Source organism: Topomyia yanbarensis, chromosome 2 (assembly GCF_030247195.1).
Source record: "Topomyia yanbarensis strain Yona2022 chromosome 2, ASM3024719v1, whole genome shotgun sequence".
NCBI lineage: Eukaryota > Metazoa > Arthropoda > Insecta > Diptera > Culicidae > Topomyia > Topomyia yanbarensis.
The window spans coordinates 202867243-203125392 of record NC_080671.1 but is presented as its reverse complement, the minus strand read 5'-3'; the positions used below and the strand labels follow the sequence as shown (position 1 = coordinate 203125392).

The window sequence follows — 258150 nt, the reverse complement described above, 5'->3', positions numbered from 1 at the left end:
TATATATATATATATATATATATATATATATATATATCTATATATATATATATATATATATATATATATATATATATATATATATATATATATATATAGAAGCGATAGACATGTCTTTGCCTTTAATATTCGTTTGGACAGCTACAGCCTCAATGCCCGCAAACAAGGGGATGTTAATTCTATAGAAAGAATAGCACTTTAGTGTTAACATTTGGCAGCGAACCAAACCAAGTTTCTCATACTACTTCTTCTTCTTCTTCTTCTTCTTCCAATTCTGTTTATTTTCCGTCGGCCTATTTCCGCTACGAGGCTAAACACCGACGCCAGAGAGGTGACACTCCCACTACCTGTACTGGATATCGACCCATCAAACTCATGGACCGGGGACCAACGGCTTTACTTCCCTTCCGAAGGAAGGCGTGACCTCAGATTTTTCTCACCTCTGAAAAATCTCAACGACCTCGACTGGGATTGAACCCAGACCAACTGGGGTGGATGGCGGTCACGTTTACCACACAACCATCGGCGCCGTCTTTCTCATACTATGATCGAATCAACAAAAATTCCAAGATCATGTAAACAATCTCTTTGAACTGTCAAAAAAGTGAGGTTAAACATTACCATGCAACGTTCTCCATCGAGAGGTTCACTTTAGTTTGTTTACATAACCAATGAACTTTGCACCGCGACTCACCACTTCATTAACCGCGTTGCCAGGAAGCCAAACAAAAATATACAAAACAGTGCTGCACAAACACATATTTTGAGTCCAACAATTCATGCAAAGGTGAAAAAATACTCAACATTCTTGCATTTTTCAAATTTAAAAAAAATCATTAAAAAATCACGATAGCTCTAAAAACTCTCATTTCAGCGGAAATATTCTTAAAAATGTGTAGTCTTTTGAATAAAAATAAGAAAAAAGGGGGTTTGGTAGGACGAGAAAGGTCTATTTAGACAACGTCCAAATAACCGTTCGACAAACGTCCATCGATGGACCCGCCCGGTCAAAAAAAATGCGGACGAATATGGTCAGGCGACTTAAACAGTTTGACGTTTGACTCAACTCGCCTGTGCTAATTGCCCCTTGGAACAAATGCAATTGGCGAATGCGATTTAAAGGCAATTTCAACACTTAGACAAATTTTCTGGCGGCTGAAATAGACTTGGTTATTTTTGCGTTTTTCAAACATGGCGGTTCATGTTTGGCTTAAGCTTAAAGTTGTTTTTATTAAACAATTCGCGTGTTCTCGCTTGTATTGTGTTTGTCTAGTGCACTTCATTTAGCCAACGAATGTGGAAAATTATGGAATCGTGTGTAAGTATAGTGAAACAAGATCTCTGACCTAAAGTCTTAATAAAAGTCAGATTGTGGTAAGTTTTGGTGTGCAATACCATCACGCAAAAGAATTGTGCATGTTTGATTCCATAAATTATTTCTTCATTTTTAATCGATAAATATTCTTTATTGTGAACCAAGGAATTTATTAAACCAAACTTTTTTTTTTGGTTAGATCAACCAAAATATATTTTGAATCAATCTTAGAAGTTTTGTTATCTGTGCTTTTCGAAGATCGACAAAATTATTGTTTGTTCCAAACAAATCAGTGATTCTAACAAAAGCATGCAGCTGATTGATTCAAAAGGACTGAATGCATTACATCAACAGTCCTTGTTGAATTGAAACAAATAAAAGTTGCTACGAAGAAGAAAACTTTTTCCACGTGCGTCAATGCTGGAGAAATTCGCTATTTTTAAATCAGGGAATTCAGATTTCGGTAAATTCTTATAGTGCTCAGATTTTCCGGACTCGAAGGGCGCAAGTGCAGCTTGAAAATAATCATGATGTCGCACAAAGGTTAGTGAACAAATTAAGTCGAATGCACACGGTGCGTTTTATGGTGCCTTCCCCTATTCCAGGACTCAATCAAAACACCCTGTGTGGCTTAAAAACTACAATCGCAGAACTGAAAACACGTCACCGCACCAGAGATAAATAATACCCGTTCGAGAGGGCAGTTTCCTGTACTTCACCATCTCTGGTCCAACAGGAAGACAGCGTATTCGTGCGCCTTCTGCGATCTTTTTGGAAAAGCCGAGACTCTTAAGCACTACATTATAGCGCATATCTGGAATAAACCACGCGCACGGCCAAAGGTACTACATAAAGGGACGGTGATTGGAATCGTATGCGCTGCATGTAATAAAATTTCATTTCATTCCAAGCAAACCTACTCCGGAACAGGTTTGGAATCCCTTATGGATTCTCGCTCAAATGCAACAAAGGATTGAGTCGGAATCGGTTGTTGCCTTTGAGCTGGAACTCATAATGAATCCATTCAGAATTCCTAACCGATCTCGGCATGGGTTTGACTGGGCCACACTGCATCCATTCAGGATTCCAAAGCGGTTCCAGAATGATTTGACTGCGTAAAATTAATGTGTTTGTAGCCTGTTTTTAGAGAAAGGCCACTAAGTCAATGGTAAGTATTTACTTTGTGAGGTTCATTTGTACTGATGTTATCTGTTGTCAGCGAGTAATGGTTTGTTCTAAATTTGTCACCATGACAGTTGGCCTTTGGTTCCTATTAAAGAATAGGCATATTTTATATACAATAAAATTGGTTTCGCTTCAATATTTGCTATGCATTGATTCAAATATTTGTTATGTTTTAAACAATAAAAGATATTATTTGATTTAACAAAAATGTTTTTTGTATTGAACATTTGACATGCATTGATCCAAATATTTTATTAGTTTTATTCAACAAAATGAGCTCATTGATTCAACAAAGTTGTTTGTTGTTTCGATTGTTGTTATGATAAAATCAATAAAAAAATTTGTTGGTCCAACTATTTTCCATGTTTGATCCAATAAATTCTTCAGAATTATTTCAACAATTGTTTTATTTATATAAACATGTATTTTTTATTGAACACAGAACAACTTGGTTAATTTATTATATCAACCCTCATATTATTTGACATTAAAAATTATTTTTCTGCGATTGATTCTTCCTATAATTTTGTGGTGACTACCTAGTGTACTGATAAGTTTATGTGAGAAGATAATGAATCCGAAAATAAGCATTATTTGTAATTTTCATATTAGACAATTAAGGGCGATTAAATGGCGCGTTCCCTGGGCGATTTAAGAGCGGCAAAAAAATTACGGCGGCAAATCGTCCAAATGTTGCATTTGAAATAGCCTCCTAGTTGCCAGCAATTTGCTGGCAAATTGAAGGGTAATTAGCGCATCCGAGTTGGCAAATAGCCCCCCGTTAGCCAGCAACTTGCCCTTTTTGACTGGGCGGGCTGAACGATTTTGAAACAATTTTTTGGACGTCTCAGTGGGCGGTTTAGCCCTCTCGCAAATGGCGATTGCTGAAGGGCGAAATCACGACAGGAATGTAAATTGGGCGTAAGCATTCTTTTATGGCGTTTTTGCTTGAACCTAAAACTGAGTTATTTCTGAATGTAAAAAACATAAAATAACATTCATTTCACATTATTGTTTCCTTATAAAAGTATAGGAATCTAGATAGAAATCCTATTCTAAAACTACTTAACAAAATAAAACCACCAACTGGATATATTTTTGATGGCTGGATCTTTTGGCTGCTCTAAAAATGCCGAACTAGCGCATATTTTCAACATCCTCAGTAGTCTAAACAGACGTTGTTTGCGGAGCATTGCCGAAATGTTCCGTTTCCGCCACGGACTCTAATGCAGGGCGATAATTTGCAGGTTCCACTACGATCCTTAGTTTGCAGGTTAACTCGCTTGAAATAATGCTTAAGGATTTTTCACCCATTATCAAGATCAATATACCCACTGACATTACCTCATCGAGTAGTTGTGAAATGGATAAAAAGTACTCATTGTTAGAAACAAAAAATATCCGTTTTTGACAGCTCGAATAACTTCCGAAAATGGGCAATTTGAATACATAAAATGGGTAAACGGACTGTCAAAAAGTGCAGCCAAACGAGCATGCGGGTATTGAGAGGGGAAGTGCAAGAGGAAGCCCATGCAAAGCTTATAGACTTTTCTACGGCTACGTACGTACACGTCACATGACACAAATACTACTTCACTAGCTGGTGGAAAATAATAAACAAAGACGGCAAAAGCAAATGGGATTGTTTTCAACCAGTAAGCTGCATTGGTGTTCGTGAGACTGGCCGACAAGAACTCAATGGGAGCTTCCGTGATGCCAGTTTACATCCATGGTTGCTAGTTTTACTGTTTTTCTCTCCGCTAGTCTGTTATATAAAGTGTCTGTAGTTTCTACCCACTAAAACACATAGGAATCAATTTTTTGTTATATTGTTTTAAGTAAAGACGCTGAATCCCTCTGGATAAAGACTCGCCATCTCTATCTTATTCTTATTATTTATCAGTAAGTGTCATTCCAATCGAGCACTAGACCTGCCAAAAGCCATCATTCCGAAGAAAATCGCTTCGAATCCTTCTGGAACGAGGGCCATTGACAGGTCTCGTACTCGATTGGAATGACACTGACAGATAAATGGTAAACAAACGATTGACGTGTCGCGTTTTTATCCAGAGGGATTCAGCGGCTTTAGTTATAAGGTTTAACCAAAGATGCTTAAGAAAAAAACATGATCATAAAGTAATTTATACCTACAATAACAGCTACATTTAGAAAAGCATCGTCGAATATTGAAACTGATTTTTCTCCATTTGAGTACATTGTGACTTAGGCCCTAGTGAAAGATCTGTGTCGACTTCTGGCGTTTTTGTTTGGATCCGACTGGGTGAGTTTCTAATCCCAACCGCTGTCAGTTCATACATTTTTATAGCAGTTTGGCTTAGAAACTGACTCAGTTTTGCTTCAAGCAAAAACGACATTAGAGACACTTTTTACCTCGAAAATACCATTAAAATAATTATGACCGAATCGAAGCAACACTTATGGCAACGGAAAGGCCCAATACGTCATTTGCTTTGCTTTTCTTCTTCGTATCCTCTTGTTTTTTCAGCTTCAACGAAGAAAAATGACAACCGCACTCACACATAAAAAAATGTGCGTACCTGTATCCGTCTTGTCATGTACGTACACGTCACATGACACAAATCCTACATCACTAGCTGGCGGAAAATAATAAACAAAGACGGTAAAAGTAATGGGATTGTTTTCAACCAAGAAACTGCATTAGTGTTCGTGAGACCGCCCGACAAGAACTCCATGGCGGCCCTTCCACGCTCAATATTTTGTCAATACTAGAGAGAATTGACAAAAGTATTGTAAGTGTAATGTAAAAAAAAGTTGTATTGATGATGTGGATTTCAAATGGGATTAAAATATTGTAACAATATCGTTAATACTGGTATTGACAAAATTGTTGAACATGTATGGGAAGCTAATAAATGGGGTTTTCGATTGATTGGAATGGAATGGAACATACCCAGTTTTCTGCACTTCTGCAAGAAAGTGCAAAAACGGTGCAGTTTCAGTGCACTCCACTACAACGGTGTCAATCAATCGAAAACCCCAAAAGAAAACTAGAGAAAATTTTCAATAGGACGTAAGTAACAATGAGAGATTCTCTTTAGGGTCTTTCTCTTTTGTTCATTACTCGGCCATTTCAACATTTACTACTCTACTCTTTGCATAATATTTTAATAGAAACCGTCGGCTTTCGATATGCACTGGAAAATTAGTGCAAAGTGTTGTAATGTCAAAATAAACGAAAGAGAAAGTAAACAACGAGAGGCTCTAAATGTTACTTACGTCCTATTGAAAATTTTCTCTAGAAAACTGTTCCGACAGCTCATATTCGACACAGATCTTTCATTAGGGCCTAAGTCTCAATGTACATACAATGTAGTTTTTATTGTTGATATAAATTACTTTATGACCATGTTTTTCCGGAAGCATCTTTGGTTAAACCTTATGACAATATAACAAAGAATTTAATTCCTATGTGCTTTTAGTGGGTAGAAACTAAAAAAATGCTTACGCCCAATTTGCATCCCAGTCGTGATTTCGCCCTTCAGCAACCACCATTTGCGAAAGGGCTAAACCGTGTACATGATTTTCAGAAGGGCGCGGTAAATGGGCTAAACCTAAGAGAAGAGACGACAACAGGCTTCTTGCTCTTCTTAATTTTCTCGACTTGGCCCTGCCGTAAATCTGAAGACAACAAGCGTTAATCGTTGCCAGATTCCCTTTGAATGCTTCTTACAATTGCCGAAAATAATTGTACCTAAAAGATCGCACCTCTACCAAGAATTTACAATGCTAGCTGCATTTAAAAATTAAATTAAATATTTATTCATGTCTCTCTTAACAATACACGTAACTATATCGTCATTCAGGTCTTTTATTCAATTTGCACGAAATGTTGATGTGTATGAAAAATAGCCAGAATAGATTCAGCAGCACTGTTTTCCATCCCGATTGTAAATATAATGAACGCTCATGACTGACAAAATGACCAAATGAGGACTGGATCAAATTAGCTACGCGATTGTCTTCTCTTCTCTTAGGGCTAAACCTACACTGAGCGGAATTGCTACATCCATATTATATGACATTCATATAATTCAGCGCTATTGGAGTTTCCAATGATTGCTATATTAGACTCTCAATGGCATATCAAACTTATATGGTTATCATGTTAAAAGTTGCATTCCTCTCAAATTCAATTCTATTAGATTTCCATATAACATTTAAATTCCAGTGTCAGACCCAAATCTATCAGCGCACTTTATAATAACTATCTGATAACTATCATATTAAAAACATTAGGCGATCCTATGAAATGCATGTGAGTTGTGACACTTTGTTAAATATATATGGAATGTTTAATGTGTTAAAGCATATGATGGTTTATTAAATCTATAAGAAATGTTACTTATTAAGATAGCTTTTTCCACGTAACAATTATATGAATCTCCAATGATTGTTTTCGGATGTGTTCCGAAATAATGCAGTCATTATCTGCACTGTAATGAAACAACTGCAATCTAAATAAACAAAAAACCTTAAATATTTAATAATTCAGAACATATTTGTACATATGTTACGTTTGGTTGAAGAAAATTTTTGCAGTTTTATCGACGCTCCAAAGCTTTCGCATGCGATAGCATGAAACGCGTGCGAATAATTATAACATTAGAACCGTCCACGGAGAAAGAAACCAAAACATTATTTTCATTAATAATAATACCAAAGTCCATAAACGAAAATTATGCTTGTATTACGCAACCTTAAAATGGGTATATCGACAAATGTTCAGAGATACTAAAAGGTTTTCATTATATTATATTATTTTTGGAATGTCGTATTTCGAAGAAGAAATGAATAATAATAGGGAAAAGATCAGTTGACAAACAATACTTGAGTTTCAGTTCGATATATTTGTTAGGAAAGCTTACCTTCTTACTACATAGTTCATTCCAAATTTCTGAATTTCGCTATAGATGCCGGCAATGGAAAATATTAAAAGATTCTTTGTTTCATGATTGGACCCTGATAAGGGCTAATATAAACAAGATAATAATTCGATCCCCCACCCCCAAACTTCCAGAATATGTAAATTTTCGTTGTTAACTAACACGACACAAACAAATGATTCTACTACAGCATTCTTTATTGATCAACGCTGAACACACAAGTTATGCTCTACGAACCATACCTATATTCCATCAAATAACAGCATAGAAAGAGTACCGACCCAATCAAGCCATTCGGAATTTGATTCGGGATCCTGAATGGAGTCAGTATGGATTCCAAATCAAATGCAACAACCGTTTCTGAGTCGGAATCGGTTGTTGCATTTGATTTGGAATCCATAATGACTCCATTCAGAAATCCGAACCGGTTCCGGAATGAGTTTAACTGGGGAGTAGTGCACTGTCGTTCTACGCATGATTGTCTCAGATTTATGGGGAATCCCATAGAACATGAAACAATTCTGCTTATAGCGGCAGTGTATGAGTGGGAATTTATTTTCTAAAATACGAAATGAAAATTTCAATTCTAATACTTACGGGAATGGTTTTGTGGTTCTAATAAGGACCATTTTTTAAGGACTAGTGTTTCATACAGCTCCTTGCTTCCTAACCAATATCAATGCGGTTTTTAACACATCTCATGGCAGGAGCAATTTTGAGAGCGCCTTTGGTTAGCGGGGAGCATTCCTTCTAGGAAATAACGAAGCGAGGGAATCCCGCTTATGTTTCTTATGAAATCTAGCGCAGGATTTTGATAAAAAATTCTTTCCGGTTTTTGACACATTTTTTCTTTGAACTCTTGCTATTTTGATGTTATCCTACTCTATCAGACCTGAACCGGATTCAATAGACCTTTCTCGTCAAGAAATTTTATATGCTGGAGCACTTCCTTTTTTATCCCCGATTCATTACTGAATATTGCCGCGATGATTTGGTACCTCTAGGATAATCAACCAATTTGAGACCCCTAGAGGAAGTGAAATTACGTTAACTTCAATAATATTTGCTTGCATGTGTTTTATAATGCAATACATGCACGAGTTTGCTCCAAAATTACTGTTCTTGAAATAAAAATATCAATGGATGTTTTGTATATTGACACACGCAGAAAAAAAATATTGTAAAGGAAATCAATTCTTATTTCATATCAAACAAATTTTCATGTTATATATGGGCTAACCAAATTTTGGATTAATTATAACCAATTGAATTGTCAGATCAATTTTTCAGGTATCGTTAAAACAAACATAATTTTTGATTGAACCAAAAACAATTTTTATTGGAACAAACTTTGTCTACTATTAAAGTGAACGAGAGTTTCATACATACAAGTTACAGCGATCAATATCATTTGCTTCAATGGATGTTCCAACAAAATATTTGTTTGAAATATTTTTTTCTTATGTCCACCTAAACCGGAATGTTTATAGTTTCAATAAAAAATAAATTGTTTCACTTAAAGGATCAGTTTGAAACAATTACCAAATATATTGGGTTAAAAAAAACTTTGGATTAAGTTTTTATATTCACTTCTAACGCAATTTTCTTTGATTTAATAAGAAATCAACATTGTTTTAACTCAAGGACCATTTTAATTAAAAAACAAATCAGTTGAAATAAAAGTTTATTTTGCTTGGTGGCTCAATGTAGAGTAAAGTAATTAGGATTGAAAATATTCGTACACCATATATCACAGCCTGACGACACTAAGTACACGGACGTAGCGAAGGTTCGGGCCAGCGGATCACTCTTAATTGTTACATACATGCCCAAGAAGCTACTAAACAGGTCGTTGACAGTAGAGCGATATTCCTTGCTTGCAAACAGTACAGCAACTGGCGCTTCAAGAGTCGAGAACTGGCAGAGAAGTCGATCAGTTGGGTTAACACCGACATCTATAGCGGATCCTCGTCCGAGCGCTGCTGGGTGAGGGTTGCAATTACACATAATCAACATTTCCTGGATTCGTTTGGACATTTATTGCTGGCTGTCTAGAGACTTGAACGTAACGCAGGCAGTGTGAGTTCCAAGTCGGCGATATAGGTATCTTTTGTCCATACTTACCGAACGCGAGTGGACACTCCGACTACGGTGGCTACTGAGTGATGCTACCTGTTGATCATAATTGGCCCCTTGAGCAAATACCTGAAATTTGAACAAATTTTATCGGACCACACTGTCCATTCAACCCTTCCGATATTTGATTCACAATTCCGGCCGACTTTTGCGGAAATGATCCAGGATACCGAATGGGTAAAACTTATGCAGAATTGTACTCACATTTTCCTTAGGCTCGCGATCTTCTCGATGAAAAAGGTTTCAGGTTCTAAAAAATCCGACGCGTTCTTTTTCCTAACTGAGAAGAAAGCGAAATCTTCGAAAATGATATTTCTTTTCAGCATGAATTTTTCACATTTCGGACTCTTCCATAATAATTTAGATAAAACAGTAGGAAAAAACCTTGTCAAACACCAAAAAGGCATAATACCAAATCAGACAAACTAATAGAATCAATAAAAATATTACAATTGCATATTTAAATCTAATTTGAAAATGTCCACAGGTTCCTTCTTTCTATCATTGAAATATGAAACGTTTTCGGTGATAGGTATATCCAAAACTGTGGATTCTGTTTAATTTTAAACAATTACGGCCAATTTCTTCACTTGGATGAAAACCGGTTTTCGTTGAAAACCGGTTTTCGGATAATTGGCTACCAGCACCCCAAAAACTGGTTTTCAGTGAAAACTGGCTTTCATCCAGTGAAGAAATTGGCCATTAGAGTAGAACTAATGATATTGAAACTTAATAGACTACCCAAGCATTGTAATTGTTGCATCAAATCAAACAAATGTAGAGAAGCCTGGCAGTGCAGGAGGCAAATACATTAACAGGGTCCAAAATGTATAGGGTCCAAAGTGTATAGGGTCCAAACTAGGTTGGTGTCCATTACTATTGAAAGCATCAAAAATAGTGCGAACTGCTCATTTAACCCCATATTCTGCATTCCTAATTTGCCTTGTTCCCTCATATTTTTACACCATTTAGAGGAATTTCCTGCGGTGAATACTAAAATAAAGTGCTTCGCTTTGGCCATTTCAGAAGGATCCGCCTGACTTTCTTCTGAATATTTGATTAGCAAGAAAAGCTCAAAATCCTGAGCACAATTCTGAAAGGGTTAGAAAGATTACGTCAAAATAAAGAACAAAAAATTCCCCAGAATTCTGAACAGGGTTTTCATTAGAATATTTGACAGAATTTCACTATAGAAACAAGAGCACGATTCCATCAAAATTCTGAGCAAATCATAATATTTATTGTCTCCAACAGCACTCTAAGAAGCTTTTCTTCATAAAATACTACCAGAATCGATCGGAATTCTCAGCAGCATATCATCCGAAACTTGAGTAAGATTCTAATAGAATTTTGAACGAGTTCCGAACAAGTAAATACTTACGGCTAACCCTAGAACGGTTTTGTGGGTTACATTTGTACGCAAGAGCTATTTACAATCTCTGTTATTCCGTTACGGTTTAACTACAAGTAATCTTTATCAAAAATCAATTTGATTATTAAATTTTTATAAAAGCTGGTACAACATATTTCTTTCACTTGATCAACAGTACCCACTTAAAGTTTGTCAAACCACGTAATCATTGTACGTACCTGTATTTACTAGTGATTTTTCCTGTGGCATTAGCCAGAGAACTGCTCCCACAACGGAGAAAAAAGTTGTTAAAAAAGTAGTTTGTTTTAAAGAGCAACAAATCTTCAAAATTTCTCGTTTTTTCCAAAAGCTTGCGTCTGATTTCAAGTTATGAGCTACTCAAACTTAAGAGTTGCTCTTGGTCAGCCATTTCGTTTTTTTTCTTGTCAGACTTCATTCCCCAAACCAGTAGCAATGAGATAACTAATATCATTAGCTAGTCATATAACTTGAATATGCTATTCTAATTTTATTCATATTGACTGCGCAAGATTCAAACCTATTTGATATCACTGAGTTTTAACATGAACTTTTAGTAACATTCATATGGGTTCATATAAATTTTACATAACTAAGCGAGTTGCGATCTATATGAGAAATCTAATGAATACAAAAGACATTTTCATTTCAGTGTAGGATAGGATCCGCCAGCTGGCTTCTTCTTATATTTTACTAATCCCTGTTGAAAACGACATACCCCCACTCGACCAATGTTGCCAAAATATTTGTTTTGTTTCGGTCGTATATTTGTTCTGATTAAAATATTCTATATTATGTACCAATTTCATGGAAAAATCAAAGATTTAGTCTTTATATCCGCATTTAAACGATCATAACGTTTTTTCCATCGGAATACAGCAAAACAAAATAATATATATTCGTTGTTGGACATTACGAAAAATATCTTCACGCCTCTTCATTTTTGTAAGTTGCTTTCTGAGTCAAGCAACCTCTGTCACAAGAATAATTTTCTCTGTTCGGATTTATTTTAAATATTCTAAAACTACTTTTCTGCAAGGTTTAATTTTTGTTTTGGAGGAATGTATAGGTTTTTATATGTGATTGTTTCGGAGAAAACAGCAGTAGAAAATACACTCTCCTATTTACACCGATGATCGATTCAGTTGAAAACTGTACAATTCAACTGTATCGATAATACCAAAGGAAGAACAAGAAGCGACTTCCGGGATAACTTTCTCCCTGTTTGCTCAGTACTTCCAATTTACTCGGTACTGGAACAAAGACAATTTTTACATGATGTTCAAAATATTTTCATACTTACGCTACACAGCCTGTTGATTTCGAAAAGAGGCATTTCCGCATTACTCCGCACACAGAACAGAATCCACGATAACCGCGCTACCGGATCTCTTGGGAGCTTCAGTTCTGGATAATATGTTTGATTTCGTCTGCCAAATAATGCCTGCACTTCATAATTACAGACGGATGTTATAGAAAGAAAGCGGTATCTCGAGAAAACAAAAAAATCAACACGGTTAACAATCGTCGTTTTATGTTTGATATCACAATATGACAACACTTCCAAGCAGCCCTTTGGTACTTTTAGTTTCCAAGCCGAAGGTTTGCCTATGTCACTTTCGTCCAATCACGAGCTGGTTCAGAATTGGTTCAAAAACAGAAGACAGAGCTGGCGGATCCTATCCTAGGGCTAAACTGACTCTGTCTTGCTGGGTAGGGCTGGGTAAATGGGCGAGCTTGACAGTATACTTTTTAATAGGGCTCAGCAAATGGGCGCATAGAAACCGAATGTAAATGAAAGGGCGCGTGCATCTTTTCTTCGAATTACATGAAAATATCGAAATATTCGAATGTTTATGTGCAACAACTATCGAGTAGACATGATCATAGTAGATATTGCTTATCATTTATATAATAGAACCGCCGTTAAAAGAATAATTTTGTCAATAATAACCGTACGCCCGGTTCTGCAAAAAATGTAAGTTTAGCCTTTATATTCCATATGAGAATAAGGGCCTAAGTCGAAATCTCGAAGAAAATGCATGTTTCGCCGTTTTGTTTTCTTAAATTATAAATCGAACTAAAAACCATTTTAACTAATTTTCACCTCAATCTTGTAGTATTTTTGTCGCATAATGTCATAATAGCGAAAACGCAGTTTGTTTACATTTGCGATTTAAGCCCTAGTGAAAGATCTATGTCGTATTGTGCTTTTCACCGAAGATTACACGGAAACGAAAAACTACCTAAAATTGAGTTCCTTTGACTCAATCTCGTGGTATCGTGGGGGAACTTAAAATTAGGTAAACCGTGTTGAAGGTAGTTTCCATTTAACCACAGCAAAAATTACAACTCATTGATAGGTTTTTTATACTCAAATTTACCCCAAACAACTCAAAAGTACCTTCCTCCACGGAAGACCTCGACTGAGTCGAATCTCTCGTTTTGTTTTTGACAACACTAATAAGTGCGAAAGCGACGCACAACTCAAAAGTAAGTTAAAAAAAACTTATGCTGCAGGTTGTTTTATTTAACCGTGTAGCATGCGACAGAATCAGTTCAAAATAGCAAAAGAATGGAAAATATACCCTGTTAGATCCATGCGCCCAGTTTAGAACAAACATCAAGCAATATATAGGCCCTATTGGTCAGGAATCGGACGGCCATGAATTGATAGTTCATGGATTTATTCACCCCTTCACTACCTGTTGAGCTAAAATTGGAAATTATTTGTTACTATTTTTTGGCCCCCTTTAATTTATTGTTTAGTGTGCCTTTTTGATTCCTAACTCGATTCCTTTGCATCCTTCTAAGTTTTGCCTTGGTTCGAGACCAATAGTCGCTCAAACACTTCATATAAAAATCAATTCAAATTATATTGTTGTAGCATTGTGGAATTGAAGAAGTTAAATGATAAAAATGGCGGTTTCGCAATCTTGTCGCTATCTTGTTTTTTCGCTATTTTTGCTAATTTCCAGTGATAACCACAATACAAAACCTTTCTGACAACGCTGGCTGGGAACAGGGATGCCATTATGCCAAATTTATCTGGCAGAGATAGTGGTGTTTACTTCAAGCAAATAAGACAAACCTCTCATTCTGCCGGATTTTTAAGTTATAGAATTAGTTATCTTACAAACTTTACTATAACTAAAGTGTTAATATATAATAATTAGGAAAATTTGGTAATTTTTCCACAAATTTAAATAAAAAACGATTGATGTTCATTCTACGAAAACTCAAATGTGTATCATATCCTTATTAAATTTATGTATAATATTTTTTTATAAGGAAAAAGACAAATTTTGCCAGACATTTTATGTTGAACTGCCAGATTTACGTTTAAAAAAGTGGCAACATTGGGTGGGAGCGATGTTTTGATTTACTTTCGTTCAGTGCAGTAATTAAAGCGAAAGAGAAAGTCAAAAGTGTAAAATACTGTAAAAATGGTGGACAAACTGGGTGAGTACATAAAAAGGGATTTGTCTCCGATATTCGTGGATAAATACTTTTGTCTGTATCGCTTAAGAAATATATTTTTCGGTGAATACATTAATAATGTAACTCTTTTGTTCCATGTCGCTAGTTGACGGAATTTATAAAACTCACTTGTCAACAAAAGCTTCAGTAATCTGGTGATTCAGCCAAAAATGAGCTGCTACAACCTTGCATGAATTGTTCCTCTTAGGCGAGGCATATCCCTAGCGTTTTATTTATTTATCACGCGATAATTTGTTACAGCTAGAGATTGAGCCAAGAAATAATTAAAATTTTGATGGTGAACCGTCTGTTTTGTGAATCAAATTGGACGGATACTTTTTGTGCAGTGATTTGAATTTACTGCGCTATAGATGTCATATCCCGCAAGAATTTTTTTTTATTAACGCTTCGCTACCTGTACACAGGAAACGCATATAATATAGTAGCTATATTATAGTAGCTAATCTTCCAATAGCGAATTTTGCTAAAAGTTTGTCGCACCCATATAGTTGCAAGTTTCATTTGTTTATCAAGTCCTTTGTTTATTTGTTGTGCTGTGACTGTTGATATGAGAATTTCTGTTCCAAGGATCTGAAGATGACTCATAAACACAGTTCACTTCATCATTAGACCTCAACAATATCAGGACTGCTATCAGCATAAAGAGTTGCAACTTACTGAAAAGTAGCTATTGCATCGAATAATCTTAAATATGCGTGCAATCAGCGAATATGAACCAATTTATTCAAGTGTGGTTTTCAGTTTGGTACATAACGTATATGTAATAGAACGTGAGAATGTCGAATTGAGAAGACAAATAGTATGTTCGGCAATATCTTGACTTCCTTGACCTGATTCAAAGTCTGTACTAACAGGTTATCGTGCTCAATAAAATTACAAATATCAGGCTGGAAAATCTATATATATAAAAGTCAAAGTTTGTATGTATATGATTTATAGACTCCCAAACGGCTTAACCGATTTCCGTAAAAATTTGCACACAGTAGGTATTTGGTATGGGGCGTGTTTGTGTCCTATTAGTTGGAGATTATCTGCCCGCCAGATGGCGCTTTGGAACAAATTGTGTTTTCCTCCTATTTCGCAAAGCGTCGCAGCAACGCGCGATGGGTATTAGCTAGTATACTATATTGATAACAACTGTATTAAAAGTTCGATAATAATGCTTTGCGTTCATTTAATTAATGATGCCATTCAACAGTAAATAGTGAGGCAAATGCTCGTCGAATACAAATGGTGGAGAACTGTTTCGGCAGCTCCGGACAGCCACTGTACGTTCCAGGTCGGGTCTTGGTCGGAGAAGGTGTTCTCACAAAAATGTGCCGCAAGCGTCCAAAAGCGCGTCAATTTTTCTTGTTCAATGATATCCTGGTCTATGGCAATATTGTAATCGGAAAGAAAAAGTACAATAAACAGCATCTTATACCACTGGAAGAAGTGCAACTGCAAGCCTTGGAAGACAATGGACGTATGTTGGTGTAATTTTAAAATGCCTAGGCAGTTATTCATCGTTTCTTGTACTTGCAGATTATAGGAACGGGTGGCTCATACGGACGGCAACGAAATCCTTTGCAGTTTATGCAGCTACACAGACTGAAAAACAAGAATGGATGGCCCACATAAATAAGTGCATTGAAGATTTGTTACGCAAAAGTATGATCAGTATGGCAGAAGCATTAAAGATAAGTCTTCTGATAGTTTCCTTTTTTCCAACAGGTGGCAAGAAACCAGTGGAAAACCATGCTGCAGTTTGGGTGCCTGATAGCGAAGCTAACATTTGCATGCATTGCAAGAAAACTCAGTTCACAATGTTGATTCGGAGGGTACGTTGAAAAAGTATTAAATTAAAAATTAAATAAACATTAATTTCATTTTATCAGCATCACTGCCGGAATTGTGGTGCGGTGGTATGCGGGCCATGCTCCTCGAAAAAATTCCTTCTACCAGGTCAGAGCACCAAACCGCTGCGTGTTTGTCTGGACTGTTACGACGGTCTGAGCTCATTGAAGCGTGAAGAGGTATAAGCAGCCTTATTTTGCCTTACGACGGATTTTTTTTAACGATTGTGGTTTGCATTTCAAATACTTAATTCGTCGTAATTCAAATTAAAACAACATACACGATTCGTCGGCAATTTGACTAACATTATTTCTAACCTTACAGAACAAAGGAATAAATTCTAACAACAATAAGCCGGTTACATCACCCGAAAGCTCGGGCGATGATGATTCCGATGATGAAGAAGAATCAAAAGAGGCCCACGATCAGGTAGTTAATATATATTATCCCTATTTAAAGAGACTAACTATATGTATTCAATTTTTCCAATTGTCTAAGCCTCATGGTTCACGAACACTTATTTTTGTACCGCACAATCAAAACGCGCGCAATGCGCTTACTCGGATTTTAACAACGCGTCAATACATACTGCCACTATACACAGAACTCCCTATATGGGGCAATTATTCAAATAATATGTCTTGAAAGTTTTAATTTATTTCAATTTGAAAAGCTGTCATCTGTTTACAGCTTTATGACTACAATTGGTCACTTTCAAAGTCTATGGTATAGGATACGAAAAATACAAACAAAATGATTTTGGAAATGTCTCTTGACTGTCGAGCTAATTTTGTAAGGGATATTTTTCGGTTTATTAGCCGTGAATTATCGAAAACAACAATATTGTTTTTACTTCCAACGTTTCGACAGATCTATTCCACCTTTATCAAGGTTTTTAAAAAGAGTTGGTAGTTACTAGAGTGTACAAACGTGAATGATTGATTTGTAAGAAAATATTGATTTACAACTTACAATTTTTTTTTTGTTTTCTTGTCATGTTAAGATTTGTGGAAATTTGCGGTTTTATAGTAAAAAATGGTCAGCCGTACTATTGTTGGCAATTTGTCATTTTGTGACCTATAGAGGCAACATTTCTGTTTTTCAATATTTCAAACATTCACAGCTTGTAGGGTCCAGAAACATTCAATTGAAAATTTTTTGCTCTATTGAATTGTATTTCAACACACTTTATTGGAAATTTCGAGGAATATATGGTCGATGTTAAGTCAGACCGGACTAAGTGACATTGAATTGATTTCAAGAAAAACAAGTTTGTATCGCAGCTTCCTTTACGTTAAAAAACGAAATTAATTTTTGTCTCAATTCTTGTTTATTGGCTTATTCATCAGTGTGCAATCGGGCTGTCTCAACAACCTATTTCTGCAACCTATGTGCATCAACTGTACATCTACCGTCTCACCATTGCACTTGACAGTGTGTGCAGTGCTTTATGGTCACACCTACGACCGCACATCCGGCTTCCCATGAGCGTTTTGGCGGCTCAGATGCTGTCCTTCCATGTTGCTCAGAAATACATTGCTCCTATGCTGCCGTTCTACGCATAATTGTCCCATGTATATAGGGAATCCCATAGAACATGTGACAAATATGCTTATAACGGCAGTATACACATCCATGCATACAGACGTACATAGGGGCTTACATTCATACATACTTTCATACATACATACAAACTATTTGGCACAAATTTAGAGCGTGTCATCTAGTCTGTCATCCTATGGAAATTCATCCTAACATCGCCTTGGGGTCAACGTCATATTGGCAAATTTCGCATTGAATCCACTTGTCTCTTCTTAATCTCCTTTTTGTCTCTTAGGTCCGAAGCGGATCAATCGACCATTAATTGAAACGGTAAACATACTAGCAGTATTAGTCCTTACTCGCGAATACTTTTCCTTCAACTGTGTTGTTTCATCTCTATCTTATAACAGAATTCGATTATCCCTGTTCTAGTCAATATACGTATTCATTACATTATGGACCAGGCAAACCCTTAATTTTTCTATTATTATTATCCTGAGTAGCTATACCAGTGAAGGTATTTTAGGATTTCGCAAAAAGAATCTGCCAATAAAGGCGTAAGAAATATTTATCCACTATTCCCCATAAAGTTTGCTCGAACCGAATGTCCGCCTGGTTCGACTCGAATAGACCACACCGACCCGAAAGAATTGCTTATCATTTCTGAGAGCCGGAGTGCTTGGTCGAGCTAAGTAATCGTAAGAAAAAGTCCTGAATAATTCCATATTAAATTTGCAATAGGGCAAATAAGATTTGTAAACAAACTTTTATTTTGATGGTTCCTCTTAATTTACTATAATTTCAAAGCATAAAACAATTGAAATTACTTCTACGAAGGGTAAAAATTTACATTAACGCGTATTTTTCATGAAATTCCACTCTCCAGCAGACTAATGAGCGAAACAAGTTTGTTTACAAAAAACACTTTCGCCCTTTTGACGAATTAATATTGAATTAACTATCTCTTAGGTGCCAGTCCTGCACTCCTTTCCTGAACTAGCCTCATACCCACGATCGAAAGAGTCGACAACTAGTACAATCCACATGTTCCCCACCCAAGCAATTTGATCAACTTGCAAGTAGGAGCACATATCTACCAACCAGCCAAGAAGACTTACGAATCAATGAGAATTGACCATGCCAGTCGAAGGCCACAGGCCCAGCGCCATCTCGTACAGTTCCTGAAATTAAGAATTTTGTTAGTGCTACTTACAGATTTCATTTCAATGATAGTTTCATTCTCTCATGTTAAACTCGCTTGGCGCTGTTCATCTCTTCCGGCATTTCGACTCCGTCGGTCGACCGTCTCATAGAAAGGATCTCTATCGGATCCTCAATTTCCGTCGGAACACTTGATCAAAAGATCTTCCATACTTAACCTTCCGGCGAATGCGCTGATTTTTATGACATGTAGAAACTTATTTCTCAGCTTTGCTGAATCGAATATTGTGTAGTAAGTATCTCATTTCCTCTTGTAAAACTTACTTACCGCTGCTCATCTCTTTCAGAACATTAATTGACCCCCCTCGACACCAGTTTGGCCTTACCAAGCCGTAACATCGGTGGCGTGGTGAGAGCTGTCGAATAGGAATTGAGAACAGTTTGAAACAACATCTGATGTTGTTCCAAATGTATATGATCGAGGCACTATGTCTTGGATCCGCCATCGAGCCTAGTTTGCATACCGTACATAACTAGACCCACTGTTCTCCGTTCACCCACAATTTTTGTCTCAACTCTTGCTTATTATAAAATATTTCAAATCTGGTTAAAGTCTGGGAAAATCGGGGGAAAACATGGAAAACCGAGAATTTAATTTTACCTAGAAAAACGTGGAATCCTGAGAGAATTTTGAATGTTGACCATCAATTAACACGAGCAACGTAGTCCACAACAGATTTTAACCCTTTAACACCATCGAACATTTGTGAAGTATTAAATAATCTGGGCTAAATTTTAATAGAATAGAATAATTATTTCAAAAAACGAAACAATGTAGATTTACAGATTCATACATTTCTTTAATCCGCTATCACTTCACTTCATTTGTATCGACTTCTATGAATTACACTTATTTAAAAAACCTTTATTTGGTCTTACTGACTCAGGAACCAAGCAAAACTCTGGCACAACTCGGAAATAATCCGTGCAAAGATCCTGGCAATTCCTACCTGTTAGAATCTTAGCACGAATCGAGCAAAACATCTAACAAAGTTGTGGCAGGAAGCGTACAGAAATCCTGGCCGTACATTCCAGGCTGGATTCTGGCTAAACGTGAGCAGCATCGGTTAGTTTAACCGCTTCTGTCAGAAACAGTTGATGCATTTCAGCGAATTCTTTGTCAGAATTCTTGCATAAATCGCGCAAAATGCTGGCAAAAACTCTGCCAGAATCAATTTTGCTTTGCTTAACTTTTACAAACTTTCTGCTTGTCATGGTGACTGCACTGAGAAACAAAAATATGCATAGTTAGCATACTTTCTATTCCCGTCTCTTTCCTTCTGCTGTGATTTTTATGCATTTTCATGTATATACTCTAGTACTTCTAGTAAGCATTCAATGAGTGGATAGACCGAATATGTCCAATGCATAAAATTTACAGTAGAAGAAACGAGAGGCAGATAAAAAAATTTGCTGTCGATGCATAAATAAAATTCTGCGTGTGGGTCGGAGCATGTTTGTTTTGCAGAGCATGTTTTGTTTGTTTGTTTTTTTTTTTGACGTAGGACTACGTCTTTGTTTTCGATATGGGGGTGCACTTTGCAAATTCTACAAAAATGGTATGTAACGTATGGTCCAATTTTAAACGCTTATAATTCAGCCATCTTACGGTAAATTTTCAATTTTTTGCGCATATCGCTCAGAAATACTTCTAAGAATAGATTCCAATAGATAAACCCAAAGATGTTTGATATCATGGCATTAAAATTTTAAATAATGTTCAACATAGTCAATATATCACGCATTTGCACACAGAAGGCTGCGCTTCCCTAGTCTGGCACGACAGATTTATGTACCTAACACGCAACGCTTCTATGAATGACGTCATCATCGACTATTTAAAGAACAGATTTGGTCAGACAAGCTCAGTTGCCTCTTGGACAGCAGGCAGAGCAGAGCACTGCGCTGCATGCTCCAACAGCCGTGTAGCAGAGGCTAGCGTCGTGGTACTAGTTGTCTCTTTCGCTCCACCTATCATCACCAGCGTTGATTCATTTTGCTTGGTGCGTATCTTCCATTCGTGTACGGATACGATGTATTGGCACAGCTTTTTGATTCAAGCACGGTACACCGTTCGCTTGGGTTTATTGTTTGAGGCGAATGTGTAGGTATATCCAAGTGTTGCGTGTATGATAGAAATCTAAGCTTTCGTTTTTTCTTTGTGTTGTCATCTCCATGACAGGCTAAGGAGACGAAAACTATCTTAGCAACAAATTCACGCGAATGGATAGAAGAAAATGCAAAGAAGGTTTATTATTTACGTTTCATCAATTTATTGATTCCACGAGATTCATTTCCACTCAACCTATCCCGCTATGATTCTACCAATACATAGGTACTACAAAGCCTATTTTTGAATGGATGCACTGTTACTCAAAAAATCGCCGCAAAAATGTGTCTAAGTCCATCCATAAAACTATTTTCGATTCTTGTATATGTTTTGCTTCGATATATGATTAATACCACTGCATTCGCTACATTTATATGTGTACTTTAGGAAAATTACAATAACGGAAAAATAAAACTATAAAGCTTGTCCTATACAAGAACTGCGACTGTATTGTCTAAAACATGATTTTAAAGCATTCGTCTGGTTGTTTACCGCACACAATAGAAAACCTTTTAAAATTTTAAAGCAGTTCCAGATATTTGTTCGGTTTTCCATCGCAGTTTTCTGTCTGCTTTCGTTAATCGGATTCGATCGCCCATTGTAAATAAAATGAGCTGATGAGCAAGACGGTTTGATTCATGAAGTGAACTGTAGAAAGAAATATGTTTGATTAATTATTAATCCAAATGTAATAAGAAATTAAATATTTCACGAATTGCAGTCCTACGTCTGCAATTCGTACAACCCCATAGCGCTGTCACTTGTAGTTTTTTTTTCAAAATGTCGAAGGTCTCTCTAGTAAAAGTTTTTGGTCCGCATTTTTGGTACACGCAGAAAAATATGGTCTGCCTGTAACCACAAACCGTTTAGTTGAAATTCAAATTAGTAAAAGGCAGAGTTTGCCTATTTTGAAGTAGAATACTTCTAACGTTTCAATATGGGGTCCCGTTTCAAAAATTTCAGTTGAGAAATTTTCCCAGGTTTGAAAAGAATATCTTCGTTCTACTGATCGAAATCGCAATATTTTTGCACTATCTGATCGGAAATTCGTACACGTATTTCGTATTAAATTTCGGAATTAGTGCGACTACCATAAATAAAACAAAACAAGGATTTTTAGGAAATCCTTCGAAAACAGCGATGAAAATGCGCAATTTGCAAGCACATCTCACGCCCGTCAAAAAGGAGCATGTAAGCGTTTCATTACATACGGGAATGTTATATATATATACAGGTCACGCGAGCTTGTTTTGTATCAGTTGGTGCTCGCTTACCACACGAGTAACATGCTCGTCCGGACGGTACAATGAGCGGTATCATGTTTGCGTTCCCTACCAAGCGTCATCGCAAGATTCTTCGTGATAAAATCCAGGGAATCACCAAATTCGGCCTCTGGCTCGTCGTGGTGGTGTAAAATGCATTTCCGATTTAATCTACGATTGCTGATGGTGTGCAGGAAAATGTCATCCGAGATGCCGTAACCTACACTGAACACGCCAAGCGCAAAACCGCGATGAATGTCGTCTATACTCTGAAGCGGCAGGGACGCACTTTGTATGGATTTGGAAGTTGAAAAGGTAGAACTCACTTGTATCATTATAAAAAAGGCCCTTTTCACCACCAAAATCATTTCAAAGAATAAGTTTGCATTTTCTATTTCATGGACTGTTTCTCCCTGGATAGCAATTTGGGTGAAACCCTAAATTATGATTTATTTTAGTACGCGAATTGCAAATATGGTCAGAAACAAACTGGAGTGGAGTGGAAAACATTTTTACTAGGCGCATTCAAAAAAGGTTTCAATTCTCAAACATTCTACCAAAGTGCCGTATTACATTACTCTCTTTACCCTGAGTGTTCGATAATCTCCGTATTGGAAACACAATTTCAATTTTGTTCTTGGAAAACAGTACGGCTTGGATATTTGGCAACACACCGCCCTGAGCAATTGTCACGCCGGAGAGCAGTTTGTTCAACTTTTCGTTGTTACGAATCACCAGCTGCTGAAGACGTGGGATAATTCGTCTTTTTGTTGTCACGGGCAGCATTTCCTTCCAATTTAAACACTTTAGCAGCAAGGTATTCCATCACAGCTACTAAGTAACCGGCACTCCGACGCGTTCTACACAATTTGCTTGTGTATCGACCAACGAAGGGGAGGAGCTGCGAAGAATACATATTGAGGACAACACAAAAAAGGACGTTGTGCTGTAATCAGGTATAAAAACTCAGCACATGCTGTTGCTCACGCTCAGTTCGTTTGCAGCATCGTAACTGAAACTGTACATGTACATTTACAAGGTGCTGAAAGAGGTCCATCCAGATACCAGAGTCTCGTCGAGCATCATAAACAGATTTATTAAACATTTTCGAACGCATTGCAAACGAGGTCTCCCGCCCGACTTATTACAACAAGCGCTTGACAATAACCTCCCGCGAAATTCAAGCCGCCGTCCGTTTGCTGCTGTCAGAAGAGTTGGCCAAGCCGTCTCAGATGGCACCAAAGCTGTTACCAAATACACCAGCTCCAAGTAAATTCCGAACACTGCCCAAACAAAAGGCCCTTTTCAGAGCCATCAATTTATCAACAAAGAATCGAATTGAAATTTTGTTATTACAAGCTCCGAAAGCGGCTTGCCAAGAGCGTTCGATGGCAAGTGAGCTACTTGTGAACAATATCGTCGATTTCACGTAGAATGACACAAAATAAAAAGTTATCATTTGTGTGTTTGTTTACAGTTTCGTGTTTACTAGGCGCATTCAAAAAAGATTTCAATTCTCAAACATTCTACCAAAGTGCCGTATTACATTACTCTTTTTACCCTGAGTGTTCGATAACCTCCGTATTGGAAACACAAATTCAATTTTGTTCTTTATCAAAAATATGTGGTCGACCAACGAAGGGGTGGAGCTACGAAGAACACATATTGAGGACAACACAAAAAAGGACGAGCTTACATTGTGCTGTAGTCAGGTATAAAAACTCAGCATGCTGTTGTTCACGATCAGTTCGTTTGCAGCATCTCCCGCGAAATTCAAACCGCCGTCCGTTTGCTGCTGTCAGAAGAGTTGGCCAAGCACACCGTCTCAAATGGCACCAAAACTGTTACCATATACACCAGCTCCAAGTAAATTCTGAACACTGCCCAAACAAAAACCCCTTTTCAGGGCCATCAATTTATCGACAAAGAATCGAATTGAAGTTTTGTTATTACAAGTATCAGAAAGCGGCTTGCCAAGAGCGTTGGATGGTAAGTAAGCCACTTGTGAACAACATCGTCGCTTTCAAGTAGAATGGCACAAAATAAAAAAGTTATTTGTGTGATTTGTAGACAGGTTAGTGTACTGATTCAATTTACAAAAATCGAACGTTTTCTAACGTTTCGATATAGGTGCTCCGTTTCAAAATTTTCGGTCAGAATGTTGCCTGTTTTCCTAAAAGTGAAAATCTGCTGTTGTACTGAATGAAAACCTTCGATTTTTGCGCTGATTGGAAATAGCTGTGGCTAGTTGTGTAGAATGTAGGGGAATTATGGTTAAAACCGACACCTTAAGCTTAACAATTTTTCTAAGTTGCCGCAAAACCAATAAAATTATAGTTTTTATGCAGAATTCTTCTTCAGAAAATTCTTAACAAGACTTAATTTTTTCAGCGCTTCAAAAAATTAATTTCATTAAAAATTATTGGTTGTAAAACTTGGAAAACAAAGTGACTTTTTGTAGGGGTAAGATCGACACCCCCTTTAATTTATTTTCTCTACATGTTATTATCTTTATTAAAAATGAGATATATGCGTGAATAATAAAGTGTGAGTATGTATGATGCAAATATGTGCTTTTTATTGCTTCATCATGTAGTGAGGGGAAGAAAGTTCGAAAGCGTAGTACTATAAATAAGAGTATTTTATGCTATAGGATTATTTATTGATGAGTATTTCCAAATAATCCTTGCGCCCATTGTTGCAACCTCCAGTGTCATATTATTTCGTAAGAGAAGATTTGCAAGCGTTCTACGTTCTGCTAATTGGATTCATTCACTTTTAAGTGACACACACACTTCTTAGTAAAACTATCTTTTTCAGATTTGATTTTTCGGACTCTGATCATCAACGATCTATTGGGGTATACATAAGATCATTGTCTCATTGTGATAAAGTTCGTCTATGACAAACCAAGAGAACACTAGAAATTCGGCTTTTTGCAGAAATAGCAACAGCCAATTTTTGATTTTTAAAGAGACTTACAAGAAATAAACACAATAAAAGTATTTCTGTGCATTTCTGTTGATACTATAGTGTTCTAATAGGCTAATTGAAGTGTCACAAAGATCTCCAGTATTTTGAAATGAATCGCAAGTATACACAACCATCTTAACAGCGTGTCGGTTTTACCCTAATTATAGGGTGTCGGTTTTACCCCAACAGCGCACATTTTTTTATAAAAGCGATTAAAAATATTGAATTTCTCAAACTCGTCTTCAATGCACCTAGTCGATCATAGGACAGGTCGATAATAATAGGTACTGAAAAATGTGATGATTTGAAAAGCTTTTGTTCGGTTAAAACCATAAAATCTACCAACGAAATTTAACATCCAGACGAGTATGAACGCTGCTGTCGTATGTTTTGTTTATTTTTATGACATTCGGCGTACTAACGTAAATCCAATTTTTCTTCAAATACTCTAAATAAACGTACTAATAATAATGTATCATTATGAAATGAATAAAAATTTGATTTCTAGGAAATGTTGTGGGGTGTCGGTTTTACCCACAGTGTCGGTTTTTCCCACAATTCCCCTACAATTACTGAAAATAACAGATTTTGTGAAAGCAGTGGTTGATCCGTACAATTCGATTCCAAGCGAGCCAGACTAGTTTTCGTTGGAAGGTCCATCTCTGACAATAGAAATAAACTATTTTATTTTGAATTCAACTACAACTTCCTTGAAAACAGCACAACTAAAAAACTTTTGGGAAAAACGCGCAAAGCTAAATTTTCCACTATAATGGAAACTGCCTGTGCCTTCGCCGCACAGCATCATCAAGGTTGATAGTAATTCAAGCCGGTAGGAAAGGGGAGGGAGGTTGTAAGGCAATGGAAAACGAAAATTTCATTTATATCTTACTTTATAATTGGCTGGTCCTGAAAATAACTTGTTGGTTTATGGTTTATTTTGGGTCACAATTTAGGCCCGCTCGATTTCTGATAGCTGTGAATTTTTCGCAGGGCGACAGTTTCTGTGCGGTAGCGATGAGGCTTCTTAGCGCCAACCGTGACTGGGGCACTTTTACACAGAAATTGCTTATTCCAGAGCAGAATTTACCGGTCTAAAGTGTATTCTACTTCACTCCGGTTATGTCTCTGACATTACCCACCCATCTTTTTTTTTCATTTCAGTCTCGTTTATTCTGCTATGATTTTTATGCATTCAAGACCGCAAACGTCCAATGCATAAAATTTACAGCAGAATAAACGAGAGGGAAACAGAAAAAATATGTGATATCTGCTATTAAACAAATTTCTATGTGACATGGTCGGTGTTAAGTCAGACCGGACTAAGTCGCAAAACATCAAAAAATGAGTTAATAATAGCACTGGATAAAGAATTTCTTCGTCTACATTCCACTTTTACCGGATTTGAAATATGAAACAATAAAGAATTATGGCAAAAAATTTTTTCCAATTATAATGTAAAGGATGCTGCGATTCAAATTTTAAACGCGTTTTTCTCGAAATCAATGCACTGTCACTTAGTCCGGTCTGACCTAACACCGACCACATACTACTATAATTTCATTAGTTTTCACATGATATCTATGCGTAACATATAATTTTTATCTGCTACCACAAATTTCAAAAAAAATGGTAGGTCTGGCCACCCTGGTGTGGCCAAGACGGGTTGGATGTTGTTGGCTCGAGTCAAAACTTGTCGAAAGTAAACAAAGTTCATTTCATATCGTCAAGCTGGCGGCCAGGTGGTGAAATCGTTAGAATTCAACGGAGTGCTGAAGCGTTGCCAGACAATTTTTATTTGCAGATTAAATTTTACTAAACTTCCCAGTTAAGCTCAGCCGAAATGCTGACTGGTTCTAATTCGTATTCCGGCTCCGGTGACACAACCGATTGTAGTTAGAATGTTTAAGGGGTACCATTTCGATGCGGCTTAGCCGCATAACCGAGGCCTAGGAACCGAAGCGCCGCAAAGCCGCTGAGGATCCGCCGGGCGAGGTGGTAACCGACCCGTCGTCGGAAGCAAGCGAACCTGCGATCCACTCGTTTGCCCGGCTTACTCAAACTCCGTACCGTTATTCTGGAGATAAAATAAAATAAATATCATGCCAAATGACCTACAGTGTGATCAATTTTCAAAATTATGCCTAATAACCGTTATGCCAAAAGTACCCTTATTAAGAACCTATACCTGACGCAAATGTTCTGACATTCCGATATGAAAAAATACATTTAGCTGCGCATTCTCCGCTATCGAGTGCGGCACTTCTCCCGCAACTTTGATGCAGCCTCTATCCCAATTGTCGGGGAGACATGCTGCACAACGACATTTTCTTATGAAATTATAGATGTTATGCCTTTCAAAAGGTCCCGACTATTCAACTGATACATTATTTACCAAAAACATGCGTGTGGTGTCCGGCGGGCTGAAATCTTTTTACACTATTTCAGCTAAGAATAGAACCTCTGGGAACTGCTCCCATGTCGTAAGAGGCGACTAACAACATGCTAGGAGTTCCTAGGTCGAGGTATTGCTCCGTACCGAAGACTTAAGGAGTTCCTTGGTCGAGGTTTTGCTCCGTACCGAAGAGTTAACCTGGACGGACCTTAAGGTTTTACATCATAACCTTTATCCATTCTGTATTTAGTGAATCACTGACACTGACCTTTTCTGGTTCGCTATTCTCGATTGTGTACCAACGTTTTAAGTTTGTATATTAGCCGTATATTAGCCGCCAAGGTTTAACTTCCAAAGCTTTGATTTAAAAACCGTTTTTAATGTAGAATACATTTAAGGTTTCAATATAGGGGTCCCGTTTCAAAATATCGGCTGCGGCGCCGCGTCAGATTTTGAACGTTAATAACTTTTATCATACTTAACAGAATGATTTGATTTTTAGGCCAATTTGTTGCAAATATGTTCCTCTATGCTGTATTAAAATTTGAAGTATGTATAACATGTACTAATAACAAAAAAAATGTGTTTTGAAAAATCTTTCGAAAACGACTCGGAAAAGTGAAAATTTTCAGCCCATCCCGCACAGAGCCGTCGTTATGGTAGACCAACCGAACAATAAAATAATGAAAAGTTTATATATAGGTCCACTACATGTTTGTTTGTATGGTTTTTCGCATTGGGTTGCTTGACGAGAGCACTTGGTGGGGGAAAGACGGCATATTCCTTTGGTTAGGCCATTAGAAGCCGGACGGAAAGGAAAGGCTCATGCACGGCACGAGAACGAGCGAGAAAGCGATAGTAGTGCATATTAGCGCGATTATATAAATATCAGTCGGTCGGTTTTTCTCATCATTCGTATTCGTTCAAGCACTAGCAAGCAGCCAGTCCACCGAAGAAAAGCAGTTGGCGATGACGACGGCGGAAAAAGTGCCCCAGCTACTGGTGACTCATCGCAACCCGATCAGGAACTGTCGCCCTACAAGAATTTCGCCCCAACTAAAGGGCAACAGAGTAGGCTATCGTTCCAGCGTCTGGGTCGTGAGATTGTGCAGGACTGCAAAGTCGAGCTACGCTTACAAAGCTCAGTCGTAATGATGCCCCGAGAAGCCAACGATGCCTACTTGGTCGGTTTGTTCGAGAATGCAAAATAGTGCTTTCTAGCTCACCGTGTCCGCGGGGAGTGCGTCTGAATTATGCTCCCGCAATAAAACAATAAACGGTTCTTTACAGGACCAATTAATTGTGTTCTAATAAGAGTTAAACTGAAATTTACATTTTATGGTGTATAACAAATAATTTTCAGAAAGCAATATAAGAAATACGATGTGTGGAAAGAAAGAAAGAGAATTTAAATTATCCTCTCTCGCTCGTTTTCGTGCACTGCTTTTCCATTCCTTTCTGCTGCTACTACCATCATAACTAAAACGAATGTGCGTGTTCCCCCACCATCTCATGACCAGTGTTGCCACAATTGCATGTCGCTATTACAATTTGAATTATTTTATTGATCCTCTCTAGTATTGATAAAATATAGAACGTGGAAAGTACACTAGTCGCATGCTTTTATTCGAACTTTTTGGCAGCCTCCGTTGATTAACTGCATAAATCGATTTGTTTGTGCAGCTCCTTGCTAGTAGCAAACTAAATAGCCTTTATCAGCGCTAACAAATAACACGAAAGAATTTAAATTTGTGAAAATCTTTTCCTTCCTTCTTTTCAAATCTGCAACATTCTTTGAAAATATTGTTTGAATGTTGTTATTGAAAAACTGAACATGCAAGTTTGCTAGCACTGGCCACTAGATTGAAGGCGATGGAAAGACAGAATATTCGTTTTGGTTATGCTAGTATTGGTAGCCGAACGAAAGGAAAGGCGCAGGAATGGCACGAAAACGAGCGAGAGAGCGATAGTAGTGCTTTCTCGTGTGTTCATATATGAATATTGGTCGTTCGGTTTTTCTCATCATTCGTATTCGTTCAAGCACTAGCAAGCAGCCAGTCCACCGAAGGAAAGCAGTTGGCAATAGCGACGGACGGAAAAAATGCCCCAGCTACTGGTGACTCATCGGAACTGTCGCCCTGCAAGAATTTCGCCCCAACTAAAGGGCAACAGAGTAGGCTATCGTTCCAGCGTCTGGGTCGTGAGATTGTGCAGGACTGCAAAATCGAGCTACGCTTACAAAGCTCAGTCGTAATAATGCCCCGAGAAGCCAACGATGCCTACTTGGTCGGTTTGTTCGAGAATGCAAAATAGTGCTTTCTAGCTCACCGTGTCCGCGGGGAGTGCGTCTGAATTATGCTCCCGCAATAAAACAATAAACGGTTCTTTACAGGACCAATTAATTGTGTTCTAATCAGAGATGCCAGGTACTTTTTTCAAATGTCTGCAATAATAATTTTAAAAGTCTGGGAAGAACAAAAAATGTCTGGATAGCTAGTGTAACCAAAAGCCTTTATATTCAAAAATCTGCAAATATCTGCAACAAAACTAAAAAATCTGCAAATATCTGCAACCAAACTAGAAAATCTGCAAATATCTGCGTCATCGAAAAAATCTGCAGCCTAAATTAAAAGTCTGCGAATTTGCAGACTTGTCTGCAAATCTGGCATCTCTGGTTCTAATAAGAGTTAAACTGAAATTTACATTTTATGGTGTATAACAAATAATTTTCAGAAAGCAATATAAAGCGGCCCTTACACGTTCAATATTTTTGTCAATACGCGTATTGACGATATTGTTACAATATTTCAATCCCATTTGAAATCCACATCGTCAATACAAGTTTTTTCGATTACACGTACAATACTTTTGTCAATACTGTCTAGTATTGACAAAAATATTGAACGTGTAAGGCCCGCTTAAGAAATACGATGTGTGGAAAGAAAGAGAATTTAAATTATCCTTTCTCGCTCGTTTTCGTGCACTGCTTTTCCATTCCTTTCTGCTGCTACTACCATCATAACTAAAACGAATGTGCGTGTTCCCCCACCATCTCATGGCCAATGTTGCCACAATTGCATGTCGCTATAACAATTTGAATTATTTTATTGATCCTCTCTAGTATTGATAAAATATAGAACGTGCAAAGTACACTAGTCGCATGCTTTTATTCGAACTTTTTGGCAGCCTCCGTTGATTAACTGCATAAATCGATTTGTTTGTGCAGCTCCTTGCTAGTAGCAAACTAAATAGCCTTTATCAGCGCTAACAAATAACACGAAAGATTTTAAATGTGTGAAAATCTTTTCCTTCCTTCTTTTCAAATCTGCAACATTCTTTGAAAATCTCGACAAACATATGATTACGGCCTAAAAGCCAACTGTCAAAATCCACTTTGAATGGAAATTCCAGACAAACCGTTACTAGTCGAACACAGTTCACAACAGTTTATGAAAGAGAAATCTTTTCTCTTTCGTTTACTACCAACGTCTGTGATTGGCGTGTAACGGTTTGTCCGGAATTTCTATTCAAAGTGGATTTTGACAGTTGGCTTTTAGGCCGTAATCATACGTTTGTCGAGAAATATTGTTTGAATGTTGTTATTGAAAAACTGAACATGCAAGTTTGCTAGCACTGGCCACTAGATTGAAGGCGATGGAAAGACAGAATATTCGTTTTGGTTATGCTAGTATTGGTAGCCGAACGGAAAGGAAAGGCACAGGAATGGCACGAAAACGAGCGGGAGAGCGATAGTAGTGCTTTCTCGTGTTTTCATATATGAATATTGGTCGGTCGGTTTTTCTCATCATTCGTATTCGTTCAAGCACTAGCAAGCAGCCAGTCCACCGGAGGTAGGGATGGGCGATACTGAAAAAAGTATCGATACTTCGGTATCGCGATACTTTGGATTATTACGATACTGAGTATCGATGTATCGGAGGAAAAGTATCGATACTTTCGATACTATCGATCGGTAATAAACAAATGCATATTTAAAATTTGTTAAAATCTGTAATTTAAAAAAAAATAAGTTGTGTTTATCTATGAATGTTAATTGGAGAAACCTACAGTAATCCAAAATGATAATTTATTCTGAAATTTAAAAAAATGGGAAACTGCAAAATTAGAAAATGAAATGAGGAAAACAAACATTAGAAACTGTAAAGAATGCATGATGTCATCAACAGAAAAGATGTACCCGTTTTAGTTTACTTACTATGCAATAGTGCCTTTCACTAGGATTCCATGGTTGGCTATGTTTACTATAACTTTAAAATATTTGTATTGGACTGTCACAATTTTTTTAACCATCAGTAATCGTGGGCTGCAAAGCCAAGCAATATAATATTGATTTCAAATGGTTTAATTTTAAAAGAATAAATTGGATTACCCTGGGTCGGTGGTGTTCCTCGTGCTGTTTCCATAAAACAATTTTCTGATGTCCGTGCCTCATAAGGGAAGAGCAATAGTATCGTAGAGATCAGTCTGCTTCCTTATCTCATTTTCGCACAGATCTGAAGTCAAAAAGCGCACCGCTTGCTAATAGCATACAAACAAACAATACTACCCGCGCTGCTCTAACGTGTACGCGTAACATATATATAATTCTCCCATTACGAGAAAACACAATCGCGATTGACTTTTGGCAGACCCGTCTTAGAGCTACAGTGCGCGAGGTGGAACAGTTAATCAAGGTGAAAATGGAACTTGTTCGTACAGAAATTTCACACATACAACTATATCATACGAGACAAGTAGGGCTAATAACGTTTAACTCCTTAGCCGAGGCAGAAAGCTTCGTAGCGAAGAACAACATGCAACACGACGGAGAATATCAAAACGTCAAAAACAAAATGCCCGTGTATATGGACCTTGATCTGACAGAAATTCGCCTTCACGATTTGCCACCTCGCACTAGTACTGATTATATTAAAAGATTCATATAGCAGTATGGAGAAGTGGAATCCGTCACAAATGGCCCTTTGGAGAAACTTTTTTCCCTGGCATTCTCAACGGTGTTCGGGTGGTGCGAATGCGGCTGAACCAACCTATACCATCTTACTGGACTTTCGAGGGTGGATCATATCCTATGCACATATTCTAGGCAGACGCCCACGTGTCAATTCTGTAATCAGACGGCACACTACGGTAAGCCATGTACCAAAATAATTAAAGAATTCATATCTTCTGAAACCAACACCGCCAAACAGCCTTCGACATCTGCTGATACACCACAGACAGCTGGCCAACAAATTAATACCGAACGAACAATATTCCACGATATCGCCACGCTAATAGTTAACATACCTAGGGAAGAAAAAACAAGAAATAAGACGGCTATGCAAAGTGTGTGTGTATGTGTGTGTGAAACCTATCCCATCTCCCACTGGCTGGCGGCGGTTTACAGAAAAAAGATACATGCATGCAAATAATTTGATTCCAGGGTTTGGGTAGGTGCTAGCTCAATTGATTTGCTGAATCCATTAACCATTTCGTATACAGGGCAAATCGTTTTCCGAGGCAATCGTTCCATCAACCAGCCCTGCCTTAATGTAATGTTTGTATCAAATGGATTTTAACATTACAATAAGACTTTCGATTCCTTACATGACGTAAGAAATTGACACGTATTTAGTGTATTTAATTGAATATAATATAATTCATATATAAATTAGATTATATGTATAGAAAAATATACCAGTTTTTCTATTTTACCAATGATACACAGAGAACTTCATGCAGTCTTCGACAGCATATCCCTCCATCCTCACCGCACGCATTGGATATACTCGGGCCATCCACCCGACGAATACTCACCTGAAGTATACTCCAGAAAATACATAAAAATCACAGCAGAATAAGAGGCCGAAATAGAAAACATGGAAGGTCTGCATATGTCTGTTTCAGTATGCACCGAGGAACAAAAACACGCAGAGCCCACACAGCCCCTACTGACGTCGCTCACACTTCGCCGCGATCCCCACAGAATACACCTCCAGCAAGCACCCAACGAGTTAACAGGCTGAATACGCCCAACGCACAAATTCTACAGCGGAAAGAACGAGACAGGGAAAAAACTGCCATCGATGATCAAATAAAGCTCTCCGTGTAGTGTGCATACTACCCACTTTTCAGTGGGTTCGTCCGTCTCGCGTTTGTAATAGCTTGGTTCTTCTCACACTCTCGTTCGCAGCAACAGCGTTCGTACAGAAGTGATGAGCGGCGGACGTGGAGGTGTATTCGTGATATTCGTACGTTCCGTTTGTCTCCCCTCCTGATGATGCTTCTGCGAGGAAGAAAAACCTTCGAAAAACGCTTTTACGAGTCGTCCCACGTCAGGAATCTATTTTCTTCAACGTATCCCATATTGTCCGACGATCCTTTGGTACTTTTTCCCAGCTAATAAACACTCAGAAACGTCCCGAAATGGCAGCAATTTATGGAAGAGTTTTTCACTTCACACGCGACGAACCGACCGACTCAAGTTTCGAAATTTTCTCAATAAGACGGCTATGCCAAAGTCATCCGAAAACACAAAAAGTACCAAACATGTAACAGCGAAAATCAAAGCTCCAGCGACGGCGACATGGACGTAAACACGAGCGAGAGAGAAGGCAAATGGAATAATCAGCAAGCTGCAGAGGGCCAATCTGACCATTGCTCCTAACCAAGAAAGAAATTAATTCAAGAAACGGAAAGCGTGCGCTCGCAATAGACGGCAGCAACAATATATGGCTTTTTGTTCTATTAGTTTTGATGAATTGTAATTTATTTCTTGAATTGTATATTATATTCAGAAAAGTCGAATGGTCGTTGGAGTTAAAACCTTAATAAATAAACAAACAAACAAAAAATTAATAAATAAACAAATAAATCATTTATCAAAATCAATGGCTGTGGGTTCAGATTTGGGTTGGCCATCATGGTGTTGCACGTAACTCGTAGGAAGAATTCTTATTGCCAAGTATTGTGCCTATGATTGCTTCAAACGCCAAAACTCTTTGGCGCTCAATATTTTCAATATGGTTTTAATATTGGCCTTGGGAAAATTTACGGATCTGACTTATATAGATATTCCATAATTGACCAAGACAACACAGTTCATTTTTCCGGAATATAAAATTATGAAATTCGATAGGAGTCTATGGTGAAATGGTATAATGCGACTTTATTTTTGCCATAATTCCACCGGAATTTCCGGCATTGTCGATACATTGTGTCCAAAACCTGTTTTAATCCACCTAGTGGTGCAATTGTGCTTTTCTCATTTGTCCAAACTACGATTCCATGGCTGGTTATGTTCAATAAATGGTGGAAATGTATATTACACATTGCACATACATACCATGGATCGACAGCCACGATCTTGAGATGCTATGTGTCAACACTGAAACATCGCTTGAAACCAGCCACAGTGGCACGACTTAGAACAAAATGTGGACTAAAGTCCAAACTTTTCCGTATCGGTTCATATAGGACGTTTTTATGTAATTTTGGTGAGCTGCATTCGTTTTCGATATTAAAACATTTCAAAAATAAACATTTACTATTCATTAGGGTGTCTCAAAAATATTTTTTTCTGAATCGTTCTTAAAATTTGTGTATATTAATTTTTGTGTGCTAAATCGTTTTCGATATTAACATTTGTAAAAAAAATCATTATACATTAGGGTGGCTCAAAAATAATTATTTTCTTGCGAAGGTTCAAAAATTTTTAAAGACATTTTTGTGCGCTGAATCCGTATGTCGGTTGTAAAAATAGAAATTAACTTTACTACTTATTGGAGTGGCTCAAAAGTAAATATTTTGTCTTTCATAATGATTTCTTTCAATTGTAATTTTGGAATTTATTTTCCGCATGGAAACGAATTGATTGACATCTCATTACGGGGCTTCAGAAATGACTATATTATTTTTAAGGATCAAATAAAATGTGATCGACTAATTTTGGAACGTTTTATTCATTAGTGGATTACTTGGTATGAAAACTACATTTTCTTTCATTTTCAAAACAAACATTTTGAGCGTCTTAGTGGAATATTGATTTACATTCACTACTCAACAAGATGGTTAACGATTTTGTTTTCGTAGGTGTGTTTTAAGTTACTTAGATTGCTTATTTCATACCTTAAATAAAAATGAATCCAAAATCCTTTTTTCGCGTATATGGTTCCTTTAAAAATGGTCTGATTTTAATTGGAAAATATCGCATACCCTTAAGCTATATCAGTGCTATGCAAACTCGGATAAAATAGTCTCACCAAATGACTAGAACTCAACTGTGTTCACTCAATTTGACAGTTATTGCGTAAGTTAGCAAAAATAGTTCATGAAACATTTTATGACACATTTCAATGGTTGAAAATATTTACTGATTTTTAAACATTCTTAATTCCTTTACAACTTAAAAACCATACTTCCAACTCGGCTTCTTACTCTTGATCATTAGTAAAACCCTTGTAGATCATGCTCTAAATGCTATTTGAAAGTTGTGCATAAATTAGTGTCATTATTCTAGTTATAAAGTGAATATTCAAATTAAACATCAGTAATAACCATGCGTCTCCATTCACGGTTTTTTCAAATTTTGACTGCTTATCGCAAGTTTTCGCAAAACTAGCATAGGCTCATTTTAAAGCGAAAATGAAAAGCTTTCGAATGAGCATAGTGTGATCGCGGGCATTCACGGGCGTCGTTGTTGTTTTCGCTTTAGAAGTTCGAATTCAATAAAAATTCATGACAAACAGTTATCTAAACACTAACTAAACCAACTAATGACTTATTTTTGGCGACTTTACGATGTAATTTTATCACACGGATAATTTTGGTGAAGTAATGCAATTCATACAATCAATCGTTTCTTTGAAAAACGAGAATAACCGTATGTAGTTCCTATTGTCAAATAATGCAAAAAACACTTGAGTTATGCCCTTCAAAAAGCTGTGAAAAATTCATTTTGCATTCAAATCACCTAAAATCTCGCGAAAATGTCTCTGATGGCTCAGCTGATACGAGAAAAATACTAGTTAGAATATCGCATAACCTTCATATATGGACTTAAGTCCGGGCTCGTCCCACTGTGCAGCGGCGGATCAAAGAACAGGATCCGGGGGGTCCGGACCCTGCCGAAAATATTCAACTTGTTAAGAAATTTTAAACTAGTTTCAATTTTTAAGTAGCAACCCCTCACTGGATACTCCTACCTACGCCTAAAAAAGTAAAAAAAGAATCGACCGACATTAGCTTGACGATTTTTAGAGTAATTGCATAACCTTTCTATATGAGAAAGGCAAAAAGCTGCCAAAGTCCAAAAAAGTCAATTTTCGCCAAAAAATTTTTTTTCGAGATTATATCAAATCTCGACGTTTCATTTATTTTAAAGACATTTGGCATTAAAAATACAAATTCGATTTGGAAATTTTCCCCTACTCCCACCTTAGAGAATTTTTCATTTCAGTTTATATGGGAATTTGCTGTGTGGTCGCACTCTTCAACCGGTAATTCCGGAACCAGAAGTCCAATCAACAAAAAATTCAATAGCAGCCGATGGGAAGGTTGTACCTTTCATTTGAGACCAGATTTGTGCAAAGCGGTCCAGCCATCTCTGAGAAACGGAGGTGACATTTTTTCCACATACACACATACGCACACACATACACTCACACATACATTTTCCGATCTCGACGAGTTGAGTCGAATAGCATATGACATTCCGCACTCCGGGCCGGGATTGGGTTGACGATTTTTAGAGTGATTGCATAACCTTTCTATATGAGAAAGGCAAAAATACCTATTTTAATTGGTTTTGTACCAATTAGCTACCATGCCGTTTATATGAGAAATGCCTATGAGTAAAGCCATGTCAAGTGATCCTCAAATTTTTCGCAAAATCACCGATTTTCATGAGATATGTTTTATTGTATAGGGATTATGGTAAATAGTTTTTGGTATAAATATTTCGTTAAAACTCCTTTTTTCCTTTGAGATATTAACCCTTAAACTTTATTGCATGATAAAATTGTAAATTTTATATCTCAAAACCTACTGAAGATAATTGAATGAATTTTTGTACACTTATGAAATGATATTTACACTATCTCATGAAAATAATTTTGCAATATAATTATGTGAATAACGGTACTTTTCATCTACTTAAAAATTTTAATTGTATTTTTTCTTGTGTTCTTCACGCTAAAAAATTTCAAAAGGTATGTCAAATTACGCGTCGATCTCTCACCTTCAATAATCTGTATTATTAACTTTTCATTTTTGTTTCTATCGAGAGTTATGGATGATTTTGTAACGGTGCGTACCTTCAACGCACGACCCACTTTGATGCAGCCCGCGAGAACTTACATATTGGCAACGCCGCATGTAGCAACGTCCTACTGCGTATCGCTTTGGCAGAGCATACCTTATGTCCAAAATTGCCATCTTCGATATTAGAGCAAAAAGATAAGCTTTTCTGTGCGGTTGTTTAAAGGTGAACATGTTCCGAGTAATTTGCATGGTTTTTAGTGTTATATTTTTCAGGAATTATTTAATTTTCTGTCATTCAAACTCTCAAACCGGCGAGCTCTGATGTTGGCAGTTGCTGTGCAAACTTGAGCAATGGGCATGTTTGAATCTGCATGTATATGACTTTTTTGCAAATTGACATATTTTACCACTTTTTATCGTCAGTTGGTTCTGTCTAGGTGTTAGCACAGTATATTTGCTCAAAAAGCATTCGTTTGTTTTTATGTTATAAATATGGTTCGACCAACCGAGTACTGTATTTCGTTGAAAAAGTAATGAAGATTTTGAATTATAAATCGTTGATGATTTACTGAAATTTGATGAAGTAAATAATATCTTACTAGAACTTGGAGAATTACTAATTAACAGAATTGACAGAAGCAATAGCGATAAAGAAAACACGCCAATGCGATTGAAAACAGATTCAAAGTAATTTTTTTTCGCAAGACACTTCGTTGTTTATAAGTAAGATCACTCAGTGGACATAAACAAGCGAAGTAAAATGCTGTTTTCATAAAATGTTCCATTTTGCTGCATAATGTTGTAGACTAGTAATGAATTTGGATGAAACATCGACTAATAACGTTTTCGTTTTTAACCTGGTATACACCGGTATAGTGAAAAAAAGAGATAGACTGAAGTTTGAATGAGTATAGCCCCGACAATACTGGTGTACACTATCAAAAACGAAAATGCCATAACAAAAGTGTCTTCGAAGATGGCAATAACATAAGCGTATTATATGAGTTATGTTTCGGTTCTTTGCGATATAGTTTAACTCCTAGAAACGTTAAATTATAATAAAAAAGTATTCATTAAACAAAATTGTTTTTGTTGGGCACCTCGGTCAAAAAAATCTAAAAGTATCTCAAAATATCCAGAAAACCTTAACCTTTGATAATCCGTATATAAAAGTTTGTTCTTTTGCACCAATCTAGAGATGTGGTTTCATTTACTCATGCGATGCACGTTTCCTACGCGATGCGCAGTAGGACGTTGGGACATGCGGCATTGCCAATGTGTAAGTTCCACCTGGCTGCATCAAAGTGGGCCGTGCGTTGATGGTACGCACCGTTACAAAATCATCCATAACTCTCGATAGAAACAAAAATGAAAAATTATCAATACAGATTATTGAAGGTGAGAGATTGACGCGTAATTTGAAATACCTTTTGAAATTTTTTAGCGTGAAGAACGCAAGAAAAAATACAATTAACATTTTTAAGTAGATGCAAAGTAATGTTATTCACATAACTATACTATAAAATTATTTTTATGAGATAGTGTAAATATCATTCCATAAGTGTACAAAAATTCATTCAATTATCTTCAGTAGGTTTTGGGATATAAATTTTACAATTTTATCATGCAATAAAGTTTAAGGGTTAATATCTCAAAGGAAAAAAAGAGTTTTAACGAAATATTTATACCAAAAGCTATTTACCATAATCCCTATACAATAAAACATATCTCATGAAAATCGGTGATTTTGCGAAAAATTCGAGGATCACTTGACATGGCTTTACTCCTATATGACTGCCAACATGTGACCAGAATCAAAGCTGAGTTCGGAATGGAATCTAATATAAATTTTATGGTAATATTGAATCTTTTATTTGAATTCAAGTTTGTGAAAATCGGACGTAAATTCCATGAGAAATAGGTGCGACATTAACTCAGGTATTTGGAACCAAATCATTGGTTTTATCTGGTTAGACGTCCTGGAAAGTGTCCTGGATAGACATTCTGGAAAGTATTCTTTATTTTCCAGTATGTTGACGTTTGTTTTAAAATATACTACGAACATATTGTAGAAAGAATTCATAAAAGGATTGAGTCGTGGTACCTAGTTTCCGAATAACGCGAGGAATGCGAACATCGAGCCAATTTATTCTTATTCCAACGGTACCTTTCTCGACTACTCTTGAATCATCTTTGCGCAATGTTTCCCAGTTAGTGACGGAAAAGGGAGTAAACACAGAGAGGCTCTCATTTGCGTTATACCCATTTCACATATTTATCCAGAATTTACTGTTTGACCGCAGGCTTCAACTCGAAAGTCCGGAATGGAAACTTTGATTCAACGACCGAAAATAAAAGACGCAGGGACAGAACGTGCTTCGTTACACTTTAAATATAATAGAATGTAAAAATCGGAAATAAACTTCAAACGTAAAAATCGGACTTAGATCTTTCCGCATAAGAATCACTTAAAAAGTTCTCAACCGCAAAACTAGGCTGACTTGAACCTCTAGTATAAGAACCGGTTAAAATAAATAACACGTAGGCAGGGGCTTGCATATATTTTGACGTTCACGATTAAACAATACTTCTTTGTAAGAATCGGATATAATTTTGCGGTTTTGATACTGAAGTTTTTTTTTATCCGACGTTTACAGAGGAGAGCCCCAGTTTGATTTTTATGCTCGAAAGAGAAAAAAAATCAAGCGATACCACGCGCAAGTATCGTTCAGAAAGTATCGATACCGATACTTTATGGCACATGGAAGTATCGATACAAAAATACTCGATACTTAGTAGAAAAGTATCGATACCGTCAGTATCGATACTAGTATCGCCCATCCTAACCGGAGGAAAGCAGTTGGCGATGATGACGGTCCGCAAAAGTGCCCCAGCTACTGGTGGCCCATCGCAACCAACTACCGATCAGGAACTGTCGCCATGCTAGTATTTCGCCCCAACTAAAGGGCAACGAAGCAACTAATCCGCTGGCTAACATTCCAGCGTCTGGTTCGTAAGGTTGTGTATTACTTCAAAGTCGAGCTACGCTTACAAAACTCAGCCGTAATGAAGCCAGTGATGCCTACTTGGTCGGTTTGTGGGAGTGGGCGTAAATTACAATAAAAGCAACGGTTCTTTTCAGGACCAATCAATTGTGTTCTAGTGAGAGTTAAACTGAAACTTTCATTTTAAGGTGTGTAGCAAATTTTCAACAAGCAACATAATACGTTGGGTGAAAAGAAGTAGCTTGCACACGGAACAAAAATTTAAATTATCCTCTCGCTCGTTTCGTGCACTGCTTTTCCATTCCTTTCTACTGTTATTATCAGTCTTACCAAAACGAATGTGTTGTTGCATGTGTTTAAGAGAAACGTTGAAGTCGCATGCTTCTATTCAAGCTTTTTGGCAGCCCCCGTGAACTAACTGCATTAAATGATTTTTTTGTGCAGCTCCGTGCTAGTAGCAAACAAAATGGTCCTACCAGTGTCTGATTCGTGAGATTGTGCAGGATTTCAAAGTCGAGCTAAGCTTATAAAGTTCAGCCGTAATGGTACCCGAAGAAGCTAGTCTTGTCGTTTTGTTCGAGGCTACAAAACAGTTCGCCAGGCACGTAACTATCATGCCAAAAATATCCAACGATCCAGCGCATCAACACCAACGCCGATACCAAAGGTTCTTTTCAGAACCACCATTATTACCATAGAGAATTATTTGAAAATTTCCCATTCAAACGTGATTCTGGTGAATATTATTAGATTTAAATTAACGTCTCGAATTGAAATCACGACGCTCCGGTTATGTGACAGACATTACCCACCCATCTTTTTTTATTGTGACCACGACTAACGGTTTAATATAGACAATTTCAATATTTCTGAAGGAACAGAAGGTCGAGTTTGGAAAGTTTGTAACTTTCATTGTACTTAACCAAATTACACAATGTTCGCACTAATGATTCAGAAATATGATCAGGAATCTTCTGTTAGATTTGTAAGTATGTATAATTTACATGAATAAAGAAAAATTGATTTTCAGGAATCAATTATTATCTGTTCTTCCATTGGCCAGTACTACGCGACTTCCTCATGCTAACAATTAATTTCATCGTTAGCCATCTCCCTCACCAAGGCCAACAACGCCAACAAAACCGGTCCTTTTCAGGACCACCATCATTTTTGTAAAGAATAATTTGAAATATTCCTCGCCCAAATCAGCTTTGGTCCGAAAATCCTAATGAGTATCAACATATTTGAAGAACGTGTTCCTTATGTATTCTACATCTCTCCGGTTATGTCGCAGACATTTCCCACCCATCTTTTTTTTAAAGTAAACTTTCATGTAGGAAATTTATTGAATTGGTCTAAGATAGAGCTGTCGAATTGCACAAAAAGTTTTTTATGTTGCAAGCGATATGTAGATGTGTTAAATTAGGTATTTCTTTTATTAAATCTGGAACCGTCTACCGACAAATCTATATTTACGAATACCTCCAAAATCTCAACATACCAGAACTTTGTCAGAAAATGTAGGGTCATCGGAAGCTAAAACTTCGTAAAATCGCACTCCTGGACCTTTCTTCCAAATCATCCAGTGCAGTACTCTACGTCACTCGTTCGAATTTGCGCCGCTCATATGGTAGTCGGTATTTGCTAGTCCTGCTGTTCTCCCATCCATTCTTCTTTTGAATCACCGAGGGATCCCCTGTCGTAGTGTTTATTATATTTGTTACGCATAATAAACCTGTCGTTTGCAATTGGTATTTAACCCAATTATGGGAACGTGTCTGATAGGGAGAGTGGAGATGCCAACTTGTCATTAACATTTCGCAGTGAATTTTTTCACATTCATTTAGGATATCTTTTATACATTTATGCGCTTTCTTTGTACTGCAAACTTTGAAAATGATTATTGAAGTGTTAATAAGAAGCATTACTCCCGATGACCGGCTGTTCGGAGTTCAAATTGTTCGTTTCGAATTCTCGGAAATTGATCGCGAGCGACTTCGTACATATTGCTAAGATCATATTGTCTATAGATGAATAGACCTCTATCATATTTCACGCAGCTTTATCCTTTCATTACGCCCCATGGATGAATAATTTTTAAAACGCCTATTTGAATGGATTCATATTTCTACTGGAGGTCGCACACCTGAAAATTTGATCTAAAATGAAAAGACAAAGCGCGTGAGTACTTAGCTAAATCACAATATCTACCAAGATATATCCTGATTCATCTCTCTACCTACTAACACCAATCCTATCCTGTGACACTTGTGGATGATGTCACAAGTGTTGAACTAACATTCCTTCCCATCCCAAAATTGACCTGCATGGGCGTGGCCATCTACGTTATTGATCATACTATAATCTTAGTCTCTTTAGGATGCACGTTGAGTATGATGAACTACTCCCAAGTATCATACAATTGGTTCAATATGGAATTTCAACAGGCTTTGATCATTCACGGGAAACTCACGGGCGGTCAACTAAGCTAAGCTAAGATACATTATTTACCAAAAACAGGGCCGTGTAAAAACCAGAATTCGGCCTTTACCGACCTAAGACCCTAACCATAATCGACGACTACATATTAAGAAGACTGATATCTCTTTCCTTCCCCCATACAAACGAGAAGCGACAGAGGATACAGCGCCTCTATTGGAGGAAGGTAGGAAGCTTAATGTACAAGTGTATAAGTGTGCGTGCATCACCATGGGAAGTACTACCTTCACCCGCAAGTGGCGTGGCTGTTACTGTCTCCAGATTCTGGACAGAGTTGCCAGTCTCCCTGATATGCAGTCTTCGCCATAATTCAATTTAGAGTTCCTAGTAAGAGTAGGAAAAGATGGTATAGCCAATTTGCTTATAGCCTTCGGGGAAGCAGGTGTCATAGTTGGCGTAGGGTACATTTGTACCCCACTGTACTGTACGGTTGCCGTTGGTGTTTCGCCAGGTTTCGTGCTGCCAGTGTAAATGTGATTCGTAACAATACCATTTTAAATAGTGGTTGTTTTACTACGGTAGTAACAATTAGTATTATATAATCGTTTTAATCGTTTATTTAATTAATTTAATTTTGAAGCGGAATTTTGCTGATTTTTATTGTTTTATTGTTAATTTTTTATAGTTTTTCAAAGAAATTGCTCTCAAGTATAATTTGTGCACAATAACAGCTGCAACAGTAACATTGCGTGTTACCAATGTATTACTGGTCAGATTTTTTTTTCATTTCAATTTCCACCCAGGCCCGTAGCCAGGATTTTGTTTCGGGAGGGGCTTAAAAAAATTTGCATAAAGCTTTTAATTCTGACAATTTGATATAGTCACTAGAAACTAAATTAAATTTTGAAAAGTTCATAATGAAATCAATTCCAAATCAAAGACAATCCTAAAAATATGTTCATTGTCACAAGAAAGGTTATAGTACTTACTCTCGTTACAACAAAGTATATTCTAGAGTTCACAGTATTTATGCGCTAACCGAATATGACAATGCTTGACGGTGCTGGAAAACACTAGGTGTTCCAAGCTACACCTTTAAAAGGCGTAGAAGATGCTAAACCGAAATGAGTAGAAAAATATCCATAAAATGTTCGAACGAAGAGAATGTCGAAATTCGTACAAAATCTTCTGATTTAGCAAGCGATTTGTAGATGCGCATAGACGGTTCAACTTCTATTTTCTTTGTCTGGTGTTCTGCGAGTATTACCAGTTCCAAGGCATCATGCTAACACAATTTTTTGATATATTCTATTTAAATGAAACTATTTTCAAGACTAGCCTTGGTCGGGTAGATTAGAACCCCAGTTAGGAAGGATTTTTGGTAATCAATAGGATCAAAATATAAATTTAAATGATTAAATCAACTGAAGGAAACTGCCCACAATTTAATTGATTAAAGAAAATTGTCTACAAATCGAATGAAAACACTGATTACTAATATCTTCTAATTTTCCTTCAAATCGCCAGTCGCCGTGCATGTGTCGTTCACCGTGCAGTTTCAAAATCACGAAATTTAAAGAACTAGCTCCCTAAATCCATCGGAGAGATCCAGATCCTAAATCCTTTCGTTTCATCGTTTTATTGAAACATTCCAACTAAAGTTGAATCAAAATTTTAAATACACCGTAAGTTGATCATATAACGTGCACTGGTGCCAAACAAATGTCCTCAACTACTTATTCTCGTTTTGTTGGTAATAGTTTTATATTATTTCTAAATTGTGACGTATTTAGATAGGTATTTTTACGGTGACTATGAGGGCGGTTTTCATTTTGATAAAAAAAACAGGATTTGAAGTCACGTCAAATCCACCTAAACGCACGGTAACTGGGGACTTGACGGTACGTGAAATTTGTTAAATGTATTACCAAAAGAACTAGAAGGTCTACCTTCTGATGTCGCAAAAAGCAGAAGCAAAAAAAATTGCTACGCTATAGCAGGCTACAGGTACCAGTGAATCAAGCTAGCTATTGTTCTATATCAGTGCACATACAAATTGTATCGTTGCCCCCGGCTGCGGAGTAAAATGAGTTTGCCAAATGAAGCAAAAGTGCCTGTGCTACGGGATAACACGAACAGTTAAGGAAGTGGAACAATTAGTTAAAGTGAAAATGGAGCTTAATCTCGCTGAAGTTACCTACATTCAGCTACATCACGTAAAAACTGTGTTTTGATCACGTTTAGAAGCTTAGCACAGGCCGAAAACTTTATTGCAAAGAACAACATGCAACACGAGGTCGAATTTAATAACACCAGAATCAAGATCCCCGTGCATATGGAAAACGACATGGTGGACGTGCGTATCCATGATTTGGCCCCGCGCACGAAGGAGGATTTCATCAAACAAATCATGTCGCAATATGGAGAAGTAGAATCTATTACGAATGACACCTGGAGAAATTTTTTCTCCGGCATTCCCAATGGCGTTCGTATTGTGAGAATGCGAGTGACTAAACCAATACCTTCTTACATGACTATCGAATGCAAATCACCGAAGGATGGCGTGACCTATAAGCAAACAACGCTAATTACATATCCCGGGCAGACCCCAACATGCCAATTCTGTAACTATACAGCCTACTACGGAAAAACATGCGCCGAAGCAACTAGTCAAAACTCATCTACTACAGCCAACTCTAACACGCAGCCACCGATACCTTCAGATAAACCTAAAACAACGATCCATTTACCCAATAATGCAGGTACAACGACCACGACAACCGCTCCCAAACCAACAACTAGCATCGCCAATAAAGAAGCAAATACCGATGAAGACGGATATACAACAGCGACCCATAAGAACAAGAAACAAATAAGAACCTCTGATCGTGAACAGGAAGAAAGCAGTACCGATGACGACATGGACGGGAACGATAACGCGAGAGAAGGCAGACTGAATGACCACCAAGCGGCCTCACCGCCAAGGAAAAAGATCTCAACACGCAGCAGCAAACTGCGTCAAAAAGATCTGGCAGACCGACATTCTTAGAATTTTTTTATTTTTACTTATTGTAAAAAAAATTTAAAGACCCACGGATCAGTTGTGCTAACGCATTGAGCCGTTTCAAATAAAATTTTAGATTGAAAAAAAAAAAGAAATATTATAAATATGAACAAGCTCAATAATTTCAGCATCTCTTTATTCCGACATATGGACGGGTATACATCGCACTTACTTCACCTCTGTCGAAGAGTAACGTAGGTGTAAGGCCAACTTTCTTTGATGATTTCTGTTGTTCTGTAGTTGAGTGCCCAGAAAATATAGAACAGCTGCTCTTGGGTCGATTTCAATTTATTTATTATTTTTTCTCTCTTTTTCTTCGTGATCTCTGCTCATCTCTCTCATTTTATTCCATAATGAACACAAATAAAACGAAAACATGAAATCGAAACATTAATCCCAATTTATTGACTGTAGACTCAACTAGTTACAACATTTTAGTCGCTCTCCGTGATAGGCTACTGATGTTTGTTCACTGTATCGTCACGTCGTTTTTAGACTTACATGGACATTAATTGGAAACCATCGAAAGAGACAGAAATGCTGCTGCTTACAACATTAAGTTTATTATGATTGATTGACTAATATGTGGTTTAGCATCTATTGACATCCGTTGAAAAGTAAGGATAAAATCATAACAGATAGTCCTACCGCTACTATGTACGTTTCTGTATGTGAACAACATTAGTAATATACGACGGTATACAATTCTTGGGTTGATGAACACCTCAGAAAAACCGCTGTTTTACCACTTTTTGGCTTGTTTATTTTTTGGCATTTTTCTTGCTTATTGTTCGATTGTTTAAAATATCACTACTTTGCGGACTAATAATGTTTAAATATGGACCGCATTCTCCGCATAAAATGAAATTGAGTGTCAACAGAAATACTATTGCATTAAAATGACGCGAAAACAAAAACTGTCTTCTCGACTATATTGTCATCAACTAACGGAAATGTTTTTGTCTAGAACGCTTGAGTGAGATGCCTGATGTTTCTACTAAGCGTACAGTGCACTAACCTATTACAGAAATTCAATCTGCTTATGCTTTAACTAACTTTATTCTGGCTAATATATAACATAATATCTGAGTTTTGTTAGACACAACCACTAGCGATAAAGTTCTCATTTTGGGACAGTTTTTGAGCTCACTTTTCTATAAAACTTCTGCAATTTTATTATATATTTCGTTTATTTTATTCGGTTCAATGCATTAGCTAAATGAAGCCTTGTGTCTTCAATATATTTCCATGATGTGAACAATGAAAGTGATAAAACGTAAATGGTTATCCTACAGATCTCGTGCGAACAACTAGCGATTGCATGTGGAGAACTATTTACTAGGCTGAGAAATATTTTTCCTAACCAAAAGTGTCGCGGTGGTGTTCATTTCTATCTCGTACACTTCCTTATCATCATAGTGGTTACTGCCATGTCCATGTTCGCGAATTTCTGACGGGTCACGAGTGTCGACTTCCTCAATGATGGTGCCGACCGTTGATTTTGAGACGCAGTTTTTGCCGTCAATATTATCCGAACAGCAGCCAAAATTTGGCAAATGTTTGTTTTTCAGGAAATGGTTTTGGAGACTATGTATATGCAAAGATATAATGTGTAAAATAATACTATCGCATTCAGTTTTTACGCGCAGGGTCAGGTTGGAGGAAATATGTCTGTTCACCTAGATTTTCACCACAAAACACCATTTAATATACTTCCTAGATGTGTCCTTTATAATGAATACCATTTTTTCCAAATGTGACAGGAATCTTTTAATAGCCACGGTGCAAGTAAGTGGTATCAGATCTTGTAGCCGAGCATTGATTTTCTCATCGTCCATATATATGAGGATCAACCACATGTTACAAGTTGTTATGCAAAATGACTGGTTTCGCCTGGGCTAATTTGTTAAATGGCATCAGCACTGAACGCCTGACATGGTTAAACTCGTTAAAGGCGATGTTCGTAAGCATAACCTCCATAATCACCTTCAGCAAATATTTCACATCATTAATGTTGCTCCAGCCAAATACGGAGGCTATTGACTTCAGGTCTTTTCGCATAAGATCGATCTTATGCGAAAAGACCTGACGTCAATAGCCTCCGTATTTGGCTGGAGCACTACTTCTTGCTTCTGCGACTCAATCTTTCGACAGATCCCCACAGCAAGAATTAAAGTAACAGTTTCGTTTGTCTTCCGACGAGTCACACAATATGAAGGGAACTGTTTTATCACACTCAGCATACTGAGTAGATATCCTGACCGCTGTCTTCGGTGGTTCGAAATAGCAATCTTCCTCACAATTCTCGCATTAATTTGTTGAAACCAAACAAGATACAATTTTTTTAAGAGTCACCGAAAAACATGTTGTTTCTTAAATTTATTTTTGAAAATTTTCGGGGGGGGGGCTTTAGCCCCCTAGCCCCCCCTCTGGCTACGTGCCTGTTTCCACCCCATTTCGTGATATTTTCCAAAACCCGATTTTTAAACATTCACTCTTCAAAATAATTGCAGTTTTTCAAAAATATCGAAATTCCAGTTTATACCGTATCAAGATCATTCTTTCAACTTTTAGAATCATTTGATTTTTTTTTTCAAATCGGTTGAATTTTCGCGAAATCATAGTAATTTTTGTGAAAAAAGTCAAACAATGGTGTATTATACATTTCCTTTGTTTGCATTTTTACCTGCGAAAATTGCGATCAAAAGCGTGGGGTACATTTGCACCCCAGTGCAACGTTCTAGAATGGAAAACGCAAGTGCAACGTTCTACGGTTTATATTTTAGTGGGTAAATATAAAGGAATATTTTACATCTCCAGTGTTGTAATTCTTTGAAAGACAAACTCGCAATATCATATTACCGCAATAAAGTGACTCTATATACGAAATATAGAGTGCGGCATCTCTCCCAAAATTATTCTATTAAGGCAGACTTGATGGAACACCTCCAAGTATCAGTTGAATATGTGTAATATTTTCACACTTTAACAAACACATTTTTGTTTACCTTTTTCATAATCTTGTTAAGCATTTTCAATGCTGAAAAAACCAATTATGAATTTTCAAAAACATTTGTTTTACCTTCACATTTTGAAACAGACAGTTCTTTCACTATAGTGCTTGTAAGCAGCTCATGTATTAATTTGCTCATATTTTATTATTCTTGTATCGCGATGCTTCCACATACCAGAGCTTTAGAAGCCACTGTAGGCCCACAGTCGCCTGTGTGTGATAGGAAATGACCTCGGGTAAAACCGAAGGAAAGACCAAGAAACCATTTCGCTTCGTACGTCACGTTTTGAAACCAAAATAACAGGAGAATCGAATCAAACCAAAAGTGATACCAGTAGGAGTGTTTATCGTATGATTCGTTAGGAAACCCTCACTGATTGGTCAACAAACACACCTACAGTAAGTCACAGTTTTTAGAGGGTATGTGTGTGCTATGTCTTTGATTTGTTTTGAATTATTTATTGGAAAAAGTGTGTGCTCACCCATTCTTTAATCATTTATTCATCATCAAAGCTTGTTTTTCCGCACAAGATTTATCATCATTTATCTGCCAGCCTCTTTGTCATAGCTCTGCATTCGAATAAAACAATAGCATATCTATAATGTGTTCCAGGTGTTTCCGAAACATGTATTTATTCAGTTTAGGCACAGAGAACAGACGTCCATCTTCATCATTCAACTTGTGTAAACGGTTTCGAAGGTAGGTGCGCTACTGTCGTCATATTTTTTAGTGGCTGAGGTACACTGAATTGACAGCGGTTATATCTCTACCCAGTCAAACCAGTCCGGAACCGGTTCGGACTTCTGAGTGGATTCAGTATGAATTCCAGTTCAAACGCATCACCCGATTGAGTCGGAATCGGATGTCTTCCCACTGAGACGTCCAAAAAATTGTTTCAAAATCGTTCAACACGGGTCCAACGATGGACGTTCGTTGAACGGTTATTTGGACGATGCCCAAATTGGTCCAACGAACGTCCTTCATTGGACGATTTTGAAACCAACCGTTCTTAGAGGGTTCTTTGAGCAAGATTCCATTTTGAATCCATTTAAGATTTCGAACCGGTTACGCAATAGATTTGACGGATAGTTGCGATAAGTTGAATTGGCGGCGCTAATGTTTTATTGTATATTAATTCAAATGTTTACACACGTTTTATTAATATAGTTGTTCGATCATGGATGTCTGTTCTCTGTGGTTTAGGTTTGATAAATTTTCGTGTTGGGTAATTTCATTTTAACACAAGTTTAACAGGAATGCTATTTTTGCTTGAGACTGAAACCTCAGCCACGTCCAGTTAAGCTCAGCCAGAATTCTGGCTGGTTCCAGTTCATATTCCGGCTGAATTTTACTGGGCGTCGTCATGTCCGTTGCTATATGGATAGGCATTAACTCTATTGGATTCATTTTTGACAACTACACCCAAATCCAAATGACTCAAAATAGAATCTCCCTAGTTTTCTTTCTAAAATTTTTCTTGAAGAGATGTGTGAAGAAGCAGACATACTAAGAACCTTTAGTGCAAATATGAAAAACTAGCAGTACTTCCAAAGCATAGTTGGCTCAAAAATTTGAAAGTTTCGGTTCTTCGCATATCTCTTCCTATTAGAATCACTAGATGTGACAGCGTTTCATATTAGAACCTGTTTTAGTTTCCCCCGAGTCAAGCAAAAACGGCATAACTGTTATCAAGCTATATACGGTTCGCTCACACCGTCGATGTTTCGCGTAAACCGGACTAAGTTCCAACAAAAACGCGTTTTATGCAGTCAACCTGTTTTCTAAGTAAGAGTTTTCTGTATTTGGATCAAATGAATAAACGATATTTCCTAGCTAAATAATAACCATTATTAACGAATCATGATGAGATTGAGTGCCGTATCTCCATACTAATAAGGTTGCACAGAGAATGCGCAAAATTCGAATTTTACGAAAAATCGGAGATATAATTTTGAGCGTTCACAAATTGGATTTTTGCTCATCGCAGCGCATAACCTAAGCGCTTGAACAGTGCGCTAGATATCTAGATTGCCAAAGGAGCGAATCTCTCATACAGGAATAGCCCACCAGTTAGATTTTAACTCAACAGGTAGTACTACTGGACGATAAACGGATCAATGTACTTTTTAAGTAATCTTGTAAAGTTTGTAGCTCTGGTCAAATAACTCTATTGGAAACCACGTTTGGTCAATGTAATATACTCTCAATTTTTTTGGGATTTTCGGCATTAAGAAATTAGAGACGCTGTCATTTTTTATCCTATTTTCAAGAAAAAGATTTCCAGCAGTATGCTATGTTATGTTCCTTTGTTGTCAATAGTTTGTGAATGTTATTTTGCGAGTTTTTTAGGAAAAATATGAAAATTGCTCAGTAGTAGCCTCTCTGTCTTAATTAAAATTTCGAGAGAAACTCAAAGTAGGCAAAGTAAACATAAACTTTCAAAAAATTGTTTTTTTGCTCGATTACGTATACATTCAAAAGTTATTTTTGAAGCAAAAATTGAAAAAAAAATAACGGATGACATAATAATAGAATACCACAGTGCTGACAATGTCTCACTAACCCCCTACGCGATCAAGTTACTAACTTGGCAATTAATTGATAACCCGATTTTAATTTTTAGAGGTCATTAGATGAGGAACTAATGGAGTGCAATGGTTTTGCACTTTCTAGCAGAAGTGTCAATGGAACCTACCCAGTTTTCTGCACTTCTGCTAGAAGGTGCGAAAATGGTGCAGAACCTGTGCACTGCACTACACTGTTGTCAATCAATCGAAAATCCCATAAATGTTCTCTAAAAATTTCTTTTAAAACAATGGCGCTTCTGTATAAAACACTGAGTAATATTCATATTTTTCATGAAAAAACTGCAAAGTAATGGTTACTTTCATATTGTTGCCCTAAAACCGCATAGTATTTTTAACAAAGGAACATAACAGCATATCTTTGGAAAGGTTATTTCTTCTTCTTTCCAGACCAAAAATTGAAACTACGTTGAAAAATTTCGCTTAAAATTTTTTTTGGTGTTGAAAATACAGCAAAATTATTTTGTTTTGCTATTAATGAAGATTTGTAGGGTATACAACATTTTTCATACATTATTTTGTGTTACATTTGATAAGATCTACAACCTATAGGTCGTTTTAAAAGTACTAAATCACTGTAGCACCGTCTTATTTATGTCTTTAAAGAAGTTTTCAAACTTGCACAATAATATTTAAATATCAAGATCGTTCAGGATAGTGATACGATAATGATGTATCGATGGGCTGTAGCTGTAATACATGTTAGTTAGCAATACATTTAAGGGGTCAGTTGATCCCGAGCAGAGTCTAAGATCAAATTGAAAAATGAAATTGATGTTAATTACGGAGTTTTTACGGCCTTAATTGTCTTAAAGGATAATTTTTTAAAATCGGTAACAAAAATTGTCTTCTTCTTCTTCTTCTTCACTTCTGTTTGGCTTGTTTGTGAAACAAAGCCCAAAATGGCACAGCATATAACGCTATATTGCCAGTTAATCTTCGTTTATAGTCCAATGGACTTTACTTTCTGTGACTAACCGACGATAAACTCGCAGCGCCACAAAATTGGTCCACCACAGCACGAGTAATTCGCCCAATCAAGGTGAAAAAAGCGAATTATCTAGCACTCGGTGAACACCAACATGTCGACACGTTGAAATTTTCACCGGAAGTGACAAAAATTGTCCAATCACTTTGCCCCCTGATAAACTCACAGCAAAATAATGTTGTCACACGAAAATATGCTCACACCGCATCTACCACCCAGTAAAGTTCAGCCGGAAATGAACTGGAATTCTGGCTGGTTCCAGTTCGTACACGGGCTCCAGTGACACAACCGATTCTAGTTAGAATCGGTTGTTGCACTGGAGCCGGAATACGAACTGGAACCAGCCAGAATTCCAGTTCATTTCTGACTGAACTTTACTGGGCATAGTTGGGTTGTTGAGCGGGCCCATACTATTGGCTCGAATCAAAACTCGTCGAAATGTCAATTGACGACAGGTTCATCCGGAGTGTTCATTTGTGTTTACATTTTGCTAGCGTTGCCAATTTTATTTTGTGTTCACCACCCAATGTGGCTACGCCACAATGCTTTTGCGCGTGCTGTCCGACTTCGCTACCGCTCAGTCGGACTTAAACTAGGGATAGCCCCTACGTTTGAGTAAGGCGGGCAAACGAGTGGGTCACAGGTTCGCTTGCTTCCGACGGCGGGTCGATGGCCACCTCGTCCGGCGGATCCTCAGCGGTTTTGCTCCGCTTCGGTTCCTAGGCCTCGGTTATGCGACTAAGCCGCATCGAAATGGTACTCCTTAAACATTCTAACTAGAATAGGTTGTGTCACCGGAGCCGGAATACGAATTAGAACCAGCTAGCATTCCGATTGAGCTTAACTGGGAAGTTTAGTAAAATTTAATCTGGAGATAAAAATTTCCTGGCAACGCTCCAGCACCCCGTTGAATTTTAACGATTTCACCACCTGGGCGCCATGTTGACGATATGAAATGAACTTTGTTTACTTTCGACAAGTTTTGATTCGAGCCAACAACATCCAGCCTGTTGGCTAACTGGCTTGGCTGGCTAACTAAAACAACATTTCGCAGTAAAGTTCAGCCGGAAATGAACTGGAAGTCTGGCTGGTTCCAGTTCGTCCACGGGCTCCAGTGACACAACCGATTCTAACAAAATCGGTTGTGTCACTGGAGCGGGAATACGAACTGGAACCAGCCAGAATTCCGGCTGAGCTTAACTGGGTTAACGCCTCTCTACACGCTCATTGAAAATAACACAAAAGTGAGTGACCAGCCACTCAATTCCATAAAAAGTGCACATGGTCAAAAATTGAGTTTTCCTCACGTACTCAGTTTTGAGTTCGGGTACAAAATGTCAATTTTGGGTACTTTTTACGTAAAGACAAAATTTGAAATTTAACCGATCTGTATTTTTAATAATACTAACAAACGCATTAATCTGTATATAAAATTCCACTTACCTGTATCTCTAGTTTTTAATACGTTGCTAAATTTATTCCGAGGTCTTTTCTCCTTTTTCCTGTAAATAGGATCTCGTGCTACTGGATATGCAAAATAATAAAGCATGTTATTTTAAAAAAGAAACCACACTTGCGAAAACTTACCTTTTAGTTTTCCGAATGTCTCCTCGTTGATTCTTTTGCTGTTGAATCAACATTTGAAACTATTTTCAATTTTTTGTGCGCGGGCTGTTCCACTTCGTGCACCAGTAAGTTTTTTTTCACTCAAATAGTTGATAATTTCATGGTTACTCCAGAGTTCAGTCAATTCTATTCAAATCGATACTCATTTTTTGACAGTTAGCCCCGGTTTTTGAAATTGAGTAGTGGAAACTAAAATTTTGAGTAGTTTTGAACGAGCGTATAGGATTGTGCATAAGATGTTCGGTTTATTTATTTGCTATCCCCCGTGCAGTTTAACGTGAGAATATTTATTTTGCTGCATTCAAAATGTGCACGAAAGTCTACACTGATAAAAAATCACACTATAAAACCAAGGGCAATTTAACATCATTTTCAAGTGCACTTGCAAGTTGAAAGGCAAATCAAATGATTTCCCTTCGAATTTCAATTGATATCGCTGATTCTTCTACCCATTAAATCTATAGGTAAAACTAATTGATATTCACGTGTAATTCATTTGGAAATCTTAGTCAATGGTATTTCTTATGATGTTTATGTTATTTTCACATAATGTTCGCAAGAATTCCACTAGAAAATCATATTGCCCACACTCTATTAGATATTCAAATGGTAAACGTAAGCTTTTCATGTGTGTTACAATTGAATCAATTCAAGTGTTTTCCACATGATGTTAACGTGTCTAGTTTTTTCAGTGTATCTATAGACGAAACGGACAATAAAATCGAATAAAAATATACTACAGATGAGAGCAAATTGACACTCAATCAGATACCGAGAAAAAAAAACATTTTTGTAGTAAAACTAGTAATTTAATGTTTTGTCAAGATACTAAACACAAAACTGCGATAAAATAATGTTAATTTCATATTAAAAGTAATATGTAAGCAACAAAATATAAAATAGATATTAGTCGTGACAATCAGAAACTGTAATCAAATTTAGATTTCATGATGCTGACATTTCGTTTTTTTATTTGACTTTGCTCGGGATATTCTTCATTCGAGCCAGTTTATCATATCACTCTGTCCTAATTTTGTATATTTACCCATGTTTCCAAAGTATTTGAATAAAATTTTAGCAGCGTAGTTATTAATTGAAAAGATTTTTCTTGTTAATCGTTCGCTCCATTGTAGCTGTTTGCCGTCAATTAATTTCCTCTTTGCATTATTTCTTTACAGCCAAAATTCTACGGAGACGAAAAACTCGACAAATAGCCGCAATCATTCTTTAGTCGTAGCCCTCCCATAACCAAACCTGTTTTGCAAATGTCTCACCAATTTTGTAAATTAGAAAAATATATACAAAAATGTGTGGAAACAGTCATCGATAATAGTATTTTATCACTAGTTCTTGAAACCAGAAACACCCAATTCTTCATAATTTTAAATTCTGACCAATAAAAAATATGTTTCTTGATTTTAAAGAAAAACAAACGTGCTTTACACATCCAACGTTTTATTTCGCATTCGGATATCAGCAATCATGCATTGATACTTGTGCTATTCATTGTCGATAAACTTAAAAAATACACAACAGTCTTTCAAACCTAAATGAAGGAGCTTGCATATTTCTGTTGAAAAGTACATGTAGTACATAAATACTTGTTTATTTTATAAACATTACGCGGTCATACAGATGAATCATATATTCTTCATATATTTTCGTTTCGTAATTTCAATATTGTTGGTGAATTGAATATATGATAGCAGTATGTAAAAATTGAGCTACAAGCATAATGGCTTAACGTATACAAATAGGTCAAAACTCGTGCGATATATTTTCAAATAAAATACTAAATATTTTTAAATGAAAATTTTTTAGAGTATGTTCCAATATCAATCTTCATCCGTAATGTTATTCTACTTTGCGTTAGGTTAATGCAATCAAGATGTAAATGAATATATATTTAGGCTTATCAATAAAGTATAAAATGCTCACATTTTCGACAAGCTGTTTTATTTTATTTAATGATGGGTGGACGTGGATGTTCAAAAGGATGGAGCAAAATGACTGTTTGGGCAGAAGAAAGTTTTTTTTGTTCCATTTGGTGTCCCAAATAATTGTGTAAGGTTGCCAATTCTTTGTCGGGAAGCGTAACCGCATCGAGCTGGAAGTGTTCCGTTCATTTGAGCAAGAAAGCGATGAAAATTTTAATAATTTTCTGTTGCGACTACGTGCGCAGACTGCGCGCCGCGACTTTAAGTCACCATGCGTACTCGTAATGAACGTGGGAGGGACAAAGGTCTAGAAGGAGTGATGGACCTTGGTGAGCTTTGCAGTCAACCGTGAAATCTTTATTAGGCAGAAGGAAAAATCGAAGGGTTTTAGCTGTGAATCTGCTGCAAGTTCCGTAGCGGCAATAAATCAAGAGCGTATCTCAAGGCCACGATTGAAGAGTGGAGCGAAGGCCTTTAAGTACGGGCCCAATAGAGGAAATTGGCAAGAGTGTAAGAAAGCGGAGTGTGGTCGCTGTGGAGCGCTCAGACATTTTTCAAACTCGTCAAATTGTCCGGCTCATAAAGCGCGGTGTAACCAGTATCACTGAATCGGTCATTTCGCACGCAAATGTTACGGATCTAAGCTGAGCGTTTCAAAGAAGAATGGCACCTGGAGGCGGATGACAAATGAAGCAAACTCGCTACAAGAGGATGAGGATGGGTGGAAGAACTACCCCACCGACCGCAGTTTCTAAGGTATAAACTCGGGTATAGTTAGAGACCAACTAAATGCGAAATTATCAATTAACAGTAGCCCTCACTTAAATTAGGTTCCCGCATAAATGTGTACCATATGCCAACCATTGCATCATTCGTTTTAAAACCATTTCCAATATGGTTCGTTCAACAATAGATTAACCATTGCCTAGTATAATCACAGAGAACAGATGTCCATCTTCATCATTCAACTTGTGTAAAAATCCCTAACGATTTCGAAGGTAGTTGAGATATCTTCACCAGGTGCGCTACTGTCGTCATGTTTTTAGTGGCTGAGGTACACTGAATTGACAGCGGTTACATCTCTACCCAGTCAAACCAGTCCGGAACCGGTTCGGACTTCTGAGTGGATTCAGTATGAATTCCAGCTCAAACGCATCAACCGATTGAGTCGGAATCGGTTGTTTTCTTTGAGCAAGATTCAATTTTGAATCCATTCAAGATTTCGAACGGGTTGCGGAATAGATTTGACGGATAGTTGGGATGAGTTGGTTTGACGGCGCTAGTGTTTTATCGTATAGTAATTCAAATGTTTACACACGTTTTATTAATATATTTGTTCGATCATGGATGCAACGTTGATGAATGTCTGTTCTCTGTGGTTATACGTTTGATACTGAACAACAAGGAATTAAGAAAAAAAAATATATAAAATTTCTTCAAAAACACAAAATTGATGAAAAAATCTAAATGACGTTATAAAATACTAATACGAACATGAAAAGTGAAGCCTACTGTGAATAACAAAATACATTTTTTTAAATAAAATCGCAATACTTGTTTTGCTTGTTTGCGTTGTATGACGTCATGCTCGTTTGCTCCGGATTTTGACAGATTGTTTGGCTCGATAAAAGTACCTTTGCTGGTCTATTACTATGAGGGTCTATATTATACCCCTGTTCATGCAAGAGCTCTCGTCGCTTGATTAAAAATCCGTAGCTCACTGACGTCTGGGTACTTGATATGGTTCTAGAAAACGAAAAACTCTTCGTTGGACTCAAGAACTTGAAGACAATTGACAAACGGCAGTAAAATAGAAATCAGGAGAATTTATAAATCCGTTGAGGGTTATTTAACTAATCAACTCAAAACTTACACTGAATTTGCTCCAGGCATCAACGTACTCAAAAGTGGCAATTCAATTAATTCTGCTTTAAATTTTATTCAAAATAATGGATAGAATACGACTTTCGAAACCTAAATCGGCCAGTGCTCGACCAGATTCCCCAGCTTGAAAAAATGTTACTGTTACTAATTTTTTCACGTGTACAAATCACATAACATTCATCTGATAATACAGATAACCTTCGTTCACATACAATGCATCGATTCGTTAAGTGAATGTTATTGATGTGCAATAATAAGTTATATGTGCTTGTCCTGTGACTTTCAATGGATACACATAATATGAAAGGGATTGCAATGAACGTGGAGCTGTGTGATGTTTTTAATAATTTTTATCATATGTCTTGGTTCAGTGCATGTTTTCCACTAAAAGCTATCGAAGCGAACACGTACATAATACAACGATAGAATTAGGCAATCCATGAGACGTTTCTGATCAGCTGATTATTTCTTGTTTACTTCTTCTGACGTTACTCCGAGGGGTGCGACGTCCGACAATATCGTTGATTCGGTCCAACATCAAACGAATCGGACTAACGAAAGGTGCTTGTCGGACGAGTTTTTCTGTTCGCAGGAGTAGACTTGTTGACAGAACCCACCGCTGAATTGTCAAACAAACGTCTAATGGGTTGCCTAATTAGATCTTATTACTCCCAAGTTTCGGTGCAATATCACGCCTGAAGAGAATTTTCCTGTATGAGGTATCCAAGTAGAAACAATATACGCATTCAAATAAAATTGGTTTTTTTTAACAAGACTATACTGAATTTAACTAAAATTACTTTTGCATTTTTTTCATTGTTTACGTTTGTCGGATAGACCCTTTTAATTTGTTAGAATAGATTTAAAACAGTCTCCTGTCAAGGACGACGTCTCTGTACAGCCAGCATCACTGCCATGAAAATCAAAACATTAATTTTGAATCGAATGATTAAAAGCTGTAATTAGTTACTAAATGTTGATTTTCTTAATAATATGGTATTAAATCATCTCACAAGATGCAAAAGATCATGTGGAACGCTTGAATATCGTGCATAGTACCGAACACTTCTTTGTTTGGGGCTTTATAGCTATAACGCCCCACATATGTTGGTCGCTGTCAAACTCCATATGGATGGTATAGGGCTGCCAGGAGGCTGATTTAAAATGTATAAACAAGTTTTCAGAAATCCCTAAGAGATCCGACTGATTTCTGATAGAATTCTGCCTTACAATCAATAACCGATTCCAAATCTTGATCGTCGTTGGAGACAAATGAAGACATTTTTGTATTAAATGTGAAACATTTTAAAACATCTGGTATCCCTGCTCCGCTCCCGGAAGTACAGCTGTCAAATGCAATACTGTCAAAAGATCATCCTCTTTTTCTCTCTTTCCGGCATCTTTAGCCATCGTGTGAACACACTTTTGTGGTTTTTGTAGGAGTTTTGCTTGTAAACTCGCCAATAAATTTGCCAAGATGCCACCCAAGTTCGATCCTAATGAAATCAAACACGGTATGTGAAAATGAAACCAGAGATATGCGTCAAGGCATAGAAACAAAAGTTTGTTTCGATTTTTGTTTATTTCGTGAAAAAAGCCCAGGAAGTCAACTATTTTTGTACAATTGTCGCCTCTAGAAATGAGTAACCCAATAATATTGGTTTTGTTTCAGTTTACTTGAGATGCGTTGGAGGTGAAGTCGGTGCCACATCGTCCTTGGCCCCCAAGATTGGTCCGCTAGGTCTGGTAAGTTTGCAACCATAAGATACGAGATTATTTGCTTAGTGTTGAGGTTTTGTGCTAAACAAGTAGTGGAGTAGTTTCAAAATTGGTTTCGAACGTGTTTTTGTGAAACTGACAGATTTGTGTGTTCTTCCTTGGCATGATGTTAAGTGTAGGTAACAATCCCTCGTATAATTAATAAATTACAAACAGCAGTAACCCAGTTAAGCACAGCCGAAATTCTGGCTGGTTCTAATACGTATTCCGGCTCCAGTGACAACCGATTCTAACAAGAACCGGTTGTGTCACTGGAGCCAGAATACAACTTAAAACCAGCCAGCATTCCGGCTGAGCTTAACTGGGAATGTTAGCGAACCTGGTAATTGAGTATTTCTAGAGAAAATTTTCAATAGGACGTAAGTAACATTGAGAGCCTCTCTTTGTTTACTTTCTCTTTCGTTTATTACGACGTCATTACACATTACACTTTGCACTAATTTTCCAGTACATATCGAAAGCCGACGGTTTTTACTAGAATATTATGCAAAGAGTAGAGTAGTAAATGTTGAAATGGCCGAGTAATGAACAGAAGAGAAAGACCCCAAAGAGAATTTCCCATTGTTACTTACGTCCTATTGAAAATTTTCTCTAGATTTTTTCGGTTCTTACTCCCAGATACTCCGAAACAATCGAGCTGGTCGATTCTATGATTTGTAATTACTTAATGTAAAACTCCATAACATTTCTCCTCGTCCTGACAAAAGGATTATCCACCAGGCTCTCGTTCGATTAATAAATTACATAACTTGTCCTAGTTTCGGACCTGAACGTTGTCATGGTTAAAGTCCGGGCGACATCCGTTTTCGATGGCAGTACACCGGTGTAGTTAAGTGCAAAACCCCCTAATTAATCTCGTATGATTCAAGAGCCTAACGACCTGTTCAAGGTATAATCCAAACATTATGTGGAATTATTGCACTATATGAGTTAGTTCCTGTATAATTTTTTTACTCAGTGCACTTCACTACACTGGCACGCATCAATCGAAAAGCATATTAAAAACGTCCTGTTGCTTTCAACCTATACCACTTAATTAGTTTACCGTTAAACTGATGTACATTTTTGCTTTCAGTCTCCCAAAAAGATTGGTGACGACATTGCCAAAGCAACTGGAGATTGGAAGGGTCTAAAAATCACCGTTTGCCTGACCATTCAAAATCGACAGGCACAAATTTCCGTCGTTCCATCGGCAGCATCACTGATTGTCAAGGCTTTGAAGGAACCGCCCCGAGACAGAAAGAAGGTTAAGAACATCAAACACAGCGGAAACATTACGTTTGATGAAGTGGTCAGTATTGCACGAGTAATGAGGCCACGCTCGATGGCTCGCGAGCTTTCAGGAACCTGCAAGGAAGTACTGGGTACGGCACATAGCGTTGGATGTACGATCGACGGTCGCGCACCACACGACGTTATTGACGACATCAATAGTGGAGCTGTTGAATGTCCAACGGAGTAAATTTTGTGTTTCATTGGTAAAACTGCTAAAAGTTCAATAAAATTAAACTAACTCGGCGCACCTATTTTATTGTTTCATTGCGAAACAGGAAGATTGAATTTTCCTTAGTATTATAAAATTTCAGTTTATGAATACTTGAAAGTTATATTGAAAAGTAACCGACAGATGTTGGTGTGTTTGCTTTGTAATCTCCGCAAGCAAGTAATGCATCATTGAACACAACGTTCATTAAGCCATTTTAAATCTTAAAATCTACTGCCAAGCACGATTTTTTGACTACGTCTTTATTTTCGATATGTGGGTGCACTTTGCAAATTCAATAAAAATGGTATGTAACGAAAAGTGGTCAAGTTTTAAACGCTTACAATTCAGCCATCTCGATAAATTTTCAAATTTTTTGCACATATCGCTCAGAAATACTTCTAAGAACATTCCAGTAGATAAACCCAAAGATTTTTGATATATGGCATTAAAAATTTAAATAATGTATAACAGTCAAAATACCACGCATTTGCACACAGAAGGTAGCGCTTCCCAAGTCTGACACGACAGATTTATGTACCTAGCGCGCAATGCTTCTATAAATGACGTCATCATCGACTATTTAAAGAACAGAATTGGCCAGACAAGCTCAATTGCCTGTTGAACGACAGGCGGAGCAGATCACTGCGCTACTTGTTTTCACAGCCAGTGTAGCTGATTGAAAAGTCAGTTATATAGGCTGGGGAGGTACGCTACGTAGTGCCGTTCAACACGCAACTGAGCTTGTTCGTTCAAACATCATGCTTTCTTTTGTGTTGTGCTCGTTTCAAGCACTCTTATATATACTCTCGAACGCATTAATTCGTACACAAAATCGCTTGCACAGTCCTAAGAGAAGAGACGACCGAGGCTTCTTGCTCTTCTTAATTTTATCTACCAGGCCCTGTCGTAACTCCAAAGACAACAAGCATACGTCGTTGCCAGATTTCATTTGCATATTTTTCACTTTTGCTGAAAAGAATTGCACCTCAAACATCGACCCTCTGTCAATAATTCATAATACTAGCTGCATTTAAAATTGAATTTTATGTTTATTCGTGTCTCTCTTAACAATACACGTAGTTATACATATCGTCATTCAGAGTATTTATTTAGGGTGACCACAGCGATGCCAGATTCTCGCGACATTAAATCCGTAGATTTGCTCTGCATTCAACAAAGAAGCAAAAGTATTCCAAATTAGGTTTTACACCAACCGACATAACCGAGATGCATTATGTAAAGGTGTTCACATTATTTTCTATGTATTGGTGCGGTTGTCATTTTTTCAATAAAACAGGAAGATTAGAAGAAGATAAACATAAATAGATGACGTACGGGGCCTCATTATTGTCAATTATTTTTATTTCGTTTGAGCTGTCGTTTGTGATTGACCATTGGTTAGTGATAATAATGCGGTGTTTTGTTCCGAAATGTGGGCGTCGAGAAACTCGAGGAGTACCTCGTTCAACTGTTTCTTTCCATCGTGCACCAAAAAATCCGGAGGTGCGTAGTAAGTGGTTTTCCTTTTGCGGATTGAAATACGATAGCGTCAAAAACTTGCGCGTATGTTCTGCGCATTTTAGGAACAATGATTATGAATCGAATGATTACCGTCGAGCATTTTTTGGATCACAACGAAGAGTTTTAGTGAAAAAAGGTAATGGTATTATTCATTAAATGTGGCATTTTGTTCCATACACATTTTCGTTTTAGGCTTTTCCATCGATTTACCCTGTTGGCCGTAGTGTAAAGGCGGAAGCTCAAGGAAATGGCTTAAATTTACTCATTCAAGCAATATCCTACGTGGGAGAAAACTCGACTGACGATTATAACGAATCATCCGGCGACAAATCTGTAACGCCGAATACTGCTAAAATTACAAATTCCTTAAAAAATTTCGAAAAATCAGATGCTATCGTTCTTCGAGAAATTTTTCCAAGAAAGGATTCGGTTCACTTTATCTCGTCACTGCGAAAAAACGACGATAACATTGCTGAAGCGGAACGCCGTCGAAAGTCGAGCGAATGATGTCAGACTGCTTAAAAAATCAGTCAATCAAGTCGAAGAAAAAATGATTTTTGATAACAACAAACAATCACGGATTACGGCAGAAACTTCCATCATCTCTAACGTATTCTACGACGTTGAGCGATCTGATGCATTCGTCGAGGTTAGTGCTACGGCCGATAATACATTTCACTCTGTTCCAGCAATGGACAAACACAAGCTTGTTGTTCCATCATGTTCTGTTACATCATCGCTTGCATCGGTCGAAAATCAGTGTTTAGTAACGCGTAGTTTCAATCAAATGGCTACTTCTCATGACCACGCTTATATTACGAGCCTTGAAACTATGTCAAATGAATCACTTGATGTACCATATTCGTCAATAATCGAAGCTGATTTAATGCAAGAAAAACAATTTTCAAGAACATTGATTAAGCAAATTGTTGAACTTCGAGAATTGCTGCAAAATGAGAGGATTGCATTCGATAAAAAATTGAAGCTCAAAGAGAAAGAAATATTAACGAAGGAGGAGCAACTCATTAAATTAAGATCGGCGTGTAAGGAGTTAAACGTCATGAAGGAAGACATCATATTGAAGCGAGTGAAAGAAGCGATGAGTAAAATCCTTACGGCTAATCAAATCGATCTTCTTCTTGGCCTCAAGAAAAAGGTACATTGGACAGCCGAAGATATTGCTCTATCTTTCACTATAAGGCAAGACCCAAAAATTTTTGTTTGATCTAATAATTTAGTTTATATTTACTTTCACGCAGGTATCATGGGAAAGCTGCCTGGAATCTGTTAAAAAAAGAACTAAATTTTCCTCTACCCTCTCTCAAAACGATCCATGAGTGGAGCTCGCGCATAAAGATGCATATTGGGATACTCGACGACGTGTTGAGATTAATGAAAATTGCTGCCAGTAAATTGCCGGAAAAAGAGCGCGTTACGATTTTGAGCTTCGATGAGATGTCTGTCGATGATACATTTGAGTACGATAGCAAAAGCGACATGGCTATTGGCCCTCATAAGAATATACAGGTGGCTATGGCCCGTGGTCTTTTTGGTCAGTGGAAACAACCTGTATACGCAGCGTTTGATACTAAAATGACCGCTGAAATCTTGAACAATATTATGGTTGCGCTTCATAGTGCTGGTTTCAAGGTTGTGGGTTGTGTTTCGGATTGCGGCGGGGGTAATCAGGGACTCTGGAGCTCCCTTGGAGTCAATTACGAGCACACGCATATTCTGCATCCAGTCACTCGCGAAAATGTATACTTTTTCGCGGATGCCCCACATTTGCTAAAACTAGTCCGTAACTGGATTCTAGATCACGGTTTTCTGTGTACAAAGGTATGTGTGGTGTATTCATTTATTCATACATGCTTTTAATGTATTCTATGTTACATTTAAGTTTACGACTAGACTATTTATATATGTTGTTTCATTACTTCAGGCAAAATTGTAACAAAACAGTTCCTTAATATGCTGGTGGCGAAAGCGTCTACTATCAAACCGCAAGGGAAGCGTTGTCCGGAATTTAATTCGCTGTTTAAACTTAACAAACGACATATCCTGTGCAAGCAATCCGAACGACAAAATGTGCGTATAGCGGTACAATTGATGAGTCACACTACTGCGATTAATCTTAAAAGACATTTCGGTGAATTCGAGGAGGCTTCTATTTTGGCGGACATAATTCAAACTATCAATAATTGGTTTGATATAATGAATAGCCACAATCTTAAAGAAACTATCGCACTAAAAAAGTGTTACGGTCTTCAAAAAGACGAGCAAAGCATTGAGCTGGAAAAAATAACTGCTATGGTATCGTCGATACGCGTACTAACTAAACATCGCCTACCCGCAGCACAATCACTTCAGGTAAGCTTTTCGAAATAATTCTATAGCTAACACATTTCGTATGATAGGGTGATGAGCCTATTTTGGCACCATTAGGGAGAGGGTCGCACTATTTTTTGAACAATTTTAAAAGAAGCCATATTATCTATAACCTTTCTCAGCATAAAGTATCAGTGTACTGTTTCTTAAACATCTATATAATGCTTATTTAGCAGAATTGCCTCAATTTTCAGCATAAATGAAAATAAATGTTCCATTCTGTGCATCTATTCCCACCTCAACGATCCAATTATCGCCTCATGGGTGTGCCAATTTCCACCTCATCGAAAAACAATCTAGTTGAAACGCAATGCCTCATATTCCATTTGCGTCGATTCTAATTAGGTATCCAGATCATGGACGCCAACGTGTGATTTGTAAAACGAATCATTCTGCTTTTTTCAGCCGATCAAAACAAACGTAAACATCACGCACATCAATGAAACTCATCAGCTGTTAGTAGAAGAGCGCCCAGAATTGCGCACGCAGAAAAAAAAACCATTCGAAGGTTAGCAACTGGAATGACAAGTTTCACATCACATTGCTTTCTCCCGATCCGAATTGTATGTGCAGATGAAAATAAAATATCTGCAATCAACAATTAGTTGAATAACTTGAAGTAATTGATTACTTATACCTGAAATTGCATTACATTATATTTACAAGTTCATGTTTTGGTTTGGCCGCACTGGTGATTCTTTTCTGTATGATGGATACAAAAAGTTGGTTTTGATTGTGGTAGTGTATCAGCAAAACATGCCAATAATAGGAACCCCCGTATTTAGTTTTATCCTATTATAACACTAGGCCTATTCTAGTGTTTGACGAGTGATTTTAAAGTGAAATTATCGTAAAAAGCTTCTCCAGCTAAAATAAAGGTATGTATCAGTGCAATGTTTAGTATATTTGTGCTGGAATAACGAGATATGAGGCGGTAAATGCTGGCTCGTAAGTGTTTATTTTGCTAAGCGCCGTTGCATCCAGTTTCGGTCCACTACGTGAGTGAGGCGGAATTGTACATATTTTAATAAGGTGATTTTGTTTTAATTAAAAGTTGGATTTAGAGGATAGTTCTAAATACATATGTGCACAACAAATAAAGAATATAACTTGAGCTTATTTTTTCTCACCTGCTTTAGCCAAATCGATAGTGTCATTATCTCATATGCTTGATTCGAACCAAGGGGTACGAAATAGGGTCACAATAGGCTCTACTGCCATAATAGGCACATCACCCTACATGCCATGCACATCACTGGTTCTAATGTCATTCTTTATTCGCTTCACAGGTTTTTCAAAAGGGCATTCTAATGTCAGTAAAGTCTACGAAGGCGTTGCTAGACGACATGACCAAATCGTATGATGCAAAGTTTATTATGACATATAAATTGAATCAAGATGTTTTGGAAAATTTATTTGGGCAAATTCGCCAAAACGGTGGCCCAAACAATCACCCATCTCCTCTTGATACGTTGAATCGTCTACGGCTAATAATTTTGGGAAAAGGACTAAACCATCAGCTAACGCGAAACCAGAACTCGCAACGAATTCTTCTCGAGGAGAACTATGTGATATGTCAAATTTTTAAAAAAGCGAACATTTACGAAGAAGATGCACAATGTGATGATTTTGACGATGATATGCCGGCTTGTCCGTTGGAAGATGTTGAGCAGAGTTTGGGAGAACAAGATGGATTCGAATATGCAATGGGCTTTATCGCATGGACGCTCAAACCAAACTACCCTGATACAGCGCAAATTCGTTAGTTGGGTGTTCGCTAGTTGGGCGGTTCGTTAGTTGGGTGTTCGCTAGTTGGGGCATGCCGCAACTAAAAGACACTCTTATGTCAAAACTGAAAGTCAAAAACTGATTGACGTTTGAATGTCATTGAATTCAAGGGGTTCATTTGCTGATTTCTGTGGCGATCCAGAAAAAAATCATACTTTGAAATTCAATGGAATTTTATTTTTTGAATTCATATTTCGGAATGATTTTAGTGAAATAAATGTGTTAAATATTTGGCCTGTTCATTCAGCATCAATTAGTTTGTGTCGCAGATACGTTAGTTTAGTAACTTTTGAAGGTCATCTCTGATGTATTCAATCACATTATCCAATCATTTTTAGATAGTGTCAACGTAGTATGTTTGTGCTTTATCGGCTTTTTCCCGACGGTATATCCATTCCCTGTTTTATGTGAAGGAATTTATCAAAAAATAATTGATGGCAAAAAGAACACTAATGACATACTTTGTCACAATAAAACAACTTTAAACTGGAAGGAAACAGCCAACTTTTGTGAATTGTAAAATATTTCTGTTTGTTTTTTATGAAAGAAAAAAATCAGCGTTTCCCTTGGGTAATTTTTGTCAGCTGTCAGTTGCCCCAATTAACGGATACGATTCGCTAGTTGGGGCGCAGTCGTGACCCAACTAACGAATTTGCGCTGTATAGCACAATACTCATATCAAAACATTGAACTTGATAAAGAGAACTATATTGCAGACCTGTCACACGGTGGATTGACAGAACCATCTGCAGAGTGGTTAGCTCAATCACGACAACTGAATGAGTTTTTCAATGCTCTTCACAACGGGAAAGATAATACTGGATTCAAGAAACCTAAGATGGTTAGAAGGAGAACACTATTTCTAATGAAAAAACGCTTTCCGCATATTTCGCCAAACATCATTGACCACTTCGTGAGAACCAGAATAAACATTCGGGTACGTCATACTAAAAAGCAAATCACAGAAAAAAAGATTTTGAAGTACAAAACTAACATGAAAGGCGTCGACAAAAGAAGTTCCGCTGTAAGGAAAAATGCAACTAAACTTAAGCACTTCCGAAATACAATGTAATTCCAGTTTTTATTTTAAAATTTTAATTTTATTTGTTAATTATATATTTTAAAATCTATTCATGGTCATGTATAATTATTATAACATAGGTCCTCTATAGTTTATGATCTCAAAATTGATGCACATTCCCAAGTGGGCCTGCTAGAAGCACAATCTTCGGCTGCGTCTGCATTCCTGTCCTCGATGAATTCCTACTTGCTATTGTTCAGTGCGATTCGCGCCTTACCGTAGATGCACATCCTTTTTGCTTTTTAGTGTCCATCACTAGATTTTTACCTGTCGTTCGTACTTTAATGTTGTGTACTACCAACGACGAAAATTTGATCATCCAAGTTGTTCTGTACGTTGCACATCATCGCTATCCTGATACGGCTCGCTATTGCTGTTTTCGATGACAGTGCACCGGTGTAGTGGATTGCACTTTCTAGCAGAAGTGGCATTGTAACATACCCAGTTTTCTGCGCTTCTGCTAGAAAGTGGAAAACCAGTGCACTCCACTCCACCGGTGCACCATCAATCGAAAAGCCCATATGTTAACCAGGCCATTTTCTATTGTTGAATCGCCATTAATGTTGGTCACCTGCATGTACAACATAATCGAGTATATGTAAACATTTAAATTTAATTGTAAAACAATTACCTACCTTTTAAATTTGATAAAATACCAACAAAATTTTCAGCCTTGTTTTGTTTGTCTTTTGTTGACATTGCTGCCTTCCGCGGTACTGTGCCGCCATACTTAATTCTGCCAGCGAAGAACTAACACACTCAAACATGGTAAATGTGAACACCTATACTATAATGCATCTCGCGACATAACCCCACAAAATGATGAACTTCGTTTGACAATTCTCGGTGGTTTGTTTACATAGGAGTTACGTGAGTTCGAATGTGACAGATGAGCTTCACTTCATTCAGCAAGAGTTCATTCGTGTCGTCATCTTGCTGAACTCAATTAGGTTCTTTACGGACACAGTTAACCTCACTTTTCTTGACAGTTCACTTGTACCACAGAGAACAGACATCCATGATCGAACAAAAATATTTAAAAAACGTGTGTAAACATTTGAATTAATATACTAAAAACACTAGCGCCGCCAGACCAACCTATCCCAACTATCCGTCAAATCGATTCCGGAACCGGTTCGAAATCCTGGATGGATTCTGCATGAAATCTAGCTCAAAGAAAACAACCGATTCCGACTCTATCGGTTGACGCATTTGAACTGGAATTCATGCTGGAAGTCCGAATCGGTTCCGGACTAGTTTGACTGGGTAGAGGAATAACCGCTGTCAATTCTGTCGCACTCAGCCACAAAAAAACATGACGACAGTAGCGCACCTGGTTTAGATATCCAAACTACCTTCGAAACCGTTAGAGATTTTACACAAGTTGAATGCTGAAGATGGACGTCTGTTCTCTGTGCTTGTACTGTTTACATGGACTTAGAAAATTTTTGTGGACGACTAGATTCGCTTGAAGTAATTCGCAAAGATTTTTTCTAAGTCCATGTAAACAGTACAAGCGAACCGTCAAAAATGAATACTTGAATTCATTTGTGACGTCAGCGTAAAGTATTCAATAGTGTTTTTCACCCCATTTAGCTACTGTGTGCCAAAACTCAATTCCAAGTTAAAGTTATATTCATTAATGAATTGATATTTAGTACTCTACAAATGCTTCTTACTAGTTGGCAGCATTTTCTATACACAACAGCAGTAAAAAGCATTTTTAAAATAGCAATCCAACCGACTTAGTTAAGACGCACTGTTTAGGCCTATTTGTAACCTAAAAATTAGCAATGCTGAAAAATTTCACAATGGATGAAAAGTATTTTTTTAGTTCTTGGAGCATGTGATACAAATGATTTCTGTACAATTCAATCCACATTGTTCTTGTAAAGCTTCAAATTTTATATGACAATATCTATAGAATTGTTCAGTCTAGTCGAGGGTTCTAACGTCGCTGATGTTGTTCGTTCAGGAACCATTCTTGTTAGTTCTACAGTAATAATAAAAGCTTTCAAAATATTTTTATGCCAGTAATTGTGAGATATCGTGATATTAGTTTCGTTCCTTTGCACAACAAATTCGTATCGCTCCTTCGAGCGTTATATCCCTCTAAGAACCGTTGGTTTCAAAATCGTCCAATGAAGGACGTTCGTTGGACCAATTTGGACAACGTCCAAATAACCGTTCAACGAACGTCCATCGTTGGACCCGTGTTGAACGATTTTGAAACAATTTTTTGGACGTCTCAGTGGGATGGAACAAATTTGAAATCCTATCGCTTGGTTTCAACCGATTAAACCCATTATAACCCAGGGGCACAGAGAACAGACGTCCAACTTCATTCAACTTGTGTAAAATCTCTAACGGTTTCGAAGGTAGTTTGGATTAGAAAAACTCCAGTAAGAGAACTGCGGAGAGAAAAACAGCATTTTTGGCAACGTATGCCCCGGCATTGTATGGCAACACGTACAATGTTATAAGGATAGGCAATGTTCGATTGGATTCGTTTTTTGACAGCCAAACGCGAATCCAATCGATCCAAAATGGAGTCTCCGCAGTTCTCTTTCTACCCACTGAGAAGTTCAAAAAATTGTTTCAAAATCGTTCAACACGGGTCCAACGATGGACGTTCGTTGAACGGTTATTTGGACGATGTCCAAATTGGTCCAACGAACGGCCTTCATTGGACGATTTTGAAACCAACCGTTCTTAGAGGGTAGAGTTTTTCTAGTTTGGATATCTAAACCAGGTGCGCTAATGTCGTCATGTTTTTTGTGGCTGAGTGCGACAGAATTGACAGCGGTTATTCCTCTACCCAGTCAAACTAGTCCGGAACCGATTCGGACTTCCAGCATGAATTCCAGTTCAAATGCGTCAACCGATAGAGTCGGAATCGGTTGTTTTCTTTGAGCTAGATTCCATGCAGAATCCATCCAGGATTTCGAACCGGTTCCGGAATCGATTTGACGGATAGTTGGGATACCCACTGAGACGTCCAAAAAATTGTTTCAAAATCGTTCAACACGGGTCCAACGATGGACGTTTGTTGAACGGTTATTTGTACGTTGTTCAAATTGGTCCAACGAACGTCATTCATTGGACGATTTTGAAACCAACCGTTCTTAGAGGGTACCCTGCTTACAGCAGTCCCTCTAAGAACGGTTGGTTTCAAAATCGTCCAATGAAGGACGTTCGTTGGACCAATTTGGACATCGTCCAAATAACCGTTCAACGAACGTCCATCGTTGGACCCGTGTTGAACGATTTTGAAACAATTTTTTGGACTTCTCAGTGGGGTTATACGTAAAAAAAGGAGCGATATGGTCGTCCACATCGTACGAATGAGCACAGAGAACAGACATTCATGATCGAACAAAAATATTTAAAAAACGTGTGTAAACATTTGAATTAATATACGAAAAACACTAGCGCCGCCACACCAACCTACCCACTGAGACGTCCGAAAAAATGTTGCAAAATCGTTCAACACGGGTCCAACGATGGCCTTTCGTTGAACGGTTATTTGGACTTGTCCAAATTGGTCCAATGAACGCCCTTCCACAGAGAACAGACGTCCATCTTCAGCATTCAACTTGTGTAAAATCTCTAACGGTTTCGAAGGTAGTTTGGATATCTAAACCAGGTGCGCTACTGCCCTCTAAGAACGGTTGGTTTCAAAATCGTCCAATGACGGACGTTCGTTGGACCAATTTGGACAACGTCCAAATAACCGTTCAACGAACGTCCATCGTTGGACCCGTGTTGAACGATTTTGAAACAAATTTTTGGACGTCTCAGTGGGTGTCGTCATGTTTTTTTTTGTGGCTGAGTGCGAAAGAATTGACAGCGGTTATTCCTCTACCCAGTCAAACTAGTCCGGAACCGATTCAGACTTCCAGCATGAATTCCAGCTTAAATGCGTCAACCGATAGAGTCGGAATCGGTTGTTTTCTTTGAGCTAGATTCCATGCTGAATCCATCCAGGATTTCGAACCGGTTCCGGAATCGATTTGACGGTTAGTAGGGATAGGTTGGTGTGGCGGCGCTAGTGTTTTTCGTATATTAATTCAAATATTTACACACGTTTTTTAAATATTTTTGTTCGATAATGGATGTCTGTTCTCTGTGGCCCTTCATTGGACGATTTTGAAACCAACCGTTCTTAGAGGGTACCCACTGAGACGTCCAAAAAATTGTTTCAAAATCGTTCAACACGGGTCCAACGATGGACGTTCGTTGAACGGTTATTTGGACGTTGCCCAAATTGGTCCAACGAACGTCCTTTATTGGACGATTTTGAAACCAACCGTTCTTAGAGGGCAGTCAAACTAGTCCGGAACCGATTCGGACTTCCAGCATGAATTCCAGCTCAAATGCGTCAACCGATAGAGTCGGTATCGGTTGTTTTCTTTGAGCTAGATTCCATCACAGAGAACAGACATCCATGATCGAACAAAAATATTTAAAAAACGTGTGTAAACATTTGAATTAATATACGAAAAACACTAGCGCCGCCACACCAACCTATCCCAACTATCCGTCAAACCGATTCCGGAACCGGTTCGAAATCCTGGATGGATTCAGCATGGAATCTAGCTCAAAGAAAACAACCGATACCGACTCTATCGGTTGACGCATGTGAGCTGGAATTCATGCTGGAAGTCCGAATCGGTTCCGGACTAGTTTGACTGGGTAGAGGAATGACGGCTGTCAATTCTGTCGCACTCAGCCACAAAAAACATGACGACAGTAGCGCACCTGATTTAGATATCCAAACTACCTTCGAAACCGTTAGAGATTTTACACAAGTTGAATGCTGAAGTTGGACGTCTGTTCTCTGTGATTCCATGCTGAATCCATCCAGGATTTCGAACCGGTTCCGGAATCGATTTGACGGATAGTTGGGATAGGTTGGTGTGGCGGCGCTAGTGTTTTTCGTATATTAATTCAAATGTTTACACACGTTTTTTAAATAGTTTTGTTCGATGATGGATGTCATTCAGGATTTCAAACCGGTTCCGGTATAAATTTGACGGATAGTTGGGATAAGTTGATGTGGCGGCGCTAGTGTTTATCGTATATTCACAGAGAACAGACATCCATGATCGAACAAAAATATTTAAAAAACGTGTGTAAACATTTGAATTAATATACTAAAAACACTAGCGCCGCCACACCAACCTATCCCAACTATCCGTCAAATCGATTCCGGAACCGGTTCGAAATCCTGGATGGATTCTGCATGAAATCTAGCTCAAAGAAAACAACCGATTCCGACTCTATCGGTTGACGCATTTGAACTGGAATTCATGCTGGAAGTCCGAATCGGTTCCGGACTAGTTTGACTGGGTAGAGGAATAACCGCTGTCAATTCTGTCGCACTCAGCCACAAAAAAACATGACGACAGTAGCGCACCTGGTTTAGATATCCAAACTACCTTCGAAACCGTTAGAGATTTTACACAAGTTGAATGCTGAAGATGGACGTCTGTTCTCTGTGGTATATTAATTCAAATCACAGAGAACAGACATCCATGATCGAACAAAAATATTTAAAAAACGTGTGTAAACATTTGAATTAATATACGAAAAACACTAGCGCCGCCACACCAACCTATCCCAACTATCCGTCAAACCGATTCCGGAACCGGTTCGAAATCCTGGATGGATTCAGCATGGAATCTAGCTCAAAGAAAACAACCGATTCCGACTCTATCGGTTGACGCATGTGAGCTGGAATTCTTGCTGGAAGTCCGAATCGGTTCCGGACTAGTTTGACTGGGTAGAGGAATAACCGCTGTCAATTCTGTCGCACTCAGCCACAAAAAACATGACGACAGTAGCGCACCTGATTTAGATATCCAAACTACCTTCGAAACCGTTAGAGATTTTACACAAGTTGAATGCTGAAGTTGGACGTCTGTTCTCTGTGTTCAAATGTTTACACACGTTTTTTAAATATTTTGGTCGATCATGGATGTCTGTTCTCTGTGATAGTGGTTTCTAATATTATTCGCAGTGCCATATGTATGAGGTTGCGAAATGAAATTTGTTGAGCACCGTAGCCGCCGCAACATCATTTCCCGTTCCTCCTAATTCAAGCTAAACTTTCATAAGATGGTGTAAATTCTTGAAACTCCCCCGATCACGCGAGGAAAGAATATATCCACCTAATTGGAAAGTGTCAGCTTTGTATCATACACAGCCGATCCTTCTATCACATAGTCTTAACAGAATCTTCTACATAGTCCAAAATATGAAGGAGTTTGACATTGGTACTGATATGGTCTCGGTTTCGAGTTGTAACTTTATTTATGAATTTTTATAACCACCATAATACCCCGACTACATTTTGGAGAAATGTATGAGCCAAATAGGTTCCAATGACTGTAATTCAGAATTATTGCAAATAAACCTAAATTTCTTACTCGTTTTATTCAGATTTTGGCACTGGTAAGTTTTTTCCGAGCAGAAAATTAAGTTTTTATTGGAAGCTAATGCTGATTTCGGGTTTGAAGCAAGCCCAGAGCGACTCCGATGTAAAAACAAAATCAGCATAAGACTCACTTGCGAGAGAAAAAAAACAAACTGTATCACTTTGTTGGGCTGTTCGCAACGCTTTGATCTCAGATGTAAATTTGTTTCAAAATGACAAGCCGTCGGATAAGTTGGATCTGTCAAAATACGTCTAGAACACGGTGTTCCCAATGCGATGATTTAGCCACCTGATCTAAATGTTGATTATTTGATTTTGTTATTGTTTATCACTTATGTGACACATATTGTTTTTTTTGCATACTAATGAAAAAATTTAGAACAGTGTTCTATTCGTGTTTCAAATTGTGGAAAATTTAAAACAGAATAGTCGAGCTGTTTTAAATCTGATCTAAAAAAGTGCTCGAAAAATAGAACTGCATCTTAGCATTGCGAACGATCTGTTTTAGCCGGTGATGTAAAATAGAACAGCCCTTATAGAATACATCAGTGTAGCGAACAGCCTTAGTACATGAGCTGAATCATAGGTTTCGTATGACTAATTTCAGTTTTGCTGCAAATCGCCAATTGAAAAGCCCACAAATGAATTTTTTGATAATTTCAAGCAACAGTATTGATTAAATCAAGTCTGAGTCTTGTTTGTCATATAAATATATATCAAACAGGAAAATTGTTGAATAAAACCAAAATTTGTTCATTCTTACTAATTTTTTTTCTGTGTGTATTCTCTGCATCCCAGTAAAGTTCAGCTGGAAATGAGCCGGAATTCCGGCTGGTTCCAGTTAGCATTCCGGCTCGTGACACAACCGATTCTAGTTAGAATCGGTTGTGTTACTGGAGCCGGAATACTAGCTGGAACCAGCCGGAATTCCGACTCATTTCCGGCTGAACTTTACTGGGATACGCCTTTCCGAAAAATTTTCCCAGAGCTCAATCTCAGTAAAGTTCAGCCGGAAATGAACTGGAATTCTGGGTGGTTTCAGTTCGCATTCCGGCTCTAGTGACCCAACCGATTCTAACTAGAACCTGTTGTATCACTGGAGCCGGAGTTCGAACTGGAACCAGCCAGAATTCCGGTTTATTTCCGACAGAGCTTAACTGGGATCTTGTTTCCTTTTTGACAGGACAGCAAGGATGTTAGGTATATTTTCAAATGTCTTCACATTTCATGAAAAATGTCTTCATTTGTCTTCACCGACCAGCGATGCCAGATGTGAAGACATGTCTTCATTTTGAAGACATTTGAAAGGCTGTGAAGACGGGTTTTTCATTTAGAAGACAAATTTGTTCCGGTTGTCTGACCGATTTCTGGCAGAATTCTGGCTCAAAATCTAAAACCGATTCAGAATCCTTGTCGGTGAAAACAAATGAAGACATTTCTTCATGAAATGTGGACATTTGAAAAATATGCCTGGTATCCCTTCCACTGAGACGTCCAAAAAATTGTTTCAAAATCGTTCAACACGGGTCCAACGATGGACGTTTGTTGAGCGGTTATTTGGACGTTGTCCAAATTGGTCCAACGAACGTCCTTTATTGAACTATTTTGAAATCAACCGTTCTTAGAGGGCTCCCTCTAAGAACGGTTGGTTTCAAAATCGTCCAATGAAGGACGTTCGTGGGACCAATTTGGACAACGTCCAAATAACCGTTCAACGAACGTCCATCGATGGACCCGTGTTGGACGATTTTGAAACAATTTTTTGGACGTCTCAGTGGGCTGCCACCGACCAAAATTCTGAATCGGTTTTTGATATTGAGCTAGAATTCTGCCAGAAATCAGTAGACATCCGAAAAAATTGTCTTCAGAATGAAAAACCCGTCTTCACAACAGGGATACCAGGCATATTTTTCAAATGTCTTCACATTTCATGAAAAAATGTCTTCATTTGACTTCACCAACCAGGATTCTGAATCGGTTTTGGAATTTGAGCCGGAATTCTGCCAGAAATCGGACAGACAACCGAAACAAATTTGTCTTCTAAATGAAAAACCCGTCTTCACAGCCTTTCAAATGTCTTCAAAATGAAGACATGTCTTCACATCTGGCATCGCTGCTTCACAATCTTTCACATCTGAGTGCATATAAGGAGAGTGACGACACTGTCAAAATTGGAATAATTATTATTTGTCAGTGTCATACCAAACGAGTCAAATTCATGTATTTTGACAGGTCGTTTGTTCGTTTGGAATATCACTGACGGATAATCATGACATTTGTCTTCACTCTCCTTACATACACTCTGTTTCAAATGTCTTCAAAATGAAGACATGTCTTCACATCTGGCATCGCTGCAGGACAGTAAATTCAAGAGTGCTGATTCAAATGGTCCTTAGTGACAAATGTAAACAAACTGAGTTATTTGCAGCGCAGCATGTGATTACAACATAGCTAACGAATATCGAAAACCAGGATTCATTATACCCAGTATTTATCAAAATAACAAGCATTATCTAAAAAGTCGTTACGTTTTTTCATGATCATAATTTGAAATTTTGCGCTTGAGACCTTTTAAATTGAAAGGACCTATGCGTGAAACATTTCAAAACCTCTGCAACTGTTCATAGGCGCCATGCAAAAACGACGCAAGATTCATTTCATTCTATGTTTTTCCCACTTCACATAGATACCTAGAAAAAAACGTCCTAAGGATCAAAATAAAAGATATTATCACAGAGAACAGACGTCCAACTTCAGCATTCAACTTGTGTAAAATCTCTAACGGTTTCGAAGGTAGTTTGGATATCTAAACCAGGTGCGCTACTGTCGTCATGTTTTTTGTGGCTGAGTGCGACAGAATTGACAGCGGTTATTCCTCTACCCAGTCAAACTAGTCCGGAACCGATTCGGACTTCCAGCATGAATTCCAGCTCACATGCGTCAACCGATAGAGTCGGTATCGGTTGTTTTCTTTGAGCTAGATTCCATGCTGAATCCATCCAGGATTTCGAACCGGTTCCGGAATCGGTTTGACGGATAGTTGGGATAGGTTGGTGTGGCGGCGCTAGTGTTTTTCGTATATTAATTCAAATGTTTACACACGTTTTTTAAATATTTTTGTTCGATCATGGATGTCTGTTCTCTGTGATATTATTTTCTTCTGTTCATGCGACTTATTTTCGAAGTTGAATTTAGAAAGTATAATAAATGATAATTGGAAAGCTTAATTATTCTAAAGTAACATACCATTCGTTGGTTTTAATCACTTCCAGCCAATGGTTTGTTACTATAAACTAAAGTTTTCCGCAATTTTTTTTCTGCAAGACTTCTTTTAAATCCATTGCAACTATTTACCATAGTAATGAAGAACAATCGTATTCCGGTGAAAGCTTTGTAGAAATTCAATATTCGTCGTAAGAGCTACCTTTGCTGAAAAAAGCCTTATGTGCAGCGTCGTATGATTCTTAGGCCCGAAAAAAGACCTATGTGAAAGGTCTTATAATTTTCAAAAGGACGCATCATTCTATTCTAAAGCTACCAGTACACTGTTTGTAATAACGTCAAATATTTGACATCTTTCGTGAAATAAATTTGAACTGCTGTGTACTGGCTCTTCAAATATTTGATCAAACACAGTTTGCCAAATTTTTCATTCGTGTTTGTCAAAGCGATTATTTGTCTATTTGTTAAATAGTGTACTGACCAGTTTGTCAAAACTTCAAACAGCGTAACGCTGCAGTTTGTCAAACTTGTCGATGGAGAATTTTGTCAAACTTGTTGATGGAGAAGTTTGTCAAACTTGTTAATGGAGAAATTTGTCAAACTTGTTGATGGAAAAGTTTGACAAACGTGCTTTGCTCATTCAGGATAGCAAAATACGCCGTACGCGAAACTGATTTGTTTTGACAGAATTTGTTGTCAAAACGAAAAAAAGTTATGGTTTGAAATTCGGCTGATTGATTGTTTTATTTACGTGACTTTAATGTCGTTTTCGCTTGAGGCTTAAACTAACTCAGTTTCGGACTTAACTGCTGTCAAACCGTTTGTTTGAAGTCAGTTTCGAACCTAGGTTATGCGCCACTGGACTGAAAACCGGGTTGGGTTCTAACCTGAAAAATATTTCGGGTTCGCTCACACCAATGCTGTTTTGCGAGAACCCAAATCAGTTCCTTCAAAAACGTTTGTTTGAAGCAACTAACATGGGTTAGTTTCTAGGTTCTCAATCGAAAACGACATAAATAATTCATTCGACACGTTAAAAAAAAATCGGCGCTGTTTTGATAATGTTGGTATTTATCTTTCCAGGAAAATCATGCCTCAAATAAATCGGAAAGGTACAAATTATTTGAATTCAATTGTTTGATACATGCTGAAATGTAAGCAAATGCCATTTCTTTTTAATCCTTTCCGATAGTTCACCAAGAATCAGCTGCTCTTGAAAAGCATACAGCAGTTGAGTATACTGCCAGTCTTGCTTGGTATTATTGTCGAATGTATCTAGTTGAATTCTACATCCTGGTCGGACCGTAGCCTGTGTTAACTGTTGTTATTTTATCATAAAGTACTGAATAAGCTCATGGAAGTCGAGATGATGAAGAGTCTGTCGATAGCGATTCCATCGAATCCATCAAACGGTCCCTGCGTCTGGCGCTGGATGTTTACGCTACTAATGTTGGTGCGCCCAATATTACCAAATAAACGCGTACACTATCCTCACCACTTGCCAAAAACATACTCAGGACAAATTGCTCAAGTTGCCCGGTGTTGTGCTTGGTAGCTTTAACAATTTGGAAACGAGAAAGTTATTTTAGCTTCGGCAAATCGCCTCTCCTTCGTCCGTCTCCAGATCTCTCAAAACCTCTGTCGAACCGTTTGTGTTTGTTTTTGTTGCTCACTTGGTACACCCCGCTTTGCTGATGCTTGAATGTTTGGCTGTAGATTTTACATGAGTATATCTTTTCCTTCACGTCGGTATTAGAAGCCTTGCATTTGGCCACATATGTGTTATACTTTTTACCACAATCGCGACAATCGAACAGTTTCCCGGTGGCATGCAACTTCTCGTGTAGCCGGAAACTTTTTGCTGATCGGTAGACCTTGCTACATACTCGACATTTGTGCTCGGGCAGCACGTCGACTTCGCGTCTTATACCATTATCTGGTTGTGTTGGGTTCGCTGGTGAACCGTCAGATTGTAGGATTGAGTGAACCCTCGGTCGCAGTATTCGCACACGTACGGAGTTTTCCCGGGTGTGCAACCTGACGTGTATCTTCAGCGTTATCGATTGAGTGAATGTTTTCGAACAGTGGGGACACATTTGAAGGGCTTTTCACCTGTAACAGTAAACAGTATATAATTGAAGTTTACGGAAAAGAAAATAAGTAAAACCTTAACCTACTCGTGTGCCATCGAATGTGCGTCGTCATCAGGTACTTGTCCGCAAACTCTTTATTACAATATGGACATCGGTTCCGAATGGGTAATGAACGATCCTTCTTTAGCGCGACTCAGACGATACATCAGCTTCCGTCAACGTCAACGGAACGTCCGTCAGGATAAGTTAAATATGTTTCTTTTACGCCCGTTCACACGTGCCGTACGTCAGAACGTTCCGTGCCGTTGATGTTGTGTGTGAATGCCTCCATTTAAATGCATGTAACTTATCCTGACGGAACGGTGACGTTCCGTTGACATTGACGGAAGCTGATGTATCGTCTGAGTCGTCCTTTTAGCGGCAAACCATCAGATCCCTTTTCTCTCTTCGAACTACTTTGTTTCATCTTGCGATCCGGATCCATAAATCGACAAAACGCTCTGCAAATCGCCCATTTCAACTTTTTCCTCTCCCAACCCCCTAATAACGTAAATCTTCCCATTCTGTCCCTTGACGCGCATTTCGGTTTTTAGTTCCAAAGGAAAATGTTTAATTCATCAGCATCTTCCACTACCTTTTCGATATCTGATCGCTTATCGTCCGCGTCCTCGTGTACTAACTCTGGATCCACTTTGATGTCAACTTCTCCCGCGCTAGGCCGAATCTGAAAGCAGCTTTCGGAAATAATTAGCTGCTGTATGAGGGTTCGGCGGCGTTTGTAACATGTAATCTAGTTAGATTGCACTAGCGAAGCAATGGAGAATTTGGCATCGTCAGGGTGCACCTGATTTGTTCCTTTCGTTCTTCCGCAACGGCAAGCACGCACCGAAAGAGTGCTCTACATAGGCCAGCGCAGAAACCACACCTGTCGGAGCTGTGGGAGGAATGTTACCACTTAACTGTAAATGTGAGAAAGTACATAAACAAGTGAGCGAGAAATGCAACTAAAATCCATACCGTGTTCATCGCCGTTTTGTATGTCCAACAATACAAGAGGATTAAATATTTTTCAAATTCCCGTTCTAATCATTTTTTGTCCAATTGAAGTCTGCCTAAGCTTTTTGGGGTAGACCTTGTCGCTGTAGAGTTCTATGCAATTCCTTTCACACACACTAATTGGGGTTTTAATTTCCTCCAGCTGACATATATAAAACTCAGCCAATTTAAACGTTCGAAATAGATCGCCTGGAGTATTTACAATGGTGTTGAAATGCTTTGTGTCGCTGTAAAACTTATTCAGGAGACGTACTGTGTAGATATCGACGTTTGAAATACGCACATCAAGATCCCGCAATTTTATACTACCGCCCTCCCCTTAAGACCAGGAGTGGTTTATTTTCCTCCCAATCCAAACGTCAAAGCGGCACAGTACCAATGCAGCTGGATAAGTCTATACCGGTTGGTCAGGTTCCATCATAAAAAAAATCCGAACGAAAAGCTATTTTAGATTTGTTTTCCTCCACCTGTGACTGGTGGAAGGAAACAAATCGTTGAACACACAAATGCAGTTACAGATTGCCAAGTACTCTATAAAATGAAAACAAATAAAATGAAAATTTCAATCATATATGAACAGCATGCTTTGATCGAACAGCGCTTCCAACTTAATTTTTCTTCTACAATTCGACCTATCAACACGAATGGTAGACAAATTTGAATTCGTGGTGAGTCATAAAATGATTACCCTTTTGTATGGGACCTTGGCGTATTTAATTTGTATTTGATCACACTCTGCATAATCACGAACAAAGGAGTGCGATATAGTTGCTTCGACTATTCATAAAAATAAAACAAATTTTCTGGAAAACCATTTGGCATCCCTGCGCTAACACAAATATTTCATATGTTTGCACTTTTGAAAATTCATGAAGTTCAAACAGCACAAAAAATTTTTCGCATGGCGATTTGTTTGACGTATACGCCGGTTTGATTATATTTGACAAACAGTGTACTGATCCATCAAACTTGTTTTATTATGTTTGGCAAACAATATTAGGCGTAACGTCCGGTAACGCATCAATGCAAATATTTGATGAAAAAAGTTTGTTAAACAGTTGATCTCGTGTACTGGCCTTGTCAAATTTGTTTGTCAAACACGTTTGTTTGATCAAATTTTGCTTCATCAAATATTTCACGTTATGACAAACAGTGTACTGGTAGCTTAAAGCGCTTAAAAACTACATAAGCATTAAACATTTCATGTTTTTAGTATAATTTACCTAAACAGCATAGTCCTTAAACTATATTGGCATAATTGTTCCTTCAAAACACATATTTGTTCTCTAAGGGGCCGTACACAAATGACGTAGCTTTTTTTCGGAGATTTTTGACCCCTCCCTCCCCCCTCGTAGCATTTGGTCACAAAATTCTAACCTCTCCCTCGTAAATAACGTAGCAATTACGTACCCCCTCCCCCTCGTCCCATGCAAAGCACCCGGGTGATGAAAAAAAATTACATGTTTTTCAATTATTTTAAATACATGTCCTTTCAAAATGTTTGACGACTTTTATCAACATTTTCATTATAACAGCAAATTGCGTGCAAAATAAGCCCATTTCATCACAAATATTGTGTTGATAGCTTTGTTTTGAATTTTATTTGTCAAGGGGAGCATAAAAAGAAGTTCTCTCAGTTCACAATCCTGCAGCTGCCAATGATTCTAAGAAGCATACGTTCTAAATTACTAAATTTTGTTTGGCTGAATCCGAAGTGAAAATTTAATTCAGCTTCCAAACTAAGTCTACTAGTTAGCAACATTAACTAACTAATGTAGCAAGTTAAATCCGCATACAAAATCTTTTCGTATTTTTGTGAACTTGTAATTCCACGAATCGTAAAATTTACCTCATGAAAAACCGCATCAAAAGTAACTTATTTGAATTTAAATTCATTTCTCTTGGGAATGGAGAATCAATAAATTATTTTCTCTAAACAATGGGTTTTAAATTTAATGCTACGTCGCGCAACTTTTGACCCTACCCTCCCCCTCGTCACACTTCGTCACAAATTTAGTATACCCTCCCTACCCCCCAAAATGCTACGTCATTTATGCATGGCCCCTAATAGGGATTTGTTTTAGGTCCATGAAACTTCAGCCTCGTTTTTCTTAGTTCGAGCTCAATGTCACTTAGGACCTTTTGAATAAGTACTCTTGAATTGTTAGCACGGCCCGGTCAAACCGTTCGGAATTTGATTCGGAATCCTGAATGGAGTCAGTATGGATTCCAAATCAAATGCAACGACCGATTATGAGTCGGAATCGGTTGTTGCATTTGATTTCGAATCCATAATGACTTCATTCAGAAATCCGAACCGGTTCCGGAATGAGTTTAACTGGGGGTCTGCTATGCAGGGATACCAGGTATCTTTTTCAAATGTCTTCATTTGTGTTCAACGGCCACACGCTCATGCAACACTACTCAAAATTTGAGTTCAGAGCACTCAATTTCAAAAATAGAAGCAATGTGTCAAAACATGAGTTTTTATTTGAGTAGATTGAACTCAACTGGTGAGTAACCATTCAATTTTCAATAGTTCGAGTGAAAAAAATAGTTAACTTCAAAAGAAAGCGAACGAACTTTGTCGTTGACTAAAAGTTTTATGAAAGATCAAGCCGCAAATCCTGTAGTTGTAGAGCCGACTTGGATGGTTCACAAAATTATATGGTAAGTTTCTCTGAGGTTTGTTGATATTCAAATCAAACATCCATTCGTATTTTTATAGTTTCTGTCATTACTATGAGGCGCCGATAGACATAGAATACGTGCAGAGAAACCTTTGAGGATTATATTTCCAGGCATTGCTAGCGCATGGAGGTTCAGGTAAATGATATGTGAAGTGCCGGTGAGATTTTTTGTTGTTATATAAGAAATACGGAATTATTATATTCCGTATTTGCTTTTTGAGTAAAATCTACTCAAATTTGACATTAGCATCCCAAACTCAAAACTGAGTAAACGAGGCAAACTCATTTTTTGACTACGTGCACTTTTTATGAAATTGAGTGGCTGGCCACTCAAATTTGAGTTTTTATGAATGAGCGTGCAGGATTCTGAATCGGTTATTGATTTTGAGCCAGAAATCAGTCTGACGTCCGAATAAATTTGTCTTCAAATTACGAAAAACACGCCCTGTAAAGTTCAGCCGGAAATGAACTGGAATTCTGGCTGGTTCCAGTTCGTATTCCGGCTCCAGTGCAACAACCGATTCTAACTAGAATCGGTTGTGTCACTGGAGCCGGAATACGAACTGGAACCAGCCAGAATTCCGGTTCATTTCCGGCTGAGCTTAACTGGGCGTCTTCACAACAAAATGAAGACAAATCTTCAAATCTGGCATCTCTGCTGCTATGCGGTATTGTTGAAATTGTGATTATTTTAGTGTTTTGCTGGCTTCGAAAATCTTGCATCCTATAAATCATATATAATTGTTTGTGTCCTCATTAATATGTAAGTATTACACATTTATTATGCCGTTTTACTTACAACAACGTTAAAACCTTATTTTAGTATCATGGACGATGATGCCGAAACCTATAAGTTGTGGCGCATTCGCAAAACCATTATGCAGTTGAGCCACGATAGAGGTTATCTTGTCACGCAAGATGAATTGGACCAGACGCTGGAGCAATTCAAAGAACAATTTGGTGACAAACCCAGGTATCTATATTTAAAATATAAAATACGTTCTATAAAAATACACCTTGAAAAATATCCGTTAGCGAAAAACGACCAGCTCGGTCAGACTTGATTGTACTTGTGGCACACAATGATGATCCAACAGACCAGATGTTCGTCTTCTTTCCGGACGAGCCAAAAATCGGAATTAAAACTATCAAGACCTACTGTACCCGTATGCAGGAAGAAAATATTCACCGCGCCATAGTCGTCGTGCAGGCCGGGATGACTCCATCGGCGAAACAGTCTCTTGTCGATATGGCGCCCAAATACATTCTGGAGCAGTTTCTTGAATCGGAGCTGCTGATTAATATTACGGAACACGAGCTGGTTCCGGAACATGTGGTTATGACACCAGAAGAGAAGCAGGAACTTTTGGCTCGTTACAAATTGAAGGAAAATATGTTAATGCGGATACAAGCCGGAGACCCGGTCGCTCGATACTTCGGACTGAAACGCGGCCAGGTAGTTAAAATTATTCGACCTTCAGAAACGGCCGGGAGGTATATTTCATATAGATTAGTTTGTTAGGAATATTTGTGATACGTTTTGGTATGAGAATAATAAAACCGCGAAAACATGGGAAATTTATCCAGAACTACGCATGATTAATGCAATTTTTAAGAAACGTATTTCGTCGCTGTTGTGCTATCTTGTGACAAACGCCATTTTGGGGTAAACTGATGTAGTTTTTGTTTGAGGAGAAACTGAGTCAGTTCCTAACCCCAGCTGCTGTCAAAATGTATGAACTGACAGCGGTTGGGGTTAGAACCTGACTCAGGTTCAAGCGAAATCGACATGGGTTAGATATGAGCATGATGACCGTACAATTCGTAGTTGCTACTCCGTGATTGGCCAGAATAAGCGAAATTGCACAGAGAATCAACGAATGGTGCTTGGGACTAGCTATCCATTCTCAATGTGCACGTTTCGAGAACTCTATGCTTTGAAATGCCAATAACGACGCCGGCCACGTCCATACAGTCATCGGGGAAGTAAAGGAATGTTAGTGTGACAAACGTTGTTATGGAGACCGTGTATACCTCTGCATCTCCACGTTTGCCACGGGAAGGAGTTTTTGTTAGTGGGATGGGGTATAAGTTACACCAATCTGGATTCACCTTGATAAGTGATACGATCTATGCAACACTCATAAGTTTTATCATGTGTTTTTTGCTTTGGGCAGCCGGCAGCCGAGAATTTATGATAGATTTATCGTTTGTAGAATTACTTCGTGAATTCTCAACTTCAACTCCGGACAGCCGGCTGTCGGGAGTGTTACTAATGTTGAATTGATTCAGATATTGTCCAAACATTAAACAGTTTCATTATTCCCTGTACCTTTATTTCAACGAATTACGACGCGATTATCTTTTCAATCTCGAGACATTTAACGAAAAGATGTACTGATAAGTTTGTAATTGAATATTCCGTAATATATGTATGTTTATCATGTATACACTTTGGAACTATTATAGGCAATGAATGCATTGTTTTCTTTTGCCACGAATGATTAAATAAGATATCGATTCATATGCAATCTATATTCGCGAGCGTTGTATTACTAACTGAAGTGTAGTTTGAACGGTATTATTTAAGCATTACCTAAGTTAGGGTGATCATACGTCCTGGTTTCCCAGGAAATGTCCTGATTTTGCATTTACTGTCCTGGTGTCCTGGGAAGTCGAGGAAAATGCTTGATTTGTCCTGGTTTTTCTACTGTAAGCCTAATATATTTCTATTTATTCAGTCTTCGATTTTCACTATGCTCCAGATCGCAGTTACGACCGACCACAACTATAACTGCAACGTACCTCAATCGGAATGTGCGACAAACAAAACTTAATACAGTCGAATCACAGAGAACAGACGTCCATCTTCAGCATTCAACTTGTGTAAAATCTCTAACGATTTCGAAGGTAGTTTGGATATCTAAACCACAGAGAAAAGACGTCCAACTTCAGCATTCAACTTGTGTAAAATCTCTAACGGTTTCGAAGGTAGTTTGGATATCTAAACCAGGTGCGCTACTGTCGTCATGTTTTTTGTGGCTGAGTGCGACAGAATTGACAGCGGTTATTCCTCTACCCAGTCAAACTAGTCCGGAACCGATTCGGACTTCCAGCATGAATTCCAGCTCACATGCGTCAACCGATAGAGTCGGTATCGGTTGTTTTCTTTGAGCTAGATTCCATGCTGAATCCATCCAGGATTTCGAACCGGTTCCGGAATCGGTTTGACGGATAGTTGGGATAGGTTGGTGTGGCGGCGCTAGTGTTTTTCGTATATTAATTCAAATGTTTACACACGTTTTTTAAATATTTTTGTTCGATCATGGATGTCTGTTCTCTGTGTCTAAACCATGTGTGCTACTGTCGTCATGTTTTTTGTGGCTGAGTTCGACAGAATTGACAGCGGTTATTCCTCTACCCACCCCCCACTGAGACGTCCAAAAAATTGTTTCAAAATCGTTCAACACGGGTCCAACGATGGACGTTCGTTGAACGGTTATTTGGACGTTGTCCAAATTGGTCCAACGAACGTCCTTCATTGGACGATTTTGAAACCAACCGTTCTTAGAGGGTATCGGTTAACGCATTTGAGCTGGAAGTCACCCACTGAGACGTCCAAAAAATTGTTTCAAAATCGTTCAACACGGGTCCAACGATGGACGTTCGTTGAACGGTTATTTGGGCGTTGTCCAAATTGGTTCAACGAACGTCCTTCATTGGACGATTTTGAAACCAACCGTTCTTAGAGGGCATGCTGGAAGTCCGAATCGGTTCCGGACTAGTTTGACTGCCCACTGAGACGTCCAATAATTTGTTTCAAAATCGTTCAACACGGGTCCAACGATGGACGTTCGTTGAACGGTTATTTGGACGTTGTCCAAATTGGTCCAACGAACGTCCTTCATTGGACGATTTTGAAACCAACCGTTCTTAGAGGCCTCTACCCTCTAAGAACGGTTGGTTTCAAAATCGTCCAATGAAGGACGTTCGTTGGACCAATTTGGACAACGTCCAAATAACCGTTCAACGAACGTCCATCGTTGGACCCGTGTTGAACGATTTTGAAACAATTTTTTGGACGTCTCAGTGGGTAAGAACGGTTGGTTTCAAAATCGTTAAGTGAAGGACGTTCGTTGGACCAATTTGGACAACGTCCAAATAACCGTTCAACGAACGTCCATCGTTGGACCCGTGTTGAACGATTTTGAAACAATTTTTTGGACGTCTTAGTGGGTGACTTCCAGCTCAAATGCGTTAACCGATACCCTCTAAGAACGGTTGGTTTCAAAATCGTCCAATGAAGGACGTTCGTTGGACCAATTTGGACAACGTCCAAATAACCGTTCAACGAACGTCCATCGTTGGACCCGTGTTGAACGATTTTGAAACAATTTTTTGGACGTCTCAGTGGGTGACTTCCAGCTCAAATGCGTTAACCGATACCCTCTAAGAACGGTTGGTTTCAAAATCGTCCAATGAAGTACGTTCGTTGGACCAATTTGGACAACGTCCAAATAACCGTTCAACGAACGTCCATCGTTGGACCGGTGTTGAACGATTTTTTTTTGGGCGTCTCAGTGGGTAGAGTCGGAATCGGTTTTCTTTGAGCTAGATTCCATGCTGAATCCATCCAGAATTTCGAACCAGTTCCGGAATGGATTTGACGGATAGTTGGGATAGGTTGGTGTAGCGGCGCTAGTGTTTTTCGTATATTAATTCAAATGTTTACGCACGTTTTTTAAACATTTTTGTTCGATCATGGACGTCTGTTATCTGTGATAACAGGGAGTATGGAATGTCGGGCTCAAACCAGTGCTGTGAAATTTCAAAATCAGTTACTTATTTCTGCTTGTATTTACCGAAACCAAAATTCCCTCCCTGATTCATTAACTTCCCAACTGACTGAAACTTCATGCAGAATGGAATGCTTAAGTGCAGAAGAAATATAAATTCCTTCACCAACGAAAGCATTTATTTGTTTTTATGTGGACAGTTTGTAGGCAGAAATTGGCTTCTTCTACATTTTCGAGCATAAGTGAACTGCATAATCTATAGCTGGTGCACATTTGCTCAATAATCCCTCAAATTCTGTTTGATGAGGGAAACGAACCAAACATTTCATTCATCGCGACGGGCATGAATTGAATTTTGTTTTTTTTTCAATTTCACGCAGGGATGTCAATTTTTTCAAACTCGGGCTCAAACTGATATTATTTACTCCAAACTATCCGCCAGTTTTCATATAACAATCGTTTAAACGGAGATATTTTTGGTAACAATGGTAGGTTTTGCAGCTCTCAAATCGAGAGATAATGGTTGACATTGGAGATTGTCAGGCATAGCGCAGGGAAGCTACTTGGGATCGTTGATGTTTCTGATTTACGTCAATGTCGTGTTTTTAGTACTGAAAACTCCTCTCCGGTCCTGCACAGACCATTTCAGCATGAAACGTTTGCTGATGATGGTGTAGCAAGAACTGCCTTTGTGTAAATCCGAAAAAGGTTATCGGTAATCGAATTCCGATGAAAGACGAGCTCTTCCTTCCAGCCTCCCAGAACTTTTTTACTGTCGAAGCTCTGCCTGCCAGACCTCAGAACCTTTTAACTGCCGAAAACATGCGGAAAAGGGAATGTCGATTGAGAGGCGATGGGGGATGCAGTACCCTTTCGACTGTCCTGGTTTTTTACTCATCTGATATGGTCACCCTACCTAAGTATCTAAAACGACCGTCGTATAGCGGACACACAACCGACGACACGCACGCGTTGTTTCTTATGCTAACACCTGGAACTATAGACACGAATGAGAGACAAGATTGAATGAATTAATTGATCACTTAAGTACAACAATGGACTTTCACATTGGAATCATAAGAGGAAGACCCATCCATCAAATAACGATGAGGCAATTTTATTGCCCTCCCCTCCAGCTCGTTCGCAACTCACCCTCATATCCAATCACTATTTGAACCACTTTTCACGCTAAGTACCCCTGTTTATGTCATACACGGAAGGAATTATAAGAAATCTGGGATGCAGCTCTGTATTCGCTCCTATTCCTCTTGCCTATTACAACCACTAATCTTGCCTCACCATGGATCAACGCTAGATGCCTCCACTTGCACCATCAAAAAGTTTATAATTCACCATCAATACACAGAGAACAGACATCCATGATCGAACAAAAATATTTAAGAAACGTGTGTAAACATTTAAATTAATATACGATACACACTAGCGCCGCCACACCAACCTATCCCAACTATCCGTCAAATCCATTCCGGAACCGGTTCGAAATCCTGACTTGATTCAGTATGGAATCTTGCTCAAAGAAAACAACCGATTCCGACTCTATCGGTTGATGCATTTGAGCTGGAATTTACGCTGGAAGTCCGAACCGGTTCCGGACTAGTTTGACTGGGTAGATGAATAACCGTTGTCAATTCTGTCGAACTCAGCCACAAAAAAAACATAACGACAGTAGCGCACCTGGTTTCCCACTGAGACGTCCAAAAAATTGTTTCAAAATCGTTCAATACGGGTCCAACGATGGACGTTTGTTGAACGGTTATTTGGACGTCGTCAAAACTGGCCCAACGAACGTCCTTTATTGGACGATTTTGAAACCAACCGTTCTTAGAGGGTTGGATATCTCAACTACCTTCGAAACCGTTAGATATTTTACACAAGTTGAATGCTGAAGATGGACGTCTGTTCTCTGTGATAAGCATGTTCAAGTTTACTATACAACAGCTTTGTACCATAATAGTAATATCACAGAGAACAGACATCCATGATCGAACAAAAATATTTAAAAAACGTGTGTAAATATTTGAATTAATATACGAAAAACACTAGCGCCGCCACACCAACCTATCCTACTAACCGTCAAATCGATTCCGGAACCGGTTCGAAATCCTGGATGGATTCAGCATGGAATCTAGCTCAAAGAAAACAACCGATTCCGACTCTATCGGTTGACGCATTTAAGCTGGAATTCATGCTGGAAGCACAGAGAACAGACATCCATGATCGAACAAAAATATTTAAAAAACGTGTGTAAACATTTGAATTAATATACTAAAAACACTAGCGCCGCCACACCAACCTATCCCAACTATCCGTCAAATCGATTCCGGAACCGGTTCGAAATCCTGGATGGATTCTGCATGAAATCTAGCTCAAAGAAAACAACCGATTCCGACTCTATCGGTTGACGCATTTGAACTGGAATTCATGCTGGAAGTCCGAATCGGTTCCGGACTAGTTTGACTGGGTAGAGGAATAACCGCTGTCAATTCTGTCGCACTCAGCCACAAAAAAACATGACGACAGTAGCGCACCTGGTTTAGATATCCAAACTACCTTCGAAACCGTTAGAGATTTTACACAAGTTGAATGCTGAAGATGGACGTCTGTTCTCTGTGCTGGAAGTCTGAATCGGTTCCGGACTAGTTTGACTGGGTAGAGGAATAACCGCTGTCAGTTCTTTCGCACTCAGCCACAAAAAAACATGACGACAGTAGCGCACCTGGTTTAGATATCCAAACTACCTTCGAAACCGTTAGAGATTTTACACAAGTTGAATGCTGAAGATGGACGTCTGTTCTCTGTGGTAATATTGAATATTCTATTGTAAGCATGTAAGTGTGATCACAGAGAACAGACATCCATGATCGAACAAAAATATTTAAAAAACGTGTGTAAACATTTGAATTAATATACGAAAAACACTAGCGCCGCCACACCAACCTATCCCAACTATCCGTCAAACCGATTCCGGAATCGGTTCGAAATCCTGGATGGATTCAGCATGGAATCTAGCTCAAAGAAAACAACCGATACCGACTCTATCGGTTGACGCATGTGAGCTGGAATTCATGCTGGAAGTCCGAATCGGTTCCTTTGTATCTTTTGTTGTAATGAATGGATTTAATCAATTTCTTCGGCATTTTGTCGAAAATATTTGTACCAATGTTGTATTAAATTTTGGAATATGTAGGATATTCATTATCAACGGAAAAATAGTGTTTTGAAAAATCTTTCGAAAACGACTCGGAAAAGTGAAAATTTTCAGCCCATCCCGCACAGAGCCGTCAAAATGGTGCAGCAAATGAACAATAAAATAATGAAAAGTTTATATAAAGGTCCACTACATGTTTGTTCCTATGATTATTCGTATTGGGTTGCTTGACGAGAGCAGTTGGTGGGGGAAAGCCGGGATATTAATTTTGGTTAAGCCATTAGAAGTCGGACGGAAAGGAAAGGCTCATGCACGCCACGAGAACGAGCGAGAAAGCGATAGTAGTGCATATTAGCGAAAGCGTTACGTACATTTTGAACCTTATTAACTTTTCTTCTACAAAACGGATTGCCAATCTTGTTTCATAAATCGGAAGGAAAACGTTCAACGCTTGCTACCGATACGTTGTTTGCTATATAAAATTTGTTTAAATAGTTCGAAAACTACTTTAAATGAAATCAACATTAATGATAAAACCTATAAATAGAGGTGTCGCAGCTTTTCTCAAAGCCAGACGTGTGTAAGACGCAGTGCATAACAGACGTGCGTGGTCGTGAGAAGCTGCATCGGACGACCAATCAAATCAGCTACCATCGGAGAGAAGAAGAAAAACGTTGGTGGAGGTGGTGGCGGTGAGAAGTCCAAAAAGCCAAAGGCTAAGAAACGCAGTCACTGAAAAGGCGGTAGTAACTGCCACTAAAAATGCCACCAAAACATCGAAGGCTGCAAAGCGTACTCATTCGGTGTGAGCTGCGAAAGGGGAAAGATCGTATGGATGTACGCAGTAAAAACAGTCGTCGGCAAGGTTTGAATTGTTTTAAAAGATTCCCGTCTTGTATCAACATAGTTATCTACAAACCGTCCTTATTAGGACGAATACAAAATGGAAAAAGAATTCAATTAGAAAGTTTCTTTTATTAACTGGTATTAAATTTGCGCTTGGTAATTCTGTACTTTTACCAGTGAATCATAAGAAAATGTTTTTCTAATTTACAAATTCGAAGGTTTTTGCAAATCCTTCCAAAAAAATCAGTGAATGTGGCAACTCTACCACTAAGCGAAAGCTACACCAAAACGAATGATGAAAATATTTTCATTTATCGAACAAAAGGACGTCCTTCCATCTGCATTGTAAAGTCAATAAATAGGAACACCATGATGAAAATCGTGCTCATTCGGTGTGAGCTGCGAAAGGGGAAAGATCGTACGGATGTACGCAGTAAAAACAATCGTCGGCAAGGTTTGAATTGTTTTAAAAGATTCCCGTCTTGAATCAACATAGTTATCCACAAACCGTCCTTAATAGGACAAAGGCAAAATGGAAAAAGAATTTAATTAGAAAGTTTCTTTTATTAACTAGTATTAAGTTTGCGCTTGGTAATTCTGTACTTTTACCAGTGAATCATAAGAAAATGTTTTTCCAATCTACAAACCCGAAGGTTTTTGCAAATCCAAGAAAATCAGTGAATCTGGCAACTCTGCCACTAAGCGAAAGCTACACCAAAACGAATGATGAAAATATTTTCATTTATCGAACAAAAGGACGTCCTTCCATCTGCATTGTAAAGTCAATAAATAGGAACAGCTTGATGAAAAGTGTGCTCATTCGGCGTGAGCTGCGAAAGGGGAAAGATCGTACGGATGTACGCAGTAAAAACAATCGTCTGCAAGATTTGAATTGTTTTAAAAGATTCCCGTCTTGAATCAACATAGTTATCCACAAACCGTCCTTATTAGGACGAAGGCAAAATGGAAAAAGAATTTAATTAGAAAGTTTCTTTTATTAACTAGTATTAAGTTTGCGCTTGGTAATTCTGTACTTTTACCAGTGAATCAGAAAATGTTTTTCTAATCTACAAACCCGAAGGTTTTTGCAAATCCTTCCAAAAAAATCAGTGAATGTGGCAACTCTACCACTAAGCGAAAGCTACACCAAAACGAATGATGAAAATATTTTCATTTATCGAACAAAAGGACGTCCTTCCATCTGCATTGTAAAGTCAATAAATAGGAACAGCTTGATGAAAAGTGTGCTCATTCGGCGTGAGCTGCGAAAGGGGAAAGATCGTACGGATGTACGCAGTAAAAACAATCGTCTGCAAGGTTTGAATTGTTTTAAAAGATTCCCGTCTTGAATCAACATAGTTATCCACAAACCGTCCTTATTAGGACAAAGGCAAAATGGAAAAAGAATTTAATTAGAAAGTTTCTTTTATTAACTAGTATTAAGTTTGCGCTTGGTAATTCTGTACTTTTACCAGTGAATCATAAGAAAATGTTTTTCCAATCTACAAACCCGAAGGTTTTTGCAAATCCAAGAAAATCAGTGAATCTGGCAACTCTGCCACTAAGCGAAAGCTACACCAAAACGAATGATGAAAATATTTTCATTTATCGAACAAAAGGACGTCCTTCCATCTGCATTGTAAAGTCAATAAATAGGAACAGCTTGATGAAAAGTGTGCTCATTCGGCGTGAGCTGCGAAAGGGGAAAGATCGTACGGATGTACGCAGTAAAAACAATCGTCTGCAAGGTTTGAATTGTTTTAAAAGATTCCCGTCTTGAATCAACATAGTTATCCACAAACCGTCCTTATTAGGACGAAGGCAAAATGGAAAAAGAATTTAATTAGAAAGTTTCTTTTATTAACTAGTATCACAGAGAACAGACGTCCAACTTCAGCATTCAACTTGTGTAAAATCTCTAACGGTTTCGAAGGTAGTTTGGATATCTAAACCAGGTGCGCTACTGTCGTCATGTTTTTTGTGGCTGAGTGCGACAGAATTGACAGCGGTTATTCCTCTACCCAGTCAAACTAGTCCGGAACCGATTCGGACTTCCAGCATGAATTCCAGCTCACATGCGTCAACCGATAGAGTCGGTATCGGTTGTTTTCATTGAGCTAGATTCCATGCTGAATCCATCCAGGATTTCGAACCGGTTCCGGAATCGGTTTGACGGATAGTTGGGATAGGTTGGTGTGGCGGCGCTAGTGTTTTTCGTATATTAATTCAAATGTTTACACACGTTTTTTAAATATTTTTGTTCGATCATGGATGTCTGTTCTCTGTGCTAGTATTAAGTTTGCGCTTGGTAATTCTGTACTTTTACCAGTGAATCAGAAAATGTTTTTCTAATCTACAAACCCGAAGGTTTTTGCAAATCCTTCCAAAAAAATCAGTGAATGTGGCAACTCTACCACTAAGCGAAAGCTACACCAAAACGAATGATGAAAATATTTTCATTTATCGAACAAAAGGACGTCCTTCCATCTGCATTGTAAAGTCAATAAATAGGAACACCATGATGAAAATCGTGCTCATTCGGTGTGAGCTGCGAAAGGGGAAAGATCGTACGGTTGTACGCAGTAAAAACAATCGTCGGCAAGGTTTGATTTGTTTTAAAAGATTCCCGTCTTGAATCAACATAGTTATCCACAAACCGTCCTTATTAGGACAAAGGCAAAATGGAAAAAGATGGGTTGGTAATGTATATGACATAACAGGGGTGTCGTGACCACACTTCGAAGCTATTTCAAATCTTGCAAAGCATAAATTGACATAATTTCAATGATTGTTCCTTTATGAATGAAATGACAAATTTTCAGGTCAACGCGGCAATAACTTTGCAATTTATAGAACAATTTTATATTTTTAGTTATCATATATTAACTGTCATCTCTTCCAAACAACTTAACCCTCTGCTGCCAACCACGTGGTTTTGCAGGGTTAAGGAGAATCATTGTAAAATGTCCAATACATAATTTTATGTTGTTACCTCTACTAAAACCACTTCAGAACACTCCCACCTGTCATACATGTACATTGTCTGCATGTTGAAATCATTATATGAAATTATTGACCTGTATTCAACGCGGAGAACTCGGTAATAAAATTGTTTTGCTGAATATACTAACGAACGGGATCCCCAGGAAAATTTCGCTGAGCCCGGTGAATCGAACTTAATGCGCAAAATTTAGCCATTTGAAGGAGATACAAGCAGAATTTTAAGAATATGAGCATCACGGTTATGTCCCGGACATTACCCGCCCCTAGTTTTTCGCTAAGCGTGTTCATTTCTGTACGGAAAAGATTCCGATGGCTGTTTCGAGAGATTTTAACATTGATATTTCAAAGCAAGAAAATTGTTCATTTCATGAATGAATGTCTCAACGAGCTTAGAATCCAGCGCATCCCCTATCAACGCAGACGCCAACAACAAATGTTCTTTTCAGAACCACCATAATTATTATAAAGAATAACTTGAAACATTCCCACATATTTCATTGAGTATCATTCGATTTGAATTACAAGTCAAACGAGTAGTCACGACACTCCGGTTATGTCCTAGACATTACCCACCCATCTTTTTAATAGTGATTCAGACTATTCCATTGTCAGTTTTAAGCTTGTAAACATTGTTGCCCTAAACATGCTTAAATCGTCATGAATACCAACAGCATAGTTGAGCAGTTATTCATATCTATAGCACAGAGAACAGACATCCATGATCGAACAAAAATATTTAAGAAACGTGTGTAAACATTTAAATTAATATACGATACACACTAGCGCCGCCACACCAACCTATCCCAACTATCCGTCAAATCCATTCCGGAACCGGTTCGAAATCCTGACTTGATTCAGTATGGAATCTTGCTCAAAGAAAACAACCGATTCCGACTCTATCGGTTGATGCATTTGAGCTGGAATTTACGCTGGAAGTCCGAACCGGTTCCGGACTAGTTTGACTGGGTAGAGGAATAACCGTTGTCAATTCTGTCGAACTCAGCCACAAAAAAACATAACGACAGTAGCGCACCTGGTTTGGATATCCCAACTACCTTCGAAACCGTTAGATATTTTACACAAGTTGAATGCTGAAGATGGACGTCTGTTCTCTGTGTCTATAGTATTTGTCATGATACTACAGTTTAGTATTACTGATCTCATAGTTATTACTACTATTTCAGCGAATAGTTAAAATAACTACAAAAGTCGGGTCCCAAATACTATACTTTTTTGCTCAGTGTATATTTGCACTAATGTTATTGTTATTTATCAGTGTGCAATCGGGCAGTCTCAATAACCTATTTTTGAAACCTATGGGCATTAACTGTACGCCTGCCGTTTCACCGTTGCACATGTCAGTGTGTGCAGAGCTTTATGCACCTATGACGGCGCACCTGGCTTCCCATGAGCGTTATGGCGGCTCAGAGCCTGTCTTTCCATGTTGCTTACTCGACCAGGAGAAAATAATTGGGCAATAACCCGAGCATACTATTTTTTGGTATTCATACAAAAACTTGGTATTAATTGATTATTATACCTCATTGAGGTATTAAGCAGGTATTCAAGAAACATTTTTCAATACCTGCCTAATACCTCAATGAGGTATAATACTTTATTCACAGAGAACAGACATCCATGATCGAACAAAAATATTTAAGAAACGTGTGTAAACATTTGAATTAATATACGATACACACTAGCGCCGCCACACCAACCTATCCCAACTATCCGTCAAATCCATTCCGGAACTGGTTCGAAATCCTGACTTGATTCAGTATGGAATCTTGCTCAAAGAAAACAACCGATTCCGACTATCGGTTGATGCATTTGAGCTGGAATTTACGCTGGAAGTCCGAACCGGTTCCGGACTAGTTTGGCTGGGTAGAGGAATAACCGTTGTCAATTCTGTCGAACTCAGCCACAAAAAAAACATAACGACAGTAGCGCACCTGGTTTGGATATCCCAACTACCTTCGAAACCGTTAGATATTTTACACAAGTTGAATGCTGAAGATGGACGTCTGTTCTCTGTGCTTTATTTTAGTATTATTTATGTATTCCAGTGATTTTTTCAAATACCAAATCAATACCTTATTAAATACCTTCATAGTGTGAATTTTGTTACTGGAAGGTTGAAAAATGTTTTATTATTATTCAGGTATTATAATAACTCGTTTTATTATCAAATAGATATTTGTAGAACATATCTGTGTTATTTTGTTTTGGTATTTTACCTCTTATGTAGAACTCATTAATACCATATTGTGGTAAACAGTCGTTGGTATTGATACCTAAATTTAGTATTCCGCAGTTATTTTCTTCTGCTCGGGTAGGGATACATTGCTCCTATGCACATCCACACACAGGCATACATACATACATACGAGCTTACACTCCTACATACATCCATATTTGACACGTTTGTTTCAGAGAGCGTGTAAGGTGCCATCTAGTCTGTTCAATTCTATGAAAAATTAACCGACCATCGCGTTAGAGCCCACGTCATAGTGGAAAATTTCGCATTGAATCCGTTTCTGTCTTTTACTAATCTCCTTTTTGTCTCCTAGATCCGAAGCGTATCAATGGAATATTAATGGATACGGTAAACATAGTAGTCGCAGTGTTAGTCCTTACTCGCGAATACTTTTTCTTGCGACTGTGCTATTTCACATTCATCTTATAACAGAATTCGATTATCCCTGTTCTTGTAAATATTCACATTTGTTACGATCCTCAATTTTTTCTATCATCATTATGCTGAGCAGCTAGACGGGAGAAGGCGTTTTAGAGTTTCACAAAAAGAATCTCTGCCCGTAAAGGACATGAGAAATATTTATCCACGATTCCCCAAAAAAAATTCTCAAACCGAATGTCCATCTGGTTCGACTTAAACAGACTGCATCGACACGAAAGCGTTGCTTACCATTTCTGAGGTCGGTGTGCTTGGTCGAGCTAAATAATCTGAAAAAAGTCCTAAATAAATAACTACATATTTCTTAGGTGCCAGTCCAGTACTCTTGCCCGAACTGACCTATACCCAAGGTCAAAGTCAACAACTAACAGGATCCACATATCCCTCTATCCAAGCGAAAATATATATCCATTTGTAAATAGAAGCACACGTCTACCAACCAGCCATGAAGACATCCGAATCAATGATAATGGACCGTGCCAGTCGAAGGTCACAAGCCTAGCACCATCCTGTACAATCCCTGAACCACAGAGAACAGACGTCCAACTTCAGCATTCAACTTGTGTAAAATCACTAACGGTTTCGAAGGTAGTTTGGATATCTAAACCAGGTGCGCTACTGTCGTCATGTTTTTTGTGGCTGAGTGCGACAGAATTGACAGCGGTTATTCCTCTACCCAGTCAAACTAGTCCGGAACCGATTCGGACTTCCAGCATGAATTCCAGCTCACATGCGTCAACCGATAGAATCGGTATCGGTTGTTTTCTTTGAGCTAGATTCCATGCTGAATCCATCCAGGATTTCGAACCGGTTCCGGAATCGGTTTGACGGATAGTTGGGATAGGTTGGTGTGGCGGCGCTAGTGTTTTTCGTATATTAATTCAAATGTTTACACACGTTTTTTAAATATTTTTGTTCGATCATGGATGTCTGTTCTCTGTGCCTGAACTGTTTGAGCTGGAATAATAATGTGTGTTAGTGTTACTTACAGATTACATTTCAGGGGTAGTGTCTCACTTTCTCTTTCAAAACGTGATACATACGAAGTTGCAGCTTACCGCTGCTTATCTCATCTGGTATTTCGACACCGTCAGTCGATCGTCTCATAGAATCGATATCTCTGTCATCGAATCCGCCATTTCCTTTGAAACTCTGCTGTCTGAAGCGAAAAAGACATATATCACTTCATACATATTCCCTAAATTTAAAATCAACAGACTGTCTACCTTTTAAAAAGCAGAAACGCTAATGATGTCACCATCAAGAATACGTCAAACAACCTTAATTGACCCCTTTCCACACCAGTTTGGCCTTACCAAGCCGTAACGTGGATGGCGGTGTTAAAGTTGGGGTTGAAGCAACATCTGACGTAACTCCAAATGTATGAGATCCATGACTGACTTGAATAGTTCCATTGAGTTTTGCATTTGCATACCTTACATAATTAGACTCACTGTTCTCCATTCACCCATTTATACATTTGCACTCATCTGCCCCTTATTATAGCATTTACAATGCAATGAAGCTCAGCCGGGATGACACATTCTTATCATTTGTCAAGAATTATACTACCCACAATCGCAAGTCATTCCCATGTTCTATGGGATTGCCTATCTACACGGGACTGACTTGCGATTATAGGCAGTATAGTGAGTGCATGAAATTGTTTTTAGCGAAGACATGCTTGAATTCGCAGCATCCAATTATGCGAAAAGGTGATTCGAAAACTACATTAACCTAGAAGTACTAGATTTGACGGGAAACGTAATTTCTTCCTCAATTATCGTACTGGGCCACTGTAACTGATCGCAATGGTGGTCAAATGTAATCCCAATGGGTGAGGAGAAACCATATATTTACTAAATGTTAACAACTGTTCAAATCGTTTCAATAGTCCCTCCCAAACTAAATATTTAAATTTTAAACGCAAAATATTCAGTCAATCAACATAGAAAGTCTGAAATAAAGTATCTTAATCGGTCGTAGTTCTTCATACAAGCGCACAATTCTCCAAAAAGCTTCGACAAAAGTTCCATGGGGCCCCTGCAACAATTCATGTTCATAATGTTGAAATATTGAGAATATTTTATACGCAATTTACCAATATTATTTATAGGACGTAGTATCTCTTGCCACTCGGGACAGTACAAACAGAATGAATGAATCAGATGTTGCCACTTCTCATACCTACGTTGCCCACTTCTCATATATACACATAAACATATGTATCGCTAGAGTAGAATGCCTCTCAGCAGTTAGGTAGCCAGGGCGGTGGTAGAGTAAATCACCTTTTTGATAGAGCAGGTTTGGCGTAATAAAGTATGCCTTCGGGGCAATTTATTTGGCTAACTAAAACGCTCTTTTTTGATTGCCGGAAACGGCATTGATGACAAACATTTTATGCTTTTCAGATTCGGTATCAAACAGTAGTGTGGTGAATACCCCACCCGGTTTCTCACACTACAGTTTGCGGAAGGTTCAGCACTTAAGCACAGAGAACAGACGTCCAACTTCAGCATTCAACTTGTGTAAAATTTCTAACGGTTTCGAGTTTGGATATCTAAACCAGGTGCGCTACTGTCGTCATGTTTTTTGTGGCTGAGTGCGACAGAATTGACAGCGGTTATTCATCTACCCAGTCAAACTAGTCCGGAACCGATTCGGACTTCCAGCATGAATTCCAGCTCACATGCGTCAACCGATAGAGTCGGTATCGGTTGTTTTCTTTGAGCTAGATTCCATGCTGAATCCATCCAGGATTTCGAACCGGTTCCGGAATCGGTTTGACGGATGGTTGGGATAGGTTGGTGTGGCGGCGCTAGTGTTTTTCGTATATTAATTCAAATGTTTACACACGTTTTTTAAATATTTTTGTTCGATCATGGATGTCTGTTCTCTGTGACTTAAGTGTGGTGACGACCACACCCGGTTTCTCACATTTAAGTGCTTTCGCTGGATAATTCCACTTCGTTTTCTGCTTTTAGGTTATGGGCCCAGAGAAGCTATTCTAACAGATAGTTTACTTTGGATGGATTTCGTTTAGTTTTAGAAGAGACCACCGTTTCTTTGGCCCAGAGAAGCTATTCTAACAGATAGCTTACTTTGGATGATTTTTTATTTAGTTTTAGAGGAGACCAACGTTTCTTCGGAACAGAGATAGCCATCTTTTGTTTGGTTACGTTGGCAAGGGTTGTAATCTATTTCTTGATCAACGGTAGTTTATGCGGACAGGTAATTTGTCATTGACTGGCTTGCAGACAACGAAGCGATTTTTGCTACCCAGACAGCCATCTTTTGCTGTGGGGTGTGATGTGTACACCTATACATATTTGATATGAAGCATATTACCTTATTGTATAAATCTTGAATTTAACGAAAACTACGAGTAACGCATAGTAACGTTAGGCACTAAATTGAATAAAACTGTCATTTCGATCAGGACATTGGACTGGACAACACGTATATTTTTAACAGTGACTTAAAAGAAAACCCTAATACAATATAATTGGCGACGAGGTGAAATCACAGAGAACAGACATCCATGATCGAACAAAAATATTTAAGAAACGTGTGTAAACATTTAAATTAATATACGATACACACTAGCGCCGCCACACCAACCTATCCCAACTATCCGTCAAATCCATTCCGGAACCGGTTCGAAATCCTGACTTGATTCAGTATGGAATCTTGCTCAAAGAAAACAACCGATTCCGACTCTATCGGTTGATGCATTTGAGCTGGAATTTACGCTGGAAGTCCGAACCGGTTCCGGACTAGTTTGACTAGGTAGAGGAATAACCGTTGTCAATTCTGTCGAACTCAGCCACAAAAAAACATAACGACAGTAGCGCACCTGGTTTGGATATCCCAACTACCTTCGAAACCGTTAGATATTTTACACAAGTTGAATGCTGAAGATGGACGTCTGTTCTCTGTGGTGAAATAGTGAAGTTTTTTTTTAGACGGGCAAACGGAAAATTTTCTCCGCCCGACGGATTTCTTTCCAAGAAAAAAATAGAAGGTAAAATATTGCCGAGACGGCATCCAGTAGCTGCACAGCGTGAAGCCGAAGACGCCATTGGACAAAAGGCAGCGTCAGCAGACAACGTAAGCAGCATACGGGACGCATACCGTGCGAGACGCCATCGTGAAATTTTGTTCGACGGTTGCAGTGTGCTGCGGTGAACCAAGACGATAGAAAAGGTAAGGGAAAAAGTTTTCCGGCCGAAAAATTTCGAAACATTTTTTGTCCGTCAGAAAATTCTCGACAGATCTTTATATAAAAAAAAGAACAAAATTAGCGTAGAAAGGAATATTTTTAATTAACCGCGTGGTGACATTTTCTTTTGTTCCAAGCATTTTCTTTTATTTCTTTCACAGCGATTGTGCCAGACCAGACAAAGGAAATCCTTTTATAAAACAATTAAAATAATACTTTTGTTTTCGTTTTCAGGAATAATTGTATTATTTGATTTAATCTAAGAGTGTCTTTCCGTATATTTTTAGTTGGAAGGACCGGATTGCCAAAGGGAAAAAGAGGAAGCAAAGGAAAAAAAGTAAAGGAAAAGGAAAAAAAAGAGGAAGCGAAGGAAAAAAGTGAAGGAAAAGAGGAGTATAAAATTATAAAAAAAATAAAGCGACAACTGTCGACTATTGGGCCAAGGCCTCAATCATCAAAGGGTGAGTCAATTTAAGCTTTTTTTAGTTCGCGCGCCTGCAATAGCAGCTGATTAGTTTCTTTTGTTTTTTATTCTCTTTTGTTTTTTATTCTCTTGTTTTCTGTCTCTTTTGTTTAAAATTAATTAAAATTAAAAGAATTGTTAAACAATGGCTCAGAATAATGGGCACATGGCCTCAAGCATCGAGCCGTATCGGAAAGGCACTTCCTTTTCGGACTGGGCCGATCGTTTGGAATTCACGTTTTTGGCTAATGAGGTTTCCGAAGTTCAACGGAAATCCCGTTTTATGAATTTATGTGGGCCATATGTTTATTCACAGTTAAAATTAGTTTTTCAAAATGGAACGTTAACAACAGTGGGATACACAGAGATGATAAACAAGTTAAAACAAAGGTTCGATAGAACTGAACCCGATTTGGTACAGCGGTACCGATTCAGTCATCGAGTACAGCAACCCGATGAATCCGCAGAAGATTTTGTTTTGGCAGTGAAACTGCAAGCAGAATTCTGCGGATTCGGGGCATTTAAAGAAATTGCTATTCAGGATAGGGTTCTCGCTGGGTTGAGGGACGAAGCTCTCAAGCAGAGGTTACTTAACGAAGAAAATCTTACTTTGGAATCCATGGATAAATTCATAACAACTTGGAACATTGCTAAGAGCAATGCCAAAACATTAAATAGTGAGCTTCAGATTCCTCCGGGGTCGCAGTTACACCATTTGCTTAGTGTTTATAGCAAGGCACAAAGCCTGAACACTAATGCAACTCCTGAAAAACAAAGTTTTGTCAAAAGGCCGGTGAGAGAGCGGTTAGGGTTCCAACCGTATACTAAACATAACACACAATCACACAATAACATGAGACATTATCAAGATTACAATCAAAGAACACGAAAACCGGGAGAAAACAGTAACAATTATCACAACAAAAATAGACGCAGGCCCGATTATTCGCAGATAATTTGTGATTTTTGTGGGGTCAAAGGACACATGAAAAAGAAATGTTTTAGATTAAAGAACATGAAACGGGATGCGGTGAAATTTGTAGATACTGCTAAGCCAGGTACAAGCGCGGAGAAGCAACTTAGCACCCTAATGGATAGGATGACGACAAAGCTAAACGACGATGACAGCGATGATGATCGGAATTCAGGTGAATTGCAGTGCATGTGTGTGACGTCACTTAATAAAATAAGCGAACCGTGCTTGATCAATGTCTCTATAGATAATTGTCTAGTAAAAATGGAGGTCGATAGCGGCTCAACGGTGTCAGTCATGGGTAAAAATCAATATTTTTATTTATACAAAAAACCCTTAAGCAAATGCAACAAACAATTGTTGGTGGTTAATGGGTCCAAACTCAAAATTGAGGGAGAGACTAATGTTTTGGTATCACTAAATGGTCGTGAAACTAAATTGAATCTGCTTATTTTGGATACTGATTTTAAATTTATGCCTTTACTGGGCAGAAACTGGCTGGATATTTACTTTCCTCAATGGAGGCAAATTTTTTCAAATAATTTGATAATTAATGAGAATGTAAACAATGTGAACACGCCAAATGGTGAAAATTTAGTGGAGGAAATGAAAAATGAGTATGCCACAGTATTTATAAAAGATTTTACAACGCCTATCAAAGGATTTGAGGCAGATTTAGTTTTAAAAAGTGAAGCTCCAATTTTCAAAAAAGCATATGATGTACCTTTTAGATTGAGGGATAAAGTTTTATTATATTTAAACAAATTAGAAAAAGAGAATGTAATAACTCCGGTAAAGACCAGTGAGTGGGCTTCACCGGTCATTGTAGTAATTAAAAAAGATGACCAAATCAGACTGGTTATTGACTGCAAGGTATCTATAAACAAAGTTTTAATACCTAACACTTATCCTTTGCCGGTGGCTTCCGATTTGTTTGCAAAATTGGCAGATTGCAAGATTTTTTGTTCTTTAGATCTTCAAGGAGCATACACTCAAGTTGCCTTAACTGAACGATCTAAGAAATTTATGGTTATCAATACAATCAAAGGTTTGTTTACATATAACCGTTTGCCACAGGGAGCATCTTCTAGTGCTTCGATTTTCCAACATATTATGGAGCAAATACTAGAGGGAATTGAAGGAGTGTTTGTTTATCTTGACGATGTTCTGATTGCAGGTAAAGATCTGGAGGATTGTCGTAGGAAATTAATTTTAGTATTGAAGAGACTTGCTAATGCCAACATTAAGGTAAATTTAGAGAAATGCAAATTTTTTGTTACTGAATTAAATTATTTGGGACACATTATTGGAGAAAAAGGTTTACTGCCTAGCCCAGACAAAATATCTACAATACAAAGGGCAAAGGTTCCTAAGAATGTGAATGAACTGAAATCCTATTTAGGTTTGATTAACTATTATAACAGATTTGTGGCAAATATGTCTTCCAAATTGTATTATTTGTACAGTTTGTTGAAAAAAAATGTTCAATTTAAATGGGACGACAATTGTCAAAAGGCATTTAACGATAGTAAAAAAGCATTGGTTTCTGCCAATATTTTGGAATTTTATGATTCAAAGAAGGAAATTATAGTAGTAACAGATGCCTCAGGCTATGGCTTGGGAGGGGTGATAGCACATGTGATTGATGGTTTAGAGAAACCGATTTGTTTTACATCTTTTACGTTAAATGACGCACAAAAGAGATACCCAATTCTTCATTTAGAGGCTTTGGCTTTAGTTTGCACAATTAAGAAATTTCATAAATATTTATATGGGCAAAGGTTCATAGCCTATACTGACCACAAGCCATTGATAGGAATTTTCGGGAAAGAGGGCAAAAATTCAATATTCGTTACAAGGCTCCAAAGGTACATACTAGAACTTTCCATTTACGACTTTGAAATCCGGTACAGGCCTTCTGCAAAAATGGGTAATGCGGATTTTTGTTCGCGATTTCCATTGGAGCAGCAAGTTCCCTGTGAATTGGACCAAAATTTTGTAAGGAGCATTAACTTTAGTAATGATTTCCCAATAGATTTTGTCATGATTGCCAAAGAGACAAATGACGACCTGTTTTTACAACAAATAAAGACATTCTTACGTGATGGTTGGCCTAAAAAGTTAGACAAACGCTTTATGGACGTTTTTGCCAATCAGAATGAGTTGGAAATTATAGATGGATGCTTATTGTATCAGGACAGGGTGGTCATTCCACGACAAATGCAAAGCGGGATACTTAAGCTTTTGCACGCCAACCATGCAGGCATAGTTAAGATGAAACAATTGGCAAGAAGACAAGTCTACTGGTTTGGGATAAACAAGGATATTGAACAGTATGTTGCTACTTGTGAGGTATGCGGTAGCATGGTAGTAGTGCCAAAAACAAAGGTTTTGTCTCATTGGACACCTACTACAAGACCCTTTAGCCGAATTCATATTGATTTCTTCTATTTTTCACACCACACTTTTCTATTGATAGTAGATTCATACTCAAAGTGGTTGGAGGTAGAATGGATGAAGAAGGGCACGGATTGTGCGAAAGTATTAAAGAAATTAGTAGCTTATTTTGCAAGATTCGGTTTACCAGACGTTTTGGTATCAGACGGGGGTCCTCCATTTAATTCTATGTCATTTGTTGCCTTTCTGGAAAAACAGGGGATTAAGGTACTAAAGAGTCCTCCCTATAATCCATCCAGCAATGGGCAAGCTGAACGGTTGGTAAGAACCACCAAAGATGTTTTAAAAAAGTTTTTATTAGAACCAGAATTGGTCGATATAGGATTGGAGGATCAGATTAATTTGTTTTTAATGAACTATAGAAATAATATAGTGACAAGTCACGGGCAATTTCCCAGTGAGAAGGTATTTTGTTATAAGCCAAAGACAATTTTGGATTTGGTAAATCCAAAAAAATCTTATAAAAACATTTGTTGGTACCAGATACCCCATGTGATGAGAATAACGAAACAGATTCGTTAAACCTTAACAAACAATCAAATGATTGGTTAAATTATTTGATGGAAGGGGACTTGGTATGGTACAAAAACCATAATATAAATTTACCTAACAAATGGATCAAAGCTACTTTCTTAAAAAGGTTTTCAACTAATACATTCCAGATAATGGTTGGAAGCGCAACCGCGATGGCGCACCGCACACAACTTAAGAGCTGGACACGTCACGAGCTACTTTCGAGGCCTAACGTCCGCATCAAGCCGGGCGCTCGAGAAAACCATCCCACTGAAGAATCAGAAGCTGGATACGGCTCAGAAGACGAACCATTCAGGGGGTTCTCTGAGGTTCGGGAAAAGGCCAGGAAGCTAAAACGTGACGCAGATGAGGCGAACTTGCCGAACGTGAGTCTAAGGCGTTCGAAAAGGATTCGAGTACAAAATATGGATACAGATTACATTTATAAGTTGAAAGCCAGGAAGAGAAAACGTGACGCAGATGAGGTGAACTTGCCGAACGTTAGTCTACGGCGATCGAAAAGAATTCGTGTACAAAATATGGATTCAGATTACATTTTTAAAATAAGATTTAAAAAATTCACTAGTCTCAAATGAGATTTCGAAGTTTTGATTATAAAGATATGAACTTTATTGTTTGATTCGTTCGAATTATAGAATTATTGTTAAAGAATAAATAATATTGTAAATAATCTTCTAAAGGGTGGCGACTGATGTGTACACCTATACATATTTGATATGAAGCATATTACCTTATTGTATAAATCTTGAATTTAACGAAAACTACGAGTAACGCATAGTAACGTTAGGCACTAAATTGAATAAAACTGTCACTTCGATCAGGACATTGGACTGGACAACACGTATATTTTTAACAGTGACTTAAAAGAAAACCCTAATACAATATAGGGTGAAGTCTTGAATATCGTTGGAACAGGTTGTAATTTATTTTGATCAAGGGGAGCCGTTTATACGGACAAGAGTGGTTTGCAGGCAACGGAGCGATTTTTGATTGCCGGAAACGGCATTGATGACAAACATTTTATGCTTTTCAGATTCGGTATCAAACAGTAGTGTGGTGAATACCCCACCCGGTTTCTTACACTACAGTTTGCGGAAGGTTCAGCACTTAAGTGTGGTGACGACCACACCCGGTTTCTCACATTTAAGTGCTTTCGTTGGATAATTCCACTTCGTTTTCTGCTTTTACATAATACGTCTGAAAAATGCGGTAATGGCCATATAGAGTAATTAGGTACATCAATTTGGTGATACTGTTTCCGTCGTTAGTGATGTTTTACATTTATACCATCGCAATAATGTTATCAATTTGTTAGTTAACACTATTTGCCTATTTTCAATAGGAACTCAATTTTCGAAATACATATATGGTGGGATATGCTTCAATTTTTGTACTTCTGTATCAATAGTAGAATATGAAGAATACAATCCATGCATGCTTATGTAACACAATAATTTCATAGACCAGCTAGCACATACTTAAGTTGTCGGTGAACTATACAAGGAGCAACATCGAATTTGCCTATCATTCTCTAATCAGTCCTAGTTCTGATACGGCAACATAAAAGACAATCGATGGCCCGCCGCAGCAGAAGACGTGACGTTTATCTACTTCTATCGCTAGAGAACACCGTGTAAAAACAATCACTCATGAAATCAGAAATTTATAGAAGTAAGCGGATAAATCCAGAACTTTAGATATGATCCTAAACCTTAAACCAGATCTGAAAACCTAACAACAAAATACGTCCCCTATTCCCGAAGACCAAAACAAGGCCTTCCATTCCCACCCCAGAACGTCAATACTAGGCGACTATTCCCGGGGGATGAGAGCAGCCGCGAACCCACAAACAAATAACCAACATCTTACATGTAACGAATAAGAGTAAAAGTATACGATGAGTTTATTTTCCCCTGTAGCTATATACTCTCTAAAAATGATCCATGCAGTAATGGAACATGCTGTTAGCCCTCAAATGCATGGAAATCATTTTCCTCGGTACTCATTTTTCTGGTTGGATACAATCTATACCTCTTGTTAAGCCTTTATATCAAGGAATCCGGTATGTTGCAAAAAGGCAACAGTATGCATTTAAGGGTTAAATTCCATAAATACATCACTTCAATTGACTTTCAATGCCGAAAAGTAGACACGCATTCCCAATCATCTATATTGTTTGATGGCCTAAACAAAATATATGTTACAAAATGAAACCGATTCCATGTTTCAATCAGATTGTGAAAATTGAATTAAGAAGATTCATTTTTAACTGGCAAATACTATCCACAGACCAACAGGAGTGCAAACAAAGCTTATCTTCAACATCCATTTAATTGTAACGTACTGTTTCAAGCGTATCCTGAAACTGTCCCTATTCCCGTTATTTCTACCATCCTCCACATCCCAAAATGATATCCGAAAACCAATTTGTCACACAAGTCGTGTCTAATAAAAATGACTTTTTATTTGAAAATTATTGCTTATAAAAAACAACAGTTATGTTGTTGTCATCTTTTATTTCATCAGTGCTTTTATGCTGAGAATAATATAACGGAGGAGGATAACGCCCAAACCTTTAACACATTCCCTCTGGTACAAATATTAATAAAAAAAAATCGCCGTGCAGCAGATAGTTCCAATCTCAAAAATATTTCATATACCAGAGTCACTAAAAAACTGGTTAAATTCATTTCAATTGGTTAACAAAATTATAGAAACTAATACTTCATTACAAACTTCTAACAGATTTACAATATTTTGGTAGAGGTTCCACTGTTAACATGTAAAAATCAAAATCAACCATTAAAATTAAAATTATCAACCGCCTCACCTCAGTTGCGTTGTTTTTCTTATTCCAAAAGTCACCTCATTGAAGTCACTTTCCATATTCCCTTAGTCACCTAATGTGACAAAATTTGTCATTTCGGTGACATTTCTCACTTTAAGTGAGGTGACTCGAAAATTTCCGATCACCTTAGTCACGTGAGCTTTGTGTCACCTCACCGAAAGTGACCGTCAGAATAACCCCGTTCTACTAGTTAGCAACATTAGCTAACTAATGTAGCAAGTTAAATCCGCATACAAAATCCTCTCGTATTTTTGCAAACTTGTAATTCCGCGAATTGTAAAGATTACCTCATGAAAAACCGCATCAAAAGTAACTTGTTTGAATTTTAATTTACTTCTCTTGGGAATGGAGGATCATTAAATTATTTTCTCTAAACAATGGGTTTTAAACTTAATGCTACGTCGCACAATTTCTGACCCTACCATCCCCCTCGTCGCACTTCGTCACAAATTTGGTGTACCCCCCAAAATGCTACGTCATTTATGCATGACTCCTAAGGTGTGTTGAAGCAGTTGCAGCTCGAAGAGAAAAACACTAGTACGGACGTTTTACGTAAACTGCACGGCAATAGCTAAAACACAGACTAACAGACATAACACTATGAAGAGATTACTCCAAAATATATCGATCCGCCAATTTTCCCAGAGCATTAGGTCCCCCTTCAATACACGATTCCAAACACTCACCCGCATGCTTGTTCATATGTCAATGGCGTCAACATTGCAAATGCGGCCACAGTCCCAACTACAAATATATTCAAAATGAGTGAGTGAAGCCTTGTTTTAGAGTGTTATGTCTGTTAGGCTGTGGCTAAAAGGTGTCGAAAATTTCACGAAAGGACCTAAAACTGAAAATGCTAGTTAAATCATACAAATCAGGTTATTGTATTAACTGATTGTACGTCGATTCCCGGTTTACCATTTCCCGGAAAACCATTTCCCGGAATGTACCATCTCCCAGAATATCATTACCCGGAATGTACCATTTACCGGAATACTATTTCCCGGAATGTACCATTTCCCGGAATACCATTACCGGAATGTACTTTTTCTCGGTAATTATTTATACTATTGAAATCTAAAGTAAACATGTAATTTGAACTTTAAGAACGAATCCAGAGCTATGTTGACTTACATATGGGTCATTCCACGCGAAGTGATCAAAAAAAGATGCAACCTTGAAATCGACCTTCACGGATTTGAACCAAATTAGAAGGAATTGTTCATCTAGGGCCAATATATAAAAATCCAAATTTTTGTGTCAATTGAACCACCCCTCGGGTCATTGGAGCACCCCCCGTTTTGGCAAATTGCCAAAACGCTTGATTTTCTTTTGATCATATCTCCGGTTCTATTTACTCTAGAATCAAACCGTAAGTTGGCTTTTGAAGAAAATTGTTCAAGAAGTCTAGAAATAATATTATTTTTTGCCGACAGTGCTGCCAACTATGCGATTTTTTCAGTTAAATATTAAAAGTTAGTTTTTCTCTCAATACATATATTTTAATTTTGAAAATTTTAATGCCATCGCGTTCCTCAGACATTTTTACATAAAAAACACTTATCATCCCAATATAATATGAGCGCTTCCTGAGATATACCGTTTTTCATCTATTCTTTATTTCACATTATTCCGCGACAAATAAAATTTACAATCAAGATATGATAAGCTTTATAGATATTGATTGACTGTGCTGGAATAAAACATAATGACATTATTCTGCATTCCAAGTTTTTGTTTGGTTCGCTTGACAATTTATCTTTGCTCTCTAATCATATTAATAAAAAACAAGCTCTCATAAACCAATAAAGTACCAGAAAACAGATTATGCTTAAAAAAGTCAAAGTCTCAAAGAAGATTGTTATGAATTTTTAATTTCCAAAAAAAGTACTCAAATTTTAAAGAAGACATTCAAAAATATTTTTCATGATTTGCTCATTTCCAAAAGAAGGCGAATAAGCTCATAGAATAACAATTATAATTCAAAAAGTTATAACCCCATAGAAAATCCTCCCGATTTTCCCACCGACTAAATCGGCTTGCGTCGGCACAATCGGCCGACTATGCCACCAATTAATCGGTCGATTGTTGCACCGACTCTTATGGGGGTTTAACATGGACGTCAGCCGACACGACAACCGATTAAATATGACAGACGAAATCCGTTGAAATCGGTCTATTTCAACCAATTAAATCGATCGATTAGTTGATAGTTTAAAACTGGAACCAGATTCACACAGATTAAATCTGGCGATTAATATGGTGACGAAAATTGTCCACCGACGAAACCCATCTTGGTCGTTTAATTAATCTGTCGACCTCGAAGCAACTGCCAAATTTTCTATGGGGAAGGTATGTTAGGACCACTAGTACTTAAATCCAATAAAACACCAAGAATATTTTGAAAGAGTTCTTACAAGAATGTGAAACTACATAGAAATAGAAAGTACATATAAATCAAAAACATGCCAAAAATAACGACAAGGAAGCATGCGTGTATAAGAAAGAAAAACCGCAGATTTTTTAGATGCATGATCCATAAAAATCCCAAAATAAATATATCTGAAGCATTGTTGATATGTTATTCTAACTTACATTTAAAATCAATAAAATTCCAAACATATTTCCAAACTACTTTTTATGTTCTAAAGTAGAGAGAATTTCGTAGTTTGTTTGACATTGTGGTGAGTGGTGGCAAGGTACGTGGTTTAATTTATTTTCCGGGAAATGGTATTCCGGAAAATGGTTTTCCGGGAAATGGAACATTCTGGGAAATGGTTTTTCCGGGAAATTGTACATTCCGAGAAATGGTTTTCTGGGAAATGGTACATTCCGGGAAATGGTTTTCCGGGAAATAGTACATTCTGGGATATGGTTTTCCGGAATATGGTATACCGGGAAATGGTATTCCGCGAAATGACGTACAACTGTATTAACTATTTGAATGGTATAACTTTAGTGTTATTTTTTTTTTTCTTAGTATTAAATGTAATTAAAATTTTATTTCGGCTTAATAAATTCATTCTTTTCAATTTACATTTCGATGTTTTTAGGGTATATAGAATTCGGGCTTATGTGACATTCGGGCGAATGCCTTTCGGGTGTACGTGGAATTCGGGTTTGGGACATTCGGGTAAATTTGCTTTCAGGCGAATGTCATTCGGAAAAATATGATAGAATCGGTAACCCTAGGTGTACCAGCAGCCTTTAGGAAAGTGATATTATATTAAACAAAATAGAAAATACTTAGTATGTTGAATCATTGAAATAGTTTATTTTGTTATTTTATTGATAGTTAGTTAATCTTGTATTATTATGTAAATTTCCTCATTGACATTTTATTTGTTGTTAATTAAACTTTACAATACCTGAGATAAACTTACATCGAAACATAAGAGGCGTAACAAGTTGCATTATTATCGATATAGTACTGAAATCATTTAAAATGCCATGAACTCTATGTTTCTTTATTTCTAGACTTTATTTGAACCAAAATTTGGATTGATAGCTTTATTTTATAAATAATAAAGATGTTTATGAATAGTTGAACGACACTATATAGTGTTTAAAAATGCTTTTTAAACATGGGTCTTATTTCTTTGTTTATGAAAACGGAAAATATGTAGTTTTTATACAGGGTAAGAAATAAGCGGGCACAATTGAATTTGCAGAACTAATTTTCGTTTATATTTAGTTCAATTTTCGCAATGCAGCTCAATTTCTCATCCCTTAAACATACTCGTTGACGGTTTTCTTTGATTAGTTTGTTTTGGCAGTAAATATTTCATTACAATGTTGGTTTATGATGCGATATACTGAGAGCGTTGTTTTAGTGTAAGGTAATATTTCGATCAAAGTTCCGCTACATCGTCAACGCAACACGCAGCCATTTTGAATGCAGATAGTCGTGTTAGTATATAGTGTCAATGCATTGGTTGTTCCTTTCGTCAATAACTGATCATTTTTTTAGAATGCTGATTCGTCATAGGTCTACACAGGGTAAACTAAAAGCTAATCTTGTAAATTTATCTATTAGTCAATTTAAATAGTTGAGGTATTTTAACTAAATTGGTTAAATTATACTAAAGATTACTTTTTTTCATACAAACTGAAATCTAAGTCAATCGTTCGGCACAGATATGGTGGCACAAAGTTCATTGAAAACTTTAAGAGTCGCATCCCAGAAATATTGGCTCTGCTACAAATGCAGCTAACGCTGTTAGCAAATAACCAAAATAGTCCATTTGGTGATTCTTTTCTTTATAAACAAAGTGATCTATGCAGTCTATCTACTAAGTTATTTTATCAGTTCTACTTATGTTATATATGTACGAGCATTAGCAGCCAATTTATCTTAAGTATTATTTGTACAATGCGTGGGTAGGACAGAGTTGCATATATTTCAGCTGTTATATCGTGTATATCTAAAAAAGCGGGCTTGTTATTATGCTCCGTTCACGTAACTGATTTCCATTAAATTCATACACAGATAAGTGTAAATGTATTTTCATTAACTGAATTATAAAATGGAAGTCTTAGGTTTAGCTTATTTGTCTCTGCTATACATTATTTTTTAGTGTTTATTTGCCAACGAATAATATTTTAAATCATTCCGAAACAAAATTTCAACTTTTCCTTTTTAAAAGCAATTCAATACATTAACATCTTCTGCATACATCATTGGCTATGCAAATAGTAATAAATCTAAATAAAAATTATAACAAATTGTCCAGTCAAATTAAAATGATCATTGCAAAAGTTGTACGAGCTACAACAAATAACCACAACAAAAACGCATCTATAAACCAAAATGGAAGAGCCTGTTCAATATGAATAATACTGCTTGATATTGTATGATAAACAAAAACAACAATCCCGATTAAAAAACCTAAGTGAAGACTTCAAAATAATCAGCGGACTAAGTTGTTATGTAATTTGTTATTCTACCTATAGACTGTCGCTAAATAAAGTGTCTTATTATTCTGATATACCGTCTTTTAGTTGAAGTACTACAGTATAGTATCAGTTTCACTAAACAAACTGAAAACGTTGCCTTACTTGTCGAACCAGCTTTTTCTTTCCTTTGTATGCAATGGTTATGTTCTCGATAAGTCGTGAGAAGTGTGCAGGTCCGTCACGTGCAAGCATAAAGGTATCTCTAGCTTTGCTAAGAAAATCTATAAAGTCACTGTAATGTCTCGGAGAGATGTGCGAAAGGCTGTTTGAAAGAAAAGAAAAGATTATTATAATACTTATTTAAAGTCATGTGTTCTCTAGGTACTCACCGTGAATGGGTGGTGTTCACATAGGCAGAAACAGCAGCCTCAAGAAGTTGATTCAACGGTTCTCGGTCGTAGCTTAATTTCATACACTGACGCATGTTGTTACCTGCAATAAACGAATCATGAATATACTTTTTTTTATTTCTTTGAAGTGATCGTTTACCTCTACCGTGCGCATTGAAATTATGCATTCCGGGAGTTGGTACGCTACAACGGCGTAATATGTCAGATAGCACTGTTGCACATTGCACATTTTTAATCACAAGAGGAATCATTTTTGATAGTTCCGCTTTCCCTAGCGAATGTGACAGTGCACAAGCCCAATGAATATCGTTGATGGCAGGATGAGTGTCCTGGTTATAGGCTAACTGTACATTTTTCATCGCCAACATTGCCAAATTATAAGCTCGTGAAGGATATCCTCTATGTTCCATATACCTACAGTGAAACATTGATTTTGATTGCCGTTTAAATGCATTAAAAACGATTGTTCTTACCTGGCAATAGTAAACAGCTGACTTGAAGTCATTATATGCGTGGCAGCATCTATAACAATATGATAGGCAGTCTCAAATGCCATTGCATCGTTTTCGCACAGAGTCAGCGCATTTAAGGCGCAATTCGGTGGATCTTTGGTAGCACACTGCAGAGCCAGTGTTCTGGCACAGTTGGACAAATCGTCTTGTTGGCGAAAGCTTAGGCTCAATCTCATAATTGTGGAATGTGACATAATCGTTGTTGCTACTGGTCCGGTTGCTTCTGTTGGTGTAAAGAGATGATACCTGCAGAAGAAGCGAACCGGCGTGAGATTCAGTGTTTTGTTTTGTTGATTAGTTGTGATAGCAATTTGACAAACATTTTTCTTTGATCATTTAGTATAAATATATCACGGAAGAGAGTACTCACAATATTTGAATGAATACATGCAACAATGAAAAACAAAACTCACCAATTTTGCATAATGGACATCAGTGCTTCTAGGCCGACATGGGAAGCGCAGGTCACCAGCCAACGCACCATTTCCCTGCGGCGCCAGTTCAAGCACGTTAAAGTCATTCTCATAACCTGTAGTCCAAGTTCAAAAGCAACACCTAGCAATGTTTGACTACGTGGACCATTCTCCGGAGTGGCAAACCGGAATGCATCTTGTGCCAACTGAAAAATAAGTATAATAAAAAGTTAGCACATGCAATTCCAACTGTCTCGCTGTAATAAATTCTCACTTTAAACAGATGTGACGAACTGTGGATATTCCGCCGAGCGTTTTCCAGTACGGCCGAAAGCCGTTTCGTGTCCCCTTTGGCAGCACTGAGCATTGTAGAGCTAAGTGAGCATTGCTGCGTTTCCAAGTGTCCCAACGTCCACCATCGTGGATACGGCGAATGCATAAAGTTGTTATGCTGCATTTCTATTCCATTGACAGAACCTTCGCTGACATTCTCTAGGATCGGAAAGCGCATTGCTCGCAACCCGATATTAAAGGCGAGATCAGGATACTGATTTAAAAGAGAGGCAAACAGAAACCGCGCCAGCGTGTGCATTGGTACTGATTCTGGGTGAATCATTTCGCCAAGACCACTGGTAGGACCGCCATCGAGCAGCTGAAGGCTCAAATTCTTAAGAACGTCGATCAACATTTGATCTAGGTCAATATTCCGTAGACGAGATATCAGCTGATCCTGTTGTTTGCATATCACGTGTTGTGCATATAGACCATGTGGCATAATCCGTTGTTTGCTTAAAGCTAAAATAGCGGCTTCAAACGCCAGAGTTAGGTAAGTTTCGTACCTATCGTTAGTTCCCGGAACAGGGATGTGGCGATATTTGGGCGGAATAATATTAACGTCTTCAGGCGCCGTGGTGTTTCCCTGACCATTTGCATTAGCACCAATTTCATAAGCCATGCGACTCATTTCGTTAACCATAGCTTCAGGCATTATGCATGCTTCGGCCAAACAGTCAAATATGCAAGCGATTGCATCCAGAGGAAATTCTACTTCACAGCCTATACTGCAGTCGATGCACTTTGACAAACAGTTGGGCTTGCGGTTTATTTTAATCGGATCTAATATGGACGTAGCCTTCAATGATGAGGATCCATAGTTGATTGAATTTTTCGATTTGGAGGAGCTACTACCATTTAATAGATCTGAACATTTTTTATTGACGGCACAGTCCGGTTGATGACCTTTGGCCGATGTGCCTGAGGATATAGCTGCAGCAGAGGAATTTGATGAGGCATTAACAGATTCTCGATTGCAAGCTGAAAAAGAACTTGATGATGTTTTAGTTGCAGATTTAGAAGAACCTGGCCCGCTAATGTCGCTTTCTGGATAAGGTACTGAAGATCTATCGTATGGTTTTGGCATACTACGAGATGTGCTTGGTCCAGGCATAGATGGTGGTGCCATAGCATGGGCGGGATGTCCATTGTACATTGTTTTGTACGCCCCAATTGGGTTGGTATGCATTCCACAATTACATGGTGCTGGTGGTGGTGGCATGAATTGAGACGACGTAGAATGACCATTTTGGGCGTTGAATTGTGTTTCGAGGGTTTTGCTTTGTGTGGGCATTTTACAGCACATATTTTTTATACAACACTGAGTTTTGTCATGTTGGGTGCAGGACATTTGCGATTTCGGTAGTACGTCTGGGGGGTGGTATGGAGCTAATGGGGGTGGTAGAGGAGGTGGTAGTACGGCTGATGAATTAGAGGGACCCGCCATCGTTGGTGCCATATTCGATACTCCGGGAGGTGGAGGCGGGGGCAACGGGGCTCCATCGTGACGTTCTTCCTTATGAACAGGACAATTACACTTGGGCGCCATCGATTGATGATCATTAGCAGAATGTTGTGGAACCATGACTGCAGGTGACGAAATAGCGTGACTGGGATGGTGTACGTGGTTGGAAGCGCCGACACCATGTTGACCTTGCTGGGGTCCCATCAACGGAGGTGCACCCTGCTGAAGGTGGTGTTGATGCACGTGCGGCGGATGATGATGCGGTGGAGGTGGCATGTTAAACTTCATGTAACGATAATCTCGACTACATTGTGGTTGAGAATTACGAAACATTTCCGCCGATGGTGGAATGAAGGGATTACACTTTGTAGAATGGCACATCATTCCGCTACGAGTGTTCCGAATCATGTTGTTATAGTAATTATGCTTAGAGGAAGAACCAACCGACTCGTAATAGCATTTGATTTGCAAACATTTTGAACAATCCTTCTTCATTTGGTTATGTTGGAACTGTTGTGGTTGCGGTGGTGGTGGTGGAGGAGGTTGCATGTGATTTATGTGTGCAGGACACTGGCAGTTTAATTTATTGTTGGATCCAGAACTAGAAGACGATGGACCAGCCACAGGAGAGGGTTGTGTTTGTGGCAGGGCTTCCTTTTTTCGTGACGTTGTTGGCAAGGTAATTTGAATAGGCTCCACTGGTTTATTATTATGACAATTACATACAGCCTCATTTATTTTATGATCCACAATCTTTGGTTTGTGTCGATGCCAAAGGGCCTGGGCATCGCGCTGAATTTCTCTCATCGATCTCACCACACTCACAGATAACCTGAGAGCAGCTTCTATGTGGCCATGGGAGCGAAGTGAATCAACACGGGCCGCTGTCATTGATATCTGCTCGTGCCAAAGTGGTTGACCGAGAGCATTGAAGTTTGATTTTGAGCTGGGGCTATTGCTCACCGACTTGCTGGAGCCAGCTATTTGTACAGAATTTTTACTTGACAATGAGTAACTGTCGGATTCGAGGATAAATTTCAGATGGTCATTATCCCACGTCATATTTACAGCATCAAGTGCTTTGTGAAAAATTGTTCGAGGTGCTTTGTTGACATTTTTGCCAACCCAGTTCCCATTGTTGAGTTTTAACCTTTTGCAAGGTCTTGCATTGTTGTCATTATTGCGTTCATTTGCTACCGCCTGAGGACGCTTGCTGACACAATCAGAAGCTCTTGACGGTCCTGGTTGGGGTTCTTCGGTTTCTACTTCCATTGGGTTTCCTTTGTTTGCTTCATCGTCTCGTGCAGCCGAAGCCAGCCCTTCACTACTGGCAGGATTAGTTGGAACAGATTCTACAGATTTGTCCGGTTTTTCGTCATTGTTGGCACAAGCCACGCTATTTCTATTGCTGTTTGTGGAACATGTGCTACTTAAGTTATCACTATCCTTTTGACATTTACAATTATCACCTTGGGTTGCAACGATCGAAGAAGAAATAGAAGCTGAAGGCAACCTTCCTAATCCCGATGGGCCGGGAATTGCAAGGTCCTCGAAGGATTTTAATGTACTTCCTTTCGTTAAAATATCACAGTGCTTTACTAGCTTCTCATCACCAGTCTCCAATTCATCTTCATTTACTTTAAGTGGCTCACAGCCCTGGTTGGCGTCTTCAGTCACCAAAAAAGATGATGCCTCACAGTCGAAAAATTTACTTGGCTTTATTTCATCGAAAAATACAGGACGATTGCATTCGCATTTCTCCTCGCCACAAATACAGGGGTTATTGTTGAAAAAAGTGTCTTGTTTCACTGATTTACTTGCAACAACGCTACTCGGACCTGGAATCGGATTATCATTATCAGCATCCATAGATTCTCTCGAGCTATCGTCGTTGTCCGGCAGGATTGGATTAAGGCTGCTATTTCCATTTAGCAAATTTATGTAGTCAGGCTTACTGGCTTCACCATTCACACCAAAATTGATATCTTGAAGAATGTTATGTACTTGGTCGACATCCTCTTCTATATTATTACGGTTTGGTTCAAGGAGAGCGTTTGGATTTGCATTGTTGTTGCTTTCACCATTATCAACCCCATTATTTTCCTCCATTTCCTCATCAGAGTCCGAATCTGACTCAGAACTATCAAAATTGTCATTTTGACCATTGTTTGGTCTATCGAGAGCTGGACCGACCAATACTGGTTCATTGTAGTTCCGCCCGCGGTGATCGTTTGGAATGATGTTATTCTGATTGTAGTACATCATATTTCTCAAATTGTTTTCCCGAAAAAAACGGTTTCTATCTCGTTCCCTCTCTCGGTTGGATCTTTCGCGAATGCTTTCTCTTGTTGATGTACGTAAGTCAGGATCTTCCTGGGGACAAACTTCACTTTTGGACCATTTCTCCAGTAATGCTTTCCAGTGTAATCTTTCCACATGAGTCGATTTAGGATTTAAAACAATGCAAACCCAAAGCGCCCCAAGCTGATCCCACAGCTGCCGACATTTCTCCGTCATTGGTGTTCCATGATTTTTCCACAGAACTAAACGAGGATCGTTAAGGAACTGCTCTGTTATTAAAGTCAGCATACGGGCACCGTTTGAGTCCTGGGCTCGAAGCATTTCCCGTACCTTGCCAAAGAGGGAATTCAAATGTTTGCTACTATAGTAATAACTTCCCTGACCGAGGTAGGTTTTGACAGCCTCACAAACTTGTGTTTCGTCCAAATGCCAAGAGTGGTCGTCATCCTTCGAGGCACCAGCGGTTGGATCCGGAGCACCACATATGGAATTTATTTCAGACCGTTGTTGTAGGATTTCATCCGCCAGCCTTTGGGCGGTTGGCAAGACTTCGGTATGATGTTCTGAGATCAAATATTGTATAAACTTTTGTAACTGTTGACGATTCATTTGTAATAGTGTTTCTGAAAATTAAAAAAAAAACTGTGAATTATATTTTTTTTGTTTAAATAATTGTATAGCTACCAGAAATAGGAACTCTTAGTTTTACTGTCTCGGCATTACGTATTCTATATAGGGCTAGTGCAACGACATGATGGCACCAGAAAATGTCTTTGGTGTCACAGCTACAAGTCACCGATGTAATCTTGCACCTGAAAATAAACGTTTGTGATTTTTGAGTCACATCTATTTGGTAGAAGAGCCTTCGAAAACAATGTCATTAAAGCTATTGTAATAAGTATATCGTTATCATATCGTCTAACAAGATTTCTATCTTACTATCGAGACATCACTCGGGGTTGTACGTCATTTCGCGGAATACCATTTCCCGGTATACCATATTCCGGAAAACCATATCCCAGAATGTACTATTTCCCGGAAAACCATTTCCCGGAATGTACCATTTCCCGGAAAAACCATTTCCCAGAATGTTTCATTTCCCGGAAAACCATTTCCCGGAATACCATTTCCCGGAAAATAAATTAAACCACGTACCTTGCCACCACTCATTTTGATTACACTTGCTACGCAGCAAATGTCAAACAAACTACGAAATTATCTCTATTTTAGAACATAAAAGGTAGTTTGGAATTTTATTGATTTTAAATGTAAGTTAGAATAACCACAGAGAACAGACGTCCATCTTCAGCATTCAACTTGTGTAAAATCTCTAACGGTTTCGAAGGTAGTTTGGATATCTAAACCAGGTACGCTACTGTCGTCATGTTTTTTTGTGGCTGAGTGCGACAGAATTGACATCGGTTATTCCTCTACCCAGTCAAACTAGTCCGGAACCGATTCGGACTTCCAGCATGAATTCCAGCTCAAATGCGTCAACCGATAGAGTCGGAATCGGTTGTTTTCTTTGAGCTAGATTCCATGCTGAATCCATCCAGGATTTCGAACCGGTTCCGGAATCGATTTGACGGATAGTTGGGATAGGTTGGTGTGGCGGCGCAAGTGTTTTTCGTATATTAATTCAAATGTTTACACACGTTTTTTAAATATTTTTGTTCGATCATGGATGTCTGTTTTCTGTGGAATAACATATCAACAATGCTTCAGATATATTTATTTTGGGATTTTTATGGAGCATCTAAAAATCCGGTTTTTCTTTCTTATGCATGCATGCTTCCTTGTCGTTATTTTTGGCATGTTTTTGATTTATATGTACTTTCTATTTCTACGTAGTTTCACATTCTTTTAAGTACTCTTTCAAAATATTCTTGGTGTTTTATTGGATTTAAGTACTAGTGGTCCTAACATACCTTCCCCATAGAAAATTTGACAGTTCATAAATTTCACAGTCGACCGACGAAAACGGGTGCTTCGAGGTCGACAGATTAATTAAACGACCAAGTTGGGTTTCGTCGGTGCACAATTTTCGTCATCGTATTAATCGCCAGATTTAATCCGTGTGAATCTGGTTCCAGTTTTAAACTATCAACTAATCGATCGATTTAATTGGTTGAAATAGACCGATTACAACAGATTTCGTCTGTCATATTTAATCGGTTGTCGCGTCGGCTGACGTCCATGTTAAACCCCCATAAGAGTTGGAGCAACAATCGACCGATTAATTGGTGGCATAGTCGGCCGATTGTGCCGACGCAAACCGATTTAGTCGGTGGGAAAATCGGGAGGATTTTCTGTGGGGTTATAACTTTTTGAATTATAATTGTTATTCTATGAGCTTATTCGCCTTCTTTTGGAGATGAGCAAATCATGAAAAATATTTTTGAATTTGTCTTCTTTAAAATTTGAATACTTTTTTTGGAAATTAATAATTCATAACAATCTTCTTTGAGACTTTGCCTTTTTTAAGCATAATCTGTTTTCTGGTACTTTATTGGTTTATGAGAGCTTGTTTTTTATTAATATGATCAGAGAGCAAAGATAAGGTGTCAAGAGAACCAAACAAAAACTTGGAATGCAGAAGAATGTCATCATGTTTTATTCCAGCACTTTCAATCAATATCTATAAAGCTTATCATATCTTGATTGTAAATTTTATTTGTCGCGGAATAATGTGAAATAAAGAATAGAGGAGAATAGGTTAGTTTAGTTTAAAAGTTGGTAGCTCTCTCGGTGTTCCATCTAAATATACGTAAATGGAATGACTCATACAAAAGGAAAAATATTTCTTTTTCACGGATTCCTTGTTAAAATAATTTAACAAATCCAAGATTACTCTTCTGTAACGGCGAAAATGAAATCTTTTGATTTCGACGATAAATTTAACCCATTCCTCTGGAAGACCATTCACGAAAAAAAGTGGTTAATTGTAAACGCTCGTGATAATTAAAGTTTTTAGAAACCAGAATTCTCTCTATGTAACCAGGCCGTGTATGCAGGTCCACAAACATCTTGGAAGGTAAAAAACACATGATTCGTTGGGCTGTTTCTATAAACTCGGCTCAAAATCTCTAGTGGATTGTTCATGATATTGCCTTCTATAAAATGATAAGATTTTGAATGCTATAGAATACCATATATGTAAGTCAACATAGCTCTGGATTTGTTCTTAAAGTTCAAATTACATGTTTACTTTAGATTTCAATAGTATAAATAATTACCGAGAAAAAGTACATTCCGGGTAATAGTATTCCGGGAAATGGTACATTCCGGGAAATAGTATTCCGGGAAATGGTACATTCCGGGAAATGATATTCTGGGAGATGGTACATTCCGGGAAATGGTTTTCCGGGAAATGGTACATTCCGGGAAATAGTTTTCTGGGAAATGACATTCCGGAAAATGGTTTTCCGGGAAATGGTAAACCGGGAATCGACGTACAATCATCACTCGGTATAAGCCAGGTTGTTTAATGTTTACGCAAGACGTGTGACTTGTTGATTTTAGTTTCTAGACTCTAGGTATCTGGTGCTAATTTGGGTACTAGTTTAGATACATCATCTGACTAAACACCTAAATGGTGTTAGTTACTGACGAAGAGAAACCGAAGCACAAAAAATATTTATTAGCGACATATTTTTACCGTAAAAAAACAACCCTTTGCACAGAATTCCGGATTCAAATGGTTAATGATGTCAATGGTTCATTATACGGTCATAAGTTATCTAGCTTTGCCTAAGCAAACATTTTGCTCGTGCCATACCATACCAATTGCTACTGTTCTTAGAGATTCAGGAGCACTCATAAATGGTCAATGTGACCAAAAATTCACCGATAATCTAGATTTACTAATCCAAAATAAGAGAAGATTGAAATATCTTATTTTAAAATCTCTTCGTACCTGAAGCTACGTGTAGTGACTGGCCACCCCCGGAAAGGACGATGGTCATGTCAAGCGACTATATTCAAACCAACATCGTAATAGCGATTTGCTAACCGCCAACATAAGACTATCAGCACCGGGCGTGGGTATAAGCAATTTACTAACCGTCATCATAACACAACACCGCACCGGCGGTTCGTAAACAGGTTGGGAAATGGAAACTTATCGTTTCGGTTAATAGCGAGTGCATATATTTGATAACTTCTTCCAACTGACACTAACGTTGCTATTCGCAGAAAGGAAGCAAAGCAAAGGAAAATGCAAAAAATAGGGTCTCGCGATGATTGAATTAAATAACACTTATTTAATGTTTACTGAAATTACAACAGAATTATTTAAACTAAAAGTTTATTGTTGTTTTAATGAAAATATATTTTCAAACCTTGATTCACACCAATTACTTTGTCTTTTGATGCCATGAACAGTATTTGTTTGAATTCAATAACACATATCTATGATTATGCTGTATGTTTACTGCGTGAAAGTAAAAATGAGTGCATCGAAGCAGCTTGGACTGAACTGGAAGATGTAGCATTATGTCAAGCTGTACATGTGTCCCAGGATCCGATTGATGGGTCAAATCAAAAAACCAAAAATCTGCATGGAATGTAGGGTAAAGACTTAATTTTCGCCCCATTAGGGAGGATGCCACACTATTCTATTAATTACGCAGTCTACAGTCGATGAAATGCACATAAATTGGCATCAGTATCCTTGCTTCGTTCCCAAGACCCAATTTAATACCAAAAATGTCCTGAGAATGGGGAAATACTTCTGTTTGAGCGCCACGAAAACTCGAATCGAATGCTCCAATTTTCGCATTACCATATGGGCCAATGCGTTGAACAAAGATGGCAGACGCTGCTCTAACTAACGGCTTCAAATGGGTAGGGCGATAATAGAAATAGGACGAAAATAGTCTCCACACCCTATGAGGAAACGCTGCGAACGAATGGAACTGTGGAAAGTAAGATTCAAGAAGATAGACAATGGGTGAATTTTTCTTGTGCAAAAGTCTTTAATTCAGGCCCAGTAGTAAGTGGAAGATAACGACGATAATGGTTTGCCACACACTCTGCAGCGCTTGGTTCAGAAAAGGATTCATAAAAAGAACTTAGACGGACACAGATAACACCTGTTACATCATAACCATTCTTCTCAATTGCAATCCGACCGGTACAAGAAGACGTGGCGCGCAGCGAGCACGATGGATCGACCAGGTGGAAGACGATTTGCGGACCCTTCGCAGATTGCGTGGCTGGCGACGCGCGGCCATGGACCGAGTGGAATGGAGGAATCTTTTGTATACGGCACAGGCCACTTCGGCCTTAAACTGTTAATAAATAAATAAAACATCATAACCATCTAGTTTCAGGCGGTGGTTCATCATATTTTCGAGGGATAATATGGTGTTGTGGTGTATAGTGAAATGTATGAACGTGAATACACTACCCTAATAATGTGTCGACTAAAAGCCATTGTTTTCACTGTACTAAAACAGTAGTTTAACAATAATTTATACTACAGTTTAATATGACATTAATCTACCTATGATTATGACCTGTGCCATGGCCAGGTAAACGCTTTGGCTCGGTCTAAGCACAGACAAACAGACCTCACAATTCGAAGACTGATTTGAGAAATACATCGACCATATTCAAAAGAGCACATCTGAACGTTACATTACATTACGCTACCTACTGTCGCTTTAGCTCATTGCATCGTAAAAAGCGATGCATTTAACAGGTGAAGCTCTAAATTTCAAATTGTTTGAGTTAAAAGTTGGAGACACAAGTGTTCACCATATTGAACTCTGGCTAGGAATTTTGCACTACCCCGCAGGACCATTGTTTGAAAGCAAGATTCCGTGTTGTCATCAGAGTTAAAAATATTCAAATTCATTGAATGAAAATCGATCATATTCAGCCGCATTCATTTTCAATATTCAGTGACGCAGCTGAAAACGTCAAACGAACAAACCGCCCATTCATTCATGCAGATTTTCATTCGTCTCCGATTATTACACGAAGCGGCTGTGCAACAACGAAATAAACGCATCAAAGTAGGCCCTGATGGCACAATGTAAGCGATAATGATTGTTTTTTTCATATAGTTTACCGGCATTTGAAAACATTTTCTTAGATAATTAGTGAAATGAATATATTGTACGATATTCAACTGAATGACTTACATAGATATTTGAATGAATATTTTTTCTATTCACTGCGAGTCGCATCAGGTTCATTTTCAGCCGTCAGAAAAGAGCTTCGATTATTTGTAACCTCGGTTGTCATTTGCCATACTGATAAATTGGAACCAAATTTATAATTTTAAACAGTAAGCGGTTATTGGATTCCATCGTTGGAATTACCGTATCGATGACAAAATGTTGGATTAAATTGATACACTGTATCAATTTGCCACAAATTCGTGTGTATCAATTTGCCCCAGGGTACGCACTTAATGTTTATTTCTTGAAGTAGATGTAGTTGTAGTTAGTATTCCAGCTGCAGTGATATAACCGATTCTAATTAGAATTGGTTGTTTTATTGGCGCCGGAATACTACAAGTTAAGCTCAGCCGGAATGTTACCTGTTTCTAATTCGCATTCCGGCTTCAGTGACACATTCTAGTTAGAATCGGTTTTATCAATGGAGCCGGAATATGGACTTAAACCAGCCAGAATTCCGGCTCATTTCCGATTAAACTTTACTGGGTGTACGCAAAGTCCGTATACCGATTACTGGAAGTCTGTTGGCCGATAGTAGCGCCGGCTAGCGGCTAGTTGTTGCTTGCTGATGTCCGGAGAAACTATTGTTGGCTCAGCGCAGTTCACAGCAGTCACGAAAGAGATGACAATACTCCTTTTGGTCACGAGCACTAGATGTGTTTGGTGAATATTGGTTTGGAACTTCCCCTTAACGTGAATTTTGATAATTGTCTTTTAAGCACAAAGCTCGGATCTACATTGGAAACGTGCCATTTGAGCCAACCGCTACTGATTCCTGATTCTATAGTTCTATGTTAGACGAGATGTGATGACTATATCAACGTACTTCGTGTATTAACCTCGGAAAACAACGCAGTTTACTTTAGCAAGTTAATATCATTATTGAAGCCAATTTGCCCCAGGGTGATATGATAAATGATACCACTTCATTATTTTTGTTTTACTGTATACTATTTTGCCCAGGTTGTAATGTTTTCATTTCAAGTGGGTACAGCCCAGCGTACCAAGTATTCCTGAATAAGCCCACTATTCTGCGATTCAAAATCGCCTTTGGACATTCTTAGAACGCAGATATATTTACCCAACTATACTCTCTGCAATATTACCACAGATGACGGACATTTGGGCTAAAAATTTATCTATTATTTATCTATTATCTGGGATAGCAGGATTCTCACATAGATTAAAGCGCAAATTTTCTCCCATCTGAATATATTTGACTGTAGCGTCCGAAGGACGTATGTCAGATGGCTTTCGCATAATTTAGTAAAACCCAGCTTTCTCTGGCTTTTCAATATAGTATTATCTCCTCTTCCAAGGCTTCGAAATACAAAAAACGAAAGTCTTCGAAACCGATCCTTCGTAAAAACTGGTTCCGCAGAACAATCGTTGAATGGCCGAAAAGCTTCTTCCACCGCAAGTCTGTTCGTAATATCTAGGATGAGATCTTCTTCATTGTACTTCTGATTTGGAACCGTCGTAGTATGTGCTTCACACAATAACTGCCGGGCAAATATTAGTTCATAGAATTCTATGAATTCTCATAATTATTATTACATAGAAAATTTTAACATATTTGAACAAAAAATGTCTTATTGAATTCAATTATAAAATGTTATTGCTTCAATCGGCAAAATTAATGGCACGAACATTTTTTGCATTGAAACAATAATTAACTTTTAATCTCAATAAACATTTCCAGTTTGAATAATTTTGCAATCGTTTCAATAAAAAAAAAATTGGAAAAGAGAACGATATTTGTTAGTGAAATGATTTTATTGAATTCAATAAATAAATGTATTTTCTTTCTAGCTATATTTTTTCACTGAATTAAATCCATATAATTGAAAAAGCTCAGCTCTCAGCTAGTTGCTATAGTATCGTTAGAAAGGATTAAGCGCATCCTCAAGTTTAGCAAATGGTCTTAAATTTAGGATTTTGTGGATGTGTAGATTGAAAACCTTCAAAACAGTAAAATTCGACTGTAACTATTAGAATTACATTCAAATTCAAATGTTTTAATATTTTTTTTAATTTGGACAACAATATCAAAAAACCGACTCAAATGTTCAATAAAAGGTTTGGAACATACGTGTTTACTTAAAATTACGTTCATTGAATAGTTCACTTAAACATTACAAGGGTAAAGTACTTTAAAGCTTCCCCCCCGCCCAATTTTTTCATTGCTTGTTATAAAATAGGCCATTAGAACCATTTCCAAAAGAAATTAACCCTCTTTTCTAAAAAGCCGCGATTCGGAACAATTACCCTAGAAAGATTCCAGTTTTTTTGAAAAAAAATGTTGGCAACGGTGGTCACATGAAATCTTACTCAGTTTGAAATAAATCAGCGTTGCGAACGAATCACTGTCAGAGAAATTAGATGAACAGTGCTATCGATACAATAAAGGTGTTTCAATTGAAGGTGCCAATCGTGCAAACCATCTTGAATTCAAAGATTATTTTTTCCGTTTAAATCCTATCGGTCTTTGAAATATTTCTGGTTTGAATTGCGTATCTCATCCGAGGTTTTGTCGTCAGTTACTTGTTTCGGTTGTCGTGAGAAAGGAAGTTGCGTGGCACATCGTGCCTGGAAGTTTAACACTAAATGGCAACTGGGTCCAACATAAATAAAATCAATGGTTAATAATAATAATTGTAATTTTGTGTTCATATACAAGTACAAACTTTGGCCAATAAGAGACATGCCTTCTATATCAGGTAAAACGATATTTTTTACATATTGTACTTCCAAAGGTTTGGTGCATTGCAATTTTCATTATTGAGGATTTCGGTTGATGACAAGTAGGTTTAGCAGATTTTACGATGTAATAACCAGAAAAGACATGTTTGCTAGATTTTTACATTATCTCGTTAGGAATTCTAGTAAAGTTCGCTTCACCAAATATGGAAAGATCTTCTTCGGAGATTTTTTCTTAGATTTGTTACGGGTGTCAAATTTCAAAGTGTAATTGATTTAAACGACTTTCCTCAATACTCTGAAACAACGTTCATAATCATGGAATCGACTGGATTGCCATATTCAATAACATGAACAGTTTCCCTAATATTTCGAGTGCTTTTTCTTTTGCTACATACGCTCCAAAGTTTCAACATAGTGATGGAAATGGAACCTTACAGCAGGAAAATGAAATATTGTATGAAGCCATTGTTATTTGCAGTTATATATCGATTTCATTTCGTGCAGAATTAAAGCACTTCGGAGCGCTCTGGTTTATTAAAACAATCATTTTGTTTCCCAGATAACTAAACCTGATCCTTGTCTATTATTTCCAAAAGAAATATACTTGTGAAACTTTGAACTTCGCATGGACAATGTAGTAAACGGAAAAATGTCAAAAATATCTAATTATTTGAACTATGCGCGTTTATTACCGATCTAGTAGCATTTAGATTAAACTTATTCAAGGTATAGGGTAAAGTCCCTTTTTTCACCATACTAATTTATTTATTGCTCGGCCTCCAATCATTGGAATGCGTACAAATTGGCATCAACAGCTTTGCTTCCTGGTTAAGAACCAAGATAATAACACAAATGCGCTGAAAACAATGAAATTCTCGTGTTTGAGCGCAACGAAAACTCGAATCGAGTGTCCTTATTGTTGCGCTACCATTTGGCTCAATGCGTTGAACAAAGATGGCAGACGCTGATATAACCAACGGCTTTAAAAGGTTAAGGCGATTACATAAACATGGCGAAAACGGGCTCATCACCCTGAGAGTTTTCACTGGGACGGACTGTGAACATGAGCTTTTCAATTTTGAATCGTGGATTTTTTTCATTGTATGTCAGTTCTATAAAGCTGATACTTTTTAGAATACATATTGCGAATCTTTTCTAAAATCCACATCGAGACATTTCAGCCATGCGCCACCAAGCCGTGCGCCGAATTACGCGCATGTTCACTTTGCATTAGTGCAAGCGAAAAAACGGTTTGACGTTTATTTTTGTTTCGTTCGCACTCATTTGTGTCACATATAGCAACAAAACGACGAAACGGTAGTTTATCTCGGGATAGGCAATACGTCAAAATTATAGACACTCATAGTAATAGACCAGCGAAGGTACTTTTATCGAGCCAAACAAACTGCCAAAATTCGGAGCCAAACGAGCATGACGTCATACAATGCAAATAAGCAGAACAAGTATTGCGATTTTATATAAAAAAAATTATTTTGTTATTCACAGTAGGCTTCACTTTTCATGTTCGTGTTAGTATTTTACAATGTTATTTAGAAAGATAGTTATTGTGTTCTATATAACTGAATAAAAAGCATTTTACTTATACTCTTTTTCATCAAATTTGTGTTTTTTTAAAGAAATTGGATTTTGTTTGCTTTTCTTAATTTCTTGTTGCTCAGTATCAAACGTATAACTTCTCTTTTGATTCACATATTGAACCACTTGAAAAATTATTTTAATAAAAAAAGGTGATCGAATACAGTCGAGCACGTGCGAGCTTGCACATTTTTGGGTGATGCCAGTTTAACGCGCTTGTTTTTTTAGTTGCCAGTTTTGCGGTTTTTACATCCGCGAGTCTATTACTATGAGTGTTTATAGTCAAAATGTGACACTGGTCTCGGTTTAATAAAAACATAGGATAGTTGAGTCGGAACAATTCGAATCACCAACGTCTGAAGATTTTGTATCCAAGCGCAACGAATTCAGCCAAGCAGAATTAACAATCCTTTACTTTTGACAGTTAACAGTGTTTCCAAACTTATGCAGAAATTACTAGAGCATTATCGTATAGTATAATGTCCTTAATGACAGTTTTTGAAAATTTGATTTTTCGGTTAAATACTCCCATGTGCACCGATCACATGGACTTCCATTTACCGATAACTTGTTATTTCTCATCTTCTGGTCAATGCCTATAAATGAAAATGTTAGTAATTCGTAAGACTGTTTTGCTAATCTGACAATCTATATGTAATAGAGGAAAAACCAAATTAATCCATCGAACAGTGTGACGAGACTTTATATCACTAAACTTATGTGTCATTTGTAAAGTTGAATATGAAAACATTCTCAATTTTACCGATTTGAATACTTTCACCACCCTAGCAACTCATTCGAATCGAGCAGATAGAACGTATTCTGAGAAGAGGTTTGTCATCTTGAAGTTCGACAATTTTGAATAATTTTTCAATCCACATTCTCTCGAAAACTCAACGAAGGGGTTAGGTATTTTAAATATACACTGGTGGACACAGAATTAGTACACTCATATCTCCAACACGTATTATAGAACGGAAAACGTAATAAAATCAAATAGATTCACGACATGTAATGAACTGATAGTGGGTACATTAAAATAAATCGTATGCATGGTATTGGACGAAATTTGTAATTATATGAATAAAATTAATAAGGAAGTTAAATGGGGCCTGGACACAGAATTAGCACATATTTGAAAATTTCTGTCTTTGATCTAAATCAAGATCAATGGTTCATTGCTCTTTAGTATTTAGCCGCTAAACATTTTTGCTTGAAAACAGTCTCTAGACAACGGGGGACGCTTTCAATCAGCTTACAATATCACTCCATTAGACAGCTCTCTAACTTCCAACAATGATCATTCAGATTCTTGGATTTCTTCGCTTTGACGTGTTTTCCACGTTTTTTCACAGATTTTCTATTATATTTAGGTCTGGGCGGTGTGCAGGTAATGAAAGAATATTATCCATATGATCAAAAAGGCTGTTTAACAAACCGAGATGTATGTTTAGGGTCATCATCATGCATAAATATTCACCACATTGACCGGTAGATGGCTCCATATGATCTTACGATATTTGCTTGTACTGATGCTGATCTATTCTGCCACCATGTTGTACTATTTTTATGGTTTACTGAGGATTATAATGTCTCTTTGCTGGAAATTAAACGTAATATTTACTGTCTGACCCAAATCGATTAAATTTCGACTCATCGCCCCAAAAAACATTTCTCCATAAATTTGCAGACTTATTTCCGTTCAACTCAGCAAAACTTTTTCTAGCTTTTGAATTGTTTTTTAGAAATAAATGGTTTATGTTCGGAGATCAAATGCTCTTCAGACGTCATATTCGTACGGTTTTGCTGCTCACTGACATGCCATAATCTCGTTCAAAGATGTTTTAGATTTCATTCGACTAAAGTGATGGATTTTTTTGGTTTCGTAGTGATAAGAAGATCTTCAGTAAATGTCGGTTATCGTGGAGGGGGATTATATTTCAGAGAAGTGGTTGTAATCTGTTGCTCAAAATGTTTAATTGCATTATACAACCGCTTCCTGGAACATGCAACATATTCCGAGATGTATTTTACGCTATTTTCGTTGCTTTTCACATGAAAAATCAATTTTCTGGGCTCGTTGATGCATAGCGCGCTTCAACCCACCCATAAACGATATTCGGATAATGTTCAGAAATAGAGTAATTTAAAGCTTACTTTATGTGAATACACAAGGTTTCTTGTATTTTTTGTTTATTCGGGAAATAGACACAAAAAACTTCAAGTGTGCTAATTCTGTGTCCGCACCGTTTCAACCACAAAATAGGTGTTTCATCAGAATAACAGCTGCAACCAGAATATAGCAGCACTCATTAATTTAACTAAAAGAAGGATAGGAAGATTACACGCATACAAAGTGTTTGAAACGTTGAAGTAACTATAACCCGCTCTACACGCGTATATGTAAATGTGCTAATTATCTGTCCATCACTGTAGAATATGTATGCAAAGTTTGAAGTGAAGCAGTTAAGTAGTTTTTGAATGGCCTGTCAACACTGCAAATCGTGTTTTTTCCATAGATGTTCTACAAAAAGCTTCGTCACCGAGTCGCTTGTCAAAATTTTTGAATTAAAAAGATACAGAATGTTATTGAAATGATACATTATATTGCTCAAAAGTTTTCATCAATTCGCTTCACCCAAACTTCTAAAAAAAATTCGCAAGGAAAGTGTTTTTTTACGCTGATACCCAAAGTTATTGAAGATTTTTACTTTTTTTACACCAACTTCAATTAAGTATAAGAAAGAAAGGTGCAAACCAAAATTCACGAACAGGCCCTTTTGTAACTCCCTAAACTATGCAAAATAAAGCTAAAAAGGTTTGGTGCGTGGCACTCTAGAACCCTATGAATAGCGTTATCTTACTTTATCATGTTTTTTGACTTTTTCATAAAAATATCAACAAAAAAATTTTTTTAAGTTTTTTTGTCCCTATTTTTGAAATTCTTGGTTCAATGTTCAATTACAAGTATTATTTAAGTCAAAAACATGATAAAGTAAGCTTACCCTATTTATAGGGTTCTAGAGTGCCACGCACCAAACCTTCTTAGCTTTATTGTGCATAGTTTAAAGAGTTAAAAAAGTGTCTGTTCGTGAATTTTGGTTTGCACCTTTCTTTCTTATACGTAGTTGAAGTTGGTGCAAAAAAAATGTAAAAATCTTCAATATTTCGACAATATTATGTAGTTTTGATACCTACACATTTGTGTTATACTTAGTTTGCACGAAAAGTCACAATGAAAAAAGTTATATAAAAAAACTAGATTTAAGGGGGTTGTCATAGAAAACGTCTTATAAATCGATAACCTTTACTCCTACAAGCTCAAGTTCTTCAACAAAATTCTTCACTATGATCATTCCTAAAACTTTGTCGAAGACACCAACTTTCTATCTCGTCAGTATAAAAAGTTAATTTTTTTAGTTCGATCATAGTAAGCCATGTCTAATTTCAATTGTTATCAGATTGTGGGGAATATTCATACGAACAATTCCTTCAAAGACACCCTGTGAATATATTCGATGGTTTGGCCTCTAGTGAATTAAGTTCACGTTTTTGGCGGTTCCGACCACTGTGCACTGCTAACTGTATGACGCGGTCTAGTCGGTCTAATCCCCGGTGGTGGATCTAGCCTACTTACACGAGCTACCCGGTAGGGTGTCCGGTTCACCGGCGACCCAAACCCGGTGCTATGTCGCGTACTACTCAACTGGTCCCCGGCGGTGGACTTAGTCTACACCGTTAGAGACTTCCCCGGCGACGGAATTTCTCTCGAAACCCGATTTGTGGCTTCACAGTGACTTTCTAGCCAATGGTGTTACTTTATTGGTCCCTTAGCCATTTACTCTGCAGCTCGGAGAGTATATTCGTAACCACTCTGTTGAAAGCGTTCCAGGTATGCTCGTCGTGACACATCTCTTCGACGATATTGTCAGCTGTCACACCAGGCATACCCCTACGAACTCCTTCAAACCTAGGGCATTCGAAAACCACGTGTTCCGGTGTTTTTTGCACGTTCGCACACTCCAGGGAAAGGGATGACGAAACATGTCCAAACCGATGCAAGTACTTCTAGAAGCATCCGTGCCCAAACAAAAACTGCGTCAAAAGGAAGTTCATTTCTCCATGCTTCCTATGCACCCAGGCTGACACATTTGGGATGAGTCGGCCGGTCCACTTTCCTTTCACCGCGTTGTCCCACTCCTGCTGCGATTTAGCCAACGAGTCCTCTCGGACCAGTCTCCTCGTGCATTCCACGTCCTCAGCTAGAGTGATGCAGATGGGAATCATTCCGCACTCGCCACTCGCACGCTCATCAGCCGGAATGTCCTGTTCAGCTTTTCACCCCGGGCAGGTACCCCATATTGGAATATCGACGATGAAACAGTAGATAGCAAACGTATCGTGCTACTTCTCAAGCCGCCGACGTTTGGCATGATTCTCGCTATTGCGTTTGTTGCCTTCGCCGACTTTTCGCAGGCGTAGTAGACGTGGTTGTTGAAGCTCAACTGGTCGTCGATTATCACTCCCAATTGCTTTAGTACACGATTCAATATTTAAAGCTAGTTTATACTTTAAACAAACGAACCAAAACAGGAAGGTAATGATGTCACTCTTAACTTCTACATGCTAACGGCCCTTTTCATACCACGGGCAGTATGAGCTCTTCACACGCTTAACTTCGTTCGTGAGATCGAACCTCCGATCGGCATTGTGCAGACAATATGGCACGTCGACTGGTGTTATGAATGTTTCCTCTTGTGGGCGGAATTTGGTTGCAGAGTGGTGCATCCCCTGCTCTACAGCTCCCCAGGCGCTGACTAAATTCAATCCAGAACCGAGTTGATTGGTCTCACCGTCGCAGCCCTACTCTGGAGCCGAGTTGCCACGCTCCGCCGTCGTGACTTTACTCCGTGTACGACAGATCTGCCCGGGAAATTGAGAAGTCCGCTCCGAGACGGAAAACCTGATCCGAAACCAGGACGAATTGCTCCGAGTTGAATACTCCACATCAAAACTGAGACCCTATAATAAATTCAGTTAGCCTTCTTTATTCCCCTTGTCGGCAATCAAACGTACCTCTGGTGCGGGCCTTTCTTGTTGCTGTGCGAGGTTATGTTTCACGGGCACGCTTACATGCGATTGGAATTGCGGAATCTACGAATAGAATAAATCCCATTTAACGTAACTGCGCTAAATTCGTGACTGAGCGAAGGCAATACACGTGGCAATCGCGTTTTCCACCCGGTTCAATACCGGTTTGATACTGCTGAACGAGAATGATAACCCGCTCCGTCGTTTTTGGCACCCGTCGCTCAGATCGAATGATGAATCTATGCCGAGGTAATGTCTTTTTCGAGCAATCACACATGGATGGTGGAAAGTGAATCTGTCTGCAACGATGATGGTCGGATGAGTTTTCCAATGCTGATTCAAACCCGAAAATTGATTCACAATCTTGCTTACGGCCTTTGGTTTTATCAGGTTACAGCTTTTCACTCACTCGAACTTGTGCGCCGAAGCCGCTTTGCTCGAAGCCGTTTGACCAACTCGATTGTTTTATCTTTCTGCTTTTTCCGGAAATTGTTCTGTCACTATCGCGATGCCAGTTGCTCGAAATTAATCGAGTGATTTTCAAGGCAATTCCTCTGTGGCTTTTGATTTTCATGCGCTTGTCCACCGAGGGGCTTGCGCATGCCACCTACCTTGCAATGTACGAAATCTGCTCTCGTTTCTTCGCCTGGCTACCGATAATGCAATTACTGAGCTGTATTTTGATTTTACAAATATAATTACGACTGTTATCAAACACTTATGCTACAACGCTTCGATGCAATTACGTGCCCTACGACGTCGATCTGCATCCGCTGAACCGCTTTGCAGTTGCTGACCAACAACACCTCCGTCTTGTGGTGAGCTATTTGCAGCTTGACCCCGTTCATCCAGCTCTCGATCGCGTCTATTGTCTCCGTCACCAACACCTTCACTTTTTCAAGTGTCTCACCTATCACCGTTAGTGATACGTCGTTCGCGAAACCCACGATTTTCACTTTCCTGGGCAGCCGCAGTGCTTCCTGTAGGACACACTGTTGTCTACTGCCTCATTCCACAGCCCAGGCGTTGAAATCACCACCAATGATTACCGGCTTCCGGCCGATCAACTGCTCAGTTAACTGCTTCAGCATTAGGCTGAACTGCTGTACTGTTCACCTTGGAGGGGTGTAAAAGCTACATATGAAGACACCGTTGATTTTGGCGATCACAAAGTCCTCGTATGAGCGTTCTACCACTTCTTGAATGGGAAATCTGCCCATAACTTGTATCGCAGCTGTACCCGATCTATCCGCCACCAAGTTACCGTTATCAAGAGGGACTTGATGCAACTCTGTGATCAAAGCGACCTTGTACATAGTTTCTGTCGCAGACTGCCACAACAGTTGCTGTGCGGTGTGACAGTGATTCAGATTTATCTGGGTTATCTCCATTACCGTTGGCCTGTAGTCGCCTTCTTGTAGGCAGGGCATTTAAAGCCTCCCGTCTGATGGTCGTTTCCGTCCTTTGAAATACAAAGCAGGCACTTCGGCCTATGCGTGCAGTCTCTCGCAGGATGGCCAGTCTCCCCGCATTTCCAGCACATCCCGGATTTATCCGGGCCTTTACAAGCCCTTGCTAAATGTCCAAAGCCCAAACACTTGAAGCATTTCTCCGCTTGTTTATTTACTCGTGAGGCGGCTCTCAATGGGCATCTTGACCATCCAACCGTAACTTTGTCTACCTTCAGTGCCTTGGTTACTGGTAAACGAATCATCGCTCTCTGAATTCTTCTGTATCCCTTTTTAACCGGATCGTCAGGTGTACCTCGCCCAGGTTACACTGCTGTTTCAGTGCACCTCTCAGCTCGTCTTCCGTCGTGATTTCATCAACGTCGTTGCACACAATCATCATCTCCGGGTTTAAGGTTTTAACTTCTGCCTTTTCAACCATTGGTTTGTACCATATATGTATGTATGTAGCCACCATCCTAGTTTGAGTCTTACTATCCTTGCGGCTCCACTTGAAAGTAAGCTTAAATTTCGTTACCATTCCGTTATCAACATATCTCTGTATGAAGGGCCAAAAGGGGGAGGGTGGCGAACCGTAGGCAAAACACCTACTCAGTATTTGCGGGATTGAAAGAATCTACTACCAAAAATATGATTCAACCGATCGAATAACGAAGTTCGCAGTACTTGCCAAGCTTTCCACGGGATGGTTTGTTTGAAGAAGGGCGTGTCAATTTTTTTAAGACTATTGGACAGAACTGTACACATTGCTAACATTTTTCCTCCATGACTTTCCACTTCATTGTCCAGTTGTGACTTCAATGATGCACCCCCTCACTCAGTAAATAAAGAGAAATTATATAATGGGAATAATGCATATAATTTTAATGAGTAAAAGAGAAATTATAATAAAATAAAACATTGGGGAACCCGGGCTATACCCTCCACTGCCCAAATTTTTTTTCTCCTTCAAAAAATTTAAATAGTCTGTTTTTATGATGAGAAAACCGAAAATCATATTGCCGGTTTACAAAAGTTACGGGTTTTTCAGTTAAACTTCAAAACATTTAATCCGCCAAAAGGCGGGGTTGGGCAGCTGGGCCAACAAAAATCTCTATATACAAAAATGAAATGGTGTCCGTATATTATCGCATAACTTAAGAACTACATAACGGATTTCATTTATTTCTGCGTTATTTTGTTGGTTATTTTCTGTGAAAGGTTTTTTGGCATAAAAATAAAATATTTAAATTTTCTTAATCCACCTATCAGTGCAATTGTGCTTTTCTCATATATGCACATTTTGCTGGATATCTCTATATATAGAAATGGAATGGCTTCCGTGTGTTATCGCGTAACTCAAGAACGACACAACGGGTTTCTTTGATTTTGAGTTATTTACTGTGGAAGGTTCTTTGGCAGTAACACAAAATATTAAAATTTTCTTAATCCACCTATTTGTGCAATTGAGACATTTTTAGTTTAAGATTGTTTGCATAGTTTACCATTATATAGAGCCACGTAATAAAATGTCATTGGTGTGTTTTTGGGTTCCAGTTTGTCCGCAACGATACTTTTTGGTTAAAATGTTCTACTTTATTATATATCTTGCATTCATGCATTTAAAAGGAAGAGCGGTTAAGGAGTTGATGAACAACGTGTATGAAGGCACTATTCAAAAAGGAGAGTATGAATGCAGAAATGCTTTGTTTACACGAATTCCCATGATTCAAACGGATTCGATTCGACTGATAACGAACGTAAGTCATTGAAAAGCTTCTGCACAAACAAAAGCGTTGTTTATCATAACGTATATTATAGGACTTTTCGTAATATGTTTTACAATTGGAGTCACCTTACTGGACTTGAAATTAACAGAAATTTGTTCCACAAGCATTGCTATTTTTGCTTTCGTTGAATTTCGTTTTGTTATAGGTCAGTTATTTTTTCACGCTAAAGCATTCGAGATGGTTTTTCCTGGGATGAACATTGCGGAAACATGCCTAGTTTGTGTGCACACACACTTACAGATGTCTGTGACCTCAGTATCCGATGTCCAGTATATTTTCTAGGTGATACTATTGGATCGAGGCGGACGCCAAGTTCATCTTATCTGGTGTTCGAAGCAACAGATTTGCTCACGTCGAAATGGAACAGGTCTGAAGAATCCGATCCAGCGATTTACGGGCCCAGTTAGAAAGTGTTCAGATAATTTAAAATGCTTATTATTCATTGATTATCGATTTGGTGTAATTTTAAATGACATTACAGTTATATTCAGGTGCAAATATTTGATGAGTTGCGCTTTTCGAATATGTTCCCCCAACATGAAATCGGTCTCAGGATGTCCCAAAAATTCACGAATGCAACTAGGAATAGAATCTAGAGAATGCTACAGTACTCTCATGCATTCTATACGAATAACTTGAAGTTTGATATGGCGATAGGTATTGTGTGGATGTCCTTTATAATTCCTCCTGGAACCGTATCTAAAAGCAAAACAAAGTTTTGATACTACCATTCCGTTTTGGAACTTTACCTTTTTTTAACAGACTTTGCAGCCAATTCTTAGTGTACTTGACAATAACGGGGCTAGTGCGACAATGCACTACAAATTTTTCCTGGATGGATTCTGCAAATACGACAAATGGTTTATGAGACCAGCTGCTTACCCTCTGAACCGCCAAACCGCGGGATCTTTTCTAGTTTGACCAAAACAAGATAATTTGTCTCCAATTCCATTTAGAAGGTTGACATTTATGATTTTTGTTTATACTCAGGTTATGCTAAGACACGCTTCGAGCAGAAGTTGTATGACCATTGAATATGGCGCACGTGGCCGTCTGACAGACCACACGGAATTTTTTAGAAAACCAGAACCGGTTCTGTGACCTGACCAACAAGTATAGTTAAACAATCTTGAATAATTTTCCGATCATTTGCAAGTAGTTTAGCTGAAATCGGTAGAAAATTGAGAAAACTAGAGCCAAATAAACACATAAACTTTAAAGTCAGAAGTACTTCGAAGACGAAATTTTTTTCCCCAGCTGCCCAAGACCGCCTTTTGGCGGGGCAAGTTCTTTTGCACATAGGTTTATTTACAAGTTAGTACAAGACCAAATTTCAATTCTGCGGCAAAATACTATTGTAAACTAACTTACTAATAATTTTGAAAACACCAAAATGTGAGATAATTTTCCAATTGAATTGTATTACCACATGAATTTTTTTTTCTCGCTTCCCTCAAATTTCTAACTTTCAACTCAAATATCATTTTATATCATGATTTCAACAAGCTGGTAACGTCTTTGTATGATATGTGGGAATGTTTTAAAGAGGTTTTAGTTGAGTTGACAACACAAAACGTGTATTGTAGATTTTACAGCGATTCTACTGAACCCCGCCAAAAGACGGGGTTGGGCAGCAGAGGGTTAAGACCGTGGGGGTAATTCAGACCCCCTCGATTCCTCAGAAAAGCGTAAGACTTTCTAACTGTCGTGCATATTCGTAGAAGCGCCAGGCGATACCTGTTTCATTTTTTCGCGATCCTTGAAATAACAACAGTAACAAATAAAAGTGAATAAAAATAAAAATATTTTGGAAAGGTTGAGACACCTATTTTATGGAATGTTTTTTGTTTGCGTAAGGGGCCCTATTAGACCACCTATTCCATCAAACACCGTTCAGCAGTTTGTGGCTGAGCACACCACTACATACACCACAGCAAACAAAATACATGATGCGCCAATAGAGAGCTGTGACTACCCAGGCGAATGTTTTTAAGACAATTTATTTTGCTTCTTAAGCAGTTTCTTCAACAAAGATTTCATTGGTGAACATAATACATTGTAGAAGGATGAAATTTTTTTGCAAATCAAGGCCTCGTTGCAATGGAGCGGCGCAAATTATTTTTTATGGCTCCAAAATGTAGCTGAGGTTTCAAACAAACAAATAGGACCTTTGACCGATATTTTTTCACATCTATCCACCTTAAGGGGGCAATTAGCTTAGGTAGGTCCAAATAGCCTCGGTTTCCCCTAAATAATATGATGCAATAAGATACAACATAATATAATACAATACAAAAAATACTTTTAACGCGCCATATCTCTAAAATCAACTCCTCAAGCACAATTAAAAACTTGTTTTAATCCATCTAGTGGTGCAATTGTGCCTTTCTCATTTATTAAAGCTATGATTTAATAGCTGGTTATGTTCAATATAACATTGTGGAAATGTATATTACAAAAATATATTTTATTAGCTTAATCAGCCTGAGTTCAATGTTGTATTCATGTTAACATATTTTGAAATGCTGGGTGGTGGGGGAGAGTAGGGGGATAATTGGTGGGAGGTGAGATGCGTTGGGAGCAACCTAACATATCCTGGTATGCACACCCAAAACGAATCTTTGAGATCGGAAATGTATCTGTGTTTTTCGCTCTCGAACTGTGAGCGAAAAGCTTCCAAACGATGCGTTAGTGTTCAACCAACCTCATACTAGTGCAATACAATATCGTACCCAACTTGATTTTTTGACGGCAGGTAGGGAACATAATTACCTATCTTGGAACCAAATTCCACCCAAATCAATGATAGTTTTATTTGTAAATCGACTTTAAATTTTTTTAATCGATTTTTTCAGTGTAGGAGTTGATGAAGAATTTTTTCAATATTATTATTTAAAAATTTGACTAATTTTGTGAAAATCAATCCTTCAACATTTTTTGTAGGATTTGTCATTTTTAGACTATAGCCACTTGAAAAAAATGATAAAAAAGGTTAGACCCTTTTCAAAAGACAGTCTATATCATTTTTGGAAAAACAAAGTTCGCAAAGTGAATGAATGCAAATCATGCACAGAATGCTTCATTAAAAACTGAGAGTGTCCTGCCAACTCTGAATACGATTTAGCGCGAAATTCGTCTATTGTTATTCTTCTATTTGCAGTTTTTTTATGACTTATTTCTGGTTTTTCCTTTTAACCTTTCGGCAGTCGCGCTAGTGCATTGAGTTCACACTGCTTTGAAAATCTAGCGAAATCGCCTTGGGGCACCAGCGGGTGATCGTTCAGTGAGCCATTTGCGCGACTTCCGGAGGGTTAAACATGGTGGTAGTAACCCCCCCCCCCCCTTGCTCAGCAAATGGGGATAGAGACTTTCCTAAAGAGCAATTTTTAACCCGAAAAAAGAGCTGAAAATCTTAAAAATAAAAAAAACATCTTTGATTTGGATGGAATTTTGTACACAACTGAGCCGTGGGTCTTTTAATTTTTTTACAATAAGTAAAAATAAAAAAATACTAAGAATGTCGGTCTGCCAGATCTTGTTGACACAGTTTGCTGCTGCGTATTGAGATCCTTTTCTTTGGCGGTGGAACCGCTTGGAGGTCATTCAGTCTGCCTTCTCTCGCGTTGTCGTTCTCGTCCATGTCATCATCGGTACTGCTTTCTTGCCGTTCACGATCAGAGGTTCTTATTTGTTTCTTGTTCTTACGAGTCGCAGTTGTAAATCCGCCTTCATCGGTATTTGCTTCTTTATTGGCGATGCTAGTTGTTGGTTTGAGAGCGGTTGTCGTGGTCGTTGTACCTGCATTGGATTGGATTGTTGTTTTTGGTTTATCTGAATGTGTCGGCGGCTGCTTGTTAGAGGTGGCTGTAGTAGATGAGTTTTAACTAGTTGTTTCGGCACATGTTTTTCCGTAGTGGGCTGTATGGTTAGAGAATTGGCATGTTGGGGTCTGCCCGGGATATGTCATTAGCGTTGTTTGCTTATAGGCCATGCTTTCTTTCGGCGATTTGCATTCGATAGTTATGTAAGAAGGTATTGGTTTAGTCACTCGCATCCTCACAATACGAACGCCGGTGAAAAAAATTCTCCAGGTGTCATTACATGATTCGTTTGATGTAATCTTCCCTAGTGCGCGAGGCCAAATCATGGATACGCACGTCCATCATGTCGTTTTCCGTATGCACGGGGATCTTGATTCTGGTTTTATTAAATTCGGCCTCGTGTTGCATGTTGTTCTTTGCAATGAAGTTCTCTGCCTGTGCTAAACTTCTAAACGTGATCAAAACACAGTTTTTAACGTGGTACAGCTGAATGTACGTAACTTCAGCGAGATTAAACTTCATTTTAACCTTAACTAAATGTTCCACTTCCTGAACTGTGGGTCTAACACGAATTTTATTAAAGTCGATCGAAATCGTGTTATCCCGTAGCACGGGCACTTTTGTTTCATTTGGCAAACTCGTTTCACTCCGCAGCCGGGGGCAACGATACAATTTGTTTGTGCACTTGTATAGAATAAAAGCTGGCTTGATTCACTGGTGCCTATAGCCTGCTATAGCGTAGCGATTTTTTTTGCTTCTGCTTTGTGCGAGGTCAGAAGATAGACTGAATATATGACATTTTTAAAGTGATATAGTAATGGATGTGGGTCTGGTCAAATACAACACAAAACTACGTTTGATCAATTTAATATACCCCCAAAATCTTGATTTATAGAAAATTGAGTGTTTTGTAAAGAAGAAGAATGACCTTTCCAACGATATGCTATGTTATGTTCTTTTGTTAAATGTACGATGCGGTTTTGGGACAACAATATGAAAGTTACCATTATTTTGCTACTTTGTCATTGAAAATATGATGATTGCTCAACATTTTTATTAGGAAGTGTCTTTGTTTTGATAAAAATTTAAGGAGAACATTTAATTCCCTATCCAACGATCTATTTATGATCAAAATCGGTTGAAAAATGGCAGTTTTTTATTTTTTTCCAAATTAGGAACTTGGTCGCATGAACTTTTAAGGAGACGGTTTCATATAAAATGTTAGAAAAAACGATTTTTTGCTCGATTACGTATACATTTAAAAGTATGTGTGAGAACTATGAACATTAAATTGGATAAAATAACGGCAGATATAATTATAGCATCTTATAGTGCGAGACAATACACCACTAACTTCCTAAGATCTCATGCGAGCAATTATCTAATTTGGAAAAAAAATAATCACTCAGCCATTTTTAGACCAATTTTGATCATAATCATCGGATGCAGAATATAGTGGTAACTTTCATATCGTTGTTCTAAAACCGCATAGTACCTACATTTAATAAAAGAACATAACATAGCATATCGTTGGAGAGGTCATTTCTTCTTCTTTCCAAAAAATTAAATCCGGTTAAAAAATGACCTCGCAAAAAAAAATTTAGCGCCGAAAATTCCGAAAAATCGTTTTTTTACTATAAATCAAGATTTTAAGGGTGTACAACTTTTTTCATACATTGTTTTGTGTTGCATTTGATGACATCTACAACCTATACTGGGTCTTGAAAAGTACAAAATCACTGTAGTACCGTGTTAGTGTTCTGTCCATATTGGGAATGCCTTTAAAGAAACTAGGGGGTTTTGTGAAACTATAATTTATAACACAATAAGACTAATTCTCTGTTTGAAAACATTCAGATTTTTGCTATTTATGTATTATTCATAAATGTCCTTGGAACTCCGCTGTTCCGTAAGTGCACTTCGCACTTAACTCAGCAATTGAATATAATAATAGATCTAGCTTCACTGCATTATTTGAATACGTGAGAGTCTGCTACAACCCTGTTGGGGCAAATTATGTTCACTCGCTATTGAAACCGACCGCTTTGAATCGATGGGACCTGTCCACAACTAAGGCTTTAGCTATTTAATTTTTTCCTGTTGAGAGATATGTTCTCATTTGGCTTGCCTGCAAAGCAACCATCAATCAACACGATTTTTCATCCTGTTTCGGTCCACTCTCCCAATGCTCGCCCAGCACCGGTGGTGGACCGAACCGACATCCGATGATAAAATGAGTCATTTGCTATTTGAAACCTTTTTCCTTATGCTTCAATTCGCTTACCCAATCATTCTGTTGCCATCCTCTCAATCACTCTTTCTCAACTCTTGCTGCCTACTCTTTTCTGGAGAAAGAATCACCAACACTTACCTATCGAAGCTGACTGACACTTTGAATTTTTTGTTCTCCTCCATATTGCCTGCACCTGAAGATGACGGGGTTGAAATATTGTTGAATCCATCACGATCAATATTTGGATTATTGTTGTATTGTGGTGGCACGGGTTGGGCGATTCCAGGAGGAGGTGGAATCACCACAGGGCCACCAACTCCCATCACACCGGGCGGAATGGGTGGCCCGGGAGGTAACGGGGCTTGGTGTAAAGGCGGAGGCGTCAAAGGCCGATGGTTGTGCGGATTATGATGATGGTTATTGTGTCCGATGTAGTTGTTATGCTGGTGAATGTTGCTAATGTTGGAGTATTGGTAGGTGAGGTCGCTACGGCCTCCGGATGTGGCCGCTACAGATGATTGCCGATGACTGTGGTTTGGAGGATATGTCCATACCACTCCGCTGAGATGGAATCCAACTTGAAGCACATCTTCCACGCAGCCTGATTCCACCAGCTTTAAGCCAGCGCAGAAACTGAGGCTTTGAGGTTCCACAGAATTTATAGAGGATACCCTGAAAGAGTTGATATAAGAAATACATTTATATAGTGAAACAGTTTGAAGAGATATGAATATTGTAATGAGGAAAACAGAAGATAAACTTCCATCATTCTAATTTTTAAAGGAAAACTAACATGGATTGAATAACTTTCTTCGTTCGATATTTGGTCGGATACTCTTTTAGCTCGGTAATATAGTTTTTAGGTAAGTGCAAGATTTAACCCTTTAATGTCCATCTTTTTCTTAGAGCACATATTCTACCAAAACTATTATCCTTAAGCTGATTTAAATCCAAAACCATGAATAATTAGTTTAAATTGAAATAAGTGCTTCTCACGCAGTGTTAGTGTTGCTCCTAGTTAATTTTCAATATCATGCATATGCATGAAAAGGTAAACGTAGCCAATCTGAATGAATTTATCAGTTTTCTCTAATATTTCGAGACAACGAAGTTATATCACAATTTATTCTTTGCGGCTATCTGAAATTGTGCTACCAACTGCTCAAACGGAAACTGATCGGCCCAATCAGTTTTACGGCTTATTCTTATAAAAGTAATGTTTCAAAGATTTTCTTCCATTTAATTCCACTATGTTTCAATCATAGTGGAATTAAATGGAAGAAAATCTTTGAAACATTACGTACATTCCACTAAGACCTCCGTTCGCGTGTATATTGTTATAAAAGTATCCAAACGAAACGTCTATTTAACTCACATACAACAAACATCGATCTCACGCATACAATAAGTCCGGTGTAATGCACGAGATCGATTAGAACCAAATTTCGAAATCGCAATCAGGACTGTTAGTTTCAGACAAAAACTATACAGATTTAATGCACTATATTTCGCTATTAGAAATAAGAAATGGCAAAGGCTTTGAAACATTTCAAAATGAAGTAAATATATTTTATACATGGTGCAATAAAAGCCTTCTGAAACTGTGTGTAAAAAAATGTAATTCCATAACATTGAATAGAAAGAATAATATACAGAACATGAGAGTCTTATTGGGAAATCAACAAATAGAAAAGTGTGATAGAATCTAGGAGAAATTATAGAATCCAAAATAACATTCATAGATCATTATAACACAATTATTAACAAAGCAGATAGCACACTAGGTTTTATCAAACGGTTCAGCCATAATTTCCACGATCCCTATACAATAAAACTCTGTTTTATTCTACTTAGTGGTGAGATTTTGCCTTTCTCATTTATCCAAACTATGATTCATTAGCTGGTTATGTTCAATATAATTGTGGAAATGTCTATTACTTAGCACGTATCCCACGACTACCACGAAAGTCAACGCTGACTCACTTTAAACAAAAAAGTATAATATTAACTAAGTTTAATTAGCGTGAGTTCAATGTTATCTTCATGTGATCATATTTTGAAATGTTGGAGGAATGGGTCTGGAAGGCAAGACAGGTGGGGGTTGCTTTAGCAGAGTGAGAATGGAGGATGCGTCAGAAATCTTTCATCTTATTTCAGTATGTGGGGTAGATGAAGGAAATGCAGGTGGGAGGTTGTTACAAGGGGGAGGTGTAAGGGTAAAGGGGAAGGGGTTGGGGGTCGATGCAATGCTCAAATGCATATTTTGCCTTCCATTTGAGATTTGGTTTGAGAAAATCGGTTCAGTGATCACCAAAGAACCGATGTGACTTTGATTGTGGAATATGCCTGGAATCCGAGACTTCCGGAATTGTCGCCAGTGGACAATGTATTCAAAGAATGTTCGATTGGCAATCCGTGATCTAGACCCACGAATCGAAGTAATTTGGTGACAATTTCAATAGTTTTTAGCCTCTGAGGTATTACGATTCTAACGGTTTATATGACCAACTTGTAATTCCGGAACCAGAAGTCAGAACCGAATAAAATTGAATAGCAGTCAATGATATTACTGTATCTTTCATTTAAAAACAAGTTTTTAAAAATCAGTCAAAAATTCGCTGGGGAATAGTTCTGTTATTAGCTTAGGAATGTGGCAAGTTCCCCGGGGCATCATGAACCGTCATAGCCAGTCAATGTGGACAAACCTACTTTGATTAATCATTAGTGATCTAGACCCGCAAATTCAAGCATTGTTGAGCCCATTTTAATATGTATTTGGGCATCATGGTAGTACCGGTTTATATGGAAATTTGCTGTGTGATCACATTATTCAACCCGCAGCTTATGGGAGCGTTATACCTTTCATTTGAAAACGTCTGTAATGTGTTAATCGGTTTAGCCATCTCTAAGAAAATTGTGAGTTTAAATGACACACACACACATACACACATTGAAAGGTTCAGTGCAAGAACGGCCCAACCGCAAAAAACTTGTTCTGAGATGTAATGGAAAATGAAAATAACAAAATTTGTGTTTACGTTTTATTTGCGGCTTTTTAAGTATTCTATGTGTAAAAACCGTTATGTAATAAAAATGTACATTCCTGTATAAAAATCGTAAAAAATACTTTTATTACCGTATGTAAGATTGCGAGGAACAAAAGGAAAAACGACCCAATTATACTTTGGTCGCTCTTCCTTTTGAATTTTCGAAGGTTTTTTCGAATGCTAAACAATATTTGTATTCAAATCAATACCTTCAAATTATAGCATTCATTACACGATCACATACAATAATTTGTGATTAACCTACTTTTGATATTTTTTGATTTGGGCCGTTCTTGCACTGACCCCTTCATATACATACATACGTACACAAACAGATATTTTCCGATATCGACGAACTGAATCGAATGGTATATGGCACTCGGCCCTCCGGGCATTGAATAAAAAGTCGATTTTTAAAGTGATTGCATAGCCTTTCTTTATATGAGAAAGGCAAAACATTATAGGGTGAAGTGCCTATTTTCATCATACTAAGGAGGGCGCCTCACTGAATCATTAAGTACTCGGCCTACAAACAATGGAAAGCGTAAAAACTGGCATCAACAGCCTTGCTTCGTTGTTAAGTACCAAGATAATAACATACATGCACTGAAAACAGTGAAATTCTTGTGTTTGAGCGCAACGAAAACACGAATGGAGTGCCCCTATTGTTGCGCTACCATTTGACTCAATGCGTTAAACAAAGATGGCAGACACTGCTCTAACCAACGGCTTCAAATGGGTAGCGTCATAATAGAAACATAGCGATAATAGGCTCATCACCCTATGTGGCCGCTGTTCGTTCAACACTAGAATATTGTAGTAGGTATAATTTGGTCGCCATTTTCAGCAACGCATGCAAACCGGATTGAATCAGTACAAAAGCAGTTTCTGTTGTTTGCACTTCGTAAACTAGGTTGGGCTAGACTACATGTGCTATCTTATGAAGCACGGTACATGCTAATCGACATTCATACATTGATAGCGGTAAGCTTGAATCTAGTTGGTACCGCCACACGGTACTATCTTTGATTTTAGGCCCGAGTTTAGTCCGGCCTAAGACGTTAGTACCTGTCATTACAGAAATGGCTGCATCCTGAAGCCAAATGAAAACAGTGTAAAAGGCCGCCATGTTCCTCTTGCATACATCTCAATAATTTGAATCAACCTTTCGAACTTTATGTGCAATATTATGGCCCATGTTGCACAAAAATCATATGAGTGCAAGTAAGCAAGTTTTATCCCGTACGAAAAACAGGTGTAATCGAATTTTAAATGCATTTTTTTAAATATTCTTTATCGTCCTATATCTAGAAGGTGCTACACGCTCATTTCAAAATGCCACATTATATTGTAGGTTAGCAGAAGTCGAATCATATTGAAAAAAACTGTCGAACGAAATTTTATAATTGGATTCAGAGATGAAAATTGTTTTCGTTCGTTAGTTTACCTATGGCTATCAAAATGAGTGAAGTTTAATTTGCTCACATTTTTTAGTTATTTTAACACGAGGAAAAGAATATATAATCACAATTTGTTCCCTTTTTTAGGTTTATCTTCTCTCAAAGAACACCATAAGCAAGTGGAAGTTTATTTAAATTTTTACTGCTTTCGAAAGAGTTCAAAACTAAGATTGAATAAAAAACTGTAAATGAAGCCATGCTATATAGCCTAAGTAACACTTTTAAATATGACGGCAAACAAACTGTTACAAATATTATCATTTTGATCGTTATTTAAATGTTATCGGAGCTTATTTGTGTTGTTTCGTAATTTATAATTTTCTAGCATATCTTGAACGATTTGCATTTCCGCTGTAGTACAAATTTTCGTTTAATTCTTTATGATAGAACAGATATGCTCAGGGTATGAAAGAGCTGTGAAAGCTGAGACTAGACAGATGACTTGGCAAAATTACGCAAAAGTTGAATACGGAAAAATCGCTTAAATCGTGTCGGAACTAAAGGGGGTTTGTGTAAGGTATAATCGGCAAAAAATTGGATACTTTAATTTTTTTCGATGCAAAGATTGTCTTTTCAGTCTGACGCCACATCGAAAACTGTACACCATAACTCAAAATCTACTGGACCAAACGTTGAGACATTTGCACAGTTGTTTTTCACAGCATTTCACAAGTAGTCAAGGGAGCTTTTATTTTTTGGTCGATTTTCGATTTTTTCGTAGTACTTTGAAACCAAAGTCCGATTATTGCTAAAACAACGATTAACATGTTATTGTAAAGTAATAATATTTAGCAGTTTGCAAAAAGCTCTTGTAGTTGCCTGGGCAATGATGTGAAGAAGAAGAAGAACTGTGCAAAATTCAGAACGATTGGTCCAAGAAATTTTGTCTGCATCCAGTATCAGGTTCAATTTGTAAATTTATAATTGTCAATTCATTATCAGACAGATGGCAGACTATAGAAAATAACTAATTATAATTTTTATTAATTGAAATTACTGGACTTTTGGTATTTCAGGCTTGATTGGGTAGTCGTGCTGATAATTTGAATTACTTCATTTTCAGCAAAGTAGGTCTGCCAAATGCTATATGCATGGTTAGTAGACTAGTTGGGTAGGATGGTATAATAAGCCCCACCAGGCTAAAATTTCAGATTTCCATTCCATGGACGACATAATTATCTGAAGCAAATAAATAATTTTTCTGGCATTTTTCATGTGTTGCAGAACAGCAACTGATACAAACTTTTCAAAAGATGTAAGCTTCTACTCTTTTTCTATAAGCATTTGATTTAATTTGGAACAGTCAGATTTGGCTGAACTGACTACTAAGTGTAATGTTAGAGAAGCTCTTCAAGCCCTTGGAGTGGCTAGCGCCTAACATTACAACTCTATAACGTTCTCGATAGTATGCACCATTATTAGCAAAATAACGTTTTAGTCAATTATGGATCTTAAATAATAAATGGTTTAAGCGGTTACTCCACTGTAAAATTTTAAAACAATCGATTTTTTATTTATTAGTCTAAAATGTGCTTTAGGATGTAAAATATGATATCCCAAAACATGGAGAACGAAAACAATTCAAAAATATACAAATCTCGACAAACATATGATTACGGCGTATAAGCCAACTGTCAAAATTCACTTTGAGAGGAAATTCTGGACAAACCGTTACTCACCAAGCACAAACGTTGGTAGTAAACGTAAGAGAAAAGTTTTCTCTTTCATTAACTGATGTGAACTGTATTCAGCCAGTAACGGTTTGTCCGGAATTTCCTTTCAAAAAGAATTTTGACAGTTGGCTTTTACGACGTAATCATACGTTTGTCGAGAAATTTTCAAATTTGCCGCAACGCTTCTTATGTATAACCCATGTGTACTGCAAACTTTACCCGCGTTTTTCTCGAAACCACTGGCCGGAAATGTAACCCGAACAAATGATTTTTGGTCGCTTTGAAATTTTCACAGTATATTCAAAATTGATTTCTCCAGTCACGTACGCAGGATTAAATTTTTTATTGCGTACTTTTTTATTGATTAACGATTTTGTGTAGATTTTTATGACATTTTCTACGTTTTATCACTCAAAACTGGGCCATTTCGCTTAAAATCAAAATATCGAAAAAAAATCCTACGTACATCGCTATTGACATAAGGAATCAGAAAAACTTTAGTTTTTGGCGCTAGGTAAAAAATAACGGGAGATAGATTTCCGACCATGGACCCCTTCCAAAAAATGCTCATGAGGTGAAAATGCTGCAGAGCTGCCATCTTGTGATGAAATTGCTCGAAAAAAATATTTTATTTGATACAATACTTATGTTATAAATCCCATTCAACAAGATGTCGATTCACCATTTTATTGAGCAATAAAAAAATTCTCGAAATAATCAGACTATTAAATAGCATTAACAGTGAATTTTAAATTAACTTTATTGTACAGTTTTTTTAACATAGCCGTGTATTGCTGATCAGAACGCAGCAATGCAAATGGCAGCATCATGTTACCGGAAGAAGACAAAATATGCAAAAATTTGTCATTCTTCTCCTGCACACATTTCGTTATTTTCAATCCTCTCTTCGGTTTTCTTCTGGATAAATATGGCTCCCTTGGCTCGCAATAAAGATGGAAATAAATAATCCAGTTTAGCAGGTAGGAAAGACAAGCACTGTCGAACTACACTAATAAAATAAAATACCAATTAATGCGTCGAAAACTACGCATTTTCAATAAAAGTGGAATAACCCATTAAGTGGGTAAAGAGTTCGTATCCATAAATGAATACAGCTCTCGTACGTCAACCTGGGTATGCTTTACCCTTTATTTTTCGCAGAACTGTTACAACAAAACGCGTGAAAAATATCCATTCACGAAAATCGCGCCAGAATGAAAAATACTGTCAATAGAATTATTTCTGAATTAAAAAAACATAAAATAACATTCATTTCACATTATTGTCTCCCTAACTACTTAACAAAATAAAACTGCCAACTGGATATATTTTTGGTGGCTGGATCTTTTGGCTGCTCTAAAAATGCCAAACTTGCGCATATTTGCAACATCCTCAGTAGTTTAAACAACCGTTTTTACGAGCATTGCCGAAATGTTCCGTTTCCGCCACACACAGAAAAAAAATGTTGGTAAGAATAAGAGTTTTTCACTCTTAGCAAAAAACAACCAACGCATACTCTTTGTTTAAAAATAAAACTTTTGTTTTGAGTACTATTCTTCATTTGCTTAAAAGGAAAACTTTTACTTTGATTATTATTCTTGATTAATTTAAAAGTTTTACTTTCAACCTAATAGTTGGTGTTGGTTGTTTTTTGCTAAGAGCGGAACACTCTTACTTTTACCAATATTTTTTTTCTGTGTGCATGTTACTCAGATGCAGGCCGGTAATTTGCAGGTTCCGCTACGAACCTTAGTTTGCAGGTAAACTCGCTTAAAAAATTTTTAATGACTTTTCACTCATTATTAAGATCAGTATATCCATTGATATTATCTCATCGAGTAGTTGTGAAATGAATAAAAAGCACCCATTGTTAGAAGCAAAAAAATACCCATTTTTTGACAGCTCGAATAACTTCCGAAAATGGGCAATTTGAATACTTAAAATGGGTAAAGTTTTTTACCGTGTTTATCTACCCGCATTTTTTTATTTCCTCGTTCTTTCCTTCCCTCTACACGCTTGATTCCAATTGCACATCAAAGGGTTACAGTAGAGCACGTTTGGATAAACTGAGATCAATTCAGTTGTTTTTTTGTGAATTAGAAGCAGAACTACAATAGGAATTGTTTTGATTCTTTTCTTTTTGCTTATCGCTAAGAGAATAAGCGGGATCATTTAATTCGTTAATATAAATCGATAACATATTTTCACGAATTGTTGCCCATATATCTATTGTATCACACATCAAAAAAGTAAATAACGGAAGAAAATTATTGTTTTAGGGGATGGATCCAAACAAATGACAATTGGATATAGATCGTAAAATGCAATATTTTATGAATTTTCCTACACTCGTGGTTAGCAAATTGAATCAGAATGTTAACAGCTTAGAAATTAGCTCCACAAATACTCTAAGCTAAGAGTAAATAATTGATTTTAAATATGTGCAATGTTCCAATAAGAATAAAATCACATAAATCATCTGAACACAAAATATTTTGAGATTTATTGTGAACACAACGGTGATCAATATATTTATTTCGATTTTTGGCATATGCATCAATAGTTCTGAACAACCGGTACATTATTCCAAAACATTGCTTGAACCGCGAATCAGAAAAGAATACGACATAAATATGGAATACGTCATATTAAAATATTAATTAACTCTATAGAAATAATTAAACAGGTATAAGATTCTGTCAGTTGTTGTAATGAACATAAGTTAGTTTGAAGCAAAATTGCGTATAAACGGCACAAATAGTTACAGGGTGTTGGTAAAAATATATTGCTAGGATGTTTTAAACTCTCATTTATGTTTTAATGTACTTATTATTTTATTCATAAAATCATAGAAATTTTGTTAGCAAATAAAATCGTTCCAATTAGCATTGATGCATTATAGAAATATATCTATATTCTATCTGCCAAAAAAATAAATATAACGCTCGTGAATATAAATGATCATTCTGTCAAAGTTTAATTTTTTGTTTGATCTTTGTTTACTTTTTATTTAAACCTCGCTGAAAAACGTGTATAATTTTAATTCGCAGGCCTTCATTGATAATTGATCTTTATTTCAAACTTGTGAAAATTCACTTGAAACGAAAATAAATGTTCTCCCCCACGTCGATAGGTATCATGTTCAATTAGAATGACACTCACAGTTCATTTTAAATTCAAATTGAAATATTTTAACCAATTTTTTAATCAAAGTTTGAAATCTCGACAAACATATAATTCCTGCTTTAAAGCCAACTGTCAAAATTCTCTTTGAAAGGAAATTCCGGACAGACCGTTACTCGGCAATCACAGATGTTGGCAGTAAACAAAAGAGAAAAATGTTCTCTTCCATTAACTGCTATGAACTGTGTTTATCCAGCGACGGTTTGTCCGAAATTTCCTTTCAAAAAGAATTTTGACAGTTGGGTTTTAACCAGTAATCATATTTTTGGCGAGAAATAACTATCATGGCACCAATTACAACCGATGGTTCAGCCACCTCTAACGCGACGAGCGCCTATTCAAACTGAATAAAAACATGCATATGTATATCAATTTATTTTCTTTTGTGCATATTATGTCACTACAAAGTACTGTACATCATCGGCCAACTTTCAACTATCCAACACGTTAAAGTTCTATGTTCAGAAACATATCGGCAACAAGTTGACAAAATTGTTCTCAAACCCTATGGAACGAGATATTTGACGAAGAAAAGTTATTTTACTGCAAGAAAATATCGGAATGAATTTACTCATTTTCTTTAACTTGAATTTGTTGTTTTTTAACATTGACGTGTAACGCAGATCAGAACGCAGCCATATAAATGACAGCATCGTTTGATTAAAGCTTACCAAATATTTTAGGCCGGTTTAAAAGTTAGTCCGGTTTAAAAACAGTTAGTACGGCTTTGTGCTTACGGCTATAAATGTATCATTTGGATGTCTGTTATCTGTTGATATAAAAGATGAGAAGATTTTTGCTGGAGAGAGAGTCAAAACAAAATTCAGCTCCAGCAGACTTTTCCCTGCTCCGAAATAAATAAATAAATATTTTCAAGAGGTCCATGTGTTTTAGATTCCAAATTTTGTCGCGAGCAAGCTTTATCTTCATATTTTTTTAAGACCTTATCACAACTTTTCTAGTCAGATTGATATTGCCATTATTTCATATACTTGATTCGAAACCAAGAGGTTCGAAATATTTTATACCTCAAAGGGCAGTATTTTTTTCATATGTGGGGCGAACTATATGGTGAACATGTATACTAGACTGGTTCAACTTTTCACTTATAGCTTCACCAGGCTCTACTGATTCCTTTTATGGCCCCTAGTAATTGTGCAAATTTTGGTACCGATTGGTTGTGTCTACAGACCCTCCAAAAATTTCAAAGTTTATATGGAAAGGGATCATCCATAAATGACGTAGCATTATATGGGGAAGGGGGGAGTTTTGCATTTTGTGATGATGTGTGACGACAGGGGGTAAGGGGTTATGTCATGCTACGTAGCTTTTTTAAAGGGGAATAACTAACACCGTTTTTTAATTTTTTTTTAAAATTTTATGGGGACAAGGGGGGGGGGGGAGAATTACCGTCAAGCTACGTAATTACCAGGGGGCGGGTATTTAGAGGTTTGTGACGAAATGCTACGATGGGGGAGGGGGGTGTTAAAAATCACTCAAAAGATGCTACGTCATTTATGGATCGTCCCAAATTAGTATGGAAAAACAGTTAAAATTAAAAATAAATTCTTAAAAAATCACCTCATCAATCAATTCATGAGAACACTATATATTTCTAAAGGTATTCTCCTGCTGAACACAATCGTGGAACATTGTAAGTTTGTGAAAATTTGCTGAGAAAAATTATTAACTTAAGAACCAGCATGACTTCAAAACAAGTGGATTTTATTATTAATCATAGCAACCCTGTTTGAATAACTGCATCTGCCATACGCGAGCGGTGGGTGGTAAATCTAGTTTACATTTCGACACAGATCTTTCATTAGGGCCTAAGTCGCAATGTACTCAAATGGAGAAAAATCAGTTTCAATATTCGGCGATGCTTTTCTAAATGTTGTTTTTATTGTAGGTATAAATTACTTTATGACCATGTTTTTCCTGGAGCATCTTTGGTTAAACCTTATGACAATATAACAACGAATTTAATTCCTATGTGCTTTTAGTGGGTAGAAACTAAAAAAATGCTTACGCCCAATTTGAATTCCAGTCGTGATTTCGCCCTTCAGCAACCACCATTTGCGAAAGGGCTAAACCGTGAACATAATTTTCAGAAGGGCGCGGTAAATGGGCTAAACTGACTCTGTCTTGCTAGTTAGGGCTAGGTAAATGGGCGAGTTTGATAGTATACTTTTTAATAGGGCTCAGCAAATGGGCGCATAGAAACCCAATGTAAATGAAAGGGCGCGCGCATCTTTTCTTCAAATTTCATGAAAATATCGAAATATTCGAATGTTTATGTGCAACAACTATAAAGTAGACATGATCATAGTAGATATTGCTTATCATTTATATAATAGAACCGCCGTTTAAAGAATAATTTTGTGACTAATAACCATACGCCCCGGTACTGTCTAAAAATGTAAGTTTAGCCTTTATATTCCATATGAGAACAAGGGCCTAAGTCGAAATCTCGAAAAAATGCATCTTTCGCCGTTTTGTTTTCTTTAATTATAAATCGAGCCTAAAACCATTTCAACAAATTTTCACCTCAATCTTGTAGTATTTTTGTCGCATAATGTCATAATAGCGAAAACGCAGTTTGTTTACATTTGCGATTTAAGCCCTAATGAAAAATCTATGTCGATTTGTATAACGATGGAACTATTCAAACAGGGTTGCTATGATTAATAATCTTAATAATCCCCTTTTTTCTAGTCATACTACTTTAGTCTTTAGTTAATAAGTTTTCTCAACGAATTTTCACAATGTTCCACGAATGTGTTCAGTAGAGAATACCTTTAGAAATATATAGTGTTCTCATGAATTGATTGATGAGGTGATTTTTTAAGAATTTATTTTTAATTTTAACTATTTTCCATACTTGTGCAAATTTTGGTACCGATCGGTACCAAAATTTGCACAACTACTAAGGGTCATAAAAGGAATCAGTAGAGCCTGGTGGAACCTTAAAGTCGAAAATTGAACCAGTTTAATGTATACCTTAATTGTATTTATTCAAGAATGGATCAAAATTTGATCCTTTTCTTCCAATACTCAAATTGTACTCATATTTTTGTGAACTACTTGAACGCTTACCTGGAAAGCGAGCTGTACATGCAGATATCCTTCTCGTTGCGCGGAAAGGACCAAAAAATAATTCGCCTCTGCACGGGCTCTGGGATCCGATCATAACGTTCCTCGATTTTTTGAAAAGGCTCATTTCGTGCCACTATCCGGGCTGTGATATCCAGCAGACTATCCGGCTGTCGGAGCGCCCTATTGGAAAATTTTGATAGGCTTCCATCCATGCTACGATTGCAATGAGCTCCGATGACACTTCTCTTATCACTGCAAAGCATTTTCTTTCCCTCTCTGTAGGATACCACGAAACGGACGCAATTTTTTACCTTGCACAAGTCGCAATCAAATTTAGGATCAAAAAAGACCTTCAAACTTTCACGTTCGACGCTGGAATACTCAATAAGTCCAGGGTAGGTCTGCGGCGCACTATTCTATCACTCCATTATTTGAATGGCTCCGTTGGGGGGAACTGGCAGTATAAGAGCGAAGAGAATAGCACAGCCTGTGGTCGTTATGTGAATGACGAAACACAATCTACACCGTACGAGCAACGTGTTTTCATGAACGGATGTACTCTACATCTAGCGGCCGCTCTCGGGAAACTGTTCCCTTTGGTGATTTTTTTTGTTGTTCTGTCTTGGCACCATCATTCCGAACATTAAGTTTCGTCTGTTCTCGTTTCTGCCGAGAGAGGTTTTATATTCCTTTTTATACAGTGGGGTTCGACTTCTATGTTATTCCATACACGACCTGCCGAGCTGCCAATGTTATTACCACCCTTGGAACCGGATGGATGGATGGATGGCTGGCTGGCTGACTAGGAGGTACTCACTCTCGCATGGTCACTAGCTCTCATGCGCTCCCTTGCCCATTTTATAATAACAGCGGATGCAGCCTGTGTGCTACACGATGATTGTATTGGTCTGCTTCCTCGGTGTGTTTGTTGATGAGCTCCGTGTGGGTTTATCTGAGTATAGATGATTCAATTACAATGAATTTGTATTTTTAGTGTAACCTGTTTGTTGATCAACGTTTCTCTTTCGCACTAGGAACCTGTAAGAGAGAATGAAGAGAAGAGATCAAAATTAGTAGTAGCTTTGTATAATAAATGTATAAATTTACGGAAGAAAAAAACACGGCGCTCACACCAACAAAAACGATGAATAAACCGGTAATTCGAGAGAGCGCCGAGGTGTAGCAAAAAATGAAACCGCGGTACCGAGTATGAGCTAGAAAGAGATGCAAGCAATAATAAAGAACTACGAGAAATATAAACAAAATCAATTTATCACCGCACGTGAATTATAATATAAAGTAGATACAGGCACATAAGGCAAGTCTGATCGTGTACACAAAGGAAGGAATGAGGCAATTTGAATAATATGGATGTTATGTTTTATGAAAATTTATGATTTGATAAAAACGAAAAAGATGACGCTGCTATAAACTGTTTTATAAAATAGCTGGACCTAGAAAAATATGGCACCATTTGGAATAGGATACTGGATGACTGGACTACCTTTTCACTTGTTATTAGAACGTTTATGCAATTGATCGGCGGATGGCGATAGTCAAAGAGACTAAAGGGTGAATACCTACATTTTAGAGGTTTGTTCACTGCCATAATCTCGTCTTTGCTTGAGAATAATGAATATGATATTCAAAATTCTTGGAAAGTAACCAGAAATTAATTTTTTGAGTCTGTATACAAATTTTGTTAAAGGTTTCAGATGAATCATCTATTCACTACTAAATTTGACAAGTTCCTGGTATTTTAACATTTCATACCAGATAGAACTGCTATTATGATGAACGGATGAAAATATAGATAACGGCCATCTTAGGAAAGGTAGGTTCTGCGTTCGAAATGTAATTGGCCTAGAAACTAGCCGAGACTGTGGTATGTGAGTGCCTGTGTGTGCATTTAACCCATTCATGCCCATGTTGTTTGTAGACAACATTTTTTAAACAGCTATAACTTTTGTTTGAGGCAAGATTTCTTCACAAAAACAAGTAAGGCTAATAAATGTGACTATTGCCTTTCATTTGAGTATTAACAGTTGCAAGGATCAGTTCTAGAGCTGAATTGAAAATGAATTTTTTATATATCTTCGTTATGCTGCAATATTTTTGAAAACTGATTAAACTTATCAATTTAGACTGTCTTTGACTACGTTTTCCACACAATTGGACTATTGTAAATTTTCTAGAAGCATTTGCATTTTTGTTCATCCGCGAGTTTTGAGATGTGTTATAATTGTGTCAGTATTATCGTGAGAACAGTTACATCATCAGACGGGCGTTAATGTAATTAATGTAATCAACAAAAAACTTTCATCTTCTTTGAAGCATTCTGCTTGCACAGAAACTGAAGCAAAGCAACCTGGTGCAGAGAACGTTACATTCTCCAATATTTTTTCCCTTGTGAAGTAAAGAGCCTATTTTGGCGCTATTGACGAGGAGAAGACACTCTTTCAGTAATTACGCGGCCTGCAATCGATGGTATGCGTATATTTATATTTTGAATTGCTTCTCTAACGGCTTCAGATGGGTAAGGTGATAATAGATAATAAGGTGATAACAGTCAAAATAGACCTAAAGGCAGTAAAAAAGAAACATAATCCAACATTATTGTAAACTGCGTTAACCCTGCCAGGTGCAAATGCGATGGGGAATTGCTTAGATCGGAAGAATTTAAATACTATTCAAAGACCTGACATATCCATAATCGCAAGTCTGTCCCATGTTCTATGGGATTCCTTATGCACATAGGACCGACTTGGCACTTGCAGTGATGTCATCCCTGAAATCGTCACCCTGTAAACATCCCCCAAATCGTCACCCTGCGAACATTCTGGAATGAAATGGAATATCAGAAACATGTACTGCATATACCCGTTGTTTGTGCTGTTTGTGACGATTCTGTAGAATATTTTCGCGACCGAAAACAGATTTTCACAATCATCGTCGTTTGTGTATCTTCCGACAATTTTCTGTTTTTTGTTGAAATCGTCATTGGTTTTGTATGCATTCAATATAAAAATAGGCTTATCATGAGATCTCTGTTTGCGTCCATGATTACCACGATTATAAACGGAATGAAAACTCAACTTGCAAGCCGTGTTGACATTTGAATACACTCAAAAATAAATATAGCCTGAAATGTGTGAGATTAACGCTTTCTAAACAACGAGCGTTTAAAAACACTCACATTTTTGTTTTGTCCCAGATTTTCATAAATTTCTGATGGTAAGGAAAATAGCGTCGCTTTTTGTGCACTACAGCAGGGCAGTTACATAGCAAATAATATAGCGTTCCGTAATCGGATTCACAAATGTATAATCAATGGTACGCAGCACGCTGAATAATAGCCACGTGATAATTGGGTCTACAATATCTAGTCAGTGCCCTGACCAGAATACTACAGTTGTGCTTGGAAAATTCCTACAACATTTTCGGACTCACAGTGGGCAAAAAAAAATTATTTGAACGCGAGCTTGTAAGCTACACCAATGGTTTACATGTTCGGGTGCAGCCTGTTCTAGTCAATTACGTGGTTGTTCGTGAGTTGTTTGATTTGAGTTCAAGACTATTATCATTTATTAATATGATGTTACATCAATTATTTTGATATAATCTGATCAACGATTCTTCTCCATAACACTCGGTTCGCAACTCCGCTAGCGAATGACGGATCTCAATAGTAGCATGTCTGTAATAACATACGTACCTGGAACTATTGAGAACCAGAGCTACAGGTCCAAAGCCCTGGTAAAGGTGGATTGTTGTGGAGATCTGGGCCGCGGTCACCACGTAAAGCAAGGTAGGTCATAACCCCAATTTCAAGCCGTGAAGCGACCCGTGCCGAGGGATGAGTGATCGAGGGGGTAAAAAAGATGCTCGATCGTTAACGGAGCCTGTGGGGTACCTGGGCAACCCCCACAGTAAGCGTCCCTTACCACGTTACTGCGGAGCTCTGGCGTGGCGGACCTTTCTTTCTCGCGCAACTCGTGGGTACTAACATGGAAGTGAATAAAAACAAAAACAACAAACAAACGGAGGTGCTAGAGGTGGTTTGGCAAGGTCTCCCCCCCGTGGGGAGAGTAGTGGAGCGACGAGTGCTGCATCTGATAGCACCAGTGACTCCCCAGCAGTGGTAGAAAATAGCCCTACCAACGCGCTGGACGGGCCACTATCCGCGATGCGCAAAGTGGTGGAGCAGCTCGATGCAATAATCGAGTTCACTAGCGCGAAACAAAATATTACCAAGGAGCTGAAACAGAGCCTGCTAAGGCTCCGGAAGGCTGTTCGTGTCGCAAGACAGGAACAGCAGGCGTACGCCAAGAGGAAGGGAAGAGAGAAGGTCGACATAGGTACCCAGACAGTGGCCTTCACCTTCTATGGAGCAGCCATGTCGCTCGAAGCAGCGGCTGGGTTCCCCCCGAAGGGTAAAGGCAAGGGCAATCGCAAGTCGGCGTCGAACGCGAAGCGCCCTAGGAAGTCACCAGGCGAGGGTGCAAAAACCGACACCACACGGCGTGCAACCGTCAAGGCCAAACGCCGTTTGGTCGAGGTAAGCGGCGGCGAGAATGACCCCGCTGGGCAGAGTGATGGTACCAGCAACCCGGCGCAACCGAGGCAGAGGGGCGTAAACTCCTGGACGCTGGTCACCAAGAAGAAGCCGGCACCAACACCGGAGGTACTGCGGCCCGCGAAGAAGGCCAAGGACAGAGGCGAGGCCTTGTGGTTAAAAACCGACAAGGACAAATACGCCGACGTCCTAGTCGATGAGGGCGGCCGAAAGCCTCTCGGCCCTTGGGCAAGACGTGCGTAGCGTGAGACGCACCTACACAGGAGAAATGCTTCTGGTGCTGAAGCAAAGCGCACAATCTAGTGCAGTGTACAAGGCCTTGGCCCAAGAGGTCCTTGGTGAAGGCGCCCAGGTCAGGTCGCTAGGGGCGGAAATGACTCTCCAGTGCAAGCATCTGGACGAGTTCACGACCGCAGACGATATCGTCGCAGCCGTCAAGGAGCAATGCGACGTGACAATCGAGCGGGCCTCTGTGCGTTTTAGAGGGGGACCCTCCGGCACCCAAGTAGCCTACCTCAGGCTACTGAAGGCGGATGCCAAAAAGGTAACCGAGAAAGGTAAACTGAAGATCGGCTGGTCGGTATGCCCAATTAGCATACCCCAGCCGCCTTCAGTGGATAGGTGCTATCGGTGCCTTGAGTCCAACCATAAATCCTACGAGTGTAAGGGCATAGCAAACTATGTCGTCGCTGCGGCGAGGAGGGGCATAAGGAGCAGAGTTGCACTAAGGCGCACAAGTGCCTTATCTGCACCGCCAAGAAGCAAGCCCGTAATCATGATATGGGCGGACCTTCGTGTCCCTTCGGTGAGGCAAATAAGAAGAAGCCGTGAACGTTACACAGCTAAATCTTAACCATTGTGCAGCAGCCCAACAGCTGCTGTGGCAGTTGGTCTCGGTGTCGAGGACAGATGTCGCCCTCCTATTAGACCCGGCAACGGCAATTGGGTGTCGGACGGGCTTGGAATGGTGGCAATCTGTACAACGGGACGGTTCCCGGTTCAAGAGGTAATACACTCCTCCGCCGAGGATGTTGCGATTGCCAAGTTCAATGTTCCGTTCTATTGCAGTTGCTACGCTCCACCAAGGTGACCCATAGGACAGTTCAACCAGATGATCGACAGGCTCTCGTCAGACCTAGTGGGCCGGAAACCGGTAGTCATAGCGGAGGACTTTAACGCTTGGGCAGTGGAGTGGGGCAGCCGCTGTACAAATAGCAGGGGCCAAGCGCTAATGGAGGCGCTCGCGAAACTCGATACTGTGCTAGCTAATAATGGCTCCGCTAGTACATTCCGTAGAAACGGGGTGGAGGCGTGGATTGACGTAACATTTGCCAGCCCGAGTCTGGTTCCAGGCATGGAATGGAGGGTAGACGAAGGCTACACCCATAGCGATCATTTGGCAATCCACTTTAGGATCAACTATGGTGTGCAGCATCCGAGCGCGGGAGATCCCTGTCAGGTACGCGGGTGGAAGTCCAATCACTTCGATAGTGAAGCTTTCACCGCGGCCCTGGGACTGGAGGCCAACACCGACAGTCTAAGCGGGGATGCGCTGGTAGCTGTTCTATCACGCGCGTGCGACGCCATTATGCCAAGAAAAACCCTGCCAAGAAACGGCAGATGCCCGGTATACTGGTGGAGTGCCGAGATTGCAGCTCTACGATCAGCTTGCTTCAGAGCTAGACGTAGGATGCAAAGAGCTCGCACCGAGGATGTAAGATAGAACCGCCGTGAAGTGTTTCGAGCTGCGAAATTGGCCCTTAACAAGGCCATTAAAAGCAGCAAGAGAGCGTGTTTCGACAACCTGTGTGAGAGTGCCAACGCGAATCCGTGGGGTGACGCCTACAGGATCGTGATGGCCAAGACTAAAGGGGGCTCTTCACCCCCAGAACGGTCTCCGGACCGGTTGGCGACGATTATCGAAGTACTCTTCCCGTCTCGAGCCACAAGCCCCTGGCCACCTGCACTACGAGACAGTGCGGGCACGGCCGAAATAGTGGTTCCGGTGACGAATGAAGAACTACTCGCAGTGGCTAAATCCCTAGCAATGAACAAAGCTCCAGGGCCGGAGGGAGTTCCAAACAGTGCTCTCAAGGCAGCGATCATAGCGAACCCGAAAATGTACAGGCTAGCTATGCAGAGACGGGACATATGGACAACGTGGTGTATCCATGATTTGGACCAGCGCACTAAAGAAGATTACATCAAACGAATCATGTCGCAATATATAGAAGTAGAATCTATTACGAATGACACCTAGAGAAATTTTTTCACCGGCATTTCCAACGGCGTTCGTATTTTGAGAATTCGAGTGACAAAACCAATACCTTCTTACATGACTATCGTATGCAAATCACCGAAGGAAGGCGTGACCTATAAGCAAACAACACTTATCATATATCCCGGGCAGACCCCAACATGTAAATTCTGTAACCATACAGCCCACTACGGAAAAACATGCGCCGAAGCAACTAGTCAAAACTCATCTACTACAGCCAACTCTAACAAGCAGCCACCGACACTTTCAGATAAACCAAAAACAACGATCCAATTAACCAATAATGCAGGTACAACGACCACGACAACCGCTCCCAAACCAACAACTAGCATCGCCAATACAACAGCGACCCGTAAGACCAAGAAACAAATAAGAACCTCTGATCGTGAACAACAAGAAAGCAGTACCGATGATGACATGGGCGGGAACGATAACGCAAGAGACGGCAGACTGAATGACCTCGAAGCGGCTTCACCGGCAAGGAAAAGGATCTCAACACGCAGCAGCAAACTGCATCAACAAGATGTAGCAGATAGACATTCTTAGTTCCTTTTTATTTTTACTTATTGTAAAAAAAGACAGGGAAAACACAAAAACTAAAATGTTAAAAATTTATATTGCAAAAAAAACTCATTTTTAATTTTTTTTTATATATTGTCAACTAAAACCTAGAGAAAAGAAATATTCTGAATGTGATTGCATGGTGGAGAACTTATCGGTAAAAAAAAATTCCAACCATAACTTAATATATGTTTAACATTTCTTATAAAAGATATCTTATATACAAATCGACTCAGCTCGACGATTTGGGACAATGTCTGTGTGTGTATGTAACGGACAAACTCTCATTCGTGTTTCTCAGCAATGGCTGAACCGATCTTATCCAAACCAAATTTAAATGAGAGGTCTATCACCCAGACAGAACGCTATTAAATGGTTTTTGATTCTGATGTTTAGTTAATATTTTCAGAGATTTTACTGGATGCAATATGCTTTTTCTTTTGGTATTGTGGTTTTGCTGATTAATCACCCTAAAAGTGAGTTTTTTCATAAATTTTCTTGGATGTGATTGTATTGAAATGATGCCTTCAGCAAATTTGTAGCTCTTACTTTTGCGAATAACTTTACTGAAGACATCAAATATCTATTTTGAACACTTTAAAAATTATGGCTTGTTGTTTGTCGCCTGTTTATTGGTCAATATAGCAATAATCCATTTAAATAAGCCAAATATTATATCGACTAAACGAATTTTGTATTTCATTTTTCTATCTACAACCGCTGGACATAACCAATGAACAATTCCAAATTTTCTGGATGGAAGTTGATTACTTATCGGTGCAAAAATGCTCATTTGCGCGAACCATCTGAATACAATTTTTCTAACTTATAACTAGCGGATCGATCTGAAACATATCTCGGAAAATGAAAAAGGATATAAATAACTCCAAGCAATGGCGTAACCGAGAGGAGGTTTTGGAGCTTAAAGCACCCCTCCTCCCCCCAATCTAATCAGTATATAGATAACCTGTCGTTTTAAACACCATGAGAACTTTTGAAAAGTTGTGGGAATGGGATCATGACCTATAAGTGACCTATTGGTCTTCATCTCACAGTTGTCTAATCACATCAATATCAAATACCTGCATGAAAACATTGCAATAGAAACTCATCTCAGAATTCTGAAATCAATCATAATTCTCAGTTTTTCTATCATATTGAGCTCACTTTTGAAGGGATGTACTGTAATATGGATTACGGTCTTTTCTTAATAAGTAGCGAAGTTAGAATTGATTGATTTTCTATGAAACATAGAACTGTTCACCGAAAAATTGCATAACTTTGAACATTTGCTGCACATTTTATTTTGGGAATGCGTAGAGTTGAGACGAAAACGTTATATGGTTAATAACAAGTATAACACTAACACTCTGCCCACAGATCACTACTTCATCGTTTCGGACAGCCTCAGCTCTATCGAGGCTCTTCGTGCGGTGAAGCCAAAAAAGCAACTCCCGTATTTTCTGGGGATGATACAGGAGTCCTTGTGTACGTTATCTGAAAAATCTTATCAGATTACCTTTGTTTGGGTCCCCTCTCATTGTTCTATCCCGGGCAATGAAAAGGCCGACTCATTAGCAAAGGTGGGCGTATTAAATGGTGACATATACGAAAGACCAATCTGCTTCAACGAATTTTTTAGTATTTGTCGTCAGAGGACGCTCAACAGTTGGCAAACCTCTTGGAGCAATGGGGAACTTGGACGATGGCTACATTCGATTATCCCAAAGGTATCAACGAAGCCTTGGTTCGGGGGGATGGATGTGGGTCGGGATTTTATTCGCGTAATGTCCCGACTTATGTCCAATCACTACACCATGGATGCGCATTTGCGGCTTATTGGGCTTGCGGAGAGTAGTCTGTGCGCTTGTGACGAGGGCTATCACGACATCGAACACGTTGTCTGGGTATGCGCCGGGTATTGTGACGCCAGGTCTCAGTTAAAGGAATCCCTTCGGGCCCGAGGTAGACCACCCAATGTACCAGTCCGAGATATGCTGGCAACTCGTGATTTCCCCTATATGTCCCTTATTTATACCTTCATAAAAACGATAAATATCCCAATTTAGCCCCTCTCTTTTATTTCTCGTTTTTAGAGTTTCCTCCTGCCTTGTGGAACCGATCAGCTCCAGAGTGCCACTATGTAACCGCCGTCGTCCTTACCACTACGCCTGCATAGAAGGAAACTGAAGCGAGAGCGACTCGAGATCCGATGACTTTTGAAGGATTCCCCGCGGATCCGAAGAATACCATCCGTCAATCCGGTACTCGACGACTTACTAGACTGAGGCGCAAATTTGTTTCGCTGATCCCCCTTCCCCCCCCCCCCCCCCCCCGTTAGAGCGAAAGTTGCAAGTTTTGCTCTTCTTTCCCTGTCTCTCCCCTGTCCTTGATACAACTACTGCTACACTGATGCGGAAATAAGCCACCCTCTGAATATCTTGACCAAGCATAAGTTTTAATTAAAAAATTCAAATTAGTATTCTGTATTTCTAGTTTTAAGATAGCTATTATTTTTACTCTTTATTGAAACTCTTGTCCTCCATCTTGTAAATAGAATTGAATCCCTAGTTTTAAGATTTCTGTGAAGTTTCTCATAAATATTTGTTCCCCCTTTTGTGTACTAAACTATATTGTTAGTTTTAAGATAACCGTAAAATATTTCGTAAAATACTATTACTCCCCCTCTTGTATATCAAAGTGAATCCCTTGTTTTAAATTTTTTCATAAAAAAAATCTTTTGGCCCTCTCTTGTATATTGAATCTTATTTCTAGTCTTAAGATAGCTGTAAACTTTTTTTTTCCTTTATAAAAAAAATATTTCAACATTGTAACCTCCTAGTTTTAAGATATCCAAAATGTAAAAACATAAGCATTTGGCACCGCCAAGCTAACGCATTTGTGCCTATCAAATAAACGAAATGAATAAAAAAAATAAAAAAAGTATAACACTTTCCTAAAGTAAAGGGATTTTTATGAAAATGGCTTTTTTCGTTCGACTCTAGCGGGTTCTGATCGATTTTGATGAGAATTTCATTTTTGTTGTATGACCAATTACACTAGTTTACAGCATTTCTGAACTAAATAAGCTAGTGGTCATTTTCAATGTAAAATCGTGCGCTGAATCTGAAAATAAGGTCCAAAACAGTAGAACAGTTTTCGAGTAACAGTGAAAAAATGAATTTTACCTTTAAAATTCAAAGCACGTTCAGTAAAAACCAAATATCTTCGGTTATAGTGAAGTATTATTATGTTGAATTAAAGTTAACTGAATGCACCTTCGATCGTTAGATCATTTTGTTTTAGCGCGACTACTGGTTTTGACGTTATTTACGAATCTATTGAACTTTTTCTTAATTTTTCGTCGTTTTTCGAACAAAAATGAGCGTGTGATCAATATTTGCGGCAAGATAAAGCAATCCAAAAAATTATATCTTTGTGGGAAATTAAATTATGTAAAATGTTGTTACAGTACTGCTGATTGATTTTTATGAAGATCTGACATACGGTGTGGAAAAAAACTGCTTTTTTCGTTTGCGAATTTTGCGCATTCTCTGTGCAACCTTAAAGCCTGCTAATAACTAATGGAAATAAGCACTTGGTAGTTTAAATCCGATGAAAATTTCGAAAGTTTTTCATTTTTTTGGAAAATGCCAATTTTTGTGTTTTTCTGGGTCCAACCGTCTCGATTCCATTTTTTTCTAGGGTTTGTTTAATAATATATGAGGTACTCTCTGTCAGAATTCTGTTGAACAAATAAATGGAAGAATTTGAAAGAATTTAATGTGGGGTAATATTCGAACTCGTTTATCCAAATGATTAAGGACTTCTGATAACAATAATTTCAGCCTCAGTGGAGTAATGTCATCGAAAATTCGACATTATAAAATACGCATAATATTTGCATGTACAGAATCGTAGATGTACAAAACACATTGTAAACTGCACGCTCCACAATGCCTTAATACACACATCGGAAGCTTATGACTGGGCAGAATGCTAAATTCGGACACTAGCTTCACGAATGATCCACCTATTTCGTCACGTTATGTTCTACTAACAATTTATTTTACGTTATTAAAACGTCTAGAAGTTTATAATTTGAAATTATATTGGATTCATATTGGCTTCTATGATGTACCGATTTTACTGTACTGGGTTACAAAACTTCAACATACTACAATATATTTCGCAAAATATCTAAGTGCAATTACAAAATATTCTACGTTTTTCAAATCATTGTTAAGTTCAGATTTCGAGATTTTAAACCTAAAATAAGTCTTGTTCGATGTCCTACATAGTTTCAAAACACTAACTGCTAGTTGTTCTAGGAAGGAACACAAATTAAAAGTTTTACAAATTATTAATTTTATAATACTTGACGTATGCAGTATCACATATATCGACGGATTCGTGTAGTTTGTATTAACATTGTACAAAACACAGTTGAGCAGCTAGCGTTCAAAATACGAGTTTTATGATGTGTGCGGGTTTAGTTTACAACGAATTTTGTATCATAAGAGTGTTATTTTATGTAATACACTTGTAAATATTACACGCAATATTGCATACCAAACATTCGAAGACTTCATTGAGCCTGAAATTATTGATGACTTCATTAAGCCTGAAATTATTGTTATCAGAAGTCTTTAATCATTTGGATAAACGAGCTCGAATATTACCCCACATTAAATTCTTTCAAAATTCTTCCATTTACTTGTTTAACAGAATTCTGACAGAAAGTCGCTTATATATTATTAAACAAGCCCTAGAAAACATTGGAATCGAGATGGTTTAATAAGTTGACCCAGAGAAACACAAAAATTAGCATGTTACAAAAAATTGAATAACTTTCGAAATTTTCATCGGATTTAAACTAACAAGTGCTTATTTTTATTGGCTAGTAGCAGGCTTTAATTTCCCATAAAAATATAATTTTTAGGATTGCTTTATCTTGCCGAAAATATTGACCACACGCTCATTTTTTTCAAAAAACGACGAAAAATTAAGAAAAAGTTCAATAGATTCGTAAATAAAGTCAGAACCAGCAGTCGCACTAAAACAAAATGTTCTAACGATCGAAAGTGCATTCAGTTACGTTTAATTCAACATAATAATACTTCATATCGATGCACTATAAACAAAGATATTTGGATTTTACTGAACGTACTACATTTACGAATATTGAAGTTCAGATTTTTATTTTGTAAACTAGTGTTATATGAATAGCTATAATAAATATTCGAAAATAGTAATTTAAGGTCAAGATCACATCATTTTGAAACCGCCAATTTCGGAGGTTTAGAATCTTCGATGAATTTTACAAACATTAAACAGCACATCATTTGATAAAATAATTTTGGCGTTATATCCTCCAAGAAGTATTTATGGAGAATTTACTCTTCAAACAAATTGAATTCTTGGGGAACGCGTTTAGCTGGTAAATCGATTGTTTTGTACGCAGCTCACCTGGGTTCGATTCACAACCACGCACATAAGGATCAGAGATTTTTCCAAAAGAGATTTCTCTAACCCGAAAAGAGGCCATCGACCCTATGGTTTAAAGCTCTATAATCAAAATTAAAAAAAAATAAATCGAGACTTAATGTATTCAGCAAAATCATTTTGTTGAAGACATGCAGGCTCCGTGTGTTCAGGGTATCAAAATACTTGAGGCTATTTGTATTTACCTTTAAAATAAGTTTTTTTTTGATTTTACTGTTTATGATAAATACGCACAGTAGAAGAGACTGTGTATAATCAATAAAATTTACATTTTATGCAAAACTGGAGTTTGTAAAGCTTACAATAGAAAGTAATTTAAAAAAAAAAAATAGATTAAGGATCACACCATAGCATAGCAAAAACGACCGCACTCACCATGGGTGGCTGATACAGTGAAATCAATAGTATAGTTCACTGCACACCTGGCCATGTCCTTACGATCGCCAAAGGGGAGGATATGTTAGTTGAATGCCGATTTAAGAAGATGCTGGGAACCCACGCAATCTCTGATGTTAGAATTGGTTAGTAGGGAAGGAAAACGGGATGTGGGTTTGGAAATTAATAGGTGTAGGCTTCAGAAACTGCCGTTTTGTTACTTTTTCCGAGCATTCCGCTTAGATTAGATACCGCATCAATACAAAATCTGAGATGAAGTTGACGAAGAAAACATCGATGATGATCCGGTTGGCTGGTCTAATTGCAAACCACTAACAGACCGATACCGATTCTGACGTTTTCACTAATCTGATTATATTATTGTGCAGACAATTAAAAACAACAGATTCGAATAGCCGAAAATTGCAGCACCAAGAACTTTTTTGTGGAAAAACGTGACTGATTCAGTAATTTTAGAAAAAATAGATTAAGGATCATTTCATAAAAATCATTTTAAAACTCTATATACTGCCAACATGTAGTATTCATGTCTGCAATATTTTTTTAAAATAATAGTCTCAACAAATTCGCTAAAGACAGGAACTTTGCTACAATTTTTTTGAAAAGCTGATTCTCCATCATTTTATAATTTTTTTCAAAGATGACAGATTCGGAATTATGCCAATTGGATAGCAACTTCGATTTTCACCAAACCCCCACCAAACCGAATTTCTGGCTACGCCGTTGACTTAAAGTAAGTAGAAACAAAGTCGTTCTACACTTGTCCACAAGAAACTTAATCGAATACTGTCTATTTATTATAATACATTGAAGACCCGATTTGATCAGCCACCGATTTAGTCTGCCCCCGATTTTGTCAGTCGCACTTAAAAATATGTTTGATGGGCTCTAGCAGACGAACAAGACTGAATTCGAGTAAATCCTTTCTTGAGCATGTTTTCCTTATCTGAAAGATGCAAATATGCAAAATAATATCTTCTTAAATTTGTGCTAGAAGATCTTTTTAAGAAAAATTTATATTAGATAATCAGAAATAGCTATCAGACTACAATAAGGAAAGGGAAGAATATTTCAACAGCTTCAGTTTATTATAATGAAAGAAAAAAATATGTCCCGATTCAGTCAATGTCCTCATCTTGTCAGCCTAAAATACACCATGGGGCTGATAAAAACGGGTCTTCGCTGTATTTATTATTCAAAGTGTCCCACATTAATAGGAACATCCAATTGTTTAAGGATATTGTTATCAATTGCATCGAATTACACCAATTTTTCTGATAATTTTCAAGGGGTTATTATATCGAATTCTTCCAAAATTTGACAAACCGGTTTCCATTCGTGCGATAATTTATGCTAAAAGGGTACCCTAAATTAATTGGTATACTTCAGAGTTTATATGTTGCAGATTGAGAAAATACAGAAATTTTCAGCTTTTCTCCTACACCATATTACAAACGCTAATTGAACAACTTTCCCTAGTAAGGTTGTGAAAATTATAGTGTTTGAAATTTTTTAATAGTTTTATTTTTTAATAAACGGACAGTAACCGTCGCTCCACAACGCTGTTTATTCTTTTATGGCTTGCGATGAGCACGATATCTCGTATTACTGAACTAAAATTTATATAATTGAACTTAGTTTTTAGAATTCTTTTCAGATTTACCCCGCCGAAAATCGCGCAAATGGATCTGAATGAGACCATCTGGTGCTCTAAGACGATTTCGTTAGATCTTCAGAGCAACGTGCACCCAGTGTACTAATGTAAGTGACGCAAAAAAAAAATTTCTATTTTTTTGGCTCAGCACAACATATATAAGCCCAATAGGAAAATTCAGTTTTCCCTACACAATGCATTGATTGAAGAATTTAGATTAGCAATAATTCGTTAGTATGTCTATTTTATGGGTAATTTTTCAGCTTTTCCATTAATGGTTAAGATTTCTAGCCCTGATGTTGTCCTATGCTGATTTGAGCGATTCTCTGAGTCCTGCCACTATACCATTTATTATGTGTTATCAAAAAATTGCGAAGCATCATGTTCAAAATGTTTTTAATCGATATAATATCCGAAGAACGTGATAAGAGTTATAAGAAATGTCTCATCACACTGTTAGGTGGATTAAAAGCGTTTTTAAATTTCATACTAATTGACGTACAAAACTATAATTTTATTATGCAATTTGATTCTAAGCGTCATTTCAAATCAAAATGCATTTAAAAAAATCTTCCAAAATGAAACACTTGTCGAGATATTTGATAAGCAAATGTTTATCGTTATCGATGTGAATAAAAATTTTTAAGTGTATTTGGATTTTATTCACTAAAATGTTTTTCTAACAACAACTTTAAACATATTTTTATAATTCATACTATTTGCAGTCAAAAATATAATTTTCTTATTCAATATGATTCTAAATGCTATTTCAAAGTACACTTAACAAAAAATTTCTGAAATGTAGTAGTGCTCGATATATTTTAAATTTTGTTTTAACAACACAATTATTCTCTTTTATTACGACCTTTTCATAAAAAAGGATCATAAAATTTCCTGTAACTTTTCCTTTGACATCAAGGCGATATTGTAAACCATTTGAAAGATACACGAACAAAATAAAACTATGATGCAACTGAGGGATTCCATGAGAAACCTGCCGACCGCAAAATATGACCATCGTCGATTCGAACGAAACTTTGCAAGTATGTTCACTATATGAATCTCCATGATATTCTCTGGCAATTGGAATATTTTGATACAAGAGCAATTTTTCAAAAGGGCGTAAACGTTTCTACGTGTATGAACTTCAAATTTTTTTTGTTCGATTACTGTATTTTATACAGCAAAACTATCTGAGAACAAGTTACAGGGAATGAATCCTTCTGCCCGAAAAAATATGCACTGACAAAAATGTTGTGTCATTTTTCAAAAAAACTAAAATTTATGATAAAAATTTAAATTGCGAAAAAACCCATTTTTTTAAATTTTTTATATTTTGTTACCAAAAACCAAAACAGAAAAGAAACATTTTGAATGTAATTGCATGGTGGAGAAAAAATCGGTAAAAATTTTTAAAACAATAACTTCGTACATGTTTTTAAATTTCATACTAATTGACATATAAAATTGTAATTTTATTACAGAATATAATTCTAAGCACCATATAAAATCAAAATGCATTTAGTAAAAATCTTCCAAAATGCGATAGATTTCGAGATATTTGAAATTTTGCTCCTTCAAAAACAATTAATTCGTGTAATTATGCTCTTTTTAAAAGTTATTCGCGTTACCCCATCATAAAATGTCAAAAATTTAATGTTTCTCGTTTTAAAGACGTAAAAGCAACTTTTTAGTGTATTTGGATCATGGAGAACCTTTCAATAAAAAGTTTTCCTAACAACAACTTTTGACATATTTTTATAATTCATACTATTTGCAGTCAAAAATACAATTTTCTTTTTGAATATGATTCTAAACGCCATTTTAAATCGAAATGCTCTTAACAAATTTTTTCTAAAATGTAGTTCTCGAGATATTTTAACTTTTGTTTTAACAACACAATTATTTTGTTTTATTACGACCTTTTCATAAGTTAGTCGCGTTTCTCCATCAACAATAATAGGTTTTTCAAAAGGCCCGTAAACTTTGCTGCAACTTTCTTTTTGACATGAAGGCGATATTGTGAAACATTTTAAAGTTACATGAAAGCAACCAAAATATATTTCAACCATTGGGTCTGATGATTAAACTATTAACTATTAAACTATAAACTAAGTCATATTTTGGTTGTTTTCATGTAACTTTCAAATGTTTCACAATATCGCCTAGATGTCAAAGAGAAAGTCGCAGGAAAGTTTACGGACCTTTTGAAAAACCTATTATTGTTGATGGAGAAGCGCGACTAACTTATGAAAAGGTCGCAATAAAACAAAATAATTGTGTTGTTAAAACAAAAGTTAAAATATCTCGAGAACTACTACATTTTAGAAAAAATTTGTTGAGAGTATTTCGATTTAAAATGGCGTTTAGAATCATATTCAAAAAGAAAATTGTATTTTTGACTGCAAATAGTATGAATTATAAAAATATGTCAAAAGTTGTTGTTAGGAAAACTTTTTTTATTGAAAGCTTCTCCATGATCCAAATACACTAAAAAGTTGCTTTTACGTCTTTAAAACGAGAAACATTAAATTTTTGACATTTTATGATGGGGTAACGCGAATAACTTTTAAAAAGAGCATAATTACACGAATTGTTTTTGAAGGAGCAAAATTTCAAATATCTCGAAATCTATCGCATTTTGGAAGATTTTTACTAAATGCATTTTGATTTTATATGATGCTTAGAATTATATTCTGTAATAAAATTACAATTTTATATGTCAATTAGTATGCAATTTAAAAACATGTACGAAGTTATTGTTAGAAAAAATTTTTTACCGATTTTTTCTCCATCATGCAATCACATTCAAAATGTTTCTTTTCTCTTTAGGTTTTTGGTTACAAAATATAAAAAATTTAAAAAAATGGGTTTTTTCGCAATTTAAATTTTCATCATAAATTTTTGTTTTTTTGAGAAATGACACAACATTTTTTTCAGTGTATATTTTTTCAGACAGAAGTATTCATTCTCTGTAACTCGTTCTTAGATAGTTTTTCTGTATAAAATATAGTAATCGAACAAAAAAAAATTGAAATTCATACATGTAGAAACGTTTACGCCCTTTTGAAAAGTTGCTCTTGAGCCAAAATAATCTTATTACCTGTGGAAAATATTTAGTCTTCCATGACGGTGAAACGTGCAAAGTTTCATCGGAATCTAAGATGGTCGGTCACGATTTTAATGATTTTCGGACGGATCTTCGTGGAATTCCTCAACTATGCTACCCATGATCGCATATTTGTCCCAATTCCTACGACACTTCCTATCTTAATGGGACTGGTTTGCGATCATGGGTAGTATAGGTTCTGATGATTAAACTTTTTTTGACCACTCTAATGTACCCCCAGCAAAGTTCTAGCTTTCCAACATAGCAACTTGCTTTATAACAAGACGGTTCTTGAACCAAAGTTATGGACGCTATTACTTCTTGGAAAAGGCAGGTTGGATTCATAGTTGCTGTACGTTTATGCTGAAGATTATTTTGTGCAAATCTAGTCATTGTCGATAGGGTACTATACATGTCATCACATCACCAACACTTATTGTACAGTAGCTAGAAGATTCCAAACAGGTCGGCTTATAATCGTCTATAGAGAACCCCGAAATACGTATTAAGAGATTTTCAACTTGAAAAAAAACACTTCATTGCGATTTTTTTTTAAATTTGGGTGAAGAAAATTTATCGACAATCGACTCGGCGATGAAGCTTTTCGTAAAACATCTCTGGAAAAAACACGATTTATTTGTATGTAAAAAATACCTAATCCCTACGTTGAGTTTTCTAGATAATTTTTAGATTAGGGGGTTTTTACTCATAAAATTGCGGATTTTTTCGTGAAAGATAGCAATTTTTATTTCAAATGAATAAAAAGTATCTTAATTGAAAAACTATCTCAAAAGCTCAACGTGGCGGTTACGTATTTTTACATAAAAATACAAAAATTTTGAATGACAGTAAAAACCGCAAATCGTGTTTTTTCCAGAGACTTTCTTATAAAAAAGCTTCATTACCGGGACGCTTGATACACAATACAGAAAAATTTTAATCGTAAATTGTAAAAAAGTGTTTTTATTTCTTGCTGAAAAAATCGCGGTAAAATTGTTTTTTTTTTTCACGCTGAAACTTTTATCCCTTTTTAATTTTTGTGCATAAAGGGCACAAAACCTAACCTAAATTAAGTTAGACTTTTTTTGTTTCGAATTCATCTCGTCGGTTTATTTATTTAATTGTTCGGTTCAGTTAATACGTACAGTCATTTTATTGGAGAAAATATCGCACTATTTCGGTAATAATTCGTATACATTTGTTTCAATATCTTCTCCTCGATTCAGAATCAGTATAAATTTACAACATTTGAGTGAAGCGACCCTTTGAATTGATCTCCTCAAATTTCACCCTGCCACTTTAGCCGATGCATTAAACAGAGGCAGGCATTTCTCTAACAAACAGGTTCTAATGGACAAGATGACAATAGGAAAAGAGTGAAGATGATTTATATGGCTGCTCTGCCATCTATGGGAACTGTCCTTTAATGTCAGTTTCATTTCCCAAGCAGCCCAGATAAGCCGTGTAGTGTCGGTAGTGGTTGTTTGAACCGGCTAAGAGGTAAATTATGGGCCGCTTATATCAATACTTGTACTGAACGAGCAGCCGCTGGTGTCCTAAGAAGATTTCGCTAGATTTTCGGAGCAGCGTGCACCCAGTGCACTAACGCAACTGTTTTTATGCTGTGGGATGGTTAGTCTTTGAGTACATGAATACTCAGAGCAAGAAGATATTTAGTTAGGGTAAAGTGCCTATTTTCACCATACTAAGCAGGGTGCCTTACTAATTCATTAATTTCTCGGCCTACAATCAATGGAATGCGAAAAATTGACATCAACAGCTTTGCTTCGTTGTTAAGATCCAATATAATAACACAAATGCGCTGAAAACAGTGAAATTCTCGTGTTTGAGCACAACGAAACCTCGAATCAAGTGCCCCTATTGTTGCGCTACCATTTGACTCAATGCGTTGAACAAAGATGGCAGACACTGCTACAACCAACGGCTTCACATGGGTTGGGTGATAATAGAAACATGGCGAAAATAGGCTCATCACCCTATATTTTCTCTTGTGTTTGAACTCTGGATAGTTGGCCATCGAGAGTGATTTACTTTTTCTCTAAACTACAGTAATTATAACTCCAAGCAGTCGGCCGTGGAAGTATTGCTAAAATTGTCAGCTAGTCTGATATTTGTAATCGTTAGACAATTGGGTAGTAGGAACACAAGATAAGAATATATTTAACATTCTCAAATCAAACCACTTATAATTGTATGTATTCCAAACTGGCTTTGCGAGGTCGAACCGTTTTTACTGGCCAGCCAATGTGGAATTTAAGCGCAATCCATTAATTGTAAGTTGAGTAATCAACGAAATAGTGTGACGAATGAGATGAATAAGGGCTTATATAACCTATGTACCCTTCATGCACATATGTGGTTTAATACAATTTGTCGCCGCAGGGGAAAACCGCATATTTGGTAATATTTAACAGTTCTGGTACAAATCTAGCTTGAAAAACGGACCCAGCACCCAGATGGTTCACAACTCTACCATAACGCAATTTTGGAAACGTTAGAAACAACAACACTTACAATCTCGATACGACATAAACCGATATTGGATCGTAAAACAGAATAAAAACACTAAACAAATATGCATAGCACTCACCTTTTCGGGGCAAATTCAGTCATTCGGATAGCCCTTTACAATCAAAAAACTTTTCGCGATCAAATGTCAATACGACGTCTGCAGCTGGCAAAAGCCCCACGACTGAAGGCTTCTGTGTTAGAACAAAAGCTGGATCATGATAAAATAAAACCTCACGCAGACCAATTACGAGACTGGTCAATTACAGTCCGGTTCGCAACTCAGCCCTCTCCCCTATGAGGCAGTTTTAACGCACCGGTAAACCAGGTTTAAAAGATAAGCGAGGGTGAAAAAATCAGGACTTAGTGTGTCACACTCTCTAGATTTGGGTCATAAGATCCCTTGATGACAAATTTTCAATGCTACATAATATCGGAATTATGACGTAGTTAAACTTGCGGTCGTTGTGGTACAAGAATGACAAACACTTGTGTCTCATATTATCCCGGACATTGGGACGCTTCACGGCCATCGAACTTTATACCTTATTGCCATTTGAAGAATATATGTTATGAATGGTAATGCTATCATATCGTCAAATTCAACATGAAGTAGGACCTACATGATTAAAAATGGAGTACTCATACGGTTTATATATTGTAAAATATTCAAAAGTATGTCATATTTTTCTACACCCCCGAGACAACGAATAACTGATATATGCACGTGTTAGTACCAAAGCTGTACATGCGATCTCGCTGACTCGATTGGCCGTGCAAATGTGGCAGACTGAGTTTTTTTACGGGCATTATAAGTAGGGGAGCCTGGGGAGACTTGACCAAACGTGAGTTTCTATTGTTTGAGTTTTTTTTTGTCGAGAAGATTTTGTCCTTCAACCCCTTTTGGTGATTTTTCGCAGGTTACAATTTTCGAACTTTGGTCATTTTACAGCAGAGTAAAGCCATGTCAAATGACCCTCGAATTTTTCGCAAAATCACCGATCTTCATGAGGTATATTTTATTGTATAGCTTTTGGTATAAATATTTCGTTAAAATTAAATAAAGATCGTTGATGATTAATTGAAATTCGACAAAAATAAATAATATCTTACCAGAACTTGGAGAACCACCAATTAACAGAATTAGCAGAAGCAACAGTGATATAAAACCCCAACATCGATGCAGTTGAACAACAGATTTTATGTAAACTTTTTTCAAAAGACACATCGTTGTTTAAAGGTGAAAATAAAAACGTGAAATAAAATGCTGTTGGAATAAGATTTTTCATTTTCATATACTAATGTTGTAGACTTAAAAAAGAATGTGGATACAACGTAGATGTATTTTGACTAACAAAAGTGTATTTAAAGATGTTAATTGTTAGTAACGTTAAATTATAATAATTAATATATTTTAAACAACTATGATTTTTGTTGTGCACTTCGGTCAAAAAAATTTAACGCATCTCAAAATATCCGGAAAAAATCACCTTCGATAATCCGTATCGAAAAGTTTGCCCTTTTGCGCTAATCGAGAAATGTGGTTTAAGGGTTAATATCTTAAAGAAAAAAACGAAACGAAATATTTATACCAAAAGCTGATCACCATAATCCCTATACACTCAGGTTTTTTTACGCGGGGGAGCCGCGTAAATGAAAACCGCATAAATGAAAACCGCGTAAATTTCAAAATCCGCGTAAATGAAACCGCGTAAATTTCAAAATCCGCGTAAATGAAAACCGCGTAAATTTCAAAATCCGCGTAAATGAAAACCGCGTAAATTTCAAAATCCGCGTACATGAAAACCGCGTAAATTTCAAAATCCGCGTAAAAAATACCGCGCAAAAAAAACCGCGTAAAAAAAACTTGAGTGTACAATAAAATATACCTCATGAAGATCGGTGATTTTGCGAAAAATTCGAGGATCACTTGACATGGCTTTACTCAGCATAAGGATTTTTCGAAGTGCTAAAGCTTTTGAACATTTAGAATGTCACCCTTATGATTAAATGATAATAAATAAATAAAATGATATCAACAATGCATTTTGGAGGAGTTTGAATTTTAACCCATCGACGACACGACGCCTTCCCTTTTCAGTCGACCATGCCGGGGTAGATGTTGTTCAATACATTTTTTTACGATGGGAAAAATACTGGAAAATTCACAATTTATAGCACTTGATGCTACCGATCAAACCGACGGACTATTTCCCTACTTCGATGAAATGTTTCTATTCTATATTTTTTTCATCCGTCAGCAAATTTTCCCCTCTTCATACTGGTCATTTGTAAGCCAAACGCACAACACAAAAACTGACTAAACTTAATTTAGTTGTTTTATTTTTTTCCTTTTTTATTTCGACTATGTAAGTCACATTTTCTTTTTTACTTTTTAACGACATTCAATTAGCTAGAGATTACTGGATACGGAAAGCTATGAAAATTAGAGCCATAGTACTCAAGTGAGATTAATTTAGCTGGACGTTGTAAAATGCATTTGCTAATTTATAAACTTTAAACTGAGTATAGTATCATGCATCGCTTTTCCAAAATCATGTTAACTTCTTGATTTATTGTTATGGATTATGCTCGTTATGTATCAATACAAATGAATGTCATGCTCGTAAAAATAAAAGGGTATGTTCAAAACTGCATACAACGCATCCAATAACCTTGTTTTGGAAAGTCAACAAGTCCTACAATGAAAAACAGCAACCCGAGAAAAAAAGCTCTTCATGATATACTTTCGCATTGAAAAGAAAATTGGCTGTCAATTAGAATCAAATCCTAAAAAAGAGTAAATTTCAGAACAAATAGACAGGTTGTGTAATATAGACTTAAGTAAAGCTTGGCGTAAAGTAGCCCCAACCCTAGATAAAATTGACATATGGTCACCAATTATCAAACAATCAAAAATACGGACAAAAAGTACGAACACAAATAACTGCATAACATCGCCAGATTAATTTAACGTAATCTAATAATTCGATTAGTATATCACACTTTCCAAGAGACTTTAAGTTACAATGTTTTTTGTGTATGTTTTATGTTTCAGTTTCATCGCCTACTATGATTACTTGCAAGCATTTTCTTAAACCTATTTTATTTTTATTTATATTTGAACTAGAAGCTCAAGTATCATTCTTTGATTTTGGCGGGGCCGCAGCGTAAAGTAACCCCCGATGACGGTATGTAAAATATTTTGACATATTTACTATTAGAACAGAGAAACAGTAATGGTCCTAAACTAACAGGACAGAGACCGCGTAAAAAAACTTGAGTGTACAATAAAATATACCTCATGAAGATCGGTGATTTTGCGAAAAATTCGAGGATCACTTGACATGGCTTTACTCAGCATAAGGATTTTTCGAAGTGCTAAAGTTTTTGAACATTTAGAATGTCACCCTTATGATTAAATGATAATAAATAAATAAAATGATATCAACAATGCATTTTGGAGGAGTTTGAATTTTAACCCATCGACGACACGACGCCTTCCCTTTTCAGTCGACCATGCCGGGGTAGATGCTGTTCAATACATTTTTTTACGATGGGAAAAATACTGGAAAATTCACAATTTATAGCACTTGATGCTACCGATCAAACCGACGGACTATTTCCCTACTTCGATGAAATGTTTCTATTCTATATTTTTCTTCATCCGTCAGCAAATTTTCCCCTCTTCATACTGGTCATTTGTAAGCCAAACGCACAACACAAAAACTGACTAAACTTAATTTAGTTGTTTTATTTTTTTCCTTTTTTATTTCGACTATGTAAGTCACATTTTCTTTTTTACTTTTTAACGACATTCAATTAGCTAGAGATTACTGGATACGGAAAGCTATGAAAATTAGAGCCATAGTACTCAAGTGAGATTAATTTAGCTGGACGTTGTAAAATGCATTTGTTAATTTATAAACTTTAAACTGAGTATTAGTATCATGCATCGCTGGGTTATGCGTCTGTTGTTACCAATGCAAACACAATAACATAGAGTACTGTCATCGGGGTTACTTTACGCCAAAAATAGAACTTTTTGTAGTGTAATGTACACTGCACACACGAGAACTGCGATCACGCAACTTAAAATTTGAAACTGTTTGATGTTTTATATATGGCAGAAGTACCTCCAGTCAGTGAAAAGAACTTTTGGAAAATCAAGATGTAACATGAGATAGAAGGAACTAAAAATTGGCGTGATGTCGCCTCCACAGGGTGGGTTACTTTACGCCAAATTTTTTTTTTCCAAAATCATGTTAACTTCTTGATTTATTGTTATGGATTATGCTCGTTATGTATCAATATAAATGAATGTCGTGCTCGTAAAAATAAAAGGGTATGTTCAAAACTGCATACAACGCATCCAATAACCTTGTTTTGGAAAGTCAACAAGTCCTACAATGAAAAACAGCAACCCGAGAAAAAAAGCTCTTCATGATATACTTTCGCATTGAAAAGAAAATTTGCTGTCAATTAGAATCAAATCCTAAAAAAGAGTAAATTTCAGAACAAATAGACATGTGAAATGTGTAATATAGACTTAAGTAAAGCTTGGCGTAAAGTAGCCCCAACCTTAGATAAAATTAACATATGGTCACCAATTATCAAACAATCAAAAATACGGACAAAAAGTACGAACACAAATAACTGCATAACATCGCCAGATTAATTTAACGTAATCTAATAATTTGATTAGTATATCACACTTTCCAAGAGACTTTAAGTTACAATGTTTTTTGTGTATGTTTTATGTTTCAGTTTCATCGCCTACTATGATTACTTGCAAGCATTTTCTTAAACCTATTTCCAATTTTTATTCTTAAACCTATTTTATTTTTATTTATATTTGAACTAGAAGCTCAAGTATCATTCTTTGATTTTGGCGGGGGCCGCAGCGTAAAGTAACCCCCGATGACGGTATGTAAAATATTTTGACATATTTACTATTAGAACAGAGAAACAGTAATGGTCTTAAACTAACAGGACAGAGAGATGCAAAAAATAGTTTTTTTCACAAACTAATTACCATATAAACTTTAAACGCGATACGAAAAGCCGAGGAGCAATCAATCGTTCCCAACAGTATGTGAATATTAGACCGGCAACAATTTTGACTTTTTTTCGGAACACTGCTAATTCAAATGGTAATTGGATGCACAAATCATATGCAAAATATGAGCTTTTTCTGATAACTCTAGTTCACCCACAAGAGGTTTGAAGTTTCTATGGTAATATGTATGGAAACTCGGAAATAAAAACTTAAAATTAAATAAAAATTTCCATAGTAACTCTATATACCTCAAAAATTTTGGCCGCATAGCTTATTTTATAATGAACAGCTTTGTTGAAGATTGCATATTGATTGGAAGTACCCCGACAAAGTTATTTAACTTCGAAGACCAACCGATTTTTTTGAAATTTCCTATTCTAAGCATGTGCAAGAAAGAAAGGCAACACATAACTTTATATGAGAGTATCTTTTTGCTGCAAAATCGGATCAATTTGCAGTTTTCGGCAATGTTAATCCTTGCACCTTAATCTTTATATCTGCAGATTATGGGATACACAAGATGATACTGGCATTGTTTAATGAATTTTTTGTTTCTTTTCTCTATTTTTCATACATTTTACCATACAAACTTGAAAACACTTGTGAGTGAGCTAGAGTTTTCAGAAAAAGCCCACATGCGACAAATGGTATGTGGAGCCAATTATCGTTTGATTTAACCCTTTCATGCCCAACTTTTTTCTAGTGCATGTCGGGTTACAAAACTATTTTTTCTTCTTCTAGAATATTTACAATAGTCTAATTGTGTGGAAAACGTAGCCAAAGACAGTCTAAATTGTTAAGTTTTATCAGTTTTCAAAAATATTGCAACATAACGAAGATATATGAAAAATTCATTTTCCGTTATCGACATGAACTGTTCCTGGCAGCACTGCTACATCGGAATCCAATCAGATTAATTGCAATAACTTCAGTTCTAGAGCTGATCATTGTAACTGTTAACACTCAAATGAAAGGCAATAGTCACATTTATTAGCCTTTGTGAAGGAATCTTGTCTCAAACAATAGTTATAGCTGTTTAAAAACGTTGTTGTCCACAACCAACATGGGCATGAATGGGTTAACAGTGTTCCGAAAAAAGTCAAAATTGTTGCTGGTCTAGTGGATATCCTTGAATTTTGAAGCACTTAGGGGGCCTTGTATACTGTTAAACGCCTACAATTTAAGCAAACATTGCTATAGGGTAATTTCGGGAGAGATGCCGCGTCGGGTGAGATGCCGCACTCTCTATATCTTGTATATAGGGTCACTTTTTTACGGTAATATGATGTTGTGAGTTTGTCTTTTGAAGAATTACAACACTGGCGATGTAAAATAATGCTTATTATTAAGTCACGAAAATTTGATTAATGATTATGTGCGTCCAGTTGCACCACGGAGTGCCGAAAATTTTTCAGCACAACATTAAAATTTCGTTTTTTTAATTGTTCGATTTTTTTGGTAAATCATGTATCGGTTGAATAGCTGGGACCTTTTAGAAGGCATTCTGATCATGAGCACGGTCATCCATAAGTTCAGGGGAAAATGTCGTCGTGCGGCATCTCTCCCCTACAATAGGGAGAGATGCCGCATCAAAATTGCGGGTGAGATGCCGCACTCGATGGAGGAGGATGCGTAGCTAAAATTTATTTTTTCACCTCGAAATGTCATTAAATGATCATTTGCGTCAGGTATATGTTCTTAATAAGGTATATCCACAAACTAACGGAAATAACACAGTGACATATATGATTATGAGTCTATTTATCTATATATTTAAAGGGGCGATATGTATCTAAGTATTAGTTACATTGGATTATTCTTTAAAGTTTCAGGCACTAATTTTCGTGAACGCATTGATTTGTACTGATGTCAATATTGGGATAAAAACAAAAAATTCAACAAAGTTATGCTTTTTCAAAATGAATCTTTCAAGAACAAACCTTAGTTATATAAATTCATTGTTGGGAGAAACAGCCAAACACTGCTTTTAAGGACCCGCTCCAACACATAGATATATATCGCTCGTACAGACATATAGATAAATAGTACCCTTAATTAAGTTACTCCAACTTAACCGTTACACAAGGTTACATTCTTAAAATGTTGAATAAAAATGTTTCTAGAAATGGTAGTACCCCCTTAAGAAAAGTGAAGGTGCTAGCCGATTTATAGGTGTAATCAATCTTCATGAAACTCAGCTGAAGACACTTAATCACAAAAACATCAACGAGTGCTAAAAAACTTTTGTTCAACATTTTTCAGTTTGCGACCACGGTGCGGCGCACAGTGGCGGGTCTTCAAACAAAAGTCGGACAAAACCTCAAATGTTACCTAATTTGGCTGAAAATCACAATTTAAGGTAATTTTGAGGTGCTGAGCTCATTTTTGATGTCAAAAGTTGTAAAATATTAAATGAATTTTTCCATACAGTGTCATTGAACCTTTCTTATAACTATGATCCCATTTTCATGATAGATTTTCCGTTACTGTTCACCAATGTCAGCATTATCATAAAAATGAAGAACAATACTTTAAATCTATTGTATAACGTGTTGGTTTACTGTATATTGTCTAACTATTTTACACAAAACACCCTGCGCCTCCATATCAGCAACAAAGCTTCAAAATCTCCTTGAACCTTTTTGCGCACCTAGGCGCAGAACGAGACCATGATATTCGAAAAGTAGAGGTTATTTACCATAGAATGTATACTATGTGACCGTTCCGAAATGATTCCGAAATTTGTTCAGAATACATTAGTGAAAAAAGTATTTTTGATCTGACCACCTCACACATATTTGAACAAAAAAGTCATAGTTCCAAGCAAATTTACTTAATTTATTTTATTCACTAACCAAGTTCTTTCGTTCCTCTACACAATGAAACTAGTTGTGCTAAAATCGGACCAAAATCAAAAGAGCAACATGCATTTGAAGTGAACAGAGCAATGGTGGTTTCGGAAATGAAAATCATTAAAAAGTCCGGACTTTGATACGTTTAAACTCATGTTAAAAATCCATGTGTTCTTATCCAATGATCATAATATTTTGAATATACATCATTCAATACATGATAAATTTAGGAAAAATAGAAAATATCAATATTTCAAAAATAATTTTTTGAGGTTTTGGCCAGCCTCCAGCCACTGTGCGGCGTCTCACCCGCACATGTGGCATCTCTCCCGCAATGACCTTTTTTTGTAAAATGTTCGTGGAAATTTGGTGAATTTTTCATGACAAAAACCATTTCACAGTATTTTATAAACTTGTCGCAATTGATAAAATGATTTCATCAATTATTGAATGGTTTACTTTGATGCAAGATCGATTTTTAGAAACGTGTGGCATCTCTCCCCAAATTACCCTATGAGTAAATAAGCGCAAACGTTTGAAAGTTTTGTGTACTAGTGGGGCAAGACGGACAGTCTTGATTAATTCTATTGATTCATCCTTATAGGAATGTCTCGCGTATAGAAACGAAAATCTAGTGATCAAACGTAGAGAATCGCCCAACTAACGTTTGCAGGATGTACGTTAATGCGACCGAGGTTAAATACGGAATTCCTAGAACAGGGAAAAGGCAAACGACTTCGTGCAGGTCCCGCATTCTGGTTATGTACAATCGAGGGACTGATATTGCCAATGGAACATTTAATGTATAACTTGTATAATAAGTGATCAATGAAAGTGATTGTATAACTCCCTTTATTACAACGGCAAAAACCATATTAGAAAATGCATCATTTGCTTCAACTCTAAATTGGACCCCAAAACGTAGTGCTTGTCGCCTCGAATTGAACATATATATTAAGAAGGATCACAAAGTATTCAAAAACATCCGTTAAAACAATCAATTATGATATTTTTTGATGTGATCATCATAACCCCAACATGTCCGTTTTGTCTTACCCCCACCATACTCGCAGTCTAGAAAAAGTGCAGATATTTCATCGTTCCTATTTATTTTAAAAAATATATTTGTTGATTTTTGTAACATTCCTCTAGACACCCGAAAACCAACATATGGAGCTACCACATAGAGTATTACATGTTGACGAAAACATGCTTTAACTATGTTATATTTGGGTATATCCTTAACATGTCCGTCCTACCCCCAGTTCCCTTAAAAAAGATACAATATACCAGAATTTTTACAAGATACAATATACCAGAAGTTTTAATCATCCCTATTTCTTCTTAGCACCATCTGTACGAGATTCCTTCGGGGTCGTACACCAATTACGTAAGAAGGTATTTTTGGACATTTCCGACCTCCCCCTCCCTCCCAGATAAGTTTTCATGTAATTTTGGTGAATCTTATCAAAATTTTCGATATTGACAAATCACATTAATTAAGAATTAAGATAACGACAGCGATAAGTACAGTCGTTTATAATCATTACACGTCAATTTATGAGTATGAGTATCTGTTTTCATCTGTAGCAATGACGCACAGGGCTAATTTAGAATTACTGTTGGGATATAATCAGACACTTCGAGTTTGTCCATATTTTCTGTTTCGATCAATTGCACTTTCTTTGTACCTATTTTCCTTTGGTATAGAATACATGCATTTATCACCTCTTCAGGCTGACAAGTGAATACATCCGGTGTTGTAACTACAACCCTTTCTTAACCGCAGATCTAAAATTATCACCTATAAATTTTTTTGAAGTAAAATATGGACATCGCATTGGAAAAATCGCAAGATTTTTGGCAAACGCATAAAAGAACAATTTTTTAAATATCTTCGGAATCAAAATTTGAAAGGAAGGACGATAGAACAAAAGTTAAAATTAACAATTGCTCTAATTGAGAACTAGAAGACCGACCGTTGTTTGTCTAATGGAGAAGTTAGAAATCTCTCGGTTAAATTTCATAAAATGTTGCCTCACATTACCTCAGATACGTTATGGAGCGAAAGTTATAATACCGTTGATTAAAAAATACTATTAAAAATCCTAAGTTCTTCATAAAATTCGTAGCCTGATGAAAAGTTTGTTCAAAAATTTTTTCAATAATGGTAAGAAAAAATTATGAAACTTTGTAAGCTTTTTCGATCCGTAACAAATACAAACACTACACGGCTGGGCCTATTAATTGAGCACACTCTTTTTCACATAAACTACCCTAATAAACAAACGAATTGGAAGAAATCAGTAAATTAACGCCTAATAAACTAACAAAATTTTGATGAAGTACGATGATATAGAAAAAAATGCGTTAAAAAAATAGAGTGTACTTAATACACGGTGTCTTTTTTTAACAACTTGCAAAAAAAATCAGCATCTCTGAAACTTCAGGATATGAAAGAATGGGCTTTCCCCTTTTATTTGAAACCAAAATCAAAATAATCCGTCGGGGGGTCTAGAGCAACTTTTTTTTTTAAGTTTTTTTCGTGAAAACATAGATTTTACAATCGAACTATTTCATATTTCTGCCCACAGATGGTGCTTTAGACATTCGAACAACACTAAAAGTAAGAATCTGATAGATTATTTAGTTGTCTACAATTTTGTTAGCAACTAAAAACCGATTTGAAATTATCCCGAAAAGTAGTTTAATATTTTAACGAATTCTAAGTCTAAGTTAGTTTCACAGAAGACCTAGTGGTTTGTCAATTCACAAGCACTTTTTTTATTTGCCAAATAGTTGTGTTTAGTTTTTTTTCCTTTTTTTTTATTTCGACTATGTTAGTCAAATTTTCTTTTTTACGTTTTAACGACATTCAATTAGCTAGAGATTACTAGGTAGGGAAAGTTATGAAACTTAGAGCCATAGTACTCAAGTGAGAGCAAGGATGTGAAGTAAACAGATCGGAAAGCTAGAAGTGGCAGGGTCATTAGAACAGGCTTAATATCATGCGGGCTTAATTTTTGCCTTCTGATAATGAGGGTCGAGCTTAGGCAGAATAACTACGAATCACCCGAGTTCACTATCATGTGTCCTTGATAAAGGTAGACGTATCTATCTTTACCGTGACAACCGGCAAAAATTAAGCCACGCAAGATCACCACTGAAAACCTGTCGACGATTAGCATCAATCTTAATGATGATTGCTGCTGTTCATCTCTGTATGCCTTTTGAATGCCGGGATAGATTTTTATTAGACTATTGTCACTATTCTTACAGTCGTGGCGGGTTTGCTACTTTGTGTAAGGCAATGGCTGTGTCTACAGCGGCTACCCACCGCTGCCGATGGAATCCCATCAGTTTCCTTTTTCGTTGTGTTTAGTTCAATAGTGAATTCAGCGGAATTTGAGAGCTTGGAAAGTCTCATCATTTAGCTGAAAATTATAATTCCCTGATACAGGGCACCATTCATATTTTTAGGATGAGAAGTTTTAGATAAGTGTTGACCAAACTAGTATGATATTAATATTCTTTTTCATGATGGTAAGTGATTCCTCCCGTAGAAACAGCTTTTTCAATTATGTATACCTTCTTTTTCATTTTTTCGATTGTTCTCAGGGATGACTGATAACTATTCTTACATGAATCTCCTACTCTGTTAGCATCTTCGTATAAAATTGACTTGTCCTGAACTTCAACATTTATATTTGAACAAACTCAATGAAACTTTTAACGCACCATTGCAATATTTCGCGGATTTCATTGCAACGCTTGGTTAAAAACGCTGATTATCCGTTTTCAAAATTAACTCAATGTGACAAAGAGTGAACAAAAAACTTTGAGTTTTTGGATCAAGATAAATTTTTTTTTGGGGATATATTCGAGGACTTCTATGTATATAAGGTTATTGTTGTACTCAAATCATATTTTGTTTTCAAAAGTAATACATAATCTAGGATCAATTTAGTAACAATGCGAGATATCATAATTGATAGGAAATGGCCGTAAAATACAACTGCCACAATATGCTTTGCGGAGAAAACTTGAATAAATCGTTTCACGTTAACCACTAATTTGGACAGTTACTGCTGTGGTTTGCGTTAAATTAGAAACGGTGTGTCCTAATATTTCGTCTTGAACGGAATTATAATAGCTGACTTAAGCGATCATAACCTAAGTTATACGACGTATGGTCCTTTCTAAAACATAAATGTAAGCAAACCCTTGTAATCAAGCAATACCTTCCGATGAATGGTAATCCCTTCGAATCTATCGGGAAGGATTACAAACCAAAAGCACAAATAGTTTTCTGACTCTGTCAAACATCCTTATTTTCAGAAGTTCAATTAGAATTGTCAACGTAATGAATCCCGTCTAATATTTTCATGCCACTAAACCCAATTTTTTTTTGGTAATGTAATAAGTGCGAGAAAACATATTTCCAAACCACTAGGCCTCGTGTGAAACTATCGTAGATATAAATTTGTTAAAATCTTAAACAACTTTTCCGGATGATTTCAGATCATTTTTAGTGGTCGACAAACTTGTAGACAATTGAATTTTCTATCAATTTCTCACTTTTGGTGTTGTTCGAATTATAAAGCACCATCTAGGGACAGAAATATGAACTATCTCCAGTAGTAAAACCTATATTGTTACGAAAAAAAACTTAAAAAAAAGTTGCTCTGGACCCCCGACGGATTATTTTGATCTTAGTTTCAAATGAAAGGGGAAAACTCATTCTTTCATATTCCGAAGTTTCAGAGATGCTGATTTTTTTTGCATAAAATTGTTCATAAATACACCGTGAATAATCTGGGACACAGAGAATAATAGTAGATAGAACGATTTTGTTTTTATTTACTTGGAGTTATTTATTTCGCTTCGTTTGAGATCGATCGAATTATGAGTTAGAAAATCAGCTGTCAGAAAATTTTAGCAACAATAAGTGATCAAGGCGAGAGGCACTAAATCTTCAATGCAACGTTGACAAAAGTCGTATTTAATTAAGGGAACATGGGGAGACTTTACCAAGCGCAGAATGCTATTATTGGCCATAACGTGTGCTATTATGTTCTTAAATTTTTTTCAAAGATATTTTTATGCTTGTTTCGGTCCCTTAAGGTAATTTTAAAAGTTTGGAATGAAAAATTCTTTCCTTATAAAAAATTTTCCGTAATTAATAAATTTGCGTTAAATGATGTAATTTTTTGTCAAACTTTGTATGGACATATCTACTCGACTAATAATTACTTTTCAAGTGCTCATGCATTATTTTATTCTTTATGAACTAGAGAAATGATTTTACACAAATCGGAACATTTAAATATTTATTACTCAAATTTGCACGACATTGACGCAATAACTAATGTTGGGGAAATTTGCCCAAGATTTTATGGGGAGACTTGACCAAATGGCAATAAGCTAAAGAAAGATAAATGTCTGATATTCACTATGCTGTGGTACCTACTGTTAATGTAAATCACGTTTGATCCATGACTGATCTTTTAGTACTAGTAAACAAAGTTAGCAGTAATATGGCTGATTTCACGACGCGTGAACATGCAATGTAAGCAATCCTTAAAGGAAAAGCAAGAAAAACAGTCGAAATCTTTGAAGTGCAACCCTTTCATATTTTTTACTGCTACCTGATAATTTGAGCAATATGGGAAAAAAGGTTACAGAATGTTTTATGTCATTATTTTTATTTTTATTTTTCATTATTCTCTTGGTCAAGTCTCCCCGCAGTGTAAATTAAAAAAATTCTGCAAAAAAATCATGAACATGCACAATACCTTTGCACACTATAACTCAATGACTTTGGAAGAACTGAAAACATTTTTATAGATTTGTGCAGGTTTAACTGAAAACTTGGTCAAGTCTCCCCATGTTCCCCTACTTACTTTAATTACCATTAAGTACATTAAGTACTGCCAATATTTACAAAGTAGATACGTGACAAATGTCTTGTAAATTAAATTGAGAAAAGAGTATAAGTACAGCGCATTTGTACTTTAAATACGCAAAATATTTTAAGCACTACTAATATGTTACAATTGTTCGCTGGATATTTCTAGCGGTAGCAGATAGAAACATGGAATGCAAAAAAAAATCCGGATATCATTCCTTTCGGTATTACCAAAATAATATTCGACTGGTCGTTTATTAAAACGGATCTTTACTAAATATATTGAACAATGGGTGCTGAGGCATTATACACAAACAACATGCAATAACTTTTAAAGTATTGAAGATAGATACTTGGTGACTTTAGCAAAGTTGTTCGCAGTAGTAAGAGTTACGTATTTGCTGAAGATCAGATATCAATATATTCGGAAAGTTAATGAAAATATCTAATTTTTAGGATGTTTAACCTGTAACCAAAAGAAAGTCCATTAAATTCAATGAAGGTACTATTGACCTAAAATTAGCCGTTTTGGTGTTAAAAATTAATTGCATGTTGTTACTTCTAGATATTGGAAAACGGTAAAAATTCTTCATCCGCTAAATATCTTTAAATGTTAATAGTCCGAATTCTGCAATCTATAATTTATTCGAAAGGAATTCGTAGAATTTCTGATGACATAAAGACAAAAAGTACCCACGTTGTCTATTTTAACAATTATTCTAGCAAAACTGCCGTATACGGGGTAACTTACAACACATGAACTTCACTGAAGTCTGATGCAGTATATTTTTGTTAACTTCTAGCACATTGACCAAATGTACTATAATTGGGACGCTTAATTTAATTTAATTGAATTTATTGTATTTAAAATTCATGCCCGGGTTGTTTACGAACAACAACGTTTTCGAACAGCTGTAACATTCGATTTATTCCAGACTTGTGTGTGTGTTAACCTTCTAAATCCCACAGGTCGGCAGCTCTATTATGCAAAAAAAGTTTTCTGCATATGGTCTAATCCCCCATGCAAACAACTTAATCTCGTGCGGGATGTAGTAGATGCCAGCTCTACCGATTTTCTAATGGCTCATTTCAGAATGACAGAGACCTAGCGGTACATTCCGAGGCCATTTTCCCGTCGGCAAGCCCCGCTCTATTATAATACGTGGACTATTATTATACCAGTATCATAACCAAACTTTCGATTCCTTGCCATGAATGCGTGTGCAAGAAATTAACGCGTATTTATTGTATCATAATTTTATCGGTGCCATAGCCTACGCTATTTCTACATGGTATCAATATAAAAACTCATAGGCAATGAAAATGTTACAAATACTTAGCAATATCAGTAGTACATTCCGATACTAAAGCGTATTTAAATCGGCTGTTTCTAGTCAGTCTACCGAGCTTCATTTTCCGTCCGTCAATAACGGGGTAATCGAACCACTGCCGGATATTTTGAATTTTCTCTTCCAGCCTGAGTGTCTTCTGTTACCTCTTCCAGAAAGAACGATTGAACATCATTCATCACGATAAACTTCAGCACTCGACTTTTCGCAAATGAACCGATTGAAAATTCTTTTTAAACCACGGTTTATAAAATCTTCGACAATTGTGATAGCAACAAAATTTTCACGACCGCTTGAGGCAAAGCCTACTTTTCTTATTCATTCGAATCAGTCCAGACTTGCTCACAAAATTAGGAAAGGTTAACCATTGGGGCTGTAACCCTTCATTTCAGAACAAATAGTTGCAAGTATTATCCATAAAACTTATCGCAATTAACGTGATTAGATTTCATTGGAACTGTGCTGTCAGGGATAGTTTCAGTGAACGGCAAAAATTAAATTATACTATATCTTTGTTGTCTTAAAATATTATTGAAAATAGATAAAACTTATTGATTTACACTGTCAACGACTATCCTGCCCATAAAAGCATAAGAGTCCTATATTGAAAATCAGCAAGCCGAGGAAAACACTGTTGAAGTTTTACATTCTCATTGAGCCTTATGGATATGACAACCATGTTTTGGTATTTTTTCTCTCGATATTTTCTAAACAAACATAGTAATCTTATTTGTGCATTGTGATTCAGGGGTGATACAGAATATAATCCAACAAATAATTGATTTTCGACAAAAATCCATATGGGACTCTTATGCTATTATGGGCAGTATCTCTTCTATGAAATAATAAATGCTAGAAAAATTCAGTTGGGTATAGACGAATTTCGCACCAACTCGAACAAATGTTGGCAGCACCCTCTCAGATTTTAATGAAACTTTCTGTACATGAGAACTTTGTCACAAAAAGCCACTTTGCATACTTTGTTTTCCAAAAATGATCCAGACTGTCTTTTGAAAAGGGCCAAACTTTTTTTTTACCATTTTTTTCAAATAGCTATAGTCTAAAAATGACAAATCCTACAAAAAAATGTTGTAGGAGTGGTTTTCATAAAATTAGTCAAATTTTTGAATAAAAATATTAAAAAAATCCTTCATAGACCCCTACACTAAAAAAAAGATTTTAAAAATTTAAAGTCGATTTACAAAAAAAAAAACATTTTTGATTTGGATGAAATTTTGTGGCAAGATATTATGTTCCCTACCTACCGTCAAAAATTCATGTTGGGCACTTTTGAGGAAAAAAAGTTATTTGAAAAAAACTTGACCTTGTCCAAACTGAATTTGTTTTCAGTGTATTTTTATCGAAAACTAAACCAATGAAAGTCATTTCAGAATCCATTTTCCCAGCTGCCAGTTGCCTGATGCATACAAAAAGGATCAGTAACCAATTTGGTATATATTCATAACAAACTTGAATGAAGACTGGAAGATTGGAAGATCGGAAGACTGGAAGATTGGAAGACTGGAATACTGGAAGACTGTAAAACTGGAAGACTGAAAGACAAGAAGCCTGGAAGACTTGAAGACTGCAGTTCATTTGTTCCTCTCAAAACTGATAAATTTTATAACACAATTGACAAACTTTTCTAAAATTTATTTTATGTCTGATTGCTCCATCAGACATAAAATAAATTTTAGAAAAGTTTGTCAATTGTTTTATAAAATTTATCAGTTTTGAGAGTAACAAACACAAAAATAAGAAAAACTTTGCAAGCTTGCGCACCAAAAAAATCTTAATTTTATCGTTGACGTAATTCCAAACTTAACACAATCTAACAAACCTTAATTGACGAAATATTATATTGTTCTGTTAAATTTTACATGAAAGATGCACTTTTCATGCGCAGTGTCATGAAAATTTTGTTGCAGCATCCCATGGAAAAGGACCCTGTGATGCTATTGGTGGCACTCTCAAGCGAATGGAAAAAAGAGCCAGTCTTGCTCGCGACTATGGAAATACTATAACAAGTCCCCGAGAGATATATAACTGGGCAGTTGAACAAACTGATAAAAATATCAGAAAATGAATTTTCTGCTACATATTCACTGAACAGTACAACAAAATGTCAGAAGAACTCCAAGAGCTGTATAATAACGCAAAAAACAATATCTGGTACTCAAAAATTCCACAGTTTTGTGCCTATTCCTGGGGGTAAAGTAGAGACGAAAAGGTATTCTAATTCAGAAGAGGAACCAAAAATATTTTCCTTGTATTGAAATAATAAAAAATAGCATGCATGAAGATAATTTTAAGACAAATGTAATATATAAAAATAAGTTAATAATTATGTAAAATTCAATACATAATGTTGTGGTGGTTATTTCTTTTATTTCTTTCTCTGATTCTTCCTCAGCACTAAACAAGAAAATAAAAAAGTAGTAATGGAATGTTTGTTTAACGACATAAACTCTTATCAATGGGATTCTTGATTAAGGGGTTACATACCTTTTAGTGATGAAAATGCCAAGAAAGTTTGAATTTACGTAAAGGAATAAAGCAATATTTCATTACATCAAACTTAAAATATTTTGGTAGTACATTTTTGAGTAAAATAAACAAGCATAAGTTTATAAAAATAACTTGATAATTGGCGGAGTATTGCTTTTTCCCCGAAACCTTTTTTATTTAAGAGGTTTGCGGTGATCACGATTGGAGACCAATAGAATATCTAAAATCCTAAAACTCAAAAAATTCCATTAGTATATGAGTATTCCTCGTACCTTAACGATTAGTTGAATAAATAATATTTATTGCTGCATTCGGAAACGTTTTTAGTAAAAAAATCGCTGTTTTAAGCTCTAAAAATTGTATTTTTAATACATGTATTTCCTCTCCTTGAAACAAAAATTTATGAATAAAAAAGGAATCGTTAAAGTACGAGAAACATTAATTACGATCAATTGAAAAAAAATAAATAAAATTGATTGAGTAGTTTTTCGGCAATCCTGATCACGGAATAGCCATTTTTAGTAAAGCGACATTTCGAGATAATCGAGTTTAAAATTTCAAATTACCACTGCTCTTGGTAGACGAAGCGCGCTTGGAAGCGCTGTAACTTTCGATCTATTTCTCGGATCTTTATAAAAATTTGGGAAAACATTGTCAAGGTGTTGTACTTTTAGTACTTCATCTGAAAGTACAACACCTTGAGAATGTTTTCCCAAATTAAAAAAAAAATCGATTTCATGAAAAATGAAAAAGTAGTTAATCCCTTAATAAAAATATGCTTAGTTGCTAAATTAGACAATATCTTCTCACAAACTGAGTTTTATTAGATTCTGAGATGATTATGACTTTCATTGGTTTAGTTTTCGATAAAAATACACTGAAGAAAAAAAAATCAGTTTGGACAAGAAAAAGTTTTTTTTAGAATAACTTTTTTCCTTAAAAGTGCCTAACCTGATTTTTTGATGTTGGGTAGGGAACATAATTATCTATCTTGGAACAAAATGTAATCCAAATTAAAAATGGGTTTTTTTGTAAATCGACTTTAAATTTTTAAAATTGATTTTCTTCAGTGTAGGAGTTAATAAAGATTTTTTCAATATTTTTATTCAAAAATTTGACTAATTTTGTGAAAACCACTCCTACAACATTTTTGTAGGATTTGTCATTTTTAGACTATAGCCATTTGAAAAAAATTGGTAAAAAAAAGTTTGACCCTTTTCAAAAGTCTAGGTCATTTTTGGAAAAACAAAATATGCAAAGTGGTTTTTTGTGACAAAGTCTTCATGTACAGAAAGTTTCATTAGAATCTGAGAGGGTGCTGCCAACTCTGAAAACGATTTGGCGCGAAATTCGTCTATAGGAAGATAAAAATTGAGCATTGTCTAGTAACTGCTAGAGAAGCAAGTTCGCATAAAGACGACTTCCTGGTATTGTTCTGCATATACGGAGCATTTTATTATTCTAGTTGTAAATTAAACCTTTAAAATGTGATTTGAAATGCTATATGTTATTTTAAACGCTCAATCAGCCAACTCGCTCAAGGTATAATAGTAATAAGACAAAATACTGTTGACACATTCTTTCGTGGCGTTACAACGATTTGACGAATCTTCATTCCATAAATATGTTATAACTTTATCAAATGAACGCCTACATCAAAACTTATTACATATTCAGAAAATAGACAAAATTTCACGAAAGATGCAATTAACATAAACTTAATAAACTGGAAGAGGGTCGTTTTATGACCAATAATGTAACGTGACGTTACAACGCGTCACAAATTAGAACCTTCAGCGTATCTCATTAAAAGTCAAAATATCTGCTCTATAAGATTTTTTATCATGAACCAATCTTCTATGAAGTATTTCTAAATAGCTTACGAATAATTAGGTGTCATTAAATATAAAGTTTATTGTTTTGTTTCTTTTTAAGTATCTTTTACTTTTGTGACGTTACAACGCTCCTTTCTCAGGAAAAGCGATATCTCATTGCGTTGTAACGTCACGAAAATCTTCAACTTTTCTACAACTCTGTAAATCACGCTGGTGCTATTGTTTTGAGTGAAATTTTAAATATTTATTACATATAGCCATGTTAATGATATTTTACTCGAATAAACATATGGTGTTGTCCAAAAATCACGATACATAGAAATAATCGATCAAACCAAGAATTTTTTCTTTCATATCTGTTATAGATAGATTTGAGCCATTTGACACATTTATTTATTTGATACGGCTCAATATGGTAGTTTAACGGAACCGGAAAAGTAGGAAAGAAAAGAAAATAAACTGGCAGTATTGCTTTGTTTAATTTGGAATCAGGTTCCCGATCCGAGTTTATAGTATGATATTTGTATTGTTAGGCTTAAACAAGTGGATTTATATGAGGAAACGAGCACAATTTAAGCGCCAGACAATCGATACGGCTCGGTACACTGAAGTATTGTATATGTTATAGTTACTTTTTACTTGGGGAGACGACCGGATGAAGATCTTATAAAAAAAAGTTATAGTTACAAATATTCAGGGAAAAAGAACACGTCACATCACCGTGATGTTACGAAAGGATGTGTTATATCCAGTCGTTGATTCGACGGGATTTAAAATGTCGGCAAACTCCAACAAACACTCTCTATCTATCTTTTTCGTGCTCATTTGAGACCATGACCACAGCCTTTTTATCCGACTCTAAGCAATTGAGACGATTTAGTGTGGTCAACCAGAAAGGTCTCTGTAGCCCCAACTATTGCGTTGCAATCTCCCGTAAATTCGAATAGATAATCGTCCATAACAGATTTAATACCACAGGCAATTCGATGATGTAGCTGCTTCAACGATGTATTTCGGTTTCGGAAGAATTGGTTGGAACCTGACTGATAGTACGTTGCGACTTAAAACTAAGGTCGCGGACAACCTTGTAACAGGCGGCTCGTCGAAGATAGCGAAGTGTGAAATGGTTGATTGCTGGGAGGAAAGAAGTATTCAGGGAACGAATTAATATTCATGTCTAAATACTACCCCAAGTACAAAACTCGTAAATTCCCTCACAACCTTCCAACGCACTTACCCCGGGGCTGGGGTAAGTTGGCGGTTTTTCCGCGTCACATCTTTTCGTCTTTAGAAATGAAGACAACGTATTAATTATTTTCATAAAATTCAGAGATGTTGCCGACAGTCTGCCCTTTCATGTAACGTGTTCTATTTTGCAAGATCTACCAAAATCAGAGCGGTAAAAAATGAAAACTGAAAACACTGCCAACTAGCTTCGATCTTCCCTACAATCGTTTATTAAAAATACCTCGCCCAGTGCATTCGAGTTTTGTAGATCGAATCTTATATAAAAATTTGTTTATTTTCTGAATCTATAATTAGGTTTGATGAAAGATTTCATTTGTAAAAGTTATAACAGATTTATAGAATGAGGGTCAAATCGTTGAAACGTCGCGTGTGTTGATGGTATATAACCCCTTAAGCACTTGAGGGTATACATTCTGAATTTAAAAATATCACGCTAGTATAATTTCCTGTCTATGAAACAACTTGAAAGCGTTTTAATAAACCATTCGAAGTAAGCTTTAACACTACATCTGAAAAATCATTTAAGAATCTGATAAAAGTTGATTTACGTGACGTTAGAACGCAACCTGTTGTAACTTTAGTTCCGCACATCCAATAAAAAAAGTTGGAGGCTTTTTGGAAAAGTATTTTTCAATACAAAGAGAATCTGGAATATAAATTTGAACAAAATTGTAATTTAAACAGATTAAAATTTCAATAATAATTTCATAAAATAGAACTTTTTTAGAAGTCAATAATTCAGAAACCATTTTTCCGTGAAATTCAACTTACTTCTCTATATATTTTTCAACTATTTGTAGAAATGTCAAAAATTTGATTACATAATTTTTCAATGGTTTAAACACTACCGAAACGAGAAAAAAAAATTGTGGTGCCAAAATAAGACAAAACAAAAACATCCTTCTGGTGTACACGCCCGCGGAGTGTCTGTTGCATGCTACCCCACGTGGGCAGTTATAGCCAGGGATGCCAAAGGTACTGGTAAACTACATTTTTTTCGGTATATTTACATTTGCACAAGCCGTACAGCCCGCTACAGCGACGCATCACTACAGCTCATGCCAGAACGGTAGCCATACCGAGTACATTTTCCCGTGGATCAGTAGAATACATTTTTGTTTTGCTGCTGTACTCCGACTACTCGGTGAGAGTGTGGCGTAGTAAAGTTTGTTCTCTCGCTTTGTACATTTTACTCTGCATAGTCAAAGGGAGAGGCTCACACACGAAAGCGATGATGCCGGTCGTGGCGTAAACGAACCGCATTTATTGTAGTCGTTTTTGATTGAAAATATTGAATAGATTAAAAATATTAAAAAGTGTAAAATAAGGAAAGAGAAGCTGTACCGCCCGCGTCTGGTGGCTGTACTGGGGGCAGTATTTCTTTGTCATGTTCAGTGCTGGGAAAATCATAATCAAAAAAAAATCTAACCGCAATCATGGCTGATAATTATCGCTTATGATTTTTTCGAAAATTCTCACTGCCGATAAAATCATGCCGTGATCACTCTCTTAACTATCAAAAGATCATCTCACAAAAATCACTACCGATTTTTTCTTGCCCTCTATCAGTGGTGATTTTGATCTGTGGTTGAATTTGATAATTGAGAGGGTGATCACGGCATGATTCTATCTGCAGCGAGCAATTCGGAAAAAATCACAAGTGAGCATTATCAGCCATGATTGCGATTTGATTTAATTCTTGGATCAATGATCATTATTTATTTTCGAACATTATGGATATGTTAGGGGTGTCAATGAGCCAAGTTGAAATTTTTTTCAACTTTTTGGGAAAGTGTTTTATATTGAAAGGCAAGTTGAGGGCTGTTGAAAATCAATAGTTTTGGACATTTTCAATGCACAGGGGGTCCGCCGATGTGTCAAAATGGAATTTTTTTCAGCTTTTTGGGAAAGTTTTTTATATTGAAAGGCAAGTTGAGGGCTTTTGAAAATCAATAGTTTTGAACATTTTCAATGCACAGGGGGGTCCGCCGATGCATCAAAATAGATTTTTTTTCAACTTTTTGGGAAAGTGTTTTATATTGAAAGGCAAGTTGAGGGCTGTTGAAAATCAATAGTTTTGAATATTTTCAATGCACAGGGGGTCCGCCGATGCATCAAAATGGAATTTTTTTCAAGTTTTTGGGAGCGTTTTATATTGAAAGGCAAGTTGAGGGCTGTTGAAAACAATAGTTTTGGACATTTTCAATGCACAGGGGGGTCCGCCGATGTGTCAAAATGGATTTTTTTTAAACTTTTTGAGAAAGTGTTTTATATTGAAAGGCAAGTTGAGGGCTGTTGAAAATCAATATTTTTGGACATTTTCAATGTAGAGAGGGGGGGGGGGGGTCCGCCGATGTGTCAAAATGGATATTGTTTTCAACTTTTTGGGAAAGTGTTTTATATTGAAAGGCAGGTTGAGGGCTGTTGAAAATCAATAGTTTTGGACATTTTCAATGCACAGGGGGGTCCGCCGATGCATCAAAATGGAATTTTTTCAACTTTTCGGGAAAGTGTTTTATATTGAAAGGCAGGTTGAGGGCTGTTGAAAATCAATAGTTTTGAACATTTCCAATGCACAGGGGAGTCCGCCGATGTGTCAAAATGGATTTTTTTAAAACTTTTTGAGAAAGTGTTTTATATTGAAAGGCAAGTTGAGGGCTGTTGAAAATCAATATTTCTGGACATTTTCAATGTAGAGAGGGGGGGGGGGGGGGTCCGCCGATGTGTCAAAATGGATATTGTTTTCAACTTTTTGGGAAAGTGTTTTATATTGAAAGGCAAGTTGAGGGCTGTTGAAAATCAATAGTTTTGGACATTTTCAATGCACAGGGGGTCCGCCGATGCATCAAAATGGATTTTTTTTCAACTTTTTGGGAGTGTTTTATATTAAAGGGCAAGTTGAGGGCTGTTAAAAACAATAGTTTTGGACATTTTCAATTAACAGGAGGCTCTGTCGAAGTATCTAATTGGGAATGATTTCAACTTTTTGGGAGTGTTTTATAGTGAAGGGCAAGTTGTTGGCAGGTAAAAATCAATTGTTGACATTTTAAATGAGCTTGGGGTCTGTCAATGTATTACAAATATTAAACAGTAGGGGCTTTTGATAAATGTTTAAGCAAAGTAGACAGACCTCGAACAAATTTTCAAAGTAGATTTGTTTTTAAAAAGATGATTTTTCACTATGTGAAGGACGAGGTTCTATAATTGGCAAAATAGTAAATCCTTTCTGTAGCATATTTTTCTTGTCTTAGAGATGCAAAATTAGCAAAAACCAAAAAATCATTTATTTTAAATTTTGCGCTGGAAGACCCCCTTAAGGGAAATTTTTACGAAATGATCCGAAAGGATTACAAGGCTATGTCTAGGGACGGTAGAAGAATATTTTAATAGTCTCGATTTATTAAAAAGAAAGAAAAAATATTAGAGGCGTGCGCCCCGCCGCCGCCGATTGTAGGTAAAAATTAGAGGCGGCGCACCTCTAAAAAATATTTCCCGAACTGGCCTGACCATTAAAACGTTTCTGTTGGAAAAGCCTTTGCACTCCGTAACACAATTAAAACTACTTTCAGGAAAATACTAAAACAAGGTGGTCTAATTCTTAAGGCTCAATATCATCAATATCAAGTATATCATGTAGAGCTTTTTTTCTCGGCTTGCTTTTTTTCATTGTAGGACTTATCGACTCTCCAAAACAAGGTTATTGGATGCGTGGTACGCAGTTTTTGAACACATCCTTTTATTTTTACGAGCACTACATTCATTTGCTTTCACACATAAATAACGAGCATAATCCATAACAATAAATCAAGGAGTTAACATGATTTCGTGAAAAAAATTTTTGGCGTGAAGTAGCTCCCTTGTGGGGGTGACTTTACGCCAATTTTAGCTCTTTAGATTTTACGTTCAATCTTGATTTTCCAAAAGTTCTTTTCAATGACTTTGGAGGTACTTGTGCCATATGTAAAACATCGAACAGTTTCAAATTTGAAGTTGCGTAATCGTAGTTCTTGAGTGTAATGTACAAAACGTTCTATTTTTGGCGTAAAGTAATCACCGATGACGGTATTTCTAAACCCACTCGTCAAACTCGTTCCAAAAACAAAGATAATTACAAAAATATTGATATCCGTCATTATCCCGACGAACTAGTTATGAAAAAAAGTTCAACAGACGTATTTTTGGAGTCAATACGTATTTACGTACAACGTATCCAACACTTAAATTTACTTAGCGCAGCTCTGTCTACAAAACAATATAACAATGGCAAAACAAACTTTAATTTCATTTTACTCTTAATTTACTATAATAAACACTTAATTTACTATTATAAACCGAAGATGTTAATGTATTCTTCTATAGTCCCTAAACATAGGCTTATAACTTTTTCTGATTTTGTATAAATTTCACTTAAAGAGGTCTTCCAGCACAAAATTAAAAAAAAAACTCTAAGGCACGGAAAATATGCTCAAGAAAGGATTTGCACGAATTGGACTTGGTTCGTCTGCTAGAGCTTATCAAACATATGTTAATATGAGGCTGACAAAAACGGGTTAAAAAGCTGATAAAATCAGAGGCGGACAAAATCGGATTAAAAAGCTGATAAAATCTGGGTAGACAAAATCGGGAGCTGATAAAATCGGGTCTTAACTTTATTAACTTTTCTAAGTAACTTGAACAATTTTGAATTGCTCGAAAAATAAAAAAAAATGGATAACGCAATCTTTAGCCTTAAATTATTGTAGACAAAGAAAAGACCTTTATCAGCCCCCGATTTTGTTTATCCCCAATTTTGTCAGCTTTTGACGATTTTGTCATATTTATAAAAAAGAAAGAAATAAACAAAACAATTTTCCAAAAAAATTCAATTTTGACGCATCGGCGGACCCCCCTGTGCATTGAAACTGTCCAAAAGTATTGATTTTCAACTACCAACAACTTGTCCATCAATATAAAACACTTTCCCGAAAAGTTGAAAAAAATCAATTTCAACACATCGGCAGACCCCCCTGTGCATTGAAAATGTCCAAAACTATTGATTTTGAACTACCAACAACTTGTCCTTCAATATAAAACACTTTCCCGAAAAGTTAAAAAAATCAATTTTAACGCATCGGCGGACCCCCCTGTGCATTGAAAATGTTCAAAACTATTGATTTTCAAAAGCCCTCAACTTGCCTTTCAATATAAAACACTTTCCCGAAAAGTTTGAAAAAAATTCCATTTTGACACATCGGCGGACCCCCCTGTACATTGAAAATGTCCAAAACTATTGATTTTTAACTACCAACGACTTGTCCTTCAAGATGAAACACTTTCCCGAAAAGTTGAAAAAATTCAATTTTAACGCATCGGCGGACCCCCTGTGCATTGAAAATGTCCAAAACTATTGATTTTCAACTACCAACAACTTGTCCTTCAATATAAAACACATTCCCGAAAAGCTGAAATCGTTAGCATTTGGATTATTTTGCATCCCTACATGTGTGCTGGATCGCTCTCACTCCCAAAATCATTTGGCCAAATCATCATCATAAGGAGTTTCTTACAATAATCATGTACAATACCATCAACCCCGATTTTGCATCTTTTCTATCATTCCTGATTTTCTCAACTTCATAATCCTGATCAAAAAAAAAATCATAATCAGGCCTTGATCACAGGCGGTGATTTTGTTGCAATGATTTTTTGCTAGCACATTATCGCTTCAGAGAAAATCACTAGCGATTTTTTATGGTTGTGATCATAGCACTGCATGATCAGCAGTGATAATTATCACTGATGATTTTTGATTTTTGGTGATTTTCCCAGCACTGGTCATGTTACTGCTTTGCTTACAGACTGCCGTACAGCACTGGGCGTCCTGCAATAGCGAACGACAGCAGCGTCAAAAGAGAAATGAGAATGTAGGCAGAAAAAATACAGCCGCAGAAAAGGCATTTTGCACCCTTGGTTATAGCTAATATAGTTAAATCGTTATTTTGCGTATACTTGAAATGGTAAACAAACATATTTTAATCAGTAATGTTTGCTATTGTATACTGGATATGTAGATGTACGTAAGAGATTCAAATGATATGCTCTTACCGTTGAAGTGGAGCAAAGCACGACATTCCAGCTTCTTTTCTATTGAAAAATCTCGAAATAAAGTAGATAATTCCGTCGCGCTAAGAAAACCGAAAATAATGACTGGTATAACATGATTATCTTTTAACATATACTAACATATAACAGCTATTGTGCTAAATTGTAAACATTATTATTAGCGTTGTTAAATTCATCTGAACAGGAATATGTTGAAGTGTTGCAAGTTACCCCGTTTGACGGATGTCCTAAGATTGACGCTGAGAAAAACTTATGAAACAAGATGGGTCAACCCGATCATAAACACATAACAGAAATCTTTCAAAACTATATCTCGCATTGTTTCTTGTTATAAATTTCTGTTATTTTAACTACTAACAAGACCTAATTTATAACACAATATGTTACAAAAATTGTGTTCTGTTATAATCTTGTTATTTCATTCTGATCGGGAAGTTAACCATTCTAAAGCTGCAGTCATGTCATATTTCGTCGATTACACATGAAACACTTTTAAGTTGATTCTTTAGTATAGCGCTTATCACACTTTAACATTATTACATAAATATACTACCACGAAAATGTTACACAGAGTACATCATTTCTGTAATCACTCCTAATTTGTAGCTAATTATACAGAATTCCATTAATGTCTGAACAATTACCTCAGTTCGGAATATGAAAAAAGCTTTGTAAGATAGAGTAAAACACTTATTTCACACCAAGAATGCCAACACTGGTAAAGTTGCGGTTGAGGCAGCTCCCTGACCAAATTTTTACAAAAATTCGCCGAAATTTTTACAATAATCAGTAGTTAGTTTTCAATTCATATATCAAGTATCAGGAACAAAATCGTTGATATTTGGTTTGCGTGGATTCTTTTCAAAAATGAATGAAAAAATGCGCTATATTATAAACACTTTAACATTTAAATACAATGTAGGGGAAAGTGTTCGGTTGCCGGCACTGGTCGGTTGTCGGCACCCCTATGTAACTTTTGACAGAAACCAGACATGGACGTTCTGATAAATATTATTTGTGTGTTATATTAGCACGATATTGTTGTGCCGTTTGTGAAGCAAACAGACTCGAATGTTCTGTTCTATAACCAATATAGTTTATGAACAAGTGAAACTCTACTTCAAAGTTTTCTTTGATGATTTACTTAGTGTTATAGAAAGAAGTAAATCGATCGAAAAAGTATGCGCATAGAATGTTTACGATGTGCATTTATTCTATTTTGTGATTCAACATTAAATGGCACCGAAATGTTCGCCACAAAATTTTGTTTGATCAGTTTTCAAAAAGGTTACTAAAATCGGGTGTCGCACCAGAACATGATCGGTTGTCGGCACCTTATTTTTGTGGCAAATGCTCTCAATAACCTAATCAATATGGGTATTTTGGAACGGGATTTACGAATAGATACCAGAGATCGACCTTTGGCACCATTCTGAAAACCAGAAAGACGACGTCCGGTTAAGCCATGAAGAAAGCCCACCTGGCCGTGTTTTCACCGCTAGGTAGTACTATATACACCAGATTGTCACGACCAGACAATTTGGGGGGAAGGAGCGGAGTTACCCTATAGCCCCACTTCACCTTTGGCAGACTTCTATCTGATCTGAAGCTTTGGTAAAAAAATGGACTGCCTGAAACGAACTCAATTGCAGTGAATGCGATCCGTCAGTGCACTCATTAGCAGTGCGTAATATTCGCACTAGGTTTTTCACATACACATATTGTGATTCTGAAGAAGAATGATGTTCATAATGCCTTTGATGGTTGTTGAAATGAATAAATTTCCTTTCCCCTTTGAATCTTGATGATTACCATTCATATTTTTCTATTTTTAATAAATTTTCTTAGGGTGCCGGCAACCGACCACATTTTCAAAATGGTAAAAAATTATCATTTTAATAAATTGTTAATATTTTTTTCAAGTTGACAGAACAAATTAAATACTTTCATAGGTTGTTAGCTAAGGCCTCTAGCTTTCAATTCGCATGCTTATTCCCATATATTGTTCAATTGAAGTAATGTTGTGAGCCCAAAACAAAAGTGTGCCGACAACCGAACACATTCCCCTATCTTCCAAGGTTCCACAGAAAGATTAAAAAAAAAAACTTAAAAAGCAGCAAAATAAAAAAACTTTAAGAAAAAATGGGCCATGAAAATGTTCCGAAAAGCGCTTATATACGACAATTTTGCTCAAATAATTTATAAATCGCATTTGTGGAATCTCCAGATGATTTTTGCCTTTCTCATATAAAGAAAGGCTATGCAATCACTGTAAATCGACTTTTCAACCGAGGCCCGGAAGGCCGAGTGTCATACACCATTCGATTAAGTTCGTCGAGATCGGCAAATATCTCTGTGTGTATGTGTGTGTATGTATGTGTGTGTATGTGTGTGTGTCATTTAAACTCACAATTTTCTCAGAGATGACTGAACCGATTTTCGCAAACTTAGTTTCATCTGAAAGGTATAACGCTCCCATAAGCTGCTATTGAATTTTTAGTTGATCCGACTTCCGGTTCCGGAATTAGGGTTGAAGAGTGCGGTCACACAGCAAATTCCCATATAAACTGGTACCACCATTATGTTCAAATGATGTAAAACATATTAAAATTGATGTAACATTACTCTAGTTTGCGGGTCTGGATCACTAATGATCAATTAAAGCAGCTTTGACCACATTGGCCACCTATGACGGTTCATGACGCCCCCGGGGAACCCGCCAAGTTCCTAAGCTAATATCACACCCATTCCCCAACGAATTCTCTACCGATTTTTACAAACTTGATTTCAAATGAAAGGTACAGTAATACCATGGACTGCTGCTGAATTTCATTCGGTTCTAACTCTTGATTCCGGATTTACAGGGGTGTTAGTAAGGATACACTGGAATTTCCCATATAAATCGGAAATGGTCACCAAATTACTTCTAATCGCAGATCTAGATCACTGATTGCCAATCAATTATTCTTTGAATATATTGTTCACTATCGACGATTCCGGAAGTCCGGAATTCCGGGCATATTCCACAATTAAAGTCACATCGGTTCTTCGGTGATGACTGAACCGATTTTTTCAAACCAAGTCTCAAATGGAAGGCCAAATATGCAGTTGAGTATTGCGTTGCCGCCCCTCCCTCCCGCCTTGCCCTTACACCTCCCTCCTTCATCACTCCCCTCCCCTTGGACCACCCTCACGCCCGCATTTCCTTCATCCACCCCGTATACCGAAATAAGATGAAGGATTTCTGACGCATCCTCCACTCCCACCCTACTAACCCCCCCTTCCCTCCACTTTCAAACCCATTCCACCAACATTTCAAAATATAATCATATGAAGATAACATTGAACTCATGCTGATTAAACTAATTAAATATTATTCTTTTGCCTTTCTAGGTTATGCAATTGTTCCAAAAACCGACTTTCTAACCGAGGCCCGGAGGGCCGAGTCTCATATAACATTCGACTCAGTTCGCCGAGATCGCAAAATATCTGTGTGTATGTATGTGTGTATGTATGTATGTATGTGTGAGTATGTGCAGATTTGTTAACAAAATGTCCACATCGGTTTCTCGGAGATGGCTGAACCGATTTTTACAAACTAAGATTCAAATGAAAGGTATAATATTCCCGTAGGTTGCTATTGAATTTCATTTTCAACCGACATCTTGTTCCGGATTACGAGTTGAAGAGTATGGTTAAAAAACAAAATTTGTTGATTTGTCCACATCGGTTTCTCGGAATTTTCTGAACCGATTTTGAAAAACTTAATTTTAAATGGAAGGTCCATCAGCTGCTGTTGAATTTTGTGTGGATCCGAGTTCTGGTTCCTGAATTACAGGGTGATACGTACGATCACGCAGCAAATCCCGATTCTAACGAATTCTGCGATGAATGTAAAAAGGTGATTTTTTTCCAAACACAACTGTTGAATTTGTAGATCTAGGTCACCAACAGTCATTCAAAGTCTCTTTGGCCACCATCGACGGATCCGGAAGCATCCAGAATAACGGTTATATTGGTTTCTCGAAAATGGCTAGACCTTTTTTTTACTTTATTTTTATTTAATGGCTAGACCGATTTGATCAATTTAGTCTCAAATGAAAGGTGTTGCGTCCCCGGAAACTGATATTAAATTCCATCTCCATCCGACTTCCGGCTCCGGAGTTACGGGTTGTGGAGTGCGATCACAAAGAAAACTCCGATTCAAACCGATACCGCGATGAATGCAAAAAGGTGCTCTTATATATACTTACCAAGTGTAATAAGAATGAAAGACATTGTACGAACCAGCTATTAAATCATAGTTTGAAGAAATGAGAAAGGCACAATTGCACCTCTAGGTGGATTAAAACAGGTTTTTTTTTTTAAATATAATTGGTTGTATAAAACTGCTTCAAATGACCACATCGTTCATTTTAAGGTTGAGCACTTTGACTTTTTGAATATCGTTTTTCTTGTACATGCACATGTTCTTCATAAACAATAACGCTATAGTTTTTCATTAGGCAGAATTGGCACATTTGAACCGCTGTTTCGAATCCGCTATAGTTGTGCTGCCATGGCCAATTTCAGTTAATAGTGAAAACGAATGTTTTATGGATCTTCGCTTTGAAATGTTAATGAAAACTGATAAAACGTATCAATTAAGACTTCCATCGACTACCTTTTCCATGAAATTGAATTAATGTAAAAATTCTAGAATAATATTAAACATCAGAAGAAAAAAATGGGTCTTTGACACTGCGTAAAAAGCATGTATTTCAATAAAAAAAAATGTGTTTTAATGAAATACAGTTCTGGGGCCCTATATGCGCTATAAAAAAGTTGGACATGAGCGAGTTTATGGCCAAACTGGTTGCAGTGTCGAGGCGCTTTTATGAATTCGGTTAATGAATCTGCGGTTTTATGACATTTTAGAACAAAAAAAAATTGATTATTCATATTTTACTTGACAATTCGGCGTTCAGCCCGACCGGCGAAAGCCTTAAAAACAAAACGCCTGGTTATGATTCGCCAGAACCAAAAGGAAAACAAAAAATAAACTAAAACGGGAAGCACTAAAAACCGAATAAATGAATAAAATAATCTTAAACAATTATAAGCTTCGATAAATTTATTATCACGATTTCTTAAAAAATAAGTTACTAGATCAAGCCTCTCAAACATTGGATCAACCTCTCAGAAGTGATAGGAGTTGACAAATAAAAACGATTACCGATAAACATTTTAAATACCTTTTCCGTTATTCCTGAAAGACTGTATACTTCTAAAGAAATTTACTTATGTTCAACGGAAAGCCTAGTCAAGTTTCCCCTTGTTCCCCTACATGTTTGCCTGTGCAGAGACGAACGAAACCAGCGAATGGAATCATATAAATAAATAAATCTTGCATATCCATAATTAACGAATCTAAATGTACCCAGTATGGTGCGCTCAGTATACAACGTTTAAACACGTCCAGGTTGACAAGGCTTAGGTATATTAAAGCTGAACTCTCGTATATTTAATAACCATATATGTGCAATAATAAAACACTACCGTCCCTGGTCATATTATTGTGCTTGGGAGATAATTTTTCGAAATTTTGTCAAAGTTCGTATTGACGTTCTCTGATTTTGATGAAAATTTCAGCCTTTGTTTGTACATGTGTTGGTGTATCCTTCTTCGGTCAAATTCCTGGGGTCTTGGATGGGCGTGAAAATAGGATATACATTTTCTATGTGTAATCTATGTATTGAAAAATGTTTACCTTAGAAAATGACTATTTTGAAAACATTATAGCTCGTTGCCCCAATCTAACTGAGCATAGGTGAGCATGGATGGATTTCAGATTAAACTTGTGGTACTAGCTTTCTGGGGTGATATTCGCGAAAAATTACATTTTTCAGAAACTTACATTTGTAAAATATATGTTTTCTCGGGATTCCTTTATAACTCAGTTTTCTTTCTAAATTTTCTCATTTTCTCGGACTATTCCACTCCAATTTAATGTATTCCAGTTATATACTTCGTTGAAAAATCTGAGGTTCAATGCGGTCTAAGTACTTTTCTTTGAAAATCGCAATATAAAATAATAAAAAGAATACTTTTCGCCATTTACACTTCCATTACTAGACGGATTTAGTTCAAACAAAGTTCTAGTTTAAGGTTTAATTGAAAAAGCTTGGAAAAGGTGCCATCTTGGGAAACGAAAAAGTTTTTTCCTCACAGCGTTAGAAGATAACTGATTCATTTTCATGAATATTTATTCATGAAAATGAATCAGTTATGCTCTAACAATGCCCCGAATACATTGATGCAGTTTCATGAATATTTTCCCAGCGATGCGAAAAAACTGCATTTTTTTCGTTTTCCAAGATAGTCGCTCATTGAGGCGTTCTCAGTTAAACCTTAAACAAGCAAAACAAACAGTTTAATAAAATATTTGGTTGGGGACATCTCACGTCATTACCCATATTTGAAAAATAGTATTTTTTTTGTCGCAAATCAACAAAATTTTCAAACAATTCTATCAATAAATGTCAAAACATCAACAAAGCTTTCAATTACACTGTGTTTGAATTTTATTACCTTTGTTTTGTTTTTGTGTATCACACTGCTTCCATCTATGGTTTGTAACCCGTCAGGGTAACAATTTAGCACTGGGTGGAAATATACCCTTTTTTGCGTATAAACTCCGTAGAGTGTATTGTTTACGTAAAATTATGCTCACCGCTGTTCGGTACCGTTCACATTTAGTTGTAAATTTTTGTTCATTTCGCGTTTGTGAACGGTTTTATTCGTACAGATAGGTTAGATAATTTTTGTTTTACGTTTGTGAATTAGTAACATAGGGCTTAGGTAGGCTACCGCTCTCCTCTTGCAAAAATAAGTGTGCGTTGGTTATGCTGCTCACCGATGACAGCTGTGCGACAAGGCGGTTGGTGGTTTGTGATATAGTCGAGTGCGGAAGGCGGCCATGGAGTTAGATAGTGACGGACCACGGCATCGAACAGACACCCGATCAGTTTTGTTTTTTTCGGGACAGTTTCCCGCCACCATAACCAGTACGGTATAGTGCGCGTGTGCGACGGTAAAAATACCCGTCAGAAAGTGCCGGCCCGTGGTTCGGGTACTCGTTTGTTTCTGGTGCTGGATCGCCGTCGGGGGAAGCTAATCAACAAGGAGTTTTCGCTTCCCCGGCTAACCGCAAAGGATCCAGACGCACCAATCCGCCCTCGCTGGGAAGGATAAGCCGAACGAGCCTTGCTCTCCTTCCCAGCTAATAGCCAAGGAGGGCGAAGCAGGGTGGACAGCGGCTGCCCCTGGGAAGAACACTGCGGTGTCTTCCGGGATTCTTTGCGGGGAGCAAAGAATCCGGTGATTCATCACCGCCGTCGCTAGGAAGGTTCCAACAAATGAGCCTTGCTCACCTCCCTAGCTAATAGACAAGGACCGCTGCCGGAGCAGCCAGCTGGGATACCAGTAGACAGACCAGGCCGTTGTTGTCCCGGCCGTACGGAGAAACCCGCCCGCCAGCAGTTACAAACGAAGCAGCGTAGTATGCAGTGAAGGGGATCGGTGGAATAAAAATTGGTAAATTTAGTTTATTTGTTTTACTTTTTTTTCTTGTGAAACGAAAATCCGAAATTCTGTAGAAGCACCTAGGCCGCCCTGAAAAGAAGGGTACGCCGGGTAAACAAGAACCCGAGTGGTGGGCAAACCCCTACTTACAGGTTGTACATGGCGAATCTCCAAAAACTACAGAAAGTATTTCCAGGAGTAGGAAAATAAGTTTTCTTGAGAAATAACATCATAAAACGACGAATGGTATATATAAACTGATGGTTCAATTTCTTAGTTAAGGCATAATAATATGACCATGGATTGTAGATTTGCGATATCTACCTGACCAATGTGCATCACAGCCTATGAATGTTAGATTATCATATTCATTAATCCACAAAACTTAGATGCACTAGCTCTATACTTCTATTGTAAATGTCCACCAAAATCACCCACACTTGTAGTTTTTGAAGCTATGCTCGCCGTTGCCAGAAAAAGCGTCTGTACAATATCTGAGGCTACCACAAAGCATGCGACAGGGCGGAACATTTGCAATAAATTCAGATCTTTTTTGGCTATAGGTTCTTTTAACAACAGTGCGCTATTCCATCTGCGCTTGAGCATGGTATCGAACCGGCACGAAACACTTTTGCCACAATACTAAATTTTTAAATAATAATAAAATATAAAACGAAAACTGCTAGAGCGACCCATTCATATTGGACTTCAATTCGATATTTGTCAGTCCTTTTCCGTCCTTCTGTCCTAAGCTTTGTAGTTACATTCGCTGTACTTTTACATGTGCACCACTGGCACTATAACAAAACGATTTCATCCAGCCGAAGTCACCATCATCGTCCTCATCGCAAGGTAATCAGATTCCGTATAAAACTGTGTGCCTGTCCTGCATGTTGCCTGGTTTTCTGTCGACGTCGAATTGACTGTAAGGGAATGAGAATCGAGTAATAAAAAACGGAAAACTGCACTGCGACGGCGCAGTTAATGTTTACAATTCATTAGAAAAGAAAATTTTGAAAACAAACATTTGCAATCGAACCAACACAGCGCACCAGCCCGGCTGCTACATATAAGCTAGCATAAGAGATTCATAGTGGGACACGGTGTCTGCACCCCGTGGATGATAAAGATCGTAAAACCGATGACACTGGTTTTGTTTCTCTGAATATAGACAATGTACATGGTATTGAAATACAAAAAAAATAATTTGACCAAAACTGAACGCACAAACATTTGGCACTACACTGACTTTTGAGCTATGGTCTGTTGTTAATTTTAACGTTTCTAAATCAACCCAAGATGTTCGAATAAACAACACTTCTCGACAAACATATGATAACGGCATAAAAGCCAACTGTCAAAATCCTCTTTGAAGTGGAATTACGAGCAAACCGTTACTGGCCGTTCACAGTTTACTTTAATGAAAGATAATTTGAGTTTTCTATTTGCTCTCACTGCACTGACAGCAGAAATAGAATTCTGCAATATGGTATTAAGAGAAAAACGATACATTTTGGTCGGAAAGTTTGGTCAATTATTATCTTTCGTTATAGAGTTATAGTGTGTTCGGAAAAGTTGCTGTATTGTACTTAGCGCTTTGGTTAAATCATACTAGTTTGGAATTCAGTCGCTAAGGCGGTGATGTTATCAACCTTTTAATAAAGCTAGATAGAAATGTAGTGTCTGCGAGAAAGTTGTAGGTCCTATCATTTTAAACATATCTTCTGAAGATGAAAACATTGTAGGTCCTGTATGTTTAGAGATAAAGAAGGTTTTAGTTGAAACATTTACAGATTATGTTTTCAAAAATGCGCCGTATTTCAAAACTTGTAGGACCTGCAAAATTAGTATCTTCCGAAGATATATTTATACTTACCTGACATACAACTTTGCCGTAGGCACCATCTTTCAATCTTATTCCATTAAAAAGTTGATAACAGCGCCGCCCTAGCGACTGAATACCGAACTAATATGAAATGATCAAATAAAGCGCTAGATGAATTACGATTTGTTAAATTGTGTCATGTTCGAAATTACATCAACGATAAAATTCATATTTTTTTGGTCTCGAGAATACTATACGTTGAAATGCTTCCTTACAGTCTTCGGGGCATCTCCACGGGAAGGAGTTTTTGTTTATAGGGTGGAGTGAAGAGTTACCCAAGTCAGACGGCGCCGGTGGTTAAGTGGTACGCGCGACTGCCACTCATTCCAGTCTGGGTTCAATTCCAGCCGAGGTCGTTGAGATTTTTCTGAGGTGAAAAAATCTGTGGTCACGTCTTCCTTCGGAAGGGAAGTAAAGCCGTTGGTCCCCGGTCCATGAAATTGGTGGATCGATATCCAGTTCAGGTAGTGGAATCACCTCTCTGACGTCGGTAAAGAAGAAGTAGATCTTACTTCTATACTCTTATTAACAAAAATATCCTCCTCCCGTGATACTTGTGGAGTGTGCAGTAGTATATACGGCCTCTAGCAAAAGCAAGTATCGGACCAACCATTCCTTCCCATTTCTTCTTCCGTGATCTACGTTCGGGCCTGGTCGGCGACAGTATTGATGAAAAACACTTTAGGATTACCAGGAGTTGCACATTGAAAGATGTTTCGCTACTCCTAAGCATCATTATTTACTGATTCCCTGTGCAACTTCAGCCAGTCCCGATCGATAGCGGAGTAGCAGCCCGGGGTGGTCGCACAAGCTCAAACTGGAGTGAAGCGTTACCCAAGTCTGGATTCACCTTGATGAGTGATACGATATATGCAACTTTCGGAAGTGTTATCACGTGTTAATTGCTCTGGGCAGCCAGCAGTAGGGAATTTATGATAGATTTATCGTTTGTTGAATTAATTTGGAAATGCTGGGTTGGAAAAAAAGTAACTTCAGCTCCGAACAGCCGACAGTCGAGAGTGTGTCTTATGTTTAATTGAATCAAACAATTTTATTACTCCATGTTTCTTTATTCCGACGCAACACGACATTCCAGCAATAAAATATAATTAAAAGCCATTACCTTTACTGTCTCGAGACATTTGTCGAAATAAACATGCTAATAATATCTATATAAATGAAGATTTCGCAATACAAGTATTATATCTATTGTGTATAAACTTTGATGTTATTTAACCCTCCGGAAGTTGTGCTAATGGCCCACTGAACGAGTAGCCGCTGGTGCCCTAATACGATTTCGCTAGATTTTCAGAGCAGCGTGCACTCAGTGCACTAGCGCGACTGCCGGATGGTTAAGGGGGTCGAGCCGACAGTCGAGAGTGTGTCTTATGTTTAATTGAATCAAACAATTTTATTACTCCTTGTTTCTTTATTTCGACGCTACACGACATTCCAGCAATAAAATATAATTAAAAACCATTACCTTTACTGTCTCGAGACATTTGTCGAAATAAACATGCTAATAATATCTATATAAATGAAGATTTCGCAATACAAGTATTATATCTATTGTGTATAAACTTTGATGTTATTTAACCCTCCGGAAGTTGTGCTAATGGCCCACTGAACGAGTAGCCGCTGGTGCCCTAATACGATTTCACTAGATTTTCAGAGCAGCGTGCACTCAGTGCACTAGCGCGACTGCCGGATGGTTAAGGGGGTCGAGCCGACAGTCGAGAGTGTGTCTTATGTTTAATTGAATCAAACAATTTTATTACTCCTTGTTTCTTTATTTCGACGCTACACGACATTCCAGCAATAAAATATAATTAAAAACCATTACCTTTACTGTCTCGAGACATTTGTCGAAATAAACATGCTAATAATATATATATATATATATATATATATATATATATATATATATATATATATATATATATATATATATATATATATATATATATATATATATATATATATATATATATATATATATATATATATATATATATATATATATATATATATATATATATATATATATATATATATATATATATATATATATATATATATATATATGTATATATATATATATATATATATATATATATATATATATATATATATATATATATATATATATATATATATATATATATATATATATATATATATATATATATATATATATATATATATATATATATATATATATATATATATATATATATAAATGAAGATTTCGCAATACAAGTTTTATATCTATTATGTATAAACTTTGATGTTATTTAACGGTCTTCAAGATCTTGTTGACGCAGTTTGCTGCTGCGTGTTGAGATCGTTTTCCTTGGCGGTGAAACCGCTCGGAAGTCATTCAGTCTGCTTTCTCTCGCGTTATCATTCCCGTCCATGTCATCACCGGTACTGCTTTCTTGTTGTTCACGATCAGAGGTTCTTATTTGTTTCTTATTCTTACGGGTCGCTGTTGTAAATCCGTCTTCATCGGTATTTTCTTCTTTATTGGCGATGCTAGTTGTTGGTTTAAGAGCGGTTTTCGTGGTCATTGTACCTGCATTATTGGTTAATTGGATCGTTGTTTTTGGTTTATCTGAAGCTGTCGGTGGCTGCTTGTTAGAGTTGGCTGTAGTAGAGTTTTGACTATTTGCTTTGGCGCATGTTTTTCCGTAGTGGGCTGTATGGTTATAGAATTGGCATGTTGGAGTCTGCCCGGGATATGTGATTTGCGTTGTTTGCTTATAGGTCACGCCTTCCTTCGGTGATTTGCATTCGATAGCCATGTAAGAAGGTATTGGTTTAGTCACTCGCATCCTTACAATACGAACGCCGTTGGGAATACCGGTAAACAAATTTCTCCAGGTGTCATTCGTAATAGATTCTACTTCTCCATATTGCGGCATGATTTGTTTGATGTAATCTTTCTTAGTGCGCGGGGCTAAATCATGGATACGCACGTCCACCATGTCGTTGTCCATATGCACCGGGATCTTGATTCTGGTGTTATTAAACTCGACCTCGTGTTGCACGTTGTTCTTTTCAATGAAGTTTTCTGCCTGTGCCAAACTTCTAAACGTGATCAAAACAAGGTTTTTAACGATAGGTAGCTGAATGTACGTAACTTCAGCGAGATCAAGGTCCATTTTACTTTAACTAATTGCTCCACTTCCTGAACTGTGGGTCTAACACGAGTTTTATAAAAGTTGATGGAAATCGTGTTATCCCGTAGCACAGGCACCTTTGTTTCATTTGGCAAACTCATTTCACTCCGCAGCCGAGGGCAACAATACAATATTGTTTGTGCACTGATATGATATGGACTGCTTGTGCGATAGGCACCGATCGGCTTGTAGGTAGAATTGACTGTTTCACTTGTGCGGGACGATTTTTAGCTTATGCTCAGGGCGAGATGGGAAGACAAAACTGACGAGAGGGATTTTATAATTTGTGAAAGATATGTAACGATTTGTGAAAATTTTCAATATTTTCGTTATTTTTTGGCCTATTAGGGGCCATAAAAATGGAACAAATTGACATTTTGCAAATCCCTCTCGACCAAACATAGCGGTATGTTTTCTGAACAATTGGAGAAAAAATGATTGAAATCGGACCAGTACTTCTATGAAAAATCTTATTTGACCACTTAAAAACACTACTTTCGGGAAAACGCGTTTAAAGATAAAGTACGGTGTATAACTAGATTGTAATACCTTACTATTTAATGTGTTCTACCGGGGTCGTAGAGCTCACCTTCCTCATCACGAAAACGTTCTTGGTTGTCCACATTTTGCTCCCTCTATTGAATTCGGGCCTGTTTTGCCGCGACACCCACTTTGCGTTCAGAACAAGTTATACGTTCACTGTCGAGTCGAGAGCACATCTTTCAAGCTCAGTCCCCAAGATAATTCCCATCACTTCCATAGCTTGTAAGATCGATGAAAAACCTTGGTTGAAGATACTGACTGCCAAATAAGTCACAACATTGACCACCTGCCTACCAGAATTTCTGCATGTATTTTGGCGATAAGGAACAGATTCCACTATTCAGAGACTCATTGATGTTTTGGGTGTAAGCTTCTAAGCATCTTTCGAATAAATCATTGGATGATACTTTCGTAGATCCTGACATGCTCGAAAGTTTCTAAAGTTCCTTTTACTTCAGCCTGACGCCACTTGCACCAACTGTCCTCGCCGGGTGAACACTTTGAGTGTTGGGGATTTTCGTTCGATGATGAGCAGTGTTCGAGGGAAGCTCAAATTGCGTTTCGCATATGTTCTACAGAATTTGAATTTCTCCGAATCGCCAACCTATAAAATTTTCTTAGCTGGCCGATTGATTTGTCCGTCAACTTTCCCTTTCCTTTCCCACCGATACCTTTGTTTTCTTTCTTCAGTTTTCGTAATCTTGTTCCCATACGCTTCTCAACGTGCCCTCCCTCCCGTACTGACTTACTGACGCAGCAGTAATGGCGCATTCGAGTTCCATCTAAGCTCCAAAATACCGAGCTGCAAGGGCGGACGTAGCATATTTGGTAGAACGATTGGCTTATTTGCAGATCACCTGGTTTCGATTCCTAACCTTACACATAATGTTAGATTTTTCGAACACGACAGAGGTGCATGACTCCAAGGATGAAACCTCTATAACCGAAACAAAAACATGTCTGAATATGCTGAAAAACTTTGCTCATCGTCAACAAAGCTCTAGGACGCTATCTTCACTGGTCATATTACTGATTCTATCGCACGCAGGAACTGCGATTTATTGCAGATTTCTTCAAAAACCGGTATTCAGAGAATATTATAGTCTGAGGAAAGGTCTCATCTTTCCAAGGGTGTATATTTCTATTCGATCGGAAGGTGCGAACTTCCCAAAATCCATCCATTTTTTAAATTTTTGGATAAAACCAGGGGTCCATCGATTTCCGTGAATTAGAATGGGGAAACATTTTTTTTCCTTTTTTGCACCCATTTGTAAAAAGTGACCCGGTTTCAGCGAGATATCTCACAAAATTTCGTAACTTGTAAAAAAATAGCGGTTCAGTGGGACCCCTAGACCTTAATGAAATCCCACCAAATTTTGGCTCTACTATTATTTTATGGATCAAAAACAGCTTGAGCAACAGGAATTTTTCGATTTTTGTGTTTTCGGCCATCTCAACTAGGTAACACAGTTCCGAAATTAAAAGAATACAAGATATCCAACTAGCAAAATCATCGGAAACATGTATTTTTGTCAAGTGGCGCCACACAATATAATCGTATTTAGCTACCAGCATACACATCGATGAATATCAATGTTTTCATGTATACGTCTAATTGTGTGTATACTGTATCTTGATGCTAGCTGAATCATGTCGTTCGCTTGTGCGTTGGCGCTGAGGTTGACCCTGCTTGATAGTACCGTTATGGCTGGTTATTTTGTACACATTTTAGGGATGTAATTCAGTAGACAATATAAACTTCTGGCAATATGTACTCATAAATGGCGATAGGAAATAAAAAAATATTGCTTATTTATGCCCGCCACGTTGAGTACTGTAACAAAACGAACTAGTGCACAATAACGTAGGCAAAACACATCAAGTGCAGCGAGCTGCAGATGTTATCGAAGCACAGGGAGACGAAAATAAAGGCTAGATTTACTGAATGACCGGATATTACCCTCACGGGATACGGCACTATATCGATGCTGAAAAACAGAACCACAGAATAGATAGTAATTATGCTACGGCCTGGCCAGTATCCTGAGCCTTTGAAACTAACGTTCCTCGACCACTAACAAAAACCAGGCTACGTGAGCATATAATCCAGAAAGGAAATATATAACATCTGTACCATTGCCCAGCTTGTGTTGGTAGTATATACAGCGGTCTTACGCTATACTCTATTCAGCTGCGTGTTGGGTTGAATTTGATTAGAATCGATGTTTTCTAACATTTTGGTATCTCAACTAGTAAATTTTTTGTGGTTTCTCGATATGGAATTGCACACATCATGCCACAATTACAGTAATAATAATAACACTAATAATAGAAGGAAACGTGCATTTCGACCGGTCAGTCGTATTTTGTTCTAAAACAACTACAAGCCATACAAGGACAGCCGTACACGAGATATAAGCTTTAGTAGTTTATTCAAAATGAGCATACGTGCTCTCCAATGAAACAAGCAAATGGTTGTAGATTTACATAACTGTGTATATCGGAGCAAGCAGATTAATCGTTGAAAAATGGGCTAATATTTAATTATTTGTCTCTAGCCATATAAATAAATTAATTGATTTTTTTTTAATTCTAGTAGGTACAGATTGAAGACTGAAATACGTACATATATAGGGAACGTGATCATTAATTTGCATTTTTTGTTGGTTGTAAACGCGGGGTTTACGAATGTCTTAAATTCTCAAACACGTAAGAAGCACAAATTCTTTATGTTGGCTTTAAAATCCACGAAAATTACGTTGCAAGCGACCCGAGTGCACATAATTTAAATAATCACAAACAGTCCCTTTTCTTATTCACAATTGAGAATGCAAAAAAGACATCTGCCCCGATAAAATCGGCATATAGGTCATTCCATGCGAAGTGATCAAGGTACGTGTAATCGACCTCCACGGATTTGAACAAAATTTAGAGAAATTGTTCATCTAGGGCCAATATATAAAAACCCAAATTTTTGTGACAATTGAACCACCCCTCGGGTCATGGGAGCACCCCCCGTTTTGGAAAATTGCCAAAACCCTTGATTTTCTTTTGATCATATCTCCGGTTCTATTTACTCTAGAATCAAACCACAAGATGGCTTTTGAAGGAAATTGTTCAAGGAGTCTATAAAAAATATTATTTTTTGCCGACAGTGTTGCCAACTATGCAATTTTTTCAGTTAAATATTAAAAGTTAATTTTTCTCTCAACACGTATATTTTAATTTTGAAAATTTTAATGTCATCGCGTTCCTCAGTAATTTTTACATAAAAAACACTTATCATCCCAATATAATATGAGCGCATCCTGAGATACACATATGAGAAAATCGGAGTTTTTCCCTTCAAAACGGTATATCTCAGGATGCGCTCATATTATATTGGGACGATAAGTGTTTTTTATGTAAAAATGTCTGAGGAACGCGATGGCATTAAAATTAAAATATACGTGTTGAGAGAAAAATTAACTTTTAATATTTAACTGAAAAAATTGTATAGTTGGCAACACTGTCGGCAAAAAATAGTATTTTTTATAGACTCCTTGAACAATTTCCTTCAAAAGCCATCTTTTGGTTTGATTCTAGAGTAAATAGAACCGGAGATATGATCAAAAGAAAATCAAGGGTTTTGGCAATTTTCCAAAACGGGGGGTGCTCCCATGACCCGAGGGTTGGTTCAATTGACACAAAAATTTGGGTTTTTATATATTGGCCCTAGATGAACAATTCCTCCAAATTTTGTTCAAATCCGTGAAGGTCGATTTCAAGTTTGCATCTTTTTTTGATCACTTCGCGTGGAATGACCCATATATAAAAATCTATTGAAGATGAATACATTGACCACAGGAAAATTAGTATATCGTCATATTCAAAAATAAAAGTCTATTAACGAAAACTAATTTGTAAGAACTGGATAGATTTTTTCCGGTTTTTATACCTACTTAAAGTTTCTTAAACGAGCCTTACATCGAAGAACCCAAGTCCGATTTCTACGCATGAATATCATATTCTAACATTTTTATTTATTTGAAGCGGGTTTTACGAAGCCGTGATCTGTTTGAACGTAGAGTATCTCAGAATCTATTTCCGTTAAATTTGGTTCGATCCTGATCCCGAAAGTTGGTCCACAATTTTGCCGTAATGTTTTGTGAGTAAGGTAAAATGTATGTACTAGTAATTTAACAGCTAACAATACATTACAAGTCGGTAAATAGTGTTACAAGTATCACATTATTTGTTTCACACAATATGGAGAATATATGAAAACAATTATTTGTTCTCGATTCTACTACTGTTCGTTCGTACTACCACATAATTTTTGGCGATCTCTTCTCTTAGTTTTAGAGCTAAAAATATTTTGGACAAAGCAAACTGAAATCGGATGTGAATGAGTCGTGGATTCGTTTTACTACTTGACTGTCCATTACACATGACCTGATATTACACTATGACGATCTTCGAAATAGTTGCAATATGCCAATAAAATATATTTACAATTTGGATTTATTATTAACAATACTTACAGTAGTATGTGGTTATATTGTTAGTTCAGTGTTTTTTTATTCTTAACTTGTAGAATGGAAGCAGTATCACCAATATTCTTAATTATAATTATTGTAGATAAATTATTGTACGAAACCCTTGTCAAAACTGCAAGAAAGTAGAAGTGTAGGACATAGCACAATTGAAGTAGGTCCTGTTTTCTAACTATACGACTTCGGGTCGAACACGTGCATGTCATGCACCTGAATGTGTAAGTCAGCATCTACTAGCATGGCGTAAAAAGAGTATGTTTAGTATAAGTCACGGCTATATGTTTGGTTTTATGCGATTTCTACCAATAACATGCCATTGATTCTTGCAAATTATCTAATAATGAGATTGTACCTAACAATAATTCACATTCTGAAAACTTTTAAATAATACATATGTAATAAGAATATATAACCTTTTCCAAAAATGAACTTGAAGGAACTTTATCTGCTTTGGTTTATAGTTTCGTATTACGCATTATTACATGTTCCGCTTATAGAATGCAAATTATACTTAGCTGTGATCCTGTCCATATTTTAAATACTTTTTCGTCATTTTAACTACAACACATAGATGTTTGCGTTTACTAAAACTAAATAATAATAAAGATCTTTATTATTTGTTAGTTTTAGTAAAAGCAAACTGAACAAATAACATTATAATATATTTGGTTTGCGATATACCCGTTCTAGAAATTGTCGCGAATCAAAAAAATTTTCAACAAGAAAATCGACATCAAAAACCCAATTCATAATTCTAACATTTTTTGCCTATTTCATAACCTATGTCAGGCTTCCAAGCAATCAACAACATCGGTTAACTGTTTCTTAATTATCTGTTTCGAGAAAATGACTATGTTGACGCCATTTTTTTTATTGAACAACGTGTTTTTTCACTTATGTCTATTAGAACACTGAACAGTACGGCTTACGTAGTTTTTCTTAAAAAAATAATGGATTTATTTAAGGTCACCACAAGGTACTACCCTTTAATATCTCGCCACCGATTGAAAAACAAAAAAAACCTGTTTTAATCCACCTAGTGGTGCAATTGCGCCTTTCTCATTTATCCAAGCTATGATTCATTAGCTGGTTTTGTTCAATTGGCGATTCTACGTTGAAACCGCTCGCAGATAGCGCTGGAAGGAAAGTGTTGCTGATTTTATTCTGTTCTGTCATAGTGCATATATTTTATGTAAACATTGGTAAAAAATGACTTTTAAACACCAAATTACCTATCAATTTGATGATAATTGTTTATGAAAATGAAGGAAAACCATTATTTTATAAGATGATGAGTAAACATCTTGCGAAAAGAGTGTAAAACATAGTGGTTTCTAACATTATTCGCAGAGCCCTATGCGCGCTGTTTCGAAATGTAATTTGTTGAGCACCGTAGCCGCCGCAACAGAATTTCCCGTTCGTCCTAAGTTAAGCTAAACCTTCATGAGATGGTGTAAATTCATGAAACTCTCAGGTCAGGCGAGGAAAGAATATATCCGGCTAATAGGAAAGTGTCAGCTTTGTATCATGCACAGCCGATCCTTCTCTCCGATAGTCTTCACTGAATCTCCTACGTAGTTCAAAATATGAAGGAGTTCGACATTGGTACTAATTGGGTCTCGGTTTCGAGTTGTAACTTTATTTATGGAACGATTTTTCATAACCACAATAATACCCCGATTACATTTCGAAGAAATATATGAGTGAAATAGTTGCAAATGGCTGTAATTTCAGAATAATTGCAAATAAAACTAAATTTCTTACTCGTTTCATTCATATTTTGGCAGTGGTAAGCTTTTTCCGAGAAGATAATGAAGATTTTGTTGTAAGCTACGACTCACTTACGGGTAAAAAAAAGCAAACTGTATCACTTTGCCAGTTCATGAGCTGAATCATAGGTGTCGCATGACTAATTTTGGCTTTGCCGCAAATCGCCAATAGAATTGTGGAAATGTCTATTACATTCTTATTTCACTTACCACGTATCCCACGACTACCACGAAAGTAGACGCAGACTCACTTTAAACAAAAAAGTATAGGGGATACCGGGGATAGTTTGCGGTGTTTTCAGTTTCCATTTTATACCGCTTTGATGTTTGTTGCATTTTCTTTGTTTTTATAGAGAAAAATGTGTGACGCGAAATCCCGCCAATTTACCATGGCCCCGGGGTAAGTTGGCGGTATGTATGAATATGCCAGAAAGTGGAGATTCAATTATATTAAAGGTTCGTGCTGAATGTCTTTTCAATAAAATTGTATTTTAACCGACAATTGCCAATATATTTCAGTCTCAATACCCCGGCATTTTACTTTGACGCGTATTCTATATTCAAAAGCATATTTTTGAAATTCTTCGGGCGATTGGCCGAAGTAAATATCCCCTGCATTGACGAGATACACAAAGTTTTACTTTGGAGTGAATTCCAAAAATAAAAATATTTGATGACTATATTTGCACTGTAAATAGTAGCGCCAACTTGCCCCGCGTGCGTCACCGCCAACTTATTTCAACCTCATATTTTACAAAAAATTATTAAAAAAATAACTTTAATTCATGGACAGATTTAATATCTATACGGATACTGAAATAACATCGGTTCTGTCATCATCGAAGAACCGATGTGACTTAAATTGTGGAATATGCCCGGAATCCGGGACTTCCAGAATCGTCGATAGTGGACAATATATCCAAAGAATGTTTGATTGGCAATCAGTGATCTAGACCCACGAATCGAAGTGATTTGGTGACTATTTCAATAGTTTTTAGCCTCTGCGATGTTACGATTGTACCGATTGATATGGGAAATTCCACCTGTAACTCCGGAACCAAGAGTCAGAACCGAATGAAATTCAGCAGCAATGGCATCATTTGAAATCAAGTTTGTAAAAATCGGTAGACATCACTGGGTAATAGGTGTGATATTTGCTTAGGAACTTGTAGAGTTCCCGGAGGCATCATGAACCATCATAGGTGACCAATGTGGTCAAAGCTGCTTTGATTTATCATTAGTGATCTTGACCCGCAAACTAGAGTAATTTTGAACCCATTTTAAGATGTTTTACGTCATTTGGACATCATGGTTGTACCAGTTTACATGGGAATTTGCTGTGTGATCGCACTATTCAACCCGTAACTCCGGAACCGGATGTCGGATCAACTAAAAATTCGCAGCTTATGGGAGCGTTATACCTTTCAAATGAAACTAAGTTTGTGAAAATCGGTTCAGCCATCTCTGAGAAAATTGTGAGTTTAAATGACACACACACATACATGCACACACAGACATTTTCCGATCTCGACGAACTGAATCTAATGGTATATGACACTCGGCTCTCCGGGCCTCGGTTGAAATGTCGTTTTTTTCAGTGATTGCATAGCCTTTCGGATGTTCCATAAATGACGTAGCATTTTTGAGCGATTTTTAGCACCCCCTCCCCCATCGTAGCATTTCGTCACAAACCACTAAATACCCCCTGGTAATTACGTAGCTTGACGGTAACTCTCCCCCCCCAATTGTCCCCGCAATTTTTTTTTAAATCAAAAACGATGTTAGTTATTCCCCTTTTTAGAAAGCTACGTAGCTTGACATGACCCCCTACCCCCCTGTCGTCACACATCATCACAAAATACAAAACTCCTCCCTCCCTCATATAATGCTACGTCATTTATGGATGGTCCTTCTTTATATGAGAAATGCAAAAAATGGACTAAAGCATAGTTGCACGGTCGTTCATTTGTCTAATTAGATACCAGCAAACTGCGCATCTGGAAATGTAAAATAATTAACCTGACTGAAAGGCAGCGACGAACTGCGGCACAAAACAAAGGAAAAAAGGTGTGTTAGGAGCTCCTCAAAGGATACCGAAATCGGAATCACCAGCCGTCAGCATTCGCATGAACTCGTAACTAGTACAAAGTAAAAAAGAAATTTTCGTATACGTGTCAGAATTGAAAGTGATTGGCCTCTGTTCGGCCACAAACAACTGACGCCAGCTTATCAAATTTCAAGAATTCATTATTTGGATTTTTACTGTTCCAGTCTCTCTTGCGTGTGTGTATCAGTGAAGTTTTCAGTATATTATACCTACAGTGGCATAGATGAGAGATTAACGGCGAACCGGTTCCAAATATTATCAGCAATGGAATTAGATTAGAGTGTCTACGGCCCGAAGGTGGTTCAATTAAACGTATACCTTACAGCAACACATCTACCCGTTTTGAGAAAATAATTGGCAGACTACGAAACATGGCCGTAGGCGTTCTATCGTGTAAGATCCTAATACCTAAAAACAATGCCTTGAAGAGATTTTTCTCTTGCATGCATTGATGTTGGTTCGCATTATAGATGCGGATATCTACCCTTTCCACACCACACACAACAATTCATACTTGGCTGGGTATTTTGAAAACTATTCGTCTGAGACCATCGTCATTATCATTCTATCATCGAATAAAATAGCTGACGATATTTTTTCTTCGATGTTTAGGTTTGTAATCAATGACAGGCGAAAGTACGTTGTTATGGACACATTAGGAGGATGGTGTATCTTAAAAACTGAACAAATCAACTTTTCTAGAGCATATCATGCGCTTTTATTAAAACCAAAATCTAATTTCAAAATCACACAAGGGAATAAAGATTTTTGACGAGAAACTTTTGCATTTGGTATCATGTAGGTAGGAGCAAAAAAGCACAGTAGAAAAGGACTCTTAAAATCTTTTTCACAATTATAAATTTTTTTTGACGGTTCATCGATATATTGATGGAATGTAGTCTCAAAGACGAGTAAACAGGATCTGTAAATTATCCTCATGGGTAAATGGGTATTTATCAAAACTATCAATCTATTTCAGGACTGAAGAGTTGATAGGTGAATATTATTTTGCCCGTGAAAATATCTTCATTTTAAATATTACCATGGACGTGTCTTAAGTTTTTTATGACTATATCCCGATCAGAAACACATAACAGAAATATTTCCAAACTATATCTCGCATTGGTACTTGTTATAATTTTTTGTTATTTTAACTACTAACGAGACCTAATTTATAACACAATATGATACAAAAATTGTGTTTTTTTATAATCATGTTATTTCATTCTGATCGGGATGGGATGGGTCTTCCACCGACTAAGGAGATTTTAAGCATTATCCAATCGCCGTGATGTGGTCTCGGCGTCCATGAATTGTGGTCTTTGCGTAGCGCATACGATATATTTCTAAGGTTTGTAACATTACTCGAATTTGCCGACAATTGTCGAATTTTACATATTTTTTATGTGTATGCGTTTTGGAAGTCAAGGAACTCATTATTGGCGTTTGTTACGTTCACGAATGTTACCACCTTGCCAGAGAGTACGTCACGCATAAATTAACATTCCTCATTTTCGTTCGAAAGATCACGGATTTCTTCTAATAATTCAAGAATATTGAATTTTCTCTAATTGCAACGTCTAGGTCCATTTTATTCAATTTAAGATAAATAATCAACTACATTTTAATGATATTTTAGGTGAAAAAATCCTTTTTCAATTTTTTTTTATTTCCAACTAGTTTTAGTTTATTCAGCATAAGTCCAGATAATTGTACAAAAATTGAACAATATTTTACCAAATTTCACTGCAAAATATCGAAATTTGTGCGAGTGACAGTGAATATTCTAAGGCAGCGAAAAAATGCGGAGTACATTATTATTGAAAGACTACTGGACCAACCGTTTTACAATTTTAAATATTTCTTTATCACACCATTCCTCAGGTAACTACGAGTTTTTTTATTTATTACTTAATATTAATATTTTTACAAATTAAACGATTTTTTAGCGAAAATTGGATTTTTGGTTGCTACGAAAGAGTTAAAAACTGAGAAATTAAGTGGACTGGTTCTGTAAAACAATTTAAAACGATTGGTTTGGTATGTTTTGAGTTATGATGTGCACCACACAACGACTTTTTTCAAGGCGCCTCCGATTTCCTGTCACTCGCTCAATTTTAAATATTTTGGAATAAAAATTTAGGCAAATGTTCAAATGTTGCTTTATTAAATGTAAATTGAACGAATATACTTAGCAATCTTTGTATCGCAAAAAATAAATTTCAATTTTTCACCTATTTTTTTTGCCCAAAAATTGTCTCTTTTTACCGAATTAGAAGTAATAGGGAAATATGAATTCGGAATATCAAAATTACACAAAGGTAGAGTTCTATTCAATTCGAGAAACTTGTGAGGTTTTGTCTAACTTTTTATGGAGGGTGATCGCTAAGGCGGAACAAAAATCATCCTTTGTATCTCATCTAATTAAAAGATTTGTTTCTGCAACGTCTATACAGAGATTTTACTGTCATCTTCAAAAAACCCACTTTTAACCCTACAAACTCTTGCGAAGTGACTAAACAGTATCAGTGTATTGGTTCTTAAACATCTATAAAATAGTTATGTAGCAGAAATATCTCAATTTTCAGTACAGATGAAAATAAATCTTTGTGCATTTATTTTCACTGCGACAATCCAATTACGTGACGTGCCAAATTTCACCGGAAATTCCATTGCGACGAAAAATGTCTGCCTAGATATACACGGACGCCATCACATGATTTGTAAAACGAATCATTCTACTTTGTTCACCTGATCAAAATAAACATAAACATCAAACACATGAATGAATCTCATCAGCTGTTAGAAGAGCTCCCAGAATTGCGCTCGCAGGAAATAACCATGCGAAGGCTAACAACTGGTTATTTTTAGTTAGTTTGGCCGCACTGCTGATTCTTTCCTGTGCACTGAAATAAATTACGATAATATGTGCCACCATATTTCTGAATCACCTACTGTAACACTAGGCCTATCCTAGCGTTTAACGAGTGCTTTAATAGTGAATTAATTCTAAATTAAAGTTAACATGAATGAATGCATCAGTGCTATGTTTAAAATATTTACGGCGAATTTACGAGATATGAGGCAGTAATTGTCCACTCATATTTGTGGTTTAGCTAAGCGCTATTGCGCACTGGTTAATTCATAGTGTGAATGAGGCGAATAAGGAGATATTTCAGGAAAGGAATTTTATCTTTAGTTGGATTTAGCCGATGGTTCGAAACAAATATGTGCATAACTAATGGTGAGGATGGTTCGAAACAATGAGGTGAGAAATAGGGTCACAATAGGCTTTACTATCATAATAGGCACATTATCCCAATTCGAGCGCCAGCAGTGGTGCTAGAATAATTGGATAGAGTGAAGACCCGTTTTTATCAGTTCCTTGGTGTGTTTTGGGCTGACAAAATGTGACAATAACAAAATCGGGACATATTTTCTCTATTTAATAAACCGAAGCTGTTAAAATATTCTTTTTAGTCCATAGACATAGTTTCATAACCTTTTCTGATTTTTCAGAATAAATTTCGGTTAAGAGGGTCTTCCAGCGCAAAATCTAAGAAATTATATTTTATTTTTTTCATTTTTTGCATCTTTAAAAGAAGGAAAGAATGGTCACAAAGCTAATGAAACTTTTTTTTCATAAAACGTTTATTTGACACGGCATTTGCAAAAGCTTTTTTACGCCGGGGTTTTTTTACATAACATAGCTAATGAAATTGGTGTTAGAGAAAATCGGCCGATAAAATCGGGTCTTCATTGTATTTTACAAATCGTCAGTGCACCGATTGGTATGCGCTTAATACCTTTTTCGGCGTTCGAGACCCAAATGGAACCCAAAAAGATACTCAAGATAAGATACATTATTGTTATGTAATAGAAACGTTGCTTAGTACATTTCTGGTGGAGATTTCTAGTCACCGAATAAAACAGCAAACAGATTTACAACGCAATATAATACATTTAACTCTAGCTTGAGCTTGTGCGACCATCCCTGACTGCTACTCCGTTATCGATCTGGACTAGCTGAAGTTGCACAGGGAATCAGTATAGATAATTAAGCTTAGGTGTAGCGAAACATCTTTCAATGTGCAACTTGTGGTAACGTAATAGAATACATTTAACTCTACTACAAGAACTATAAATTTTAAACTCTACATCAAAAATTAATAGTAGCAAGTATTTTTCTATATTATTCTAACACAAAAATATATAAGAAAAATGAATGTTAAAGGCAATGGCAACACACTACATAAAGATTTCAAAAGTGAATACCAGGCGTGCAGTAGTAGAACGAAGTACCGACAACATTTAATGCGAACACGCAAATTTTGTCCCCACTTTGGTTAAGTCCGCCTAAGAATATAGAAAGCCAAAAAATAATTAACTTAACCCTTTCATGCCCAACTTTTTTCTAGTGCATGTACCGTTTCAAAACTATTTTTCCTTGAAAACGGTGAGGTCAAGAAATACTAAAAGCCTTTTTTCAAAAAGATAGCTGCTTCCCCCGCAGTGCTAGAAGCTGCTCAATTTTTACCTTCCAATGCTCAATACATTTCCCATAGAATATTTACAATAGTCCAGTTTCGTGGAAAACGTAGCCAAAGACAGCCTAATTTGATAAGTTTTATCAGTTTTCAATAATATTTCAACATAACGAAGATATATGAAAAATTCATTTTCCGTTGTCAAAGTAAACTGTCCCTGGCAGCACTGCACCATCGGAATCCAATCAAAATAATTGCAATAACTTAGAACTGAAGTCTGAAGAGCTGATCCTTGTAGTTGTTAATACTCAAATGAAAGGTAATAGTCACAATTATTAGTCTTACTTGATTTTGTGAGAAAATCATACCTCAATCAAAAGTTATAGCTGTTTAAAAACGTTGTTGTCCACAAACAACATGGGCATGAATGGGTTAATGAATCTTGTTGTTGTAAATCTTTTCTAAGTTAACATTTTTTTGTGCTATTAGTACATATTACAATACTTAACATTACAAAGTTTTTTAACGTACGGATTATCCATCCAACGATAATAAATACCATTTCCGAAAAATATACTCAGCAAGCATTTTCTGTTTTTAATCAGATGTTTGGATCGCAACGTGTATCGCACTGTATGTACAATATTGCCGATTCTACACAACAAGAAAAGCAGCGTACGTGCGGAATCCGCATATAATAACAAACGAGCCTTATTTAGTGTGTACCTTCCTCATTTATCTCACGTCTGGCCAGGCGAGTTTTGTTGTAAACCCCAGTTGGTTCATGTTGCATGTGCTTCTTCGGTTTTAAGCCGTCGCATTAAACACATGTTTTATGATCCTGCACCTCCCGGGTCTCGTTGCCTCTCTCTTACGCCTACCACCCCCTTACTGATTCATGCACTTTTTATGCTCGCATTTTGGTAATAAAGATTTCTCGTCTTTCGCTCACGCATACACAGTTGTGACGCAGTGAGTGTGATTCTCTCTTATTTTCTTTCATAATGGCACAAGAACCATGTCGATGGATCACAAGAGCCGTTTCTGAATCCAATTTACGTTTCCATGTATTGGTAAATTTATTCTACTCGTTATACCTCTTGGTTCGCATTAAATTTCCAATTTGGAAGCATTCTGCACCGCGACGGTGATACAACACAATATGTACACAGTCATCCTCCTCGATGGGAACGAAAATGGAAGAAAAACATTTCAGAAATGTTTTCCTGGACCAGGGTTAGTGAGCGTGTGTGCGGTGTTATTAGAAGCACTTTATGTCAGTGGTGCCAACAGCCGGTTCGCAGCGATTAGGTAACTTGCATTACAATACTTTCCATGGAGAACGATTTTAAGCTGGGCTGTGTCCGTTCGTGTGAAGTTGCTTGTACAGGTGAACTTCGATTTTCTAGCTCATGATACCGGTGATTTAGATTACGTTATGAAATTTAAGCTCCGGTTGTTTGGGGCTGAAACAAATTCAGTTCTTACTTTAAATGCTGTAGGATCCTTGCATTAGTCCCACATTCGTAACGGGGTTGTAGCATCAAGGTTTAGTATACGTTGGTTGCAGTACGAAATCAATGACACTGGGTTTAAAATATTTCCAGAACTGTAAAATTACACCTGATTCAATTTCCAGGCCTAAATATGTAACATGGTTTTCAAACCATTTATTAATCTAAATTCAGAAATTTGTTTACTATGGGTTATATTATGACAAGCATATTGATGGAAACAACTAAGTTATATTAAAATATTTTATTCATATTTTGCAAATGTTTTCGCTTCACATAACTAAATCTCGAATTGTGAAGGCATTGAAAAAGTCCAAATTCAGAAGCTATGAAATTTTCATGTGCCTGTATAAGTCTGCAAGGCTTTGCCGGTTCCGATGATCAGATGCAGGTGGTTGCCTGCAGCACGTCGAACTACCATCAGCGCATTGTTGTCGTTGTCGGCACGTTGCACTCTGGAGGAAAAATGGAAATGTATGTGTGGCGCGTTATAGGAAATCGTTAATTTTAATTGAATTCATTAATTTCAGCTCTCCCAGGGATTAATGGTAGTGCTGTGGCCGTTACGAGAGGTGCTCAATAAAATGTGCTTCATGCAAGTTTTATGATATGTACCTGAGTATAAAACAACATGTGATAAAATGGAGAAAAACCTTCTCGGATATAAATATTCAGGTTCCATGGAACATGTTACAAATAACTGAATAAATTTGAAATGCAACTGATTGGTAGAGAAGTTGCGTAAACCAGCACATAAGGATACACAACAGGAGACATAAATAGATCTCGAATATTCGCTTCGATCCCGCATTCATTGTTGGATGCCCCTTAAAAATATTCAATTTTTGTTCGCACAATTCAATTTAGTCCCCCCATTAGGGCTCTTTTTCAGCAATTAATAACTGTCAAATCCTGCTGCCTACTAGAAAATCGCAGAGTTTGCGCAGTGCGCTCGTAACACGTAACCCTGTATCGGAGTACAAATATTGCTCGCTACTGGCTTCGTGTTTCGCACTTCAAAGCGTTCGAAAAATGTCTATGGTGGGGAGCTGTTGATAAATGTGTGCTGTTGATAAATGTGTGCTGTTTTCGATGCTGAGGATTTTAGAAACGCAAAACTGTGACAGGCATATTTTACTTTTATTGTCAGATATGAACGAAAATGGTTGAACAACAAATTTAACTTTGTTAGACTATAACTAGTCATCATATTTCATTAAAATAACAGGGGGTTGGTAATGCACAACGAACGATTAGCAAAATCCTGCTCAGAAATGCTTGATATAATTGTCTGCAGTTTGGTACTACATATATAAGTTAAATTAAGAACCCATATGTCTTTCTAAATTGATATATGATGAGTTACATTCCAAAACAAACAACAATAAAATTCGACCATCTTCAATTCGTAGAAAATTTTAAACCGTTTCACATGGAAAAGAGAAAAAAAAATCTGCCTTTGCCGAGAGACACGTGGGTAGACTCCAGGTAATAGGTTTGGAAGATATCAATATTGTTCTTAACGACCCTGCCACTTCTAGTTTTCCGATCTGTTTATTTCATATCCTCTTTTCTCATTTGAGTACTACATCGCGTAACTTTTGACAACATTAACTGCATGTAATCGCTTGCCAATTGAATAGCCAAAATAACATATGACAACCCATCATAACCCAACTATGTTAAAACTTTTAGTTTATACAAAAAGTCGTAAGCCCTGTTATTATGTCCAAACAAATGTTGTTTTATTCTAGAGTTGTCCTACTGGAGCTGTAGAGTTAATTTCTCGGAAGGGCTCCCCGTCAGAATCACACACTACAATTGCAGATGAAACAGCCAATGTCGCCCACTAAACACTGCTTAAATTGCACTGCTAACACTGCTTGATTGTAAATGTAATATTCATTATACGTTTCAGGGCATAGAAGTTTCGCGATCGCGTGTATCATCGTGAACGGCTCGAGCATTTGTACGTTAACGTGTTCAATCGCGTGTGCGTTTGTATGTCGCGTGTGCTAACGTGTATGTAACTTTGCGTGTATAAATTCTATTTTATTAATGTGTGTTTTTCGCATATTCGAGTGTGTTTTTGGTTGATCGCGCGCGGACCATGAATCTAATACTTAATTTTTGGTGTACGGCTCAGATACTAGAAGAAAGTAAGATCTTCCATATCACTAGAGTTCCTGGCCATGTAACCATGGAACGTGTTGTCTGCTGGATATGAGCTTTATTTCTTGATTGGTCCAACTGAATGTATGGATCTAAGTTGCTAGGACGAAGGGTTATGATTTCCGGATGTGACCGATTCATGATCGCGCGAATACGGACGTTTGTAGGTTCGCGTTTGAGACCGCGTTTGAAATTTTGTAACGTTCACCTTATTGCCGGAGTGTTATCAAGTTTACGCGATCGCGGGCGTAGGTGTGCGTTGTTGATCGCGAAGGGCTTAAGGGGTTATATACAAAGTTGGATCTCAATAAATCGAAATAAAATTTACTGAATATTCTAAAAGTACATACTTCTGGAAATATCTGTGCGAAATTTCATCAAGATCGGAGCACTAAATTTGAAATTACAGTCGTTTGCAGTGCGCTGGATCCACCACGAATGAAGTTAAAACAAAAGTTTAAAAGCAAGTAATCTCGGAATGAAGTTTTTTTTGAAAAGTACCGTTGCGTTGAAAGTGATATATTAAAAACTAATCATCCGATTTTCAAAAAAATTGTTTTGAATTGTTTGTATTTACATTCTGGTGTTCCTTTCCTGTTTCATCAAACATCGTTTGATTCTTTGCAATGATTTTTTTTTTAATTTTGAGCACCACGAAACTCAATTTTTGGTCAACATGTTTTTCTTGCAAGAATTTTTTTTAATTGGGAAACCGATCCGACAATACAAGACATTTTTCTTCAATAATCTATAATAAAACCTCTGCCAAAAAAGGAATCGGGTGATGGGCCATATCTCCGACAACCTTGAATATTTTGTTAATTCAACTTGTTTTTTTTTAATCTTTGATAGTGCTACCAACGAACAGTATTTCGCTTTTTCATAAAAAGTTCGCATTAGACACTTTAAAAAACATTACGAACTTAGTTCACTTTTTCGCCACAACTTTGTACAACTTTGCTCGCGTGCATGTGACCTTGCGTGTACAAAACTGGATTTAGTAACCGTGTTGTCATTCACATATTCACTTGCGTTCTTGGATGGTAACGCGGACTGTCATTCTGATATTTAGTTTTCGGTGTACAATTCACATTCTGGCAGGGAGTGAGTTACCCCATGTTACTAGAGTTCCCGGTCATGTCGCTATGGAACGTGTTGTCCAGGGGATATGAGTTTTCTTTTTTTTAATTGGTCCAATTAAGCGCATGGACCTAGTCTGCTGATAGAAACTTCCGGAAGAGCGAGCGCTGGTGTTTTTGGGTTTACGCTTGAGACCGCCTTTGAAAATTTATATGCGCCGAGACGTTCACCTTATCACCGAGATGTTTGCGAGATCGCGGGTGTAGTTACCGCGGACGGTCGCGAAAGGCTCAAGGCATTTGTATGCTATCATGTTTGTCACGTGTATGCGACTTTGCGTGTACAATTTCGATTTCATAATCATGTGGTGTGTATTTTTGAATGATCGCGAGCGGATCGTATATCTGACACTTAATTGCTACCTAGTGAATATGAGCGTAATTTTTTTTATTGGTCCATCTGAAGGTATGAGTCTAGGTTGCTAGGACCGATGTTAGATATCCGTATGACTTTTGTATGATCGCGCGAGTGGTGGGTTAATGCTTGAGACCGCGTTTGTAGGTTTATAAGTGCCTTAACTACCGAGGTGTTTTCATGCTGGCGAAATCGCGGGCGCAAGTATGTGTAGATGATTGCAATTGCATGGTCGCGTTTGTGAGCAGGTTTGTGTTATCGCGAAGGCCACGAGCGTTTGTACCTAAATGAGTATAGTTAGAGTATATAGTATGGAGATCTAGTAATAAAAGGAATCATGACATTCCGAATAAAGAAAAACAGATGCAAAGAATTAATTAGAAGTGTATAAGTTGACCGATATTATTTTGGTATACATGAGTAATGAAAAAGCAAACTAATAGAAGTACAAAAGAAACAGACTAATGAAGTAGAATATAAAAACACATGTAACATGCAATCAAACTAGTTTAACTCGTCCAAATACAGCAAATGTTGTTTATTTATCATTAACGATAATTGCATTCAGTTAGAATTTAATCATGCCATGCCGACCGGGAATGGATGATACATGTGCTTCGGTAAATCAATTGTACGTTAATTTATCCAATCCGAACTCCCCGAATGAATAGAATCGAATGCAGAAATTGAACACCGGATGTATTAGGCACTATTCTATCATATACGCCAGTTCTCCATCCATTTCCTGACCTAATTATCACAAATACTCAGACGAACACAGATAGACATACGACTAGCACATAACAATTGTACACTAGTACTACAAACTAATTTTTTTTTTCGAGAGTTGTCCTACTGGAGCTGTAGAGCTAGGTTCTCGGAAGGGCTCCCCGTCAGAATCACATACTACAATTTGCAGACGAGACAGGCAATGTCGCCCAATAAAACACTGCATTAGGCCAATTGTATAGGGCCGTGATTCTGAATGTGATATTCATTGTACGGTTCAGGTATGTGCGGGCGTAGGGACTCGCGATCGCGTGTATCATCGCGAAAAGCTCGAACATTTGTACGTTAACGTGCTCGATCACGTGTGCGTTTGTATGTCGCGTGCGCGTTTGTATGTCGCGTGTGCTAACGTGTATGAACTTCGCGTGTATACATTCTATTTCATAACCGTGTGCCTTTCGCATATTCGCGTGTGTTCTAGAATGATCGCGTGCGGACCGTGAATCTGATACTTAATTTTTGATTTTTGGTGTACGGTTGATTCCAAAAAAGTGGGTTCTTACATATCATTAGAATTCCCATTCATGTCGCCGTAGAACGCGTGATCTAGTGGATATGAGCTTTATTTTTAATTTTTGATTGGTCCAACTGAATGTATGGACCTAAATTGCTAGAATGAATGCTAAAGATTTCCGGACGTGACCGATTCATGATCGCGCGCGATTGCGGGTTCGCGTTTGAGACCGCGTTTGTAACGTCGTAAGTACTAAAACGTTCACACAATTGCCGGAGTGTTATCAAGTTTACGCGATCGCGGGCATAGGTGTGCGTAGATGATCGCGAAGGGCTTAAGCGTTCGTATGTTGACGTGTTTGTCGCGTGTGCTCGCGCGTATGTGACTTCGCGTGTATAAATGTATAGTACTACAAACTAAAATTATTACCAAACGACAACTAGATTTCTACTATTGTATTTATTAAATTAATTATTAAATTAATTTAATTAGCCTCTGCACGATGACGAAGTCGACCGATAAATGAGCACACAATGACCCCCACTGCGAGCCCCGTCCACCAACACTGCCGTTAAACTGTGGAACAATGTCATCAAACTCGGTTTACAGCAAAAGCCAAACCACGTCGACCCGCCACACAGTGATCACCTTCCATACAAATGTCAGACAAAACCTCAAAAGTGGCCCGAATTTGATGAAAACTTCACGTTAGGGTAATTTTGTGGCGCTAAATTCATATTTGATGCTATTTTTTTGCCTCAAAATTTTGGTACTTAGGGTGGTTTGAAAATTCAATATTTACGAATATAAAGGGCACTATATCTGACAATTAATTTTCCAAAAAAAAATGTGAATTTTTAGCAGAATACACATTTTTTCAATTGTTGATAATGCTGTGAGATATTTAGAAAGGGCAGAAAGGGGCAAAACAAGGCATGCATTTTCGGAAAGGACACTAATTTTCAAGTGTCATTAACTACAAGCGTTCTTTCCGAACTGTTTCAAAAAAAAAGTACAGCCACTTTGAACATTATAATTTTAATTTAATACGCGATTTATTTTTTGCTCTTCATGTCTGAGTGAGAAGAAGGCTTGCATTGACTAAATAGAATGGCAAGTATAAGTCCAGCAAATAAAGTTTGAAATGAAACCAGTTGGACCCTAGTCGGAATCTGAACTAAAAAGTTATATTCATTTGAATAACAGGTTTGAATACAGATCTTTCCAGAATTGATCATCTTTTCACATTTGAAGTTCTGTAAAAAATCTAACTTCCGTTCTCAAGACGTAATATTTTGAGAAGACTCTGTTCAACCTGTTTACAAACAGAAAAAAAAGTTATATCATGAAAAATCCAAAACAAAATTTTGAGGATTTGTCCGGCCAGGCGACACTGCGCACCAGCCAGCCACGCCAGCGCGGACAGGCTAGTGGTTGAGCGTTAGTATGGGTAAGTGCAGGGTATGAAACAATATAAAACAGGCCTGTAAGCCCAATCGGTCGGCTCCATGCGCCACTATCGAGGCGTAATGCAATAATCATCTTAAAGCAATTGTCTTTCAGAGTTTCTGTAGCACTGATGCACGCAATATGCTTGATGGTGTTTGCAATACCGTCGAACTCCTCAACCTAGGGGTGGATTTTTATTATGTCCAAACAAATGGGGGAAGAAAAAGAAACACTTTGAAATGCATTGTTGCGAAAAAATTAAGGTATGATGGTGGGCTAAAAGGGTAACAAATTCATTACCGAGGAAATAAGCGAATATTTTTATATACAATATCAATTCGAATTATATCGTCAACCACGCAAGTACATTAAAAAATCGTTTTTGACTAATTTTAGCACTCCTCTCCTATCTCGTGACGTTTCGTCTCATAATATGTACATTGCATCGAATCATATTTTCCTCAAAACTTTGTAAGTATTTTAAGACTAATGACATCTGCAGACTGATTTAATCATCGAGTATAAAATCCCCAAGGGTTCTAAAAAGAAAAAAAAAATTGAGGGGAATGACATAGCGAAGTTGGTAAATCGATTGCCTTGTACGCAGCTCACCTGGGTTCGATTCCAAACCACGCACATTGGCGAAGGATAGTTTTGTTGCCGTCGGTCCTATGATGTAAGTTTCGCTTTCGTTGTTTTCAGAGTACGAGGCGTAGACAACCAAGTTCGGGGTTCCACCACAGAAACTTAGCAGTTTGCTTTTTTTCTGACACATTTTTACGGCGAAGAATCTCATATATGACATCATAGAATGCCGTAACTGCCTTATCTAAATCGTTTCCAACCAGCATCTCATGCCAATCGAATGCACCAATGGCCATTGAAACATCGACGTTGCATCGAATAAAGGCAAAGTTGAGGTCGTTGTTGATTGTACCAATAGCTTCACCAACATCTGAACGCACCACTGTTCGGCCTCAGATAAATGCAGCATTTTCTTTGTAAAATTTTCTTAACTTTATCTATAAAGAAAACTTTAGCTGTTATCGCAGTTAAACTCTTACCAAGGTTATTGATATTGGAGAATATGAATAATGTTCCACTAGTAAATATCTAGAACTTCGACGAAACCAACGTGAAGATTTTGGCTGTAGCTTAATACCCGGAAAGTATAATAAATTCACCTGTACCCTTACCATCTCCCGTCCCACTCTTCGACAAATTTGTGTTGAGCTTGTAGAAGCCGTAGACCGTGTTATAAAATATAAAGACACGAGGAGAGAATAAAAGTAAATCTGGTTGTACGGTTAACTAAGTTATTTTGTCTGTCAGTATTAGGAAAGCTTCGAGATTTTTAAATTAAACAAATGTCTTTCGAACGAGCGTATCGTTGAGTTTTGAGTAAATTGATTTTTTGACTAATTAGTTTTGTGCAAAGATGAAAATGCCATTGAAATGCACTGTATCGGTTTGTATAAATAAACCGAATTAGTCGTTAAAAATTCTGTTTTTTTTTTATTTCCTGAACACTGTGTTGTCAGACAAAAGTTGATCAATTTCTATCGACTTAAACTGTGCAGGAACACCATCGATTATATTAAGATCTGGCATTCATCAACCATATAAAATCAGGGAGAAAAAATTTGATCAATGGCTTTGTCATTCAATCTGCTTAAAATGGATATAAATGCATTTGAACAGATTTTACTTACATATTATTTGTGTAATAATAGTTAAAAAGTATATCTGTTAAAAAGTATATCTGTTTTTAGAGTTTTGATCTTCGTATATAATAATTTAAAAAAAAATCCGGTGCCCCCACGCGTTACTTCCTGAGTCCGCCAGATTTGTTTACACTTACGATTGAAACGGTTGTTTTTGGATCGATTGGAACTTTCGGTTTCAGTGTTCAGTCGTATCTCTATACAAACATAGTTCTCTGTTAGAAGCTTTATTTGAACATTTTACATGCGGAACGGTGATTTGTTGGTGAAAAATCTTCCCATGAAATACAGGGAAAGCGTTTGGAATCGTGGCAACCTATAAGTAGGGATAGGAATCAAAAACATGAAAATTTGTGAAAGAAATGCGATTTCTTTGATTTCTTAGAATAAACTCAAGAATTCATAAATTTTTTGGGTGCAATTATATTATTTTTACATCTAAAATGCTCGTTCAATAAAAGCACATTAAATACAATTTCACTTATATATACATAATTATATTTCTTGGTATTATTTTCATTAGCAAGTTATTTCAATCATTTAAGCCCATTATCACCTGCGATGAGTGGTGAGAATGGACTAAATTAGTTCAGTGGAAAGTAATTTTTACAATTTTACAATTATTTTTTGAATTGTTATAAAGGCAGTATTTAAGAACATAGCTTCATAATCAGTTGTCGATTTCAAGTTATTTTATATAGTCGTGGTTTGTGACATTAAGTGACATTCTTTTTGAACCGTATTTCGGCCTGAAAGAAGCTGTCGAGATCATTATATATCTAACCGTTGCTAGTTATGAAGTAGGGAGTAATGTGTATGATTTTTCATCATCAGTTTGTTTCTAATGTTTCTAACTTTTTTTCTTCTTCGTAAAGTTGTTTGTTTTGATATGCCAAACATATATACCAAAGATACCTATAGATACCTATGTAGATGGTGCTACATGACATTTAAAAAAATATTCGAAAAAAAAAATAATTTTCGCATTTTTTATGAAAAAATTTCTGGAAAATTTTGGTTATTACTAAATCTTCGAAAACATACAATATTTAAAGAAGTTGCAAAGGGTGATAAATGTTATCATGACATTTGAAGGGTGCTTTCATCATAAATACTGAAAAATATGACCCACAAAAATTTTAATAACCCACGAAGCGGCAGATGGCGGCAGCTCAAATTTTGTTTGTGTTTAGTATAGACTATTAACTTTATAATAACGAAGAGAAAAAGTGGGGCGAGGTGAAGCTTTTTATCTACAGACATTTAGGTTAGGCGGAATTGATGTATTTCTACGATAAATAGCCAGTTTCCGAATTCCGCAATAATTATTCAATATGCGGCGGCAGCTGAAATTTTGTGTGTGACTAGTTCAAACCCTAATTTTTGTAGACGTCAGAGCTAGATTAAGGTTATGTTAAGGCTCAAGTTACCTCAAGGCTTGGTAGTGTGCGTAAGAAAAATTGTGCTCAGCTTTGCCACCAGATTATCCATTTAAACCTTTTTAAAACTCTAAAAGAAGAATATCAGTCGATTTATTAGATCATCACGATTCAATTCATGCAAAATACCTGCCGGAAAAACCATCGGCTTAGCTGTACGGTGCTTTTGAAAAAGTGGCTGTGGTTTTTTCATTGCGCTGTTGTGTTGCGTACCCCAGCACGGTGTGGTAGTGTGACGAAAAATCACAGCCACTTTTTCAAAAGCACCATTTAGCGAAACCGATAGTTTTTCCAGCAGCTATTTTGTATGATTTGAATCGTTGTGATCTAATAAATCGACTGATATTCTTCTTTTAGAGTTTTGAAAAGGTTTAAATGGATAATCCGGTGGCAAAGCTGAACACAATTTTGCCTACCCATACTACCCAGCGTTCAAAACTAACACATGCTCAAAAAAGGTAACTTGAACCTTAAATAAACTATAAGATAAATGACAATAATAAGAACAAGTTCATATATTCTAAACAGGTTAAATTGTCAAATGTACGAAATGTTCCTGACAAACATAAAAACCACTTTTTAAAATTCTTAACGAACATATCATCGAATCTTGGGGTGATAGGTCAGATTGAGAAAAAACTCAATCTTAAAGGTGAAAACGGTAGCGGAAGTGGATTAACTTAAATCGTTCATACAAAATATTTCCAGCAAAGAATAAGCACTGGTTTATGTCTGAACTACAATTTGGCAAACACAAAAAGAACACACAGAAAGCACGAGATACATCAGGTATTTGAACAAAATTATTTTATAAATTACTTTAAATTTGTTTTTTAAATCCGAAATATTATATTTAAATTCAAAAATAAGAAAATATGTACATATTTTTAAGATTACTCAAAACCTCTCAAGCAAACTAGGAACTATTTCATGCGAATTATATATTTTTACCTATTTCCAATATATATATATATATATATATATATATATATATATATATATATATATATATATATATATATATATATATATATATATATATATATATATATATATATATATATATATATATATATATATATATATATATATATATATATATATATATATATATATATATATATATATATATATATATATATATAATAAACCCCACCTTGCCTCACCTTTTTCTCTTTGTGGTTATAAAGTTAAAGGTCTCTACTAGTCACAAACAAAATTTCAGCTGCCTCTATCTGCCGCTTCGAGGGTTATTAAAATTTTTGTGGGTCATATATTTTCAATATTTATGATGAAAACACCCTTTAAATGTCATGAAAACATTTATCACTCTTTGCAACTTCTTTAAATATTGTATGTTTTTAAAGATTTAGTAATAACCAAAATTCCAGAGATTTTTTCATAAAAAATGTAAAAATTAATTTTTTCGACTATTTTTTTTAAATGTCATTTAGCGCCATCTACATAGGTTTTAGAGTATAAGTATCTTTGGTATATATGTTTAGCATATCAAAACAAACAACTTTACCGAAGAAAACTTTTTGATAGGATGCCTTTGTCAAATGATAGAACTGATCTAGATCAGTTTCTACTTGTCTAGATCTAAACCAAAGTTGTCAAATAATGCTCATTTCTATCCACGATACTTTGCTGAACACACCAATCGTCCACGGTATATACCCAGGGCGCTAGAGGTTATGAGCGTCGAAAGTAGCATTCTGCCCACTGTGCGCCGCTAGCCTTTCTCTTCATGAGAATAACTTGTGAAGGAGAAAAGCCAAGTAAATGTTTCAATTCGTTAGATATTTCATCCAAACCTTGACCTTGTGGTAGCCATTTCAAGACAGTCTTGAATAGTCTATGTCTTGAAATCATATGAATAAAATTTATATAACTTCTCCGTAAGATATTGGAGTAGTCGTTTGTGGCCAATCAATTCCTCCGCTGTAACTCGACATTCTCCTCTTCGGCCAATCTGAAAAGAGACTTTCACGTCCGGAAGGAACGTCGAAAGCTCAATTCGAAAGACTTTGAAGTCGGAGATCATCACTGTTATAGGCGGAGGTGATTGCGTTTTCTTCTCATTCGAATTATGCACAATGCGAGGAAATTTAGAAATTTCATCAGCTTCACATTCGGATAAAACATCGAATGAGTTGCTGCAGTCTATTGAATTTTCGGGTGGAGAAGATACCCTTTTCCGTTTAGCTTTAATTAACACGGCCTTTCTGGGAGGACCCAGGCATGTTGAAAGAATTAAATATTTCTTTAGGCTGAATTGTTCTTGAAAAATGTTTTAGTCTTGAAAAAGACTGATTGAGTAGAAAAAGTAGGTAGTCTTGAGAAAGACTAATTGTAGAAAAAAATATAGGTAGTCTTGAGAAAGACTAATTGTAGAAAAAAATATAGGTAGTCTTGAGAAAGACTGATCGAGCGAAAATATAGGTAGCCTTGAGAATGACTGTTGCTGTTGAAAAACTCTAGGTAAACCAGGAGCTATTAAGATTTGTGACCGGTTCGAACGAAGGTTCAAGCCGACATGAATATAATTAAAAGTCATCTTGCTCACCGATATTTTTAAACAGGTCCACCTAGAGAGTCCACAAATTTTTCATAAAAAATGGTATGGCACCGAAAATACCGGTACTGGCTTTTGTACAGTACCGGTAGTACGCTACCAACCAATGGGTCGGTATTCCCGGGATTTTCGGTACCGGTATTACCGGTACCACAACCCTAACCATGGCTAAGTGGTAGAATAAAAGTCGCCAAGTGCGAAATTTGATCACAATGTAGCATAACTAAAAAGAAAGTAGTCGTACTCAAAGTTACTATGTGATATAATCACTGTAGTACTGCTTTAGTGCAAAAGCCCCCAAACCACGTCAATGTGTAATACCATGCTGTGGGGATATTTTCAATCACGTCATTTAAAAAAAAAAATGCCCACAAGAAATATCTTCCAAAAGTAGGTTTCACCGAAGGTGTTGTTTATGTTTATGTGAACACTTTATTTGTAATTTAATGTCAACTATTGTTATATTAACATTGATTCAGGTCAAAGAAGAATAAAGAATAATCTAACAGTGGAAAACAAGGTTTGCAACAAACGTAGAAGTTGGAAAGGTATATATTTAGTTACTTACGCTCTTAACCGCTTTCTTGAAGCTCGTCGCTAAATGCATCGATTTTACTGCAAGCGGCAGACGATTCCACAGAGAGGCACCTTCTATCAGCATGCTTCTTCTAGCGTTCGATGCATAATGTGGAATTACAAAGGTTTTGGCTAGTTTCATCCTTTCCCTTTGCATATGCTGTTGTGGATATTCGGGGAGTTGTCCATGATAGCCCAGCCATATGAAACAATAGACCCGAACGTGGAAGTATTGATGCAGGTCACATCCCTGTTTCCCCCTGTTCCTGAAGTTTTGCGTGGAGTCTCTGTGTCGTAGGCCGTGAACAAAACGGATTACCGCTTTAAAACAGCGATGAATCTGATTTTTGTGCTGTCGATATTCCAGGGTAAAAAATATCACCGTAGTTAAGGATTGGCATCACTACTGCTTGGATTAATTTCCTTCTCGTTCCCACAGCAAGAACTGTCAAGAAAACACGCGCAGTGTTGAAAACTTTTGTAGTGATGGCGTTTACTTGTTTCGTCCAGTTGATTTTGGTGTTCAATTGCTGGCCTAGGTTTGTTACCGCTTCCGAGAGTTGAATCGCTTCGCCGCAAAACACTACACCCGAGTTGGGAGTAAGTTACTCTCTACTGAAAATTATAGCTTACGTTTTTTTGGAGTTGGGGAAGAGTCCATTATGTTAAGCCCGCTCAATCACTAAGGGGTCCTTGTTAATTCCTTGAATTGATGTTGAAATCACCACCGATAAACAGACGGTCAGTTGTGAAGTCTGACAGGTCAAGCAGAAGGCGTTCATGGCAAATACTCAACACAATTGGCGATGAGAAGGTTGGGATTAAATGCAGATTTCAGGATGGTCAAGTTGGATTGCTGCGATCACACTACTTAGCGTCGCCTCTAAGGTGAAGGTCCTCTCTCAAATTCTTTGCCGCCGATTGTCACCATTTGCAAAGGAGTTCGTGGGGCACCACCAAGCGGTATTCACCTCGGACCAAATATTCGCGATTCGGCAGGTTCTGCAGAAGTGCCACGAATTCAACCTACCCACACATCATTTGTTCATTGATTTCAAATCGGCGTATGACACAATCGATCGAGATCAGCTATGGCAGATACTGCACGAGTACGGTTTTCCGGATAAGCCAACGCGATTAGTCAAAGTGACGTTGGATCGAGTGATGTGCGTTGTTCGAGTATCTGCTGTTCAACGTTGCGTTAGGTGTAATAAGGAGAGCGGGGATAGACACGAGTGGCACGATCTTCAGGAAGTTCGTCCAGGGGTGGCATTACGCATTTCGAAACGAAAGGTTTATTGTATGCAAGCTTGTATGAAAAAGTCGATTCGAAATGGTTCCATAATGTCGCCCCAGCTTCTTGGCTTCGCCGACGACATTGACGTAATGGCACGGAACTTTGAGGCGATGTCGGAAACGTACGTCAGACTGAAAGCTAGACAGCAGGATTGGACTTGCCATCAACGTTTCGAAGACAAAATACATGAGAGGATAAGGTTCTAGAGACGACAATCTGAACCTCCCATCCCGAGTTCAGATTGACGGTGACGAAATCGAGATGGTCGACGAATTCGTGTATTTGGGGTCACTGGTAACCTCCGACAATGATACCAGCAGAGAAATTCAGAGACTTATCTTGGCGGGAAATCGTGCCTACTTTGGACTCCAGAGGACGCTCCGGTCGAACAAAATTTGTCGCCGAAAGAAGTTGATTATCTACAAGACGCTGATTAGACCGGTGGTCCTCTACGGCCACGAGAACTGGACTATACTCGTGGAGGACCAACGCGCCCTTGAAGTTTTCGAACGAAAGCTTTTGCGTACCATCTATGGTGGTGTGCAGATGGAAGACGGAACATCGCGCAGGCGAATAGACCATGAGTTGCATCAGCTGCTGGCATCCATCGCGCATACCGCAAAAATAGGGCGTTTGCGATGGGCTGGACACGTCGTAAGAATGCCGGACGACGACCCGGTGAAGATGGTTCTTGAGGGCGACCCTACAGGAACAAGAAGACGGGCGCACAGCGAGCACGGTGGATCAACCAGATAGAGGACGACCCGCAGACCCTTCGAAGACCTCGACGCTAGCGACAAGCAGCAATGGACCGAGTGGAGTGAAGACGGCTTCTTCATACAGCAAGAGACAATAAGGCTCTATCCTAAACGGTAAGGTAAAGTCTGTGAACAGATGCTTGCCAGCCTAGATCCCGATTGGATGTTTTCAATTTCTTCTTCAATTTGTGTTAGCGCCTGCAAGTGCGATGCGCACTTTTCATATTGTTGTAGAGCTTCGCTGAGTTTTTTGTGGAGACGGTTGATAGACTTTTTGTGTTGAGATCTGAGCGTGTCAAGCTCCATCTGCAGCTTTTGAATAACTGTTGTTTACTCCGAAATCTTTGCGTCTATTTTGGATAAGCTAACGGGATTGACCCGGATGCCGTTCGAAGATGGCTTCCACATCAGGCACCCTTTAACAGCACATTTCTCGCAGAAAAACCAGAAGTTTTCTGCCTTCGCTAGAAGTTAGGCTCCGATCCGAGCGCAGGTTGCGTGAACCCATTCGCTGCAGTTATCACAACACACCCATCCGATAGCTGATTTCTTTTTCTCCATTTTGCATCTTCTCGTTGGTCTTATGTGTTTCTTGCCCATAAGCAGAACAAATCTTGAGCGTTTTTTCAAAACGTCATATCTGCAATGAGTTACTCTCTTTGTTTACTTTTTCTTCTGTTAATAATTCGGTCATTTTAACATTTATCCCTCAACTCTTTGCATAATATGCTAGTTAAAACCACCGTCTTTCGGTCTGTACTGTAAATTAAGTGAAAAGTGTTATAGTGACGCCATAAAAATTGAAAGAGAAAGTAAACAAAGAGAGTAACTCATTGCAGATATGACGTTTTGAAAAAACGCTCAAGAAATGTCCTTGGCCATGATATGATTGGTTACTATACCTGACGTTTTCCAAAAAAAATTACAGTTTGGCTTGCGCTTTGCCTGCACCCGAGAAGAGGTTGAAGAAGAAACGCTGGAGCTTTGCGACCGATCGGAAACTTTGCTCAAAAACTTGAGTAAGCGGGTGCGGACAATTTTCTTAGCGATAAGATACGATGACTAGGTGGAACCGACGGTTTTCCACCCAAAAAGTGCCCGGAAACTGGAGCGATAAAAAGCGATCTTTAGCTTCCAGTGCTCCCAGGATCAGTATATTGTATTTTTGTACCAATGTACAATGTATTATAAATAAAGTGCTGTAAGCCACGAAACAGAAAGTTTTCAATTTAGTTCGTATGAATTTATTGTGTAATTGAGTTCTACAAGATGACGACACGAGTGAACTCATGATGAATTATATTCATGTTTGACAATAATTCTAGAGAAAATTTTCAATAGGACGTAAGTAACAATGAGAGATTCTCTTTGGGGTCATTCTCTTCTGTTTATTACTTGGCCATTTCAACATTTACTACTCTACTCTTTTCATAATATTCTAGTAAAAACCGTCGGCTTTCGATATGTACTGGAAAATTAGTGCAAAGTGTTGTAATGACGTCGTAATAAACGAAAGAGAAAGTAAACAAAGAGAGGCTCTAAATGTTACTTACGTCCTATTGAAAGTTTTCTCTAGAATTATTCTCGGTGATTTGTTTACTTTGTCAGTTACGTGAGTGCGAGTGCAACCAGTGCAACGGGTGCTCATCTGTTCCATTCGAACTCACGTAACTCCCATGTAAACAAACCACCGAGAATTGTCAAAGGAAATTCATTCGTCTCAGTTTATGGGGTTATATCGGTAGGTGTAAAACCTAATAATTTATTCGGTTGAAGTCACTCAAATGGGATTTTCGATTGATCGATACCGGTGTAGTAGATTGCACTGGTCTTGCACTTTCTAGCAGAAGTGTCAATGGAACATACCAAGTTTTCTGCACTTCTGCTAGAAAGTGCAAAAACGGTGCAGTTTTAGTGCACTCCACTACACCGGTGTCAATCAATCGAAAACCCCAAAAGTAACAGCAAAAGCAATGGGTGCCAGGAACAAAGAAGTAGGCATCATTTTATGGAGTTTTGCGCATTATTCTTTATGGGACTCTACAATACAGTCTCTAGGTTTTACAAAACGAACATGCAATTTACTATAGACTTTTCTACGGCTCATGTACGTACACGGCACATGACACAAACACTACATCACTAGCTGGTGGAAAATAATAAACAAAGACGGCAAAATCAAATGGGAGTGTTTTCAACCAGGAAGCTGCAGAAGTGTTCGTGAGACCGAGCGACAAGAACTCAATTCTTGAGCGTTTTTTCAAAACGTCATATCTGCAATGAGTTACTCTCTTTGTTTACTTTCTCTTCTGTTAATAATTCGGTCACTTTAACATTTCTTGAGCGTTTTTTCAAAACGTCATATCTGCAATGAGTTACTCTCTGTTTAAACTTTCTCTTTCGATTTTTACGGCGTCACTATAACACTTTTCACTTATTTTACAGTACAGATCGAAAGACGGTGGTTTTAACTAGCATATTATGCAAAGAGCTGAGGGATAAATGTTAAAGTGACCGAATTATTAACAGAAGAGAAAGTAAACAAAGAGAGTAACTCATTGCAGATATGACGTTTTGAAAAAACGCTCAAGATTTATCCCTCAGCTCTTTGCATAATATGCTAGTTAAAACCACCGTCTTTCGATCTGTACTGCAAAATAAGTGAAAAGTGTTATAGTGACGCCGTAAAAATCGAAAGAGAAAGTAGAAACAGAGAGTAACTCATTGCAGATATGACGTTTTGAAAAAACGCTCAAGAATTGGGGTTTTTCAATCCACCGCCCCGGGATTTTTCAATGAAAATCGTCATATGTAACTTACCTTTTTAAACCAAGGCGATAGCGCGGAATGTTCAAAAGCTACAAGAAAGCAATGAATATTTGATTCAAATTTTCTCATAAGACAACTTAAAATATTGCTCTTGTGTCGAAATGGCCAGATTGTTGTGAAAAATACTAATGGCATTTTTGCCTGAAACAAGAATTTCCCTTTGGATGGCGTAAACGATTATTGCCAATATAAGGGCTTTTGATATTTTACGAATATGGCACGTAAAAAGCTGGATATGACTGATAGTTTAGATTTTTGAATCAACTTTGTTCTCGCCTTAGCGTCTGTTATCTGTAGCTCTGAGATCCTTGAAAAAACTCGTGGAAAAGCGACAGCTGGTTTAACGGATTAGGGATAAAATTTTAGATTAATATTTAATGTTTGTCCAGCTATAAGTAAAATCGACACAGTGCCCTGACATTCGTAATCGCCTGGTAGTGTGTAATAAAAACATAAATTTAATTCACGCATACTTGGAAATGCTTGTCATAAAACACAAACAAAACTGGGAGAGTGAGATCAAGACCTTTAGTATTGCTCTCTTCGCACGATTGCATCAGGTCGTAGTCGAAAGCGAGCTGGCACGATAAGCTATGAAAAATTATTTACATAAATTAAAAAATAAGACTGATCAAATAATCATAAATTTTCACTCGTTTTTTTCCTTTTCGAATGGCTTTCTTCGCGCACAAAAAGCCAACGGTGTGGGACTAACCACGAATATCCACTTCAGAGCAGGAAAAATATGAGTGCCATAAAACGAAAAATGGCTCTTCTCTCTTTTACATGCTCTTTTTTGGGATTTAGGAATAAGTAAAAACATTGGGCAATGGGTTATAAAACGAGGTCAAAATATGGAAGCCAGCTAACTTCACAAATAAAGATAGAGTAAAAGAGATCCTAGAAGTTGAAGGGGATTGGTTTTCTATCGTACGCACCATGTATACTACAGGTTTGAGAAATACAGCATAATAAAAAACGCCATAAAACCTCAAAACACAATTTGAATGCTAGTGTGAAAAGATTGAAACCGATTCGCAGTTAAGTTTTAATAGTTTGCCATTTTCTATAGTACATTGAAACAGAAAAATCACCTTAGCATGTTTGGCAAAATATAACAACTTGAGTCATGATAAAAATGATTTGAGGTGCATATAAAGTTCAAAGCAATTTGAATTATATTCAATCGTGTTTATGACCAGCGAAAGAAAAACGACTAAGTGTGCTAGCGGTGAGATGGGTTTGTCGTATAGAAGAGTGACTTGTTGAGAGTATGTACGCAAGGGGTGGAAGTTTTAAATTGCATATCATTAAAGAACAATATTTTATGTTCCTTTTATTTTTTCCTAGCGAAAAACGAATTTAATGAAAAATCGATTCATGTCCACCATGTTTGATATCTTCTGGCACCAAATCTGGTTTCTCACGTTAGTTTCGAATGACCTAGTATACGAACAAGTATAACCTCGCTCTAGAAATTTTTCAAAATATTTCACTCACCCTCTATATGTTCTTAACGCTTTGACACTGAATGTTTAGTGAGTTATTTGATTACACCACTACTTGATTTTAAAGAATCTTAATTTACACTAACTTATACTTTTCTTCTATGTTAATTTGTTTTCACAGCAGAACACTTTCTTGAGGTTTATTTTATTTCACAAGCACTTTTATAAAACAAAGCAGGCCTAATGTAGCAGAAACGTAACACCATAATTAATGAAGATTTATTTGATTGATTTTTTCACTCATCTAGCAGTCATCTGTCTCGCAAACTGCCAGGCAACAGAATATAGCAGGCGGTGCCAAAGAGAGCTTCTTCACACCAGCTCACAAGGCGAGACAGTCATCAGCCACTATATACACTCACACACCTATGCCTATACTTATTGAACGAAACGCACCTTCCAGGCATGTATTCGAATGGCAGACGTCTGGAATGGGTATAATTTCCGCTATTTACTTGAATACGTGCTCATCAATATATTGCAGTTCCTTTAAAAGGTTTAATGTTCTCGCATTTTATTTCACGGTTTATATCGAGTTGCTATAAATAGTTCCAGACCATCTTTAACTTACACTGTATAAATTTAATTACATTTAGATACCATCAACAAACAAATCCTACCCAACCGTTCTAATCGGACACTTGCTCGCGAATGACAGAGTAGTGAAACCAAATCTGCTTCGGACCTAATAGGCATGCTTCACTCAGAGAAAGAGAGCGATCTCAGATCGTGAGTTACATCGTGAGATTTCGAGAGTTGAGAGGGTTTTGTTTACATTTTGCGTTGTGCGAACCATATACGAGAAGCAAATAAATTGAAAGGTAAACATTACACATACTAATGTCGATTTTTTCTGAGGCGAATATTTCAACATACACGCAAACGAAAAACTACCTAAAATTAAGTTCTTTTGACTCCACACCACCCACTGAGACGTCCAAAAATTTGTTTCAAAATCGTTCAACACGGGTCCAACGATGGACGTTCGTTGAACGGTTATTTGGACGTTGTCCAAATTGGTCCAACGAACGTCCTTCATTGGACGATTTTGAAACCAACCGTTCTTAGAGGACAGTTAAACTCGTTCCGGAACCGGTTCGGATTTCTGAATAATTTGTTTATTATAATTATTGAGTTATTGTCGGTTAGTCTCACGAACACCAATGTAGCTTTCTGGTTGAAAACAATCCCATTTGCTTTTGCCGTCTTTGTTTACTATTTTCCACCAGCTGGTGATGTAGTATTTGTGTCATGTGACGTATACGTACATGAGCCGTAGAAAAGTCTATGGAGTCAGTATAGATTCCAAAGCAAATGCAACAACCCATTCCGACTCAATCGGTTGTTGCATTTGATTTGGTATCCATACTGACTCCATTCAGGATTCCGCATCAAATTCCGAATGGTTTGACCGGGACACTCGGGGTATTGGCGATTTGCGGCAAAACCAAAATTAGTCATGCGACACCTATGATTCAGCTCATGAACGGGCAAAGTGATACAGTTTGCTTTTTTTCACCCACAAGTGAGTCGTAGCTTACAACAAAAACTTTATTTTCTTCTCGGAAAAAGCTTACCACTGCCAAAATATGAATGAAACGAGTAAGAAATTTAGATTTATTTGCAATTATTCTTCGAAATGTAATCGGGGTATTATTGAGGTTCTAAAAAATCGTTCCATAAATAAAGTTCCAACTCGAAACCGAGACACAATCAGTACCAATGTCAAACTCCTTCATATTTTGAACTACGTAGGAGATTCAGTGAAGACTATCAGAGAGAAGGATCGGCTGTGTATGATACACGCAGAAAAAATTAGCATATTTAAACCAAAAATATGTGTTATTGAATCCAATCATTTATTGTTTATCACTTTAACAAACAAACTTATTGGTTTGAAAATATTTTTTTATTAGAACAACAACAAATTTTTGCTTTCAATAAATACATTTTTAGTATCAATAATTTTCTTTTAAATTCAATAAAATAATTATTGAAAAACGGAACGATAATTTTGTTTTATTGAAACAATAAATAAATTTTATTGAATTCAATAAATAATTTTATTGTCTCCCGACCAATAATTTAATTTATTGAATTTAATGCATAATTTTATTGAACCTACAAATCTTTTTCCTGCGTGCATATTCGTACACCTCTAGTGTATATGTTCAATATTGTTTCATAAATGTTTGCGCTATTTAATATAGGTATCGTTTTGTAAATGTGGTAGTAGAATCATCATCTGTCATTTTCTTATCATTTGTAATCAAAAGTGTGCAAGTTTCCGTACACTACACAGAAAAAATCATTACTTGGTGTGAAAATGGCATAATTTCATATTCGTACACTTTTTAAAAGTCAATTAATTTGTAATTTAAGACCTGTTATTTCTTTTTTTTTGTTTTACTTAGAAAAATAGATTTTATGACTACAAAAAAGGTCCATTGGCACAGTTTCTCCTACACTACTTTAAGAAATTCCCTCAAATTAACGTAAGGGTTAAAAAGCAAACTACCTGCCATTATGGGACGAAAACTAATTATTACTCACCAAAATGAAGGTAAACCACTTCATGAAATCTTTGAAATTGTTCAAAGGTTGCGTCCAACTATTTAACATGTCGTTAAAAACTTTTATGTGGCGAAACGTACAACAAATATTGCGAAAAACTTGAACCGTAAAAAAATTACGATGAGGGATAAACGATTTTTAATTAGAAAAATTATGGAAAATCAAGTAATTAATGTTATATACATGGTAAATAAATTGAATCATAGCATTTAAGTATAAGTCTGCTCTTTTACGGCTTGACAATTACAATGCCTGTATTCTGAGCAAGAAGCTGCTCATCAATGAGAAGAACAAAGTATTGAATTTATATTTACTAAACAACATTGAAACATTTTATTGGAATATTGGAAAGATTGCAAACTTTGTCTACGAGTCCAAATTCAACATCTTTGACTCAAATGAATGTTGTTTCGAGTGGAGAAAATCGAACTCAGACCTTACTAGACCGTCTTATAACAGCAGCTAAGCGCAGGGACAGTGGATTTATTGTATGGGGTATTCTAGGTCCACTAGAAGTGCTAGAAATTTAGTCATCATTGATGGAATGATGGATGTGTATTTAAATATGAATATCTTAAAATAAATCTTAAAGCAAAGCTTCCGTAAAATGGTACTTTTACCAAGAAATGGTGGATATTGGAAATTCAATAAGGAGAAGAACCTAAAGCCTAAAGCGTGCAAAAAACGTTCAGAGTAAATTTTAAATTGTTTAAATGTTATGGATTCTCCACTGCGGACCCCGTTTATTAACTGATTAGAAAAATAATGAGAATGATCTTAGAAACTACTATTTAGAAGAATGGGATAGAATTTAAGTTGAATACACACCAAAACTAGTGGTCAGCATTCCAATACGATTGAAAACTGTAATTACAAACAAAAGCTACCACATTGAATATTTATTATAGAAATTTCAATTGATTTGAGAAAAAATATGTGTACTGTACGAATATGAGATTGCGTGTATATTTGACTATCTTTACAATTATGTTTATTTTTGGAATAATGAGTTTTTGTAGTACAAAGATAATTATTGTATCTTCCCTATGCTATCTAGTAAACTATTTCTACATAAATAAAATGTCTCGTAAACTAATGTTTTACTTGTAAAATGCATATAAGCATTCCGCACGAAAATGAGATTTTGTCACTGTATTCTTTCCTCGCGTTATCTGGAGTGTTTCATGAATTAACACCATCTCATGAAGGTTTAGCTTAATTTAGGTGGAACGGGAAATGCTGTTGCGGCGGCTACGGTTCTCAAAAAATTACATTTCGGAACAGCACACATATAGCTCTGCGAATAATATTAGAAACCACTATGTTTTACACCCTTTTCCCAATATGTTTACTCATCTTCTTATAAAATGATGGTTTTCCTTCATTTTCATAAACAATTATCAACAAATTGATCGTTGATTTCTCGAGTACTTCTTCAAATGGACGTAAGTAACAATGAGAGATTCTCTTTGAGGTCTTTCTCTTCTGTTCATTACTCGGCCATTTCAACATTTACTACTCTACTCTTTGCATAATATTGTAGTAAAAACCGTCGGCTTTCGATATGTACTGGAAAATTAGTACAAAGTGTTGTAATGACGTCGTAATAAACGAAAGAGAAAGTAAACAAAGAGAGGCTCTCAATGTTACTTACGTCCATTTGAAAAAGTACTCGAGATTTGGTGTTCAAAAGTTATTTTTTACCAATGTTTACAGAAAATATATGCATTATGACAGAACAGAATCAAATCAGTAACACTTTGCTTCCAGCGCTATCTGTAAGCGGTTTCAACGTAGAATCGCCAATCGTGTAGTAAGGTAAAATCACAGACTAACAGACATAATACTATGAGGAAATTCCCACAAAAACATCGATCCGGCAATTTTCCCAGAGCACTAGCTCCACCTTTTATTCACAGTCTCAAACAATCATTTGCTGATGGGTTACCCCTCAGGTTTGGGAACAATTTTTCACTAGTGGTCTCTCGAATAGAAATGTACAGTAATAAAACCATGATTTTCACTGTGACAGTACGGTAATTTTACAATAATTTACAGTAAGTTTTAGTGTTATGCTACAATACAAAAACAATAAACTTTAACGTTTTTACAGTAAATTTCAATGTAAAATAGACTTTTACAGTGAAAAAGGGGGTGGTTATGTATCTTAACATTAAAAAAAATCAATTTTTATCCATACATTTTTTTTCTCGAAAATACTAAAATTTAATGTGAATGTACTGTATCAGTTTTTTTTTGCCGAGCAGTTAAATTTATTGTTACACGAAATTTTATTGTAAATCTACTGCAAGAACTTGGCATCGAACAATGTTGAAACAGTAATAACTATAATATTTATTGTTTTATGATTGTTTGTAGGGTAAATGCTATTGTAAAATTTTATCCGGGCTATCTCCCATATGCTTGCTCATATTTCAGTGGCGCCATAATTTTAAGTGTGGCCACAGTCCCAACTACAAATATATTTAAAATGACCATTAAAGCGGGTGTAGCATTGTTTTCTTTCTACGAGAAGTTGAACCGCTCGCGCAGGGGCCACGTATCACAGGCCGACATGTGCAGAGATACAAACGGGAATCTTCTCACGGACCAGTGTGAGGTGATCCAGAGGTGGCGGCAGCACTACGAAGAACACCTGAACGGCGATGCAGCAGACGGCGAGGATGGCACGGTAACGCACCTGGGAGCACGCGCGGAAGACATTACACTACCGGCTCCGGATCTCCAAGAAATCCAGGAGGAGATTAGTCGGCGTACATACGCTGGGGTTGACCAAATATCAAGCGAGCTACTAAAACACGGTGGCGAGCAACTGGCTAAAGCGCTGCACTGGGTGATTACCAAGATTTGGGAGGAGGAGATTTTACCGGAGGAGTGGATGGAAGGTGTCGTGTGTCCTATCTACAAAAAGGGCGACAAGCTGGATTGCTGTAATTACCGAGCAATCACCCTGCTGAACGCCGCCTACAAGGTACTCTCCCAAATACTATGCCGTCGACTATCACCAATTGCAAGAGAGTTCGTGAGGCAGTACCAGGCGGCTTTCACCAGGTGTTCGCTCTCCGTCAAGCACTGCAGAAATGCCGCGAGTACAATGTGCCCACACATCATTTGTTCATCGACTTCAAAGCCGCATACGACACTATCGATCGAGATCAGCTATGGCAGATTATGCACGAGTACGGATTCCCGGACAAACTGACGCGATTAGTGAAGGCGACGATGGATCGGGTGATGTGCGTAGTACGTGTCTCAGGGACGCTCTCGAGTCCCTTCGAATCACGCAGAGGGTTACGGCAAGGTGATGGTCTCTCGTGTCTGTTATTCAACATCGCGCTGGAAGGAGTAATAAGAAGAGCAGGGATCGACACGAGTGGTACGATTTTCACAAAGTCCGTTCAGCTACTTGGCTTCGCCGATGACGTTGATATTATTGCACGAAACTTTGAGAAGATGGAGGAAGCCTACATCAGACTGAAAAGAGAAGCCAAGCGCGTCGGCATCAACACGTCGAAGACAAAGTACATGATAGGAAGAGGTTCACGAGAAGAGAATAAGAACCGCCCGCTTCGAGTTTGCATCGGTGGCGACGAAATCGAGGTGGTTGAAGAGTTCGTGTACTTGGGCTCACTG

General features: G+C 37.2%; 5 protein-coding genes, 1 long non-coding RNA gene and 1 pseudogene across 8 annotated transcripts; 4 read left to right on the top strand and 3 right to left on the bottom strand.

Moving 5' to 3' along the window:
- Positions 1-14285: 14285 nt before the first annotated feature.
- Positions 14286-56714, top strand: LOC131682730 (pleckstrin homology domain-containing family F member 1 homolog). Of its 2 annotated transcripts, XR_009304130.1 has the most exons (8): positions 14286-14413; positions 15651-15917; positions 15977-16102; positions 16166-16272; positions 16330-16467; positions 16613-16717; positions 49751-49971; positions 55951-56714. XR_009304130.1 is itself a non-coding variant. In XM_058964427.1 (7 exons), the coding sequence occupies exons 1-7, from the start codon at positions 14398-14400 to the stop codon at positions 55984-55986; spliced, it is 795 nt and encodes a 264-aa protein (XP_058820410.1). In that variant the 5' UTR covers positions 14286-14397; the 3' UTR covers positions 55987-56714. The 2 variants fall into 2 exon arrangements, 1 of the variants encoding a protein (XP_058820410.1); XM_058964427.1 differs by lacking the exon at positions 49751-49971.
- Positions 56715-59948: 3234 nt separating this feature from the next.
- On the top strand, positions 59949-61898 carry LOC131682733 (large ribosomal subunit protein uL11). The gene is made up of 3 exons (XM_058964430.1): positions 59949-60107; positions 60266-60339; positions 61448-61898. Exons 1-3 carry the CDS (start codon positions 60071-60073, stop codon positions 61832-61834), a joined length of 498 nt encoding a protein of 165 aa, XP_058820413.1. The 5' UTR covers positions 59949-60070; the 3' UTR covers positions 61835-61898.
- Positions 61899-68695: 6797 nt separating this feature from the next.
- LOC131682737 (uncharacterized) lies at positions 68696-69595 on the bottom strand. Its single transcript, XR_009304138.1, has 3 exons — positions 69272-69595; positions 69078-69207; positions 68696-69009 (listed from the first exon to the last, which is right to left on the bottom strand). It is a non-coding gene; the product is annotated as an uncharacterized LOC131682737 (long non-coding RNA).
- A 10282-nt stretch (positions 69596-79877) lies between these two features.
- LOC131679993 (putative zinc finger protein 833) lies at positions 79878-81416 on the bottom strand (annotated as a pseudogene).
- Positions 81417-84766: 3350 nt separating this feature from the next.
- LOC131682732 (DNA-directed RNA polymerases I, II, and III subunit RPABC1) lies at positions 84767-85718 on the top strand. Its single transcript, XM_058964428.1, has 3 exons — positions 84767-84899; positions 84960-85109; positions 85172-85718. Exons 2-3 carry the CDS (start codon positions 84964-84966, stop codon positions 85656-85658), a joined length of 633 nt encoding a protein of 210 aa, XP_058820411.1. The 5' UTR covers positions 84767-84899; positions 84960-84963; the 3' UTR covers positions 85659-85718.
- Positions 85719-102499: 16781 nt separating this feature from the next.
- Positions 102500-107869, top strand: LOC131679992 (uncharacterized). Its single transcript, XM_058960731.1, has 5 exons — positions 102500-102851; positions 103155-105023; positions 105381-105551; positions 106959-107165; positions 107423-107869. The coding sequence occupies exons 2-5, from the start codon at positions 103476-103478 to the stop codon at positions 107867-107869; spliced, it is 2373 nt and encodes a 790-aa protein (XP_058816714.1). The 5' UTR covers positions 102500-102851; positions 103155-103475.
- Positions 107870-113405: 5536 nt separating this feature from the next.
- LOC131682728 (uncharacterized) lies at positions 113406-252580 on the bottom strand. Of its 2 annotated transcripts, none has more exons than XM_058964425.1 (10): positions 251915-252580; positions 157802-158839; positions 145481-146014; positions 121157-121284; positions 116648-121095; positions 116374-116579; positions 115922-116206; positions 115588-115862; positions 115428-115530; positions 113406-115360 (listed from the first exon to the last, which is right to left on the bottom strand). In XM_058964425.1, exons 2-10 carry the CDS (start codon positions 158062-158064, stop codon positions 115174-115176), a joined length of 6429 nt encoding a protein of 2142 aa, XP_058820408.1. In that variant the 5' UTR covers positions 158065-158839; positions 251915-252580; the 3' UTR covers positions 113406-115173. The 2 variants fall into 2 exon arrangements, with proteins under 2 accessions (XP_058820408.1, XP_058820407.1); XM_058964424.1 differs by having other exon boundaries at positions 115428-115862; positions 251915-252102; positions 252494-252514.
- Positions 252581-258150: the final 5570 nt, after the last annotated feature.

Bases quoted from the DNA above. Each gene is read 5' to 3' on its own strand.
- LOC131682730 (XM_058964427.1), top strand. The intron at 15,918-15,976 runs GTATGTTGGTGT...TTGTACTTGCAG, and splicing joins AGCCTTGGAAGACAATGGAC to ATTATAGGAACGGGTGGCTC. The intron at 16,718-55,950 runs GTAGTTAATATA...ATTTCTTTACAG, and splicing joins CAAAAGAGGCCCACGATCAG to CCAAAATTCTACGGAGACGA.
- LOC131682733 (XM_058964430.1), top strand. From the start codon at position 60,071: ATGCCACCCAAGTTCGATCCTAATGAAATCAAACACG. The intron at 60,108-60,265 runs GTATGTGAAAAT...GTTTTGTTTCAG, and splicing joins TCCTAATGAAATCAAACACG to TTTACTTGAGATGCGTTGGA. The intron at 60,340-61,447 runs GTAAGTTTGCAA...TTTTGCTTTCAG, and splicing joins AGATTGGTCCGCTAGGTCTG to TCTCCCAAAAAGATTGGTGA.
- LOC131682728 (XM_058964424.1), bottom strand. From the start codon at position 158,064: ATGCTTTGCAGTGATAAGAGAAGTGTCATCGGAGCTCATTGCAATCGT. The intron at 115,863-115,921 runs GTAAGAACAATC...GTTTCACTGTAG, and splicing joins CAGCTGTTTACTATTGCCAG to GTATATGGAACATAGAGGAT. The intron at 115,361-115,427 runs GTGAGTACCTAG...TCTTTCAAACAG, and splicing joins GTGAACACCACCCATTCACG to CCTTTCGCACATCTCTCCGA.
- LOC131682732 (XM_058964428.1), top strand. From the start codon at position 84,964: ATGGACGATGATGCCGAAACCTATAAGTTGTGGCGCATTCGCAAAACC. The intron at 85,110-85,171 runs GTATCTATATTT...AATATCCGTTAG, and splicing joins CAATTTGGTGACAAACCCAG to CGAAAAACGACCAGCTCGGT.
- LOC131679992 (XM_058960731.1), top strand. From the start codon at position 103,476: ATGGCTCAGAATAATGGGCACATGGCCTCAAGCATCGAGCCGTATCGG. The intron at 105,552-106,958 runs GTAAATTTAGAG...CTGGAAAAACAG, and splicing joins TTGCTAATGCCAACATTAAG to GGGATTAAGGTACTAAAGAG. The intron at 107,166-107,422 runs GTATTTTGTTAT...AATACATTCCAG, and splicing joins GGCAATTTCCCAGTGAGAAG to ATAATGGTTGGAAGCGCAAC.